The sequence below is a fragment of the Panulirus ornatus genome, chromosome 37, assembly GCF_036320965.1.
Source record: "Panulirus ornatus isolate Po-2019 chromosome 37, ASM3632096v1, whole genome shotgun sequence".
Lineage (NCBI taxonomy): Eukaryota > Metazoa > Arthropoda > Malacostraca > Decapoda > Palinuridae > Panulirus > Panulirus ornatus.
The window spans coordinates 12,198,080-12,486,437 of NC_092260.1; the positions used below are offsets into that span (position 1 = coordinate 12,198,080).

The window sequence follows — 288,358 nt, forward strand, 5'->3', positions numbered from 1 at the left end:
ATATATATATATATATATATATATATATATATATATATATATTTATTTTATTATTCTTATTATACTTTGTCGCTGTCTCCCGCGTTTGCGAGGTAGCGAAAGGGAAACAGACGAAAGAAAGGGCCCAACCCCCCCCAAAACACATTATATACATACGCCCCACACACCGCAAGAAACATACCCAAAAGCTTTCCATTTTTTAAACCCCAGACGTTTTCCGGGGGGGGGGGGGGGGGGGGGGGGGGGGGGGGGGGGGGGGGGGGGGGGGGGGGGGGGGGGGGGGGGGGGGGGGGGGGGGGGGGGGGGGGGGGGGGGGGGGGGGGGGGGGGGGGGGGGGGGGGGGGGGGGGGGGGGGGGGGGGGGGGGGGGGGGGGGGGGGGGGGGGGGGGGGGGGGGGGGGGGGGGGGGGGGGGGGGGGGGGGGGGGGGGGGGGGGGGGGGGGGGGGGGGGGGGGGGGGGGGGGGGGGGGGGGGGGGGGGGGGGGGGGGGGGGGGGGGGGGGGGGGGGGGGGGGGGGGGGGGGGGGGGGGGGGGGGGGGGGGGGGGGGGGGGGGGGGGGGGGGGGGGGGGGGGGGGGGGGGGGGGGGGGGGGGGGGGGGGGGGGGGGGGGGGGGGGGGGGGGGGGGGGGGGGGGGGGGGGGGGGGAAAAAAAAAAAAAAAAAAAAAAAAAAAAAAAAAAAAAAAAAAAAAAAAAAAAAAAAAAAAAAAAAAAAAAAAAAAAAAAAAAAAAAAAAAAAAAAAAAAAAAAAAAAAAAAAAAAAAAAAAAAAAAAAAAAAAAAAAAAAAAAAAAAAAAAAAAAAAAAAAAAAAAAAAAAAAAAAAAAAAAAAAAAAAAAAAAAAAAAAAAAAAAAAAAAAAAAAAAAAAAAAAAAAAAAAAAAAAAAAAAAAAAAAAAAAAAAAAAAAAAAAAAAAAAAAAAAAAAAAAAAAAAAAAAAAAAAAAAAAAAAAAAAAAAAAAAAAAAAAAAAAAAAAAAAAAAAAAAAAAAAAAAAAAAAAAAAAAAAAAAAAAAAAAAAAAAAAAAAAAAAAAAAAAAAAAAAAAAAAAAAAAAAAAAAAAAAAAAAAAAAAAAAAAAAAAAAAAAAAAAAAAAAAAAAAAAAAAAAAAAAAAAAAAAAAAAAAAAAAAAAAAAAAAAAAAAAAAAAAAAAAAAAAAAAAAAAAAAAAAAAAAAAAAAAATGATTTTTTAGAACAAAGTTTGTCTTTTTCCCGATGACAATCCGGTTGTTTTTTGATATCAGCGATATTCATAAAAAAAATGATCCATTTCACAGGATGCTTGATTAGAATTAACGGTAACTATGTCCCCATCACGTTATCATTCGTATGGGAAAAAGAAAATGTTTCGGGAGATTATTATTATTTGTTTTTCTGCTATATATCGTCTAAATTTCTTTTTTGTTCAAATTTTCGTAGCCGCGCTGTGCAACATGTAGGGGGAGAAGAGTTGCATTTCTCGGCAAGGGATTTTTAATCATTCTGAGCAGAAAAGTCCTACTGAAAACAAGCAAAAAAATTTTCTATGAACAATGATAACGAAAAATGGGTTGCAAGGAACGCAGTCTGGCAATCAGCAGAAAAATCCAGTAATCTGGTTATCAGATCCTGTTATCATACGTGGTTGGTGAAATGTTATCAGTGTTTTATGTTGAACAACAGTAGTATTGAGGGTCGCGTTGGGAAAGGTAGTGTTGAGCAGTGTAGCAGCAGCCTTATTGCTAAATTATTGTTTACTAGACCTCTCAGCTTTGAAGCGTACTTGAGTGTGTAGCAGAGAACGTCTGAGACACTTTGTAACCACACAGGTAAGAAACAGCTAAACCTGACTTGAGGACAACATCGTTTTGATTTAATATCTTTCAAATGAAACCACAAACTTCAGCTCCCATGGTTCTGTTTGCTGCCATCATATATAAATAATTGAAACAAAGATAAGAATAACTTACTTTTGCGAAAATGCCAGACAAATTCACAGCAATTTTGACATCGATGGCTCTCGGAATACTAGTACAGCGAGAAGGCGCCTCATGACGTCTCGTACCCACAACCCTCTTCTTCCAGCACTCCCTAGCTGTTATATATATTTATTATTTTTATTATACTTTGTCGCTGTCTCCCGCGTTTGCGAGGTAGCGCAAGGAAACAGACGAAAGAAATGGCCCAACCCACCCCCATACACATGTATATACATACGTCCACACACGCAAGTATACATACCTGCACAGCTTTCCATGGTTTACCCCAGACGCTTCACATGCCTTGATTCAATCCACTGACAGCACGTCAACCCCGGTATACCACATCGATCCAATTCACTCTATTCCTTGCCCTCCTTTCACCCTCCTGCATGTTCAGGCCCCGATCACACAAAATCTTTTTCACTCCATCTTTCCACCTCCAATTTGGTCTCCCTCTTCTCCTCGTTCCCTCCACCTCCGACACATATATCCTCTTGGTCAATCTTTCCTCACTCATCCTCTCCATGTGCCCAAACCACTTCAAAACACCCTCTTCTGCTCTCTCAACCACGCTCTTTTTATTTCCACACATCTCTCTCTTACCCTTACGTTACTCACTCGATCAAACCACCTCACACCACACATTGTCCTCAAACATCTCATTTCCAGCACATCCATCCTCCTGCGCACAACTCTATCCATAGCCCACGCCTCGCAACCATACAACATTGTTGGAACCACTATTCCTTCAAACATACCCATTTTTGCTTTCCGAGATAATGTTCTCGACTTCCACACATTCTTCAAGGCCCCCAGAATTTTCGCCCCCTCCCCCACCCTATGATCCACTTCCGCTTCCATGGTTCCATCCACTGCCAGATCCACTCCCAGATATCTAAAACACTTCACTTCCTCCAGTTTTTCTCCATTCAAACTCACCTCCCAGTTGACTTGACCCTCAACCCTACTGTACCTAATAACCTTGCTCTTATTCACATTTACTCTTAACTTTCTTCTTCCACACACTTTACCAAACTCAGTCACCAGCTTCTGCAGTTTCTCACATGAATCAGCCACCAGCGCTGTATCATCAGCGAACAACAACTGACTCACTTCCCAAGCTCTCTCATCCACAACAGACTTCATACTTGCCCCTCTTTCCAAAACTCTTGCATTTACCTCCCTAACAACCCCATCCATAAACAAATTAAACAACCATGGAGACATCACACACCCCTGCCGCAAACCTACATTCACTGAGAACCAATCACTTTCCTCTCTTCCTACACGTACACATGCCTTACATCCTCGATAAAAACTTTTCACTGCTTCTAACAACTTTCCTCCCACACCATATATTCTTAATACCTTCCACAGAGCATCTCTATCAACTCTATCATATGCCTTCTCCAGATCCATAAATGCTACATACAAATCCATTTGCTTTTCTAAGTATTTCTCACATACATTCTTCAAAGCAAACACCTGATCCACACATCCTCTACCACTTCTGAAACCACACTGCTCTTCCCCAATCTGATGCTCTGTACATGCCTTCACCCTCTCAATCAATACCCTCCCATATAATTTACCAGGAATACTCAACAAACTTATATATATATATTATACTCTGTCGCTGTCTCCCGCGTTAGCGAGATAGCGCAAGGAAACAGACGAAAGAATGGCCCAACTCACCCACATACATATGTATACACGTCCACACACGCACATATACATACCTATACATTTCAGCGTATACATATATATACATACACAGACATATACATGTATACACATGTACATAATTCATACTTGCTGCCCTTATTCATTCTCGTCGCCACCCCGCCACACATGAAAAGACAACCCCCTTCCCCGCATGCGCGCTAGGTAGCGTTAGGAAGACAACAAAGGCCACACACGTTCACACTCAGTCTCTAGCTATCATGTGTAATGCACCGAAACCACAGCACCCTTTCCACATCTAGGCCCCACAAAACTTTCCATGGTTTACCCCAGACGCTTCACATGCCCTGGTTCAATCCACTGACAGCATGTCGACCCCGGTATACCACATCGTTCCAATTCACTCTATTCCTTGCACGCCTTTCACCCTCCAGCATGTTCAGGCCCCGATCGCTCAAAATCTTTTTCACTCCATCTTTTCACCTCCAATTTGGTCTCCCACTTCTCGTTCCCTCCACCTCTGACACATATATCCTCTTTGTCAACCTTTCCTCACTCATTCTCTCCATGTGACCAAACCATTTCAAAACACCATCTTCTCTCTCAGCCACACTCTTTTTATTACCACACATCTCTCCTACCCTTTCATTACTTAATGGATCAAACATATCTACAGTTCGAATATCAGATATAACAGTTTCCATCATACTCAAGCAAACAGTTTCTTGAGATTTAGTTGGATTCTTTAGAACAGCTTGAACACACACACACACACACACACACACACACACACACACGTGTCATACAATCCAAGGACCCTCTATTCTGGGCTCCTAAAGCTCCAAGGTTCCCCTACAGTCAGTAGTACGGTCAAGATCGACTCCTATGAAAAAAGAAATTCTTTGAAGAAACTGTACTCGTTTTAACTCTCTCTCTCTGTTACCGGGCTTCGCCTGCAAGAGGTTACACCGCGTGGAAAGTCACCTTTGGCGTCTCGGCTATTATCACTGGGATTGCAGTCGCGTCAGAGAACTCGTGTGTGTGTGTGTGTATATATATAAATAGATAAATAATATATATATATATATATATATATATATATATATATATATATATATATATATATATATATATATAGTGTTTCTGGGATCCGCCTTCAAGTTACACCACGAGAGAAAAAATCACTTTTGGTACGGTTCTATCAGTGAGCGTACGGTTTCGTTAAAGAAATTCTTACTCCAAAGAAGCTTACATTTCCCTGCTACTGGGTAACACCAGGACTTGCATAGGAATAAGTGCAAGGGTAATTATAAACAATATAGAAACTCAGCAAATGATGTCCCATCAATACAAAGCCTCCAATGAACAAACCATCGAATCTTGAGACTGAATCATCAGTACCCAAGTGAGTCGTTGAGAATGAGCAAACCATCGAATCTCGAGACTGAATCATCAAAACCCAAGCGAGTCGTTGAAAATGAACAAACCATCGAATCTTGAGACTGAATCATCAGAACCCAAGCGAGTCGTTGAGCAATGACTAATCACTAGACTGACATGCGTACACACAAACGAGCTATCTCCGGGTGTCATCTCTCTGGACATCTAATGGTATCGCATATTTCCAGAATACACAGTTTGAACCCCTGAAATTATTAGTTTTAAACTTACAAACAAACCCTATGCCACATTCATGGAGCCCTACTGGCCATCTTGTCAACGAGAATCGAGATCAAAGATACTTTAGGAATGATCGACCAAGCAATCTACACGCCTTCACTTTGCTCGAGACGACGACTGGTGTATCAAATGTAGGAAATATATTAAACCAAAATCAAAATACTGCTTACCATTCTGTAGGCAAGATTTATCAAATACCAGGACACCGTCACACCACAGCGACTCAGCGATTCAAAACTGACAAAGAGGCTCTGAAGCAACAGTGAATGAAACATGAGGTAATGAAGCTGTGGCTATTGTGGTACTTCATCTTCTTTATACGTGAGGCAGACCTCATCAACTAAATGAGATAGGAGTACCTCATACCTCAATTGCTATTTCAACAGAACCGTCATCTCTCCCTCGGCATCAGAAACAAATAACAGAGACTGCATTTGCAAAAGTTGTACAGGAACCGTTGATTCAGAGTTAGGAAGACCGAAGCAGACGCTGCAAACAGAGAATTATTTGTTTCAGACTACTGGACGTGAAACAAGTTCATGCGAAGCAGCACGTGCTTTTGCTTTCATGAACTTGTTCAGTTGCATGTAAGGTAATTCATTGTCCACGGGAAATACTGAAAATAATAATACTAAAACTACTACTACTAATGATAATAAAATAATAACAATGATAATAATAATAATAATAATAATAATAATAATAATAATAATAATAATAATAATAATAATTGCAGTAACGATAATTTGGACGAGCTGAAAGGTAATAAACAAGATTTGTCGACGCCACGGTTGGCAAAGAAGTAATATGTTGTTCTTTCACTTATATCCGCTCTGTAAGAATAAAGTGCTAGTGTTTAGGAGTGGTATAGTGATAATCTCAAGTTTTAGTTCGAGTCTCGTTTTTTATGAGATCTCGACTCACCCGTAGCTTCAGAAAAGTGTAGATATTTTTTTCCAGGAATCTTACCCACACTTGATAGACTCTTCCAATCCAGATTTTGATCATCTACTAATAATATATTTTGTTCTTTAAGTACATATTTTCTTGTTTGGAAGAAGAATCTTCATATTACTGAGGATCCTCACGAGATTTTTTCAACACAGTAACTGTGATTTTCCTCATAGATTTAACCGCTGTTTCTCCATCCTATATAAAAAAAAAAGTTGATAACTTACTTCTCGGTTTGCCTTCCGTCACTTCTAAGCAGAGTCGAATGTCTGATTACGAAGTGTTCATGCCGATAACACACCATAAGGTATGTGACCGTTTAAATTTCACAAGTGTAAGAGGATAGGAGTAGTTTTTTCTGCCAAACATACAGAACCTGCTAGAAAGTAATATTGGCCGGCGCTTAAACGCCACTCAAAAAATAGCAGATGTAAAGTGTCAAACGAAACTTAGTACACGTGTACTCTAGGAAGACAGATACAGTACGTATGAATATGTGTAAATGTTTATGCATGTATGTATACATGCATGCATATACTTTGTATGTAAACATCATTCGCTTTACGTTGTCGAGGCATGATGTGAAATACTTTATAAATAAAACAATTATGTGGACACACGTGCAGGCATTAAGTCCAAAGAACTAAGGAATGCAATGACAAATCTGAAAGAAAGAGAGAGAATGAGATGGCTTACCTACGAGTACTTACGAGTTGTCAAGCACTGTGTGTGAGATGAAGAGATTGTATGTTTCTAGGATGAATACCAGCAGCCCTCATGTGGGTGAGGCAGAAAGACAGTAACCTGCGCCATTAGGGTGAAACCATAGTTACTGGGTATCTGAAAGGTTAGTGGCGGATACGCAGTGAGCCAGCTCTTGGATAGTTATTAACTTTCACTCCTTTGGCCCAGGTTGCTGTCTTTTCTCTCTGCTTTACCAGTATGTGGGCATTCAGTCCAGGAACATGAATACAGTCTCTCCATCTCACAGCACACGTGACAACACGTAACTCGCACAACTCGTTCTTCGCAACAGAGTGCTACCGTTGGCTGAATCTCGCCCACAGCACTCGCAATTTCTCCCTCTAACTCTTACTAGTCAATACATATAGAAGTTATTTGGGCGTACCTTCATTCACATCCAGAATTTCAAGTTCTGATCATAATGGTTTCAAAATAACTTCCGATATGTTAATGTGAATGGTATTCACAGACTTTGATATATGCATGCATGTTTATATTCATACATAAACACTCCCATTCATACATACGGTATCTCTGTCTTCCCAGGAGTATACATTTGCTACACTCTGTTTTACGTATAGGATTTTTCACGTGCAGTTATTTTTTGTAAGTGGTAGTCACACACTGGGCCTCATACTTGGGAATACCTACCTACCTACCAACGAGTACCTTCGACGAGATTTAGCCAGCAATGGCGATGCTAACGCGAAGCGTTCGTTGCGTACGTCTTGCTTCATGTGTAAGACTATTCCTTTCAGCTGCTACCTGCATTACATGATATCATATATTAACTCTTCTTCTGAGTGTTTCTCTAGCTGTTCCATACATTTTTTTGTTTTGTTTTGTTTTCTCCTATCTTTCTGTTGAATAATCGTTCTAGCTTCCTAGTTGAGTTGTCATGTTTTTTTGTCTGATTTATTTTCGTGAAATACAGGATTATTTCGTTATGATGACGTTACTATAACTGGATATGGAAGGCTTCAGTAGCAGTAAACAATCCACTGAGACAGTGAACTGAGAAACTCGTCTTGGATACGTTTTTCAAGTTGCATCTGATAATTTCTGATAAGATTATTCCTTACGTGTACCGTTAGAGATAAACGCTTCCTACATAATAATAAATCATGATGACTAGTTGATGTCGCTCTACATGTAAAAGCGGGCGTGGACACAAATTACTTTTATTGTCAGTAATGTATGTTTTATCATATGTTATACATAATCTTTATCGACAGCGTATTTGAACTCAAATGTCATGATCATTTTAGAAGTAGAACTGCCGTTCTACTTATGGGTTTCCGTTTCTTAGCTGTGCATGCCTTTAGATGACTAAGAGTTGTGTGAAATGGAAGAACTAAAAGTGGCTAGCTTCGATGAAAGGGCTTAAATTGATCAATGACCGGGTGAAAATGTTACCCTTGCTTTGTTGCCAGATGGAATAGATTACCACCTAAACTGCATCTTACATTGACATTTCTGTTCCTGCTGTAGTGTGCATAAACTATTCCAAATAATTCTACAAAATATGATGAGCGTGTAGTTATGAAAAACCACGCCTGAACACAATCCTTTGACTGTCCATAAGAATCCCGACACATTCTACAACTTGTAGGTTGTGAACTTGCTATATTTACCGTTTATTCACTGGATATCTATGCGATGTTTTGGGATTACAAACTCATGATAAATTGTCTGTATACAGTGGAATTTAGCTACTAAATACCGGCATTACTAAAATTGAAATCAAGAAAGTTGATTCACGTTAATATTCAATGCCAAATTGATTGCGTTCGGTTTGAGTGGCAAACTCTATTAGAACTCTGTGACCTAGGAAGGTGGTGTCGTCTGATGAGTAGGTGTGAACATCGCCTGGACACATACTTATACGATAGAATGTGAAAAAACTCCGGCATGACCATATGACTAAACAGTAAACTGACATTGATAAGATAGTGATGGCTAGCCCTCCGGACGCCTGAGGACAAAAAAATTCTCGGACCTTACATTATGTCGTTAACGTCAGGGACGAACATATTAGCAAAAGTCTGGTTAACACTGATGAATATCATGAGTCTAGGTAAAGCATTTAAGTGGTTTCAAAGACCTCTCCAACATATCTAGATGACTGGTCAAGCAATGGTCCAGAAAGTTCGAATAGTCAATATAATCTGCTCCAACCAGATCTCTTCAGAGATGTCGGGGACTATAGTGTCTTCCACTGTGAGAGCACTTTTGAACTTGTTATTCGGGTCCTCACATATCTTTACGCCATCCTCAATGTCTCTTTCCTGTAAAGCCCTCAGGCTTATTAGTTCTGAATTTTCTTCTGCCTTGTTCACAAAACCCATATTCAACGTTTCTTTGTTTTACCTTTCTTCTCCCGCTCTTATGCTTGCTCTTATATGTACATGGCAAAAGCTGGTTGGCAGGAGTCCTGCTAATATCTTCGTTGCAGCACATTCCGAAGCTCCTTTGCTTGGTAATATCTTCTAATGAACCACTGGTGAACATGTGTGTGGTGTTCGAATGCGTGTATGCTTGTCAGCTTTGTGCGCGTGTATACAACGTCTGCGCGCACGTGCATTTGATTTTTATGTACCGAGTGGTGTGTGTGTGTGTGTGTGTGTGTGTGTGTGTGTGTAGTCGGGCCACTTCTCCAGCTCAACATTCACTGTCTCCTCCAATGTGGCACAAGTTTAGTTTCTTTCTCTTCAGAAACAGAACGGGTGACTCAATGCTTATATTCCTCAGATGGCGGAGCAGCAGGAGGGAGTGCGAGCCGAGGCCAGGATTGTGGGCGTGGTGGGCATCAACACATGCATAAATAACTTCGACAACTTCATTTGGAAAGAAATTCCATGGGCGGCCTACAGGTATGGTGGTAGTGGAGGGTGACCTATGGGTATGGTGAAATGAGTTATGATGGCAGTGGTGACAATGAGAGGCTCTAACCTTACAGTACACAACACAGTCAATATACACACACACACGTGTGGTCTCTGTAATAATCGTATGGTGGTGGTGGCGGCTGGCGATCCACAGGTGTGGTGTTGGTGGATGGCGTCCTATAGGTATGGAGGGTGATGGATACACTACAGGTGCGGCGGTGGTTACTGGTGACCTACAGGTAGTGGTGGTGACTGGTGACCTACAGGTGGTGGTGGTGGGCAATCTACAGGTATGGTGGGTGATGACAGGTGTGTGAAACCTACGGGATAAACCACATATTCAACCGGAGCAGCAGCTCTGGATAGAAGTGACCTTTTTGTGTTATTGTAGCGGTGGTGACGGACGGCTTCAGGATAAAGCAGTGGGGGCCGCTGAAGGATCAAGTCCATCACAGTGTTGATGGAGGATGCTCTTTGCTTTTAGTCATCTTTGTTGCAGGTCTGGAAATACACGGACACGGTAAACCTCCTGAGCTATTTCAGTTTATGAATTAATCAATGGATTTCAACAAAAAAATAGTCCCCTAACCAGAATCCGTATCATACATCATGTATTCAATAAAGAAATGTATACTTTATCTCAAAGCAAAGATTACTATTCCTCTTCTTTAGCTGTAGATCAGACTCGGTGGTGTAATCAGTTTCCTATCTAACATATATCTGCTCTTTAGGCTTGACTATCTGTGGTAGTCATTTCATACAGTGCGTTACACTATATATCAAAATTACGAATTCTGAAAGTCTGTTGAAACTTAGTACGGTTTTCCTAGCCGCAACTAAACAATGCTCTTTAAAGAAAACTGGAGCATGGCTCTTTAAAAGTAATGCTTCGTAGGGGTTGAATAATGAAAATATACTTATTCTAATTTATATCTAAAAAGCTCTGCTTTCTTGTGACTCTTACGAACCCCAGACGATGGGAAGCCAGCAGAATCTTAGAATGGTACGTGGCCTTATAGTAAGGGAACCCATATTACCAGAGGGTAAGCTGCATGACGTGAGGCTGGGAATGTCGCACCGCTATCTGTAAAAACATCTATTATCTGCAGCTGATCCCTGATAATGGTGAGCCTCGCTTTCCAACAAGTATTGGCTCCGTCGTGACGTACATGTACATCATTTGAAGTTTTGGTAGGTTGTATATATTCAGACATTTTGAAACAACACGAGTTCCCAAGTTCAAAAGCTTTACTTATGATTGAAAAGGAGGAATAACTTTAAGAGAGAAAGGAACTACAGGCTTAGGAGCTATAGAGCTTGGAGAATTTCAAAAGATTCTCAAAGAAACGGTATTCTCAGACCCTTTAATCTATATTACTTTATTTCAGTTGCTGTAAAAGTTAAACACACACACACACACACACACACACACTCAGGGACCTCCATGATATACTGGTTAGCGTTACTGACCATGAATCAGCACGGGCCAGCCCGGGGTAGGACGAACCTGGGTTCGAATCCTGGGCGCGGCAGTCGACCATGCGACACTTGGAGCATTCATTCCTTTCACTCGTACAAGGATAATCCTACGTGTCACAGGGGTAACTCCTTATCTCATTTGCCGTCCTTCTCAAAACAGAAAACACAATGCTTAGATATGCCTGTACAGTCAGGTGCCATGGTAGCCATGGCTAGTCAGACAATAGAGTTATTGTTCTCGTGAGCTGTCTGCACATGTCCCTGCCCCCAAGGCTTGGACGTGAGGAAGCTTCCCACACTTTAAGTGCGGAGACCAACCATTCGAGAATTGGCGGTTATGATATCTCTCATCCCTCTGAACGGCTAAGCTCTGGACTTCTCTTTGAACTTTCTTGTTTCCTTCTTCGTATTGTCTCTGCCTTTAAGCGTCAGGTCTGGAGACACTTGCAGAGCCCTGATTAATTTTCCTCTTTGTTTCTCTCACTCCAAATGGCCTTTGGCTAAGGCACGTTTTGCTGGTGCCAAGTCGTGCTCTATATATAATAGTGGTATCAACAGTATTCCCTTGGCCATGGACTTTGTCACTAACATTGCAGCTACAGCCCATAAGTGTTACATGTAGTGGCAGCTTATTCTCATTTACTATTTTAATATCTTGGACGTTTAAAGCATTTTTCAAGACTGGTGAATCTGTTTTACTGACAATCAATATAAGAATGAGTCTTCTACGCTTCAATAGGTTGTTCATCGTTGGTAATCTCTTCGTTGTTGCACAGGGAGATCCAGCAAGCGTGTGGGGAGGTTGTGTCTGAGGGTGACAACCTGCCTGGCAAGATGGACTGTAGCCAGTACCTGGAAGCCACCGACGTCTCGCACTACGGCAAGCCCTGCGTCATCACCCTACAGGGAAACACACTCACGTAAGTTACAACAGAGGACACTAGAAGTATATAGCAACAACCCTTACGGTAACGTTAAGTGGAGAATATCCAGTGTACACTGCTATGGATCATATTACGGATGCGCAGTAAGGTTATACTGGTATGTGCAACTGTCGTTTAAAAAAAGGCCTCCAAAATAGATAATCTTAGGAGCTCTAGCATTTTATATGTTCCTATTTTTATGACAGAAAACTCTGACAAGAACCCGTGGATTACAGTGGATTATAAGAGCAATATGATTACCACTAGCTGGGTCAGAAACCTCCTCACCGTAACGCTGTATTTATACGACAGCTTGAACGAGGGAGAGCTGGAGGTATTGAGGGTGTCGGTGACGCGTGTGCTTCTGGCGGTGACTGTGCCACGGGATCCCTGCCGCGTGGTGCTGGTCGTCAGCACCGAGCGTCATGCCTTCAAGCTGCCTCACGACGCAACCACCGCCGCTTTTGTCCTCACCGTCTCCTCACTGGTGAAACTTGGACAAATCTTGGATTTTTTGTATACACAAAATCCTAGCCTTAAGTAAGAGCCCATGAAGGTATTTTCTACTAAGCACCATAAGTAACGTTCTCGGTGTACCTTTAGCTTTTCTGCCTTGCTTGACTTGGATTCCATTTATCTATGGCTGTGAGACAGCAGAAGCATTCTCATCAACATCTCTCTGAGCATCTGTCCCAAAATATTTTCAATGAGTCACATTTTCTCGTTGCTTCCTCTTTCAGCTCAAATAACACCGGAATTAAGCCTTTCCTTTGAACACAAATATCTTGCTTTTAGTTCCGTACTCTTAATGCATGTCCGCAAAGTAATGACTCATTATCTGAATTAGCTGATAACGCAACAATCATTACCAGTACATGACACTTTTAAGTTTCATTTATTCAGCCGTTTTGTGTCCGCCCACTATTACCCATCACACGTACGGTCTTACCCACAGTGATATCAAACAACCATCGAAGAACATCACTACACCATGTGACTCAACATTCTCTACTATAGTAATGTTTGATGCGAGACTTTATCGAGGATTTTCTGAAAATCTGAATGAATGACATCAATGGCTTTCATCTTATGCATGTTGATTGTATCATAAAAGAAATCAAACGTGTTTGACAAGATCAATTACGTCGGACACCATGTTGCTCGCCGTTAATTGATTGGCGACTCATTACATCATTTGCAATCTAGTCTCAAATGATGGTTTCCTTTTTTCCAACTACACGCGTCAAATAACTGGGCGATGATTTCCGGGAAGGGACTTCTCATGAGAATGCACACTCTTCTTACTATCACCCTTTTTTCTTATCTATCATTTCTTACTCGGTCTACCCTCCTCACACCACATATCGTTCTTAAAGTACTTAATTTCCAGCACATCCACCCTCCTTAACATTTTCGTTTAAGGCTGTCGCCTTTCATTCGTACAGCACCAACAGGACTGCTATGCCATCAAACATAACCATCTTGCCCCTACAGATAGTGACCCCTTACATCTGCCCTCTCACCCACCCTATGGCTCACTTCAGTATTGCTAATTCAAAGTACTACGATTTAGAATGTAGGTTTACGGTCATGCACAGGGTGTGATGAGTAGTAGTGGTCGAACACAGAAAACGGATGTTCATGCCGGGGTATACGGTTATAATTCCTTCTTGTGTCATTACAGAGAAGCAAGTTCGTCAGCCAAGTCAGCATCGCCTCCTGTCAAACCCCTGCGTGCTGCTCAAAGGAAACTGTCCCAAGAAGTGAGTGCTCGATCACCCGAGGAAGAGCCTCCCGTGCTGACCCGGAAGCAGTCGTTGGCTATGCGGTTTACTGTGACGGACAGCGAGGGCTCAACGACCCCGAAAATGGTTGATGACCAAAGTGATGGGGCTAACCCCATTATCGTGTCTCCTAATTCATCTGGACACTACCCGCTTCGGGGACAGTTGAGTGCAAATCGAGCTCAGGACTGTAATTCTGGTTATTATGATGAATTACCCTCAGGACCCCCAAGGAAAGTGGAGGAACTAGAGTCCACCGAGGATACGGAGGGCAAGGAGGCACACGCAAATTGCGACAAGTAACATTCAACACGACGAATGGGTTCAAGAACTTTATAGCCGATCTGATTCTTTGTAATTCATTATTTCAAGTGTGGACTGGAATAGCGTAAATTAAGGGCTATGAAAACATTCATCAGCTAGAAACAGCCAGAGATAGAATAAAGTACGATCAACTTGAGTGAAATTCCTCATATCATTTTTCTGGCTATGACTGAAAGAAAGATCATAATTTTTACTGGTCATAAATGACCCTGGGCAGTGTCATAACAAGGATTCTGGCAATTTGGTGGGTCAGTCAGCAAGGTGTGGTGTGAGGTTGACACGAGAGGGAAACCCTCTGACTTGCATGGTACATACGGATTTCATACAACTGACAAAAAAGTATGACACAAACGCTGCTATTTCAGCTTTTCCAACTTGCCCACACTTACTGGACTTCGTAATTTCTGTTAGCCTTTCCTGACTTCTTCCGGCTATTCTTGTATGGTTTAGAATTGCTCATAAGAAAGTGGGAATAACTTACAATGAAATATGATTATGGCGCCTTTAGACAGCTGACTCTGAGTTACATTAACGGAACTGAAAGCCAAGAGAACAGACCATGAAGCCCCACTTATATTTAATTACCCGTGGTGTACCGGTTAGATTTCCTGACCGTGACGCATCCACGGGCCTCCCACGGTCGAGCGCATACGTTCGAATCCTAGTTGCGGCAGTCGGTCCACAGTCAAACCAGCTGTTCATCCACCCCTTGGGGTTGGTCGATAAAATGGGTATCTGGCTCAGGCTAGGGTATATATATATATATATATATATATATATATATATATATATATATATATATATATATATATATATATGGGATGGCCTTGATTAGGTTCTCGGCTGCCAGTGCCGTCTCAGCCAGCATAGAAGAAACGGAAAAAATTTCTTTATCAGCAGCACTTAAATTCATATCACATCGTTTCTGTGAAAAGGAAACTAACTATAAAGGCATAACCTTTTTAGTTCCCTCAACTTGTCACATGAACAGGTTTGGTTTATCTAGTGTCAGGAAATCAAGTTTTTACGCCTTCACAAAATTCTCACCTTGTTACTCTATACAACCAATTGGCTCCTTTTGCTAAAAATTTCCACATTGACCACAAAGTGGAAATTTTTAGGAAAAGGTGATTCCAGTTCTTCAAATCATACCATCTTTTTCTTCATGTATACCCAGCCTATTGACTTTCTTCCATCTATCTTCGCTATACTGATATGTTTACTCATTTGATGTAAGGTAAGGTATTTTATGTATCATCTTACTGTAGCTCTGTATTACTGGGGTGTTATCATTTCCACACGAAAATATATGATTTGATTAACAATGTGTTTCCTTGTCTATTATCAAATCTTTCGATATTAAATGACAATAAAATGCTCAATCCTCTAGGAAAGTGACAGAGAAATCGCCCTGAACAACAAACGAGTATCGGCAAATGTGTATTATGAATTACTTAAGAATATAATCTTTCTTGATGACGGTGCTATGAAAGTTAACATTCAAATTAGTGATTTCAAAATGCGATACTATACTTTGGAATACAAATATTCATTATCACTCTTAACTAATGATAATGAAAAAGGGGAAACTGTATGGAAGAAGGAATAACATTTAATTCTAATAGGTTTTTGGGTAGAGATCATCAATCAGTACGTTTCTGAAACAGGAGTGACGCTTACATAAGTGAGGCTGCTATGTAGTCAACCATATCTTTGGACGAAGTGTTCTCTTATTTACTTATTAACCTACTCTCTATCTTATCAACTTGCGACCAAATAGCATTGTTGGGATTGCTGTGCCATAAAGCACTAACGTAGTCTTTTTCATTCCAGTTCTGTGCCAAATGGTCTTACAGTCTTTCGTATAGCTTTGGCTCCTGTGCTAGGAGTCAGAGAATTTACCCTATTTTCATTTTTTTATGAAGTTTATCTTTAATTCCATAAGAAATGGAACCGACAGTATCAACAGCTACAAAACTTTTCAACACAAGATTAAAACTGGTTTTTGATTAGAGGCAATATGCCACTGCCCATTCTGTTTCTTGTCACTGTCAAATATAGTATACCTGGAATTACACATTCGTCAAGGATCTCTCTCTGTCTTCTATATGAATGACAGTATTCAGAGATACCAATCATTCCAATGCTGTTGGCTCTAATACTAAACATTTGTTTTACATATCGTGTGCATTTACATAAAACATTGTAATAAATGACTGAGAATCTCTGCGAGAAGTACTTACGGAGGGTGATGCAGCTCCAGAAGGGATGCGTTTATTGACCAAAACATTGCTGTAGACTCAGGGAAAAGCCTGCAATATAAAAGTGGTTGTGTATGGCTAATACTGCCAGCAGGGGATTCAGCAACAAAGAAATTTAAAAAAAAGTAATATTTATTTTCTATATACAACATAAAATTTTGAACAATTGTAACTAACAACACATCTAATCCGTCAACAAAACATACCATTGCCTGCAGCAATAATGTCATATTCTATACTGCTAAGGTGTTCAAGATAATAATATGACTATACATGCCCTAACAGCATGTATGCATAGCCCGTTTCCATCCGCTGCCGATGACTGCCGGTGCTTCGCGGCGTTGTTTGCAGTCTTCAGCTTCGGAAGCTTTTTCCCCATTAACAAGGTTCAAACTCGTCACGTGAGCTAATTCTGTCTTCGGATATTTTCTGCCTCATTCAATTATGGCATCAAATTCCAGCAAAATATCATTCAACAAACCCTTTTCATACAAGTGTCAAACATAGCGAGTTGGATTAATACAGCATAAATCTAGATATATGCTTGTAAACGGCGGCATAGAAGTGAAGGGCATACTGATATGACGAGATAATTCATTGTTTACGTACCAAACATCTGGCATACAAAGCTTCAAAACGATGCATTATCTTTATTTCTTAAAACAAAAGAAAAAAAAACTTGCTTATCGGAAGACTAGCCAATAGTTTATCACAGCAGCTCGGTACCATATGCATGAATGATTAACACTGAAACGACCAGAGGTGCAAAGCTGATTGATATATTTTGTACGTACAGCAATTTATAACAAGCTTGTAGAACATGAGTGCGATACCAAGCCCGACAAATTGAACACATGGTTTGTTGTCTGCAAATTGTCACTGAATCAATAAAACAAATAACTATCAAATTCTTGGGAATTTTGATGAACCAAAGACTTATCTAGGAAAGATCCCAAAGATCTCGTTTAGCCAAAATAATGTAAAAGCTCTGCTATTATACATAAAAGTATATATATATATATATATATATATATATATATATATATATATATATATATATATATATATATATATATATATTCGGACAGCACTCTCTAGATTTTCTACACTACTCACCAATTTTCCCAAATCTGTATCAATTCAAATTTTTGGTTGCTACAAAAAACAAACACTAAGAACGGTACACAAAGCAAATGAACTAGAGCACAGCAAGAAGTTGTTTATGTTTATGTGCCTGAAAAGTTAAAGATCTGAATTGATTTTAATCAACTTTACGGAGCTAAAAAGGAATCAGTACCTTATGAACTGCAAAAATTGTTTATGGAACACTCTTAATGTGTATAAACTGGAGTGGTTTGCATTTATAACTGAGTGAAGTACAACTACGGAATACACTGCACATGTTCAAATATTCAAAACATTATCTGGAAATAGGTTTCTAAACCACAATAATATTCGTAATACGAAAAAGTATGGAGTAATAATACGATATGAAGAGCATTTACATATGCTATTATAACAACCATTCATGAGATCTGTTTTTCTGTATAAGAGTGATAAGCAGAATGAATTATCTATCTTCCTACATATATTATTATCTGTTACAGTACGTACTGTGCATTACATTGCTTAAAACCATTCTCAAACTAAATTTGTCTGCTGCTGCTTCGTTATATTCAACATCCATCTTGTTATTAGGTAAACTAAAGATCTTGAACAACGAATGGAAACTATAACTCTACAATGATCATGAGCCATCTAAAGTAAGAGCCCAGTGGTAAAGTTTAAGCGAATGTTTCAACAGTACACTAACCTTCAGGTAAGATGATTACACTAACAGTAAGACATGTCTAGGTGATGTAGTACTCATTTGCATCAATCTTAAGCTATATCAGAAAGAAGCTTCCTTTATCAGCTGAAAACGACATATTCTCACAACGACTGAATAAGCAACAAGATGAGTGGGCATCACTTTTCACAAACAGTTTCTCAACTATATATATATATATATATATATATATATATATATATATATATATATATATATATATATATATATATATATATAAATGGATGAATTTCTTAAAACATTGCACTTCAGGCTATTATCAGGCTAATAGCCTGAGGTTATACCGCAAGCCAAAAGTCACCTTTGGTAAAGGGTCAAGTATGCAGGGGTTGGGGAGGTGCAGGAGTTGGGGTGGTGAAACAGTCAGTGCTTGCTGATGACACAGCGCTGGTCGCAGACTCGAGCGAGAAATTGGAAAAAAGTTGGTTTTTGAGTTTGGGAGAGCGTGTGAAAGCTGAGAAAAATGTCATTAAAACATGGTTAATTGGGGTGTAAGTTTGGGAGAGAAAACTTGAAGTGAACTGTTTTAGGTACTCGAGAGTGGGCATGCCACCAAATGGAACCGTAGAGGCTGAAGTGAGTCAGTGCGTGGGTGAGGTGGGCAAAGATCCTGGAAGCATTAAGGAATGTGCGAGAAGACAAAAATGGGTATATTTGATGGTATAGTAGTCCGGACGGTGTTGTGTGCATGAAAGGCGTGATATTTAGATGAAAAAGTACAGAAGAAGGTGAATGTACTGGATATGTCTTTATTGTCAAATTGCATACATTATACAAAATTAAATTCTTTATGGCTGTAAGCTCAATTCATGGTTAAAAAGTATAAGAATTATAAAAGAAAAATTATATATCATAAAAGTAACACGTAAAATTTCACAAAATGAATCATCTGTTGCACTCAGAAGCTATATCACAGAGTTACAGCATGTGTGAGAGGATTAGATCGAGTTAAAAATCATAGGGTAGGAGAGAAGTAAGTTTATACGGAGTATGGATGAGGAAACAAGAGTGTACTGAAATGGTTTGGACATTTGGAGAGGATGAATGAAGAGCTGAACATGAATGTATACATTTCGTTGGTGGAGGTGATAAGGAGGAGGAGGTAGGAGGAGACCGAATTGAAGATGAAAGGATGGAGTGAAAAAGATCTGAGTACCCGGGACTTGAACAGGCAGAAAGCGTGCTCGAGACGGAATGAATTAGAGCAATGCGGTATACAGGGTATATGAGGGGAAAAGACGAAACTGCGGAAAGATCTGGAGGGCCTGGTTGTGAATTGGGGTCTGTGGTTCAAGTGCATTATACTTAGCAGCTGGAAAATGGATGTGGGCGAATGAATTCATTCTTCGCCTGTTCCTAGCACTAACTTGCTAACATGGGAAGGCTAGATTTATTTCTATTACTATATTATCATATCATTATAATCACTATCGTATTCTCATGTAACTCCAGGACCAATTTACGGGGCTCTTGCAGCTTTGAGCCTTCGATATAATCAGAAACAGGGAAATGTTGGACTCCTTTGGAGCGAGTTCTTCGATGAAACTATACTCTCTTTAACTGACTATGATGCAGCCTACCGATGATATAACCACAAGCAGGAGAAGTCCAGTAACATCCTATAAGTTATATACATCATTATACAATCCCAGGACCACCATCTATGAATTCCTGAGGCTACAAAGTTGCGCCTCATTCAGTGGCAGGGACAGGACGGACTCCTTCGAAGCGATAAGTTCCTTCGCGAGACCGCGCTATCTTTCGTCAACTAACGATGATACAGATGACTTTTCAATCGTAGTGTAACTTCAAAGAAGTGGGATCCGGTGATAAAGCGCCCTCCAACAGCAAGGATTCAAATACACTAGCATTTGTGTGGGAGCGAACGAGCGTACCAATTTCCCACACAACTTGTTAAAGGGTTCGAATTCTAGCTGTTGGAAAGCATTATGTGTTCTATAAAAGTGGGCGCCCAGGGCATTATGCACAACTTAATCATCCAACTGGGTGAGGGCTGCAGCTCCGCGGCTGACCCAGTGGTGGGCTGGTAAAGTGGAAGGCAGCACCAGGTCGAGAATGTAATTGGAGGAGTGTCCAGTGGTGGTGAGTGTACCGCTCCGCTCGCTGGTTCGGTATACAGGACAACGGTAAGTACCTGTCTCCTCCTCATCCTCGTTATCCTTCGCACTCACATCTGCATACATGGAATTGTACAGAGGTCAATTAATATGCGTAATATTTTGTTAATAAAAAGATATCTATCATCCATCTATCTGTCCATCTATTTCTCAAACTCTCTTTATATATATATATATATATATATATATATATATATATATATATATATATATATATATATATATATATATATATATTTTCTTTCTTTCAAACTGTTCGCCATTTCCCGCATTAGCGAGGTAGCGTTAAGAACAGAGGACTGGGCATATATATATATATATATATATATATATATATATATATATATATATATATATATATATATATATATATATATATATATATATATGCCTATGAGTCCACGGGGAAAATGAAACACGATAAGTTCCCAAGTGCACTTTCGTGGAATAATCACATCATAAGGGGAGATACAAGAAAGAAATATAACAGCTGATATACAACGAAGAGGCGTAGCTAGGACGCCATTTGGTAAACACGTGATCGTCCAAGACAGACAACGAGCGTATCAACAAGGGGAATTGTTTACAAATTTTATCAACAATACAGCTATCCAATTTGTATAGACCTTCACTAATATTAAGGCTATAACTCTTTGTGTATCTAATAATATTAGATTTAATGATATTTCTCGTGGTAATGGAGTTAAGAATTAGCAATTGAGATGGCATTGCCCCAGCCAATACAATGATCGTAGTTTTCAACGTGATTAAACAAGGCATTTGATTCTTGTCCTGTTCTTATATATCATATTCATATTGCTTAAGCCTAACAGAAAGATCCTTACCAGGCTGCCCAGCATAAATCTTATCACAATTTCTACATGGCACTATATAGATGCACCCAGGAGAATTTTCTGGTGAGTTCCTGATTAAGATATTCTTTATAGTATCATCACTGCTGAAGGCAACATTTATATTAAAGGATTCAAGCAACATGGGAAGTAAAGTAAGATTATTATTAAAAGGAAGAACTAAAAGATTCTTGGTGTCAATGGGAGGTTTGGGTTCAACTCTATGATTTCCTTGCTAACTTACACGAAAGTGCACTTGGGAACTTATCGTGTTTCATTTTCCCCGTGGACTCATAGGAATATACTTGATCACGTGCAAAATTGTGATCCTTTCCAATATATATATATATATATATATATATATATATATATATATATATATATATATATATATATATATATTTTTTTTTTTTTTTTTTTTTTTTTATACTTTGTCGCTGTCTCCCGCGTTTGCGAGGTAGCGCAAGGAAACAGACGAAAGAAATGGCCCAACCCCCCCCCCCCCCCCCCCATACACATGTACATACACACGTCCACACACGCAAATATACATACCTACACAGCTTTCCATGGTTTACCCCAGACGCTTCACATGCCTTGATTCAATCCACTGACAGCACGTCAACCCCTGTATACCACATCGCTCCAATTCACTCTATTCCTTGCCCTCCTTTCACCCTCCTGCATGTTCAGGCCCCGATCACACAAAATCTTTTTCACTCCATCTTTCCACCTCCAATTTGGTCTCCCTCTTCTCCTCGTTCCCTCCACCTCCGACACATATATCCTCTTGGTCAATCTTTCCTCACTCATTCTCTCTATGTGCCCAAACCATTTCAAAACACCCTCTTCTGCTCTCTCAACCACGCTCTTTTTATTTCCACACATCTCTCTTACCCTTACGTTACTTACTCGATCAAACCACCTCACACCACACATTTTCCTCAAACATCTCATTTCCAGCACATCCATCCTCCTGCGCACATCTCTATCCATAGCCCACGCCTCGCAACCATACAACATTGTTGGTACCACTATTCCTTCAAACATACCCATTTTTGCTTTCCGAGATAATGTTCTCGACTTCCACACATTTTTCAAGGCTCCCAAAATTTTCGCCCCCTCCCCCACCCTATGATCCACTTCCGCTTCCATGGTTCCATCCGCTGACAGATCCACTCCCAGATATCTAAAACACTTCACTTCCTCCAGTTTTTCTCCATTCAAACTCACCTCCCAATTGACTTGACCCTCACCCCTACTGTACCTAATAACCTTGCTCTTATTCACATTTACTCTTAACTTTCTTCTTCCACACACTTTACCAAACTCAGTCACCAGCTTCTGCAGTTTCTCACATGAATCAGCCACCAGCGCTGTATCATCAGCGAACAACAACTGACTCACTTCCCAAGCTCTCTCATCCCCAACAGACTTTCATACTTGCCCCTCTTTCCAGGACTCTTGCATTTACCTCCCTAACAACCCCATCCATAACAAATAAACAACATGGGAACACCCCTGCCGCAACCTACTTCACTAGACCAATATTTCTCTCTTCTATACACATGCCTTACATCATAAAACTTTCATCTCTAACAATTGCTCCACCATATATTCTTAATCTTCACGAGCTCTTGCTCTCCAGATCCATAAATGACATAAAATCATTTGCTTTCTAAGATTTTCACATACATCTCAAGATCCCACATATATATATATAATAGACTATAATATCAAAAAGGGTAGCGAGTGGTAGGATGAAGAAATAAAGTTGCTAATGAAAGAGAAGAGAGGCATTTGGGCCGTGCTTACAGGGTAGGAGTGCAAATGACTGAGAGATGTAAAAGAGAAAGCGGCAGGTCAAGCGGATGGTGCAAGAGTTGAAAAAGAGGGCATATAAGAGCTGGGGAGGAGAAAGCATCATCAAACTTTAGGAGGTAAATAATGTGCGAAAGACAAGAGAACAACTGGGGACATTGGTGAAGGGAACAAAAGTGGAAGTGATAACAAGTAGTGATGGAGTGAGCATTTTGAAGGATTGCTAGATGTGTTTGATGATAGAGTGGCAGGTCGGAGTGGTATACTAAATGAGAGAGACAAGGAGAGTGGTTTGTTGAAGAGAAGAGGTGGTGAAAACCTTGCGGAAGATGAAATCCAGCAAGGCGGCGGGAGTGGATGGTATTGCAGTGAAATTTATCAAGAAAGGGGATGACTGTGTTGTTGATTGATTGGTTGGTAAGGATATTCATTGTATGTATGGATCATGGTAAAGTGCCTGAGGATTGGAAAAATGCATGTATAGTGCCACTTTATAAAGGCAAAGGGGATAAAGGTGAGTGTTCAAACTACAGAGGCATAAGTTTGTTAAGTATACCTGGAAAATTATATGGGAGGGTATTGATTGAAAGGGTAAAGGCATGTACAGAGCATCAAATTGGGGAGGAGCAGTGTGGTTTTAGAAGTGGTAGAGGATTTGCGGATCAGGCGTTTGCTTTGAAGAATGTGTGAAAAATACTTACAAAAAGAATGGATATGTATGTGGCATTTATGGATCTGGAGAAGGCATGTGATAGGGTTGACAGAGATACTTAATGGAAGGACTTTAGAATATATGGTGTGGGGGACAAGCCGCTAGAAGCAGAGAGGTTTTTATCAAGGGTGTAAGGTGTGTGTACGAGTAGGAAGAGAGGAGTGATTGGCTCCCAGTGAAGGTCGGTCCGCGGCAAGGGTGTGTGATATCACCATGGTTAGCTAATTTGTTTAAGGATGGGGTGGTGAGGGAGGTAAATGCAAGTCTGGGAGAGAGAGGCGAGTATGCAGTCTGTTGGGAATGAGAAAGATTGGAAAGTGAGTCAGTTGTTCGCCGATGATACAGCACTGGTGGCTGATTCGAGAGAGAATCTGCAGTAGTTGGTGACGTTTGTTTGGAAGAGTGTCAGAAAGGAAAAAGTTGAGACTCAATGTGAATAAAAGCAGGTTATTAGGTTCAACAGGGTCGAGGGACAAGTTAGTTGGGATGTAAGTTTGAATGGGGGAAAATTGGAGGAAGTGGTGTTCCAGATATCTGAGAGTGAACTTGGCAGCGAATGGAACCATGGAAGAGGAAGCGAGTCATAAGGTGGGGGAGGGGGCGACGGTTCTTAGAGCAATGGAGACTGCGCGTAAAACGTTATCTCGGAGAACAAAAATGGGTATACTTGAAGGAATAGTATTTCCAACAATATGTGGTTGCGAGGCATGGGCTATATAGCGTTGTGCGGAGGAGGGTGGATGTGGTGGAAATGAAACGTTTGAGGACAATATGTGGTGTGGTATCCGGCAGGGTAAGGTGAGGGCAGAGGAACCTATCCCGGTGGTGTTGGGTAACCGGGAGAGTAAGGTGAGAGCATAGGAACCTATCCTAGTGGTGCTGGGCGTCAGGCAGGATAAGGTGAGGGCAGAGAAACCTCTCTCGGTAGTGCAGGGTGTCCGGCACGGTAAGGTAAGGACAGATGAGTCAATCCTGGTGATGCTAGATGTCCGGTAGGAAAAGATTAGGGCAGAGAAACCCATTCTGGTGGTGCTGAATATACGGGAGGGTGACATAAAGGAAAAGGAACCTATCCTAGTAGTGCTGGGTGTCCGGCAGGGTAAGCTGAGGACAGATGAGCCTATCCAAGTGGTGCTGGGTGTACTGTAGGGTAAGATAAGGCCAGAAGCACCTATTCTATGAGTGTTGGGTGTCCGGCAGGGCAGAGGATCCTATCCTAGTAGTGCTGGGTGTCTGGCAGGGTAAGGTAAAGGTAGAAGAACCTATCGTGGACGTGCCTGGAGTCCGGCAAGATAAGTTGAAGGCACAGTCCCCTAACCTAGTGAGTTAGATGTCCGGCAGGGAAAGGTGACGGCAGAAGAAACTATCCTGGTGGTGCTGTGTGCCCGGCAGGGTAAAGTGGGTGATGAGAAACCAATCCTAGTAGTGGTGGGTATCCGGCAGCGTAAGGTGAGGACAGAGGAACCTATATTGGTGGTGTTGGGTGTTTGGCAGGGTAAAGTGAGGGCAGAGGAACCTACCCTAGTAATGCTGGGTGTCCGGTAAGGGTAAGGTGAGAGTAGTTGAACCAATTTTGGTGGTGCTGGGTGTCCGGTAGGGTGAGATGAGGACAAATTAGCCTATCCTGGTGGTACTAGGTGTCCGGAAGGGTAAGCTGAGGATAGAGGAACCTACCCTGGTGGTGTTGGGTATCCGGCAGGATGACATAAGGGCAGAGTAACTATCCTAGCGGTGCTGGGTGTCCGACAGGTTAAGTTGAAGGAAGACCAACCTATCCTAGTGATGCTAGATGTCCGGCAGGGTAAGATAAGGACAGATGAACCTTTACTGATGGTGATGGGTGTTCGGCAGGGTAAGGTAAGGGTAGAGGAATCTACTCTAGTGGTGCTAGGTATCCGGCAGGGTAAGATAACAGCAGAGGCCCTATGCTTGTGGTGGTGGGTATCCAACAGGGTAAGATAAAGGCAAAGGAACAATGTCTGGTGGTACTCGGTATCTGGCAGGGTAAGCTGAGGGTAGAGGAACCTATCCTGGTGGTGCTGGGTGTCTGGCAGGGTAAGCTGAGGGCAGAGAAACCTATCCTGGTTGTAATGGGTATCCGGCAGGGTAAAATGGGGACAGAAGAACCTATCCTGGTGGTACTAGGTGTCCGGCAAGGTAAGATGAGGACAGAGGATCCTTTCCTGTTGGTGCTGGGTATCCGGCAGTGTAAGGTCAGGACAGAGGAACCTATCTTTGTGGTGCTGGGTGTCCAGTAGGGTAAGCTAATAGAAGATAAACCTATTATAGTAATGCTGGGTATCCGAAAAGGTAATGTAGGGGTAGAGAAATCTTTCCTAGTGGTACTGGGTGTCCGTCAGGGTAAAGTGAGGACAGAAGAACTTGTCCCGGTGGTGCCGGGTGTCCGTCAGGGTAAGGTGAGGACAGAGGAACCTGTCCTGGTGGTGCTAGGTGTCCGGCACGGTAAGGTAAAGGCAGTGGAATCTTCCTGGTGGCACTGGGTGTTCGGTTGGGTAAGGACAGGGTAGAGGAACCTATCCTGGAGGTGCTAGGTTTCCGGCAGGGTAAGGTGAGGGCAGAGGAACCTATTTTGGTATTGCTGTGTGCTTGGCAAGGTAAGGGAAGGACATGGGAACCTACCCTCTTGGTGCTGGATTTCTGGCAGGGAAAGGTGATAGCAGAGAAACTTATCCATGTGGCGGTAGGTGTCCGGCAAGGTAAAGTGAGGGCACAGGAACCTGTCTAAGTGGTGCTGGCTGTACGATACGTTGAGGTGAGAGCAAAGGATCCTATCCTGATTTTGCTGGGTGTCATGCTGTGTAAGGTGAGGGCAGAAGGACTTACTCTGGTGGTGTTGGGTGTCCGGCAGGGTGGCAGGTTGGAAGAGGACGATAGGCAGCTGGTCGTGCAGCTGCTTAGCTGACATCTCCGCCAGGCACCGCTGTTCACGGTCCCAGCGCGCCCCCTCCAGGAAGAACCCCTGCAAAATATCTCACAGTTAATGCTTTAGAAACTACCTTGTAAGGGAAGGGGAACTACAGTACAACTGGTTTTGATGCCTCGTTCAATCTATGATTTGTACATTCCCAAGCGAAATCGCTTAACCTGAAATTTATTCTTATCCAAGTGACCTACCTTGACTTACACAACCTCACGGCCTATAATAATGTACAATGACCCCGGATGATTTCCTTAATTTATCGTTCATAAGAATCCAAAAGACCTCACCTGACCAGTTAGTTATGCTGGTCATAGTGATGTCGCCTTAACTGTGATTGCTACTGACGTGTTATTTCAACTGATCTCGTATATATGCTAATCTAGGTTACCCTGCTTGATGTATTATGTACACTGACCCAGGTATAGGTGCCTCCCTCAGCTTGGCGGGGGATGACCTGATAAATGACGTCATCAGCATCGAGATTTTTGCTCTGTAAGTCGTCGTCGCTGGTGTCCACCTCCTCCTGCCGCTCGCGTGGGACCTTAACCTTCTGTAGACGGGAATATTTCATCATTAATTCCAAGCATCATAGCGAGTGTATTATCAAATCAAGCGTCTTCTGCCACCCTTGAGTCGTCACCTACTTGTTCCAGGTTCTACTTTCATTACTCAAGACCCCCTTCCATAGCTCCAGATCCCTCTCCATCACTACTGGAAATCCTTCCATCTACTCAGCATCCTTTTCATCATTTGGGATCACATTTCATAACTAAGGTTCCTCTCGATTTCTCCATCACATCAGGCTCATATTTACAACCTCACGTCGCATTTCAATTCCCTAGCTTTCCATTTATAATCCTAGGGCAGGTTTTCCTTTATTTCAGGTCCATTTTCACCATCCCTGGTCACCCTTAATTGCTTTACTATTCTGTCCTAACCCACATAGGATCCTACTACTGTCCATCAGCAGATCTCATGTTAGATCATCAGGTCTTCTCTCATCTGTCTCTCCCGTGTACTCCGCCTCAAGTTTAGGTCCCATGCTAGCAAAATAGGTTATTCTTCAACACCTTAGGTCCTGTTCCACTATTTCTCATCTGTTCTCTATCATCTCATGCTCCCTATCAATCCAGATGTCTTCTCCCTTTTGCTCTTGGTCCTCTCCATCACAAAAGATCCCTCCCATCATCCTAAATTTCACTCAATCACCACAGGTCTCCACCCCTTACCATAGGAATCCTTGTATAACCCTTACTCCAGATTCCCCTCCACTACTGAGTTCTCCTTACACACCCTAATCACTTCGGTGTCATCCAATTCCTCACCAGTCACTTTCACTGCTTAAGATCTCCTGTCACTACCATTCTGTGCAATGAGTAGAGTCTCTCTTCTAACATCCCGGCTCCCCTCAATCATGTTAGGTTCCCCTCTATCATTCCATGCTTCCCTTCGTCATCCCCAGCTCCTCTCCATCGTCTTCAGCTCTCTCCTTATCGTCTCAAGTTTGTTTATCCATTCCAGGAGAATCCCTGTGCTTGTATTTACCACTCCAAGATCCCCTCCGTAACCCTAGGATTCTCTTTCCACCACTCCAAGTTCCCCGTTCATTAGTGATCTCTGGCCAATACACAATGGCCCTTGTATCACCTCAGAAACCTCTCTACTCTTCTACATCTATATTTATTACCACAGGCCTATTTCCATCACCCTTGTTCCCCACTCTTCAGGGTTCTTTTCGATTACACCATATTCCTTTCCAACACTCACGTCCTGTAATATTATTCAGAGATCACCTAATTCACAAGCTAAACACCTAAAACCTCAGGTCCCACAATCATACGAAGTTTTTTTTATTACCATAGACTCCCTCTTCATCTCCGTGGGCCCCCCTTAATCAACTAGGTTTTCTTCTCTCGTTCTCTATCGCTCCAGGTCCTAATCCCACTTCAATCAACCCATGTTCTACATTCAAAATTGATTTCCCCTCATCATCCATCCATGCTTTCCTTCATCAGTGCGACTCCATCTCCGTCGTCTCTGTACCCACCCTTGCTATTTATGGTCCATCAGTCCAGTCCATTCCAGTGTATCCTCTTTTATCCCAAGTTCCTCTCCATCACCCAACATCCGTTATCCTAGGTCCCATCCATCACTGACACTCGCTGGATAAGCTACTGTACTATTCGTTTCCACTAAATTCTTCCATTACTCAAGGCTTCCCTCTTTTCACGCAGGTCCACCTTCATCACAGCACGTCCGCTTCATCAATACTCGTCCTCATCCATTATATGGCTCTTGCCTCTTCATCAAACCTAGTTTCTTGTTTATCCACCTACCTGTCTTTCAGTCATTCGCAGACCTCCTCCATCATCGTTTGTCTTTAGATATGAATAATAACTTGGCCATCAGCAATAACCTAACAAATCTCATTCTTTCATCAACATCATGTTGTTCCTAAAACTGGGTGCTCCTCATTTAACAAAGCTTCCTATGCATCGTTCAAGGTTCATTTCTATAATCTTATTGTTACTTCACAACCCAAGATTTCTGTCTATTCCTTATTAGGTAACGTTTTATCAACTAGAACTCTCCACATTACTGTAGGAGGTCTTCTCCTTCGTTATACAGCTCCCTACTTTTCTCCCTTTATGTGGCTATTGTGATTCCTCCACAGTTAAGGTTCTTCCTCTGGATCTGATCTCTTTTCCCCTCTTGCATTATCTTGTCCCCTCCTACCTTCCTTCTCCTTCCTAGGTAATTCACTTTCTCTTGGCTCTCGCTACCTAGTGCCTCTTCCTTTCTTTACCTGATCGCTTTCCTCTTCCAACTGGGAGTCTTCATCGTCAGCCAGGGAGTCTTCGTCCTCCAGATCAGTGTCGTGAGGGTGGTACTGACCGCGCATGTTGGGCGTTGGCAATCGCTCAATCACCTCCGGGAGCTCCACGAAGTTGGGTCGAATACATTCCTGGATTATGTCCTCCACCTCCTTGTCCATTACCTGTTTGTAAACGCAAATTTGGTTGACAGAGAAGGAAGGTTTAGGAAACATTCGAAAATAACACCAGATACGAAAAATTTAAGTGAATAATCTTTCTTGCTCGATACGGATTATGCTTTTGTGGTTTGGATGTATCAATTTACAATAACTGACCTATCCTGCCACACTTCTACCACAGTCTAAGCAGAAGTTTCTTGTTAACACAATTTTATTAAAATAGATGAATAGATCTAAACGGCTGCCCCCCTGTTTGGACTGGTTCTTATGCATTTTTCTGCACGTTCATCTCACTGCAGTATAAACGCCGTCCATCAAGCAGATGTAACAGTATTAGAATCCGAATTCTGTGATAGATTTGCTATCGCTCTAACGTTCTGGAAGTCTATTAGGTTCATGAGAGGTTCGGGTGTTCAACTGTAAGGTCGTATGTCGATCTTTTACAGATATAAGCAATAAGGAAGGGAAAACGTAAATAGGTAAATATTACAAGCCTTACCTTGAACTGGAAGTAAATTCTGTCAATGGGTATGGCGTGTTTCCTGGCGTAGTTTTGGCGAATCCCCGTGAGGAAGGTGTACGGGAAGAATAGACCAGAGAACCAGAACAAGTCAGGGATCTTCTCGTCCACCCACCGCTGGAAGAACTTCAGCCTGGGGGAACAGGAGCAGGAACTGAAACAAACACACTTTCTCCATTCCAGCACCTCGTTGAAAAACCTGTTTCAGGATGAACACGAACATTTCGTGCGGGAAATCCAGAATAGTCACAAAGATGTACTGGTAAAACTGCTGGGCTTTCAATGAGGCATTCAATACGTATCTTCTGTATTATCCTGTATAGTCTTGGTTCACATGCTGTGATGCTTCTGGCCATGGGGATAATTTCCAAAGCATTATACGCTCCAAATCTATACCTTAAAAGTCTGACGTATAAATCTAGAATTCATGAAGGTATTAAATGAAAAGTATTTTTACAGATGATTTTGAAAATAACTTATATCTCCTTTTATCAGCCCATGCAACTGAGAGACCAAAGAATATTAAACTCACGAATCAAGTCAACCAGACTCACTGCGTAAGAGTGTACCTGTGAAGGAGGTCGCTGATGTAAGGAGCGAGGGCTTTCCTAGAGGGGTAAGAGCGACTTTCCCAGTCTGGGGGCACTCGTCCTAGGACTAAGGCCTGGTAAGTCGTCTCCACCTCGTCAGACATGAGGCTCTCCCCACTCACCGCCTTCTTCACTCCTTTTAACGAGGTTTTGATAGTAGCTATTAGTCGGTTGTAGCGCAGCAGCTCCTGAAGGATGCAGGGATGTTGCAGCTCGATGGAAAATTATGTTGTTCGTGAGAAGTTTAATGTATTTATCATGTGTACATCTCATCTTTGGTCACTCTCCTTGTGTGTGTGTGTATATACATATATATATATATATATATATATATATATATATATATATATATATATATATATATATATATATACAAATGTATATTACATATTCGCCATTTCCCGCGTCAGCGAGGTAGCGCTGAGAACAGAGGACTAAACCTGAGAAGAAATATCCTCACTTGGCCCAGTTCTCTGTTCCCTCTTTTGGAAAATCTAGAACGGGAGGGGTGGATTTCCAGCCCCCACTCCCTTCCCTTTTAGTCGCCTTCCACGACTTGCAAGGAACACGTGCAAAGTATCCTTTCTCCCCTATCCCTCGGATAAATAAATAGATAAATAAAATGATAAATGATATATATATATATATATATATATATATATATATATATATATATATATATATATATATATATATATATATATATATATATATATATATATATATATATATTCTTTTTTTTTTTTTTGCTTTGTCGCTGTGTCCCGCGTTTGCGAGGTAGCGCAAGGAAACAGACGAAGGAAATGGCCCAACCCACCCCCATACACATGTATATACATACGTCCACACACGCAAATATACATACCTACACAGCTTTCCATGGTTTACCCCAGACGCTTCACATGCCCTGATTCAATCCACCGACAGCACGTCAACCCCGGTATACCACATCGATCCAATTCACTCTATTCCTTGCCCTCCTTTCACCCTCCTGCAAGTTCAGGCCCCGATCACACAAAATCTTTTTCACTCCATCTTTCCACCTCCAATTTGGTCTCCCACTTCTCCTCGTTCCCTCCACCTCCGACACATATATCCTCTTGGTCACATACACATGTATATACATACACGTCCACACACGCACATATACATACCTATACATCTCAACGAATACATATATATACATACAGAGACATATACATATATACACATGTACATAATTCATAGTCTGCCCTTATTCATTCCCGTCGCCACCCCGCCACACATGAAATGACAACCCCCTCCCCCCGCATGTGCACAAGGTAGCGCTAGGAAAAGACAACAAAGGCCACATTCGTTCACACTCAGTCTCTAGCTGTCATGTATAATGCACCGAAACCACAGCTCCCTTTCCACATTCAGGCCCCACAAAACTTTCCATGGTTTACCCCAGTCATCTTCAGTGTAGTTATATCAACAGACGATAAAAGTATGATTTACTTGAAATACTTTGGAAAAGTGCTGGGTAGGAGAACTGACCTGCCTGAGGACGGTATTGAGGGACTGGGTGTAGCTGATAGGGTGGCGCTGCTCCACCTCCGCCAGGTCGAACTGTGGAGGCAGGCGGGCCAAGATCTCGCAGGCCAGGTCCCGCACCACCACAGCCACATCGCCCGTCACGCTGCTGCCCAGCTGTGGCTCCAGCTGTAGGATTCCTCGGAACAGCTGCAACATTATATTACATAGTCTTCAGAATTAGTTGGTAGATGTAGTCAGTACCTTATGCTTTGGTGAGTATATTCAATTTATACAAATATTGTGCCAGTCCCTCTCAGCGCTTTCTACGATATCCTTGTATTAACTTTCTAAAATGGGAAACAGAAGAAGGAGTCACGCGGGGAGTGATCATCCTCCTCGAAGGCTCAGAGTGGGGTGCCTAAATGTGTGTGGATGTAACCAAGATGTGAAAAAAGGAGAGATAGGTAGTATGTTTGAGGAAAGGAACCTGGATGTTTTGGCTCTGAGTGAAACGAAGCTCAAGGGTAAAGGGGAAGAGTGGTTTGGAAATGTCTGGGGAGTGAAGTCAGGGGTTAGTGAGAGGACAAGAGCAAGGGAAGGAGTAGCAATACTCCTGAAACAGGAGTTGTGGGAGTATGTGATAGAATGTAAGAAAGTAAATTCTCGATTAATATGGGTAAAATTGAAAGTTGATGGAGAGAGGTGGGTGATTATTGGTGCATATGCACCTGGGCATGAGAAGAAAGATCATGAGAGGCAAGTGTTTTGGGAGCAGCTGAATGAGTGTGTTAGCGGTTTTGATGCACGAGACCGGGTTATAGTGATGGGTGATTTGAATGCAAAGGTGAGTAATGTGGCAGTTGAGGGAATAATGGGTATGCATGGGGTGTTCAGTGTTGTAAATGGAAATGGTGAAGAGCTTGTAGATTTATGTGCTGAAAAAGGACTGATGATTGGGAATACCTGGTTTAAAAAGCGAGATATACATAAGTATACTTATGTAAGTAGGAGAGATGGCCAGAAAGCGTTATTGGATTACGTGTTAATTGACAGGCGTGCGAAAGAGAGACTTTTGGATGTTAATGTGCTGAGAGGTGCAACTGGAGGGATGTCTGATCATTATCTTGTGGAGGCTAAGGTGAAGATTAGTATGGGTTTTCAGAAAAGAGGAGTGAATGTTGGGGTGAAGAAGGTGGTGAGAGTAAGTGAGCTTGGGAAGGAGACCTGTGTGGGGAAGTACCAGGAGAGACTGTGTACAGAATGGAAAAAGGTGAGAACAATGGAAGTAAGGGGAGTGGGGGAGGAATGGGATGTATTTAGGGAATCAGTGATGGATTGCGCAAAAGATGCTTGTGGCATGAGAAGAGTGGGAGGTGGGCTGTTTAGAAAGGGTAGTGAGTGGTGGGATGAAGAAGTAAGAGTATTAGTGAAAGAGAAGAGAGAGGCATTTGGACGATTTTTGCAGGGAAAAAATGCAATTGAGTGGGAGAAGTATAAAAGAAAGAGACAGGAGGTCAAGAGAAAGGTGCAAGAGGTGAAAAAAAGGGCAAATGAGAGTTGGGGTGAGAGACTATCAGTAAATTTTAGGGAGAATAAAAAGATGTTCTGGAAGGAGGTAAATAGGGTGCGTAAGACAAGGGAGCAAATGGGAACTTCAGTGAAGGGCGTAAATGGGGAGGTGATAACAAGTAGCGGTGATGTGAGAAGGAGATGGAATGAGTATTTTGAAGGTTTGTTGAATGTGTCTGATGACAGAGTGGCAGATATAGGGTGTTTTGGTCGAGGTGGTGTGCAAAGTGAGAGGGTTAGGGAAAATGATTTGGTAAACAGAGAAGAGGTAGTAAAAGCTTTGCGGAAGATGAAAGCCGGCAAGGCAGCAGGTTTGGATGGTATTGCAGTGGAATTTATTAAAAAAGGGGGTGACTGTATTGTTGACTGGTTGGTAAGGTTATTTAATGTATGTATGACTCATGGTGAGGTGCCTGAGGATTGGCGGAATGCGTGCATAGTGCCATTGTACAAAGGCAAAGGGGATAAGAGTGAGTGCTCAAATTACAGAGGTATAAGTTTGTTGAGTATTCCTGGTAAATTATATGGGAGGGTATTGATTGAGAGGGTGAAGGCATGTACAGAGCATCAGATTGGGGAAGAGCAGTGCGGTTTCAGAAGTGGTAGAGGATGTGTGGATCAGGTGTTTGCTTTGAAGAATGTATGTGAGAAATACTTAGAAAAGCAAATGGATTTGTATGTAGCATTTATGGATCTGGAGAAGGCATATGATAGAGTTGATAGAGATGCTCTGTGGAAGGTATTAAGAATATATGGTGTGGGAGGCAAGTTGTTAGAAGCAGTGAAAAGTTTTTATCGAGGATGTAAGGCATGTGTACGTGTAGGAAGAGAGGAAAGTGATTGGTTCTCAGTGAATGTAGGTTTGCGGCAGGGGTGTGTGATGTCTCCATGGTTGTTTAATTTGTTTATGGATGGGGTTGTTAGGGAGGTAAATGCAAGAGTCCTGGAAAGAGGGGCAAGTATGAAGTCTGTTGGGGATGAGAGAGCTTGGGAAGTGAGTCAGTTGTTGTTCGCTGATGATACAGCACTGGTGGCTGATTCATGTGAGAAACTGCAGAAGCTGGTGACTGAGTTTGGTAAAGTGTGTGGAAGAAGAAAGTTAAGAGTAAATGGGAATAAGAGCAAGGTTATTAGGTACAGTAGGGGTGAGGGTCAAGTCAATTGGGAGGTGAGTTTGAATGGAGAAAAACTGGAGGAAGTGAAGTGTTTTAGATATCTGGGAGTGGATCTGGCAGCGGATGGAACCATGGAAGCGGAAGTGGATCATAGGGTGGGGGAGGGGGCGAAAATTTTGGGAGCCTTGAAAAATGTGTGGAAGTCGAGAACATTATCTCGGAAAGCAAAAATGGGTATGTTTGAAGGAATAGTGGTTCCAACAATGTTGTATGGTTGCGAGGCGTGGGCTATGGATAGAGATGTGCGCAGGAGGATGGATGTGCTGGAAATGAGATGTTTGAGGACAATGTGTGGTGTGAGGTGGTTTGATCGAGTAAGTAACGTAAGGGTAAGAGAGATGTGTGGAAATAAAAAGAGCGTGGTTGAGAGAGCAGAAGAGGGTGTTTTGAAATGGTTTGGGCACATGGAGAGAATGAGTGAGGAAAGATTGACCAAGAGGATATATGTGTCGGAGGTGGAGGGAACGAGGAGAAGAGGGAGACCAAATTGGAGGTGGAAAGATGGAGTGAAAAAGATTTTGTGTGATCGGGGCCTGAACATGCAGGAGGGTGAAAGGAGGGCAAGGAATAGAGTGAATTGGAGCCATGTGGTATACAGGGGTTGACGTGCTGTCAGTGGATTGAATCAAGGCATGTGAAGCGTCTGGGGTAAACCATGGAAAGCTGTGTAGGTATGTATATTTGCGTGTGTGGACGTGTGTATGTACATGTGTATGGGGGGGGGGGGGGGGTTGGGCCATTTCTTTCGTCTGTTTCCTGGCGCTACCACGAAACCGCGGGAGACAGCGACAAAGTATAAAAAAAAAAAAAAAAAAAAAAAAAAAAAATATATATATATATATATATATATATATATATATATATATATATACATTAGTTCAGGTCAATCGGTGTGAGACTACAATGAATCGGGAGTTAATTTTCCACAGCATCCACATCACCAGGATTCCTCACCTGTTCGGTTTCCCGATGGTCCTTGGCGAGGTCAGCATTCTCGTGCAGACCAAACACCTGGGGTGGAGAAGACAGTGGAAGGCTGCCAATGTGGTCCAGAAAATCCTGCCACGTAGTTGCTGCGGGCACCTGGTAGTCCTGTACTCCATACACCTTGTACCTGACCACATGAAGTGGTATCAATAATGCTCGAAATTTTCTGCATAATAAATTTGACTCCGTTCAAATATTCCAAATTATTTTTCATGAAAATTGAATTGACAGAAAAACCATACTTAAAGCTAAATCTCACGTCTCATCCTCGATGATCTCCTGGTTGTAGAATTTAGTGAGTAGACAGAGCAAGAGGCGCCGGTCTTTCGAGTCGGTTACTCGGCCCCCGTAATTGCACTCGCCCGTCAGGTACACCAAAGCCTCCAGAGGCACGGAGCTGCCCTCACACTCACTGAGCAGCATCTGACACAGGTAAGGAGGTAAGTCACATGCATGATACTTTGATGGTATGTAAATGATTCCAAAACTGAGTATATCAAGAAACCTTGTGATGAAGAGAATATCTTGGCGTAGACGCCTCCAGGCTTGCTAAACTCCAGCTTAAAAGTTATGGTTGAGCACAATCTCATTCCCTTTATTTGTTTTAACATCAACGAACTGATAGGGTCAAATTCAGTCACGCCAGACTTTTTCTAGGAGAGAATGCTAACTCTGTGATCAATTACACGCTTGTCTGATATTAAGGAAGTGAACTCTGTTGTACTGTATCTAGCGCATGTCTCAGTAAACATAGCCAACCTCTCAAAACTACGTTGCTTCTCAGGATGCAAGCGTTATAATTTTCCTCAAACGAAGAGTACCTAAGCCACCGGAGATTTCAAGATTTTCAAGACGTCGCGTTGGTTCCTCTAATTACTCGATTTTGATACATATAATCTCCGATTTTCAACGGTCGTCTCATACAAAACTTCACTTATCAGTACCTAGCAATCATCATGTGTATTCATTATAATCATATAAAGAACAGATGACGTAGGATGTGTGTGGTACTGGGAACAGATTCGTGTGAAGTAGTACACTGTATGGGGCTTGTTACACTTAGTTATAGCAAATGACTTCACGTAATAAAGCTTACTGCAAAACTTGTAGTGAAAGTACTTTACGGAAGATAATCTTACGTACCTCTTTTGTATTTCAAGTACTTCGTGAAAGGAAGAAGTGGTAACCTTTCGGAAAGTATGCTCCCTCCTCCCCAAACACCTGTCTCCTGCGTTTGGTTCATGCAGATAGAATAACCTTACTATTGCTTGCGTTCTTCAAATGTTACCTATGCAAAGACGTTCAGAGTGTATTTACCTGGAGTTGCTTGACGCTGATCCTAATGTCCGACTCATTGAATTCATATGGAACATTCCAGCCAAGGGGTCCAAAGTTTCTGCGTTCCTGGATAAGTGCATGGAAGAAGCAGAGGCCGTAAAGGAGTCGCTGAAATGGTCGCTGGTTGTGGCATGAGTTGAAGAAGTCCGGGTCGTTGATGGGATTGCTGTGGTACGACTTGAGCAAGTTGGCACGGAGGCCCCTCGGAGGTTCGTTCGTCATCTTGATGCCTAAGAAACGAATTAACTTTTAGACGAGTATGGTGACTTAAGAATATTTCATATCTATAATTATAATGTGCAAAATAAATTCTGCACGAACTATGCTGGAAAAAGCTTTAAAGGTAAATTGAGAATTACAGTACACTTATTTCAAGGGTCTTGGAGAAGGTGAGAACAAAGTTTGTTGTTCTTGTACTCACCATCTTGCAGCAGCGACACAGGGAAGGCAGGAGAAGGATAGCTAGTGAGCCACAGGCGGAAGCTGGGGTGGGTGTCGTCGGAGTGAAGGATCTGGCTGCAGAGTATCTCCAGGTGTGTCATCCAGGACTGCGCCAGGTGGCAGTTCTGGAGCACGACCCACCACCCGAACTCCGCTCCCTGCTGCATCATGCTCTCAGCCACCGCCCCCTGTGGACGCAGCCAAGGGTTTCACTTCCAGCACTACCCTTGTGTTGAGCTTTCAGTAAGTACAGTTATGGGCTCTCTCGGAGTTAGGTCAGACTCCTACAGCATTGTGCATACAGTCGTAAACTAGATTAGCATAGAAGACAGCTAGGCTATTTCAGTAACTGTGGTTAAGTAAATAGTTAATCATATGTTCCCCTTTGCCAGACTAAGTATATCAGTGAGAACATATGACCTATTCAGAATATGACTTGCTGAGAACATGGATACGATATGCGAAGGAAACATCACGCAAACAATTCCTGGACAGATCATTGGATAATGGAGGTTAGCAGGGAATTCTGCGACGTTAGTCGGACCACAAGATAATAACCTACACAAATCTCTGAGAGAACTCACATCAATTCCAGGCTGAATTTTACTGAATAGATATACATTGGCACGAGTTTCTGCTGAAGGAAATATTTAACTAAGGAATATTTAATGGGAAAACAATCCGTAATTTTTCTAATTACTAACCTTTCACATTAACCACACACACACACACATACATCCCTGGGGATAGTGGGGAAAGAACACTTCCCACGTATTTCCTGCGTGTCGTAGAAGGCGACTAAAGGGGGAGGGAGCGGGGGGCTGGAAATCCTCCCCTCTCGTTTTTTTTTTAATTTTCCAAAAGAAGGAACAGAGAAGGGGGCCAGGTGAGGATATTCCCTCAAAGGCCCAGTCCTCTGTTCTTAACGCTACCTCGCTAACGCGGGAAATGGCGAATAGTTTGAAAGAAAAAAAGAATATATATATATATATATATATATATATATATATATATATATATATATATATATATATATATATATATATATATATATATAATATATATATATATATAATATATATATATATATATATATATATATATATATATATATATATATATATATATATATATATATATATATATATGGAGCGGGGGCTGGAAATCCTCCTCTCTCGTTTTTAGTTTTCCAAAAGAATGAACAGGGAAGGAGGCCAAGTAAGGATATTCCCTCAAGGGCTCAGTCCTCTGTTCTTGACGCTACCTCGCTAACGCGGGATACAGCGAATAGCATGAAGGGGAAAAAATTATATATATATATATATATATATATATATATATATATATATATATATATATATATATTCTATCATTTATTATACTTAACCGTAGTCTCCCGCGTTAAGAACCTTCGCCCCCTCCCCCACCCTGTGACTCACGTCCGCTTCCATGGTTCCATCCACTGCTAAATCCCTTCCATATATCTAAAACACTTCACTTCCTCCAGTTTTTCTTCATTCAAACTTCCCTCCCAACTGACTTGTCCCTCCACCCTACTGAACCTAATAACCTTGCTCTAATATAAACCAGCGTCAAACTACATCAAAATGTGGATAGAGAGGAGGTTAACGCCTGGCTATGACTGAGAGTATCATTAGTACCAGCTTTATCCTAGATGGATGGAGATAGTGGGGCTAAGAATTACATACATGTACTACAATAGACCTCAGAAGTGTCAGAAGGCTTCAGAATTGCCTCTTAACTTTAAATCAGAAACAAGGCAAAAGACATTACATCCTCGATGACATTCTAAGAAAATTACTCGTAATTAACTTTACACGTTTGTATGGGTGTCATCAGGACTAACTTAACCATCGGTAAGCAACGAGACCAAGTATGACACTACGATATCCTATGACCAGTGCTTACCTGGCCCTGACCCAAGGAGACTACCTGAACATCCTCTTCACCGACCTCTACCTCTTTAGCGAATCTGGAAATAAGTAGTTTGTGAGTATAAATGAACATATATGTGTATTATATGTATTTAAGTATAAGTAGGTACGCCGGTGATACATATAATATGTACATACATTCACACACAAAGAATTAAGTGTGAAAATAACCTGGAGGTTTCTATATGATCAAATATATTCAGATCCTGTGATCGTATGGCCATAGACTGAGAACAGTAATGAAGTCTGATACTTAGGCCAGAAGATAACATTCCTAGGAGGGTGGTGGGGCAACACAGAGCATAACTGGGCAACTGGCCGTAGGTACCTGCGGAGGTCAGCGACGGGGTCGGTGCCGGGGGAGAGGATGAAAATCAGCGGCGTACTGCAGGTGGAATCAGCGTAAGACGACGAGACATCGAACTGTGGTGGCGAGAGGTACTCCTCCCCAAGCTGCCGCGCTATCAAGTCCTGCTCATACGACAAAGAGAAAATTCGAGTAAGGAAGATTCCTGACGGACATGGGGGAGTTAACTAGCCAGGGACGTAAATGGCAGTCACCACCAGTCCAGAACCTACAGTGGCAAAGCCGTCAGCAACCCTTCTCTGTAATACTAGACCTACTAACGTTAATGCAATGACAACGCTCGTCTGACATTAATGTGTTTTAACTGCAGCATAACCTAGATCGTGTACACTGACATAGATGACGGCTGTTTTCACCCACACCTTATAGCTAGACAGGTAAAGGCACTTGACTAAACAGAAGTGAGACGAGATGTTTAGTTGATCAATCTTTCTTATGCTTATGTGTTATCAACGATTAATTGTCTTAATTCAAAGGAAAATAATAACTTTTGATACAAGACTATGACACCAAAAATACATTTATCTAATAAGTGGCTACCATTGTCTCCATGGATATGGACCTGTTTGCAAGTTTTCCTACTGATAATATGTCCCTGACTTTCTCCCATGATTAACAACATTCATATGATTATCACATTCATATGACAATAAATGACTCAAGTGCCATCCATGTGAAACTGACCTGGATGGCGAGAGTGATCTTGTCTGGCCTGATGCACTTGAGGACGGCGAGGTGGTCGAGCCCATGCAGTTGGTGGTAGGGCTCGGGGTAGGTAGCCAGGTGCGGCGCCGCCGAGTTGTATACCTCCTCCCACGCCTCCAGGTTGTTGGCCAGGTGTTCCTGGATACCTGACAAACTGCATAAACATATAGTCAGATACAGGAAATTCAGTACCATGTCACTTTTTGGAAGCGACTGCCTCTGGTTAGTTACTGGAGGAAATAAGTGTAGCCAAGCTGATGAAATTGTATGTGTTGCTGGTTTATTAAAAGGAGGGTGAAAGAAGTTCCATTAAAGGAGCTGAATACAGCAATGTATAACATGTTTTGGCCACTTCTATTAAGAACCTTCAATAAAATCACTCAACTTTGCATTCACTTTCATATCCTTTCAAGACTGAGGACATTAGGAGAGATCAGGAACGTGAGTATTAGTGTGGTAAGAGTAGAGAAGCAAACATGACAATGAGAAATGCCTATAAACTTTAGATTTAATTAAGGAGGTGAGGATAAAGTCACTCGCGGACTTGTAGCTAAGCATTTATGAAGTGTTTTATAAAAACGTCTGTATGGTGCTCCTCTTAATCACTCTTAACTGGTAATTCATTCCATATGTTAGCAATCCTGTCAAAATGAAAATCAACCTTACTGAGAAGGCTCCCAAAAAGGAGCAATGAGATGAGAAAGTTGCATCTTTGATAAGGAGAATGACGTCCCTCACCTGTCACAGTTGGCTGCCTGCACCAGCTGGGCCCACGCTTTGTCAGAGAGCCAGGGTGCTGGGGGCGGACCGTGGGGGTTGTTCAGCATACCATTCCCCCCGGTCAGCAAGAACCTCCAGACGTCCTCGTTCACCCCATCCTGCCGTAGCCACAAGTCAAATGTTTTTCTTTATCATAAGAAGTGCATTCAAATTATCCAGAGTAATACAGACACTTACTTCAGGCATATTCCATATAAAGTTATCAATGCTAATTTGCATACACGTCAATATAAGAGAGTGTAGAAACTGCACCTGTGCTTGCTGGAGCCTGACACACAGCATGAAGGTGAAGAGCATTTTGTCTCTCTCGAAAAGCGAGCGACTGACGGAAAGGAAGATGGCTCGTGTCAGGTGAGTGTTGAGTAGCTGGATCCTCGAGGCCACGTCATCGCTGGTCGCTGAACTTCTGATCGACTTTAAGGAAAAGAAGCATCTCAGCAACACACATTGTAAGTACATCCCGTAAAATATTCAAGCACAGCCCATCAGCAATTCTGTATATACAAATATTCGTCTCTCAACACTAATAAGAAGAAAATTAGCCGTCACCTACTAGTGCCATGAAATACAAATAAAGGAGTAGGTGTTCTAATACCTAAAACTCAGCAAATATGCCAAAGAAATTTGTCACATCCCATTACTAAACATCCTCACATAACCAGTAGACTCCAGCGCTTTTAGTCCTTCCTATATTGTACATACAAACATTTCCACTGAGCCTCTTTGCTGGCCATAGACTTAAGGCAGTACCGGATAGAACCCACACCCTCAGAAACTACTAAGTTACTCTATATCAAGAAACAGAAGGTATCAGCTTTACGGCACACAATATTCCACAATACCCACAAAGACAACCAAATGCCTAAACTATACTATACTAAACTATAATATCTATATCATCAATATGCAGATCCAATCAGTTCCATTAAACGAGAGATTCGAAGATGATCATGATTAAAGTCTACTACACCAAGTTACAAAACCCGCAAATAACAGAGGCGGCTAAGTTCTTAACACCTTACAGCCATGGAAAATAATGCACCCATCCACATATCTCATCAGCGCCCCTTCTCCCACCTCCACGGTAAAGACAAGTACAACCCACATTCAGATGGAGTCTTAGCTATACTGTAGTATAGCAAAATTCCTATCACTTCACAGCTCTGACATGTAAAACAAGGACATGGATCCCCTAACAACACAAACGCGTTTCAGTCCCAAGTGCAACTTGTGGAGAAATTAGGAAGGGGGAGCAATTTTGCCCCCCCCCCCCCCCCCCTAAATTCATAAGTTGCTCTCCTATAAGCGCAGAAATTTCTAACCATTCCTCACGAGGTCACAAGTGGGCTGGGAAGCGCCTATGTCACGTCATATCATTTAAGTGAAGCGACATAAGCGAGTGGCGCCTCATCCGCTGGGATGCCCATTTCTTTAGCGGCTTTAGCGCGCATTCAGGACCTCATTTGTAAAAGTTTATGCTAATTGTGAATTCACGGCTGAGTGCAGTAACTGAAATCATACAAAATCTTATAATCCCAAATTTCTCAAAAAGCATAACACAAGCTTGTGATACATCAACGTTAAAGAGAACATAAGAAGAAGTAGAAGAGGGAGGCCAAAGTACCCATGACCACAACTGCTGACAGAGAAATTAAGAAATTTGCTGTCTATACCTGCAGGTAAAGGTTGATAAACCAGCCGAGAGAGTACTGGTACATAGGCTCGATGGCCGCCATGTCGGACACACAGAAGAAGAGGACGGAGGCATGGATGGCGACGGGCTTGTATGCGTCCCGAGCAGCGTCGATCTCCACCTCTGTCTGCTGTACCACCTCCTCCTTCGCCGAGATCTCTTGCGACAGCACCTGAAACATCACAATATAATGCTAAGAGAACCGCATAAGGTAAAGGAAACATGACTGGTGAGATGAAGCTCAAAAGCTCTCACAATGCTAATCTACACACACACACACATATGTGTGTGTGTGTGTGTGTGTGTGTGTGTGTGTGTGTGTGTGTGTGCGTAGTTTACAAGTGGATGCTCACCCTGCTCGATGACATGATATCAATGGCCTTCTCATCCTCCAGCAGGTTCTGGCCGGCCGTGGACAAGACAACCAGGATCTTCTCTTGGGTCTTCTGAAGAGCGCGGCGGTTATGCGCCGACTCCACCAGCAGACGGTTCTTGCGTTCCTCCAGCTGGGGTCGTTCATGGGCGACTACTAGCCCAAGCAGCTGGTTCTCCAGCCCCATCCGGGTAATGAGGAAGTTCAGTACCACCACCTGTCGAACATACGAGACAATGAGGCTTATAACTTGTAAGTTGAAAAGTGATTTTATTGATGTAAGATTCAAATTGCCGAAGCGTTTACTAGGCGTGTTGCCTTTCATGTTCAACAAAGTACAGATGTTCAATAGTCTACGGCCACTTTATGCCTCGACACATAAACACAATATGTCCAAAGCTGGCTACATAAATAACGCAAAATTGCTCTGACCAAAAGTAAATGAAAACACCATTATTGTGTCTAATTGTTTTAACGTCATTAACTTTTGAAATGCAAATCTCACCAAAGCATAATCGTAAGTGGCAGTTGATCAGATGGAACGCGCCAGACTATAAACGTACATTCTAAGAAATATTCAGCAGTGTAAAGATAAGATTCTTTCCATGTAACCCTTTGCTTCTGGGTTGACTTTGCGATGGTTAACATCTGTACACCACAGCCTCTTGGTTGTCCGCTGTACATTCTGAAAATCATCTTCACAAATTCATCACCAAAAACTATTTCCTTCTGTCTCTCTGTACCAGACATGAACTTCTCGTCTTTCTCATTCCTACTTGGATTACCTGTCACGCTTGAGTGGTACTTGGAGGCGCCGTAATACCTCTATTTTCTAGTGTCTTTCTCTGAATAAAGCTTTCATCTAGCTTGAGTTGGTGTTATTAGAATGATTATTTCTTCGTAAACGTTTTTATCGTTTCTGACAAGGAAAAGGTTAGTCAAGGAGCATATGGCACAGAACATACTTCCGCTCCCTGGCTTTTCACCTACAGGCAACCTTTAGCGACCTGTAGTTACTGAACGAGAGCGTCTCAGGGTCAGTGATTTATTTCCCTGACCAAGTGATATTACGATGAGAGAAGCAGGTGTGGCAAGGTCCTCTGCCTACGACAACAACACCGTTGCACAAGTGAACCTCAGTATGTCCGTAAATATGTTCCCTAACTGTTCTGTAAGTTGACTTAACACTAGCTCATGCTGGACCTGGGTATGATGTAAAACCCAGTGATCGACCCCTCACATTCTGCCAACTCTGATCACAAAGTCTGTCCCTTAAAGTGAGTGCATACTGACCTGTGTACCTGCAAACATTCACCGTGAGCGAAACTGTTCCCCTAAACAGTATTGATGCAAATGCAAAAATGCAGTCTGAACCTGCGGTCTTCCTCTGAGTAGCTTGAAAAAAAAAGGCTAAAAGTACCATGATCTGGTTACCTTCTGGATATTTCTTTTCCATTCTAGTATAGCCAGCACACTTGAAGCCCACATATTCAAACTTGTCCAAGTCAAATGGATCTGCCGTAATTATAACACACGCACAGACACACAGACACAGACACACACACACACACAACTTTGATTAAAGAAGAAACGGACGAGCAATAATGTTAAAACTATGCATCCAACTTACATCGACACAAGACATAAAAAGATGAAGCAGTGGCGTTACCTTGACGGTGACCTGCGGCAGGTAGTGGGGGTTCCTGAGCCTGGTAGTGATGTAGAGGCGGAAGTTCTCGTGGTATTCCGTCACCAGCTCTCCCAACCGTACGTGTTCCACGCCCTGCTGCTTGAACGTCTGCTTCAGGAGCACTGGATCTGGCCATGACACCAAAGCACATGTTTTAGCTTTACTAGAACCCTTCACCACCTATACCAACCTCACAACCTTTCCTAGATTCGTCTTTCTACAGAACTAATTTCTGGTGCTGTGTATCAAGCAATGGTAGTGGCAATAAAAACAGCATTAGGTGCAGCGGTAACGGAAGTAACGGCATTTTCAACCGTGTTGGTTGCACTAGAAACCAGAAGTAGTAACCAAAGGTTTATATATACATTCGTCGTTACAGTTATGTGTCGTCAGAGGTATAAGTGTCGTAGATATGTGCACTGATACATGTGCTTGTTCTTACAGGCGTGTGATGAATAATCTATCGTGATAGATCCAAGTTGATACAACTATCTTATCGATATGTTCCTTAAATTCAATTTTTTCTTTACTGATAACAAGAACAATGACGTTTTCTTCGCTCTTATGTTCTTCCCCTGTTGGGGGGCCTTGTAGGGAAACAGCAATGTCCAGTATATTTTTTCTTTCCGTGAGATAATTGCTTAAATTCATCTTCATTACATTCCATCAAGTTCTCTTGTGCTCATATGTAGATTACGCTCGTCATTCTGGTTTTTCTTTATCTTTTGATCATATGGTCTTACTGTAACACTCTCGATCGTCTGCAAAACTTCCCTCACCTTGGTCAAGGGGACATTGAGGAGCGTGTGGGATAGAAATGATATTGTCTGTCTGGGCAAAACTGGGTATATTTGAAAGCACCGTAGTCCTGACAGTGTTGTATAGATGTCAGTCTTGGTTTTAAATGTAAAAGAATGGAAGAGGGTGGACGTGATGAAAATGAAACGTCCAGAACAATACCTGGTGTATGGAGGGTTGATCATAACTAGATTGACAGTCTAAGAACAAGGTGAGGAAGTTGTCGCAGTTTGATTGAGAGAGCTGGCTGTCTTGAAATGATAAGGAGGCCTGACTTAAGAGGATCTACGTGTCAAGAGTGGAGGGAGGAGGGGGAAGAGCGAGACCGAGAAGGAGAAAGAAAGATAGAGTAAAGGCGACTTATGGATATCGGTCCTGAACTCTGGGGAAGGATGATAAACGTGCAAGGGATAAAACGAACTTGTTCAACATGGTACATGTGAGGCAAAGTGATGTCAAAAAACAGTGTATACGAAGCAGTCGAATCACATCACGGACTTGTCTATAGGATTTGGTTGTGGATGGTAGGTTCTGGTGTCGGCACATCATATATGGTGGGCACAGACTGGGTGCACAAATGCAGCCAAGGCAGGGAAGGCAATTAAGTATAGATTTTCAGTTATGGTCGTGGTATTCAATCAAGCAATTAGGAAAACGGATTTTTCCCCATCTGTAGATCCGAAAGTCTTCATCCCTTGTGCTGTGGCCTAATTGATGTTTCAGCATGATATGGTTTATTGAGTTTCCGGCTTCAAGTTCAACATGATTAGAGTTACGTGTTTCTTACCAAGAATTGGATCTAGTTCCTCGCCTACGCCTTCGATGAGCAGTGGGAGGCCCTTCTGTAACGCCTCTTCCAGCACCCTCAGGAAGGAAGGGTCAGTCTGTTTCACCGTCAGTAGCCCATTTTCTTTCTCCATGTTCACTATCCACTTGTTGGCCTGGCCTGGCAGTGACAAGAAGGTACTATATGACACGGGAAGAGCTGAAGCAAAAGCAGATTTGATATCAAATATTCTTTAAAGCAATTCTGGCAAAAATTCAAGATTACAAAAAGCAGAATATTAGTCAGCTAAGAGAAGGCCGTCAGTTTGGCAAAGGTCTGTGCCAGGTAGAACCTGGTTAATCTTAAATCAACATTTAAAAAGATGAGTAATACAAGTGAGAAAACAGTAAGAGCATTGTGATAATTCCTGAGAGGGTGAACTGCAATTTTGTTGGATGTCGTTACGTAATGTACAGAAATCAGACAAAGATCCTCTAAAGTAAATTACCTGCAACTGTATACAATGACTGTTCATGAAGGATGTAGCTGTGATGGGATGGACAAACTGATGACTATCTGCCTTTATAGACTTGAAGCTCGTGTATCAGCAAATCTTTGATGTTCATCTGCATGCTTTCGGAGCTTGAACGGTTATACGGAGACTTTTGATAGCACTTAGCTACGTTTTGTCTAATGTGGTCACTGACTATAAGCGATTTGTGGCCGGACCGATTGTGTGGCCATGATGTGTGAGAGAATTTGAAGGGTATATGGCTTACTTGGAAAATGGCCAGGATTGGTTTGTGACAAATGGAAATATGTTCAGCCTGTATGCGTGACTAGAGTGATTTGTGAGAGTTAAGTGTGGTCAACTTAGGTTTCTGGGGGTAGATTGTTATATGGCGAGGTTGGGTGTTTGACTGATCTTGGATGTAGTCAGTGTTAAACTTTGGCCAGGTCCAATTGGGGGAGAGGGCCAGGCGTGTGACAGGGTCATTAGTGTGTGGACGGACTTACCCTGAGGGTCGATCATAAGGGGCCAACGGCGGGAGTGGAACACAATGATGGCGTTGTCGACGGAGAAAGAGTCGACTGGTAGCCCCGCCAGCTGCCACGTGCGGCTCTGTACAGGGTCGCCCAGAGTGTCGTACAGCACGAATTTGTCACTAGACGAGATACTTAGTTCCTGGCACTTCCTGTGCCAATTCTGAAGGCACTCCTGCGAGAGCAACCACATGACAGAATCATCATTCACAATATGTGATTATCATAACTCCGACAGATCACAAACCCTTCACATTGCTCAACAACAGATGCATAAAGAATACGGTCAAGTCGGAAAATACCTCTCTGTAGTCGACGGTGAAGGCGCCAAGGTAGGCAATGACAGCGGCAGCGATCAGTACGTCCCCCACAACGTTCTCGAGACTCTCGCTCAGCTGCTGCGCCTCGTTGCTCCATCTGTGGATAGGCGCAGGGGTTAGCCAGCTTTGGCTAGCAATTCAGGGGTACGAGGGCTACAGTATGCGCAGGACTAGCTACCAAATGAAGAGGCAAAATGTATGCATCAAGGTTAATTTACGTAAATATAAGGAAGCGATCTTGAATGGCAAGGTATGATGGAAGTATAGAGGGTAAGGGGCTGAGGCTCAGGGCACTTCATCAGAAAGCGTGATCATCTTGGTGGGAGTTAGTTTCACAAGTACCCCTTACCTGTCCCGCTCACCACCCAGGCCACCGATGAGCCTCTCGGAACGGTCCCTCTTCTGCTCACATCTGACGATGGAATCCTCCAAGTCCTTCTTCTCCTTCTGCTTCTTGGTAAACTCGTCATTAAGAGCCTGAAGCTTGTCAGTCACCTGGGAAATGTTATTAGGGTTATTATCATTAGTTATTAGGGTTACTATTATTAGTTATTAGAGATCTTATATTTGTAAAAAGGGTTTAAAATTTACTGAAACTGACAAAAAGCCGACATAACTTTCCAGAGATTAGCGGATTCGCTTCTACAATTAACAGAAATATATACAAGATACTTATCCAAGTTAAGAAAAATCATCTTTGAGGAAATACATTTGAAAAATATGAAAATCAAATACTGAATGTCATACTGAAGTCGAAATTGCTAATTGAACTAAAGACCGTAAAAACAGACTTTCCTTTTTTCATTCATTTTTTTTTTTGTAAACCTGACAGGAGTATATATACTTCTCACTCTGCTGCTTGTAGGTTAGTATTTTTGACGGTTCCAGTACACAGCAGTGGTGTGCTTACTTGGTTTAGGGTAAGTTGTGAATATCGACAAAATATGAAATCATTCGTTCTTCGCAGAGAGAGAAGGAATTTGACATGAGTCCTGTTGATATTCTCGAGTCGGTGTCGCCGCAGACCAAAAAATACACAACTTCCGAAAAAAATCTTACATTCTAAACTCTTCCTTACCAGGTACGAGATACTTTACTTATCATATCCAAATTTCAGTAATGCACATATTTTGAAGTTGAAAATCACTTGAAAAGTTTTCGGAAAAACTAGTTCCATATTACTGAGTTGAACGTTGATAGTAATACATCACTTTATCTCATAACATAATCATAAGACGAATAAGTCTAAAAAACGTGTGCATTACCTAGTGAGAAGGATGCATGATAAACGGCACAAAAGATACAGAGGAATATGAAACAAAAAGCACGTTATTAGTAACAAGGCAACATAATAACTCAATTCATGAGCAGTCTCATTCTGTAAAGATGTCAAGCAAAATACTACACACACCAGAGTAGAAAAAATCTCAAAAAATATACATTTATAATAACATGTCTCAATTCATACATTGCATATCTTTATTCATACATTATCTCTAATTTCATATGTAGCTCATCTTTGTTCGTACATTGTCTAGCAGTAGTACATATCTCACCTCTCTCAGTTCCTTTCTCTTTTCCTCTAACTTCTCGTTCTGGAGCGCCAGCTCGTGGTTGGCGGCCTCTAGCGCCTGTTTCTTTGGGGCGACGATCTTGATGACCTGATCATACACCACCATGGCCCGCACCCACCGGCACAGACCCTCGCAAGCCATCGACACCATTCGGATCTTCTTAGGGTCGAAGTCCGGGTGAGAGTAGAACCTAAGGTATACATGAAAAAAAAAGTTATGCGAGTTAAAAAAAAAAACGGTTTTGATTTATGAAACAGATCTGTCATACACAGTGTATAATGTAATGAGCAGTGGCTTTTATTGTAATGAATCTTTATTAATTATATGTCTACTAGGAAAAACTTTTACCATCCCATGAAGTAACATTTCCTTGTTCACCCATTCTCAGATAAAAACTATATCTACTCGAACTTCAACAGGACAAATGACTAAAGACAAACAGCCAATACAAGCCAATACTACCAGACAAAATATGAGTTCTACAAGCAAATTATAAGGTATTTTCAGTCACTGTCTTGTACAGCAGCGAACATGGACACAGTGAAAGCATTTTGAATAAATCCGCAAAGAACAATACTCAGCATCCAGAATACATAGCCACACACAGGCATACAAATATTAACGAACACACACACACACACACACACACACACACACACACATACACAGATACACACACATGTATATAGGTATTCTCGTGTATTTAGTCGTAGATATTTCTCTAGTGCTTCCTGACCATCTTATCAAACATGTCAGAAATTATTGTCAGGGAGTAGAGTCAGCGGAACCCACTTGTTACGGACGTGTGTGATGATCTTGGTGGGGATATTCTCCTTGTCGTAGTGCAGCAGGTTCTGCAGGAACTTCATGTCTCCAAGCAGCTTCTGCGAAGGTGCCCAGTAGTCCTCAATCATCTTGCCTGAGCCGCTGGGGTCCGGCTTTCTCTCTGGCTTCAGGTCCAGCATCACACATACAGCCTCCATCACCTGACAGGATGAAGGTAAATGAACGTAGTGAGGTACCGCTCAAAACAGTAGGTAAAATCAGATGAGTCTTCTTGTCCTTTAAAGGATGAACGACGAGAAAAGGGAATAACAAGACTCTAGAGTCGGTACAGTGTGGGACAGGAGACTGACTAGAAATTGTATGGCCATCTGATGTACTAAATGATGAACCTTACTGTAAATGGGGCACACCCGAGCACAGTGTCCTCAAAGACATGGGATTAAGAACAAATATCAACAATTATTCCAGGGACTGCTTAGCGAATGCACCTTGCACAGATACACGAAAAGGAAAGACTGCATTTAAGTTAGAGACTGCGAAATCAAGAGTGATCACTGAGTAGAAGAAATATTGAGATGCAAACAAAGTGGAAGTACTCACGTGAGGATGCACAGATGCCAAAGTATAAGTACACTGAAGGTATACGAAGAATAAAGTCAGCGTTGACGCTACCCAGAGCCAGAATGGATACTGACCTGATCCAGAATTGGGTAAAACCAGCGGATCACAGATCAGGTAAAAAAGGGGATTGAATAGAACCAGAGTGGAAGAGAATTAGAGGTAAAGTGAAGGTGGAGAAAAAACGGACTGGAGGTAACACAGAATCAGAGAGGAGGTTAAGTTGAACCAGGGTAGAGGCAAAGCTGAAGTGGAGGTGCAGGTAAAATAAAGACAGAGAAGAGGTAGAGATATACAGGGGTTCAAGTAGAATATACCAGATTAGTAAAGTGGCAGTCGGGAAGAGCGAAGAAGATATAGACAGAGTGGGAGTTAAATAAAACTAGTAAGGTGAAAAAAATCTACGGTAAAAAAATTGACTTGTAGGGGTTTAGTACAGCCAGAAAAAGTGGAAAAGAACCAAAACCAAATTGGAGATGGACTAGCGCCAGAAAAGAGTAAAGTACAGCCAAATAGGAGGTATAGGCGGAGATGAGGTAAAACAGGGCCAAAGAAGAGGTAAAGTAGAGCCCACTGGGGAGCAACCAGCTCAAAATGGCAACTTATTAAAGAGTAAATGAAAATCGACCATGTATCACCAGTGACGTGATGCATAAATGAAAATCGACCATGTATCCCCAGTGACGTGATGCATAAAGTTATTCACCAGCTTGACTCCTGAGGGAGGGTTCTTCATGGCCTTAACAACACGGATGTCCTCCTGCTTGAGGGTGTTTAGGGCTTCCGTGGCTGCATTGAGAGCCGGCACTGCCTTGGCCAGCTCCTTCTCACAGTCATCCTTAATGGCCTGAGCGTCGGCAAACTTCCTGTTGGCCACTGCCTCGTCAGCCGCCACCAACTGAGATAAAAAATTCACTATGAAATCACATGTATAGCAACAGAGATCAGCGTTTTGTGCAAATGACTGAAACACTTCGAAAGTATGAAAGTATAACAGCCAAGTTTGACATTACTAATGATAATTGGGAAGTGTGCCTGTGTAATAGATAACTACAAACCTCTTTTTTCCTCTCGACTTGGATAGTGTCCTGTTCGATCTTGATCATGAGCGCCTCCGTGTTGGCTGAAGTCTCTACTAGGCGGGGCTGCAGCATCTTCAGCTCCTCCTGTAGCTCTGTGATCAAGAACTTGGCCTCTTTCAGTTTCTCGAGACCCGTTACGTACCTTGATAAAGATGGATAATACTAAAGATTCCAGTATCATTTCGTCAAAGAATCATTTTCAAAGCACGTACTTTCAAGTAAAGAACACATAAAATACATACTGTGAACGAAAATAAAAGTCAAATTACTATATTTCACAAATACGTAAATAAACACACTAATGGAATACTGCAATCAAATAAAATTATTATAACTATGTGAGAGGCATATTGTGACTATGAAAATGTAATGTGTATCTTCCTAAAGATTATATACTAATAGGTAATAAGCTAAGACTTGCTGGTGTTGTGTGAGGCTGGAGGCTCACCTGTCGCGCAGTGTGAGAATTTCTGAACGTTTCTTGAGGAGGAGCTGCTTGAAGGTTAATACGATCTCGAGGTAGGAGGTCGGCGTCACGTAGTACCTCCTCCTCAGCTGCTCGTAGAACCTGTGCAATGCTCAGGGTTACAAGAAGCAACCAACATTTATATTAGGCTTCATATCTGTCTAATAGATTATTATGTGGATACCTGGGGTCATATACTTATCTGTCTAACAGATTATTCTGTGGGTACCTGGGGTTCATATACTTATCTAATAGATTATTCTGAGGATACCTGGGGATCATATACTTATCTGTCTAATAGATTATTATGTGGATACCTGGGGATCATATACTTATCTGTCTAATAGATTATTATGTGGATACCTGGGGATCATATACTTATCTGTCTAATAGATTATTATGTGGATACCTGGGGATCATATACTTATCTGTCTAATAGATTATTCTGTGGATACTTGAGGATCATATACTTATCTGTCCTTAATCTTAAATTTTTATCATCACTAATACGTAATGAAAAGCTTCAGTTTGTTAATAAATTTCAAGGACAAAGAATCTGAGAATTCACAGAGAAAGACATGGATGACCCCAGCAGTCAGTACCTGTGGGAAAGGTTGTCGATGCTGTGGTGGAAATACACGGAGGCGGCGACGCAGCGAGGCAGCAAGGAGGCATCGAGGTCGGTCTCCTGCAGCAGCGTTGTGGCCACCATCTCCAAAGCGTCGTCCGGCCAAGGTGTGAACCTGTATGTTGCAATGTTATTGCACACGATACCCTCACGTGCCATCTGATGCTGACACGTCCACTACATTACTCTAGACTACACTACTACCACTACTACACTTAAGACTACATCACCACAATACCCTTGACTATACCACTTAAATACTCTCGACAACACAACAGCATCCTCGAATACTCCACCACAATAACACCCATGAATACACCACCACAACACTTTAGCATACACCACCACAATACCCAAGAGTACGCCACCACAACACTCTAGACGACACCACCACGACAATTCAAAATACACCACCACTACACCCAAGACTGCATCACCAACACACACCAGACCACACCACCACAACACCCTTGACTACACCACCACAACACCCTTGACTACAACACAACATCACCCTAAAATACACCACCACAATACCCCAAAATATACAACACCCTAAACTATACCAACCCCACACCCTCGCTAACGGTACCACAACACCCTAGCATTCACATCACAGTACTCTGCGATACACCACCACAACAACTTAGAATATACCACACGAAACTTTTACTCAGAACTACATTACCGCAACACCCTAGACTACACCACACCACCCTGGAATACACCAACACAAAATCCGAAACTACATCACGGCGCACTAGACTACACCATTACAACACCTTAGACTCCTCCACCACAGCACCTCAGACTACACGATCACAACACCCAAGACAACCACCGCTACACTTCAGACCACGACACCACCTTAGACTTCATCTTAACACCCTAGACTGCCCCACTACACACCCTAGACTGTCTCACCACAACAAACTAGACCACACCAGTACAACATCCTAGACTACGTCACAGTCATGAAAGCACTACCTATCAAAACATATACAGTACATCTAACCATGCCACCGTCGTACATCACATCATGCTACTGTTATCATACACACTATACGTGGAAGGATTGCCGTCTACCGTACCATGAAAATATCGTCAACGCTCTACAATTACAGCAATTCAGAAATGTTTCAAGGCAGTGCTCACATTGGACAAAGACAGTCATTATAGTATGATATTCCATTCTTGCTTATTACATAACCATAAGATTATGATTATCGAATTTCGAACATTGCTTTAACAGACATCTATCGTACACTGCACTACCACATTATCATTCATTGCCCTACGATGATACTACCGTCCGTTATCATAAATATGTCGACGTCACTGATAGGTAGGTAAGGTATGCCACCAAATAAATGAGGCAATATCTGCCATCATTCATGTGAGAGAACACATGTCAACACGTAGTGCAAGGATCATGTGTGTGAGGGTACACACGTCATTACACGAGAAAAGGAGTATATGTCACTACATAACAACTGCCAACACCCGAGTGAGTCAACATTTACCATCATCTCTGTATAAAGGATAACATACTGATGTATAAGTGAGAAGACATACTAGCATCTCAGTGAAGAGGTCATAAGTGGAAAACACAAGGGTGCGTGAGGCGGGACTCACCAGTCTATAGTACAGCAGTTGATGAGTGAGGGGAACATCCTGAGTCGGGTCCTGAAGGTGTCACCGACGGGGGACATGGCCACCACCAAGTGCAGGTTGGACCGGACACGTTCGTTGAAGTACGCGAAGAGTGACATTGGAGAGGAATCCATCTTCTTGCCCTTTGGAGATGTTAACTTTGCTTTATGTTACTATACGGATAACACGAACGATCAAGCATTGGATAAAAGCCTAGAATAAACAGTTGTATGCCTTGCTAAATGAACATTATGAGGAGGCAAGTTTGTCATAAGTAACTGTACACAGCCTAAATTCATTTCATGTTTACTTTGTGTTAAATGGAAAAAGAAAAATTTCTGAAGGTGTAATGACTATTGTCTTACAGGAATTTAAGAAATTGTAAGGCCTGAGAAAGAGACGAAAGAAACTACAACAGAAAATGTAGTTTAGAAGATCAGCGACTGCACTAGAAGCACAACACTGAAAGCAACAAAGAATATAGTGTTATAATACTTTTGAGAAAGTAATTTGTGAGAAGACTAAAAAAGCAGGACATGTAAACTGATGTCAGTGAAAGTACAAACAAGGTTTTGAGATCATAATAACAAAGTAACCAAGAACGCTACTTTTGTGGTCCACGGAATAAACAAGGCGATGATGTCCTCAGGGATGTGAACAGAAACGTTGAGACTATACGATATAAAAGGATATTAGCGTTGTTTTATGTCAAATGCATTATGCAGAATGTCTAAAAATACATGAAGTCCCTTGATGCATTTAAAATGAAAAATCACTTTGTCATACAAGTGTGAGAGGTGAATCTGTACATAAGCTTGCACAGACGAACAGGAGAGATGTGCGTACCCGTAGTAGATATGTCATTACGGAGTCGAGAGAGAAGCAGGTATCTTGTGACGATATGAAAGGCTACAGTGGTTTCAAACAACGCGCGTAAGGATGGGAGAGCAGAAGGATGAGGTAGAAAAGAAGTATAGCTCGTGAATACATTCCTACACAGAATCAATATTCATTTGAGTAACAACAGTTGTGGCTGTGTATAAGGGAAAAATCTAAATGGTAAGAGGCGGTTCTACGCAAGACACCCTGCCCAGGTACAGGACAGAGTCAGGGAAACTCTTCTACTTTGCTTTGAATTTATGTGAGAGAGAGAGAGAGAGAGAGAGAGAGAGAGAGAGAGAGAGAGAGAGAGAGAGAGAGAGAGAGAGAGAGAGAGAGAGAGAAATATGACAATGGTATTTCCCATGTCAACAAAATATGTAGGAGATACAGAGCAATGGAACTACAAGATACCCCTTATTCTTACTTCAACACTGTGTTTCACTTATATGAAGCCATACTTCTAAGTGCACCAATAAAAACTGCATGTTTAATGTTGGAACCAATCGTATAATAAACAGAGGAACTGCAGCTAATTACCTAGCTACGTAGGGGCTTATGTCGCAAGAAGGGAAAGTCTACAACATTAAAGAATATGTTTCTTATCCTTAAAGCTAATACACACTTTTGTTTCCAATGTCAACCTGGAGTAACATACTATTACGCAAAACCCTTTTTCTATGTATAGGACAAAAGCTCACATACCTGCGGGACAAATCAAGATGACAGTACTGGATAAAACTATGTAGCATAATGTCCAGGTGACACTACACCAAAGTTGGACAACGTGAACATGTTTCCTTGGCCTCATCTGGAAAAGACTAGGCTGGCCGGTGGCGGCGGCGACTCTCCGTCTGCCCTACCGCCACCCACCTAACTACGCATAAGCCACTACTGTTTAGCGTCTCAAAGAAGAAGAAACCTTCTACAGCTACAAGAGAGAAAAGTCTCGGTATACGAACAGTAAAATCTTCGCCGTGACCTTCGTAAAATAGGTTTGCCGGGAATATTGTCGTACCTTGCAATGAATGGACGTCTGGTAACACAATATATATATATATATATATATATATATATATATATATATATATATATATATATATATATATATATATATATACACACAAGATAATAGTGTACCTCTGTTACTGAAACTCAGTAAAAGACTGTGGGGTCCTTGCTTTGTGTCCTAATGGTCCAGATCGAGCCCATGAAAACAAATGTAACTGATAATATGAATTCGCTCTGTCAGAGAGAAATCTGGCGATCAACAGACAGACAAGTGAAGTCGCTCGTGTGCGAAAAGCTCACAACACTGGGAAGATGATGTAAGCGTGTGACGTTAGCTAAAGACAGACAGCAACAAGGAGATGACAAATGGATGTACTCATGTTGGTGTAACATCACCATGATAGAATATATATATATATATATATATATATATATATATATATATATATATATATATATATATATATATATATATATATATATATAATTGGTGTAGTGTGGCGGGACTGTAAGAGATGAGGAAGTGGCTAGGTCTGCCACGACCCACGTCGCCCAGCAGCAACACCGCCGGTGTCTGAGACTTGTACACTCGACGTGGTGCAGTGGTGAGTACAGTGCTTATCCATTAATACTATACCGTAGGACTAACTTTGGTCCTAAATCTACTACATCTTGCGCTTTGTGGCTCTAAATCAGAAAAGCAAGACATCTGGGCAGTTGCTCATGAGTTACCAGGTAATATTGATAAGTGTTAGGTTTGATAGGGAGGTGTGGCAGAGGAGCACCATACCCAACCCTGCCCCACGTCCACCAGGCCTGTCACAGTGAGGCCCACACATACTGGCTACTGCACCACTCTCCGTACTGAGGGGTTGAACACAAACATGAAGTTGCTTCAGTGAGTCAGATATTTTGGTTAACAGCAACCTCACTTTTGGTGTAAATTCCTTCATGTGATTACAAAAGCATGCTTTATGTTCTTACCACGTCAAGACCCTGGAAAAAATCAGGTGGTTTAACGTGAAGAAATGTACAGTCGGCCCGTATCTTCCACGCCGGCCCGAGGAGGGAGTGGCTGGCACCCTCATCTTCACCTCCGCCCTCCTGGGGCTGTGGCCCACAGCGTCAGGTGGGAGGCAATATGACTCAAGCGCCAGCCTGGACCCAGCCCTTCACAGGCCGTCTCAGAAGACAAGTCTTTGCTAAAACTATGCTACTCTATATACAATTAACTTTCTATATCAAAAGACCATAAAATCTTGAAAATATAGTTTAATCATTATCATAATGAAGCATGATGATGCAAAAAAATAACACCATCTACAAAAATTTATAATACAAAATGTTTCATGTTTTATATGGAAAGAAAAAATTCTGGTTGCTTTATACTGTCCTATCCCTATATGGACTAGCAAAAGGTTTACATGCATAAATTTTACCAGTGATTTACAGTGGCAAAATATCATTTAAGTTTTAATTTTAGAAACCCAAGCAGTATGCTGAGGCTGGAGAGTTTAGAGACCAAAGTCTTACATCAAGAGGTACTTGCTGCAGGAAGTGATATGGTGAGATTCGCATTTATACTTTTGATTTCCATTGCAAGAAAAGGTTTAATTATGGTACAAAATAAGATGTATAAGCTATATGTCGACCCAAACATGTGGTGCGGGAGGGAGTTTACTGGATCAAACGTTATCAAGTGATGTCTAAACAACTTGTAATTAGCTTCTCATGCGACAGTTAGGAGGATACCGTGCAACTTCAGTGATCTGAAGACTAAAGACGACAAAATTATATAATGATCTGATGTTATGGTATCTGTGAAATGCTATCTGTGAACTTTTGAGGAGACACTACAAAGTTCTAAGGGACATTAAAGACTGGATATATCAAGGATCAGACTGTGGGCAGCTTGTACAAAAATATTAGATTTTTCCTGACTATCTACCAAAAGAGCTTGCGTGAAGCAAAGGGTTGAGTGCCTACCACAAAGGATATTCCATCCCATGTCAGAAATCATTAACGATTGGTATCACTAAATATTACCTTCTGGCGAACAAAAGGATTAACCTAGGTTAAGTAACCCCAAAGATCTTTAACACGAAGGATTAATTATTACCAAAGATTGAATGTAACCAATGATCAAACATTAACCATGATTAAGAACCACCAAACACTAGGCATTCAAGGACGATCATGTGCCTTCTAAGGCCTTGAGCACGATGGAACGACCCCTGGTCGAGCCTTTCACTTGACTCAAGGGTCGTAACGCCATGGTCAAAGGTCGTACCGTCGTGTCCAAGGGTCAATCACAGCTCTTGCGATGCTAATCATAAGAGATTATCGATCATCAGGTACTCTCGCAGTTTGTTTGGTATCTGAGAATTATCTGAGTAACTGTAAACATGAACTAAGTACAACCGAAGATACGTGACATCAGTCGTTAAGTAATGGTTGATGTCTAAGGTATAATGCAAATACTGACTGATTTACTAGACCTTCATGTGCCATGCTTACGTCGAGTTTGGTTATCAATGAATCGTGAAATCTTATTCTATGACTGGAAGAAGATACAACGTTCACTGTGACATTCATGCTGCTGAACATAATCCAGTTAAAACAGGTCCTAACTTACCTCTTCTTTGGCAACTGCCTGAATTTTTTCCAGTATCTCTGCCTTTTCCTCATTAGTGTACAAGTTAGGCAAATCCCCAGTGTTGAGCAAAGTGTTGACATCTTCTAAGAAACTCTCATCTTTAATCTGGGTATCAGTCAGAAGAAACACAATCGACTTCCCGTCACCTCCTGCCTTCATCAGAACCTTTTTAATGTCCTCTCGCCATTCTGTTACTCCGTATGTCTTCGTTACCTCTACCTGTGGAACAGAAATTAAACACGGTATTCCACGTAAATGATAGTTTCTAGCTGTCGGATGTGTTGCCAGGCAAGTGTTAACCTTCTCACAGAGATCATGGACATCCTACAGGTACTGACTATATGCGACAGAACCAGAAAGCCTTGTCATACAAACATCACAGTGGCTTCTCCTATCACACTATTGTTTCCATACATGCCTGAATATTCAGACATCTGGATCTGGATATTGTCAGTTATCTGTTGAAAAACACAGTAGTTAAAATCTTAGCATAGATTTATTTCGTTTTCTTAACATATGTGGGAGTTACACAGGTGCATTTCCCCAGCCCCTTACTCCGTCTTACCCCAAAATCATACGCCCTGCTCTAGCTTCACACTCTCTAGCCCAGCCCCGCACCCTGTCCCTGCCTCATACTCTGATAGTGCTCCACATCATGATCATCCATGTCAAGGGCTAGGGCAATACACCTACCGTCAGGATACATCCAGACGTCTACAGAGCTGGCAGACCTTTCACTGGTCTACTGGCTCTTAACACAGTGCCATACTATTGGTTCTTGACACAGTACCATACTACTCGCTCTTAACACAGTGCCATGCTACTGGCTCTTGACACAGCACCACAATGTTATGTTTTGATCACCGGATTTTCATATCTATAAAGGCAGCTTCACATTTTACGGTGGATCTATCAAAATATCACCCCGATCAAATAACTGAAGGTATACATATCGATGGAAATTAGTATGGTTAGGACTATGTGCATGAAAAGAGACTCCTCTATAAAGTTACTCAGTTTAAACAACTAAAATATTTCCAGTCATAAACTAGGATATTTTGCTCAGCGATCTATGGATGCAAGTAGAAATAAGAGACGTGTAGTCTTACCTGGAGGAGCTCGTAGTTGGCCATGAAGGAGGCGAGCCTGGTGGCACTCTGGCGGCCGGAGCCTGCGAAGCCGATGAGGAGAGCGTGGCCCGAGTCCTGCTTGAGGACGCGGCTGATGCGCGACACGTGCTGGATAATGTACTGGAACATGACCAGCGACATGGGCGATTTGCTGATCACGTTGTATTCATGCAGGTACGACTCTACCACCCGCCGCAGGTCAACCATGTCTAGTACCTGTCAAGAAGGAAGGTAAATGAGGAGATCTCCCAGATACCTGATTAGCAATCTATACAGGACCCGATCAACCCCTTGTGCAGAGTGAGTGGTTGCTCGGAGGAGAAATACAATCACAAGAGAGTCCCCATTTTCTGAAAGCAGGCTTAACTACGTCAGCGATGGAATTTCCAAGAGGGATCAGAGATTAGATTAATGCCACATATGTTAATAAATGCGAGGGATTAAACAGAAAAATATTAATTGTATATATCGTCTAAAGATATGTTAGAAAAGTAAACGAGGAATGTATTTGCAGTAAGGCCAGAAACAGAGTGCGCCACGCAGTAACCTTAATATTCAGAGGATGTAAAAGAGTAAATATTAAAGACATCACCATAGGAGTGGATAAGTTATCAATCGAAAAAGATGTTTGGTAAGGTAAATGGAGAAGGTTAGGAGACAAGCAAATATCCTGAGGAACAACAATGGTGATAGGATGAGGAGTAGGTCGATCCCGTAACAATTACAGCAAGAGACAAGGTTACTGAACAGAGGTAACACCAAAGGATGGAGGTTAAGAAATCAGATACATATAAATATGAAGGGAAACAACAATATTCCTTACAGATCCTAAGAAAGGAAGATCAGATATAAGACGAATAGAGAAGACTGTTAGTTGTAGATTTCCATACTAGTTGTTAGAATGACCGAACTCCTGTGAGAAACATCTTTAGCTGTGCCGGAATAATTCTGAATGAGACGCGTTAAGAATGAATGATGTTTAGAATCTCCAGCTTTCAGTGTTTATTTCAGCAACCCGGTTGTAGCCAAAACCAAAACCTGATCTGGAAAAGAAACAACATTAGTGTGTGTCCAGATCCACTCACCTCGTCGTATACAAAGGCCTCAGCGTCTGGAATCATGTAGTCACCGAAGATGAGGTTGTTGAGGTGGTGTGGGCCGAGAGCTTCTCCCTGGGGCACCAGGTGCGTCAGGACGGTGCTCAGCTGCAGACGGAAAATCCTCTGGCTCACCTCCCGCACCATGTTGAAGAACTCACACCTGCAAACACAAAATTATTTGAGAAAATACAGGTAATGGTGTCACACTGTAAATCAAGCTTTGCTGATGATGCTACATATTAATCTAGGAATGTGTAGAAAAATGCATTTAGGACTGGGATGCAATGATACACAAATATAAAGAAAAACAAGGGATCCTTTTGGGATAGGACATAATAGATCCATGAATAAAAAGGTCTCTTCCGCACAATACGAAGACGAATTAACTTTTATGCTTTCCAGACCCGCTTCACGAAGTATAGAGTCACAACCTTATCATACAGCACCTGCCATACCTGTCGCCGAGGCTTAGATTGTGGTGGATACAGAGCTTCACTCCCCTGAAGTGTTTCAACCTTTCTTGTCATGGAGCCCTAGCCTCAGTGGTAATGAAACCCCAACCTCACCTTTCAAGAGGCCCTAAATCAAATCCAAATCTTGTATGCTACGTAAAACCATATCTAACTGACGTAGAGGTTCTTCCCCCTTGTCATGTAGCCCCACACTTCTGTTGAGTAGTCCAAGCCCTAAGTATCATAAATTCCAGCTTCACCTGTACTGGATGGAGCCCTAGCCCTAATTTTCTTGAAGAGCTAGTCGCAAATATCACGGAACCTCCAGATTGCCTATCTTCAATTCTATGTTACTATAGTAACTAGCCATACCTGTCAGGGTATCTCAGCATCACTTGGGACAGATCTCTGGTCAACCAGTCGTAAACCTTAGCTATCACCTGTCGTGCAACTCCGTTATAAACTCTCGGAACGCATACCACCTTACGTATCCTGGAAATCCAATCTCACCTGTCACTGTCATCGCTGAGTCTGTCGTGGAAGACTCGGTAGATTTCGTGAAGCCAAAGCCTGACAAGCTTGTCGACGGAGCTAAGGGCGGCGTTGGGTACCAGGAGGATCCCGGTGATGACTCGGGAGAAGTCTCGTAGGTTGAACACGTAGTGGCTCTTAGAGGGCGTGGGCAGGAAGGTGGACGTGGCCTTCTGGTAGACCTCCCTGGTTGCTTCTACCACCGCCTGCAGGTGCAACACATGCTGAGAACTAATGTGTTGGAATACACATACAAGAATATATCTATTTGCCTATCTATCGTATATATATTTTTTTTCAAACTATTCGATAGTATATATATATATATATATATATATATATATATATATATATATATATATATATATATATATATATATATATATATAATGGACTCTCTCCATCATTACTTCTTAGCCAGTCTTCTATATGAGTGTCAAATACTCCCTGACAGTCTATCTATAAATAATCCAAACAATCTTCTCTTATATCTACAAGAGAGCTCACTCTCCAATATGTTTATTACATATAACCTTCTTCCCCTTAACGCATGTTGTCTCTCACGTAGGTGCTTCTTCCTCCACATGAAGTTATCCACTTGCTTTCTGATTACTTTTTCCAGTACATGACAAATCACACACAGTGTGTAGTTCAGCGTATCCGTTTCTTGCCCTCTTTCACCTTACAACTACTAGCGAACCTCCATCGCCTTTTGACATCTTTTATTGAACCGCTCCTCCCACTTTCTATGGAAGTGACAAATGTGTAGCGCCCCAACTGTTCTGAAAATGCTTATTACTGGATGCGGATAACATGTATTTCATAAATTCATTTTGACATTAGTTTATTTACATCATTATTCCATAACCTTGCATTTGTTATATGCACAGTTCGGGAGTAATGTCCTGTGATCCAATTATGCCAGTCGTGACTTTCTTTCAAGAATATGTGAAAAATCAATCTGACACATGAGCGCTTCAATGATCACTTCCCTCATACATTTAGCGTTTCACTAACAATTCTTTTAGCTTGAAAGAATTTTGTACTATCATAACCATGTACTCCAGGGCTTGAATCATATTAAGGTTACAAGTATGCGAGTGTGCAGTGTGTAGCGAGGACTACTTGTAGCACCAGGTCGTAGAGCCAACACAACACTTACCCTGTTGAGACGCTGGATGGTGCTGTCTTCCTGGCTAGCGAAATGCCACGTTACAATCGATCCAAAAATCTTATCCAGAGTTGTGTCGTCGAAGGCGTCAATGCAGATAACGTTGAGATGCCGCGTAAACCGGCCACAGATGGAGTTGCGGCCGGCGCTGGGGGGAGCCATAGCGCCCAGGAAGAGCTGCGGAGAAGCAGACAACAGTTAGAATAAACGAGTGTGATATCATTATCCTTGATAAAGAATTTATGGGTCAGGGAAGCATGAAATAAAATCTCTAGGCGCACTGATTTCTCTGATATTATCTAATGTATGTTTTAACGTAATCATATACTCCGTAGAAGTTTACATGGCAACGTAGCCCTTGAAATCTTCTCTTCAGCAATTCTTAAATGACGCACCTACGTCCAAATGCTCGTTTACCATTAAACAATTAGACTTGGTCAAGGGCATCCATAAATATGTTCCCTCATCTGTGAAAGTCCTGGTAAGAGAGTTATCCCTACAAAATCCGCTTCCAATTACCGAGTCAACCAGTTCAATTTTGGAGGTGTCCTTCTTGTCGTAGAAATGTTTGTGGTCGAGCCACTGTCTGAGGAATTCTATGGGAGGCTGAGCGCCGTATGTCTCCTTCTGCGGCATGTTGACGTCGTCGATGAACACCACGTACTTTCTCCCCATTGCTGGACCGAAGACTCCTTTGCGCCGCCTGGTACAACATGGTGGATAATGCATCAGGTGAGTTTTCCCTGTATCTTATAAATCTGGCTGACAATCTACTGCTGATAAGAAAAATCACACACACACACACACACACTCCTGGTTTAGGCTGGGGTGTGCGTGTGGATACACAAAAAGGAGTAAAGACATGAGGCATATATATAAGGTCAATTAAGAGACGGGGTAACACGAATGTGCAACTCTTTCCCCGTAAAATGTGAATAGTAATCAAACGCAGACACATACACATACGTAACTGCTTCTCCCACCTTTGGAAAGTAGCAGACGAACCATGGTCTCATATGGACACATCCAGTCTCCATCTTTCATATAAAATGTACCTGAACTCAGAGCCTAACATCCATGGCCAAGTCCCATGGACTACTCCTTATCACTTTATATGCTCTGGTTCGCCAAGCTAAACATTTTATACACATATATGATATAATTTCGCTGATGTACATTAAAGTGATCATTCCATATTCTATTCGGCTTCTCTGGGTACAACGTGGCTGAAACATGGAGCGAATGAATAAAGAACTCATAATGACGCATAAATTGTTGGAAATCAATTTGGAAAAAATTTCAGGGACTGAATCACGTACAATAGTATAAGCACCATTTCGGTACGACAGCTGTTTCTTCTTATGCTTGACACCATTGTTTATCGTTCCTCACCTGTCGACTTTAGACATGATGATGTCCTGAGTCTGACCAGCAGAAGTTCTGGCCGAGAAGTTGATGGTGTTTATGATGAACTTGTCTTTGGGGAGGTTCACAAGGGTGGCGTTGGTGAGGGCGCTCTTGCCGGTGCCGGTAGGTCCCAGCAGCAGGAGCGGCACATCGTGGTCCAGGCACGTCCTCAGGAAGAACTCCTGACGGGCTGTTTCCGCCGTCGGGATCAGCAGCTTGGATACCTGTCACGATTATGATAAAGTCTGTTGCGTCACTTTATTCCGCCTACAGTCAAACAACAAAATAAAAGTTTTACTTAAAGTATACAACAAATTCAGATTAAAACACTCCATGTGACATATTAAGTTTGTGGTTCACTAACTTTACATTAGCATGTGAGTTAATGAATGAGTTCATGATATTACCTTAGCATCTGGAGGTATAACAAGTCTGTCCTTGTCGATTGTGTCGTACCAAGGGACCCAACGCTGGGTCTCCCGGTCGTAGAGATAGTCGTACACCAGGCCGCTCTCCGGGGGCAGCATCCTGTAGGTTATATCTTACACTAATATCCAACTCACTTTACATTCACCTGCCAGCGGTATTGTTCCCTACAGTGTTTACGGAAAATTGTGTACTTTGTAAATTATGGAGAGTATATATGATTTTTTTTACATGTGGAATATATCTACATAAACAGGGTTACACACACATTTACACAAGCATATGGACCCACATAAACACACATGCCTTGTGCCAGGGAAATGCAAGGCTTGCGAGGTGGGTTGCTCTGCAGCACGACGCCACAGGTAACTTACAACTGCAGTAAGGCGAGACTCACCCTTTGGTCAGCCTGAAACACTCTGGTCGAGGGGCAGCGTCCACATTCCCCAGCAGCAGCTTACGGAAGAACTGGTCGAACAGCCGGCGACTTGTGGCTGCAGGCAGTGGAGTAAAGGAGCAGCAGAATACAAGTCCCAACGTTAGATAACTACATATGTAAAAGGTAAATAATTCATGCATATGGCCTCTAGGTTCAAACAGAACATACATATCCTGTATTATCCTCAATACAATTTACTATATTCTTAAAAATATAAATGCAGTTTTTTTTTCGATGCACAACAAACATTGTCTTTTGACAGATTTTCTATGATATATACCTGTTCAGCATATGCCTCTAAAAATCTGGTAACCCTTTACTTCACATGACCCGTCAAGATCAAGCAAAAGGCCCTAAAACTAAACAAGACTTATGGATGACGGACAAGACCAGCGCTCACCCGTGATGGTGGAGCCGATGGTCCACGGTACAACGAAGGTGATGAGGTACTGCAGGAGCGACGTCAGCTTGTCGTCCGAGATCTTGGGGCCTAAGGGCTTCCCAGCCTCCCTCACCTCGTCCAGGAGGGAGTCCAACATTCGGGCGAAGGACTGGTGGAGGTGGAGGCCTCGTTACTACACGACAGTATGTAAGTAGCTGCACATACTTCTGCAGACACTGTGCATTAGTAATTGTAATTGAGGAATATGCTATCAAGATCACTTTCTTTTTCATAAAATTCTGCCTGACTGTGGCGTTTTACTACACCCATTCCTAAAAACACAAAATTCTTTTTATGAAAATCAATAAAAAAAAATAGCTAAATAGATAAAAAAAAAAAATAAAGCAGCTTGGGATGTTCGTTCTATTCCATTGGTGTTTCACAATTACAGCCCATTTATATCCAAGTCCAGATGACCTTAGAAAACTCTAAATCACCTCTGAGTAATTTATGACCGGCCTTATGATATAAGGCTGCAGCAACGTTATCTGCAACTACAAAAAATGAGACCAATAAGCTTCGTCTTCCTCACCTGAAAGAGATGGAGCTCTGAGGTCTGGAGCATAAATTTGCACTTCTTCATGACGAAGTCAAACAGTGGGGGAAGCAACCATTCTACCACCTCGTCCACCATTTGCTTCACTTCCTCCTTGATGGCTACCGGCAAGGTGGCCATGTACGAATTCTGTACAATAACCAAAGGCTGTACACGTCCATTAAAATTTGTCCAAAACGTAAGACATGTCAAGTATGGGGTCTTATTACTTTGTAATATGTTGAAAATTAAGGACGTATAATGTTTTACTAGATATCGTAATCATATGTAAAAACTTATGCTTCTTGTGAAATTATAGCTTTTCCTATTGAGACTGCTATCCAATCATCATATCACGAGCTAACCTAATCTTTCTGAAATAATGTTAACTGAAACCAGCGGAACAAGTATTCACTCATTCTCTTTACAACTATTTATCAGTCACTAATTCTCTTGACTTCTACTGATACATTTTGTATCACTTCCTAGGTCCGGATTTATCCTGACCACGTCTGCTGAAAGTGGACCATCGTATCCATTACTAGTAAAGAAATGTGCAATTGCCACTCCTATGCCAGATTCGCCACCTTCCCATGTCCTTACTCGAAGCCACTTGGTTCACCACAAACACTGGCACTCCTTTAACAGTATTCTGATCATACCCATTTTCTTTTCTTGAATTGTGTTTTCCTCTATCTTTCCCGCCTCTAGATCTCCTTACTGTCACTACCTGGTTCCTCCAGCGATGCCTGTCTCACCTTCAGTGGCCTCCAACCCAGCTGTTCGCTCTCCATGTAGATCATGCCGCACCGGGAGACGGTGGCTGGCGATGCCTGCTCCAAGTCTGACGTCTCAAAGAGAATACTCATCTTGCTGGGCATCTGGCGTGAGGAATAGAGGGCATTCATAAACACACCAGAATGTACATCTTCACATGATTTCAATTTACGAGTCTTTATTTCACATTAATCTACTCTCTATGGCACACACACATTTCGGTGCTCGTCAGACAGACGCATATACCCGCATTTAACACAAGTATCCACTCAGTAAATATACACATGTGCTTCTACTACACATACCAGCTTTGAAAACATATGAATTGCAATGTTTTCCTCCTTGGCATCCACATTCATGATTCCCTCTTACGTCACCCTTTCCATCTATATGTATGATCTATCCATACTCCTCGCCACCCACCCACCTCTATGATCCCCTGTGCGTCCCACTAGACACTCACCTGTATAATCTCACCGGACATGAGACAAAGCTTCTTGTTGTCGTCCAGCACAGTGTTGAGGTTCTCCACCCAGACGGCATCAACAGGGCCGTCCAGCACCAGCCAACGCCGTTCCTCGGACGTAGAAACAGCCATCTCTCGGAAAGTCTTGGCCAGCACACCTGTAAGGACAACCACACAAAAATTGCGAGATCTGTGGCGGATTAACGCAATGGCATCTGGGGCATGTGCCTTGGGTATCCTACATTTACGGGCCTCCCACAAGTCGACCACATTTTGAGTAACGTTTATCAAATGTGAAGAGGAGTGAGTGTACCAATTCAATTTTTTGTATAATACCGATCCAGCAGTAATATGTTGTTTTTATACGTTTGATCTGGTTTTAAATTTGAAAACAAATGTCATTTCTTGCACAAAGATGACTTTGAAATCCTACCCCAATCTTATTCCATCATTATTTCATCCTTACTTACATAAGTCTGAGGCTCACCTCCTTACACTTTCAGTCATACAATTCCTCCTTTACCATCAGTGCCACCCTCATCTTTACTTTTGCCCTCGCATTCATCCCTGTCTTTACTACTAACACAAACCATTCTTCCCCCTTCCTTTTGAGCTTACTTTCACTCAAAGTTATAATATCCAGGTTTCTCCAATCAAACTGCTGCTACTTATCTCTCCCTTCTTCTCATCCTGGTCACATCTACGCACATTCAGACGAACAAACGGGAATCACCATCATCATACAACAAAGTCATCACTGTTAATTTTCAACAACCTTGCGGTATTACCTCTAAAAAATGCTTCTGAAAATGATAACTCATCGGAGATCATAAAATCTCAATACCCTGCATTAGGAAAATCTAAATATCTTTGAATGTGAACGAAACTACCATGACATAGATAACCGAGTCTAGATATCATGGAGAAATGTCAAGTAAATAGATTTACAGGAGATATCAAACATCTCCACTGAGAACCACACATAGCTTTACCGTCCGACCACTCGTGGGAGAAGGGGTCATAGGCGCCGTAGAGTTGGCCTAAGGTGAGGGCTTTAGGGTTGATGATCTTGTACTGGACGCCGCGCTCCTCGCCCATCTTCCTCTCCCGCGTCACCTTATCTATGGCCGTGGCCAGACCCTGTACGTGCGAGAGGCAGCTGGTGAGGCAAGGTTTCACGACAGAGTGTGACGCCTGCAGCAGCGATCATGAGCTCTTAATCATGGTGTCCTGATTTACATACATCTGATTACTGAGTAGATATTGAGAATGACAGTACTGATTCAGCAGAGAGGGAGACGGGAAAATAACACAGAACACTTGAATTAATGTATCAAGTCTTAGTCAATAGGAAAATGGCTGCGTCCTATATTCCATTGGTGATAAATAACAGATGTTTTTTTCATTTATGATTAATACCCATGATCATATGACAGCTCACACTTCTCGTGGCTCGAGGAACTAGACTGTGATAAAAGATATTTCACAAAATATATTTAAGAGCATAGAAGTGAATGTAATTGTCAAACTGGTGATCTTAGTAATGGAAGACCATAGATATTTATAAAGCCAATGGCAATAGACAACTCCACGTCCACCGAACAGCGTTTAGAACAAAAAGTATGACATCAGTGTAGAACTGTGCAAATTTAAGAAAAAAGACAAATATGACATAAGACAGAAATTGTACTTTTAAGGCAATGGTTTATATTACCTATGTACAAGAACACATTTTACATTAGGAATACAAAGCCACGATTAATAACTGTAACACATTTTTCATGCTCTCCCCCTACATATCATGCACATGGTCATCATGCTACACAAATGTAAGTTTTAGCTACTACTCTCATGCACAGGCCAGAGGCCAAAGCCACAAACAGTTTTATGCAGCACATGCAAATGAGGAGGCAGGCTCCAGGCTACATGCAGATATCAAAACATCATACATACATTAACTTACGTGTACAATCTGTCAGCTTCAAAATACCATTGAAAGCTGTAGACGTGCTCATCATTACTAATACCAATAATGTTACTAAGGAACAAATTATAGTGCTGAGAGCAGGTAGTGTGTGTGTGGAAGGGAGTAACAGGAGTGGGACAAGGGAAGGTGGGCGGCACGCCCAGGAGGAGGGGGAGGAAGAACCTAATTCATATGAGGCATCTTACAAGATTAATGTCAAGAAATCGATATCAATACATAGATATCTTGAACCTTAAAACATGTCCTTGGATGACTGATATATGCTGTATAATTACAGTGATATGGATAAGACAGAGCTCAGCATATGAGGGGAAACGACATTTATGGAAAAGATTGAAATGTCCTTCATGAAGACAAGTGTTTAAGATCCCTCCTGGGGTTATGCGCCACGTGTGACCCCTCTCATTCACCATGACTTCAGGTTATCCGTCATCCACTAGTACAGCGGCGGTGAAGGGCTGATCTCCAGCTAAGTTAAGGTACAATGATCGTCCACCTACTCAGCAGCAGAGAGATATGCGTCATCCACTTGTTCAGCGGGTGGACAAGAACCATCCACCGGGTACGAGGTTATACATCATCCACCGACTGAGGTGTGGAGATATGAACTATCCACCAGCCAAGGGTGGAGCACAGATCATCCATCAGCTGAGCGTTCAGGCACAGATCACCTACCAACTGAACCAATGCACAGATGAAACAGCCCGAGGCCACGGCAGATGATCCTCATGAGTACTGAACAGTATAGACTTGTGATATCATGCACTTAATGCTGCTCCTTGGTAATCATGATCGTTCGGGTAATTTTCTATGTAATTCGTAGGTTGTATGATAAAGTCTAAGAAAGGAAATATAACTACGTACTTAAAACGTAGTCTATACTATCATAAAGTGATTATGAAATCTTAAGACCATCAAAATGCCCAAAACACCAGTTTATACTGTCTTCCTTCAAGCCGCTTCACCGCGATTAATATCTCCTTGCATTCAAATATGACATTCAAAGGAAAAGAATTTTCATTAATTAAGATTATAATGTGTTTTCTAATCTAACAATTCGACAGACTCAGGGCTTGGTGCTTCAAGCTGCTTTATACGATTTTCTCTTCCTCTGAGCGAAATATGTGAGTGCGCCGGAGGAGCTAGTCAGGGTGAGCAGCCAGCATGAGGAGGGTCGGTGAGCAGGTGTATGTGGAAGGTGAGGAGGAGGTAGGTCGGCAGGTGAGGCGGCCGAAGGTTGTGGGGATGCTGTTGTTGGCCACAGCTGACGACACAGGCGTTCAGGAGGGAGGAGAGCACGGGAACCTGGCTGAGTGAACAGTCGCCTTTACCAAAATCACTTTTCACTTAGGAAAAAACAATGTCAGATGATTTTGTAGACTGCTTACAGTCTTGCGAGATAATGAAACCTTTTTCCCATGGAGCCAATTATGTGAAGGAACGTTGCTGAATGGTCTAGGCAAAACCATCAGTTACTGGAGCCAGTCTCTCCTCCCTCAGACAGCATCCCATAACAAGAAGGAAGCGGAAGAGACCCCTTTGGCGACGGCTTTGAACATCCCCAGCCTCCTCTGACGCCCCTTCTGCTGCAGCGACTGCGCCAGCGTCTGTCGGGGGGAATGGTCACCGGGAATGTTGGAATGGTTAGCAGAAATCTAGGAGTGTTTAGCAAGAACCTTACAATGGTTATCGGGAATAGGGTTAGTGGAAATCTTAAAATCGTTGAGAAGAAATCTTGAAATTTAAACTAGATTATTCTAAGGTACTCAGTAACTATATTGGGGTTTTAGGTTAAGTCTTACTCATACGCTTCTCCATCATTACCTTCTTGTGCCTAATGGCTGAAGACACCTGGATTTCATGGTTAATCCATGTGCCTGCATGCATGGCGCGATGGAAGACTACTACTCAGTGATCAAGCAATGTCAGGTAGCCATCATACTATATGGTTGACCTAAGTCTGTAAGCTTGTTTACTCCTCTCTCAATGACTAGTCTAATCTACCTGTGCGACCATCTATGACTATGTGACTATACGTATATCTATCGATGCACTTTTAAAACTCTGTACAACCACAATCTCTATTTCCAGAGCTCTATAATGAGACTAACGTAATCTTTTCCTCTCTTTCTCCAAAGATGTTCTCGTCTATCTTTACGGTCTAGGTCAAGTTTGAACATCAAGTCTGATATCTACTATAGTTCCACTAACTTGTCAATAATTAGGTATCATAAATATTAATAACACAATAATTTGAGTAAGAGTTACCATTTACGTTTTAGCTTTTTTTCTTCATCGTCTTTGATCACTTTTTGCCTTTCTTTCCATTGCTCTTTTATCGTGCATGTCTAATTCTTCTTTAGATGTAGAAGGATCGATCCTGGGAATAAGTGCAAAATCTAGTACAGGTTAGGGTGACCCACGATTCATCCAAAAGCAAGAGAAATAGCCGGACCTGCCCCGTGTACCATTTGAAATATACGCATCATCCTCACAGCTTCACAGCCACCACTGCACACTGTCTTCACGATTGGCAGAACTTGAGTTGTTACTTCGTGATGTACTTCTCTGTTAAATTCCTCTTCTACTGCGGAGCAACGTCAAGTGATAATGGAAGTGGAGTAATGAATTCAAATATCGTGCGGGCTGGGTTATATGAAAATCTACCAACGCAGTCCCTTAAAGTAACAGAGTCTTTATTCCCTCAGAAATTTCGAAAGTCTATAATGCACTCCACTGAAGTACAAGCTAGGCATCTGAGATACCTAGCTGTCCATCTAACCCTGAGCTGGATAGTGACTGGCCAGATATCTGGGGTCTAACGTATCCTAACTGATGCCAGATTAAGGACAGGGTAGCGTACGACAAGTTCCGTCCTCTGCTCTTGTTTTGAGTGTCCTGGAAGACAGATAGATCCGAGAGGGCAACCATCTTGAAACCGGCGGCTTGAATGAACACATCAAAACTGGAATTCATACTTTAATACCCGCAGACGCTTACATGTATGGAGAATGTGGACTTCGTTTTGTACGTGAACAAACCATCTGCATGTATTATACAACAACTTTTAAAATGCAAGTTTGAAGTCGGTCAGATGAACGTGGAGGCAGGATACACGAGGAAACCAAACGAAGGGATGAGATGGGATGAGGTGTATCTGTGTCACCAGGAGCTGTGAAAACTACTACAGGATCCATAACTGATAAAGGAAACGTTTCAAACACAAATGTTCTGTACTTACTCGTTTTTCATATATCTTCCCTCTGGTAATAATCCCTGAAGTTTTAAGCTGAGTTTTATAATGGATCTTAAGGTACTGGTTCCACGTATTTAGACTAGTGACGCTGGTCAGAACGAAGAAAGTACCAGCAGGCGTGAAGCCGCGTTCAAGACGAAGGTAATGAACTCGAGGTTTGTAATAAGTGTAAGGATACAAAGGAAAAAAGATTTATAAGTGGGTTCTTCGCGGGAGGTAAGGGATGGTGACTATGGTCGTTGGCAGGTATGCTTGCAGTAGTTTTTGGTTGCCAGAAAACAGGAGTACATAACAAATGTCTCCCTGGTCTGTGGTCAGGAGCAGGGGATTACAGTGGGAAAAGTGGCCTGATTAATAACGGACATGGCTATTTTTTCTTGCTTTTTTCATGAATAATGGTCAAAGTTAACCCATGGCGGACTATATGGGCGTGATTCCTCTAAATATTAAATATCTAGATCATCTTTCCGGTATGTTTCACCCAAAGATCTCAGTTTCTATTTATAGCTGCTTTATCTAAGGCATCAATATATTCCTTCACCTACACCCTCTACCCTGATTCCAACCCCGTAAACCTTGTTGAGTAACTTCCACTCTTAGTGGCCATATCTACTGTGTCACATTTGTATACATATATATATATATATATATATATATATATATATATATATATATATATATATGCAGTGTTATGCTCTAAGGACAAACAAATATTACTGGGACATACACTGTGCGTGATGTACTAATAAGACTACTCCGTTACAGGATTACTATATAGACGACACAATACACATGATCCTCATACAGTCTTATAGAAGTTATCTATCACGTACACAACACACTATATATACATATATGAATATAGAGAAATGAATGAAAGTATAGGAAAAAGTATATATATATATATATATATATATATATATATATATATATATATATATATATATATATATATATATATATATGTAGAGAGAGAGAGAGAGAGAGAGAGAGAGAGAGAGAGAGAGAGAGAGAGAGAGAGAGAGAGAGAGAGAGAGAGATATTCGCCATTTCCCGCATTAGCGAGGTAGCGTCAAGAACAGAGGACTGAGCTTAGAGTAAAGACCCTCACTTGGACTCCTTCCTGTTCCCTCTTTTGGAAAAGTAAACACTGGAGGGGAGGATTGCTTGGGTCACACCCACAAATGAGAAGTAATCTTTGGTAAGACTGTACCACCGTCAGTCGACGGAATAAAGTACAGTTTTGTCAATGAACTTCTCGTTTCAAAGGAGTTTATCCTGTCCCTGCTACAAAATATAGTGCAGCCTTGAAGTTGCAGGAACCGCTGGAGAAGGGGGTCCTAGAGGGTTATAACCTCAGGATCCCTTTCATAAGGGAATCCTCGGATTGATAGAGAGAGAGAGAGAGAGAGAGAGAGAGAGAGAGAGAGAGAGAGAGAGAGAGAGAGAGAGAGAGAGAGAGAGAGAGAGAGAAATAATCCCTGGGGATAGGGGGGAAAGAATACTTCCCACGTATTCCCTGAGTGTCGTAGGAGACTAAAATGGGAGAGAACGGGGGTCTGGATATTCTCCCCTCCCGTTTTTTTTTTTACTTTTCCAAAAGAAGGAACAGAAAAGGGGGCCTAGTGAGGAAATTCTCTCAAAGGCTCAGACCTATGTTCTTAACGCTACCTCGCTAACGCGGGAAACGGCGAATATGTATAAAGAAAAGAAGAATACATATATATATATATATATATATATATATATATATATATATATATATATATATATATATATATATATATATATATATATATATTACTAGGATAGCAAGTCTAACCCATAGGAGAAGGTATGTCATCCTCTTTGTCAACCTGCAAAACTGGGGTTAGGGACATCAGCTCTGCAAAATGAACTTTAGCAAATGTTGCATGTTTTTATTCAGTTCATCAATCCCCTTCACATGGCACTGGAGGAAGAGAATATATATATATATATATATATATATATATATATATATATATATATATATATATATATATATATATATATATATGCAAAGTAGCACTTTTAACATCACCCTGACTACTCACTACTGAAACTGCATGACAATGGTGCATGTTAAAATGCTGTTCTTTGCATGAGAAACACTCTCAGGGGAACAATCATTCTATTCAATATGTTTACTACATAAATCTCTACATGAACATTCCCGCGTCCCCATATTTTTCCTTCATGTATAAACCCTTCCCTGGGAACACCTTAATCTGTTACAAATGCCTCTGCTCCTTGGCAGAAAGCCTCCTGCTCTCTAAGGAACATTACCATCCACTGATTGATACCAATAGACTCCTTTCCCAACTGAAAGAAAAAGAAGTAGAAAAAAATACTCGAGGAATATGCTATCTTCTAACCAACTGAATATTATGTTATTACTAGAAAACAAAGGATATTCTACCCACTGAAGAACAGACCTGTACCGTTAACACAATCTGTCAGCCTCTAATGGTTATATCCTGGTAATTCATCCTACTCACAGAGGAATAGTACATTTAATGCATGAAAAACGCCCTTCCTCCCTGATTGCAACCTCATATGTACTAGGAAAAACTGCTGAGGAATAGTACTGTTACGGAAGACAAATTGGGCATCAAAATATTTGCATTTAACATTCAATGGGCAAAGGGCACTTGCTAAAGAGTACTTTCGTCCCCTCAAGAACAATTCTGCATTCACGCGACAGTTCTTATTCCTATAAGAAACCACGTCCCTATCACATAAAAAAAAGCTTTCTCCCTTGGAGATCTAGCTATCCCTGCCTCCTGATGAACTCCCACTCTGTGGAGTACAGCAGCAGAAGCCTATGTAAGAGAAAAGATCCTTTAAGACTAAAGAAACCCTTTCCCATAAGAACAATACATGTCTAAAAGAAAACATTTCTACCTTCTGAGACCTATGCCTGCCTATTGAAAATACCCATGTCACGGGAAACTATCTTATGATCCCTGTCTGAAGACTGCCCTGGCTACAGAAGAACTATCATTGAATTATTAATAACCTTGGCTATCAAATATGGCCTAAGGCACCAGAAAAATTCTTTTCGAGAGGTTTGCCTGGTACCAGGGCAGTAAGTGTGAACGTGGGAGAACATACCTGGTAGGCCTGGGTCTTGCCGCTAAGAGGCTCGCCCACCACCATGACACCATGACGCACCAGGATCATGTTGTACAGCTGCAGCATCTTCTCCCGGAACCAAGGCACATCCTGCAACACTTGGCTTCTATATATATATATATCACCTCAGCTTAACTCCCTCAGCCATTCTTGCGCTTTTCATCTCTCACAATGTGTTTGGGTCTCTCCCAAGCGTTCTTACCTCTTCCCAGGTAAGGAAAACCCATATCACATCAAGAAAATCAAATATAGATAGTGAAAAGGTAAGTCTACTTGTTTCCTCCACTAATGTTTCGTTTTCTTCTAGCAGAGTACCTGCTTTTCACATTATGCACCTGCCTCTGCCTCCACCAAATCACCTGTCTCTTCCACCCATACCTCCTACTCCAGCAATGGCCCGGCCTTATTGAGCAGGAAATCCACCACCTCAAACAAACGTGTCTACCTCCACCATTCTACCTGCCTACAACAATAGGCGAACCTGACCCCAGCTGACAGCACTCATTTCTCATTTGCTAGTGTACTTAACACGACCAAAGCACTTGCCTCATCTACCATGTATCTGCCGCCCTCCTTCCTTCATGATAAGGATATTTACCTTGTTCATATTGGTCTCTTCTAACTTCTCCATTAGTATATCTACCCCTTTTCTTCTATGTATCTGCCACCTTTAGCAACTGTACCTGCCTGTTCCATTACTGAACCTGCTCCTTTCACCAATGTATCATACTCTTCGAGGAACGTGCCACGTTTCTTGATCAGTGTTCCTCTTTCCTATAACAGATAACTTGCCTCCTTTACCGCTGTCCCTCCTGTACCTAATAACCCATATCCCCTGACGATGTATCTACCTCCTCAACCGCTGTGCCTCCTGTACCAGAGTACCCATCTCTCTACCAGTGTAACTACCTCCTGTAGCCGGTGTGCATACCTCCTGTAGCGGTATCCCTACCTCCTATACAAGCGTACGTTCCTCTTCTGCTATCGTTCCTTCCTCACCTATATTTCTGTCAGTGAAATTTTCACCTCCATCAATCTACAGCCCTGACATTTCCCTTCATGCCCTTATCTTTTCCCATAAGCATGATAACCATTAGTCACTAGTGTCTTCATACATACTAACTTAAGTGTATATCATCTACGAATAGTATAATTCAGTTTACTGAGACGAGTTATAAGTAAGAAATGATGTTTTCATTCAGTTATACAGAGGCTGTAAAATATCGATAAGGCTTTGGTTAAAACACCGAGACTATGTGACAAAACATCAACTCAGAATAACACAAACCTGAAGATTATTATCCGTCATAGTTTTTTGAAGCGCTGCCTGCAGGGCGGTGTCTGGCGTGATGCTGCTGTTCTTCTCAGATGGGAACAGGTCCTGCACGATGCCCTCGAACAGCGGCACGTCCTGCAACCAACCGACACACATGAGCATTAAACTTCCTACTTGGTTGTGTCTGCAGGCAAGGGACGGTGTGACCTCGTCCTCGACCACCTTTAATCATAACACTTTCGAAGACTTGAGGTAGACGTAATATCTGGACAATCATAACTTAGACCTAATTCTTGATTTATTCTATCTAGGAATGGATAGAAACATCTTGGTGATGACTTAACTCCGTCTACGTGATGGTCTTTTGTTATGGTGGACTAGATATTGTTTTGTTTCCTTCCATTTTCTTATATCTTAAAAAACAAATACAGTATAGAGTGATGTTATCACCATTATCTAAGGAAAGACACTGGCTAACAAAAATCAAAAGCCTTATACTTACCACTATACTGATGGTAACGCAGTACGTGGGTGAAACATGGACATCAAACACCACTGAAAAAAGTACTGGTTGCAACAGAAATGAAGCCAGTAAGAATCGTTCTGACCAATAGAAACCGAATAGAACACAAATGAAAAAACAGAAAGAACAGACATTTAATTTCGCTGATGACAAGAGCTGAGCAAGCAAAGCAAATCTGAAATAGTTGTAGAACTATTAGAACTTGCAGAACATAGATAAAGAAAGAATACCTAACCTAACCTAACCGCACCAAAGGGCCTTTCATCTCGCTCTCAGCCCACAGGACGGCCATATCTGACCACATTAACCAGCACCCACTTAAACGTCCTAAATGATGGAACTTCTGTGGCATGAAGCGCGAGAGAGCCGCATGAAAACCAATAGAAAAATGCTCATGAGTTGACAGCTTGACGGAGCCATCTGATGGAGCTACAACCTGACCAATTTACGTTGACTTCTTTCTAACTGACCCACTAGAGCAACACATCCAAGGAACTGCCTAAGGAACTAACCTGCGCCAGAAACTTGGGAAGGTTGACGTCTTTAATGGCTCTGAGGACGACTTGTGGCTCGGAAACGTCGGGCATGAGGAGTCTGAGGTTACTGGCGGCCAGCAGTACTGCCCTGACGGCTCGCATCCCGTAGTCGTAATGGTGCTGCGACGACAGCTGTTCCGAGCACAGACGGTACGTGTCGATGATCTTCCGCGCCAGGCTGGTCACAGAAAGGAGCGGTTATGGATGGTAAATCTACGTGACCTACCATAAAGTTTATTGCGGGCAAAGATATAACAATAATACACTTGAGCAGTATCTTTACAGTTAGGTCACACAGAAGTTACGAAATTTCTGTTTCATGCAATCCATGGATTTGATTTTTAGAAGCTCCCGGCTAGGAACGCTCATCCCCTAAGTTAGGTCAAGTTCAATAGAGTAGGACGTACACCATCGCTCACCAAAAACATTTTGTGTGGCGGAAACTGTAAAATCATCCATTCGAGTTCTGCTATAATTCTTTTGGCTCAGCAGTGTCTTGCGTTTCAGCATTTACCACTGAAGTTTCCCCATCTGACCAACTAGATCAGTACAGAAGCTATCTAAATCATGTGACCAGTATTCATTGTACCAACCCGTCATCTGGCCTATGGAATCGTCATATTTACTCTCATCCAGCGTAAATCTTGTTCTACTTTAACTAATATAATTTCTCCAGTGGAATGTCCTAAAACATAATGCAAGCCGATCACTCACTAACTCGGTGAGTACTTCACAGTTTCCTTCCATACCCTTTGTATTCAACGAACAAGCATAGTCAGTCCTCCTTTCCCTTCAGTGAGTCGAGGAATTATCCACAAAGAACTAATGCCAAAGTACACCATTCCAATTACTAATACCTTTGGAGCCAAGCTTGTCATGCATAGCATTTAGATCCCACCATCAGTGTTGGACTAGTAAACAATCAGATAAATGTTCTAAGTGAATTCTGACTCGCATACACATTTACTATGTTTACAAAGCCCTCAGCAGCTCTTATCCTGACTCCTGTATACTCTATTCCCTCAACATTCGTTGGAGGTCCTCATAATTCCACTGGTATACTTCCTTTAACAAGAGCTGATAATCCCCTGATCCCTGTATCTGCCTTTACAATAAAACTCTAATGGTTCTTAAAGGGCAACGGTTTACAATCCCTATTCCGTTTCCTGCAATGCTTTCATTTCAGTCATTATATAATACGTAATGCAAATAAATCATCCTGTTGCGAAGGATATTAACATTTTTGGATATAATTCTAAGGTTTCCTACATTCTTCCCCATTGGAGTACTTTACCATGAAGGCCTTCATATGATCAATATTCCTTACCTAGTCATCCCGAACAACAGCTTTTTCGTTATGGAAGTCATTTAAACTACAACTGAGGAAGTGACTTTATAGGTTTCTTCTATAAGATATGCTTTGGAGACAGTCGTTAGTACTGGTAATGTCGCTGGCTTACCTCGCCCACTTGGTATGAGACCAAGCGTTAGGTCTCGGTACTGCTGCTGGCTCACTACGACTACGCAGTTTAGGGAACCACCATTCATGTCCCAACATAGATTTCAACTCAGGGCTCCGACACAGTCAAGGCTGGTGGTTCCCCTACGCCAAGTTATCACATGAAAACGAGCGTTTTTCATCGGCGTCTCCGCATCAACAACTTTGTATATCTTTTTCACCATCTTTTCTTTCACTTTAGAACACATTCTTAAGTGTTTTATCACACTTGACTGGCTCTGCATTATGAGCCTGGCCGTAATCATAACACTTTGGAAGGATTCCCACCTCCATTATTTCCTCAGCACACTCCTTACTGTGATGTTTCTTGCCACAGTACTTACACGTAGTATCATACTGACAGCGCCAGACCTTATGCCCATAACAACAGTAACTGAAAAAGAGGCGCAAAGTCCACAAACTACTGTACCTTTCTCCAGTCATTTCTGGGGTATTCTGTCTGGGATCACTCCTTCATAAGTGCCATAGCGCTTGTCTTCTCTTGTCCGTTCGCTATATGACGTTTTGTCCACATCACGTCATCACTTCACTATATACCATCACTATATGTTTCTCTACTTTTGGGGGTACGTTAATCTAATTCCACATCCTGAAAGCCAACGGTTTTAGGAGCTCCAACGGTTTTAGAGGCTCCACAGCTTTCTGACCCTCCAAAAGCGGTTGAAACTCCCGTTGCTTCATTGCCAGTCGTGAAGCCCACACCCACATCTGGGCCTGTGTCAACAAATTTCCATTTTGAAAGTACAGTCGCTCCCTCCTAGAGATCACCTCCTGCACACTGACTGTTGTGCGCCAGCACCTCAACCAATCTTCCTATTTCTTTCTTGAAAGCTTTCCCTCGATCACCTGCACTTGATCGCACAAGTTTCCTACAGTTGAGAATACGAATAACTACACTGTTTACGTCGGACTTCATGTGTTCAGTCCCGTCAGGAGGTCGAATCAGATTCATTCGATTCCAGGTTCGAATCACATTTTGAGCACAACCATATAAGCACGTCCACACCCAACCGTCGCTGACGCGAGACTGCTTTCCTCGACATGTCATGATGTCAAGTCCAGCAAAAACTCTGGGTTACGTTTGATATTCTGAGGTCCTAGTACTTGTTGGTCGTAGTTGTACCAAACCTTATGTTTCTACTGATCTAAAACGAGGATTCTAGAACTTTAGCTAAATGTGCCCCAGGAATATTTACTGATTCATGATAGACCTATAAGTAAAGTGGAATAAATCGAGTGAAAACAAGTCGCAGGTCGTGGTGGTACAAATCTAATGTAATCATACTGCTATTGGATTATATGTATTAATCACACACTCACTGAAAAGATGTGGTATACATTCTCCAAATATGAACAATCTGAATAGAGCGTGACTTAAGTAGTGCGTGTGTAGGATCTGGAAATACTAATTAGTCAAGATTCATAAGTGATCACATATTGCAATATGTGTTTGTGTGCCAATTTCGTCATATGCTTATATTTCCTGTGTGTGTGTGTGTGTGTGTGTGTGTGAGAGAGAGAGAGAGAGAGAGAGAGAGAGAGAGAGAGAGAGAGAGAGAGAGAGAGAGAGAGAGAGAGAGAGAGACGGGGGGTTGGTTCAACACCAACTGAAAACGATGCAGAAGAGTGAACGAGGGAAATGATAACTCTTAAGCCAGATTACGTACGAATTTCATGTAAAGTGTCAGGCTATAGTAAGGAGTTATTTGTGAGGAACAGAAAAAAGTTGGGGAGGAACCTGTCAGCCTGAACGAAGCCCATGGAGAAGAGGACGATCTTGGCAATCATCACGTAGTCCGGCACCATCATAGCCACCGTACGGAACAGCACCTTTAGATTGTCCGGCAGCTCCCGACGCCCCGCATACCTGAGGGATGGAGAGTCACATTATATGAGCCGCAATATCCTACCTCACAGACACAATGCTGCTTCACGCACGCACACGCCAACGCCCGGGGACGTTAAATATACAAACTCTAACGCAGAAGAGAGGGAGAGAGCACCTACCTACCTACGAATACCCACGACGAAAGAGGAATGCGAACATAATCAGTGTAGTTGGACAGAATGCTTGCCCTTCGAAAATGCCTGACTCTCCACCATATGCTTACACCACCATTATATCCACATCAGTGTAAATGTTTCTACAGCCTTATACACAAGTTCTATATCTCTTGGTTAACCGCCAGAGCCAAGCGCACCAACCACTACAGAGCAAACTCGTGGAAAAACCGAGGTGACCTTTCAGTAGAACTTCTAATAATGAAAATCTTTCTCTAAATCTCTCTCCCTCTCTCTCTCTCTCTGGTCCTCCCTCATCTCAACCTCGTCTACAAAATTTTTGTAATCATTATTTCAACCATGTAGATACAGAATGTTAAGATACTAACGCAAGAATAACTGTCCACCAATGGTCTTAACGATCACACGATCTTCCATGCATCTAGTCTAGTGGTCTATTACCCGACTTTCAAGCACTTACAGAAGCCACTACACACGTATGTTGCTGTATGCTACAAGCAACTCTATATTGACCCAACGTACAACATACAAGAGTTTTTATTTAGTTCTTTTATGTTAAATGAGACGGCACAGGCAACTGAGGCCCTAATCAAGGTCATCTCCTTAACGCTATATATACGTATACACCCTAGCCTGAGCCAGGTACCCATTTCATCGACCCACCCATAGGGGTGGGTGAACAGCTGGGTTGACTGTGGACCGACTGCCGCAACCAGGATTCGAACCTATCAGCTCGACCCTTGGCAGTACACCACGGAGGTCCATATGTTGATATGATTTGCATAACGTACCAAATTATAGAGAGGCATCATTCATTAAGCATTATTCTGTGGTGTCACAACTAGTAATATTCACGTTAAGCTTTATGGTTCAACGACTTGGTTGGTCTCCATTTTACAGATGTCTACTAAGTTTACAATAGTGCTCTCAGAGTCAACTTTAAGCTTAAGTGACTCAGATTTGAGGGAACTTATCACTCTTCTCAAGTCTTCCTGCACATTATGAAAAAAAAGCACATTTTCAGTGTAGAAGTCACTTATGAATTCCATCCCAAAGAGCAAGGGAAACACGGAACTACGGCCACTGCGTTTAGCAATAAACTCAAGTAGGACGCCAACTGATGTATCCATAATAGCGGTTGGGCAAACATTATTAGCACTTTTATCTCCTGAGGGAACATGCAATTTTACGCTAGAGGATGGAACGTTTGGACATCTAATGATCATCTACTGAGCCATTAATCCTTTCAGGTGTAGCGATGCATTGCACATACGCTTCGCGAGTTGCTAGATTAGCTAATATAACACTGACGAAATCAAACCAAGTACATCATTTTTACGTTTCACGAACTGGGCAGTATACAAAGTCGTACTTCTACGTATACCCAGATGAAGATGCGAATGTGAAGCGACTGTTTAACTCACGCCCTCACCTCGCCATCCGGTTTTGTTTCATGAACAGTCGACGGAAGTGTGAACCACACGCTCACACACGCGTCCGATGGCACTGGTGGCCTGGCCATTTCATATACTAATCAAATTATATATACTTCCCCTGAAATTTCATTCAACAAATTTCGGTATTCTTCAATTCAACTGATTTTAAGGTTTCATATATTCATGGCATTCGCTCTCTATGCATCCTAAGTGATCTAAATATGAAATACGATTCTAAAGTGTAAAGTGTTTTGAGTTGTTAACGCTTTAGATGAAGATGATTTACTTATGACTTTCAAGCCTCTTAACAGCGATTACTTAGCCTTTCTCGAGTAAGGGGAGACTGGGATCTCAGAAATTTCTTCTGCACCTCAGGATATTTTACCTTTGAACCTTGTGTGGTTGGCAAGAGCCCTGCTTCTCTTTTCTAGTCAGTTTGATATCAATGTAACTGACGGGGAAAACCTATACCGTTAATCACTATCACTCAAGTACCGAGCATCTTAACGGTCGATCTGCCATTTATGAAAGTCTTAGAAGGTCATGGCTTTAGTAGCAATGGGCTTTATTTTACAATAACTTTATTCCGGATACAAGACATATATTGAGAAATCATATTCTGTAACTCTCACCTACCGGCCATCTATCTAGTACTCGGTGACTGGATGGGTGGAGCGATAAACTATCGAACCTATACTTCATTTATCCTTGACTCGTTAACCAGAAACAACTGAGAATTTGATCCATGTGACGTCATATGCCCTCGGTCTGGTTCATAAGAGGATGTAAAACGCTGGCTAGGTTTAGTGGTCGCGTATGCCTCAGCGATGTTGTTGATAATCGTGTATAGAAACCATATTCGTGCCATTATACTTTATAGTATAAACTGAACATCATTCTTTACTGAATGACAAAGAATATTTATGCTTTAGATTATTTAGTCAGCCATCCACACACAAACTGTCTGCATGAGAGCACATACTCGGTTACTGTACGTGCAGATGTGCAGTTTAAGAGGCCATCACAAACTCAGACACCATTCACCTTTCAAGAGTTTTATACAACATGTTGCTGCTGACAGAAGAAACATGAAACATCTAGCAACAGATCGCTGGAATCCTCGGACTTCAGACTCAAGCATCATTGCCTCTCGTCACAAAAGGAAATGATCATTAACAGTTTGATGAGTCTTTACCAGCGAGTCTGACTCAACTCTGAAGGTTCAAAAGCCGTTCAAGGTTACCCATTTTCAAATGCAGCTTAAATCATATGATGAGTTTTATGCATTTATGACTATGGAAGGATTCTTTCTCATCTGTCAGCAGGAACAGAAGTTGTTAGAAACGATCATTTTTTTTTTTTTTTTATGAGGGAACATGCACGGACGTTGTTGTGGCTGAGCATGCGTCCTACACCGTGTACAGATGGTCATGCTGCTGCGGGTGGGGGAGGAGACTCGACTAACCAAAGAAATAGGGAATTCCACTGAAGCTAAAAATTACCGACCTTTTTTAATACGTATTTTCAAACAATATCAAACAAAATGAAAAGGCTATTTTCTACGAATCTACTCTGGTACATTAGAACTGGTCTTGGAACCCGAGGTGCCAGATCCAGCTGCCGTGAGCCACCAGGCTTGACTCTTCCTCATGTAACCACATTCTTTCATCAACCTTTTTCATCTTTATGAGATTATTTAGCTTTACTTGTTTGCTTTTGTTATTGGTTTGGTGAATCTTCACTGGAAGATGAAATTGGCACTGGACTCCATATGAATCTGCTGCGATTATTAGCTTTCTAAATGTGTGTAATCTCCTACTTGCAGTACGACTAACATGCAAATCTCTCTTAGAACTTTGACGCAACAATTTTTTGGTGCTCAGTCATATTTTCTTTTTCTTGTTAAACTATAAAAACTTGTCTTCTCGACTGGCTAGTCGAGCTCCCCGTTGTCACAGAACAGCCAAGTGAACATCCAAGTTGTTTATCTCAGCGTCGCCATGAATCACATGCTTTATCAAGGTGGACATTAAGAGGGAGCAGAAGAACCACCTTACCAGGAGAGCCTTTCACCCTCGCTGCTCCCTGCACCTGCTGGCTGAGTCGACAGCTCCTTTTTCTCTTTCATCACGCCGTACCTACAAATTTTACTGATTAAATAAAGGAAACACATGTACTTAATATTTTCTTGGAAACTCGTGATCTGAAATGAAAAAAGAATTGTCAAGCGAGCTGCAGAGAGCCTCTGCATCCATCCTTCCGTGGCTTCGACGAAGCGCGATTCGGAAGTACTGCCACCGTCTTCATAGTACTGAAAAATTTAAGCTTTACTCGTATGGGAAGTTTGTTTATCATGGCAAGAATATGTTGTTTTGGTGAGAGGTGCCAGGGTCTGAGGGAGACTAACCCAGGGTTCATGGTGATAAAGATGTTACAGCTGGGGTTGAGGACTAAGTCGACCCCCTCGAAGATGAATCTTGGAGCTTTGCGGGCCACAGCTGCCTGAATGGTCTGGATCTGCTGCCCGACCACTGACAAGACCTCCAACTGGATGCGATTAAACTCGTCGAAGCATGCCCAAGCCCCACTTTGTGCCAGGCCCTTTGAAGATAAGGTGCTACTTATTCTTCTAAACAGGAATGGATTCACAGATAACACATGGCAAATTGCTAAACGCATGTAGGAATAAGGCTCACACAAACACAAGAGGTAGAAGCTTCAACTTGGTATAGAAAAATGCTTAAATGAACGCAGGAATAAGGTCGTCCGAAAGAAGTAGAAATATAAGAATTCTTCTTTTTTTTTTTTTAATATTTGTATATTTTGAACTGCGTTTAGTTATTGGCGATATCTAGAGAAAGAGAACTGAAACTGATGCTCTGAAGAGACACACAACATGTACAATTACAAAGTGAAAATCTGCAATATATAGACAAGACAGTTAATCTAAATAAATTTTCAAGGTCCTCTGGGTAACACTAGGACTCTTCCGTACATTTTAGTCCTTAGGTAATGATAAGATATGAATAACATAGGTACATACCTTAAAGAACTTGCCCATGGCCTTATAGTCAAGGCCATCAGAGCAGTTGAAGATGATGCATTGCTTGGCCACAGCTTTGGCCAAGTCTTTGCATGTCTCAGTCTTTCCGGTGCCGGCTGGACCCTCTGGGGCCCCGCCCAAGTGCAGCTTCAGGGCTCCCATCAGGGTCCTCATGAGTAAAGGATGAGTATCAATACAGTACGAGAGGTAGAAACAAGTACGTTCACAGGAGATTCTATAATGGTACTCTAAATAAGATATACGTACTTAGTCCATACTGAAATAATTCAATATCAAATTTACTAAAGACATGTTACCTGCGAACAGAAACGTGTGAACATGAAAAGGCAGAGGAACAGCGCAGCGAGCTAAGTAAAGGACAACGTAAGCCAGCTATGAACTTTCAGTTTGGGTCACATGAAATAATCATTCACTATAGTAAGACTAGGCCATATCAGTGACAACGTAGGCCACAAGGATATCATTGTAGGCTACTTAAAGGACAAGATGCCTTGGATGAGAAGAATAAGATATGCCACTTGAAGAACATGGGGAAGATGACCCACAAGGGAGAGCAAATCTATTTGGACCCAAAGATAATAGTGGTTGGTTTGAAACAGAGCAGGATGGGTTAATGTTGAGATAAGTAGGGCACATGAAGCACAGATCTGAGCAGGCCGTGGTAAAAAAAAATGCAGAAGATCGAACATGTAACAGAAAAAGGTACCAGGTGAGTGATGTAGAGCAAAGATCAGCAAATAACAGAGGGAGACAGGCCATGTGCAGAAGCCAGAAAAGAAGAACAGATCAAGAAAACAACACGAGAGTCCCTTAAGATAATGAGGATCATTTGAAGAAAAGTAAAACCTAGACCACGTACAGTACAGGTCAAATCGCAATACAGTGAGAAGAGAACAAAGAGGAACGCTATCAGATTAGTGTAAAGTCTTCAACCCGGCGGGGTTTGTGGAGACGGTAAAGAAGCACAGTTAAGACCTTAGTGAGTCAGGACACTTGATAACTACCTAAAGCACCGGTCAGTGAGGGGTGTGACGACCAGCCTAGAAGTGTTGCCCAGGTACTCGTAGCCATACTGGAGCCGCGTCAAGATCATGTCCACTTGCACCAGCTCGTTCACCCAGTAGTACCGCATCTGCGACACCCACGTGAAGTCGCTCACGGACGAGGCGCCTTTACGGATTAACTCCTGCACCACGTCACGTCCTGGGAGCAGGGTGAACTATAACTGAGTCAGGACTCATGCTGAGGGTGAGTCATTTCTCAACCATACGTGACAGCGCATACGCATCATAATGAGAGAACGCTGTTACAATGTACATCCATTATCATCAAAATAATCATGTTACTCTCTACCTCGGGTATAATATAAACAGAGAGAGAGAGAGAGAGAGAGAGAGAGAGAGAGAGAGAGAGAGAGAGAGAGAGAGAGAGAGGACTAACCGTGAACGTAAGTGACAATGAGGGCGCCTAGAGTGAGTCGCGTGCCATGGTCCAGCTTACCCCGCACCATCTCCACCACTTCCTGGATACGGGAGTTGCACACTTCGACGTACTCCTGCGTGATCGCAAAAGAGCGGCATCTTTACAAATCATATATATATATATATATATATATATATATATATATATATATATATATATATATATTCTATACTTTGTCGCTGTCTCCCGCGTTAGCGAGGTAGCGCAAGGAAACAGACGAAAGAATGGCCCAACCCACCCACATACACATGCATATACATACCTATACATTTCAACATATACATACAAATACATATACAGACATATACATATATACACATGTACATATTCATACTTGCTGACTTCATCCATTCTCGTCGCCACCCCGCCACACATGAAATGGCACCCCCCTCCCTCCGCGCGCGCGCGAGGTAGCGCCAGGAAAGACAAAGGCCACATTCATTCACACTCGGTATCTAGCTGTCATGTGTAATGCACCGAAACCACAGCTCCCTTTACACACCCAGGCTCCACAAAACTTTCCATGGTTTACCAAAGACGCATTACATGTTTACCAAATGACGTCCTAGCAACGTCTCTTCGTTGTATATCAAGTGACTTATATTTCTTTCTTGTATCTCCCCTGATGATGTGATTATTACACGAAAGTGCACTTAGAAAGTTATCGTGTTTCATTTTCCCCGTGGACTCATAGGAGTATACTTGATCACGCGCAAAATTGTGATCCTCTCCAATATATATATATATATATATATATATATATATATATATATATATATTCCCTGGGGATAGGGGAGAAAGAATACTTCCCACGTACTCCCTGCGTGTCGTAGAAGGCGACTAAAAGGGGAGGGAGCGGGGGGCTGGAAATCCTCCCCTCTCGTTTTTTTTTTAATTTTCCAAAACAAGGAACAGAGAATAGGGTCAGGTAAAGGCCCAGTCCTCTGTTCTTAACGCTACCTCGCTGATGCGGGAAATGGCGTATAGTTTGAAAAAAAAAAAAATATATATATATATATATTCCTATGAGTCCACGGGGAGAATAAAACGGGATAAGTTCCCAAGTGCACTTTCAAGTAATAATCACATCATCAGGGGAGACACAAGAAAGAAATATGTCAGTTGATATACATCGAAGAGACGAAGCTAGGACGCCATTTGGTAAACATGTGATTGTCCAAAACATATATACTCATATCCATTCACTAATCGTTATGTGCAATGCATCAAAATCACAGCCTCCTGTCCACAACCAAGCTCAAAAGGCCCTTCTGTAGTTTCCCTAGTTCAGTCCATTAACAGCACGTCGCCCCCTGTATATCACATTGCTCCAGTGAAGAGTTAGAAGAGAAACAAAAGGAACAATAATAATATTGTATATAACACTACTAATACTTCTAGTAATAATGATACAAATGGCAAATCTATAAGGTAATGGACGCTAATCAGTGATGGTGTGTGGAGAAAATATTAGCAAAGCGAAAACGGGAGTACAATGGGTTCTCATATTTTATGGTTTCACATAGCTGATTTGTTTTCAAACGCTTTCCTTCACATATCAGAGCGAGGCGAATCGTGAGCAAAGCGAGGTAAGTTAGTCCCGCAGGCCTAGCCAAGAGGGATAGCCAATAATAATGGTGAAACCATGAAACATGGGAATTCCTCCACTAGAGCAGACTTTGGAAAGTTTACCTCGAGTTCGCCCTTAGGTAGGACAGAGGTGACCTCGCTCGTCCACACGATCTGCGCCACTGTGAGGACGACCTGCGAGGGCCACTGAGTTATCCACTGACGATGTGGAGTTAGAGGATGGTTCTCTACGGCGCGTACCGCTACATCCTGCACACTTTGAACCATCATCTCCTCCACCTCCACCAACCATCGCTCCACCAGACCCTGACGAAACGAGAAAAAAGTTCCCATGGTTTGACTCTTGTTTCCAAGCTGCCACCATTGTTCTACATAAACCAAAGTCATGATCACTGCATATCTGACTGCTACTAGTGCACAATATTCTGCATCTTGACAAGAGACAAATATTTCCTCAGTACAAATCACGATACTGTGGTATTCCAACAACGTCTAGTTCGAATTTCCCCAGTGGCATTCCTTCTCTTTAGTTCCAGTTCAAGGACATGATGGGCTCGGTGAGGGTACTTACCAACAGATCATATATTATGTTACCATCGACTGTGAAATCAGCATCAGGTCACAAATATCTTGTTCATAAAAACTGTTTTTAAGGAATACGTTAATATTTTTTTGGCTGATGGCAATCTTAAATACCTAGAATACCTGATAAATCTACTATGTAAAGAAAAATATACATTCCTAAGCAAAGCAAAGCAAGTATCAGTAGTCATATTTGATTATCTAAGCATCAGAAGAAGGACGTGAGTGCTGACCCTGGCCTTAGAAGGGATGACCCTGTTGCTGAACTGCACCAGCTCGCCCTCCGCCGAAATCATGCCTTCGATCTCTTGTTGGGCCGAGAAGTGCAGGCGACTGATGCCTTCGAAACACTTTTTAAGGTGAGGCTGTACACGCTGAGGGTCCTTCGTCTCGGAGAGGATCTCTAGCAGCTCGTCATTGGAGAGGAAGAAAAACCTGTTGCGCAAGAGTCAAGTGGACATCTCAAAGTTTAAAGAGTACTATAACCTTTTTCATATCACTGCATACCTCTGTTAATATCAACAAATTATCTATAACATTTGTGAGTATTTCCTTCATACTCAATCTGCCTAAAGTTTACAAAACATAGAAGAGATAAACGCCTATAAACACATTCCTGTCAGCAGAACATACTCTGACAAGGACTCCAGTACTTACTTTATAAGATAGTTATGCATATATTCTTTTGGTACAGCTTTAGAGGGCGTAACTGGACTGTAGTGTCATTATCTACAACAGCATATAGAGAGAGGAACCCGAAGTTTTCAGAACAGAGACCAAGATAGACCGAGACAGAGAAAGAAAGTGGAGTAATTGTGAAGGAATTTTGACAAAAAGAAAATCTAGAGTTACGAAGAACGAATCGTCTGAGTTAAGTGTTGTTAATGTCCTGTGTGAGATGTAGAGGTTGTTTGTTTGTGGACTAAAGGCCAGCAGACCAAGTGTAGGTGATAAAGAAAGAAAAAAAAAAGCAACGTAGGCCAAAGGAGTGAAAACTGGCAGCTAGTCAAGCCGTCACTTACCTTCCTGCTACCGAGAGAGAGAGAGAGAGAGAGAGAGAGAGAGAGAGAGAGAGAGAGAGAGAGAGAGAGAGAGAGAGAGAGAGAGAGAGAGAGAGAGAGAGAGAGAGAGGACAAGAGGAAGTCTTTCCTGACCTTGGGAAAAAGAGTCTCTTCTTCTCGAGGTAGTCGTTGAGGCCCTTCTGTATCTCCTCCAGCAGACGGTTGCACTCGTGTAGCCTGATGGGAGAAACAACTTGCACTCGTGTGATATCATCATAACAGTCATAATCAGTACATGCACAGAGAGACAGACACACTCATGAAACGTTATCAAATACAATAAGGAGTTTTCTCCAGGGGAGTAAGGTATGTGGGCTAGGATGGTATGAGGTTTGCGATGAAGGTAGGTCACTGTTCCGGACGGGGTGTTTAGGGAGATGAATGCAAAAGTCTTTGAGAAAGGGGCAAGTCTACGATATCATGGGGATGGGGGGCTGAGAGGAGAATAATCTTGCTGCCTGCAGAGGCTACGGTGCGTGGGGAGGACCAAGAGGAAGTGTAATGCCCTAGGTAGTTGGGAGTGGACTTGGTAGCAGTTGGAACCATGGGGGCTGAAGTGAAGACACAGGGTAAAGGAGATGGCTTAAGATCCTGATTGCATTCAGGAGTGTGTTGAAGAGTAGTTCATCATCTGTTAGGGGAAAGAGGAATAAGTCCTCATGTATGATCGTCCCATGAGTGTTGCTCAGATGTCAGCATTAGGCCCTCAGTGTAATTACAACAGTAGGACGCGCTAGAGATAAAATGCCTGAGGACAACTTGTGGTGTATGACGGCTTATAATGTAAGACATGACAAGAATGTCTCCTTGAAAATCTAAATATCTGTCCATATGGTTGAAGGCTGTTTACAATCATCTTCGACGAACACTTAATAATCTGCCTTTATCATTAGAGATTGATACATGGACCACAAATTCATCATTCTGAAAACAACAACTGATCATCTTTTATGTCTGTTTATGGATGAATGTAGTAGGTCATCTCATCATCTTTCTATAAAACCAACTACATTAACAATGTATCGTTTACGTCGCTTTACCTACCAATACACTTTCCTATCTATCTACGTACCTTGGCAGCATATTGGGTTGCTCGGTAGGCGACAAGAGCGTGCGGGTCCTTGACGGCTGTGTTCATCAGCTCCCTCCAAGTGGCGTCCACACGGGTGAACTTGCGCCCCTCCACAGGCATCTGTTTCATGATGTCCTCCGACGAGAAGATCGGCTCCAGGTACAACCACGTCACTTGACACTGTCACGGTAGGGGAAGGAGTGATTTACAGGGACAGAACTCTGTGGTACAAGACATGAAAACTGCGATCTTGAGAGGAATAAGGCTCTGATTTTAAGGCACAACCAGATAGGCTTATAGGTTTAGTACTGCATAGGGATGAAGATGTTTTGAATATAACTCTCATCTTATAACCTTTTTACATTTAAGCACCACTGTCACAAACAACGAGGAGCTATAAGTGTCTTTTTCTTATCTGTATTCTGTTCACCCGAGATGCCATGCCATGTTGGTGATGAAACAAATAGACGTATTATATATATATGATTATTATTATTATCATTATCATCATATCATACTTAGTCGTTGCTTCCCGTGTTAGCGAGGTAGCGCAAGGAAACAGACGAAAGAGTGGCCCAAACCACTAACATACACATGTATATACATAAACGCCCACACACGCACATATACCTATACATTTCACCGTATACATACATATACATACACAGACATACACATGTATACACAGGTACACATCCATACTTGCTGCCTTCATCCATTCCAGCCGCCACCTCGCCACACATGAAAATGGCACCCCCCTCCCCCCGTGCGCGCGCGAGGTAGCGCTAGGAAAAGACAACAAAAGGCCACATTCGTTCACAGTCTCTAGCTGTCATGTGTAATACACCGAAACCACAGCTTATATATATATATATATATATATATATATATATATATTATATATATATATATATATATATATATATATATATATATATACATACGAATACGAATAAAGTGCATATGAGCGCGCACCTTCATAGAACATACAAACCTCCAACAGCCAGGATCGAACCCGGGACCCCTGTGCAAGAGGCAGGCATGCTAACCGGCTGTTGGAGGTTTGTATGTTCTATGATATATATATATATATATATATATATATATATATATGCACATAAGAGCTTGGCATAAAAAGTGACCATCAAGAAATGATACTTGACATGAGGCAGCAAAGAACCCCTCCCCTGCCAACCTTGATCCAGGCGTCCAGAATGTCTTGCATTGAGAGCAACTTTTCCTCCCAGGTGCGGATCTCGGCCTCGAAGGGCTTCACGTAGGGCGAGCCTCGCATCGTCTGCACCTTCTGTGTGTGTTCATCCAGCAACACCTGGATGTCGTCCACAGCAGCCAGGATAGACACTCCAGTTTCTCTGGTATATTGAGAAATTAGATAAAACTTTACTGCCACACACCATCACTGATGACACTGCTCAGTGTCCATCACATGGATAGGAAAGGAAAGGAATGCTGTGAAGGTGTTGGTTTATATTTCTACAGGATTTTAATAATGTCAAATATATGAAATTCCCATTCATAATATGTGTAAAACAGTCTGACATTATGGACATAATGAATATATGTTATTACAAGTACAATGAACTGCAGTACAAACAACACAAAAATGTATGTAAAAAGCATATATTAGGTTTATGAGAGGCTTTCATTAACATCTCCCAAAGTGAGACCTTGGGAAAACTGGACTTTTAAGAGTTATACAGTTACTCATAACATGACAAAACCCCGAGTGTACAAGAGGATTGCTGACCTCCATGGTTTGAACTCGAACACCACGCTGGCCCACTCTCCCTTCATCTTCTCTAGAGCTTTCTCCAGGCTGAACTCCTTGGAAGCGGCGTGGCTGATCTCCTCTAGCTTGCGCTGGACGGAGGGCAAGCCAGCCTCAATCATGTCAGCCAGGGAGGTGTCCGGCGACAGGTTCAGCTCAGCCCCCAGGTACTCGCCCAGCTGCAGGAACAACACACATCACGCTGGTATTATACTGAAACCGTCGTGTGTATTCCTGTAGTGTTGGATGTACTGGTTTGTCTGTATCATTACGTCCAGACAGCACACATATATATGCGGATTCATCCACTGGTCTGTTGTGCACCTATCTCGTGTGCAGGTCCAAGCGAGTGGTCTCGTACACCCATCTACACAGCAGTTCCCGGTTAGTGGTCTATGGTACAGATGTGTCTGTGGCACACCTGTGGTACACCCGTCTTACATATAGTGTCCAGTTAATACTCTTTGGTACACACCTGTCCAGTTAGCAGTCTGTGGTACACCTGTCTTAAACGTGGCTCGTGGTAAGCCGTCCGTACACTACGTCCTAGCGCTAGGACTACGTACAGTAACTCCTGGCTCCAAAACTACTTTCAGTAGCTCTTGGTCCTAGGACTACTTTCTTTACGTCCAGGTCCTAAGACTGTGTACAATTCGTCCTGGCCCTAGGACTACGTACAGTAGGTCCTGGCGCTAGGACTACACACTGTACATCCTAGCTCTATGACTACATATAATACGTCTTGGTCCTACCTAGGATTACCTACAGTACGTCGTAGCGCTAAGACTAGGTATGATGCATCCTTTCCCTAGGACACCATATAACATAATAGGTCTTGGCCCTACTAATACTACTATGTACAGTAGGTTCTGGCCCTAGGAGTTCACCTGGTTCCAATGCCTCTCCCGGAGGCCGGGGTTACAGATGCACTGGAGGACGGGCACGTGCAGCCGGAACTTCTCGATGCGCTCCTTCACGTACTCGGCAACACGTCGCGATCCCACCTGCATACCACACATGCACGTGATCAGTGAACCAGATGGATGATTCTTATGATTACGTTATCTATAATAAAGCTTATGAACTAACAAAAATTAAATAGTATAATCCTACAATGAAACTAATGAACCAACGAAAAATTGAAGAACATAAACATTACATGCTGATGTATCAGTACTTCTTTCCCCCATGTTATACAGCCTCTTTCCTCTCTCTCTCTTACATGCCCCATTTCTTTCCTTCTTTCTTTTTATCTTCATCGCTCTCTGTATCTATAGATCTATCTATTTTCACCTTTTTCATCCGTGCTCCTCTATCTTTTCATTTATATAAACTTAATGTTCTCTCAGGGTGATCTGCAACATTCTTTTGCTAGACATATAGATACTTGCTTTACTTCGTTTTTCCTATTCATTTCCTTCCTCTTCCTTCCCTATCTCTCCCTCACACGGTCTCTCCTACTCTCCCTCTAATCCTCTTCCCAGCTCTCATCCACAATCCTCCCCTAAACCCTCTCTCCCGACATCATCCACCCACCTGGTCCATGAATGTCTTGGTTAACTTGTACATGGTCTTCCACATAGCTTCCACCTCATCACTTATAGCCTCGGCGTCCAGCCCAGCGAAGGGACCTGTGGGGATAGTTAAGGGAACTGATGACGTCAGGTTGACGTGGGAAGGGAGGCAGCATTTGACGAGAAGGCCAGGATGACAAGAAGGGCACAGTGTGGGAAGGGGCGAGATCAGATGGGAAGAGGTGTTGCAAGAAAAGGAGGTAGTAGAGTGATTAGGGGGCAAGAAGACTGGAAGAGAAGGAACGTGGGAGAAGTATAAGATAAAAGGAGAAGAACAGGGGAAAGAGAGGAGTATGGTGAGGAGAGATAAAACAGAGAAGAGAACAAAGAGAGAAGGGACCAAGGTTAAGGAGGGGCAAAGCAAAAACAAAAGGATAAGGTAAGGGGCAACGCAAGATGAAGAGAACAAAGTGAGGAGGTTAGTCTCAAAAGATATGGAAGAATGCGAAGGAGGGTGGGAAAGATGAGGGAGCATGGTTAGGTGAAGGTGAGGGTGAAGAGAGGGCAAGGTGGAGGAAATTAAGTCTAGGAGGCAAGCAAAGTAGAGAAACAGACAATAGAAGTACATAAGGAGGATCAGAAGAGAGATTAGACGGTAGGGGAAGAAAAAAAAAGTGTACGTAGCTCAGGAGAGGAAGAGAGCAAGAAACAAAAGCATGAATAAGGAGGCCAACACGAGAGGAGAGACAAAGTGAAGAGGGTATAGGTGAAAAGGTGATGTAAGGAGAGGCGGGTGAAGGAAGGGCAAGAAAAAGAGGTAAATGAGGAAGAGGCAGGGTTGGAGGGGACAAGACACAGGAAGCGTAGCAGAACGCAACAAGTTGATGATAAACATGATGATTAAGCAAGAAGAGTTAGGTCAGGTTAAGCATGGCAATTGAAAGGGGACAAAGACAAATGAAGAGAAGGCATGTAAGAAGAGAGAAATATGTTGAAAAGGGGAGGAGGCAAGATGAAGGGGAAACAATTGTGCACAGAAGTAAGTGATAGCAGATGAGGGGAGGATCAGGTAAACCCAGGGACATGTTCAGGAAGAAAAAGTGAGGAAGACAGCAAGGAAACGGGTATCGTGAAGAGAGGCAAAAGGAAGAAGGAGAAAGGTGAGGAGGAGGAAAGAAAAGGAGAGCGCAAGTGAGGAAAGAGGTCTGGCGAATATAGAACAACTTTAGACAACCGTAAATAAAGAAGAGAACAAAAAGGAGGTGAGGGGAGAGGGCTAAGGTGAGTAGAGAGCCAAGTGAAGAGGCAAAGCCAGGAAGGTGCAAAGGAAGAGGAGGCTGAAAGGTGAGTAGGCAAAGGAGGGGCATGACCGCAAGAAAGTGCATCAGGAAGCAATATGATGGATGGACAAGATAGTGATTACATAAGATGAGACAAGACGAGGTGGAGGCACTATACGGCTGGGAAAGAAATACCAGGTATTTCTAATGTGAGGAAGAGCCTGGTTGAGGAGAGGCACGATGAAAAAGAAGACAAATGAGATGGCAGATGGTAATAGGGGGAAAGATACAGAAGAATAAGTGACGATGGGGCAACATTACGAATATAGCGGGAGAAGGAGGAAGAAGACGAGGAAGGACAAGGCAAAATCAAAAGAGGGCTGTTGACGCCACGCAACAGATAACGGTAACACTGTGACACTGGCAGTCTTACCGTTGTACCACCTCTCGTACTTCTGATGGAAGTCGTATGTGGTGTGCCACAACTTGTCGTACGGCTCCTTGAGGGCGATCATGGACTGCAGCAGAGGGAACTTGGTCATTTCCCAGCTCAAGAGACTCTGCTCCTCGTTGATTGCCTGTACAGAAGAAAGTTTGATCACTCATTGCAATATGAATGCATGGCAAATGGCCTTATAAAAGTATTCATAAAGTTGTGTCACATAAAAAAAGCCATTCAGCTCAGTTACACTGGCCAATTCCTTCCTTTCTTTCCTTGTCTGAGATTTCTTCTATTCATTTTATCTTTAGAAAGATGCAGTCGTATATTCCTATTTATTCAGATTTTGTCCGTTCAACTCTTTTGTAAGTCTCTAGAGATTTCCACGAAACTGGCTTCCTTAGTTGGTTAATCTACTTTACCCTCGTGTGCATCAGCGATCTTCGACTGTTTTCACCTTGAAATATTCTAAGTGAGCTTCTTCGTTCCTCCGGCACTCCATAAGTTGTTACTTAATATTTTGCCGCTCAAGACATGCTTGTGCTACTTCCCTCGTGCGTTCGTTCATTGACCACATTCTAAAGTTACCTCTCTCCAGTGTCAAAACTTGAATGAATCACATTGTTTCGCCTAATTACCCGTTTCTGCTTTTCTATTCTATGTATATATGCAAGCATGAATATCTTTCATATATATATATATATATATATATATATATATATATATATATATATATATATATATATATATATATATATATATATATATATATATATATATATATATATGTTTAATTTGTTTATGGATGGGGTTGTAAGGGAGGTAAATGCAAGAGTCCTGGAAAGAGGGGCAAGTATGAAGTCTGTTGGGGATGAGAGAGCTTGGGAAGTGAGTCAGTTGTTGTTCGCTGATGATACAGCGCTGGTGGCTGATTCATGTGAGAAACTGCAGAAGCTGGTGACTGAGTTTGGTAAAGTGTGTGGAAGAAGAAAGTTGAGAGTAAATGTGAATAAGAGCAAGGTTATTAGGTACAGTAGGGGTGAGGGTCAAGTCAATTGGGAGGTGAGTTTGAATGGAGAAAAACTGGAGGAAGTGAAGTGTTTTAGATATCTGGGAGTGGATCTGTCAGCGGATGGAACCATGGAAGGGCGAAAATTTTGGGAGCCTTGAAAAATGTGTGGAAGTCGAGAACATTATCTCGGAAAGCAAAAATGGGTATGTTTGAGGGAATAGTGGTTCCAACAATGTTGTATGGTTGCGAGGCGTGGGCTATGGATAGAGATGTGCGCAGGAGGATGGATGTGCTGGAAATGAGATGTTTGAGGACAATGTGTGGTGTGAGGTGGTTTGATCGAGTAAGTAACGTAAGGGTAAGAGAGATGTGTGGAAATAAAAAGAGCGTGGTTGAGAGAGCAGAAGAGGGTGTTTTGAAATGGTTTGGGCACATGGAGAGAATGAGTGAGGAGAGATTGACCAAGAGGATATATGTGTCGGAGGTGGAGGGAACGAGGAGAAGAGGGAGACCAAATTGGAGGTGGAAAGATGGAGTGAAAAAGATTTTGTGTGATCGGGGCCTGAACATGCAGGAGGGTGAAAGGAGGGCAAGGAATAGAGTGAATTGGAGTCATGTGGTATACAGGGGTTGACGTGCTGTCAGTGGATTGAATCAAGGCATGTGAAGCGTCTGGGGTAAACCATGGAAAGCTGTGTAGGTATGTATATTTGCGTGTGTGGACGTGTGTATGTACATGTGTATGGGGGGGGGGGGTTGGGCCATTTCTTTCGTCTGTTTCCTTGCGCTACCTCGCAAACGCGGGAGACAGCGACAAAGTATAAAAAAAAAAAAAAAAAAAAAAAAAAAAAAATATATATATATATATATGCGGAAGGCATGCATAGTGACACTGTATAAAGGCAAAGGGGATAAAGGCGAGCGTTCAAATTACAGAGGTGTAAGTTTGTTGAGTATTCCTGGGAAATTATATGGGAGGGTAAAGGCATGTACAGAGCACCAGATTGGAGAAGAGCAGTGTGGTTTCAGTAGTAGAGGATGTGCGGATCAGGTGTTTGCTCTGAAAAATGTATATGAGAAATACGTAGAAAAACAGATGGATTTGTATGTAGCATTTATGGATCTGGAGAAGGCATATGATAGAGTTGATGGAGATGCTCTGTGGAAGGTATTAGGAAGGTATTAAGAGCAAATGGTGTGGGAGGCAAGTTGCTAGAAGCAGTGAAAAGTTTTTATCAAGGATGTAAGGCATGTGTACGTGTAGGAAGAGAGGAAAGTGATTGCTTCCCAGTGAATGTCGGTTTGCGGCAGGGGTGCGTGATGTCTCCTTGGCTGTTTAATTTGTTTATGGATGGGGTTGTTAGGAAGGTGAATGCAAGAGTTTTGGAGAGAGGGGCAAGTATGCAGTCTGTTGTGGATGAGAGGGGTTGGGAAGCAAGTCAGTTGTTGTTCGCTGATGATACAGCACTGGTGGCTGATTTGGGTCAGAAACTGCAGAATTTGGTGACTGTTTGGTAAAGTGTGTAAAAAAAGAAAGAGCAAAGTTATTAGGTTCAGTAGGGTTGAGGGACAAGTTAATTGGGAGGTAAGTATGAATGGAGAAAAACTGGAGGAAGTGAAGTGTTTTAGATATCTGGGAGTGGATTTAGCAGCTGATGTAACCATGAAAGCGGAAGTGAGTCACAGGGTGGGGAGGGGGCGAAGGTACTAGGAGCGTTGAAGAATTTGTGGAAGGCGAGAACGTTATCTGGAAGAGCAAAAATGGGTATGTTTGAAAGAATAGTGGTTCCAACAATGTTATATGGTTGCGAGCTTTGGGCTATAGATAGGGTTGTGCGGAGGAGGGTGGATGTCTTGGAAATGAGATGTTAGAGGACAATATGTGGTGTGAGGTGGTTTGATCGAGTAAGTAATGAAAGGGTAAGAGAGATGTGTGGTAATAAAACGAGTGTGGTTGAGAGAGCAGAAGAGGGTGTTTTGAGATGGTTTGGTCATATGAAGAGAATGAGTGAGGAAAGATTGACAAAGAGGATATATGTGTCAAAGGTGGAGGGAACGAGGAGAAGAGGGAGACTAAACTGGAGGTGGAAGGATGGAGTGAAAAAGATTTTGAGCCATCGGGGCCTGAACATACAGGAGAGTGAAAGGCGTGCAATGAATAGAGTGAATTGGAACGATGTGGTATACCGGGGTCGACGTGCTGTCAATGGATTGAATCAGGGCATGTGAAGCGTCTGGGGTAAACCATGGTAAGTTTTGTGGAGAGTGGATGTGGAAAGGAAGCTGTGGTCTCGGTGCATTACACATGACAGCTAGAGACTGATTGTGAACGAATGTGGCCTTTGTTGTCTTTTCCTAGCGCTACCTCGCGCGCGCGCGCGCGCGGGTGTGGGGGGAGGAGGATGAGGAGGAAGAGGAGAGAGAGAGAGAGAGAGAGAGAGAGAGAGAGAGAGAGAGAGAGAGAGAGAGAGAGAGAGAGAGGTGCCATTTCATGTGTGGCGGTGTGGCGACTAGATGGATGAAGGCAGCAAGTGTGGATGTGTACACGTGCATATATGTATATGTCTTTGTATGTATATGTACGTATATAGGTACGTATATGTGCGTGTGTGGGCGTTTATCTGTATACATGTGTCAGTGGGTGGGTTGGGCCATTCTTTCGTCTGTTTCCTTGCGCTACCTCGCTAACGCGGGAGACAGCGAATAAGTATAATGAATAAGTATATATATATTCCTATGAGTCCACGGGGAAAATGAAACACGCTAAGTTCCCAAGTGCACTTTCGTGTAATAATCATATCATCAGGGGAGACACAAGAGAGAAATATAAGTCAGTTGATATACAACAAAGAGACATAGCAAGGACGCCATCTGGCAAACATGTTATATTTCTCTCTTGTATGTCCCCTGATGATGTGACTATTACACGAAAGTGCACTTGGGAACTTATTGTGTTTCATTTTCCCCGTGGACTCATAGGAATATACTTGATCACGCGCAAAATTGTGATCCTTTCCAATATATATATATATATATATATATATATATATATATATATATATATATATATATATATATATATATATATATATATATATATATATATTATTATTATTATTATATTATTATTATACTTTGTCGCTGTCTCCCGCGTTTGCGAGGTAGCGCAAGGAAACAGACGAAAGAAATGGCCCAACCCACCCCCATACACATGTATATACATACGTCCACACACGCAAATATACATACCTACACAGCTTTCCATGGTTTACCCCAGACGCTTCACATGCCTTGATTCAATCCACTGACAGCACGTCAACCCCGGTAAACCACATCGCTCCAATTCACTCTATTCCTTGCCCTCCTTTCACCCTCCTGCATGTTCAGGCCCCGATCACACAAAATCTTTTTCACTCCATCTTTCCACCTCCAATTTGGTCTCCCTCTTCTCCTCGTTCCCTCCACCTCCGACACATATATCCTCTTGGTCAATCTTTCCTCACTCATTCTCTCCATGTGCCCAAACCACTTCAAAACACCCTCTTCTGCTCTCTCAACCACGCTCTTTTTATTTCCACACATCTCTCTTACCCTTAGGTTACTCACTCGATCAAACCACCTCACACCACACATTGTCCTCAAACATCTCATTTCCAGCACATCCATCCTCCTGCGCACAACTCTATCCATAGCCCACGCCTCGCAACCATACAACATTGTTGGAACCACTATTCCTTCAAACATACCCATTTTTGCTATCCGAGATAATGTTCTCGACTTCCACACATTCTTCAAGGCCCCCAGAATTTTCGCCCCCTCCCCCACCCTATGATCCACTTCCGCTTCCATGGTTCCATCCGCTGCCAGATCCACTCCCAGATATCTAAAACACTTCACTTCCTCCAGTTTTTCTCCATTCAAACTCACCTCCCAATTGACTTGACCCTCAACCCTACTGTACCTAATAACCTTGCTCTTATTCACATTTACTCTTAACTTTCTTCTTCCACACACTTTACATATATATATATATATATATATGTTATCCCTGGGGATAGGGGAGAAAGAATACCTCCCACGTATTCCCTGCGTGTCGTAGAAGGCGACTAAAAGGGGAGGGAGCGGGGGGCTGGAAATCCTCCCCTCTCAATATTTTTTTTTAATTTTCCAAAAGAAGGAACAGAGAAGGGGGCCAGGTGAGGATATTCCCTCAAAGGCCCAGTTCTCTGTTCTTAACGCTACCTCGCTAACGCGGGAAATGGCGAATAGTTTGAAAGAAAAAGAAATATATATGTGTGTGTGTGTGTGTGTGTGTGTGTGTGTGTGTGTGTGTGTGTGTGTGTGTGTGAAGACAGGTATGAAGGTGAAATCGCATTTCAGAGGGAGTTCATACAATTTTATTTAACGTAATTTTTCTATACATGTAGCATAACATGTTTCGCGGAGACAATCCACCTCATCACGTACCAGTGCCTAACAAAGTTATTCAAATCCCAACATCACACAAAATTTCCGCCGTCCAACACCAATCCTCACAGACCGAGCACTGTCTGCTTTGTCTGGCCGTAACCATTGTAATAGAGTGATTAGGGGGGGAACGTGGCAGGGGTTGACCATGGTAGCTGGGTGTGTTTTGTTTTCGTGTTTTGTCAATTCTCTCTTAATGATTAGGTTAATGCTATGATGAGCTGTGAAAATGCCTAGGGACAAATTCAAGTTCTTAGCATTAGCGATATGCAGAAGTTTTTACTTTATAAAAACTCATTTCTGTATAAGGTAACAAATACAAAAGTGTGTAATAAACAGGTGATCACTTTCGCTACTGTTCGCCATGCAAGTTTTAACTAATCTGTTTAAAAAAAAAGGCAATCAACAAGATATTCATCAGGGCACTTGGAGTCTGGGCAGGTGTGATCTAACCATATGAGCCACACGAAGCACAGGTGTTCTGCGTCATACCGCTCGATGGAACCCGAGAGTCTGGTGCTTTGTAACTCGTATGGTCATTTTACACAGTCATACAGTGAGTTCAGCGAACAACCTAATACACTGTCCTAGAATTACTCCTGTCCTTGTATACCATGTACACTTTGGTGGTCACAGTCTTCCAGCGGCTCAAAAAGCCACAAGAAATGGTGTTTTGCAAGGTATGAAAAAATATATATTGAGCTACGTTCAATAATGAGCTTAAAACAGAAAAAGTCTTGTTCAAGAAACTTTTCAAGCCCATCCTCCACTGAAAGATTGACCACTGCTTTCCTCTGCAGTTCATGGGAATACTTTTCGATCAACCACTCATTTTTCTCAAACAATTTCTCCAACACATTCACCCTCTCCCGTACATTCTTATCTATAGTCGATGCTTCGTATCCGTATAACACCGTCGAGACTACTATACAATTAAAAATATCCATCTTCGTCCTCAATATTCCTCAATGCTCCTGGGAACTTCGCCCCCTTATCCAGCCTATGAATGGTTCCATTCGATGACATTTCCACTCCAAGGTACCTGAAATATTTCTCTTCCTTCAAGTGTTCTCCACTCACACTCACACTCCAACTAACCTGTCTCTCTCCATTGCTAGCCCAAATAACCTTATCCTTATTCTTATTTACTCTCAACTTTCTCCTTTCAGTTATTCTCCCAAACTCAGAAACCCTTTTCAGCAGTTTCTCACTTGAACTTTCCACCAGAACCGTGTCATCTGCAAACAGTAACTGACTCACTTTCCACGCTTCCCCACCCCTGCCTGACTGCAGACCCACCCTTTCCCTAAAATACTCGTATTCACCTCCCTTACCACCCCATTCATACACTGACTGAACAGCCATAGTGGCATAACACACCCATGCCTCAGACTCACCTTCGTCTGGAACCATCATCCCCACCCACTTCCCCTACTTGGACACACGCCATACTCTCTTGATAAAATCTCTCATTGCTTCTAACAGGTTTCCTCCCATACCATATAATCGAAACACCTTTCACATAGCATCTGTGTCATCCCAATTATATGCATCCACCAAATCCAAAAAAGCTACATACAAATCCTTCTAGTTCTCTAAGTATTTCTCTCACACAATTATCATAGTAAACACCTGATCCACACATCCTCTGCCACTCTTGAAACCACATCGTTTCTCCCTAGTATGATGCTTTGGGAATACCACCACCCTCTCAATCTCCACTCACTCACAGCACCACCTTTTCAACACCACTTTTGAGACAACTCCTGCAAACATACAATTCACTTGAACCACAACCCACCAGAGACTCAACATAAAATCTTTAGACAGAGCCACTTGTGTCGCAACCCACCAGACACCTAACACACATGAGACGCCACCCACCTATGACACAACCTAGCTCCGATTAAGCACACCTGAGAGCATGCATGTCAAGAAGATAAACACAAGCAAATTGGAAAACAAATCGAAGGAAAGTATGATATCAACAACCCATCTAGAACACAGCCTCCACAAACGTGACTCACGAGTCAAAATCCACCTGAAAAACAGCCCATTTGAGACGCAGTAACTGACCTTAGGCGTCCTGTAGATAAAACCAACCTGAGCCGTGAACCACTTAACATACTCTCCATCCAAGACATGATACACCTGAGATACACCACGCCTGAGACACACTTACACTAGACAATTCACAGACTCACAAAGCACGTGTCGCTTGATACACAATCCACCTCATACACATCTGAAGTGATATACAACGCACTTGACACACAAGCCATCAATGACACGAAAATAGCTATAGAAATAAACTCATTCCTCTTCACATATGATTCCATCTAAAACACGAGCGACCTGACATAAACTCATTCAGACTGTCACACAAACTACCTGCGACCAAATCACTTCAGCTGAAACATGCACAAGACGCAAAGACTCATTCTACCTGATTATCAACCACCACAGAGAACACACTTCAGGTACGACCCACCTGCAGCTCTGCTTTGGCGTCCTGGAACTGAGAACTCAGGCGGTCCAGCATCTCGACGTTCCTCTTCATGGTGTCCACGCGAATCTCCTTCATGATAAAATTGTCCCGGCCTCGTAGGTCCTCCAGCTCCTTGTGGTACACCTGCAGCCTAGGAACAGTGTCGAGAGTTACGACGAACAAGAGAGGGAGAAGAGGTAAAGAAAGAGAATTCAATTGTGCGTGTGTCCCTTTGTTTGTGTGATATGTATGATACAGCCTATTCTCAGTAAAATAGACTGAAAGACTCGGAGTGAACAAAAGAGATGGTATAATAAAGACTCGTTAGTTAGAGTCACAGTTATGCATCAGTACAAATGCCCAACAACTTCAGAAGAAAGGCACTCACGTCTTCTCGAAGTTGGCGACGCGAGCCTTGAGCGCTGTCTCTTTCAGGTCGCGCTTGTGTGAGAGACGCGCCTCCGCTAGCCTGAAGTCCTCCTGGATTTTGTGAGGCCAGGAGTACATGCGGTTGATAAGGGCCACTTGGTCCTCTGGAACACGCCCGAACTGTGCCATAAAGGTAGAAAGAAGGCTGGTTAATGTCGAGACCGCTGCCATGGATTGTTTATGTTGAGGTCAAAGGTGAGTGTGGCACGGGACTATTGCTGTACAGGTGATAAAGTGTTATATAAAGAACATCATTTTTCGATGTTACGAGTAGCTAAACATTAAAACAGTAATAATCAGGATAAATAGTCACAAAAGAATTCATAAAGTTAACTTTCCGAACAGAAGCTTCACTGATGTTTTTCATCATGACCAGATAAAGTATATTTACTAATACTGAGAAAATGGTTCTGTAGATGACCATGTCAGTCAACAAGTCTTGATTCATATGCAAGATAGTGCAGCATGTGACGTTACAGGCTGCAAAGACTATGAAAACCTTGTATCCTCTTCTGCAGCACAGGATGTAAGATAATTACAGAACAATAATGATAGTGTGGAAGACATTATTCACTTCACCGCTCTGGACATAAAAACATGTGGTATGAGCAAGCCCAGAGGCTGTAGGCACCTGATCTACCTGAGGCAGATGAAGAACAGAATGCAAGTCAGCGAAAAGATGTTGATGATTCGATATCATTCAGTTATACATGTTCCGGTAAATTTATCAATGTTCAAAGGGAAGGCTCTAGATGAATGTTATGAAATACTTTGGAGAGTGTGAAGAGTGTCCAGTTGGGCTGTAGGATCCGAGATGGTGAATGTTCATCATAGTAAAGATTGTATCTACTACTACAGAAGTGTAATTTTGTTCATAAATCAAGCAGATAATCGCAGGTTTATACTATCATCATAAAACATCAGGACCCTTTCTCCAGGAGCTCCTGCAACTTCAAGATTGTGCTAGGAATGAAGTGGGAAGTTCTTCGACGGTAGTGAACTGACACAACAACCCCACCGAAGGTGACTTTTCACTGGCGACGCAACCATTTTTCTCCAGTCAGCGAGACCTAAGGCTGAGGATCTCGAGTCCACAAAATCAACTGACTAGAAAAGTTTATATCGGACACGTGATCCATCCTATATAAGTGAGGACTGAGGTAAAGACGACTGACACTACTGACTAGAAGTTGAATACACAGCAAACGGAATCAAATTGTTGTAAGACTCTGTCTATACTGATATGCACAACAGTTTTTAGTACGGTATCTACAGACTCACGCGACCTCTTCATGAAAAAGGAAATCATGTTAGCTCTCACATACTACACTGACCCCCGAGGAATGAGTCAGTGACTCTGGTTCTGTTCCATGAGAGTATCAAAAGCTGTACATCGTAATATCCTCCAATAGCAGTTAAACAATATTCTATTAAATTTCATGATTTGTTCAAAAAGCTGTAGCAAAATCCAACGTTATAAACTGATTATCAGATGAGGATATGCACATGTGCGGTACACATGTATTTCATTACATAATGCGGCTAGTGCCAATTATTATCAAATTTCACAGGAACGTATACCACATATGTAGTTTACTGCCTCTTTTTGGAGTAGTTTAGATTCATCCATCAGAGGAAGCGGAAGCTATTATTATTACTATCACTATTATTATTATCAATATCATTATCATTATTATTACTATTATTATTATTATTATTATTATTATTATTATTATTATCATTATCATTATTATTATCATTATTATTGTTATTATCATTATCATCATTATTATTATTATTATTATTATTATCATTATCATTATTAATGTTATCAATATTATTTATTATATTCATTTAGCGCAAGGTAGCGCAAGGAAATAGACGAAAGAATGGCCCAACCCACACATAAACGGCCACACACGCACATATACATACCTATACATTTCAACGTATACATACACAGTCATATACATATATACACATACTTGCTGCCTTCATCCATTCCCGTCGCCATAAACAAGATACGTTCCCAAGTGCACTTTCGTACAATAATCACATCATTAGGGGAGATACAAGAAAGAAATATAAGTCAGCTGATATACAACGAAGAGACGTAGCTAGGATGCCATTTAGTAAACACGTGATTGTCCAAGATAGACAACGAGCATATCATAAACTTGTGTGGACAAGAAGGGGAATTGTTAACAAATTTTATCAACAATAAAGCTACCCAATTTGTATAGACCTTCACTAATATTAAGGTTATAATTCTTTGTGTATTTGATAATAGAAGATTCAATGATATTTCTCGCGGTACTGGAGTTCGAGCTAATAACTGAGATGGAATTACTCCAGTCAATACAAGGATCGTAGTTTTTAACGTGATTTTGTTTAAACAAGGCTTTTGATTCTTGTCCTGTTTTTATACTACATTTATGTTGCTTAAGTCTAACAGAAAGATCCGTACCAGTCTGCCCAACATAAAACTTGTCACAATTTCTACAAGGCAATTTATAGATGCATCCAGGAGAATTCTCTGGTGAGTTCCTGATTAAGATATTCTTTATTGTATTATTGTTGCTGAAGGCAACATCTACATTAAAGGATTTAAGCAATATGGGAAGTAAAGTAATATTATTATCAAAAGGAAGAACTAAAAGATTCTTGGTGTCAATGGGAGGTTTGGTTTCAGTTCTATAAAATGGTTTCTTTGCTAACTTAAGGGATTTATCAATGAAAGATCTAGGGTACTTTAACTCAGATCAAACAATACATCTCAAACTCATCATCAATAAGCTCTGGACTGCAAATACGTAATGCCCTCAGGAACATAGATTAAAATGATGAAATTTAACTCTGTCATGTTGAGATGAGTAATAATGGATATATGAGTATACATTGGTATGTTTTCTGTATATGCTAAACTTAAACTTGTTTCCTTGCCTGTCTTGACAATCATGTGTTTACCAAATGGCGTCCTAGCTACGTCTCTTCGATGTATATCAGCTGACTTGCATTTCTCTCTTGTATCTCCCCTGATGATGTGATTATTACACGAAAGTGCACTTGGGAACTTATCGTGTTTAATTTTCTCCGTGGACTCATAGGAATATACTTGATCACGCGCAAAATTGTGATTCTTTCCAACACACACACACACACACACACACACACACACACACACACACACACACACATATATATATATATATATATATATATATATATATATATATATATATATATATATATATATATATATTTTTTTTTTTTTCATACTATTCGCTATTTCCCGCGTTAGCGAGGGAGCATTAAGAACAGAGGACTGAGCCTTCGAGGCAATATCCTCACTTGGCCCCCTCCTCTGTTCGTTCTTTTGGAAAATTAAAAACGAGAGGGGAGGATTTCCAGCCCGCCGCTCCCTTCCCTTTTACTCGCCTCCTACGACACGCAGGGAATACGTGGGAAGTATTCTTTCTCCCATATCCCCAGGGATAACATATATATATATATATATATATATATATATATATATATATATATATATATATATATATATATATATGTGTGTGTGTGTGTGTGTGTGTGTGTGGGCGTTTATGTATATACATGTGTATGTGGGTGGGTTGGGTCATTCTTTCGTCTGCTTCCTTGCGCTACCTCACTAAAGCAGGATACAGCGACTAAGTACAATAACAAAAAATAAATAAAATAAATCCTTTTCTTCTATACCTAATCACCGTTTTCCGCGTTAGCGAGGTAGAGCCAGGAACAAACTAAGAAAGGCCACAAACGATCACATCCGTTCTATAGTTGTCATTAAGTAATGCACCGAAACCACAGCTCCCTACGCACAACCAAGCCCCACAAACCTTCCTATGGTTTACTCCAGACATTTCACATGCCCTGGTTCAGTCCACTGACAGCATGTCGATCCCTGTATACCACATCGTTCAATTCACCCAATCCCGCGCACGCCTTTCACCCTCCTGTATGTTCAGGCCCCAATCGTTCAAAATCTTTTTCATTCCATCCATCTCCACTATGGTCTCCCCATTCTCATTGTTCCCTCCAGTTCTGACACATACATCCTCTTTGTCAACCTTTTTTCCTCGCGCATTCTTTCCATATGCCCAAACCATTTCACCACATCCTCTTCAGTTTTTTCAACACACTCTTTTTATCACCACACCTCTCTGACTCTTTCATTACTTACTCGACAAACCGCATCACAAATTGTTCTTAAACGTTTTATTTCCAACACATCCACCCTTCGCCTTATCTTTAGCCTATGCCTCGCTCCCATATAATATTGTTGGAACTACTACACCTTCAAACATACCCATTTTTGCCCTAGATAACGTTCTCTCTTCCCACATTCTTCTGCACTCCCTGAACCTTGACCTCCTAACTCACCCTATGACTCACTTCTGCTTCTATGGTTCCATTCGCTGCCAGGTTCACACCCAGGTATCTAAAACACTTCACTTTCTCCAAGTTTCTTGCATTCAAACTCACACCCAGACCAACCTGTCCCTCAACCCTGCTAAACCTAATAACCTTGCTTTTATTCACATTTACTCTCAACCTCCTCCTTTCATACACTCTTCCAAACTCAGTCACCAACTTCTGCAGTGTCTCACGCGAATCAGTCACCAGCGCTGCATCATCAACAACAAATGATACACTTCTCAGACTCTCTCAGACCCTACAATCTGCTTACTCTCCCCTTTCGCCGTTTTTCGCGTTAGCGAGGTAGCGTCAGGGAAATCCTAAGAAATGGCCTTATTCGCTCTGATGCATCCTCTAGTTCTCAAGTGCAACGCACTGAAATCATAATTCCCGTGTATATTCGTATACATAAACTCGTATCCTCTTTGTCACCATCTCCTCATCTCTCCAACCACTGCAATACCATCTCTTCAGCTCTCTCAACCATTCTATTCTTATTGTCATATTTTCTCTTATCCGAGCATTTTTTATTCGATCAATCTTCTCGCACCACATACTGTCCTCGTACATTTCATATCCAACACATTCACCCTCTTGCGTACACTGCCATCGATGGTCTATGCTTCGCATCCTTACATCACCATCAGGACAGATATACCTTCAAAAATGCAAATCTTCGCCTCCTTGATGGCGATTTCTTTTTCCATACATTCCTCATAAGTATTACATTGCTTTTTCCTCGCGAGATCTGGCTGCTTATGTGCCTCCACCATTAGCTAGATCAAGCGATACACGGCAAACTGCTACCTCACATGATTACTAAGTGGCCGTTGGCAACTCAAGGGTGAGCCGTTTTGATAACTTTCTCTTCCTACACCTCCCAGGACCTTCGCCCCTTACCCATCCTATGACTCATTTCAGCTCCCAATGTTCCAATCGCCGCCATGTCCACACCTAAGCATCTAGAACACTTTACTTCCAGTAACTTTATATAAATTCAAACCCCCATCTAACAAGCCTATAAGTGGCAAAGGAAGAAATGGACGCTTTTCGCGCGAAAGGTTATCAACAATATTCTTTGCAGCAATAGTTCACCGGGTACTTCCCTGCGTTTAAAGAGAAGTAACAAGCATCAGCGTGAGATTCATTTTCACTTGTATCTGATTCGGTTCCAGGTCCAGAGCAAGACGAATTTTTGAAACTAAAAAATTACTCAGACACAGAGTAATGAAGTAGTGTTTCGTGAAAGAATTCTTGGTCCCAAGTCAGCGACACGCATCCTAGAGTTGGAAAATTCCTTTTCAGCTCCACATACTTGTGTGAATCTGAATATCCTACACTTTTGCAAGTCAAGGAAAACGTTGGGAATTGTTTGGAAGCTAAAGACGACATGCGCTGTGCGCTCTTCATGACAAGCCCTCGAACTGATGGGCTTACAAGAAAGAAGCAGGCACGAGTATCTCACTATACTTATATCATATTATTTCTGTTAACTTTATGTGATTGCTAGACATCTATGGCTTCACTTGGTGTTACATACGTTCATCTAAATGTAGTGTTTACTTATCATTTCACTTGATTTCCTTTTTTCATTTTTTAGTTTTCAATTACTTTTCCAGTGCGGTTTCATTAAAGTTATGAATTTTTGTTAAAGCAATAGGTTAACTGACTTTAATAAAGACAGTCTGTGTTTAGCCAAATGTAATCATGATCCCAACACAGAAAAGTGCGAGGTGGGCCATGGGTTCTTTGACTCAGCTGTTTTGGGCCATCACCTCAAAAATGTTGGATACCACTGATCTATGAAGATGTCTTGATCACATTCTTTCCTACCGATTCAGGTAATCAACACTCACTCGTCACGGCTGATTCATTCATTACTTTAAAGGAACTCTAGAGATCATTCTCTCATATAATGATTTAGAATTCAGTTTAGTGCTCAGTTAAACTTTTATAAGTATCAGAAGTGCTGAAGAGTGACACATGACCGATGGACTGACGTCTTTCCACATTTCATCCTTCAGGGGGAAGATAAACGTATGCCATACGTGTTACTCTTTTCCTCAACACACCCATCGAAAATCTCAATGACGCTGTTAGAACCCAACCCTCTCAGTGTCAGTGTAACTATGGTGAAACTCGATGACTTTTACATTATACGAACGGTCAGGTATTGCCTCATCAACAAACAAAGAGGCACGCCCAAAACCTGCCCAAAGAAGGACAACTGGTTATGTTACCGAGACATGACAATGAATCTCATGTCCTAAGCTTAGCATACGGTCTTCTCGCCCTTACTGAGTGAAGGAAAAGCCATTGAACAAAATACGCATCCGGAGTTCATTAGGTGTAACTGAAAGAAGTTCCTCCTTGATTATCTCAAGGTTTTCAAGACGTCTAATCTGACTTAAACCATTTCCTGAGGCTGACACTCTTCCTCCTGTTCTTAGCCTCCTTCGGCTGCATACACTCTACCTTCGCATGGCAATAGTTACTCACATATGGACGTGTGCATATTGCGCTTTCGTTCCGTTATTTTCTTTTCAAATGATGATATAGCCATATACCTTCCAAATCGATAATTAAGTAATCTCATTATATAATACATATTTGTTGGTTGATTTCTAGTTAAGTAATCTTACTATATCATATATATTTGTTGGTTGACTTCTAGTCGGACCTTATACCTCGCTCTCCCTATTCTGTTGTACTGAATTATTACATTACATATTTTCCTCAGTGGTTAACATAACTAAAGTTGTTAAACGTCTTAAAGATACATATTTCTGTGAGGTTATCGCATTGAAAATCTAACCAGCTTTTCATGGCTTCCGTAAACTTTCTAATCTTCATATACAAATGCTGTTCACAGATCTTCATTTACCGCTTTGAAATCTGTCAGTCCCATTCATTTCCAATGCTTGTCAGCTTAATTAAGTTTCTTTCCCATGAATGAAAGCTAATGCACGTCCGTTCTGTAAGCTGGCAAACATCTCTCAATAAATTATACGCAGTCAGGTCGAAATTTCATATTCTAGTTTAGTGCTTTGCATTAATCAAAACCTCAACAACTCTTCATGAATGTGAGTCACTTTCTCGTTCCCATATACAGTAACTACCGTCCCACGGCCTCTCAAGATTATCAATCTTCAAATGATACTGAACGAGACGTCTCACCCGTCGTAGCCCACATAGCCACGGGGTCCATTTTCCACCCGTGATTGTACTCGCGCCCTTATGTATTGTTATCATTTGAATTTTCACTTTAATCGCCTATAACTCCCATCAACGTCATTCTCTTATCGCTCATCAGGTATACCACCAAATGCGTGCGTAGATCTGAAAGAAACTTAGTTTCACTGTTGGCATCAATTCTTCCTATGCGGCGTGTCACTTTATATACTTACCCACGTTCTCGGTCAGTTATACCATGTAAACATATCGGCTTCCACCCGAGAACATTGATTAGTTTACTAATTGCTTTGCTACTTATGCATCTCTTTCAAGTGTCAACAGTTACGCACCTTCCAGCTAACTGTACATTTTTGCCTTTTGCACAAGATTTATACAATTTTTCTCCTTATGGAATAATCTATTTCATGGATGTTCGTTGTATTTCTGCCTGAAAAACTGTTGGTTGTTGTTGCTTGTTGGATTTTACGGCCAACGACCTATGAGGAAGGTCATTAGGCCTGCAACCCTATTTAATATGTGATCGAAATCATCATCCCTAAATACCTACTCTAACACAGAAACGAAAAATATAAAAACTAGAAAAAATAGAAGTATAATTCTGATATTATGATAGATAAAAGTTAATTCAAATAAATAATGGAAAGAAAAGATTTTGTGGGTACTGAGCCAACGTGGCGGCAAACACCACCCAGTCGGCACAGCAGCCACATTTGCAGCTTACTCAAGAGTGCGAAGAGATAGGATTGACTAGAGATAGTCCTCCACCATGTCAAGTACATAGACCGTTTTTAAAACTCCTGCAGCGATGACGTAACTGTAAGTCCTTGTCATTTTCTAAAGATTAGTATTCATGTTCCTATGGTCATATCAGGTTCTGCCACTGCTGAACACATAAGACGCTATGCCTTTCTATCTCTGAATGACTCATCAAACTACGTTTTTAAATCCAGGTAAAGATAATGCTAACATATAGTGTTTTATTGACAAGCTTTTGTTTACAGTGCATTATTACATAGCAATTAATGTGGCAAACACACAATAAGGACATAAGAATTTTGCTTAAGACTCCAATGAGGTGGTAAAGAATCAATTTCGAAACAGTCGTACACCAGAATCTATCTATGATTTCACATTCATGAACCCTAAACATACGACTTCATTCGGTAACAAAACAGTACGTGGTTATGAAAATTTTGGTCAGTAGTGTTGGGGGAAGACAAGTGCCCAGAAGAACCAAAGTTGCTGGCATGGCCGGTGCCGCCCGCTTCTGTGATCACTCACCAGGCTCGTTATGCGCCCCAACCTTCGTGGGTTACTTGAATTTTTCTTTTCTGTAAGATTTCTAACCCCATTTGTCAGACTCTTTTTCTTTTAAAGAGAGCTTTTTATGGTTCACTACCAAGAACACTGTTTCATTTTGATTTCGAAACAACCTTAATTTTATACGAATAATCACGCCATCATCGCAGTGAAGAGTTGACATACCACTTCTTATGACAGTTTGATATATTTATCTTGGAATACACTGATATCAAATAGACAGCCGGTGACAAGAAAGGTAATCTTGAACCTTGATTCTGGGTGTGGGTAGTGCTTCAAACTTGAACTAATATCTTTTCCTCTCCTCCTCAGGTTGTTTGAGAACAGAAATTGATAGAAGTTTTTCTCTCAATCCATGAAAGATACTTGGTGACTTTGGTATAGACTCCTGGAGAGCCTTCATCACCACATCCTCTGCCCCAGGACACCAGCCCCACTAGGTAGTAATGGCTGTCCTTTGCCCAACTCAGAGGACCACCGGAGTCCCCCGTGCAGGAGTCATGACCTGGCTTCAAGGTGCATATCATGTTCTCTGTCACAGCCTTCCCAAGATACTTTTGGCACTCGCTGGTTGTAAGTATGGGCAACTCCACTTCCTTCAGCACGTCACTCTGCTCTCCGCGGTAAGAAGTGGTGCCCCAGCCAGTTACCATCCCTTTCTCTCCGCTCAAACTGGTTAAAGTGAAATGACATGGTAAACAAATAGGCTTAATGTCAGCACCGAACACGACGGGTTTGCTCAGGCGTAGAAGAGCAATGTCTTTGTCCAAAGAAACTCTGGAATATCCTTCGTGTATAATCTTTTCAGCTATAGCTATTATCCTTCTGGAGCTTGTGGAACCATCCATTACCCTCTTGTGATCTCCCAAGCTGACAAACATACTATTTACTTGAAAACGGTCAACACAGTGGGCCGCCGTCACTGCCCATTGCTTGTCGATCAGGACGGCACCGCAGAATATGTTACCAATACTTGTGTAACGGATTCCTGCCTGCCACGGCCACTCGTTCTTAGCTGCCTCCTGTCCTCCCACGATCCTAGACGTGCTCTTCACGCCACACGCGACGTTACTACTCGGTTGTGCTGCCTGAGGCGGCGCAGTGCCGATGGCAAACTTGACAATCACCTTTAGTGTGCAGGTAAAACCCGCGTAATAACTGGCGTAATTCTTATATCCAGAAAAGAAGACAGCAGCAAACTTGTTATTTTTCATGACTGTATCTATGATACCAGAGCCACAATAATGCCGGCTGTCTTTTACTGTAAAAGTCCCACTGGGGAAGACCCAGAAATCATCCACTCGGCATTTGACGCTCGGCAATACACTGAATCTTTCACAAGTCAACCTTAGTTTTGTGTTGGCAGGTGCGGTGGCTGTCCACACACAGTATATACCGTTTGGGTATGGGTAAGGAAAGTTGGGAGACTGAATGGTGTAGGACTTCCCCACTTGCAGATTTAAGCTGCCACCACATTTGAATTTTGGAGCTCCCTTCTGGTTACCGCCAACACTCACAAGTATTGCTGCCAACCACAAAATTGACGTTCTCACTGCCATCTCCAGTCGTCTGCTCGTTATTATAGGTTCCTTGTCTTTTATAGCAGTAGCGTACACTGCGAGGACAAGTTACGCGCTGCCACTTCCCTCCTGACCAGCACCACAATGTTACGCTATACCTTGCCGCCACCCTACCTAGCTTGACTATACCACCACGTACTTAACACACCTTTCAGGTACACCCTCGACTTGCAATCAATAAAGTGACATTTTTATCGTGTTCACTTGCTTGGCTGAAATTGTCATAGTAATGACATGAATATATTGAAAAGAGAAATTCAACTGCCACTTTTTTCGCGCATTAACTCCGGTGAGCAGAGTTGCCATTACTCTAAATACAGTTACCACTTATGATTATATTCTTCGATCATGGGTCCTACAAGGCAGACCACCTATTTAGAATGACGTTTATTTATTGGAATATTGAATGAAACTTAAAGATTCAATGTATTCTGAGATGGATCGTAAATTTTAGTTTCCAGTCAATCTAATGAACATAAATCTTAGATCCATTACAAAATTATCGACAAAGCGTCGAATTTTATTCTATAAAACTACAGTACTGGTATGATCATCACAATGGAAGCCCAGTCATACACGATTAGCACAAGTCTGAACCGATCCTTGGCAATGCGGTTAAACAGTCTCGACAAAAGAAGTCTCTAACGCCAAATATCTTCCAGATCTATTAGCTCAGCATCAGGAAGACAGTAAACAAGTAATGTCGAAAAGCATACAGACGAAGGAGAGCAGTTCTCCCGGAAACAAGATTGCATTCAAAAGCCAGCAGATTTACCACATCTCTCCAGTATTTGGTCAATGACATTCACTTGTTTACACATGCAGGTCATCAGTAAGTATTTACCTACGAATATCACTGGGTACTTGAACGACGAATACTACTATCCATGACATCCTAATCTAAATATGTGATCCGTTAAATACAAGCATGATATTTATCTGTCGTATAGGCTTTCCTGTTTACATGTATATCTTCTGATATTCAGGATGATTCAGACTGATAATACGATTCAAATCTACGAGTAAAGTGAGACGTAAGGTTATACTCTGAATGTAGTCCTATTCCCAGAATGTCTACCTTCTTTAATTTTTTACTTTTTGCATCTCATTCCTTTTGTTTATGTTAACTGAGACGGCAAGGGTTACTGAGGCCCTAATCAAGGCTATCTCATTAGCGCTATACATATAGCCTGAGCCAGGCACCCATTTCATCGACCAGCCTATATGGGTGAATGAACAGTTGGACTGACTGTGGACCGACGGCCACAACCAGTATTCGAACCTGTGCGCTCGACCCTGGGCGGCCCGTGAATGTGTTACAGTCAAGAACGTTAACCGATACACCACAAATTTTTACCCTTTCTTATTAACCTCATCAGTAAAGGTAACACAATACTTTATGTGCATATTAAACTAGTCTAATACTTAAAGCCTTTTAGTATTTCGCCTATGGGACGTAAACGAGTCATCCCCATATGATGGTATCAAATGGGTGACTGGGTACAATCTGTGGAGGGAATGATGGTGGGCAGTACTTCTACCTGTGCGGAATGATAGTGAGAAAGGGACTAGCTGTGGGAATGATAGAGAATGTATTAATACCTGTAGGGGAAGACAGTGAGGGTGGTACTACCTGTAAGGAATGACAGTGAGTGGTGGTCCACTCGGACGAGGATGGCAATGAGAGCAGTCCAGTATGTGGGGGATAAATGAGGAGTGTGTACAACCTATCTACCAAAACTTACACAGAGCTAAAGTAAGGGAAGGCTGCCTAACGACTAGTACCACTGTTCACCATGTGCATTACGAACGTCTCTGGTCACAAACACAATCATCTTCTACCCTATTTCCGGCTGCCCTTAAACAGATAATCACTGCAGCCTCAACACCTGCAGTGTTTTATTGACTGAAAGGAACACCTAAGCATCACCCATGAGTCGAAATGCCCTAAGCATGTGTTTGTTCTTTTGGTAACGTCAAATACTCCTGGTATACACAACTTCATTGTAATGGCAATTTCTTCGTGCATTGAAAGTTCAGTGTATTGTCTTAATGGTCCATTTCTACGACAAACATTTCGAACAAGTGAAGCTAAACATATCAGATTGTGTCTGGTATTATAGCGACACTGGATTGTCAGTGTTATGTATGCAGTAGAACCATGTCTTCGATGATGGTATATCTTATGCCTGTAGGGTAACATCCTCCTTACGTGAATTTTCTTTTTGCACGATGTTCATCGAGACATCCCTAAATCTAACGTACCGCCAGTAAATGAGACATTCATCATCACCAAAAACACCTTAACGACTCCACATCATTATCACAGGATAGAGTAACAGCGAACTAATCTATACACTATGTATATGAATGACCAAATATTCACCAGCATGAAGTGATTTCACTGTCACTCACCAATTTCATATTCTCTGAAAAAAAAAATCATATTCTAACGCTGAACAGGATCTAAATCAAGCAAACGGAAATGTATACTCTCTCTCTCTCTCTCTCTCTCTCTCTCTCTCTCTCTCTCTCTCTCTCTCTCTCTCTCTCTCTCTCTCTCTCTCTCTCGTCGAAACGCTAGTGCTATCAAACGAGGTTGTTCTCACCCCAGCTATGCGTTATACAACCCATCACTCCTGTATAACTCTTGAGCTCGTTCAATATCGAATTCACCCCGGCTCTTAGGGCAACGTACTCATCAGGTTAGCCACCAGATGTCTGTCATATCACACTTAGCCTAAATATGACTATCTTTAATCACACACAAAAATTGTTAAACAATGTATCCAACGCATTATATGTAACCTGATGTATTAGATTTCACATACTCATATGATTCGCCGGTGGTATGAAAAAAATGTGTTCCTCGCTAGTGTTTTCATTACATAATTCGCCATTACTGCATAACAATCCAACTTATTTGAGAAATCATGACAATATCTATGACGTTATATCAAAATAAACTGTTACCTCACCAGTGTGTAGCATGTACTATATTCACCAGTGATTTTCATTCTTTTTGTGGAAGGCTATTGTTACCGGACGACGGTCCTCATCGAGGCCAGACACAAAAGAAAAAAAGATCGAAGAAATATAAAAGATACGGAGAAAAGAAGAAAAGGAACCTCTGAGCTTTTGAGGTGGTGGAAATCCTGCCTTCTAAAAACAGGCAGGTCGTAACTTTTAGGAAAAAAAAAACATGAAAAGATGAACACTTACAAAGTTAGTGGTGTGAGGAGAGGGAGAAATTTTGTAAAAAGACTAAGAACAATGGAATCTTCACCTTATCCACCCGTGCTGTATACACAGCTGTGGTCCCAGGTGGTGAGTCAAACCTGGAATCCACCTAGCTGGGAAGAAAAGCATTATGATATTTGAGAAGATTATTCCTTGGTTTTCGTGTTGAACCGCTGGAAAGGTTAAGAGAAGATGAGAGAACAGAATAGCAAAGGGGGAAAGGAAAGAGAGAGGATAGTTAAAATGAAATAAGGAATCTTGCTAGGCAGGACCTACCTGTAGCAGGAACATGAGGCAAAGGAGAGAGGATAGTTAAAATGAAATAAGGAATCTTGCTAGCCAGGACCTACCTGTAGCAGGAACATGAGGCAAAGGAGAGAGGATAGTTAAAATGAAATAAGGAATCTTGCTAGCCAGGACCTACCTGTAGCAGGAACATGAGGCGATCGGTGGCATTCTGTATCTCCTGCAACAGCTGCGTCATCGTCTGAGAGGAGCAGATGTGCAGGTAATTGCTCAGCTCTACGATCTCGGCCGTTACGTCCGTCACTTGGCTCAGTTTAGTTGACATCTCGTCAAATGAGCGGCACACACTGCAACCAGAATGAAGACATCATTTGCAGGTTCTTAATCATTCTGCATCGTTCCCTGTGTCCATCAAAGTTGGTAAATCCTAAAATGCTACCATCACCAATTCTCTCTCTCGTAATTTCACTTAACGAGATTTTGGGTAATTCAGATATGAAAAAATCAGGACATCTATAATAAATACTGTGAGCGATATCCGTAATATATCATTACGCTAGATTTCATAAAAGATATCACGAACGTTGTAATAAACTGTAATACCTGCATATCAACTGTCTATCTATCGATTCATGTCAATTCCAAGTGATGGATCAGATCATAATCATAGGTTTTGAAATCACTCATACACAGCCTCAGGCCATACTCAATGTGTTAGAGAGAAACACAGACTTCCATACCAATGAAAGTTCATAATATTTCACACTACACACTAAACTGCATTGTCAAGTTAGACTAACGCTTCCGAACTCCACTCCACCGGTATACACCAAAACGTTTCCATTGCATCCGATCCCTGTGTCATCTTCATCCGATATATCTCAAGCCTAATCAACTGCATCACTGCATCTATTGTCGTTTCTGCAGAGGACCACTTTGCTTGAGTCTTCTGCTGCTAGATGACCATACCATCCTGCAGGAATTTCACTTAGGCGCATTTTTGATATTTCCTCAACATTTACATTCTCATTGTTCACTCTATCTATCCTCTTAATTCCAGCTAAACAACTAAAGGTAATCATCTCTGCTACTCTTATTTTCGACCTATCTTAACCTGTGTAGACTTGCGTTTCATATCAGTACATCAGGGTAGTTATACAAGTGCGTCGCAAAGTCCAGGGTAAAGAAATGATTGTTGGAAAAGCAAAAGAAAGGTAACATGGTGGAAAGCAGAGGCGGATGGAGACGGATCACGCCAGCTCAGGGTAGCTAGCCATTTATCAGGCTACACAAGCATCAGGGTCTTTAAGAATCCCTAGCATTTTCTCGTTGTGAATAAGTGCAGCAGGTGGCATGGGTAAGTTTAAGTGACTGACAACACCAGCTTGTATCGTGTGAGACTGCTTACACACTGAACAACCTTACGTCCAATAATTCCCCATAACTATAAATGGAGTAATCTCCTATAAACAAAAGTGGAGAGGGAATGATTAATCGTGTGCAGAACTGTGGGGAATCTGTGCATTGTCCAGTCTACAGGTGACTTGTTGTTCCCCCATGGTCGTGTCTGAGGAGTCTCTCTTGAGGAGACAGTGAAGACTCCAGTGATCGGCCGAGAGCTTCGTACGTAATCTGGGACGGTCTACATTGTGTTGGAAGTCCCTATGGCGCCGCAACTCAAGTCACCTGGTTATATCATCCCTTAGAGACAGTGGGGTGTATGTGAATGAAGACTCAGTCGGCCTGAACTACCGACTAGCTCAAGTGCTGTTAACCTGTGAAATCTATAAACTAAGAGCTGACCGTTTGGTTTGTATATATATGCTGGGAATAAGGTTTGAGGTAAGGTCAATTCTCATCTATGTGTTTACTATTTGTTTGTATTTCTTAAATGGGATGAGTAACTTACCAAATTTATTAGGTATAGTACCGACCCTATCATTAGTACTTTACCGTCTCTTGAGAAGTATTTGTTTTACAACTTCATGTACCACCGTGTTTGTTTCTTCATTCTTACCTTTGTATATTTGTTCTCGACCCTAAACATTCTTTGGACACCTGAATATCACAGTGCATTTCTTTCCAACAGTTACTCCTTCCATTATGTATTGAATGTATGAGCCATCCTGCACTGTTTCCTAAAATTCCATGCTATATTAAATGGCCAATGCTTCCCCTCCGTACTACCATGGACCCCTCTGGCTAGAACAGATGAGATTACTTTCTAAAGTAAGCTTCGTTCCACGACTCTACCGACAGCAGTTGCACTTATACGATCCTTGAACTCCAGCTCTTTGCCGTTTATTACTAGTCCCTCAACATTAGTGTGATTACGATTTGTGATTACTATTTGTGTAACGGGAGAGTTTTACACTCGTGTTACCTCGACTTTTTACCTATGGATCATGTCTTTACTCCTATGTGGATATACACACATACTCCAGCTTAAGCCAGGTTACCCATTTATCGACCTGCCGCGAGGGAAGGATGAACTGGGTCGTGTGTGAGCCGACTGCCGGTGCATGCGTTATGCTCAGTAACGCTGACCGATACACCAAGGAGGTTTCTGCGTGTGTGTGTGTGTGTAGATAGATGGAGTGACAGATAGACAGATAGATATAGATATCTTCCTTCACGATGCTATACTCAATAATGAATGTTATGTCGTGAAAGAAATATATAACATATAGAATCATAAGTGACTACTCTACTCTAGTGGAATATCAAACCATTAATCAAAAACTCACTCCTTGTCATGTTCCTTATTGCGCACCACGAAGTAATCGAGAATGGAAGTCGTCAGCTGGCGCACCTGCAGAAGAGGTAAGGAATAAGTTCTACTTTCACGGGCTGTTCATGAAGATTCTTACACTATGCTATAAAGATTTAGTTCTTTTTATGTTGAAGGCCCCAGTCACAGACAAAAGTCCACATCGAGGCCGGGTCTTAATTGAAATACAGAGAATTATGAAAAAAAAAAAAGGAAAGTATCTAGTAATTCTTAACAAAGTGAAATACGTGTCTTACAGTAAGTGCAATTGCTCTCTTCATACATTACTTGTAATACACAAGTTCAATCTACTGTTAGATTTCACTTGCCAACATTCCCTGAGCATTTTTCCCTTCCGTACCTACTAAAAAACTAGGACATCAAATCGAGCAACACCTAAAAGCACTTCGTCATTACGCTCGTCTACATTAGAATGATCACAAAAAGTATTTTGTCATATATACGCAGTTACATAAATATATACATGTTTGTGTGATAATAGATACGGTCTATTAAGTTTCATAAAATTTCTCAGCAGCTGCCGAAATCTACACATTTTCTAGAAAGAACAGCAAGAGAGGATGAGAGCGTTACGGTGTGGTGTGAGCGTCACCTGCTGCTGGAGCCGCTGGTTGATGTCGTGACAGTTGAGCAAGATGAGGCCTAGCGGAACGTAATCACGCAGCTGGACGACCTCCCCGTCCAGACGCCGTAGGTTGGCCAGCTGCTTCTTGCCTTCCTGTACAGCGTATAAGTAAAAGATGTAGCAGCGGTAAGGATGGGCACACATCGTGCTACTTAACGAAAAGATTTAGTTCATGAAAGGCGTTGTGCTGATAGCGAGTATATATGGTTTAGAAAGGATTAGTCTACTCTATCAAGGATGGTATTCTTTAGTAAATGATTAATGATATCTAATTAATGGAGATTAAATTCTTTTAGTGGTTCAGTTATTTAATAAGCTAAAGAATGTTATTTATAGGCTGGGATTAGAAAGGGTCCCTTTAGTCTCATCGCTATGTCTGAATCATGGGGGATACGTGAGTTTTTCCAGATCATATCAACAAAATATCACCAACTACAAAGAAGTCAACGTATTTGGGATAGGGCGGTTTAGCTCTTGAACACTGAGATTAATACAAATTAACGTATAAAGTGTATGCTTTCAACTAAGTGTCCCCTAATCAACAGAACATGAGCGAGACAGCCGGGGTAATCGGACGCTTGTCAACTGTGGCTGTACTGGTGCAAATTTCATCTGTACCATCAGTCCCAGGGATAAGGGGTCTTATTTACTTTTTGAGTCCAGAATTTCTGAAGGTTGTTTCTAAGGTGAAAAAAAGGTAAATTAGAATGTGTATGTCTCAGTATAACCTCTTGAGGTGGTATGCCACTAATGCAAGATTGCTGCAAAATGTGGAAAATGTCCTACATCATATTCATGGCTCAAAAATATTGCTAAATTTATGATAATTCTTTTCTAGAATGTTGTTATCTTTTGTAGTTTTTTTTTCTTTTTTAGGTGTCCCAGAATTCATTAGAAAGGTCCATATTTATAACACCACAAGTCTAAATTTTGGAAATTTCTTTACCCATACTGGAAGAAAGGCGTCTCTAATTTCTTTCTGTGCATTTTCCTTTAGAACATTTGTAACTACATTTTTCTCATGTACGTTATACAGTGCAAATGATAAAATTTACCATAAGGGATGTAACTTTGGTTATGATAACACAAATGGTGTAAATATGAAAAGGTGAAGGATATTCAATTGCATTCTTCACTGCATCTTTAACATGCGATGCTAAGTTTTCCAGCGTAATATATCTGTGGTTGTACATCAAACTTAATGGCAAGCATTCCATTTGATTTTTGCAGCCATCTTTCTGAAATTCTTCTTGCCATTTCAATTGTAGAAATATCTATCTAAATACTCTAGACATCTCGACATCATGAAAGCAGAATTCGAAACCTCTTATGGTGAAACGTGAAACGAAACCAAAAAATGAAAGAACAGATAAATTAATGAATTCTACAAATTTTGTCGACCATTTTGACATTTGGGACACCTAAATAGAGAAAGAATCATGTTAAAAAAATCTACTATAGGAGATGCTCTACAAGAAACAGCAAGATTCTAAACATAAACACAAGTAACTTTACTCATATTTCTAAGCCTTAGATAAAATTTAAAGACATTTTTTTTACATTTAGCGTCCATCTTGGCGGTCATTTTGAATTTTTGGAGCAGAGCCCCAAAAGATCTTTATACGAAATAGATAATATAAGTCATCATACATTTTCTTATATTACAGAGATTTCAAACCTTTAGGACTCAATAGAGTAAACACAGGCCCATCAGCCCATCACAACAGCAAGGTCCTCCCCTTCCACCGATATGGCCCAATGATAAGGTAATTACTCTCAGTTTAATCATTTGAAAAGGAAGACGTGAAATTATTATAAAAAAGTTAATTTTTACAATACATGCTTTGTAGAACTAGAAATAGAACACATGCATCTGTAATGCTTTACAGATTTTGAAAAATATTGAGTTAATGATGGATGATCAAATGCGGCTTGTCTCGCTGGCCGCTTTGACTGTACAGGTGAAAACTTATTCAAAGGCAAGGGTTAGTTATCTTCCTCAAAACAGTGACCAAACCCTAAAGTGCAAATGCCAAGTCCTGTGACTCTGCACACAGGAGAGCAGGACTACCCTCAAATGAAGAATTATTGTAGAAATTACACACACAGACCCATCGTATATATGTCAACAAGCAATTCGTTGTTATATACATATGTACAGTGGTACAAGCAATATACATGGCCTACACAAAATATGTGGCGGATATTATGGACAGAACTTTTATAATGAAGCGCCCATATCACAACCACAGAAACCATCCAGGGAAATCTCCTGGGAAAGCAACACACAAACTGGAAGTCTTTTCACGGATCGTAATGTTAGTTTACTCTTGAAAAGAACTTGGAACTTTTCTATGACCTTTGTTCAGTTACTGTACATGTGCTACACAATCATTACTAGGAAGAATATTCATTGTAAGTTCCATGGAATTTAAAGAACACGCTGCCTCTTTTTGCATAGTCTACTGCTTAGGTAATAATAAAGCATACAGTTTGATGAAGTAAGGTCACAGTGTCTCATTCCGCCACAGATTAAAGTCCTGTATCTCAATCAGTCAAAACGATGCTTCATGTAAAGAACCGTGCTAAACACCAAGAATTTTGAGGTGGTGGTTTAAGTATATAACCGAGGGACAAGATTCTCTCCTTCATGTTGCTTTTAGAGAACTCTGGAGCTGGTCTACAGCACGGCTTCCACCCTGCCTCGAGATCCTTGCTGCAGCACATGATGTTGAGGCTACATTGCTACTCGTGTGAACAAAAAGCATTTAACTCTTGTCGCCACTGAGCATCGGGCAGATACACATACACACACACGCACACAAAGAGAGAAACGCACATAGCCTACAGTGGACCACACGAGGGAAAACAGTAAATTGTAGTGAAATAAAATGTCAAACTAAACAGGAAGGCTGTGTCACCTCCAACATGGCGGTTCTGTGTGCATTGACTTCCTTCCGCATGTCTGACTCCAGATTCACCTGAGGAAAAGATCTGTCTGTTATAGCTCATTCATGCATGACCTGTGCCACTCTAGCTTGGGTCAGTGAGTTACCTCGATATACTTACTCTAAGGAAGACCTTCACGCTGCAAAGCCACCTCAATGACCCCCAGATTACACACATAAGCTGGACACAGCTTTTGCACCAATCAATTGACTTCGGAAATTCTGTTTAGCCTACAATTCTAAATAGCGGAGAAATGCGGAAAAAGGATCAAAAAGTACGAAAGATTAATTGGCTATAAAACAAATAGACCTTAAAAACCTGAGAGAAATGTTAAATTTAAAAAATAATTCATGCACCGGTAACAAATCGTCAAACACTTAAATGTAACATTCCATAATGACGTACATCCAATTTCCTCGTAACTAGTGGTTTTAGGGCTTCTTGAATTGAAAACATTTAAATAACTATACATGAATATGTATCTATCTTTAAGTTTTCTGCATCTATGCATCTACATCCATATAATCGTGTAGCTTTACTCATGTCTTAAAAACTCTGCACACACACACAACACACACACACACACACACACACACACACACACACACACACACATACCGAATTAAAAAAATCATACCTCTTAGCACACCCTAGGGTTCCCTTGGTATGCACATAGTTTCAAGTTTCTGGCTGTCATCATCATGGAGATATGGCGCGACATGATTTGTGTAAATGGATTAGATGCAGTAACCTCTGATAACCTAAAGGCTAGAGAGCAGTGCACAGAAGCAACTTAAAAGGAACAAATTTTGGACGTAATAAGCAGGGCGTTTAATTTTACGTTTGATGAATTTATTCTCACTCTTTACGATGCATTGGGGCATCCCTACCTTGAAAACCGTTTTCAGTGTTGGTCGCCCCACTTGAAAAATAAAAGATGTATGTACGTATATCGGCAAGCTATCACGATAATTCTCATACAGAGAACCAATTATAAAATCCATCTAAACGACCATAACTTGTCTAGAAAGATGGATTATGTGTGATACAACACAGCAATTCCTGACTATCAAAGGTTTCAACCGTCTTGATCCTAGCAAGTTTAATCAATTTGCATGCGCAGTATTGGACACAAACCGGTACGTAAGCGTTTTATTTCGAACAAGGTGAATTACGTCTTCGTTTACAGGACTCTTGAATGACCTACCAACAACAGCATTGAACATTACAATAATGACTTCACAAATACGTCGCTGGGAGACTATCATCTCATTTGCTTTTCCTTTTCTTTTACAGTCATCTACACTAAGCTCTGTATAGCTGATCTTTGCTACAGCTAAACACAGCCTCGATAGAAGCCAATATTCTATAAAAATTCTTTTATTTTTTTCCTTGATACCGTCAACCAGTCTTTTTACTCATCTGGCATAATAGTCACTTATTCATCACCGAAGCCAACTAAACTACTTACGTAATCAATAAGGAAAACAGGTGAATTTTTTCTTTTTAGGCCAATCATTTTACTATGCACCAGTAAAAAACCCAGGGTGCCTACACCTTTCGCTATCCCTGGCCTCAAAGTCTTTACACGATATTGTCCTCGTCGCATGACCAAACATTACTGTAAACTGAACATCTTTACACACTACATTTTCACTAAAAGATCTACATTAATCTACTGACATCAAATTTCTATGTCGAAATAGTCACAGCAATAAGTACAAAGAGCTCTGCTTACAGGAGCATAATACGGCCTCAGCCAGTTGACATAAACAACGGCTCACCCAAGGTTAACGGTTAACATAATAATGTGCATGTCACTCATCTCACAAGAACACAACAAAGTGTTTACAGCAACTCTGAAAAAGATTTCTTTTTCTTTCTTGGCGTTATATGTTATCAGCAAGGGCTCTGATGATGTAGAATTATCAACACTAACTATCAAATACGAAGCACATGACGAATCACACATTTACTTTTATGCATGTTTGAAAACTAGTCCGTTTTTTCCCTCTTTTCTTATAAGGATGATATAAATACTACAACTCACTTTCACTTTCCAGTACCAGCCATATGAAATATTACAGACTTTTAATCAACTTTGAAAATTGAGTTTTTTGTCATTTTTCTCTGAAATCGTATGGGCCAGAACCTCCCAAATCAAACATGGCTTGTATTTGATATAAATTTCATTGCCCTAATATCTCAAAACAATCACTCTAAAGAAGCTAAACTTGGCTCACGGAAACCAATTGTTTACATACGACGGACGACATAGCTTTATCATAAAACGACCGCAGAATTTTATATCTATGCAAAGATGACTACCTAATACTGATGGCTTTTTTGACTTGATGTAACCACCAACTGTCCATAAACCATATCAGTCTTTGTAGATACCTCCGCAGTTATCTTTGAAGTCCAGTCGATCCTACCTAGCAGTTCTACGTCCTCGCACAGATATAGGATCATGATCGACTCTGCTTAACATACAGTAAGGGGAAAATATCGCTCCTGCTGTGTTCAGTCCTTTCTTGCTACATTTCACTTCACTACCCCCAATTCATTGCCCACCTAGTCTTGTACTATTCATTTCAGATTACTTAATCCAGAATTTTGCCTTTCCCACAAAATTACGTTCCCTGTCATGATAGTCTTCTCACATTAAGTAACCCCAGACTCACCCTTCTTGAAATGTCTTCTTTTTTATTTTTAATCAGACCTACTCTGTCAATTATATCAATCTTCCCTCACTTTCTCCCTCATCCTCTCCCCTCTCCCACTTGACTCACCTTCAAGATACCACAGTTCTTGATAAAGTCTTGCACGATATTCAGTGTGGTGTCGTCGAGGAGGTGAGTGTACTGATTGTAGATCGTCACGTAAGTGGAAGGTCCTGGGCCATTGGCGTTGAAGAGAGACGTGACCTCAGCCTTCACTGCCACAACCGCCTCCTCCTCAGCACTCACAGCGTGAAGGTACAGCCTTCGCCGCGACATTTCTGTAAAGCATTTCCTTAATAGTGCATGGACCATAGATATAGTGAGAGAATGTAGTCATAAAATTATCTTTAACATGCGAAGATGGTGTTTCAAATGGCTTAAATGACCTTGGGAGTTATAGGCCTAAAGCCCAATTAGCAAAGCTCTTAAGTGATTGAGAATCTAGAGAAAAGGCGAAATTAAAAAAAAGAAAAAAAAATGGGTTTACTAAGCAGTACATATTCAGAAGAAATCAGTAACCTCTAGCTGAATCATACACATCTGTGACGTATATATTTCTAGGTAGGACACTCCTCCACATTGTGTCTATATAAGCATTATCTCTGGAAATTATGTTGAATGGGGAAGTGAACGTAATTGAACTTTATAATGTTTGTGATACGTTATCGCCAATGTGAGAGCGAACATACCAGGGAAGAGGAGCCTTTCCACGCGAGGAATGTGTTGGTTATGGTCAATGATGGCGGCCAGGCAGCTCAGGAGCCGGTCGTGGGTCTCTTGAAGGGGCGGCTGGAACAACACCCTTTTCTCCTGCACCGTCACTGACACCTCCACCGCCGCACGCTCGATGAAGCTCTCCTCGATGTATTCACCACTGTAATCATTCCCAGCCTGGGAGAAACAGATGAAGTGAATGAGACTAAGAAATGAACAATGCTTCAGTTAGTACATATCAGTAATACACTCTATAATGTTGCTAGAACATCTTTATACAGCATAACATTCATAAGATTCAAGAGTCAACTCAACCATGAGCTTGATATGTCATAAAACTTGTCATAAAATCTTGTCATAAAACATCTGCTTGGACGCTGAGCAACAGCTGCCTCGAATTACATTCCACAATGAAAAGTAAAATTGGAGCATTCTTCGGGTGAAACAGAGCAGCATGAACTGCTAAAGCAAAATGCTTTTCGATGAAAAAGAGAGATACAAACATAGTTATGCAATCATTCACACAAAACATGATGGCATGCTATCCCCTTACATCACTGGGCGAAAAGTGTGTTGTGCACCAGTGCAACCATTTCTGTCACACAGTTATGTTGATGCATTCCAGTGAAATCAACGGATTTCTTTCACAAGAGATGGAAAACCAATATACCTCTACAAAACTCGCAAAGAAGATTAATACGACCCACTTTCATGGCTTTTGTCATTCAAGTAATTTGCATCATCCGTTAAAGTTTCGTGAAATCCCTCGTGTTTGGGTCTCACACAACACTATATACTTGCAGGAGGCAATATCCAACTTAACGAACCTTGTGTTTGACGAGACAGTCACGAAAGTCGCTGATCGAGTCAAGGACGAGTCGTCGCAGCTGGAGGGACATCCGGGACCTGACGGCGCTGAAAAACCGTCGGACTTGTCGCAAGCTATCGGCGACGTCGGTGGGGACCAGCGAGCGCCAGGACTCGATCAGTTCCCCGAACACACGAGCCACAGCCGGAAGCCACCTATCAGGATGCACAGCCAGGGGTACTGCTCTTAGTTATAGCTTGGAAAAATACATCTATGAGATTATCTGACATTTGTGTATTATTCAGTGAAAAGAACTCAGCAATATGATGTCAAACACCATGAATATCTTTTTGCCCTCTTTCCTATGGTCATGAAGCAAACTTCCAGATCTTACAGCTAGCGGGAGAGTGTCAGACAGGATATTCTTGATATTCCTAATTAGCTTCTTGACAACTGTGATCTGATATTTCGGGGGGGCGATCAGAGGACTGACAAATGGTTTTCGATCATACTCATTTTTTATTCTTTTTAAGTTTTAGATTTACATTATATTGAATGAGTTTAGATTAGGTACATTCATCTGATTACACACATCATAAGCGGAACGGCCTGACTGACGCTCTGGCCCAGCCATGATCACGTCCACCTACTTTTGAAGCAGAATCGTCCTGGTTTGTGCACACTGAGCTCTGACAGCTGTCTCCAGTGCCTTTGGTGTGGGTACCTGTTGATCATCTTTCTCAACCAACGTCGCAATGTTGACGAACCGCAAGCTGGCGAACCTGATGCAGAGACAGAGAAGAGGACCTCTGTCTTAAGATCTCATCTGTCTCCTCTATACTATACAATTGCACTCCTGTCTTACCGTCCGTTTGTAGCCTGTAGACGGGGCAAGGAAGCTGCCACATGCAAGATGACTAATATCGTCCGGTTGCCAATAAAAGATCCACTTCTTTGGCAGGACAGAAATTCCTGTTTGCTGGGGTGACATATCTTCGGGAAAATACTATGCTATGTCATTGAACAGGAACGTTGTGCTAGCAGCATGGCAATTATGAACAAGAAAAGAGCAGGGGTTGAATGGTTAAACGATGAACAATGACACTGAGCACTAAAGGGCGTGGTTGTAAGGGGAATAGAGAGAGGTGGTTGTGAGGCAGGGTGGGGTGGCCAGGGAAGGAGGGAGTAGTGTGGTGAAGAAGGTGAAATCAGTCGATACTTAGTTGAGAAGCAAGCCCAGAAAGAAGGTACAGACTTAAGACAGCGGTGATACAGACTAACAACAAATCCGAAACCTCGACAATATTACAAACATACTTGGTTCCCTCGAAGCCAAAAAGCAGTTGGAAAGTTTCCAGTCATCCGTCAATGTACACAGTGAACAATGTTTAGCTTAGCTTATCGATTCTTCTCCTTTAACCACTCAGTTAAGAAGAATGAAAAAAATGTGGTGGGCAAGGAGTGAGGGCAGGAGTAGCGGTGGTGGTGGTAGGTATGACGACAAGGGAAGTGGGGTATGGCGGTGGTAATGCAGGGTGTGGTAGCCGCAGACGTGAGCAAATGACGGACCGAATCTGCTAGTCGTCCCTAAACAGTGTTCCACTTCGGGATTTCTTTTAACAACACACTTTGTTGAGCGGATCTCTGGAAGGTACATTATGACTTGTCCACAGTTAGTAACTGATCGTTGGCTCTTAAGCGGGTAAGTGTTACGTTTATGGTGTTTACTTCACAGAATCATATTGACATGATGCCTATAAATACATGTATCTGTTTAGACTAAGTGATGTCCGAACGTATGGGCTATATTATAGGGCAGAGGGAGATAATATTAAGCATAAAAGGTAAATGTCTCGATTGCCGTGGTATGCAAAAAGGCTAAACTGTCTTAAGGGGCTAAGAATGCAAACCGGGGTCGTCATTTATTTCTCTGTAAAGATACGACACCATTACTAGCCTTTTCTTCATACATTACAAGTAAATCTAGCAGATTAGTAACAGCATAGATGAATGTGTCTGTTTTACAATTTGATCTAAACACCAATGATGATGCTGAAAATTCATTTCCAAACAGTATAATGAAACCACTTCCAATTTATGATTATAGATTTAGATATTAATTTGTTTTCTAAAAAAAAGTGTAGATCTTTTGTATTTTGTGATAAAAACATGCTTTTACAGACCAGACGCAAAAGATACTTATTGTTAGTAGATTTCTCCCCGGAAATTAATAGAGCCTTATGAAAAAGGAGAATTTGGGAAAAAAAAAATGACAATCATATGTGTTGTCGGACAAAGAGCCAAAACAGTGATGCCTGGCCAGCTGGTTGTTGAGTTACTTTCTTAAGACCAGTTTGAGTAAACAGCCAGTTATCGTATTAGGCTTATCAAATTATAAAATAATCCTAAGACAATGATAAAGCCTCTACTGTACTAAGACAAAAAGGAGGTCAGCACCAATACTGATATCAAAAGAGTAGATTATGTAGCATTGAGCTTAAAATAGTCAAGACTGCCTGGGAGAAATGGAAGGGAGCACTGTAAAATGCTGAATAAGATACTAGACGCTCATCAGATAAAGACAGAATATTTACGAGCCTCAGGAGGGATAGATTCCTACCTCTCCTCCCAGATGGTGTCGAGGGTGTTGAGGACGTGGTTGAGGGCGAAGAGGTTGTGGTAGCAGTGGTGAGTGCCAGTGACGAAGCACTGATGCCAAGGAACAGGCGCCCGGATCACCAGCGGCTCGTGGCTTACCGGCGCTACACTGATACCCAGTCTATGGAAGGCAGAAAGATACCAGATGATTACCTGATAACATTTCCTATAACTAAGTATGTCTGAACAACTCAGTATAGACTACAGCTCTTTACAGTTTCCATTGGACACCATAACAAAGGTTAAAGAGAAGGGATACTCAACACAGAACTTTTAAATGCTCTATTCATGAAGTGAATTCATTGTAAAAAAGTAAACAGCCCTGTCAGAAAAAAAAAAAGGTTAAAAGGGTGTAAGGAGGATCTTGTCGGTACGTGGTTGGCCCGTACAATCCTTCACCTCTTCTCTGGATCCTGCTTTACCTGGCTCTGACGGCGGGACACTGAAGGGCGTACCCCAGGACAGCGCGCTTTACCCCTCTGAGATAACACTCCCGCAGCTCCTCCACCAGCTCGCTCACCAGCAGCCGGAACCTGCCGTCCCACACAACACAATAATGACAGCCACACAACGATACTAGTGACCCTAAAGTTAACCTAGGTAAATGCAGGAGAGTTAACATGTGTTTTGGCCAGGTCTGCATGCTAATGTTTGCTGATCTCTGAACTACTATAGAGGTTCCGCGAATACGTTACGGAATACAGAACTGACTGAAATTCTTTGGAAGAAAGTGTCCCAAACGAATGATAAGAAGAGAAAGCAAGGACGTTCGAGAGAGGCTGAGAAAAGAAGAGAATTTTCTCATCAGAAGTGGAAATAGAAAATAAGGAAGTATGTTCAAAGGTGGGGAAGAGAAAATAAGGAAGAATGGTAAACAAAAGGGAGAGAGAGAGAGAGAGAGAGAGAGAGAGAGAGAGAGAGAGAGAGAGAGAGAGAGAGAGAGAGAGAGATGTAGTATGGTCTCTAAAAGTGGACAAGAGAGAAAGCGATAAATTAGTGTTCTTGGAGCAGACTGCAGGAAGAAACCAAGTGAGAATACATTTATTACAGGTGGGGAAGAAATGGTAAGAAAGGTGTACCTAGCGAAGGCAGTCGATGGACGGAGGACAATACTGTACCTGTTAAAGAGGAAACAGAAAATGCTGTTATGTAGTGAATCATATCTGAAACTCGTCATTAAGGCAGGTGAAACATTAGAAACACTGCAGAAGCATATATAATGGTCTGGATGGACACTGGACATTATCAACTATCACATACAGATTAAACTATGACTAAGGAGTCAGCAACAGCTTTTATATCTGAGATTGAAGGAGTTATCCTAAAGGAAATGTCAGAGCAACCGGTTCTCCACCCGTGTGAGAGATATGGTACTGTTATTTGTATATCAATATTATACTCTTTACTATCATATTACATTGTTAATGTGCCCCAATATTACAGCTCTTTGCATAATGTGGGCTTTGCTGGACCCACAAAAGTGAGATTAGAATTGGGAATTCAGTAATGTATCCCCACTCAGGGTCTGTGAGGCCTGCAGAATATAGATGGGGCGGAGATCCCCCGTCCTAAGATAGTTGATACAAAAGTGCTTGGAGCTCCAGATCCTGAAGGTGATGAAACGATTTGGAAGGAGCTCCACGTTCTGAGATCGTAGGAACGATATGGAGGGAGCTCCACATTCTGGGACCATAGGAACGATATGGAGGGACTTCCATGTTCCAGGGCAGTAGGGACAAAGAGGAGGGCATTCGACACCCTGGGGCAGTAGAGACGAAATGGAGGGAACTCCGCTTCTTGAGAATATGAGAAAAGTGGAATTTCCCACATCATGGGACTAAGTAGTCGAAGAAAGTATATGTTTAAGAACATCATTCGAAAGGGCATCCTACTGATGTTACCACGAAAACCAACATAAGGAGCACAGCACTTTACCTGATGTTACACTACATCTTAAAGAGCACATTACCTTATATTCCTGAGCACCATTTTGTCTACATCGAGAGTAACCACCTTGAGCAGGTTTGGAGGAGGAGTGGTCACCTGGTGGTTCTGGATCCCTTGGGTCAAGTACTGGCTAAACCTGTGGCGAGGGAAGGGTAAAAGATATTAACTGGACACACCTTACAAAAGTTCTACCTGTCCCCAGTTCTACCTGCCACTGGATATACTTATTGCTAGTTCTGCCTTTTACTTATGGTTAGATCTGCTGTTTACTTATTGCTAGTTCTGCCTCTTATTGCTAGTCCTGCTGTTTACTTATTGCTAGTTCTGACTCTTACTTATTGTTAGCCATGCCTCTTACTTGTTGCTACTTTTGTCTTTTAACTTACTGATAGGCCTGCCTATTACTTACTGATAGTTCTACATCCTATTCATTATTTGTTCAGCCTTTTACTTTTTACTTGTTCTGCCTCTTATTGCTAGTTCTGCCTTTTACTTATTACTAGTATCGCCTTTACTTATTGCTAGCTGCCTCTAACTTATCATCAGTTCTGCCTTTTACTTATTACAAGTTCCGCCATTTACTTATTGCTAGTTTCACATGCTTATTGCGGGTTTTGCCTCTTATCGCTAGTTCTGCCTCTTATTGCCTTAACCTGTTTCTAATTCTTAGCTAGTTACACCAGTTACCGGTTCTACCTGTTGCTAGAACCACCTCCTTCTGGGCCGCAGATCAACGTACAATTTTCTTTTTTCATACGCGTTTGCCATTTCTCGTGTTAGCAAGATATCGCCAGAAACAGACGAAGAAATGGTTTCATTCACTTACATACGCTCTCTACTTGTCATGTACAAACTTCGCAACAAGAGAGAGAGAGAGAGAGAGAGAGAGAGAGAGAGAGAGAGAGAGAGAGAGAGAGAGAGACTAACGTGGCTGGTCCAACCTGGCAAGGTCTTGGTTGGAAGCCTTGGGTCGGCGGGCTCGCTCCTCTCGCTGTCGCTGTAGCTGTTCCTCCAAGCCGCATAGCTGCGTGGCCTCGCGGTACCTCACGGGTGACTTGACCTTCCTTGACACCTGCCCAACCAAACAAGGGAATCACAATTGCCAGTTCACTGTGTCTAAAGCAATTCACCTCTTATCCCCACACGGAGCACGACAGTACGATCCTTGAGTGCAATGGCCTCAATCATACCCCTATGGTCAAACCATCGTACTCAAGGGAAATTTAATCACACATGCTGCGTAATCTCTGTAACTCATGCTTTCAGCATGTCTCAACAATTAGGGATGTGTGTGACGTTAGCATTTTCTTAAGCCGTCTTATTTTTATCCAACAGTGACCAAATATTACCAATGAAAATGGTAAGTTACCGAAAACTTTCCCCAAAAACAACGGAAAGAAGCGGGAGCTAAGAGTAGTAAACTAAGAGGGAAACGATAACTGATATTTTCGTTCAACTCACCCTCTTTCTTCCCTTTGTTTGCTTGAGCTTTGCTGCCTCCAACTTGGCGCGTTGCTCTCGTTTCTTCAGCAGATCATGCAGGTGAAACTCCTCAATAACCTTCAGGCCGGCGGCGGAGATCCTGTACCTGGAGGAGGTGGTGGAGGTGGAAGCCGACTGCTGGGAGAGGAGGAAGCGGGCCCGAGCATCCCTAGCCCTGGCCGTGGCGTTTTGGGAAGCAAGCCACACCCGGTGCCGCCGCCCCAACACCCTGGTTACCAACACCACACGGCTCTTGGAGCTGCTCGGCGGCTGACCAATACAGATTGTCTTGTTAACGGTTAAAAGTCATACCTAAACTTTCTAATAAACATGACAATCTGCAACAAGAATAGAACGTTTATTATCATACCTAGGAATATTCTAACTCCGCATTAGTCACTATTTTATGTTCACTCTGCTTACAATAATCAAAATGAGTTATATTCTAAATATTATGTTTTTGCAGACATTATGATTCCATTCAATATGTCATCGAACGGAGGACGTCATACTGCGAAGTAAATGGTCCTTACAACCAGACGTAATGGCCTCGTTACTGAAAGCGCACCACAGTATCAGTTGTCATTCTGGAAACAAACTTTCTCCATACTGACTACACTGGCCAAAAATGGCGGTAAAGCCAAGTAAACAACCACTGAAAATCGGCTTGTTTCATTATCAGATCTAGAAAGTATTAATAATATCTAACGTATATATAATTTCTTCAGAATGAAATTTCCCTTTAAGAGAGAATGAAATATCTACCTATCTGTTTTCATTACTTTATTCTGTTTAATGGAAAGGAGGTACATGCAGCCTCCACATTACTCACACGTCCTCAACAGATGTCGTGTCAAAGTGAAACATAGACCTCCATACTGATAACAGCACATGTTCTTTTCACTTTACATAGTAATTCAACAAATGCGATTATTGTCTCCACTCACACCACCTCCATACACAAAATACTTTACCTGCAACAGATTAACCATGTCTCATATTACATATATTCATTTCTCCTTGACCAACCTGTTTTACGTTCCACAGGGTCATAGAATCAATCCTAAAAGACCTTCACCTGTGCTGCTTTCTAATGACTACATCACATCACACAACTGCCAATAAAACGAATTTTACACCAACAAAAATATAAAGACTATATTTGGAGACCTTCATAGCCTTTCGCTTTTAAGGAATTCCAGTACTTTACTTGGTTTGTTACGCTCTATACAGAAATCCCAGCCAGTGTTTACTTACCTTGGAATTCTGCTTGAGAATATAAGGAAGAACGGAGTAGTTTTGACGGCCATGGGGAAACCTCGGAGGAATCCTCACCAGGTAGCTGCATGGGGTCAGGTTGCTGCCGATTCTCTCGCTAGGGGTCAGTACGAAGCTCACATGCTGCTCGAGAATCAAGTCCACTTAGTAGTTCATGTCGTATGTAGTTCATCCTTTGACATGAAGTTACATAATTCAAACAACAAAATCAATATCACTTGAATAATAGTGGCTAACAGTTAATTGGTATATCAAAATGGTATTCCATGGAAAGTAGTGTCGTCTGCAGTGCAATAAAGTTACAGGGAGCAGAATAATTTTCTTCGCGTTATGAGCCAGGATATATTGTTATAATGGGAAGAAATCTGGTGAATTTTGGTTATGAGTCTTATGCCAGTCGTTTCCTTAGTTGCTGGGGAACAATGTATGAAGCTCTTTAAAGTTACTGGCCATGTTATGTTTCTAATTTGTGGATCTCATGCCATTCAGTCCTTTAGATGCTTAGATATACTGATCTTCATAAATAGCATTTACTTTTGACAGCACACATCTGATTTGGGAAGATTCTCTAATCGTTGGTCCATTCATTGTCAAAAGATGTAGGTGTACTCTGAGAAATAATATCATTGCCCTAAGATTTGCTTTACTTACCATACGCACTATATCATCCTTGCGTTTCACACATCTTAAGATGTTCCTTCCCCATCTGGTTACATCTCTGCATCATCCATATTTTTCTCCGTGCGTATGACTTTACATTCTACTTCAACAGGTGAAACCTGCTTCGGTACGGTAATAGTTTGCAGTCATTCTGCAAGGATTAATATCGACTAACCATGCGATAGTTTACCACTATTGCAGCTATTACTTCTATAACTTCCTGTCTGATTGTTCATCGTCTCTAATTCAAGGATACGCTCATCAGGGTAATATATCTACGCAAAAACGCAATCTGCAACCAACCAGCCAACTATGGACTGTTTTAGCTAACTTATCTAAATCACTGTTCTCCCATTTCTATCTTACTCCTATATCCCGTCACTGTGACTTCTCTTTCACTTGCTTTCTCTGGTTTTATTCACCATCTTCCTAAGTTCAAAACGTATACATGTTTTGATAAACTGACAAATTGGATTATCCTTTGTTTTCCTTAAAGGCTTCTTATATATCGTTCAGTAATCAAGAGGAAAAAGTACTGGCAAAAATCAATAACAATAATTTCATGACAATATTGCTTTAAACTCGAGTAAAGTGTATCATGTATTATCATCAGTGTTGCTTACATCTGCTAGTGTTATTCATATCCGTTTCCTATCATAATACTGATGTTGCCAATCTGCTACTGACACAGCCAGAAGAAATTTCATTTCTTACGATTTACAAATATACTGACAAGCTTGTTTTAACCAAAATTGAATTCAGCCCTTTCTATGCCATCGCTTCTTTGTTTTTTTTCTAAAATAATGTTTAATAATTCAACTTGTGTAATCAATTACATTAACATAAAGCACAATTAGAAAGACTTAAACGCAAACATAGATGTTAGTCGTCGTAACCACAAACAGTATCTTACCCAAGTTATAGCAGCCACGGGGAATTATTTGCGCTTTTGTTAAGAACACAATAATTTGCCTTAGTTTTTGGCATAAAAGCCCACCTTCTAATCAAAGGAAATTAGTAATCCTTGAAAAGTTAACCATTAAAAACACTTCATCTACTTTCTTGACAATTAATAAGAAAAACACTTAAACTATGATGACTTAAAATCCTCATAAATACCTTAGCTAAGACAGCTTTTGTTTTGAAATTATCTAGAAGAAGCCGGGGAAACTCAAGGTCCTCCTCCTCTGGTATCATGGTCTCCTTCCCAGATCGTGTCTTCCAAACTCTGGGTTTCTTCTGCTTAACACTTTTCATTACAGAGGATTTTGGTCGCTTCAGAGACACTTCGTGATCGTTGGGGTGTGTTATCGGCAACAGATGTGTCTGCCGCCTCTCTTGTGATGAGATTGTAGGTGTTCGAGAGGCATCGCTTGTATGGAAGGGACTACTCGTGGAGGATCTCGTGTGGTAGTCCGTCTCGCTGCTACCGTAGGTTCCTTGGGTTGGTCGATGCTTGTCTTCCATGACCTCTAGCTCCTCTGTGATAGTTCGAGATAGATCGAGTGCTGGTGCAAGTGCGGTAACCTGCGAAGTAGTTGAAGGTTTGGGTAAAGCTGAAGGAAGACGGTCCATACCAGAGGTACCAGTGTCCAGAGGCCTTCTGGGGCGAGCTGACTGGCTACGCTGCAATCTGAGGGGAGGGATGCCTCGCTTCTCCCCAACAGAGGTTCCAAAGAAACTCTGCCCAGTAGCCATCTTCGGTACTGGAAAGAGAGAACATGACAAGACTTAAATATTCAATATCTGTCCGAAGATTGATATCACTTTAGTATTACTAATAATAAGATTATCTAAGTATGTTTCTTTCTGTGTGTGTGTGTGTGTGTGTGTGTGTGTGTGTGTGTGTGTGAGTGTGTGTATTAAAGATATAGAGCTATCTACTTAGTAAATATAAATGCAGGATAATCAACTAAGATTAATAATATGAATAAAAGGAATAGTCAGGGTGAAGTTTTTCACAGAGACCCTGTTAATTCGACAATAATGTGTTAAATCCATATTCTTGACCAAAGACACATATAACCCTATCAAAATCATAAAGACAATTGTCTAACACTACATTCAGCAAACAGACCAACAATGAACATATATTGTTTGTTTGTTTTGGCTTTACACTTATCAACTACCAGTGTTATAAAGGTAGTCGTCAAATTATTTCCACAAATCGAGAAATCTCTAAAACCCTCTTCAGATGTTAATGACAAGTCTAAGACCACATGTTCTCACTTAATGAACACAGATCTTTAGAGGACCTAAGTTCTACTTAATGATTACTTCACTTGCCTCCTGCTTATTATTGCAATTGGGAGAAGCATAGGCTTCAAGATAATAGCTATTCATATAATTTATCATGATATCTGTCGATAAAAATGTAAGATTTGATTAGAAGCTGTAGATTACCATCGTTATTATCGTAATTGATAACAAATAACGCAGGAAGCTAAATTTACCTTCAAGTATGTAATCACAGCTTGTACATCACTCATTATACACTTTAATGCTCGAAGTGATTCATGATTCAAGTCCTTCCTTTGTCATATATGCTGTGTAACGGCGATTCACAGTAATTTTGTTTCACTCACTGTACACAACTTCAACGAGTAAAAGCGTCTTTGTTGCTATAGTAACTGTTGGTTTCTGCTTACGAAGTTATGACACTAGAGGTCAGCGCGGTATATTGAGAAAAACAGACCTTATAATAATTGTTGAAATGTTATTCTACATCAACTGTATTTCTATTATTTTTTTTCTGTTGTTTCATAAAAAGGGCAATATTTCATACGATGAAGAAGAAATTACTGTCCTTTCTTATCTTTGCCCGATTGATATATAAAAGGACAAGAATAGTTGTAACATGTTATATTACATGTTATATATCATACAAGATATCATCCATAGATTGGACTGTTTCATGATGCATACATTTCTAATAATTTTGGGGAGAGAACACCGTCCTGATAGCTACGCAGAAGCTTTAGTTTCAAATTAGATTGATTGCAATATTTTCTAGTCGTACCATGGTCTTTTTCGCATATTACTTATTTCATTGTTGCAATGAGACGATCAATATACAAACGTTGCTTATACAATGCATCTGAAGAAAGTGGAAAGTATTTGTTAATACTGTATGCTTCTAAACAAGCCGACGTTATCTGTTGTTGTTAGTCAGACAACACATTTTAGTGAGCGTCCAACAAAGGTGGCTCATACATTTACCAGAATACAGAGTTGTTCTCAAACAACCGCATTTACAACTTGTAAACATGGACGGAATCATAGTAAAGGGAATACTTTCTTTGGCAAGACATTTATCAGGTTTGTTGACAAGTGATATGTGTTTTCGATGTATCATAAGATCATATAAAAGTAATCTAGAATGTATTTTGTCCAAAGAATAGTCCTGCTCGATGAATACTTTGACCTCGTCGCCTCAGACAGTTACACCTCAGAGCTGAGCTAACTTTAACTGTATGACCTAAACTGTAATGGATTTAACCAGACTAGTTCAGCACCGCTTCCCTATTAGCTTTGGATATTGAATGATTTTGTTTTGTAGTGTCTTAAGAATACAATTGTAGTTGCAGAACGTCCTTTTAAGCATTATATTTTTTAAAGGCTGTTGGACAAGGATATAGAAGTGAGGGTTATGTGTATCTGGGAAAGCGTGATACATTTCTTTAAAGGTTGTAAATGCATTTTTTGAGAAATCGGCAGACTATGAAAACTATGCCTAACCTCCCTAGGTGTCAGTATATGTATCGATGTTCAGTATTCTAGTTGAAATATACCTGTCACACTCATGAAAATGCATTGATAGAATGGTTCTAGATGTCAGCACGTTGAAAACTCAGTGAGCAGCATAGTAGATAAATATAAGCATATTTCTACTACACTGAAAAGTATCGTGGCTATAGCTGCTTATGATAACCCACGCAGCAGACCACCACATCTTTGGGTAGGCAGGAATGTCATAAGTAGGTGGTGTTTCAAGGGTGAACAGTGGGGCAACCTTTGTGCAGAGTATCTGCGTGGCTGTTTTGTGGGAGTATGGAGGCATCAGGGGTAATGTGCTATATTATTGCTTCACAGTTTGTACTTAATTTTTTGGTACTTATATTCAATAAACATGTTGTTTTAGAAGTATAACATGCTTATATTTACCATTGAAGTCTTCATTAGATGAGTTAGGTATATCTTTCAAGAGTAAACCCCCAACCTTTGCTTTGTCAGCCATGAGGTCTACCAGGAATATATCTTCTATGATGGACAAGGGACCTTTTTAACATAATTTCGAAATCTTAAATCATAGCTAACTACCATACTTCATGTAGAAATTAAAAACTGCTTCACACTTCAGCAGCCTTTATTAACTGGCTCCCCATGTCCCAACAAACAACAATGATGAAATATATACGCACTCGACAGGCACTAAAATGCTGCCCTCCCAACTCAGTCCTGAATACCATTCTATTAGTCATACACCCATCTGAAAACACTCTTCCTAGACACATACATGTTGCACTTTTTTTCCTGCTTTCTGGATATCATCCATCCCAGCTACATTACAGATGGTGATTGAACCTGTCCAAATGATGAACAGTGAATACACTGAACAAGTATTATTCATACATACACATAGCATTCCCTACACTTTGTCACCTATAGTCCGAATGAATGAGTTTGGCTAGCATTCCCAACACTTTGTCACCTGTGGTCCTTCTAGTGAATGTGGTTGGCTTCCTGAGTGCTGCAGGAAGGAGCTCCTGGGGTAGGAAAGTAGGAAAGATAAGTTAGGTGGGTTGACATTGAAAAAGCTCTTTGACAAATTACCACATATGTTTGCTAATTGAAGTTAAAGTACATTGTGTATGAAGTCAGGTTTATGCATGTGTTGCAGACTGGTACATAGCCAGGAAACTGAGAGTGGTATTGAATAGGGAGGCATCTGTCTAGTTTTCTAGGATGCGTACTTTTGATTATCTGTGATGTGGAATGGTTCTTACCAAATTGAATTTATAAAAATTTTGTTGGTGTCTTGGACATAATATTAGCATTAATGAAATAGCAGATGCTAAGGCTAGGGCAGCTGTCTAGAATTTTTTTTATGAGAGTTTTACCTCACAATGATCTTATGAACAGAATAGATTTGTATGTTAGGTGTAAGTGGCAAGCTGGATGGGACTTGGAAAACCAGAAGAATAACAAAATATAAAGGTTAGATAAAGATGTTGAAGTTTGGCATTCTTCCTTCAGCAAGCATTGCCATTTTTAGACAGTTCTTTCTTGACTGAGTATTGGTCATACTATGATGACCTATGGTCACTTACTGGAGAGAAGACCTGCCCCAGTATGCTGCTGCAATGTTACTTTGGAACATTTGCTAATGGAGTTACCAAAAATATAGAAGTCTTAATTAAACATGATTTATGTAACAAGTCTTGGAAAAATTTTAGATTAATTCTAATGTAAATAGACTGGTGAATTATTTTGAGGAAGCCAAAATATAAGGTTTTATTGAATAGGTATATATATATATATATATATATATATATATATATATATATATATATATATATATATATATATATATATCGAGGATGTAAGGCATGTGTACGTGTAGGAAGAGAGGAAAGTGATTGGTTCTCAGTGAATGTAGGTTTGCGGCAGGGGTGTGTGATGTCTCCATGGTTGTTTAATTTGTTTATGGATGGGGTTGTAAAGGAGGTAAATGCAAGAGTCCTGGAAAGAGGGGCAAGTATGAAGTCTGTTGGGGATGAGAGAGCTTGGGAAGTGAGTCAGTTGTTGTTCGCTGATGATACAGCGCTGGTGGCTGATTCATGTGAGAAACTGCAGAAGCTGGTGACTGAGTTTGGTAAAGTGTGTGGAAGAAGAAAGTTGAGAGTAAATGTGAATAAGAGCAAGGTTATTAGGTACAGTAGGGGTGAGGGTCAAGTCAATTGGGAGGTGAGTTTGAATGGAGAAAAACTGGAGGAAGTGAAGTGTTTTAGATATCTGGGAGTGGATCTGTCAGCGGATGGAACCATGGAAGCGGAAGTGGATCATAGGGTGGGGGAGGGGGCGAAAATTTTGGGAGCCTTGAAAAATGTGTGGAAGTCGAGAGCATTATCTCGGAAAGCAAAAATGGGTATGTTTGAAGGAATAGTGGTTCCAACAATGCTGTATGGTTGCGAGGCGTGGGCTATGGATAGAGATGTGCGCAGGAGGATGGATGTGCTGGAAATGAGATGTTTGAGGACAATGTGTGGTGTGAGGTGGTTTGATCGAGTAAGTAACGTAAGGGTAAGAGAGATGTGTGGAAATAAAAAGAGCGTGGTTGAGAGAGCAGAAGAGGGTGTTTTGAAATGGTTTGGGCACATGGAGAGAATGAGTGAGGAGAGATTGACCAAGAGGATATATGTGTCGGAGGTGGAGGGAACGAGGAGAAGAGGGAGACCAAATTGGAGGTGGAAAGATGGAGTGAAAAAGATTTTGTGTGATTGGGGCCTGAACATGCAGGAGGGTGAAAGGAGGGCAAGAAATAGAGTGAATTGGAGTCATGTGGTATACAGGGGTTGACGTGCTGTCAGTGGATTGAAGCAAGGCATGTGAAGCGTCTGGGGTAAACCATGGAAAGCTGTGTAGGTATGTATATTTGCGTGTGTGGACGTGTGTATGTACATGTGTATGGGGGGGGGGGTTGGGCCATTTCTTTCGTCTGTTTCCTTGCGCTACCTCGCAAACGCGGGAGACAGCGACAAAGTATAAAAAAAAAAAAAAAAAAAAAAATATATATATATATATATGAGGTTTTATTGAATATCATTTAATGAAAGACAAAATATATTCCTTGTAAATAGTTTTAAGTTTATAGTTACCTTTTTTATGCTAAAAAGCACTGAAGAATGATTAGGTTCCACAAAATTAAATAAATCAATTAGTAGAATTTAACGTTGTGCTGATATTGTGATATTTAGTTGGTCAGAAGACTAACTAAAGATTCAGAGTGGTTTATGCATATTGATGGAGTGGTCAGATATGTACATGGCAGTTGGACTTTAATGTAAACAGATGCAGAGTAATGCAGTTTGGCAGTAACAGTAATCATGAGAATGAAGTGCTTGGCAAACTATATTAGAAGTAAGAGAAGAAAAGAACCTTGAGTGATTATCAGTAATGACTTTTTTAAGATACAAAAAAAAGTGCCTAGTGAATTATGATGAAGCCAACACAAAAATAAAATCTCATAGCTACATTAACTGTAAAATTTATGTTACAATTGTCACTTTACAATACTCTGTTCAGAGCTTATTTAAAGTATGTTGATCAGTTCTGGTCACCAAACTTGATTGAAGATGAAGAAAAACTAGAGTGTAATGAGAAGAACAAAATTACTCTTGTTTCTCAGATATAATCTTTGTGAAGGACTCAGAGACCTAAGATTATTCTTTCCGAAAATGTAAACTCCAAGAATCTCTAATAGAAGTTTTCAGAATATTTAGTAGTTATAACAATACAACATATGGAAATTTTCTGACATTAGATAGACATTCAGTGACCATATATATTAGTATGATTTAAAATGAGATCTGATAGCAGTGTGGTCAAAATAATTTTTTGGCTGTAGAGTTGTAGATAATTGTAGTGAATTACGATCGGATATTGTCTGTGTGAAGACTATCAACATTTTTTCATTAAAACTAAACAAAAAACTCGCTGATATATGTTATCATTAAGTAGTCCTATTTCAAAATGAAAAAGCAGGTCAAACTCCCTGTTTGATGATTTTGCTTTCTATTTTCAGATTTGAGCTTCCTTTCTGGAAAGACCCTCTGCAGTTTATGCAAGAGACATTCCCTTTTACACTTCCTTCAAGAATTTTCATGTTTGCCTACTCTCTTCTCACTACAGGATTTTCCTTCTCATTTTTTTTCTACTAGCTGTTTTGCTGGAGAGAGTGATGAATAAGGACATGGTTTTTGCTCTGCTATGCTGTCTCCATCACAAATAAGATTATGACCTTAGTACACTTTTACTGTCTTCCTGTCATCATGGGCCATCAGGTGTCATGTGTTAACTGACCTTGGACACTTTTACTGTCTTCCTGTCATCATGGGCCATCAGGTGTCATGTTGACTGCCCTTATGTACTCCCATGTACTTGGGTGTTTTCCACTTGTAGGGAGCTTGAGGAGATCAAAAGTGAAATTACATTATACAAATGTAAGTTACATCATCACCGTATACCCATGTGGATTGGACTGTGTAGCTTAGAAAATGCTCCCACTTGTTTGTAAATAATTGCTTGCCATAGAGATAGTCTGCTTCTGTTAAATACACTTCTTGAGTGTACATTGCTTTTTATGTATGCTATAATTCTAATTAATTTTTCATCAAGAATGTAAATGCAGAAGTATGTACATAGTACTGGAAAACCATATAGCAGGAGAAATCTGTTCTTTGTTCATCATTTTATGTGAGATATATATTGAGGTATGTATGCATTTATCCATTATGTTTTCATTCTCAGGTCTGAGTTTGGGTGCTAGAGGACATGCCAGAGCTGTTTCATCAAAAGTACTTCCCTTTAGACAAATTCGGAAACGTGACAGTAAAGAACATCAATTACCTGATGACTTTAGGTATGGCTCTGTTAGGTTCAACATCCTTGGCACGTGACATTCAAAATATTGTTAAACGTACACAAATACTTTGTAATGCCTTTTCCCTTAGACATTTGTAAGCCATCACGTTTCAGTGGTAGCATGCATAGCATGCTTCAGTAACATGCAGTTATGCTTAACAGAAACAGATAATCATGCTAAAGAATTAACATAATCACAAAAAATCAGTAGTAATGCCTAATGCAACAACCACAAGTAGCCCATTATATATTCTTTGAACTCCTAGCTGGCTTTTGGAAAAGCCCGTACAATTGACTTTTGCAAGCCCAGGCTGCTGTTGATGTTAGCATGTTAGTTTGCACCAAAGATCTTTGGTTTGCAGTTAGATGCAGTTCCTTGAACTGCACATTTTAGAGTTTTGAAAATATTACATTGTTTGAAATTTTTATGTATTTCATTGTTGTGTTTATAAGATTTGCTATTTGTCAAGTTAACACATCCTTAATGCATGTTGATATATAAACTGCAAGTTTAAGTTTCACTCCTCATACAATCCACTTGTAAGTAGCTCTTAACTTCAGTAATAGTTAACACATCCTGAATGCATGTTGATATATAAACTGCAAGTTTAAGTTTCATTCCTCATACAATCCACGTGTAACCAGCTCTTAACTTCAGTAATAGTTCTTTACATATGCTGAGGACCCTATAATGCCCTCAGAGGCTGTTTAAGGGTGCTTTTTGGTGTTTGTGGATTATGAATCATTCTGTTAGACTAGGCTAGAATGCACTGTTGACCAGTTTGAAAACTTGAAATCCTATTACAGTATCTTTATCCATAATCAGTCCAGGTTCTGCTGCTCCTGACAGTGGGAAGAGAAGCCTTGGGCTCTCCTGTGTTAGCTGCAGTAAACTTCTTCACATTTTAAGCAACCAGTTATTAATTGACTTCTTGAGCAAAATACTTTCTTGTCCTTCCCTCTTGTGGTTCTTCAGTAAAGCAGTTGAAGTCACATGGCTGACATCAACAGGTCATTCAAACACACACAGAAAAAAGATGCAGTCACACATCATTCATATAAAAAACAAAATTACAGTGTGTTGTGCAGGGCATTGTGATGAAACCACTCAATTCTCAATCCCCTCTCCATACCATTATGCCATCACACCCCACCACAGCTGTATATGCTGTCAGTCTCTTATTGTCATTGAATTGATGAGGGTGGAATTTACTCTGATCAAGACGAAACTTATTTATGGATTAATATGTCAACTTCAAATTATTTTTTTTTTTATTTGGAAATATAGAACTGGGTGGCATTTACAATTGGGTTGGGAGGGTGGTTGCTCAATGCTTGTTGGGTTAATTCATTGGGGTATGATTTGCCACTGTTGTATTTGTTAGGTGGAGTGGAGATATGCGAGTATATGATTCCATGTATATGTTGGAGATGGTTTTGCATTTTTTCACTTTGGATGGCATATACTTGCCACTTTGGCTTTCAGAGTGAAAGTTTCATCCATGACTTGGCAGTGCAGTGAATAATCTTGGATTGATAGTGGAGTACGCAGCAGATTTTAGTTTAGTGATCATTTTCATGCAAGTATATTGAATATGTTTTTGGACCTAATGAGTCTTACTAGAAAGTAGTAAGCTCAACATGGATCAGTTAGTATATGTTGGCATCTCCTGGTTCACTTATTTCACTATTTTCTTTTCTATGTGAAAGTTAATACCATAGTCTGAAGTAATGATAATACAAGGAAAGAAGCATGGTTTATTGGTAATTCATTTCAATGTATTACTGAAAAACAAAAGATTTAGATCATTTATAATCTACATACCTGCTTTGCTAGAAGCTTACATGAACAGCACAGCACATACTGATGAGTTTTTACATGTGAGTTGTCTTCTTTTATGATGTTTCAAGCAATTCAGTGCATACATGTGTTTCTTCCCTGGCACAGTGTGTGCAGATGTGTCTGTGACTCCTGTATGCATTGTCTCCTAATATGATGCCTCAAGCAGCACAGTGCATAGTGCTATCTTCTGATGTGTAATGTGTCAAGTAGCACAGCACATGCTATTACATATTTGACTAAACAGTGTCTCTTTCTGTTACATGCCAAGCAGCACAGAACTGTTACCTCATGCTTGTATTTCTTTCCCTGTAAAATGGCCTATGCATGATGCATCAGGCAGTGTAGCACATACTGACTTGTCATTATTAGTGTGATGTCTTTCCCTGTGATATGTCAAGCAGCACAGTGCATGCTGACATGTTTTAGCTGGCAAAGTGTGGTTGTCAGATGAGTCCAAGAGTGAATTCTTAGAAGCATTTGCTCAGTATGTACTCATCTATATTTCAGAGAAAAGACTTACTGCAGTCAAAGGAAGACCATTCTGATGGTATGGATACATTTACTATGATAGCAAATTACGGATGATGATATTTCAGATCTGATACTCAATTTTGCAACTGATGCAGCTGATCATGAAATATGAATAATGAATTGCAAAATCTAGCATGGTAATGTACCCAATATAATAAGTAAACATATGGTGTTCAAGCTCTAACACTAAAAGTTGGTCTCGCTAAATTCCTGCTAAATTCACACCATGTGCTTGTTATGTTTTCAATCATTATGGAGCACAAATAGCTTTATAAACTTACAGAAGGGTTTAGACATTTTTTCTAATTAGTATTGAACAGTCTGTTTAGTGGTAGGCCAGAGTGATGGAACATTCTTTTGAAGAATACTGATTGTTCTCTTCATGAACTTTCAGAAACACATTGGACAATATAGTAGACAATATGCAGCCCATCTTTTTATCAGAATTTCTTCACTTCAGTGTTACATCTCAACTAAGGATTGAGATTGAATGTATAAGTGACTGTATGCAATATATTTTTCTTATTTTTTTGCATCTCAATAACTTGGATCTGACTAAAGGTACTTGTAATTACTGGTTAGTGCAGTCAAGTATTTCAGGCCCACAAAGCAACCATATATAGTGAAGTATGCAGCAGTGAAAGTTTGTTGACTGATTTAAGAAGTGGAGCTCACTTCTAGTGAAGCCAAAAATAATTGCAAATAACTTAAACATTCTGCTTGAGCTGCCTTTAAAATGGAAAACATTTCTAAGAATTTTCATGATGAAAATAATGATGACTTAGGAGTAGTGTAGGAGCAGGAAAGACAGTGAACCTATAGAAGAGGTAGTACAATGTAGAGAACAGCCATTGATAGTAATAAGACTTTTTGTTTTTTGTGACAGTGTCTGGATACATCAGAGAGTGGTCTTAAAAAAAAAGTAGTTTTCAGTTATAGGTTAGATGTGTCTGAAGATTTACTGGAAATACTGAATCATATAAAGGCCATTCAGAAAGCTCTCTGGTGGTGATATAATAAAATAGTTTGATGTAAACAAACTGATCAAATTCAAGCTTCATCCAGTTTCTGCAAATGTATCTTTATTCATTTGCATTTTCTGCACAGTTCTGATGACACTCGTAGAAGGGGAGTGGTCTTTTAGCAAACTGGAACATTGCCCATGACTGACTTACTGATATGGGAACCCTTCCTATAGAGAGCTGATTATCCCATGCTTATTTGAGTTAAACCATTGACCACAAGGCAAGGAAAGTACATTTCCAGTAATGAAAATCATTCAATGAATGAAAAGTGTTTGTCCTAATGATGATAGACTAACTTATGTAATGAACATAGAAGAAACCTTTGAATCTGATTTGTATTCTGCTAGTTTTTTATTATTTGTTTCATAGTTTATATATTTATGTTGATTTGTGTCAGCCCCTGTCTTTTTTTTCAATTTGAATAACTAGAAAAAAAATAAAGTTAATTAGTATTTAGCCTGTTTTGTAATTTGCTCTTAAAGAGCTTAAATCATTAAGTGCAGTTAATATGTATTTTCATTTATTTACTATAAGAAACAACAAATACATTGTATGTGTATTTTTTTCTATCAGTTACATTGATTTATTTAATATATCAGATTGTTAAGTGAGCTGTCTTTACTGATATAAGAAAGTTAAAGGTCCCTAAAAGTAAAGTAATGCATTAATGATGCTCATTTAGGTTGATTAAACCATCCCATTAGTCTCTTTATGATAACTTTTAAAGGTGGCTGTGCTTATATTGGGAAACTGCACAAAAAATGATCATGTGGAAATTGCAAACATCCATTTCTAAATGATACAGTACAAATAAAGAATGGTCTGCATTTCACTTTATCCATTTATTTGAAAATATGTCAGCATAAATTTTTCTTCTAGAATAGTGTACCCAGAATTCTTACCTGATCCAAACTTAGAGTGGAGAAATAAGCTCCGTGAAAGACTGGAACGTCAAGACATGCTAGCACGTAGAGCTGTCATGGAGATCCCCGAGTTCTATGTTGGTATGTTTACACTAAGCCTTGTTACCTTTTTAAATTACCTGTAATTCTGTTCTTGTCTTCCTATGTTATAATGAAGTTAATGTTTTGATTGGAGAGATGAACATTTTAGAGAACATGGACAAGTCCAGCTGATAGTACTGCATCTTTCTGTATTGCCCAGGCATCATATAAGTACCTTATAAGTAACTCCTTAGAACTGAACGAGGGCATGTGAAATGTCTGGGGTAAACCATGGAAAGGACCCTGGGGGTCATAATGTGGATAGGGAGTTGTGGTTTCGGTGCATTACACTTGACAGCTAGAGACTGAGTGTGAATGAATGTGTCCTTTTTTGTCTGTTTTCCTGAGCTGCCTCGCTCAAACAGGGGGTAGCGATGCTGTTCCTGTGGGGTGGGGTAGCACCAGGAATGGATGAAGGCAAGCAAGTATGAAAATGTACATATGTATATGTATATGTCTGTGTTTATATATGTATATGTTGAATTGTATAGATTTGAATGGAGAAAAACTGGAGGAAGTGAAATGTTTTAGATATCTGGGAGTGGATTTAACAGCAGATGGAACCATAGAAGCAGAAATGAGTCACAGGGTGGGGGAGGGGGCGAAGGTTCTGGGACTGTTGAAGAATGTGTGGAAGGTGAGAACATTATTGCGGAGAGCAAAAATGCGTATGTTTGAAGAAATAGTGGTTCCAACAATGTTATATGGTTGCAAGGTAATGGTTCTCTTATCAAAAGTTTGTCATCTTTGTCCCCTTCGTTGCCATATATTTATAACCTTATCAGAATACATAAACCAAATTATCCAGACAGGGAAACAAGTTTAAGTTTAACATATACAGAATACCTACCAATGTATGCTCATATATCCATTATTACTCATCTCAACATGGCAGAGTTAAATTATCATCATTTCAATCTATGTTCCTTAGGGCATTACGTAATTGCAGTCCAGAGTTGATTGATGATGAGTTTAAGAAGGTATATTGTATTGGATCTAAGTTAAATTACCCTAGATCTTTCTTTGATAAAAGTCTTAAGTTAGCAAAGAAATCATTTTATAGAGTTGAACCCAAACCTCCCATTGACACAAAGAATCTTTTGGTTCTCCCCTTCAATAATAATTGTACTTTACTTCCCATGTTGCTTAAATCCTTTAATGTAAATGTTTCCCTCAGCAACAATAGTACTATAAAGATTATCTTAATCAGGAACTCACCAGAAAATTCTCCTGGATGCATCTATAAGTGCCATGTAGAAATTGTGATAACTTTTATGTTGGGCAGACTGGTGAGGCTCTTTCTGTTAGACTTAAGCAACATAATTATAGTATAAGAACAGGACAAGAATGAAATGCCTTGTTTAATCACGTTAAAGACTATGATCATTGTATTGACTGGAGTAATGCCATTTCAGTTATTTCCTCTTAACTCCAGTACCATGATAAATATCATTCAATCTCCTATTATTGAATACACAAAGAATTATGGCCTTAAAATTAGTGAAGGCCTATACAAATTGGATAGCTATATTATTGAAATTTTTAAACAATTCCCCTTCTTGTCCACATAATAAATTTATGATATGCTCATTGTCTCTCTTCAACAATCACTTGTTTACCTAATGGCGTTCTAGCCAGGTCTCTTCATTGTATATCAACTGACTTATATTTCTTTCCTGTATCTCCCCTGATGATGTGATTATTACACGAAAGTGCGCTTGGGAACTTATCGTGTTTCATTTTCCCTGTGAACTCATAGGAGTATACTTGATCACACACAAAATGTGATCCTTTCCAAAATGTATGTATATGTGTATGTTTGTGTATATATATGTGTATGTCTGTGTATATATATATATATATATATTTTTTTTTTTTTTTTTTTATACTTTGTCGCTGTCTCCCGCGTTTGCGAGGTAGCGCAAGGAAACAGACGAAAGAAATGGCCCAACCCCCCCCATACACATGTACATACACACGTCCACACACGCAATATACATACCTACACAGCTTTCCATGGTTTGGGCACATGGAGAGAATGAGTGAGGAAAGATTGACCAAGAGGATATATGTGTCGGAGGTGGAGGGAACGAGGAGAAGAGGGAGACCAAATTGGAGGTGGAAAGATGGAGTGAAAAAGATTTTGTGTGATCGGGGCCTGAACATGCAGGAGGGTGAAAGGAGGGCAAGGAATAGAGTGAATTGGAGCGATGTGGTATACCGGGGTTGACGTGCTGTCAGTGGATTGAATCAAGGCATGTGAAGCGTCTGGGGTAAACCATGGAAAGCTGTGTAGGTATGTATATTTGCGTGTGTGGACGTATGTATATACATGTGTATGGGGGGGGGGTTGGGCCATTTCTTTCGTCTGTTTCCTTGCGCTACCTCGCGAACGCGGGAGACAGCGACAAAGTATAAAAAAAAAGATATATATATATATATATATATATATATATATATATATATATATATATATATATATATATATGTGAGAAATACTTAGAAAAGCAAATGGATTTGTATGTAGCATTTATGGATCTGGAGAAGGCATATGATAGAGTTGATAGAGATGCTCTGTGGAAGGTATTAAGAATATATGGTGTGGGAGGAAAGTTGTTAGAAGCAGTGAAAAGTTTTTATCGAGGATGTAAGGCATGTGTACGTGTAGGAAGAGAGGAAAGTGATTGGTTCTCAGTGAATGTAGGTTTGCGGCAGGGGTGTGTGATGTCTCCATGGTTGTTTAATTTGTTTATGGATGGGGTTGTTAGGGAGGTAAATGCAAGAGTTTTGGAAAGAGGGGCAAGTATGAAGTCTGTTGGGGATGAGAGAGCTTGGGAAGTGAGTCTGTTGTTGTTCGCTGATGATACAGCGCTGGTGGCTGATTCATGTGAGAAACTGCAGAAGCTGGTGACTGAGTTTGGTAAAGTGTGTGGAAGAAGAAAGTTAAGAGTAAATGTGAATAAGAGCAAGGTTATTAGGTACGGTAGGGTTGAGGGTCAAGTCAATTGGGAGGTGAGTTTGAATGGAGAAAAACTGGAGGAAGTGAAGTGTTTTAGATATCTGGGAGTGGATCTGGCAGCGGATGGAACCATGGAAGCGGAAGTGGATCATAGGGTGGGGGAGGGGGCGAAAATTCTGGGGGCCTTGAAGAATGTGTGGAAGTCGAGAACATTATCTCGGAAAGCAAAAATGGGTATGTTTGAAGGAATAGTGGTTCCAACAATGTTGTATGGTTGCGAGGCGTGGGCTATGGATAGAGTTGTGCGCAGGAGGATGGATGTGCTGGAAATGAGATGTTTGAGGACAATGTGTGGTGTGAGGTGGTTTGATCGAGTGAGTAACGTAAGGGTAATAGAGATGTGTGGAAATAAAAAGAGCGTGGTTGAGAGAGCAGAAGAGGGTGTTTTGAAGTGGTTTGGGCACATGGAGAGGATGAGTGAGGAAAGATTGACCAAGAGGATATATGTGTCGGAGGTGGAGGGAGCAAGGAGAAGAGGGAGACCAAATTGGAGGTGGAAAGATGGAGTGAAAAAGATTTTGTGTGATCGGGGCCTGAACATGCAGGAGGGTGAAAGGAGGGCAAGGAATATAGTGAATTGGAGCGATGTGGTATACCGGGGTTGACGTGCTGTCAGTGGATTGAACCAAGGCATGTGAAGCGTCTGGGGTAAACCATGGAAAGCTGTGTAGGTATGTATATTTGCGTGTGTGGACGTATGTATATACATGTGTATGGGGGGGGTTGGGCCATTTCTTTCGTCTGTTTCCTTGTGCTACCTCGCAAACGCGGGAGACAGCGACAAAGTAAAAAAAAAAAAATATATATATATATATATATATATATATATATATATATATGTATGTATATGTTTGAAGGAACAGTGGTTCCAACAATTTTATACGGTTGCAAGGCATGGGCTATAGGTAGGGTTTTTCGGAGGAGGGTGGATGTATTGGAAATGAAATGTGTGAGGACAGTATGTGGTGTAAGGTGGTATGATCAAGTAATTAATGAAAGGGAAAGAGAGATGTGTGGTAATAAAGAGAGTGTCTTCTCCCTTCCTCTCATACCCTCACCTTAAGCACCAATCACCACAGTTTCTCTTAAGTAGAATGTCTTTTGAATTTGAGTGAAGAAGTTTAGTCTAGCCTTATTGCTTCCCATAAAGAGATTCTTATAACATCTCTAGTGTCCTTTTATTATGCTCAATGGAAAATTTTTCTTCCTGGGAGCATATCTCCCTTTATATAAATTTTCAACTGGAAAACAGTTTTAAGGAACAGAATCCTTTCATGAATTGGGGAATAGATGTACAAGTAAGTTGGTTGTTGATTATTGGAGGTTTAGGTGGAAGGGGTTTAGTGCCCATGCAAGGAATTGAGCGCTGAGAGTATTGATGTAAAATTGCATTGAAAGTATTTTCTTTTGTGGAGGGTTGAATGTTTGTGGTTACTAAGCACCTTGTGACTTCCGATAATCTTTTTATGTGGTCTTTATCCTTGTTAGACTTGCTTTTGAATTTGACTGGATTGATGACCAGACATGTGAGGCATAGTTTAGGATGGAGGGGATAAATTATTTGTAGAGGATACAAAGGGATTTTCTTCATTCTCTTGATCTATTGCCAGGAAGTGTTCTGAGCATATGTAATCTGTTTATGGCCTTTGCATTGGTGGCTGTAGTGTGGGGAGTAAATGTTTTTTGTAATGTGTTTGATATCCAGTATGGTCGGAGTTCTGTTGAATGGCAGTTGTTGGATTCATATCTGTCCTAGTTATATATGTATGTTTTGTATGTGAAGTTTGTATTGGTATGCTAGTAACTCAAAATCATAAGTTCTTTGAGTTGGCAGATACTGGAGGGAGCATGAATTTTGGAAAAGAAATTTTTATTTAGTCACTTGTTAATATTGTTTTTTGTGTCTTCCAGGATCCATCATGTCTGTAACTGTTGCTGATCCTAATGCCTCAGGTAAAACAAATCGCTTTGTGGGGATTTGCATTCAGCGTGGTGGGACTGGTCTTCGAGCCTGGTTTATTCTTCGAAATGTCATTGATACCCAGGGTAAGTACATTTGGATCAGGATCATTTAGATATATAGATAGATGTAAGGAATGGTAGTATTCTATACATATGTGCAGAAGTATGGGCTGTTTGGTTACCTTTTTTTTTTTAATGCTCATGATTGGGATTAAGATCATGGAAGGGTTTTGAAGTCATTAAGCTACCTGTAAGCCCCTCTAATAGATGATATATCCTTTCCTGCTTCCACACTCTTTGGACTTGGATCATGAACATATAATTGTACACCTTAGGCATAAGAAGAATTCTTATGTTGAGTCAGTTAGAGTGTTATTATTTATGATTAGATATGCTCTTACTTTAAAGACTGAATTGAAAATATGTGATTTTTGTCAATTTACTGATGTGTAGGCATTGCATGCACTGCATTAGACAGTTTGAATGAAAGCTTGATTATTATTTTCATTTAAGCATGAGCTCTGCTCAGAATCTTTGTTGTGCTGAAAAAGGACTGGTGATTGGGACTACCTGGTTTAAATAGAGAGATATACATAAGTATACATATATGAGCAGGAGAGATGGTCAATGGGCATTATTGGATTATGTGTTAATGATAGGTGTGTAAAAGAGAGACTTTTGGATGCTAATGTGCTGAGAAGGGCAGCTGGAGGGATGTCTGATTACTATCTTGTGGAGGTGAAGGTGAAGATTTGTAGAGGTTTTCAGAAAAGAAGAGAGAATGTTGGGATGAAGAGAGTGGTGAGAGTAAGTGAGCTTGGAAAGGAGACTTGTGTGAGGAAGTAACAGGAGAGATTGAGTGCACAATGGCAAAAAGTGAAAGCAAATGACATGAAGGGAGTGGGGGGAGGAATGGGATGTATTTAGGGAAGCATTGATGGCTTGCGCCAAACATGCATGTGGCATGAGAAAGGTAGGAGGTCGGCGGATAAGAAAGGGTAGTGACTGGTGGGATGAAGAAGTGAGAGGGTCAGGGAGAATGGTTTGGTAAACAGAGAAGAGTTAGTGAAAACTTTGTGGAAGATGAAAGCCAGCAATGCGGCAGGTTGGGATGGTATTGCAGTGGAATTTATAAAAAAAAGGGGATGACTGTGTTGTTAACTGGTTGGTATGGATATACTATGTATGTATGGATCATAGTGAAGTGCCTGAGGATTTGCAGAACACATGCATAGTGCCATTGTACAAAGGCAAAGGGGATACAGGTGAGTGCTCAAACTATAGAAGCATAAGTTTGTTGAGTATTCCTGGGAAATTATATGAGAGGATGTTGATTGAGAGGATGAAGCTTTGCATGTACAGAGCATCAGACTGGGGAAGAGCAGTATGTTTTCAGAAGTGGTAGAGGATATGTGGATCTGGTGTTTGCATCGAAGAATATTTATTTATTTATTTATTTATTTATTATACTTTGTCGCTGTCTCTTGCGTTAGCGAGGTAGCGCAAGGAAACAGATGAAAGAATGGCCCAACCCACCCACATACTCATGTATGTACATACACGCCCACATACGCACATATACATACCTATACATTTCAACATATACATACATATATATATATACACAGACATATACATATATACACATGTACATATTCATACTTGCTGCCCTCATTCATTTCCGTCACCAATCTTCCTCACATGAAATGCCACCCCCCCTCCCCCCATGTGCGCGTGAGGTAGCGCTAAGAATAAACAACAAAGACCACATTCGTTCACACTCAGTCTCTAGCTGTCATGTGTAATGCACTGAAACCACAGTTCCCTTTCCATATCCAGGCCCCACAAAACTTTCCATGGTTTACCCCAGATGCTTCACATGCCCTGGTTCAATCCATTGACAGCACGTTGACCCCATTATACCACATCGTTCCAATTCACTCTATTCCTTGCACACCTTTCACCCTCCTGCATGTTCAGACCCCGATCGCTCAAAATCTTTTTCACTCCATCCTTCCTCCTCCAATTTGGTCTTCCACTTCTCCTCGTTCCCTCCACCTCTGACACATATATCCTCTTTGTCAATCTTTCCTCACTCATTCTCTCCATGCGACCAAACCATTTCAATACACCCTCTTCTGCTTTCTGAACCACACTCTTTTTATTTCCACACATCTCTCTTACCTTTTCATTACTTACTCTATCACATTTTTTGCTTTCCAAGGTAAAGTTCTCGACTTCCACACATTTTTCAATGCTCCCAGAACTTTCACCCCCTCCCCCTACCTATGATTCACTTCCGCTTCCATAGTTCCATCCGCTGCCAAATCCACTCCCAGATATCTAAAACACTTCACTTCCTCCAGTTTTTCTCCATTCAAACTTACCTCCCAATTGACTTGTCCCTCAACCCAACTGTACCTAATAACCTTGCTTTTATTCACATTTACTCTCAGCTTTCTTCTGTCACACACTTTACCAAACTCAGTCACCAGCTTCTGCAGTGTCTCACACGAATCAGCCACCAGCGCTGTATCATCAGCGAACAACTGACTCACTTCCCAAGCTCTCTCATCCACAACAGACTGCATACTTGCCCCTCTTTCCAAAACTCTCGCATTCAACTCCCTGACAACCCCATCCATAAACAAATTAAACAACCATGGAGACATCACACACCCCTGCCGCAGACCAACATTCACTGAGAACCAGTCACTTTCCTCTCTTCCTACACGTACCTATGCCTTATATCCTCAATAAAAACTTTTCTTTGCTTCTAACAACTTGCCTCCCACACCATATATTGTTAATACCTTCCAAAGAGCATCTCTATAAACTCTATCATATGCCTTCTCCAGATCCATAAATGCTACACACAAATCCATTTGCTTTTCTAAGTATTTCTCACATACATTCTTCAAAGCAAACACCTGATCCATACATCCTCTACCACTTCTGAAACCACACTGCTCTTCCCCAGTCTAATGCTCTGTACATGCTTTCACCCTCTCAATCAATACCCTCCCATATAATTTCCCAGGAATACTCAATAAACTTATACCTCTGTAATTTCAGCACTCACTTTTATCCCCTTTGCCTTTGTACAATGGTACTATGCAAGCATTCCTCCAATCCTCAGGCACCTCACCATGAATCATACATACATTAAATAACCTTACCAACCAGTCAACAATACAGTCGCCCCCTTTTTTAATAAATTCCACTGCAATACCATCCAAACCCGCTGCCTTGCCAGCTTTCATCTTCCGCAAAGCTTTTACTACCTCTTCTTTGTTTACCAAATCATTCTCCCTAGCCCTCTCACTTTGCACACCACCTCGACCAAAACACCCTATATCTGCCACTCTATCATCAAACACATTCAACAAGCCTTCAAAATACTCACTCCATCTCCTTCTCACGTCACTACTACTTGTTATCACCTCCCCATTAGCCCCCTTCACTGAAGTCCCATTTGCTCCCTTGTCTTATGCACTTTATTTACCTCCTTCCAAAAAACATCTTTTTATCCTCGCTAAAATTTAATGATACTTTCTCACCCCAACTCTCATTTGCCCTCTTTTTCACCTCTTGCACCTTTCTTTTGACCTCCTGCCTCTTTCTTTTATACATGTCCCAGTCAATTGCATTATTTCCCTGCAAAAATCGTCTAAATGCCTCTCTCTTCTCTTTCACTAATAATCTTACTTCTTCATCCCACCACTCACTACTGTTTCTAATTTACCCACCTCCCACACTTCTCATATCACAAGCATCTTTTGCGTAAGCCATCACTGCTTCCCTAAATACATCCCAGTCCTCCCCTACTCCCCTTACGTCCTTTGTTTTCACTTTTTTCCATTCTGTACTCAGTCTCTCCTGGTACTTCCTCACACAAGTCTCCTTCCCAAGCTCACTTACTCTCACCACTCTTTTCACCCCAACATTCCCTCTTCTTTTCTAAAAACCTCCACAAATCTTCACCTTTATCTCCACAAGATAATGATCAGACATCCCTCCTGTTGCACCTCTCAGCACATTAACATCCAAAAGTCTCTCTTTCGCACGCCTATCAATTAACATGTAATCCAATAACGCTTTCTGGCCATCTCTCCTACTTACATACATATACTTATGTACATCTCTCTTTTTAAACCAGGTATTCCCAATCATCAGTCCTTTTTCAGCACATAAATCTACAAGCTCTTCACCATTTCCATTTACAACACTGAACACCCCATGTACACCAATTATTCCCTCAACTGTATCATTACTCACCTTTGCATTCAAATCACCCATCACTATAACCCGTTCTTGTGCATCAAAACTACTAACACACTCACTCAGCTACTCCCAAAACACTTGCCTCTCATGATCTTTATTCTCATGCCCAGGTGCATATGCACCAATAATCACCCATCTCTCCATACACTTTCAGTTTTACCCATATCAATCTAGAGTTTATTTTCTTATACTCTATTACATACTCCCACCATTCCTGTTTCAGGAGTATTGCTACTCCTTCCCTTGCTCTTGTCCTCTCACTAACCCCTGACTTTACTCCCAAGACATTTCCAAACCACTCTTCCCCTTTACCCTTGAGTTTTGTGTCACTCAGAGCCAGAACATCCAGGTTTATTTCCTCAAACATACTACCTATCTCTCCTTTTTTCTCATCTCGGTTACATCCACACACATTTAGACACCCCAATCTGAGCCTTTGAGGAGGATGAGCACTCCCCGCGTGACTCCTTCTGTTTCCCCTTTAAGACAGTTAGAATACAAGGAGGGGAGAGTTTCCATATATATATGGCAGCTGTGGTTTCGGTGCATTATACATGACTCCTAGAGACTGAGTGTGAACGGATGTGGCCTTTGTTGTCTTTCCCTAGTGCTACCTCGCGCACATGTGGGGGGAGGGGGTTGTTATTTCATGTGTGGTGGGGTGGTGATGGGAATGAATAAGGGCAGACAGTATGAATTATGTACATGTCTATATATGTATACGTATGTGTGAGTATATATATGTATACATTGAGATGTATAGGTATGTATATTTGCGTGTGTGGATGTGTATGTATATACATGTGTATGTGGGTGGGTTGGGCCATTCTTTCGTCTGTTTCCTTGCGCTACCTCGCAAACGCGGGAGACATATATATATATATATATATATATATATATATATATATATATATATATATATAATATATATATATATATATATATATATATATATATATATATATATATATATATATATATATGTCTCCCGCGTTTGCGAGGTAGCGCAAGGAAACAGACGAAAGAATGGCCCAACCCACCCACAATGTATACATATATATACTCACACAGACGTATACATATATAGACATGTACATAATTCATATATATATATATATATATATATATATATATATTTTTTTTTTTTTTTTGTCGCTGTCTCCCGCGTTTGCAAGGTAGCGCAAGGAAACAGACGAAAGAAATGGCCCAACCCACCCCCATACACATGCCTTGATTCAATCCACTGACAGCACGTCAACCACGGTATACCACATCGATCCAATTCACTCTATTCTTTGCCCTCCTTTCACCCTCCTGCATGTTCAGGCCCCGATCACACAAAATCTTTTTCACTCCATCTTTCCACCTCCAATTTGGTCTCCCTCTTCTCCTTGTTCCCTCCACCTCCGACACATATATCCTCTTGGTCAATCTTTCCTCACTCATTCTCTCCATGTGACCAAACCATTTCAAAACACCCTCTTCTGCTCTCTCAACCACGCTCTTTTTATTTCCACACATCTCTCTTACCCTTACGTTACTTACTTGATCAAACCACCTCACACCACACATTGTCCTCAAACATCTCATTTCCAGCACATCCATCCTCCTGCGCACAACTCTATCCATAGTCCACGCCTCGCAACCATACAACATTGTTGGAACCACTATTCCTTCAAACATACCCATTTTTGCTTTCCGAGATAATGTTCTTGACTTCCACACATTCTTCAAGGCTCCCAGAATTTTCGCCCCCTCCCCCACCCTATGATCCACTTCCGCTTCCATGGTTCCATCCGCTGCCAGATCCACTCCCAGATATCTAAAACACTTCACTTCCTCCAGTTTTTCTCCATTCAAACTCACCTCCCAATTGACTTGACCCTCAACCCTACTGTACCTAATAACCTTGCTCTTATTCACATTTACTCTTAACTTTCTTCTTTCACACACTTTACCAAACTCAGTCACCAGCTTCTGCAGTTTCTCACATGAATCAGCCACCAGCGCTGTATCATCAGCGAACAACAACTGACTCACTTCCCAAGCTCTCTCATCCCCAACAGACTTCATACTTGCCCCTCTTTCCAAAACTCTTGCATTCACCTCCCTAACAACCCCATCCATAAACAAATTAAACAACCATGGAGACATCACACACCCCTGCCGCAAACCTACATTCACTGAGAACCAATCACTTTCCTCTCTTCCTACACGTACACATGCCTTACATCCTCGATAAAAACTTTTCACTGCTTCTAACAACTTTCCTCCCACACCATATATTCTTAATACCTTCCACAGAGCATCTCTATCAACTCTATCATATGCCTTCTCCAGATCCATAAATGCTACATACAAATCCATTTGCTTTTCTAAGTATTTCTCACATACATTCTTCAAAGCAAACACCTGATCCACACATCCTTTACCACTTCTGAAACCACACTGCTCTTCCCCAATCTGATGCTTTGTACATGCCTTCACCCTCTCAATCAATACCCTCCCATATAATTTGCCAGGAATACTCAACAAACTTATACCTCTGTAATTTGAGCACTCACTCTTATCCCCTTTGCCTTTATACAATGGCACTATGCACGCATTCCGCCAATCCTCAGGCACCTCACCATGAGTCATACATACATTAAATAACCTTACCAACCAGTCAACAATACAGTCACCCCCTTTTTTAATAAATTCCACTGCAATAACATCCAAACCTGCTGCCTTGCCGGCTTTCATCTTCCGCAAAGCTTTTACTACCTCTTCTCTGTTTACCAACTCATTTTCCCTAACCTTTGCACTTTGCACACCACCTCGACCAAAACACCCTATATCTGCCACTCTATCATCAAACACATTCAACAAACCTTCAAAATACTCACTCCATCTCCTTCTCACATCACCACTACTTGTTATCACCTCCACATTTGCGCCCTTCACTGAAGTTCCCATTTGCTCCCTTGTCTTACGCACTTTATTTACCTCCTTCCAGAGCATCTTTTTATTCTCCCTAAAATTTAATGATACTCTCTCACCCCAACTCTCATTTGCCCTCTTTTTCACCTCTTGCACCTTTCTCTTGACCTCCTGTCTCTTTCTTTTATACATCTCCCACTCATTTGCATTTTTTCCCTGCAAAAATCGTCCAAATGCCTCTCTCTTCTCTTTCACTAATAATCTTACTTCTTCATCCCACCACTCACTACCCTTTCTAATCAACCCACCTCCCACTCTTCTCATGCCACAAGCATCTTTTGCGCAATCCATCACTGATTCCCTAAATACATCCCATACCTCCCCCACTCCCCTTACTTCCATTGTTCTCACCTTTTTCCATTCTGTACTCAGTCTCTCCTGGTACTTCCTCACACAAGTCTCCTTCCCAAGCTCACTTACTCTCACCACCCTCTTCACCCCAACATTCACTCTTCTTTTCTGAAAACCCATACAAATCTTCACCTTAGCCTCCACAAGATAATGATCAGATATCCCTCCAGTTGCACCTCTCAGCACATTAACATCCAAAAGTCTCTTTCGTGCGCCTGTCAATTAACACGTAATCCAATAACACTCTCTGGCCATCTCTCCTACTTACATATGTATACTTATGTATATCTCGCTTTTTAAACCAGGTATTCCCAATCACCAGTCCTTTTTCAGCACATAAATCTACAAGCTCTTCACCATTTCCATTTACAACACTGAACACCCCATGTATACCAATTATTCCCTCAACTGCCACATTACTGACCTTTGCATTCAAATCACCCATCACTATATATATATATATATATTTTTTTTTTTTTTTTTTTTTTTTTCAAACTATTCGCCATTTCCCGCGTTAGCGAGGTAGCGTTAAGAACAGAAGACTGGGCCATTGAGGGAGTATCCTCACCTGGCCCCCTTCTCTGTTCCTTCTTTTGGAAAATTAAAAAAGATTGAGAGGGGAGGATTTCCAGCCCCCCGCTCCCTCCCCTTTTAGTCGCCTTCTACGACACGCAGGGAATACGTAGGAAGTATTCTTTCTCCCCTATCCCCAGGGATAATATATATATATATATATTTTTTTTTTTTTTTTTCAAACTATTCGCCATTTCCCGCGTTAGCGAGGTAGCGTTAAGAACAGAGGACTGGGCCATTGAGGGAATATCCTCACCTGGCCCCCTTCTCTGTTCCTTCTTTTGGAAAATTAAAAAAAATTGAGAGGGGAGGGTTTCCAGCCCCCCGCTCCCTCCCCTTTTAGTCGCCTTCTACGACACGCAGGGAATACGTGGGAAGTATTCTTTCTCCCCTATCCCCTATATATATATATATATATATATTTTTTTTTTTTTTGCTTTGTTGCTGTCTCCCGCGTTTGCGAGGTAGCGCAAGGAAACAGACGAAAGAAATGGCCCAACCCACCCCCATACACATGTATATACATACGTCCACACACGCAAATATACATACCTACACAGCTTTCCATGGTTTACCCCGGACACTTCACATGCCTTGATTCAATCCACTGACAGCACGTCAACACCGGTATACCACATCGCTCCAATTCACTCTATTCCTTGCCCTCCTTTCACCCTCCTGCATGTTCAGGCCCCGATCACACAAAATCTTTTTCACTCCATCTTTCCACCTCCAATTTGGTCTCCCTCTTCTCCTCGTTCCCTCCACCTCCGACACATATATCCTCTTGGTCAATCTTTCCTCACTCATTCTCTCCATGTGACCAAACCATTTCAAAACACCCTCTTCTGCTCTCTCAACCATGCTCTTTTTATTTCCACACATCTCTCTTACCCTTACGTTACTTACTCGATCAAACCACCTCACACCACACATTGTCCTCAAACATCTCATTTCCAGCACATCCATCCTTCTGCGCACAACTCTATCCATAGTCCACGCCTCGCAACCATACAACATTGTTGGAACCACTATTCCTTCAAACATAGCCATTTTTGCTTTCTGAGATAATGTTCTTGACTTCCACACATTCTTCAAGGCTCCCAGGATTTTCGCCCCCTCCCCCCACCCTATGATTCACTTCCGCTTCCATGGTTCCATCCGCTGCCAGATCCACTCCCAGATATCTAAAACACTTTACTTCCTCCAGTTTTTCTCCATTCAAACTTACCTCCCAATTGACTTGACCCTCAACCCTACTGTACCTAATAACCTTGCTCTTATTCACATTTACTCTTAACTTTCTTCTTTCACACACTTTACCAAACTCAGTCACCAGCTTCTGCAGTTTCTCACATGAATCAGCCACCAGGGCTGTATCATCAGCGAACAACAACTGACTCACTTCCCAAGCTCTCTCATCCACAACAGACTGCATACTTGCCCCTCTTTCCAAAACTCTTGTATTCCCTAACAACCCCATCCATAAACAAATTAAACAACCATGGAGACATCACACACCCCTGCCGCAAACCTACATTCACTGAGAACCAATCACTTTCCTCTCTTCCTACACGTACACATGCCTTACATCCTTGATAAAAACTTTTCACTGCTTCTAACAACTTTCCTCCCACATCATATATTCTTAATACCTTCCAAAGAGCATCTCTATCAACTCTATCATATGCCTTCTCCAGATCCATAAATGCTACATACAAATCCATTTGCTTTTCTAAGTATTTCTCACATACATTCTTCAGAGCAAACACCTGATCCACACATCCTCTACCACTTCTGAAACCACACTGCTCTTCCCCAATCTGATGCTCTGTACATGCCTTCACCCTCTCAATGAATACCCTCCCATATAATTTACCAGGAATACTCAGCAAACTTATACCTCTGTAATTTGAGCACTCACTCTTATCCCCTTTGCCTTTGTACAATGGCACTATGCAAGCATTCTGCCAATCCTCAGGCACCTCACCATGAATCATACATGCATTAAATAACCTTACCAACCAGTGAACAATACAGTCATATTAATTTTCCACAAATTTTTCACTACCTCTTCTCTCTTAACCAAACCATTCTCCCTGTTCCTCTCACTTAGCACACCATCCCAACCAAAACACCCTATAACTGGCACTCTATCATCCAACACATTCAACAAACCTTCAAAATACTCACTCCATCTCCTCACTTCATTACTCCCTGTTATTACTTGCCCCCTTCACTGATGTACCCATTTGTTCTCTTGTCTTTTGCACGTTATCTACTCCCTCCCAAAACATCTTTTTATTTTCCCTAAAGTTTAATGATACTCTCTCACCCCAACTCTCATTTGTCCTTTTTCAACCCTTGCACCTTTCTCTTGATCTCCTGCTGCTTTCTTTTATACATTTTCCAGTCATTTGTGCTCCTCCCTTGCAAGTATCATCCAAAGGCCTCTCTTTTCTCTCTCACTAACAACTTGACTTCATTCCACCTCTCACTACCCTTTCTACTCTGCCCACCTCCCACCTTTCTCTTGCCACGTGCTTCTTTTGCACAAGCCATCACTGATTCCCTAAGTACATCCCATTCCTCACTCATTCCCCTCACACCATTTGCTCTCTCCTTTTGTCATTCTACACTCAGTCTCTCCTGGTACTTCCTCACACAAGTCTCCTTTTTGAGCTCACTTTCTGACCTCTCTCTTCTCCAACATTTTCTCTTCTTTTTTGAAAACCTCTACAAATCTTCACCTTTGCCTCCACAAGATAGTGATCAGACATCCCTCCAGCTGCCCCCTCAGCACATTAACCTCTAAAAGTCTCTCTTTTACACGCCTATCAATTAACATGTAATCCAATAATGCCCTTTAACCATCTCTCCTACTCACATATGTATACTTATGTATATCTTTCTTTTAAACCAGGTATTCCCAATCACCAGTCTCTTTTCAGCACACAAATCCACAAGCTCTTCATCATTTCCATTCACAACACTGAATACCTCATGTACACCAATTATACTCTCAACTTGATCGCCATTTCCCGCGTCAGTGAGGTAGTGCCTGGAAACAGACAAAGAAAGACCTCTCCACTCATATACACACATATATACATACATGCTCATACATATATTAATTTTTTTCTTTCTTTTAAACTATTCGCCATTTCCTGTGTTAGCGAGGTAGCGTTAAGAACAGAGGACTGGGCCTTTTTTGGAATATCCTCACCTGGCCCCCTCTGTTCCTTCTTTTGGAAAATTAAAAAAAAAACGAGAGCGGAGGATTTCCAGCCCCCCGCTCCCTCCCCTTTTAGTCGCCTTCTACGACACGCAGGGAATATGTGGGAAGTATTCTTAATCCCCTATCCCCAGGGATAACGTATATTAATGTATACGCATATACATACTTATACATACACATACACAGCCATATACATATATACCCTTGTGCATATTTATACTCACTTGCCGTCATTCATTCCCTGCCCCACAGAAAACACCATCGCCACCCCCTGCATCAGCGAGGTAGTGCCAGGAAAACAGACAAAATAGGCCACATTCATTCACACTGAGTCTTTAGCTGTCATGTGTAATGCACCGAAACCACAACTCCCTGTCCACATACAGGACCCACAGACCTTTCCATTGTTTACCCCAGGAGTTTCACATGCCCTTGTTCAGTCCATTGACAGCATGTCGACCCTGATATACCACATTCTTCCAATTCAATCTATTCCTTGCCTTTCTCTCACCCCCCTGCCTGTTCAGGCCCCAATTGCTCAAAATCTTTTCAATTTATCCTTCCACCTCCAGTTTGGTCTCCCACTTCTTGTTCCCTCCACCTCTGACACATATATCCTTTATGTTAACTTTTCCTCACTTACTCTCTCTATATGTCCAAACCATTTCAACACACCCTTTTCTGCTATTTTAACTAGACTCTTTTTATTACCACACATCTCTCTTACCCTTTCAGCACTTGGTCAAGCCACCTCACACCACCTGTTGTCTTCAAACATTTAATTTCCAACATATCCACCCATTTCATTTCCAGGACATCCACCCATCTCTGTACAACCCTGTCTATAGCCCATCTCTTGCAACCATATAATATTGTTGGAACTTCTATTCCTTTAAATATACCCATTTTTGCTCTCTGAGATGACGTTCTCTCTTTCTATACATTTTTCATTGCTCCTAGAGCCTTTGCCCCCTCCCCCACCTTATGACTCACTACCACTTCCATGGTTCCATACATACATATACTTACCTTACAAATGCAGGAAATAACAATCATATGTGTAAAGATATACATAAATATAATAGGGGAGAAAGAAATACCTCCCATGTATGCCCTGCATGTCATAGGAGGAGGCTAAAGTGGGTAGGGGCTGGAAGCCCTCCTCTCCTTGTATTTTTGATTTCTAGAAGTTGGAACAGAAGAAGAAGCCAAGTAAAGAATGCTCATTTTCCTCAGATGTTCAAGCTAGGATGTCTGATGTGTGTAGATGTAACCAAAATGAGATGGGAGAGACAGGCAGCATGTTTGAGGAGAGAAACTTGAATTTTTTTGCTTTGAGTGAAATAAAGCTAAAGAGGAAAAGGGAAAGGGAAGAATGGTTTAGGAATATCTTACAAAGACAGTCAGAGCTTAGTGTGAGTGCAAGAAGTAAGGAGAGGGTAGCACTGCTGCTGAAGGCAGAGTTATGGGATTGTGTGAAAGAGTGAAAATGGATATGGATTATGAGAAGTGGGTGATTATTAGTGTTTATGCACCTGGAAATGAGAGGGATAAAGAGGATAAACAAGTGTTTTGGAGGAGTTGAATAAGAGTGTCACTAGTTTTGATGCTAGGTATTGAGTATTAGTGAGTGGTAATCTGAATGTGAGAGTGGCTAATGTGGCAGATGAAGGTGTAATTGTGGGCATTGAGTACTTGGTGGTTTGAATATGAACAGCTTGTGGAGTTGTCTGCTGAGGAATGGTTGATTGTTTGGGAATATGAGTGAGAAGAGGGTTGTGAAAGGGAGTGAGCTGGGAAAATGGGCTTGTGTGAAAAAATACAAAGAGAGATAAATTGTAGAATGGCAAGAGATGAGAGTAAATGAAGTTAGGGGAGTAAGTAAGGAATGGGTGGTGTTGGGGGAAGCACTGCTTACATGTGAGAGAGAAGTGTGTAGTATGTGGCATTTGGGAGGTAGAAAGAGTATCGAGTGGTGGAATGAGTAAGTCAAGTTGCTAGTGAAAGATAAAAGAGAGGTTTGAGGGTGTTATTTGCAGAGAGGCAATGTAAGTGATGACGGAATGTACAAGAGAAAGTTTTGGGAGGTCAAGAGGAAGATGCAGGGGCAGAAAAAGAGCTCACTTTAGAAGTAGGTTGAGCCAGTCTCATCAAACTTCAGGGTAAATAAGAAAATGTTTTGGAAAGAAATAATTAATTTGAAGCAACAAGAGAACAAATAGTAACATAAGTGAAGCAGGCAAATGCAAAAATGGTGATAGGCAGAAATGAGATTGAGAGAAGGTGGAGTGAGCATTTTGAAGGACGGTTAAATGTGTTAGATGATGATGGCAGATGTGGATAAAGTGTATGGGAGAAACGTGATATACAAGGAATGTGTTGTCAGTGGGCTAAGCCAGGACAAAGAAGCAGTCAGAGAAAACCATGAAAAGGTCTGTGTGTCCTTTTGGGGATAGGTGCATTATACATGACAGCTAGAGATTGCATACGAGCAAATATGGCCATTTCTTCATCTGTTCTTGGAACTACCTCTGCAGTGGGAAATGGAGAACATGCATGAAAAAAGGATGTAGGTATGGATTGGGATGGTGTGCATGTCCCCTTGCATGCAAAGACACACACACGAGTTATAATTTGCTGATAACCATGAGGAAAATTGAAACACGATCACATGCAATATGGCATAAAGTGTAGTAATATTTGAAAAGTGTTTGAAGTCTTCATTGTGGTAGTTGCATCATGGGTGTGAAGGGGTCCTGGGTTGTAATGCATAGGTTTTTTTATTTTAGGAAAGTAGGGTTGGGTGATTTCTAGAGGACAGACAGAAAGTGTGACTCATGTTTGTCTAGGGAGTCCGGTTTCTGATGGATACACCTCTGGTGGGGTGGTGCTTGAGTTGAGGGGATGATCATTTCAGTGGGTCATTTCAGTGCAAATGTGTTTTCTCAGTGTTACATTTGCTGGAGATGGGGAATTTGTTTGTAGACTTCCTGAAGTGTGAGGCAGTGGTAGGCTTTTTGTTTCTACTTGGGGAAGTAGTTAGTTGTAGATTGCTTTGGATGAGAGTGGTTAGGAAAGTTGCAAATAATTGAGTGCTGAGCATGTTGATTTGGGATTGCGTAAGTGATGTGTATTTGTAGTTGCATGGCAGCCAGTGATTTTTCTGAGTGCTCTGTTTTGTATGTTGTAGAACATTTGAGGGGGTGGAAGACCAGGGAAGTGAGGCATAGTTTAGAGTGGAGCAAATGAAATGTTTATAGGTGATAAGAGATTCTCTTTCTTATCTAAATCTGGCTTCAGTTTGTGTTTTGGGGTATGTAGTTTGTATGTTGCCTTTGTGTTGATGTTATTGGTGTGGAGTGAATGTCGTGTGTTGTATATGATGCTTATAATGGTTGCCGTGCGTGATTGTCCATTCAAGGGGACAGAAGGAGCATTAGATGACTTCTGTGGAGGTGCAGGTATTCAGTTGTGTGTGAGCCAGTGTTACATTTGTGTAATGTAGTGCTGCATGTATGTTGTTGCTGCTGTGGTGTCAGGAAGCTATGATGTGCTTGTGAGGTTGTCTGCATATGTGAGAAACCTGATGTTGTGGTTTGCTTGAAATAATTGGAGGTTGTATAGGAAGAGACTGAAGAGGTTTAGAGAAAAACTGTTTCCTGGGGAACTCTGTTGTTGAGTTTAAGAGTTTTAGAGGTGCAGCCATTATAGGTGACTCTGGCATGGCAGATGGCTATGAAATTGGTCGCCCACTTTTGTCATTGCTGTGGAGATTGGTGTCAAGTTTCTTTTGCAAGAGGATGTGTCAGGGGACAGTGTCAAATGCTTTATTGATGTCTGTTGCCACTTATTACTGATAATTTTACTTTATGCATATTATAAAACATTATTCCATTTTTCATTATGTCTTCTTTATAAACCCAATTTTATTCATACACCCATGCAGAACTGAACTACAATTAACTTTTAGATTTACTTTCACATGAATTTTCTCTGTGCTTTGCACATTACCTCTTTTATCCTCCCTTAAATTGATTTTTTTTGTATTTTGTAGGCATAGAAATATTGTATGAGATGTATTCACCACTTATACGAAATATTGAAGTGTTGCGCCTAGAGAAACGACTAGATGATGAGCTCCTTTATCTTCGTGATGCTCTGCCTGAGTACTCCACTTTCCCATTGGATATGCAACCTGAACTGGTTCCAGAAGGAGCTCCAGTACCAGTAAATCCTGTCAAGGTAGTTACTGTAGGTTCATGAAGTATAGGTTGTACCTCTCTAATCCGGCGCTCTGAGGTCTAGCAACTCCCATGGTCATGGACATTTTGAATCTGCTGCCTTTAGTTATTAGTTTATGGATCTGCCTCCTGGGCAGTGCCGTTAGCAGCACTGAGCTACCAGAATCTGTTTACATTGCAGCTGAGCTGATTGACAGTCCTATTAATTTCTTATATTCAGCTGTATTTTAACCCTTCAGGATGTCATCCGAGAGACCAAAAGGTGCAGAAGATGGTGCTAGTGCTTATAAGCCTAAGCATAAATCATTATTTATGCTTGAAAAGATGGAATTACTTAAAAATTAGATAAAGGAACTTCTGTAAAGATTTTGTATGAGTACAGCTGTGTATGACTTGGGGGGTCAATTTCTGTTTTTCAGCATTTCTGTGGTCAGGAAATGGCCAAGTCCCAGGGTTCCTGGATTAAAGAGGTACGACCTGTACATGATTCCTTGTCTTATATGTTAATGCTGATCTTTAATTCACATGGCCCAAAATTGTACATTTGTTGCTACAATTGTTATTGTTGGTACTGTCATCAATTGCATGATGTGGATCTTAAAAACTATTGATTTAATTGATATGAGATTGGTCTCATTATTTTAATGTATGGATTACTCCCGGTGGCTGTAGGATGGAATTAGATCACCAATTTATATAATTTTTTTCAATTGAACTTCTATAATTTTATCAAAATTCTTATTTTTGATTACATAACTTCAGAACACTACAATAAAAATGGCATCCTTACACTTTTCCTTAATTTTGAATTCGTAAAACTAATAAGTGTCTCTCTTTCTACCATGAGTTCCTTTCTATTTTCTATCAGTGATTCTTTTTCCTCTTTCTTTTTTTCCCACTTTTGAACAAAATCTGTTTTTCTTGGTAATCATTTTGTGAATAGGAGGAAGCCTCTAGAAGCAGTGAGAAGTTTTTATCAAGGGTATATGGCATTTGTATGAGTAGGTAGAGGGGAGGATGAGTGGTTTTGGGTGAAGGTGGGTCTGCGGCAGCGGTGCGTTATGTAACCATGACCATTTAATTTGTTTATGAATGGTGTTGAGGAAGTTAAATGCTAGGGTCTTTAGAGTAAGGGGTGAGTATGTAATCTTTAGGGGTTTATGGGGTCTAGGAAGTGAGGCAATTGTCATTTGTTGATAACACAGCAGCTGTGGCAGATTTGAGTGAGAAACTAGAAGTTGGTGGCTGTGTTTTGAAAATGTATGAAAGAGGAAGTTGAGAATAAATGTGAATAAGAGCAAAGTTGATATGTTTAGCAAGGCAGGGGAACACATATTAGTTTGGGTATGAGTTAGAATGGAGAAAATTAAGAGGAAGTGGAGTGTTTGTAGATACCTGAAATTAAACTTGGCAGCAAATGGAACCATGGAAGTGGGAGTGAGTCATAGAAAGTTGGTGGGGTGTGTGAAGGTTCTGGGAGCATTGAGGAGTGTGTGGTAAGAGAGTTTGTCCTGTTAGGGGGGAGGGGGGGCAAAAATGGGTATGTTTGAAGCTGTAGCAGTCCCAGCAATGTATGGATGTGAGGGACATGCCGTAGATGAGAGTGTGTGGAGGAGGGTGAATGAGTTGGAAATTAAATGCTTGAGGACAGTTTGTAATGTACGGTGGTTTGATATGTATTATTGTGTATATCTCTCTTTTTAAAGCAGGTATTCCTAATCATCAGTCTTTCAGCTCACAACTGCACAAGCTCTTCACCATTTCCATTCATAACACTGAATGCCCCATTCTAACTAATTATTCCCTGAACTGCCATGTTACTTACCTTCTAATCTAAATAACCAATCACTAATACCCAGTTTCATGCACCAAAACTGCTGACATAGTCATTCAGCTGCTCCCAAAACATTTGTTTCTCATGATCTTTCTTCTCATGGCCAGGTGCAAAAGCTTCAATAATCACCCATCTCCTGCCATCCACTTTCAGTTTTACCCACATCAATGTAGAATTTACTTCTTTGCACTCTATGATGCACTCCCACAGTCGCTGCTTCAGGAGTAGTGCTACTCCTTCCTTAGCTCTAGTCTTCTCACCAACCTTTGACTTGACTTTTTGACTTCACTTTTAAGATATTCCCAAATCATTCTTCACCTTTACCCCTAAGCTTTGTTTCCCTCAGAACCAGAACTTTCAGGGATATTTCCTCAAACATACTACTTATCTCTCGTTTTCTCACGTTGGTTACATCTACACACATTCAAACACCTCAATCTGAGCCTTCGAGGAGGATGAGCTACTTGTACATTAATGTTTCTGAGAATGCGCTTAATGTACAAGTAGTATTCAAATGTGACAACACCATCAAGATAGCCCTCATCAAAAAGAACCCATCATATAATACAGGTGTTGTTTATAATGTCCCATGTAAAGACTGTAACCAATTTTATATTAGACATTTGAGGAAATATTTGGAGACTAGGATTTTACAACATAAGTATTGTGTTAGAATAGCTCAACAGAGCAACAGCTTATTTCAACATAAAGCTGCCTTTGATCACCATATTGACTGGGAATGAGCTAAGACCTTAGCTAAATCAAATTGTTTCAGTGAGAAATGTAATGGAATCATGTGTGATCTCTGGCACATTTGATCATAATGTAAATAGGTCCTTTGGCCATTTTAAATGTGACAGACTGTTCACTGAAATGATTATTAAGAAGTACCCACGAGAATAACCCTGTCCACACACCATGTAAGAAGAGGAAGGTCAGATGTCAGGTCACAATTAGTGGCCACCTCCAGGTAGAAATAAAAAGCTCTTCCCTGCCACACACTTAGGTAACTTCTCATAGAGCTCCTAACCCACAGCAAATAAAGCACTGACAGAATGCATACAGGCTGAAATAACTGCACAGGCATTAATCAACTGAACTCTCAACTTAGTCTTAATCTCCAACCCTCCAGACATACACCCATCAGATACCACAGTCCTCAGACATAACATGAGTCATACTCTCCCACTTACTCTCTGGACATCACCCATTACTGCAACACTACAAACTGTTTTTATGCCCCTGATGCAGCTGCCATAAAGAATTCATAGACCACTTACTACTCAGTTGCTCTGCACTTTCTGTTCATTGATGCACCCATATCAGAACACTGTATAACTTGTGGTGCAGGAACCTCATAAGGACAAAAGGGACTCTTGGAGCAGGAAGGTAATGTATTTACCTGTGTATACTGTTATTTGGTGTTCACAGACTCTGCTTGCTTGAGGTTACACTGCAAGTGAAAGGTCACTGCTAGCAGGGATGTATCACTGGGAGTACAGTCTTGTCAGAGAACTTTTCTCCAAAGGAAGTTGCCTCTTCCTTGTCCTACTACTGGAGTAGCACAGGTCCTGGGAAATACCAAGACTGTTTCTTAGAAATAGGGCCTGGGTTAATTGTAAAAAATGAAAAATAAGAAATGAAAAAAATACTTTTATTTCCATGATGATGTGCAGAAAAATAAGAAAAATTTATGTGAATTTGGTAAGCCTTTGTAGTTTAAGAGAAACACTTTATATACTGGATTTGCCACTCCTAAGTTGTGGAGGCATGGGCAAGGGGCTCTGAGCAACTGTGAGTGCCACAAACATGGCAAGTCTTACAAACACACCCACAGCAGCCCATTGTGGTTACTGACAATTTACTGAAGCCTCTGAATCAGTTCCAGTGACTCATCCTTTGTTTGGGATCCCATCTGAAGTCAGCCAACAGTATGTTTGCAAAGTGCATGGAATTCATTTTGTGGCAGTAAATTGTGTGCATAGAGTGACACCAACTGCACCCTACTGCATAAGTGGAGATTGATGCCAGTAGCACTGAAAGGGTTAAGTCCATGTAGTTTTCACCTGAGATTTCTGTTTCTGTGAAAGATACATAATCTTTAGGAATATATGAATTTCCTTTTGTTTACCCTAGTTGCCAATTTGCTAACTGAATACCAGGTGTGTTTAGGTGAAATGCTGAATGATTCATGTTCAGCAGTTGAGTGTGTCCTTGGAAGAGAAGGGTTAACGGCTAATTAACCAAGCCCATGTATGGTTGGATTCGAGTTAGTTTGACTTGTGAGTGGCAAGTGTTTCATGTAAGGCATTTAAGGAGTAACTGGAGTAATTTTGCAGTCTTTATTACTCATCACTTAAACAGATGGTAGACACATGTCTCTATTGAGTTCAGACATTGCTGAAGTACAAACAGGATTTCTTATACATAAATAAAGATTTGGTTTTTTTGTATTTGTGAAAATGGTCATCGTTTCAGGTACAGTTAAAGCCCCGGCCATGGCATGAACGGTGGGAAAGGAAAAACTTGCAAGGATTGATGGATCTGGGTCTACCTGAAAAATTCTACAAGTTGGCCAAGTTGCATGAGAAACCATGGGAAAAGTATGATCTCATGAAGGAGTATAGGTAAGTTCATGATAAGTTATTACAGCAATAAGCTGTATAAGCAAAAAAAATCTAATTAGATTAATTGAATGCAGTATCTTAACCCATCATCCAACTATTTGTCTTACAACCACAGATACAACTCATTAACGACCTAATTAGAATATGCTTAAGATTTCATATTTTAAGCATTAGTTGCCAGAGTGGGATGGCCTTTCAACAACTGAAGGGAAAAGTTGTATGAATTGTTTTCTATTAAAAAAGCCACCAGAAAGTGGAAGGATTTATGATTTGAACTGGTTTCAGAAACAGTATTTGAAATAAGTGTAGTATTTGAGGCACTGGCTGTGGAAGCTAATCCCTGATTTTGGTATATTATTGTTTCTAATATGATTAGTGGTTGGATGCTTGCAAGTTAGGCCAATGGTCATTTGTATCTGATGATACCCCTGTTAAAGAGGAAAAAGCAAAAGTGTAGAAAAACAAAAATTTCTGTTCTTTAATGACCCTACTCCTTTTATAAGGTTGGTTTGTGTGCAGCTCTGAAAGAGGAGAGCATGGGGGAAGTGGAATCCATTCAGTGCATGAGAGTGGACTTAACAGCGTATGAAACTGTAGGAGCTGAAGTGAACCGTGTATGGTGGATGAGGAGGCATATGTCCTGTGAGGGCATAAATGGATATGTTTGATGGTATAGTAGTCCTAGTGATGCTCCATGTGTACAAGTCTTGGGCCTTAAATGTGACAGAAAGGAAGAGGTGGAGTTTTTAGATATCAAGTATCAGAGGACAGTACTTGTATATGGTGTGAGAAGGGTTGATTGTGTAAGGAATGACAGGGTAAGACATTCCCAAACTTGTGGCATGAGAAGTGTGGGAGGTGGGCAGATTAGAAAGGGTAGTGAGTGGGGGGATGAAGTAAGATTATTAGTGAAAGAGAAAAGAGAGGCATTTGGACGATTTTTGCAGGGAAATAATGCAAATGAGTGGGAGATGTATAAAAGAAAGAGGCAGGAGGTCAAGAGAAAGGTGCAAGAGGTGAAAAAGAGGGCAAATGAGAGTTGGGGTGAGAGAGTATCATTAAATTTTAGGGAGAATAAAAAGATGTTTTGGAAGGAGGTAAATAAAGTGCATAAGACAAGGGAACAAATGGGAACTTCAGTGAAGGGGGCTAATGGGGGGGTGATAACAAGTAGTGGTGATGTGAGAAGGAGATGGAGTGAGTATTTTGAAGGTTTGTTGAATGTGTTTGATGATAGAGTGGCAGATATAGGGTATTTTGGTCGAGGTGGTGTGCAAAGTGAGAGGGTTAGGGAGGATGATTTGGTAAACAGACAAGAGGTAGTAAAAACTTTGTGGAAGATGAAAGCCGGCAAGGCAGCAGGTCTGGATGGCATTGCAGTGGAATTTATTAAAAAAGGGGGTGACTGTATTGTTGACTGGTTGGTAAGGCTATTTAATGTATGTATGATTCATGGTGAGGTGCCTGAGGATTGGTGGAATGCTTGCATAGTGCCATTGTACAAAGGCAAAGGGGACAAAGGTGAGTGCTCAAATTACAGAGGTATAAGTTTGTTGAGTATTCCTGGGAAATTATATGGGAGGGTATTGATTGAGAGGGTGAAGGCATGTACAGAGCATCAGATTGGGGAAGAGCAGTGTGGTTTCAGAAGTGGTAGAGGATGTGCAGATCAGGTGTTTGCTTCTTAGAAAAGCAAATGGATTTGTATGTAGCATTTATGGATGTGGAGAAGGCATATGATAGAGTTGATAGAGATGCTCTGTGGAAGGTATTAAGAATATATGGTGTGGGAAGCAAGTTGTTAGAAGCAGTGAAAGTTTTTATCGAGGATGTAAGGCATGTGTACGTGTAGGAAGAGAGGAAAGTGATTAGGTCTCAGTGAATGTAGGTTTGCAGCAGGGGTGTGTGATGTCTCCATGTTTGTTTAATTTGTTTATGGATGGGGTTGTTAGGGAGGTGAATGCAAGGGTTTTGGAAAGGGGCAAGTATGCAGTCTGTTGTGGATGAGAACTTGGGAAGTGAGTCAGTTGTTGTTCGCTGATGATACAGCGCTGGTGGCTGATTCAAGTGAGAAACTGCAGAAGATGGTGACTGAGTTTGGTAAAATGTGTGAAAGAAGAAAGGTGAAAGTAAATGTAAATAAGAGCAAGGTTATTAGGTACACTAGGGTTGAGGGTCAGGTCAATTGGAAGGTAAGTTTGAATGGAGAAAAACTGGAGGAAGTGAAGTGTTTTAGATATCTGGGAGTGGATTTAGCAGCGGATGGAACCATAAGGTGGGGGAGGGGGCAAAAATTCTGGGAGCCTTGAAGAATGTGTGGAAGTTGAGAACATTATCTCGGAAAGCAAAAATGGGTATGTTTGACGGAATAGTGGTTCCAACAATGTTGTATGGTTGCGAGGCGTGGGCTATGGATAGAGTTGTGCGGAGGAGGGTGGATGTGCTTGAAATGAGATGTTTGAGGACAATATTTGGTGTGAGGTGGTTGATCAAGTAAGTAATAATAGGGTAAGAGAGATGTGTGGTAATAAAAAGAATGTGGTTGAGAGAGCAGAAGAGGTTGTTTTGAAATGGTTTGGTCACATGGAGAGAATGAGTGAGGCAAGATTGACCAAGAGGATATATGTGTCAGAGGTGGAGGGAACGAGGAGAAGTGGGAGACCAAATTGGAGGTGGAAAGATGGAGTGAAAAAGATTTTGAGTGATCGGGGCCTGAACATGCAGGAGGGTGAAAGGCGTGCAAGGAATAGAGTGAATTGGAACGATGTGGTATACTGGGGTAAACATGCTGTCAATGGATTGAACCAGGGCATATGAAGCGTCTGGGGTAAACCATGGAAAGTTCTGTGGGGCCTGGATGTGGAAAGGGAGCTGTGTTTTCGGTGCATTATTACATGACAGCTAGAGACTGAGTGTGGACGTATGGGGCCTTTGTTGTCTTCCTAGTGCTACCTCGCGCACATGAGGGGGAAGGGGGTTGTTATTTCATGTGTGGCAGGGTGGTGATGGGAATGAATAAAGGCAGACTATGAATTATGTACATGTGTATATATGTATATGTCTGTGTGTGTACATATATGTATACGTTGAGATGTATAGGTATGTATATTTGTGTGTGTGGAAATGTATGTATATACATGTGTATGTGGGTGGGTTGGGCCATTCTTTCGTCTGTTTCCTTGCGCAACCTCGCTAACGCGGGAGACAGCGACAAAGCAAATAAAAAAATATATATATCAGAAAAGAAGGTAGCAAGGGTAGGGGTAGACCATAGAGATTGAAGGATGGAATGAAAGGGCCTTTGAGTAATTGGGGCCTGAACATGTGTGTGTATGTGGGGGGGGGGGGGGATGAGATAAAGAGAACTGAGACAGTTTGTTCTTGTGGTATTCAGTATGTCATGCTGAACCAGGGAATATGAAATGGCCAGGAGAAAGCACACAATGGTCTCTGCTCTGTTGTGGTTGAAGGCTGTGATTTCAGTGCCTCATGCATAACAGGCCAATCTTTGTCTATTCTTGGCACTGTCTTGTTAATGTGGAAATGACAACTATCTTTTTCATATACTTTTTTAATGTTCTTTGCATAAATAATACATAACCCCATGACCCCTTTCATGGGGCTTAGGCAACTCTGGACCCATTTAGAGTGAGTACCTCAGTGAGACTGTATACCCTTCATCAACTGATGATGATACAGCCTAGCTGAAGTGACTGTACACTTATGGTGTAACTACAAGTAGGCATTGGCCATTAACATACTATATAAGGAATGCTTGTACAACATAAATTCATTTTTCTCCTTTGTTTCATCAAAACTTGTTTTTTTGTATTTAAGTATCATTATTGTTAAATCTATGTACTTTTCCCAGAGCAACAATACCTGAGGAGGAGCAGGCTGAAATCTTTCAAGAGATATCATCACAATACCCACAGTTAGAAGCCTCAAGAAGACGTGGAAAGAGACGGCTCACTGAAAGGACTCGCTTATAAGATATTTTACCAAGTTTGACGAATAGCATTATAAAGAAACTCCGCCTGAGTTCTCTAGTGAATTTGATAAAACTTATGTAGAAGATTTATGTATATTGTGAAGGATATCAAAAATTTTGGCTTGTTCAGGAAGTATTATTTTTTCATAATTATCCTAGGACCAATTACTATGAGAGTGGTGTTACCCAGGGCCTTTTTAATGGCTCCTGCAGCCTAAGGCTGTGCTACTTCCAGTAGCAGGGAAATGTCGACTTTTTTTGAGTGATTGATAAGTTCTTTGACAAGACTGTACTTCCAGTGATACAGCCCATTAACAACAGTGTTGTTGTTATGAAGGTTATTTCAAATTAAAACACTGGTAATGAAAATTACCAAGTTGTATTGGTTATTCATTTAAAAGTTGAAAGAACACAAAATTCCCAGATTACTGTCTCCTTAAATCATGAGAAAAGTACATATAGTTGATATTTTGTTTTATTATACTTATTATAAGGACCTCTTTTGTGGGATTCCTTACCCTTTAGCTTTATATCACTCAGAGCTGGAACAAACTACCCATATCATCTTCCTATCTTGGTAACATCCACACACATTCAAACACCCAAGCCTGAGCCTCTGAGGAGGATGAGCACTCCTCACTTGGCTCTTGTTCTATCTTTTAGTAACCGAAATATAAGAAGGGAAGGGTTTCCAGCCCTCACTTCCAACTCCCTTAGTTGCACACTAGGAACATTTAGCATAATTATTTCTCACCTATCCCCAGGGATATACATTTTTATTTTCATATTTGTTTGTTGTTTCCCATTTTAGCAAAGTAGTATCAGGAACAGATTAATAAATAGCCTCATTTACTCACATCCATTCTCTAACTGTCATGTGTAATACTTTGAAGCCACAGCTCCCTATCTATAACCAGGCCCCACAAACCTTTCTGTGTTTCCATTTGATCTGATTCAGTCCACTGACCACATCAGCCCTGTATACCACATCTCTCCAGTTCACTTTATCCCTTGCACACCTTGTACTGTTCCCTCCATTGGGTGGCCGTGGCAAAAGAGTCTCCTTAACTGAACTCCACTGGCAGAGAGCAACTCTAGTGCAGTGTTTCCAGAGGCTCCTACCTAATGTTCCTAATGACTACTACATATTGTTTCATGATTTCCTGTTTAAATCAACTGGAGAACTTCAGTTCCTTATACAAAGTTTGAGGGGCTTGAGAAAAGGAAAGTAACAAATCACAGCCACTGTGAGGACAGTAAAGGTTATAATCTTTCTTTTGGGTGTATTTGCACAATTACCTGATGGTTATGTATGTATTTGTGAAATCTGCACTATCCTATACCTTTTTGCATAATCACTTCCTGACCACTTGTAACTTTTCACCTCATCCCTCCATCTCCAATTTTCTTCTTATGTCCAAACCATTGCAGCACACCCCCTTCATCTCTTTTAGTCATATTCTGTATTACAACACCTTTCTCTTACCTAAGCATTTCTTAATCAATCCTCACACCAAATGTTGTCCTTGAGTGTTTTCCAACACATTCACCCTTTCCTGCATGTTCTTATCTATAGCACATGGATTGCACCCATACATCATCATTGGGACTACTATACCTTCAAACATGCTTACTTCACCCTCCCAGACAGACAGTGACCTCTCTTTCCATGCATTCCTCTGTGGTCCCAGGACCTTCACCCCCTCCCCCTAACTAACTCACTTCAGCTCCCATTTTCTGCCATGTCCATTCCAGGTATCTAAAACACTTCACTTCCTCCAATTTTTCTCAAATCAAATTCACACCCCACCTAACCTGTCTGTCTCCACCGCTAAAAGTAATAACCTTACTGTTATTCTTATTTACTTTCAACTTGCTTCTTTCACACACTCTCAAACTCACACCAGTTTCTAACTCTTAGTTTGCCACTGCACCATGTCGTCAGGAAACAAAAGTGACTCTCCTCCCAGAGCCCTGCACCCTCAACAGACTGCTTACCTGCCCCTCTCAAAGACCCCATTCACTTCCTTTACCACCCCATCCATTTAACATATTAAACAGCTGTTATCTGTTAGGTCTGGTTGTGAATAGGGGCTGTTTCGGTGTGACAGCTAGAGAAAGGATGTAAGCAGGTGAGGCCTTTTCTTCATCAGCTCTTACCACTAACTTGTTCATGTGGGAAATTGTGAAAACGTATAACAAAAATTTTGTTCTTTATTAGCGACTAAAGGTTGAATATTTCATATTCAATTTTCAAATGGACAAAGCAGAAACTAAAAAGATTCAGTATTCTAATATAATGAGTATTAGCCTTCCAGTGAATGGTCCCTTAAATTATAAGCTACGTTATAACCAAATTCCAGTACATGAGCTGCTGTTGTGTAGGGGATGGATGGGTGTGCAGCCTTATCCTGACTAGGGTAAAGTAATAAAAAATACTGTCGAACATAATAGTTAAATATCTTAAAAGTTGACAAAAATAAACTTTAACAGAAAATTAATTTTTTCTGTGTTAATACATTTCATAAAATGTATGGGGTGTACAGCAACACTATATAACTTGAATCATAAATCTGAAGTTTTATTATATACTCTAACAATAAGATGGTTTACTCCTCCTTTTCAAAACTTCATGCCTAATATAAAATGATTTAGAGGAATAAAACTGTGAATAAATTTTACACATATGCATTGTGATATAACTGGCTTTCTTTTTCTATGCTGTTCACAGCTGTTTTCAACATGGTTACCTCTCTATTTACATGTCACAGAGTTTTGAGGAAACTCAATACAGATGTGTGAAGATGAATGACAACTTGAGAAAATAATTATCAGTGTCTGAATTACTTCTAGGTTAGTTCCATTTATCTTTTGAACAAAGTCAGTTAAGTTCATGGAGAACTGTGTTATCTACTGAATAACTCACTATACAGTTGTGAAACATATACCAAATGCTGATATCAGGATATCCACTATCATACACAGCAAATTATGATATCTAATGATAGGGAATAGTCTAAAGCATAGTCATACTCATTTACACTAAGACTATATTTTTCATTCAGAAATATATAACCAACAAGCTTCACTGGTTCATGTCAAAATCATACCCACCAATTCATAAAGATCAGTTTTACTGAACTCCATCTGCTTGAGGTTACACTACAAGTGAGTCACCTCTGATGAGGCTGTTAACTTTGTCAGGGGACAAACCAGAGCAGAGGAGAGGATCCTCTCAGAATGACAGGGTTGTTTCCATTGATCTGTTGTTAAAGTGGAATGTTATGTGTAACTGAAACTCATGTTGTAAAGAGGTGTTACATTCCAGACGAAAAATTTTTGGCATCTAATTCTCAGACATGTACTATTCCTGAAACAGCTTATAATCAACATACCACACTCTATCATGATGTAATTTGGACTTTTTGCTTCAGCAGCTTTTGCTATTTGACTAGTAAATCAGGTGTTGTGATTCTTAATGAGAATGCTGATGGTAAGGACTGAGGTATATGGTGGTGGAGTGAACAGTTTATTTTGCCTTCCAAAGTAAATTTATTAATTTTAATGTGATTTTTTTGTTTTTTAATATATTTGGCCATTATATTACCTGTTTTAATGTTAAGTAGATCTTGCTTTCATGGCTCATTAATATGAATACTTGTTTCCTTATAAGGTGAATGTCAGTAGCTGGAATACAGTAAGAATCTAATGTTATTCTGCTTTGATATGAAAGGCATTATAGCTGAAAAACCTTACATTATTTATTGAAAAGAATATTGAAAAAATATGAATTTTCTTCAAGTCTGTTGCTATTGTGAACACTTATTGTTCTATGAATTTCTAATTCTCAGATATCCCGATGGCAAGACATTGTTCTGTGAACTGTCATACTGTGGGGATCACATGTACAGCCTCATTAAAGAACTTCTTGCTTCAGAGAATTCCATCTGCCCATGTTAAGGAGTGTTGTGCAGCCTTGGTGCTGCATGAGTCTATGGAAAAGTGGAGATGGTGTGACACCAGGATCCATTTTGAAGGGAGTACTAGTGTGTTAAATATTTTTTTTTTCAAAGTTTCACCGTTTCCTGCATTAGTGCAATAGCACCAAGAACCGAAGAAGATAGGCTGCAGTTGTCCATATCCCTTCTCTAGCTGTTGTGTGTAATGCACTGAAACCACTGCTTCCTACCCACAGCCAGGCCTTTTCATGGTTTACCAAAGCTACCTCACATGTCCTGGTTGTCTTGATTGCATGCACACCTCTGCATACCATATCATTCCAATTCACTTTGCTCTGTTCATGTCCTTCACACTCCTGCATGTTCAGGTCATAGTCACTCAAAACCTTTTTCACTCCATCCTTCTATCACCAATTTAGTCTATCCCTTTTTATTCCCTCCACTTCTGACACATATATCCTCTTTGTTAACCTATCCTCACTCATTTTCCCCATTTGTGCATACCATTTCAGCACTCTCAATAACACACTTTTTATTATCAAACCTCTCTCTCTCTTGCCCTTTTATTACTTACTCAATCAAATCACCTCGCATCACATATCTTATACATAAACATTTAATTTCCAATACAATAATAATAATAATAACAATAATAATAATAGTTTGAATGAAGAAAATCTGTAGAAAGTAGTGTTTTAAATAACTGGGACTGGACTTAGCAGTAAATGGAACCATGGAAGCATTACTGAGGGGTGAAGGCTTTGGGAGTACTGAGGAATGTGTGGAAAGTCGAATCATATAATGGGCATGTTTGAAGGTATAGCAGTCCCAACATATTAGTATAGATGCAATACATGTGTGGAGAAGGGTGGACATGTTGAAAATCAAATTTGTGAGGACAGTGTATGGTGTGAGGTATGACTGAGAAAGTAATAAAAGGGTAAGAGAGAGGTGTGGTAATAGAAATGTGTGTTTAATATCTGATGCGATTGTGCCAAAATTATATTTTTGAAAAGAATGATTCAGGAAAGGATAACAGTGAGGATATATATGTCAGAAGTAGAGGGGTAAAGACTAAAGGGGAGACCAAACTGCAGGTGGAAGGATGGAGTGAATAAAATATTGAGTGCACAAGAATTGAACATGCAGGAAGATGAAAGGCATGCTTGGGATATAGAGAAATGGAGTGATGTGGTACATGGGGCAATATGCTGTCAATGGACTAAATTATGGCATGTGAAGCAGACAAGGGAAGCCACTGAAAGGTCTGTAGGGCATAGTTGTGGATAAAAGGATGTGCTTTCGATACATAACACATGACAGCTAGAGAATTGATAAGAATAAGAAAGGCCTTTTCTTTGCCTGTTCCTGGTGCTACCTTGGTAATATGGAAAATGGTGAACAAGTATGAAATTTTTTTCATAACTGATCACCATTTCCTGCATTAGTGAGATAATGCAAGGAAATAGAAAGACATCCACACATACATATATATATTTATTCATTATACTTAGTCGCTGTCTCCCGCATCAGCGAGGTAGCACAAGCAAACAGACGAAAGAATGGCCCAACCCACCCAAATACACATGTATATACATAAACACCCACACACGCACATATACATACCTATACATTTCAACGTATACATACATATACATACACACATGTACATATATACACATGTACATATTGATACTTGCTGCCTTTATCCATTCCCATCGCCACCCCGCCACACATGAAAGACAGCAACCCCCCAACACCCGCGCAAGGTAGCACTAGGAAAAGACAACAAAGGCCACTTCCCACACATTCCCCTCGTGTCTAAGAGGCGACTAAAGGGGATGGGAGCAGGCTACAAACCCTCCCTTCGTTGTATTTTAACTTTCTAAAAGGGGAAATGGAAGAAGGAGTCACATGGGAAGTGCTTATCCTCCTCGAAGGTTCAGATTAGGGTATCTAAATGTGTGTGGATGTAACAAAGATGAGAAAAATGGAGAGACAGGTAGTATGTTTGAGGAAAGGAACCTGGATGTTTTGGCTCTGAGTGAAATGAAGCTCAAGGGTAAAGGGGAAGAGTGATTTGGGAATGTCTTGGGAGTAAAGTCAGGGGTTGGAGAGAGGACAAAAGCAAATGAAGGGGTAGCACTACTCTTGAAGCAGGAGTTGTGGGAGTATGAGATAGTGTAAGAAAGTAAATTCTAAACTGATATGGGTAAAACTGAAAGTGGATGGAGAGAGATGGGTGATTATTGGTGCCTATGCACCTGGTCATGAGAAGAAAGATCATGAGAGGCAAGTGTTTTGGGAGCAGCTGAGTGAGTTGTTAGCAGCTTTGATGCATGAGACCAGGTTATAGTGATGGGCGATTTGAATGCAAAGGCGAGTAATGTGGCAGTTGAGGGTATAATTGGTGTACATGGGGTGTTCAGTGTTGTAAATGGAAATGAAGAGCTTGTGGATTTGTGTGCTGAAAAAGGACTGGTGATTGGGAATACCTGGTTGAAAAAGAGATATATACATAAGTATACATATGTAAGTAGGAGAAACAGCCAGAGAGCATTACTGGATTACGTGTTAATTGATAAGCGCGTGAAAGAGACTTTTGGATGTTAATGTGCTGAGAGGGGCAACTGGAGAGATGTCTGATCATTATCTTGTGGAGGTGAAGGTGAAGATTTGTTGAAGTTTTCAGAAAAGAAGAATGTTGGGGTGAAGAGAGTGGTGAGAGTAAGTGAGCTTGGAAAGGAGACTTGTGTGAGGAAGTACCAGGGGAGATTGAGTGCAGAATGGAAAAAAATGAGAGCAAATGACTTCAGGGGAGTGAGGGAGGCATAGGATGCATTTAGGGAAGCAGTGATGGCTTGCACAAAAGATCCTTATGGCATGAGAAAGGTGGGAAATGGGCAGATTAGAAAGGGTAATGAGTGACGGGATGAAGAAGTAGGATTGTTAGTGAAAGAGAAGAGGCATTTGGATGATTTTTGCACAGAAGTAGTGCAAATGATTGGGAGATGTATAAAAGAAAGAGGCAGGAGGTCAAGAGGTGAAAAAGAGGGCAAATGAGAGTTGGGGTGAGAGAGTATCATTAAATTTTAGGGAGAAAAAAAAAAATGATGTTTTGAAAGGAGGTAAAACGCATAAGACAAGAGAACAAATGGGAACATCAGTGAAGGGGGCTAATGGGGAGGTAATAACAAGTAGTGGTGAAGTGAGGAGATGGAGTGAGTATTTTGAAGGTTTGTTGAATGTGTTTGATGATAGAGTGGCAGATATAGGGTGTTTTGGTCAAGGTGACGTGCAAAATGAGAGAGTGGTTTAGTAAACAGAGAAGAGGTAGTGAAAGCTTTGTGGAAGATGAAAGCTGGCAAGGCGGAGGGTTTGGATGGTACTGCATTGGAATTTATTAAAAAAGGGAGACTGTGTTGTTGACTGGCTGGTAAGGATATTCAATGTATGGTTCATGGTGAAGTGCCAGAGGATTGGCGGAATGCATGCATAGTGCCATTGCACAAAGGCAAAGGGGATAAAGGTGAGTGTTCAAATTACAGAGGTATAAGTTTGTTGAGTATTCCTGGGAAATTATATGGGAGGGTATTGATTGAGAGGGTAAAAGCATGTACAGAGCATCAGATTGGGGAAGAGCAGTGTGGTTTCAGAAGAGGTAGAGGATGTGTGGATCAGGTGTTTGCTTTGAAGAATGTATGAGAAATACTTAGAAAAACAGATGGATTTGTTTGTAGCATTTATGGATCTGGAGAAGGCATATGGTCGAGTTGATAGAGACGCTTTGTGAAAGGTATTAAGAGTGTATGGTGTGGGAGGTAAGCTGCTAGAAGCAGTGAAAAGTTTTTATCAAGGCTGTAAGGCATGTGTACGAGTAGGAAGAGAGGAAAACGATTGGTTCCCAGTGAATGTCGGTTTGTGGCAGAGGTGCGTGATGTCTCCATGGTTGTTTAATTTGTTTATGGATGGGGTTGTTAGGGAGGTGAATGCAAGAGTTTTGGAGAGGGACAAGTATGCATTCTGTTGTGGGTGGGAGGACTTGGGAAGTGAGTCAGTTGTTCGCTGATGATACAGCGCTGGTGGCTGATTCAAGTGAGAAACTGCAGAAGCTGGTGACTGAGTTTGGTAAAGTGTGTGAAAGAAGAAAGCTGTGAGTAAATGTGAATAAGAGCAAGATTATTAGGTTCAGTTGGGTTGAGGGACAAGTAAATAGGGAAGTAAGTCTGAATGGAGAAAAACTGAGGAAGTGAAGTGTTTTAGATATCTGGGAGTGGATTTAGCAGTGGATGGAACCATGGAAGTGGAAGTGAGTCACACGGTGGGGAAGTGGGCGAAGGTACTGGGAGCATTGAAGAATGTGTGGAAGGAGAGAACATTATCTCGGAGAGCAAAAATGGGTAGTGAAGGAACAGTAGTTCGAACAGTGTTATATGGTTGCAAGGCATGGGCTATAGACAGAGTTGTGCAGAGGTGGGTGGATGTGTTAGAAATGAAATGTTTGAGGACATTATGTGGCGTGAGGTGGTTTGATCGAATAAGTAATGAAAGGTTAAGACAGATGTGTGGTAATAAAAAGAGTGTGGTTGAGAGAGGAAAAAAGGGTGTATTGAAATGGTCTGGTCACATGGAGAGAAAAAGTGAGGAAAGATTGACAGAGGTCATGTGTCAGGGGTGGAGGGAAGAAGGTTGAAGTGGGAGACCAAACTGGAGGTGGAAGGATGGTGTGAAAAAGATTTTGAGCGATCAGGGCTTGAACATATAGGAGGGTGAAAGGTGTGCAAGGAATAGAGTGAATTGGAACGATGTGGTATACCGGGGTTGACGTGCCGTCAATGCACTGAGCCAGGGCATGTGAAGCGTCTGGGGTAAACCATGGAAAGTTTTGTGGGGCCTGGATGTGGAAAGGGAGCTGTGGTTTCAGTGCATTACACTTGACAGCTAGAGATTGAGTGTGAACGAATGTGGCCTTTGTTGTCTTTTCCTAGTGCTACCTCGTGCATTTGCGGGGGAAGGGGGGCGTCGTTTCATGTGGTGGGATGGCGGCAGCAAGAATGAGTGTGTATATGTCTATGTATGTATATATATGTATACATTGAAATGTATAGGTATGTATATGAGCGTGTATGTATATACGTGTATGTAGGTGGGTTGGGCCATTCTTTCGTCTGTTTCCTTGAGCTACCTCGCTAACGCGGGAGACACTGACAAAGTATAATAAAAAACATCCTCCCCTCCCATTTCTAATTTTCCAAAAGAAGGAAAAGGGAAGGGGCCAAGTGAGGATATGTCCTCTAAGGCTCAGTCCTGTTCTTAACGCTACCTTGCTAATGCAGAAAATGGCAAATATATATATATGAAATTTTTTTTATATAAGTGGATGGGCCATTCTTCGTTTGTTTCATGAGGCTACCTCGCTGATGTGGGAAATGGCGATCCAAGTATAATAAAATAAATATATAATATGAGTTGGGAAAATTCAGCGATTCCTCAGACACATAGACATCCAATATTGTCACAATCAAAAAAGCTCTGAAGTGCCTCTGTATCAAACTTTACCTAAGGTTTGGATGGTATTGCAGTGGAATTTATTAAAAAAGGGGGGTGACTGTATTGTTGACTGGTTGGTAAGGTTATTTAATGTATGTATGACTCATGGTGAGGTGCCTGAGGATTGGCGGAATGCGTGCATAGTGCCATTGTACAAAGGCAAAGGGGATCAGAGTGAGTGCTCAAATTACAGAGGTATAAGTTTGTTGAGTATTCCTGGTAAATTATATGGGAGGATATTGATTGAGAGGGTGAAGGCATGTACAGAGCACCAGATTGGGGAAGAGCAGTGTGGTTTCAGAAGTGGTAGAGGATGTGTGGATCAGGTGTTTGCTTTGAAGAATGTATGTGAGAAATACTTAGAAAAGCAAATGGATTTGTATGTAGCATTTATGGATCTGGAGAAGGCATATGATAGAGTTGATAGAGATGCTCTGTGGAAGGTATTAAGAATATATGGTGTGGGAGGCAAGTTGTTAGAAGCAGTGAAAAGTTTTTATCGAGGATGTAAGGCATGTGTACGTGTAGGAAGAGAGGAAAGTGATTGGTTCTCACTGAATGTAGGTTTGCGGCAGGGGTGTGTGATGTCTCCATGGTTGTTTAATTTGTTTATGGATGGGGTTGTGAGGGAGGTGAATGCAAGAGTTTTGGAAAGAGGGGCAAGTATGAAGTCTGTTGGGGATGAGAGAGCTTGGGAAGTGAGTCAGTTGTTGTTCGCTGATGACACAGCGCTGGTGGCTGATTCATGTGAGAAAAAGCAGAAGCTGGTGACTGAGTTTGGTAAAGTGTGTGGAAGAAGAAAGTTAAGAGTAAATGTGAATAAGAGCAAGGTTATTAGGTACAGTAGGGTTGAGGGTCAAGTCAATTGGGAGGTGAGTTTGAATGGAGAAAAACTGGAGGAAGTGAAGTGTTTTAGATATCTGGGAGTGGATCTGGCAGCGGATGGAACCATGGAAGTGGAAGTGGATCATAGGGTGGGGGAGGGGGCGAATATTCTGGGAGCCTTGAAGAATGTGTGGAAGTCGAGAACATTATCTCGGAAAGCAAAAATGGGTATGTTTGAAGGAATAGTGGTTCCAACAATGTTGTATGGTTGCGAGGTGTGGGCTATGGATAGAGTTGTGCGCTGGAGGATGGATGTGCTGGAAATGAGATGTTTGAGGACAATGTGTGGTGTGAGGTGGTTTGATCGAGTAAGTAACGTAAGGGTAAGAGAGATGTGTGGAAATAAAAAGAGCGTGGTTGAGAGAGCAGAAGAGGGTGTTTTGAAATGGTTTGGGCACATGGAGAGAATGAGTGAGGAAAGATTGACCAAGAGGATATATGTGTCGGAGGTGGAGGGAACGAGGAGAAGAGGGAGACCAAATTGGAGGTGGAAAGATGGAGTGAAAAAGATTTTGTGTGATCGGGGCCTGAACATGCAGGAGGGTGAAAGGAGGGCAAGGAATAGAGTGAATTGGAGCGATGTGGTATACTGGGGTTGACGTGCTGTCAGTGGATTGAATCAAGGCATGTGAAGCGTCTGGGGTAAACCATGGAAAGCTGTGTAGGTATGTATATTTGCGTGTGTGGACGTATGTATATACATGTGTATGGGGGTGGGTTGGGCCATTTCTTTCGTCTGTTTCCTTGCGCTACCTCGCAAACGCGGGAGACAGCGGAAAAAAAAAAAAAAAAAAAATCTATCAATACATTTTCTGAAATAAATGGGCAACAAAGCTGTAAACTTTTCCCTCACAATATTGTTCTCCATAAAATACATTGGAATTGTTAACCAACTTGGATACCATTTCTAATGTTTTAAGTATCTAGAATGTTTGCCTTTTAGTATTATGACTAATGCTGACATACTTTTTAAAGGTATTGCACAATAATAACTTCATCACAGCTGCTTCCACTAAATGTAAATCTTGAATGTTACAAGTTATTTCAACTTACTTTTTTATAAACTGCCTCTAGGAAAACAAATAGCAGCTGACTTTATGAAAAATGGAATATCATCATCAGATTTCAGATATGTGACTGAATCTCTTACTTCTTACTGCAGCAATTCAATATGAATTTAATTCATACTCAATATTTGCAGTTTACTATGAAATGTTTAGGGGTGTGCTAACCTAAATATGTTTAAGGCAAAATACTAAGAATGGTATTGATTAAGGGTGTTCTTGATGTCAAATAATGAGAACTGTAAGCTACAGCAAAACTAAACAGTTTAGTGAGTACTGTGACATTCAGTTTAAATTGTTAGAAGAGTTGACCTTTGAAATTATGCAGGGTATTCATACAAAGATCGTGTCCTTAAAATGCTGAGCAGGAAATGATCAATTATGTAAAATGGTTGTGGTAACAGTTAACATGATTTACCATCAACAGTACTGCATCATAACATCTGAGAGCAGATCATTGTAATACATGGGCCTATGTCAGGCAAATAAAACAAAGCACTAACAATGAGCCAATAAATATAACAAATTAAACATTCATAGGTACTAGAGTCAAGCCCAAAAATTTAGTTTCACGATTTTATTGGAATTAGTATAATTAAAAATGAAAATTAAGCTACTTTGTTCCAAGTGATTAATGACACAACTTCTAGAGAAGGAAAGGAAGGATAGCTTTCCTGCTAGGGTAGTTCTTGAAATCTTTTTTATAGCTGCGGTGCTTGCCTAAAGCCCAAACAGCCATCTGGTAGAATCCACAAAGAGCAAACATTCCAGCTGGAAGGAAAAAACTATTTATTATACATATTTATCTTAATCAAAACAGCATAAGCTATACAATATATGTATAGGGGTATTGGATTAAAAAGCTTGCGAGGCAATACAATTCCGGTGTCCTTTGATTATATCCTTTGGTAAATATCATGATTCCATTGATCTGGGCATGACCTAAGCCATTTACTCACTGACCTGCTGAGGCAGAAAATGACAGAGTAAGATGCTGTATAAAATTCACGGGTATAGGGGAACACTAAAATCAACATGAATGGGTTGAACACAAGGGGGATGAAAGTGTTAAGTGTCAATAAGCAATTGTGGTAACATCTGTTACAGATTCTGGATGCCACAACATTTTGTATATGCTCCCCTTAAATAAACTTTCAATTTATGAAACATTATACCTTTCTACAGGGGAAGCCAATGCTTCCCTTGGGATAATAGAGTACTTACGTATAATCCAATACTGTACCAGGGGCCCCACATTTCACAACAGTATCATTTGAGAGTTTAGGTATAAACTCCAAGAATAACTCCAAAGCAAGAGCCATTTGAGACCCACAGGACCATTCTTAGTTTTACTGCTGCAAGGGGTGTATTTATGCACACATCTTTTAATCTATATTCACAAAAGAAAATGAATTTATGCCAAAGGCTTCAAAAATATTATTCAAATAGCTCATGCACTTCCTTGACTCCTCCTACAACACTGAAAGGCTACAATTGTCCAGAAGATGCTGCCATCTTGATGCAACATGTTAAATCCCAGATGTAAACCACCAGTTGACTCACAACCACGCTGGAGTCTTTGATCAGAATACCTTATATTTTTGCTTCCTTCCATAAACATGATAAGCTTCTTAAATTAATTCCTCAATTAAACCACCTTACACCACATACAGTGGTTACTAACAGGTTACTAAGGCCTCAAGTCAGCTCCAGTGACCCATCCTTTGTTTGAGCTCCAATCTCTGGACAGCTAACAGTAAGCTACTAATGTACACTGAATTCAATTAGTGGCAGGGCCTTATGTGCATACACCTCCATGGTGGAATGGTTACCATTCCTGATCATGATGTATTAATTGTATCATAGACAAGACCTCCAGGTGGGGGATCAAAGGTAAAAATAAATGGAAGATGTGTTCAGCCCAATTATACACATTAAAGTTGTAAAAATATTCTGATACAGCACTTATGAATTTGTATACAGGAAAGTACATATGTAAATAACTGTAGAGAATGAAAAAATTTAAAAAAATAAGCATAATAAATTACTTAAAAATAAATTAATACATACATAACTTACCTGGCAGGCACTGTGTCATCACAGTAAAGGCCATCCATGAGCCAAACTCATAGGTGTAATTAGGACATGAAACAGCATTGAACAGCAGAGTCATTGGATTACTGTCAGGAAAAGGAATTTTGCGTTCTTTGGATCCTGGTGGTCGCAGGTTACGTAGTGTTATGTGAATGCTGAAGTTCCCAAATTCACACAACTTTTGGAGAGAAAAGAATAGTCAAGGCACAAATTCAACAAAGAAAATAATGGCACAATAACGGAAATGTAATTATTAAAGTCTTGAAACTGTCGAACTATCTAGCAGAAACACATGCATCACTTCCGTTAAAAAATACTTATGTTTCTTCTGATTTTTACATCTTAAACTTCAGCAATATTCATACTAAGAGAAACCTGACAAAATAACATGCAATTACTTTCCATAACTTCTCTAATACTCACAAGAAATGCTGCCAGAGCCATATAAACTTGTATATCACAAGGAGGTGTAAAGAGAGGATGGTTGACGTGGTAGGCAACATAGGCAGTGAAACCCCAATAGTACGTACAGTTCTTGAACAAGTTGAATAAAGGCATGGTGCCATGAGAAAATCGATGGACAAATTGAGTTTCAAACAGCCGTTTTGCATAATGGAATGTCCAGCAACCTGCAGCAATACTGAAACATGGTGTAACTTTAGCAAAAAGCAATAAAAATATTAAAACTATTATACAGCCATGCTTGTATGGACACTGATGTGCATGTATGTGTGGCATTTCTAGACGATCTACCAATATCAAACGTGTCTAATCATTATTCAATTACATGACATGCAACAACACCTACTGAGCACAGAGAGAAATTGGAGCTGAACTTCCTTTGTCACCATAGAAAAGCCAAGGTCGCTGGTAGATCCACAAATAAATAGCCAGAGGGCCAGCATACTCAGTAAAGAACACAGTTTTCCAGCCAATCTGAGGACCCAGATCTTTCACATACAGTTTGTCTTCTGATTTGATGCCAAGTTTCTCTAAAGTGTCCTCATCCTTCAAACCTGTATAAATGTAAGGACAAAAAATAATTTCACATGAGACTTCCCTTGTGCTTCAACATGACTGAGCCTCAAGGACATTAGCTCCTATAACTAATCAATTACAATACCTTGGACAATCACTAATTTCTGGCCAAACTACAAAAAAACAGTGACCAACAGCTATCTTAAATTTAAGGCTGCTGAAACTTGCAAATGAAAATGAAAACTTTGTTCTGCAATTTACATAAAAGCCACAAGGTCAGAGGCATATCTACACCTTTCCCTCACTTTGTACAAATTTGATCATGCATAAATTACTTTTTAAACCCAAAATTTATCTGCAATTGGGTGGCACACATATACAGGTTTCAACCAAGTTCCAGGCTTTGTCCTCTCCAAACCAAAAACAGGTCAGTTTGGTCGAATTCTCTTGGTGCCTTTCATTTATCATTTATTCTATTCCTTATCAATCTAACAATGCTATACATTTTTGTCTATATTCACTTCACCAATATGTGTCTTTTGCAGATATGAACTGTTGTTCTGAATGAACACCGTGGGGCTCTCTCTCATGAGGTCATTGTTTAAAAATGACAGTTTTGAAGAGTGAAAACTTTCTCTCTACAGCTCATAAAACAAAATTACCCCTGGGGAAAATGTTTTAATTCATGTACATTGTGCCAGTTTTGCCTGAAATTGTCACACAGTGATATGACTAAATAGTGAGACTGGGGTTGGCCAATAAAAAGTTTTTATTATCCTAAGTAAACAGCTTAACTATACATGATGTTTTGAAAACACACTGCTCAGAGTGAGAAACCAGGACTGGAAGTAGCTGTTACAGACCATCTTCAAATAATCAGCTTGACCATATAATAATCACATCATTAAATATTTAATACATGAATATGGAAACCTAGTGAAATGCTTATCTCAGATAAAAAATCAAGCTAAGAATTCAGAAATCAAGGAAATGTGCAAAAAGATTATAATACCAGAGTCAGCTTCATGCTGCAAACATCTGCAGTAATTTGCCAAATTTGATGTAACAGCATACCTATTTTCTGTAATGTTACAGAGGTATTCATTCAATAATCAACTTACCAATTAATGATCAACAACTAATGCTAACCAAGGAACACTAACTGGATTCATGGGCTTTATTTATTATATGTAATTCTAAATGGCAGTGTAAAATTACACCTGAGGGTACAAAATTCTGTTCCCTTAGCCACATAATAGTAGGCTGGAGATATCAGGCATAATGTACTGCAACCAGTCAAAAATGATTATCAAGCGATAAACTAAATGGGAGTTCAGGCTAAGATACTTCATGAACAGTGAGTAATGGCAACCATGACAAAGTTTTGGATTGTTACACTCCAGCATTGCTGTTATGATGAACCATGCCGAATGTGACTAACACTTGTAATCCTGGTCATTAGAATAGACAGCTGGGAAGTAAAATGGTAGATAAGGAAAGGAGCAGAGCTTGGCTTACCTTTTCATAAGCCACATGGGTGGCATTTACACATTCCCTTGAAAAAGTGGAAAACAAGGCCTAATAAACCTGACTTTTGATAGATCTCAGGATTGACTTCTTTACACAGAGGCAATAATTATCAAATATTTTCAACTTACATTTCAAGGTACATCATGCTAGACTAAGCAAGCAGTAAATTATGAAAAAATTTAAGAATCATTATCAGCAAAACTGTATCTACAGAAGTAAATAATGCTTGTTCCTGAGAACATGATTACTGATGCTATATCATGGCCTACTGCAGTTGGCATAAAAAGATGAAGTGATTACCTAGAGTGAAGGTATTCCTTACTAAACAGAATTCTAATGAGTTTAAACAAGTAGTCTACCATACTTTTAATAATGTAACAAGAGATATAACAAACCTTTGCCTTTTTGCTCCAGTCTAACTTCTTGTCTTTCAGGATGAAGCACACCCTTGTGTAGCTGAACACATTTTTTTACATCCAAAATGGTGCTCGTTGTTTTCAGCTGTATTACATATCAGAGAATAATATAAATGAATGGTAATGGTAACAATCAGAAAAGTTACGCTTAGGCATAATTCTATACATATGAACGCATATCTGCATATATGTGCATAGGCATAAGGATGTAAATGTGTATGTAAAAGCATGTAAGCATTCACATATATGTTTACATACAAATATGAGTTCAATTACGCATAACATCTATAGGTACATATGGATGTATGTGGGGGCTTTAAACATGATGGGTCCCATCTCTTAATCCCATTTTCTGTTATAAAGGTTTCCAAATTTCCTACTGCTATCATTATATACTATTCCTTACTTGGTACATTTCATTTTCACATCTTTCCTGACTTCTCCCAAACTCCTGCTATGTTCTCTAGTCCCTAAGTTCCTTAATATTTTGAAGTGGTCATCTGTCTTAACATCAATGTCAACTCCAGGAAATTATCATGTCCCTTGTAATCTCTTTCTTTAGTGTGGATAGTGCAAAGGCTTCTCTCCTCCACTTCTTGCATCACAACCCTCTTAACTATGGCATTAATCACATTGCATACCACTTGTCCTACTATATCAGGTCTTTGTTTCATCACATGAGACCAATTTGGTGATAGAGAGTCTATGCTGAGGAGAAATATACAGCACCTTCAGCATTTCCCTCTTTTTCATTTAATATCCAATGATCTCTGTTCCTCAGCCCAAGTCAATGCCCTCTGTCACTCTTCTCCAACCCAAAAATTATTTCTTGATCTCTGTCCTTCATTCCCATTGCTAGTCTCTGTTCTCTATGCTTCTTTTATGGATGCTTTCCTAACATTGATCTATTTCAGTAAGGCAAAATGAACACTTCCCTATGAGCATTATCATTACTGTTCTACTTGTGTTCTCTTGCTGCTGGCTGTTCTCTTAATGCCTTCCACCACTTCAAATCTGTAATAAAATTGTCCATATATTCCTCAGTTTCTTTACCCATAACCTGATTTTAAGGTTTTGTTTTTATATCACCACCAGCAACTTTTTTACCTCAAGGTCCTAGACCTTCCATTCTTCAATTCTTTTTTTTTTTTTTTTTTTTTTTTTTTTTTTTTATACTTTGTCGCTGTCTCCCGCGTTTGCGAGGTAGCGCGAGGAAACAGACGAAAGAAATGGCCCAACCCCCATACACACGTACATACACACGTCCACACACGCAAATATACATACCTACACAGCTTTCCATGGTTTACCCCAGACGCTTCACATGCCTTGATTCAATCCACTGACAGCACGTCAACCCCTGTATACCACATCGCTCCAATTCACTCTATTCCTTGCCCTCCTTTCACCCTCCTGCATGTTCAGGCCCCGATCACACAAAATCTTTTTCACTCCATCTTTCCACCTCCAATTTGGTCTCCCTCTTCTCCTCGTTCCCTCCACCTCCGACACATATATCCTCTTGGTCAATCTTTCCTCACTCATTCTCTCCATGTGCCCAAACCATTTCAAAACACCCTCTTCTGCTCTCTCAACCACGCTCTTTTTATTTCCACACATCTCTCTTACCCTTACGTTACTTACTCGATCAAACCACCTCACACCACACATTGTCCTCAAACATCTCATTTCCAGCACATCCATCCTCCTGCGCACAACTCTATCCATAGCCCACGCCTCGCAACCATACAACATTGTTGGAACCACTATTCCTTCAAACATACCCATTTTTGCTTTCCGAGATAATGTTCTCGACTTCCACACATTTTTCAAGGCTCCCAAAATTTTCGCCCCCTCCCCCACCCTATGATCCACTTCCGCTTCCATGGTTCCATCCGCTGACAGATCCACTCCCAGATATCTAAAACACTTCACTTCCTCCAGTTTTTCTCCATTCAAACTCACCTCCCAATTGACTTGACCCTCAACCCTACTGTACCTAATAACCTTGCTCTTATTCACATTTACTCTTAACTTTCTTCTTCCACACACTTTACCAAACTCAGTCACCAGCTTCTGCAGTTTCTCACATGAATCAGCCACCAGCGCTGTATCATCAGCGAACAACAACTGACTCACTTCCCAAGCTCTCTCATCCCCAACAGACTTCATACTTGCCCCTCTTTCCAGGACTCTTGCATTTACCTCCCTAACAACCCCATCCATAAACAAATTAAACAACCATGGAGACATCACACACCCCTGCCGCAAACCTACATTCACTGAGAACCAATCACTTTCCTCTCTTCCTACACGTACACATGCCTTACATCCTCGATAAAAACTTTTCACTGCTTCTAACAACTTGCCTCCCACACCATATATTCTTAATACCTTCCACAGAGCATCTCTATCAACTCTATCATATGCCTTCTCCAGATCCATAAATGCTACATACAAATCCATTTGCTTTTCTAAGTATTTCTCACATACATTCTTCAAAGCAAACACCTGATCCACACATCCTCTACCACTTCTGAAACCGCACTGCTCTTCCCCAATCTGATGCTCTGTACATGCCTTCACCCTCTCAATCAATACCCTCCCATATAGTTTACCAGGAATACTCAACAAACTTATACCTCTGTAATTTGAGCACTCACTCTTATCCCCTTTGCCTTTGTACAATGGCACTATGCACGCATTCCGCCAATCCTCAGGCACCTCACCATGAGTCATACATACATTAAATAACCTTACCAACCAGTCAACAATACAGTCACCCCCTTTTTTAATAAATTCCACTGCAATACCATCCAAACCTGCTGCCTTGCCGGCTTTCATCTTCCGCAAAGCTTTTACTACCTCTTCTCTGTTTACCAAATCATTTTCCCTAACCCTCTCACTTTGCACACCACCTCGACCAAAACACCCTATATCTGCCACTCTGTCATCAGACACATTCAACAAACCTTCAAAATACTCATTCCATCTCCTTCTCACATCACCACTACTTGTTATCACCTCCCCATTTACGCCCTTCACTGAAGTTCCCATTTGCTCCCTTGTCTTACGCACCCTATTTACCTCCTTCCAGAACATCTTTTTATTCTCCCTAAAATTTACTGATAGTCTCTCACCCCAACTCTCATTTGCCCTTTTTTTCACCTCTTGCACCTTTCTCTTGACCTCCTGTCTCTTTCTTTTATACTTCTCCCACTCAATTGCATTTTTTCCCTGCAAAAATCGTCCAAATGCCTCTCTCTTCTCTTTCACTAATACTCTTACTTCTTCATCCCACCACTCACTACCCTTTCTAAACAGCCCACCTCCCACTCTTCTCATGCCACAAGCATCTTTTGCGCAATCCATCACTGATTCCCTAAATACATCCCATTCCTCCCCCACTCCCCTTACTTCCATTGTTCTCACCTTTTTCCATTCTGTACACAGTCTCTCCTGGTACTTCCCCACACAGGTCTCCTTCCCAAGCTCACTTACTCTCACCACCTTCTTCACCCCAACATTCACTCCTCTTTTCTGAAAACCCATACTAATCTTCACCTTAGCCTCCACAAGATAATGATCAGACATCCCTCCAGTTGCACCTCTCAGCACATTAACATCCAAAAGTCTCTCTTTCGCACGCCTGTCAATTAACACGTAATCCAATAACGCTCTCTGGCCATCTCTCCTGCTTACATAAGTATACTTATGTATATCTCGCTTTTTAAACCAGGTATTCCCAATCATCAGTCCTTTTTCAGCACATAAATCTACAAGCTCTTCACCATTTCCATTTACAACACTGAACACCCCATGCATACCAATTATTCCCTCAACTGCCACATTACTCACCTTTGCATTCAAATCACCCATCACTATAACCCGGTCTCGTGCATCAAAACCGCTAACACACTCATTCAGCTGCTCCCAAAACACTTGCCTCTCATGATCTTCAATTCTAATCTATATAATTTCTTCTCCTTTCAAAACATTCTAAATTTTTATCCAATTTCTTTCTGGATGACCTGGTGACAACTCTATGATGACGATAATTTTCCATATGTAATCCAATGAAATTTCTTTAAAACAAAAGCCTAATGATGTTAATCCTTTGTATTAGTCCTTATCATATATGCTAATATAAGTGAACAATGTGGAAAGACTTTTCACTTATGTTGGTGTGTACATGAATACATGGATAGCTGTACGTGATTTATGGTAACAAAAAGTACTTAACCTACAATCTCTGAGTTACTAAGAATATTCATGATAAAGGAAACAAAGATAAAGTCTTCTTATCTCAACATCCCAAACCTTTATCAATACGATAACCCTGACACATTATCATGCTATTCAAGATAATCTTGAGAAAACACAGGACTTCTCACCATCTCCTGTTTTCAACTTGGCCACAAAAATCTTTGCTAAACTAACATATGCATTATATCCATGACAAAACAAATATTGTGGCCTATGATTAGAAAAAAAAAGCCAACCTTTCATGACCAAACAAAAGTTTTGACCTATGATGATGAAAAAGAACTACTCTGCTAACACATATACTTGGTATATCTGGGACCCTAGGACCACAGTCCTACATATACTTGAGATACATGCTGATGTTTCCTGCCCCATTTTAATTCAATACTGCTGACAGTTAAGAAGTGAAAACACACTTACATATTATCCTACTACAAAGGAAATTACAAAAGATTACAGTTACTGACAAAATTTTTCCTTTATCTTTTATGTCTTAAGATGTTGAATCACTAGTATTTCACATGGTAAATTTCCCTTCTTAATTCTTTTTTTAGTCTTCAAAAAATCCTCCTGGCTGAAGGGAATGGAAAAACAGACCAAGCTTAGGTATAAAAGTATTAAAAAGATATACTAGATTTACTTACCACCCCATACAATGAAGTGGCAAATTTGCCACTCTTGGCATTATAGATGTCCAACTTTTCAATCTGTGTCAGGAAGAGAAATTATTTTGTAATACATAATATTCACTAAATATTTCCAATAAAGAGACATTCTTAAGAAAACTTATGATTTCTAAGGATTTTCTGACACTACTATACATACAATGCATGTCAATGAACACGAGCATACATGACTGCAATGCCTGACAAAGGACAATTTTTTCATGCTTTTGTTTAATATTGCCTGCCTCTAGAAGCATCCACATGGAAGTAGTTTACATTGATGGCCAATACTGGAGATATACCATGTATCTCGGTCATCAACAGACTGTTATGTAGAATACATGCATCAATTTGGTGTGATGCCAGGTTTACACAAAAGTGTGTTGTGTGAAGCCATTTCCAGATTAAAAGAAATCTTTACGTTATTAGTATTCATAAAAAAGAAAATGATAATATTCTGACTGACATATCTAAAGCCAGCCAGGTTAAATACTATGTACATGCATTAACAACACATACATATAAAACTAAATATTCAATCAATTCCCACATAGATATAAAAAGCTTAACACTACCTCACATTTCACTAACCTCTACTTACAGATCTCCCCACCCACAGCAAATACACCAATGACCAATCAGTACACACTGAAATAACCAGACAAGCACAAAACAACTGACCTCCCAACCAACTATACATAAACTCATCAGAAACCACATTCCCACACACACAAGTCACTCTTTTACTTATGCTCTGAACATCCCCCATCATTACTAAAGGCAGTTCCAACATCTCCCATGGGCAGTTCATACCCACAATGCAACTACCAAAAAGACCCTATGAACTTACTACTCAAATGCCAGCACTTTAAGCAAACAGATCCACATGAAACATCACAACAATTTAAGACCTATGGTCTCAGCCAGTGGACATGGGCAGCTTCTTGAGTGCTACAGAAGCTTAATAAGGAGAGAAGCAACTACCGAGGCAAGAAGTATAAAATAAAAGCAAGACAGTTATGTGGATGCGGAATAAAAAAATATATATTTTATTTCCATTTATTATACTATGTTGCTGTCTCCCGCGATAGCGAGGTAGCGCAAGGAAACAGACGAAAGAATGGCCCAACCCACCCACATACACATGAATATACATACACGTCCACACACTCAAATATACATACTTATACATTTCAACGGATACATACATATACATACACAGACATACATATATACACATGTACATATTACTCTGTGTCATCACTCAATTTGTCTATATGATGTGGGCCAAAATGGAAATAAGCATTTCATATGTACTCTATGTGCTGCCATATATAAATTTCTTGACGGTCCATAATTTTGCCAATATAAACTCACAGCAGGAAAGATTACTCAATATTCAAATGTAATATCGATGCCGAGCTAATTTGATAAACTGCTACGACGAGAACCTATGATACCTCAACTAAAATACCAAGTATTGAAGATTTAATCTCAATGTTCAATAATCTAGTCGAAATACAGTAATCACATCCATTACTGACAATCCCTTAATCAAAATAATAAAAAATCGAGGATTGATTCTAATCCGTCCGATGTTCATTTTTTGACATTCCCCTCATTAAATACCCAGCAGAGTCTCTTTCTATCAATCATAACTATTACTAGTAACAAGTAGACTTTCTTGATTAAAGGAAGCATAAGATGACACAACTGACCTCCATGGCGTCCGGCAACTTACAGACGAATCGCAAACGAACACAACACATTCGCTACAAACTAACAAAAAAAAAAATCTTTAAATGATGACGTAAACATATGAGAAAATATTAGTGTGGACATATGTTTCAATGTTTGCCCAATACGCTTGTATTCTATTTATTCTAACAGCACAAAAAAAAAAAATGTAATCGCGCGTTAAATGTTATATCGCTCCTTAGCCTCCATGATATCTGCAGAAATATAAACGCCCAAATGATTAAATCCATTTTTTGAGAACTACACATTTTCAAAGTTGTCTTTTATTCTCTCAATAGTAAAAAAGATTGATCTTTACCGAATTAGAAAGAAATTGGTGGTTTCTGGTTGTTCTCAATAATTCTACCAGATTCTGCTTCAGTGCATGACTATTAAATTCCTCATCTTTTTTTATCATTTCATAGAATTGAACAGTAGAAAAATAATGTCTTTAATTTTTCTTTATCTGGCATTCTAATATGCTAAAATTGTTATTTCCGATATTTCAATATTACCTTGGCATATAAGTCACATGTGTAAACATGGGCAGCATGTTTCGTGAGATTTGAGTACTCTATGTTCTACAGTGTTAAGTACTGTGAAGTTTGGTTGAAACTGCATGTAAGACAGAAAATAAGTTTACGAGAATGGAGAAGATATGCGAAGGAGTCACAGATTTACTAAAGAGACCGGAGGACTACTTAAGGTATGAGCATGGAGTATTACATATAGATTCTTAGCTCGAGCTCACCGTCTCTTAATAAAAGTTGTAACTTCAGAGACTATGAAGTGGTAATAATTTAATTGAGGTCTACAATGGTATCTCCTCTGAGTGATACTGATTTTATTTGATTAAACTGTAATGTTTAGTGAATAGATAACACTTGCAAAACATGATTTGCAGCATTGTATTTTACTAAGCTAATTTAAGGAAGGAGATAGTAATATAATGAGGGATACTGTGGGATTAAGATGGATAATTATCGGTTTGGCTGTATATTGAAACTAGCATTGATTCATAAATACCTGTTTTATGTACGTATATATATATATATATATATATATATATATATATATATATATATATATATATATATATATGATATATATATATATATATATATATATATATATATATATATATATATATATATATATCCCTGGGGATAGGGGAGAAAGAATACTTTCCACGTATTCCCTGCGTGTCGTAGAAGGCGACTAAAAGGGAAGGGAGCGGGGTGCTGGAAATCTTCCCCTTTATTCTTTTTTTTTTTCAAATTACCAAAGGAAGGAACAGAGAAGGGGGCCGGGTGAGGATGTTTCCTCAGAGGCCCAGTCCTTTGTTCTTAACGCTACCTCGCTGAGGCGGGAAATGGCGAATAGTATGAAAGAAAGATATATGTATATATATATATATATATATATATATATATATATATATATATATATATATATATATATATTTTTTTTTTTTTTTTATACTTTGTCGCTGTCTCCCGCGCTTTGCGAGGTAGCGCAAGGAAACAGACGAAAGAAATGGCCCAACCCCCCCCATACACATGTATATACATACGTCCACACACGCAAATATACATACCTACACAGCTTTCCATGGTTTACCCCAGACGCTTCACATGCCTTGATTCAATCCACTGACAGCACGTCAACCCCGGTATACCACATCGCTCCAATTCACTCTATTCCTTGCCCTCCTTTCACCCTCCTGCATGTTCAGGCCCCGATCACACAAAATCTTTTTCACTCCATCTTTCCACCTCCAATTTGGTCTCCCTCTTCTCCTTGCTCCCTCCACCTCCGACACATATATCCTCTTGGTCAATCTTTCCTCACTCATCGTCTCCATGTGCCCAAACCACTTCAAAACACCCTCTTCTGCTCTCTCAACCACGCTCTTTTTATTTCCACACATCTCTCTTACCCTTACGTTACTTACTCGATCAAACCACCTCACACCACACATTGTCCTCAAACATCTCATTTCCAGCACATCCATCCTCCTGCGCACAACTCTATCCATAGCCCACGCCTCGCAACCATACAACATTGTTGGAACCACTATTCCTTCAAACATACCCATTTTTGCTTTCCGAGATAATGTTCTCGACTTCCACACATTCTTCAAGGCTCCCAGAATTTTCGCCCCCTCCCCCACCCTATGATCCACTTCCGCTTCCATGGTTCCATCCGCTGCCAGATCCACTCCCAGATATCTAAAACGCTTTACTTCCTCCAGTTTTTCTCCATTCAAACTTACCTCCCAACTGACTTGACCCTCAACCCTACTGTACCTAATAACCTTGCTCTTATTCACATTTACTCTTAACTTTCTTCTTTCACACACTTTACCAAACTCAGTCACCAGCTTCTGCAGTTTCTCACATGAATCAGCCACCAGCGCTGTATCATCAGCGAACAACAACTGACTCACTTCCCAAGCTCTCTCATCCCCAACAGACTTCATACTTGCCCCTCTTTCCAAAACTCTTGCATTCACCTCCCTAACAACCCCATCCATAAACAAATTAAACAACCATGGAGACATCACACACCCCTGCCGCAAACCTACATTCACTGAGAACCAATCACTTTCCTCTCTTCCTACACGTACACATGCCTTACATCCTCGATAAAAACTTTTCACTGCTTCTAACAACTTGCCTCCCACACCATATACTCTTAATACCTTCCACAGAGCATCTCTATCAACTCTATCATATGCCTTCTCCAGATCCATAAATGCTACATACAAATCCATCTGCTTTTCTAAGTATTTCTCACATACATTCTTCAAAGCAAACACCTGATCCACACATCCTCTACCACTTCTGAAACCACACTGCTCTTCCCCAATCTGATGCTCTGTACATGCCTTCACCCTCTCAATCAATACCCTCCCATATAATTTACCAGGAATACTCAACAAACTTATACCTCTGTAATTTGAGCACTCACTCTTATCCCCTTTGCCTTTGTACAATGGCACTATGCACGCATTCCGCCAATCCTCAGGCACCTCACCATGAGTCATACATACATTAAATAACCTTACCAACCAGTCAATAATACAGTCACCCCCTTTTTTAGTAAATTCCACTGCAATACCATCCAAACCTGCTACCTTGCCGGCTTTCATCTTCCGCAAAGCTTTTACTACCTCTTCTCTGTTTACCAAATCATTTTCCCTAACCCTCTCACTTTGCACACCACCTCGACCAAAACACCCTATATCTGCCACTCTATCATCAAGCACATTCAACAAACCTTCAAAATACTCACTCCATCTCCTTCTCACATCACCACTACTTGTTATCACCTCCCCATTTGCGCCCTTCACTAAAGTTCCCATTTGCTCCCTTGTCTTACGCACTTTATTTACCTCCTTCCAGAGCATCTTTTTATTCTCCCTAAAATTTAATGATATCCTCTCACCCCAACTCTCATTTGCCCTCTTTTTCACCTCTTGCACCTTTCTCTTGACCTCCTGTCTCTTTCTTTTATACATCTCCCACTCAATTGCATTTTTTCCTTGCAAAAATCGTCCAAATGCCTCTCTCTTCTCTTTCACTAATAATCTTACTTCTTCATCCCACCACTCACTACCCTTTCTAATTAACCCACCTCCCACTCTTCTCATGCCACAAGCATCTTTTGCACAATCCATCACTGATTCCCTAAATACATCCCATTCCTCCCCACTCCCCTTACTTCCATTGTTCTCACCTTTTTCCATTCTGTACTCAGTCTCTCCTGGTACTTCCTCACACAAGTCTCCTTCCCAAGCTCACTTACTCTCACCACCCTCTTCACCCCAACATTCACCTTCGTTTCTGAAAACCCATACAAATCTTCACCTTAGCCTCCACAAAATAATGATCAGACATCCCTCCGGTTGCACCTCTCAGCACATTAACATCCAAAAGTCTGTATTGTTGACTGGTTGGTAAGGTTATTTAATGTATGTATGACTCATGGTGAGGTGCCTGAGGATTGGCGGAATGCGTGCATAGTGCCATTGTACAAAGGCAAAGGGGATAAGAGTGAGTGCTCAAATTACAGAGGTATAAGTTTGTTGAGTATTCCTGGCAAATTGTATGGGAGGGTATTGATTGAGAGGGTGAAGGCATGTACAGAGCATCAGATTGGGGAAGAGCAGTGTGGTTTCAGAAGTGGTAGAGGATGTGTGGATCAGTTGTTTGCTTTGAAGAATGTATGTGAGAAATACTTAGAAAAGCAAATGGATTTGTATGTAGCATTTATGGATCTGGAGAGGGCATATGATAGAGTTGATAGAGATGCTCTGTGGAAGGTATTAAGAATATATGGTGTGGGAGGCAAGTTGTTAGAAGCAGTGAAAAGTTTTTATCGAGGATGTAAGGCATGTGTACGTGTAGGAAGAGAGGAAAGTGATTGGTTCTCAGTGAATGTAGGTTTGCGGCAGGGGTGTGTGATGTCTCCATGGTTGTTTAATTTGTTTATGGATGGGGTTGTTAGGGAGGTGAATGCAAGACTTTTGGAAAGAGGGGCAAGGATGAAGTCTGTTGGGGATGAGAGAGCTTGGGAAGTGAGTCAGTTGTTGTTCGCTGATGATACAGCGCTGGTGGCTGATTCATGTGAGAAACTGCAGAAGCTGGTGACTGAGTTTGGTAAAGTGTGTGAAAGAAGAAAGTTAAGAGTAAATGTGAATAAGAGCAAGGTTATTAGGTACAGTAGGGTTGAGGGTCAAGTCAATTGGGAGGTGAGTTTGAATGGAGAAAAACTGGAGGAAGTGAAGTGTTTTAGATATCTGGGAGTGGATCTGGCAGTGGATGGGAAACATGGAAGCGGAAGTGGATCATAGGGTGGGGGAGGGAGCGAAAATTCTGGGAGCCGTGAAGAATGTGTGGAAGTCGAGAACATTATCTCTGAAAGCAAAAATGGGTATGTTTGAAGGAATAGTGGTTCCAACAATGTTGTATGGTTGCGAGGTGTGGACTATGGATAGAGTTGTGCGCAGGAGGATGGATGTGCTGGAAATGAGATGTTTGAGGACAATGTGTGGTGTGAGGTGGTTTGATCGAGTAAGTAACGTAAGGGTAAGAGAGATGTGTGGAAATAAAAAGAGCGTGGTTGAGAGAGCAGAAGAGGGTGTTTTGAAATGGTTTGGTCACATGGAGAGAATGAGTGAGGAAAGATTGACCAAGAGGATATATGTGTTGGAGGTGGAGGGAACGAGGAGAAGAGGGAGACCAAATTGGAGGTGGAAAGATGGAGTGAAAAAGATTTTGTGTAATCGGGGCCTGAACATGCAGGAGGGTGAAAGGAGGGCAAGGAATAGAGTGAAATGGAGCGATGTGGTATACCGGGGTTGACGTGCTGTCAGTGGATTGAATCAAGGCATGTGAAGCGTCTGGGGTAAACCATGGAAAGCTGTGTAGGTATGTATATTTGCGTGTGTGGACGTATGTATATACATGTGTATGGGGGTGGGTTGGGCCATTTCTTTCGTCTGTTTCCTTGCGCTACCTTGCAAATGCAGGAGACAGCGACAAAAAAAGAAAAATATATGTATATATTATATATTATTTTTTTATATTTTTTTATTATACTTTGTCGCTGTCTCCCGCGTTTGCGAGGTAGCGCAAGGAAACAGACGAAAGAAATGGCCCAACCCCCCCCATACACATGTATATACATATGTCCACACACGCAAATATACATACCTACACAGCTTTCCATGGTTTACCCCAGACGCTTCACATGCCTTGCTTCAATCCACTGACAGCACGTCAACCCCGGTATACCACATCGCTCCAATTCACTCTATTCCTTGCCCTCCTTTCACCCTCCTGCATGTTCAGGCCCCGATCACACAAAATCTTTTTCACTCCATCTTTCCACCTCCAATTTGGTCTCCCTCTTCTCCTTGTTCCCTCCACCTCCGACACATATATCCTCTTGGTCAATCTTTCCTGACTCATCCTCTCCATGTGCCCAAACCACTTCAAAACACCCTCTTCTGCTCTCTCAACCACGCTCTTTTTATTTCCACACATCTCTCTTACCCTTACGTTACTCACTCGATCAAACCATATATATATATATATCTATATATATATATATATATATATATATATATATATATATATATATATATATACATATATATATATATATATATATATATATATATATATATATATATATATATATATATATTATTTTTGTTTATTATACTTAGTCGCTTTCTCCCACGTTAGCGAGGTAGCGCAAGGAAACAGACGAAAGAATGGCCCTACTCACACACATGTATATACATAAACGCCCACACACACACACATACATACCTATACATTTCATATACATACACAGACATATAAATATATACTCATGTACACATCCATACTTGCTGCCTTCATCCATTCCTGTCACCACCCCGCCACACATGAAAATGGCACCCCCCTCCCCTTGCGCGCACACAAGAGGTAGCACTAGGAAAGGACAACAAAGACCACATTCCTTCACACTCAGTCCCTAGCTGTCATGTGTAATGCACCAAAACCACAGCTCCCTTTACACATCCAGGCCCCACAAAACTTTCCATGGTTTACCCCATATGCTTCACTTGCCCTGGTTCAATCCATTGACAGCCCATCGACCCTGGTATACCACATCATTCCAATTCACTCTACTCCTTTCACGCCTTTCACCCTCCTGCATGTTCAGGCCGCGATTACTCAAAATGTTTTTCACTCCATCCTTCCACCTCCAATTTGGTCTCCCACTTCCAGTCTGGTCTCCCACTTCTCCTCGTTCCCTCTACCTCTGACACATATATCCTCCTGGTCAATCTTTCCTCACTCATTCTCTTCATGTGGCCAAACCATTTTGCCCCCTCCCTCACCCTGTGATTCACCTCCGCTTCCATGGTTCCATCCGCTGCCAAATACACTCCCAGATATATAGAACGCTTCACTTCCTCCAGTTTTTCTCCATTCAAACTTACCTTCCAATTGACTTGTCCCTCAACCCTACTGTACCTAATAACCTTGCTCTTATTCACATTTACTCTCAGCTTTCTTCTTTCATACACTTTACCAAACTCAGTCACCAGCTTCTGCAGTTTCTCACCCGAATCAGCCACCAGCACTGTATCATCAGCAAAAAACAACTGACTCGCTTCCCAAGCTCTCTCATCCACAGCAGACTGCATACTTGCCCCTCTTTCCAAAACTCTTGCATTCACCTCCCAAACAACCCCATCCATAGACAAATTAAACAACCATGGAGACATCATGCACCCCTACCGCAAACTGACATTCACTGGGAACCAATCACTTTCCTCTCTTCCTACTTGTACACATACCTTACTTCCTCGATAAAACTTTTCACTGCTTCTAGCAACTCTCTTCCCACACCATATATTCTTAATGCCTTCCACAGAGTATCTCTATCAACTCTATCATATGCCTTCTCCAGATCCATAAATGCTACATACAAATCCATATGCTTTTCTATGTATTTCTCACTCATTCTTCAAAGCAAACACCTGATCCACACATCCTCTACCACTTCTGAAACCACACTGCTCTTCCATAATCTGATGCTCTGTACATGCTTTCACCCTCTCAATCAATACCCTCCCATATAATTTCCCTTATATGTATCATTATGATTACATGAATATCAGCAGACCATGTTTTAGAGTGTTGTAGTTTATTATTACATAAAGCAACAGTAGCAGAATATCTTGAAAAATAGGTTAAAGTGAATGTAAGTAATGGACTTCTGGAAAATCAACAGATCCTATGAAAATCTCTCATGACTTTTTTTAGCAGACAAGAGTTATCTTGGTCTTTAGTGCTTTAGTTGACATATGCTAGTCCCCTTTGTGTAAATGCAAAACCAACATGTCAGCAAACAAATGACACAGGAGGTAATATGATGGTGTATTTCTAATATTTTGATAACTGTTTGACGTTATGTGTGGTGTTTATCGGTTTCATTAATATTTTGCAAGTGTATACCCACTGTCTCCTTAACTAACAATAAAGTACAATACTCCAGAACATGGTCCATAGATATGTCTGCATTATTACTGTTTCGGACATCCAGCGAATTTTGGGATTTTAAGTCTTCGAATCAGTAGTTTAGACACTTTTAAGACCCTTTTCTTTTATACCATATCTCCTGCGAATGATTACTTTCCTAGGAAATTACAATGCTTTTTTCAAAAGATCATTGTATTTTCTAAATCCATTTTGTATGTGACAAGCATTCAGCAGATCACAACTCTGAGTCTTCTGAGTTTAAGTAACGTAAGTACATTGTGCATAGGTTATGACATATTAAGCCCTGGTTAGGTTAGTGTTGTTAGGATAGGTTTGTTAGGTTAGGTTTGGTTTGGTTGAAATTGTGTTTCCAATGGTTTTTGATGACTTTTGAATGTTTCTGACCTTCATTTTATAGGAAATCAAAAATTTTTGTGATTTGCCCCACTCAAAACCCCAGTTCCCACCGTGAATCCCCCATTATCATTGGATAAAGTGGGTGGTATTTTATAAGGTACTGATCTGTGGTAGAAATGAAGGTCAGAATCTTGCAAAACACATCAAAAACATGGAAAAACATAATTTCAACTCCCAAACAGATGGATATCTGAAATGGTAATTTTATTACTTATATCAAAGTGTTTGATACTGTTTTGAAAATTTGATATTTCAGATAATGCTCCACCATTATCTCTGTAATTAAATGAAACCAGTTATGGCACCAGAAACAGAAATAACCACTTCTGTTTATGATGCAGAATAAACTGATACATTACAGTGCCATGAAATTAGGCAGTACTCTTATGACGAATCAACTGAACTTATGAAAGCCTCTTGTTACCTCCTTAGTTTTATTTATATTTTCATTTGTATCATTGAATATTGAATATTCTAGTTGAAATGTATGTCACGTACATTATTAAGCACTTGCGAAATGGTGCTGGATGTCAGCATAATGAGTAACCTTGTGATCCCCAGCATCAGATGAATTTGATGTTGGTGTATAATCTGCTGGTATCCATAAACACTGATGTACAACTCATCTACAGGTAGACTTGAGGATTGGTTTAGTTTTGGCAAAATACATGTGTAATACCATAGAAGACCCAGTCGACTAATAGAATTTGTCTTTATTTGCAATTTATTGCTTTTTCAGTATGTATTTCAATGATCTTGTTTCACAATCTCGATTCTAGAGATGACACTATACTTTGTATTTTATAAAGATTCCCCAGGGAGTTGTATCATCATGCAGTATTTGCTTGGTGTCTTATATATGCAGTTCTGTATCAGTAAATCTAGTTAATTACTTCTTAGACCTGTAAGACATCCATTGAATTATAGTGATATGTTATTGTTGCAGTACCTGTTGATTGTAGCTGAACTATGTACAGTGGCAGTGTGACATGCGTTTGGCATGACTGTCCAATAAAACTCTCAAAATATAAATAGATAAGCAAAATGGTCTCATTAATGATATCGTTTCAAGTAGTAGATTGTTTATGTTGTACCATCACAGGTAAATTTCCCCAAACCTAAAGCATTCCACATGTATTTCCTTGTATATCTTGTATTTAAGGTGTATTTCTATTTAGGAAGACCCTGTTTTTGGTATACAAAACTCTAAGATATGTCAAAAGTTGATGAAACATATCTGAATAACACGGTGTCATCTGGATTACCAAATTGGCCTCCCAAAACAACAAAATGCATTTTGATTACCAAAATATTACAGTAAAGTGAAAAACTACTTTCTTTATGAAACGAGAGTGGCATAAAAGGAATGTAATGTGAGACCTGATTGTACCTAAGGAGAAAAGCGGAAAATAAGTTGACCATATTTATGCTAATATTCTTGTTTCAACCAACAAATATCAAATGGGAGCATGTCTGGATCATTTTAATGATTTCGATGAAAATGGCTCTTAAACCACTATTCCAGACATTTTTAGGGCCCAGTAAGAATATCATTATTGCTCAACACACCAATAGGAAAAGAAGCTTTTGTGCCACCTCCATACTACATCTTTTAGCTTTGAGTTTTATTCCATTTGTCCTGTTAACCATATTTTTTTGTATTTCGAAAAGATGCTCATGATTTACTTTATCAAACTTGTTCAGAATTTTGAAGGCTTGGATTGAGTGTCTGCAAAGTCTTTGTTTTTATAGGGAGAAGGGATCCAATCATTTTGGCCTCTCTTTGTATGCTAGATTTCTAAGGGATGGGATTTATTTTTTCAAACATCTTTGTACTTGCTGTAATTTTTCTTTGTATTTTTTTGTAGTATGGGGACCCAAACTGGACTGCATATTCAAGGTATGGTCTTACAAGAGAATTATAAAACGTGAGAACTGTTTCTGGCGTCTTACAATTTATGTTCCTGGCTATGAAACCTGACATTTGCCTTTTTTTGCTTGCTGCTTGACACCGTTTAGTGTACTTCAGATTGTTGCTCATGAAAACTCTAAGGTCATTTTCTTCATTTACTTTAGTTAGAGGTTTTCAGAATAGTTTGTAGTCATAATGTATATTCTTGTTTCCAAAGTGCATAACTTTACACTTGTCAACATTAAACTTCATTTGCCATTGGTCTGACCACTCTGATAGTAAGTTAAGATCTCTTTGAATCATCTTGCAGTCCTGCCTGTTTACAGCTTTACCTCCTACTTTAGTATCGTCAGCAGATTTGGAGATCTTAGGTATGAGACCGAGGCTGGGTCAATAATGTCTATTATGAAAAGAATTTGGCTTAGGACTGACCCCTGTGGCACATCACTCATTATGTCTAGCCAAGCAGAGGCTTTGCTGTTTAATACTACATGCTGCTTTCTTCCGGTAAGCCAGTCTCTGATCCATGTACAGAGTTCTTCACCGATTCCGTGTGCTTTGAGTTTATGTAAAAGTCTCTTGAGAGATACTTTATCAAAGGCCTTAAGGAAATCTAAATATACTATATTAGATGGTACTTTTTCATCCCAAAGCTGATAAATAACTTTGAAAATTTCCAGCAGATTTGTCGGTCAGGATCTTTTATTGTGGAAACTGTGTTGGTTGTCCGATATAATTTTGTGATTTAGAAATGTGACAGCTTTATCTCGTGATATATCTTCCATTGTTTTATCTAACACTGATGTAAGGCTAATTGGGAGGTATTTCAATGCACATTTTTTTGGTCTCCTTTTTGATAGATAGGAGTAACATTTGCTAACTTCCAGTCAGTTGGCACCTAACCATCCAATAGAGATTTAATGAATATTTTTGGTATGGGTTGTATCAGCTAGCTCCAGACCTTTTTTGAAAATCTTGGAGCTAAGTTATGTGGGCCTGTTGGATTTGTTAGGGCTTAATTGGTCCTGGGTGTTTAAGTACTTCAGTGCTCTTTATTTTTCTAACCTTCAACTCTTTTTCATCAGATCCTTGAAACATTTTCATTTGTTGCAGTTTTCGAGATGTTTCTTCAGTTGTGAATATGGAGTTAATGGGATAATTTAGTATGGCAGCCGTCTCCTTGTCATCAGTAGTTAGTGTGTGATGTTCATTTTGTAATGGTCCAAGTCCTTCTTTTACTTTCTTCATTTGACTTATGTATTTGAAGAATTCCTTGAGATTATTCTTAACTTTCAAAGAAATTATTTTTTTCCTCACATTCATTCTGTCTTAAGACCTTCTTACATTGGGCAGGAGCATTAGGTAGAAGTAGTCAGTAGGAGCTTCAACAAACACTGCCCTAGACTTGCCCTAGGCCAGTGGCCTGTTAAGGGTGGGGCACTAGAGACTAAGAAATGGCACTGAGGGAGTTTCAGAAGGGAACATGTATCAGATATATAGATAGAGGTAGGAAAGGGTGGAAAAAAGAGGATTTTGGAGTGAAGGATGACTGTCCTACAGAAGTAATTGAGATAAATGAAGTACACAAGGCTTGTAATTTTGAAACAGATATGCAAAATGAAATATTGTGTAGGACCATTGAGGAGGCAGTAGATGCAGTCAGAGAGAGGACAATTAACCACTTAACATCCAAGTAGGCTATCCATTTGAACCTTCAAAATCCATATTTTCAGGTTGTTTCAGAAATGTCTTTAACCTTACAGAATCAAAGGTAATCATATAACATTGGAAAAAACTTCATGAGTATTTTTCTTCCATTATTTTCACTAATAATGTGTAGACATTTTGTAGAATTTGAGAACAATGCACTGAAAAGGCTTGAGTGTCGAATGAATTGTCATTGAGCATGTTTTATCTCTTAATTTACTTACATTAAGAGGCTGTTACTGATTATTATTATGTTGTATAGATAATTCTCCTCTTGCTATAATCAGTGTCATTCACTGATATTTTTTTCATAACACAACTATAAAAGTTTGTAAAATTACTGGCCATGCCAGTCAGTGTTAGATGGGCTGTAAAGTTACTGGACATGCCAGTCGAGGTCAGGTGGGCACAGGCAACAGTGCTTCCACTTTTGCTGGAAAACCCATTGCCACGACTTTGTCTGCATTAGAACTCTTTACTCTCTCTTGTTTTTCCCAATAACAATGACCTGGCACCTTTTTCAAAGACAGGTTTTTCACTCCCTTCAAAATTTGTAGATACATTTCCTGGTCACTTCTCTTTTCCTTTCTTTAACCTCTTTATATTTCAGTTAAGGCATGGCCTTTTTGTGGACTTTTGTCCATGACTGGAGCCTCCATAGTAAAATAAAATCTTGTATAACACTGGGTTTTCCACCTTGGAGGATGTGTTATGAAGAATGAAAAACCATATAGAGTGATGTCCGTGTTCCAGGAATTATGGGTGATGAGCACAATGACCAGTGAGACTTATGTTGTCAGTTAGTGAATGTTAAAGATTGAAAGGGCTGATCAAGACTGAATTAGTGGCTGCAGCAAATGAATAAGTTGTTAGTGAGAGGTGAGAAGCATATACCTCACCAGAAGGGAAAGGGGTTATGGTTTTTCACCTTTAGGGGTTGTAGAGATTCACTGGAATCTTGTAGAATGCCACTTTAGAGAATAACTGTCATTTTTCTTCATAATTCACTTTATGTATATCAAAATCAATAATTGAGATTGCTGTGTGTGCCATCAGATATGAACAGATGATGTATGTATCAAGAAATGAAATTGCTAGAGTAAGGTTAAGAGGGACATGCACTCATTCACAGTAACCACCTAAAACAGATTATATAAAATGTATGTTCAGTTATGGTATATTAATTGTTATTAACTTATCAGTTTTGAAACAGCTGGATGTATTTTGATTTTCTGAAAGCATTTTTATCAATACTTTACATGTATCTGAATCCTTGCATGCTTTGATAGTTTGACTTAAAACACAATATTACTGTTTCAGGCCTAATGGTAAACTTCAAGAAGCGTGGTTAGAACAGACAAAAGCTGTGTACGATTTTATAAAGGAAGAAGAAGGTAGACACAACCTTCCTGCACCAGATGATGCACTTCCTCAGCTTTACACAGATGGACTTGATGCTGAACAGGTGAGTGTCAGTGAAGTTCTTTTTTATTGGAGAGAGAATTTCTGCTTTTTCAGACACTGTTTATGGTTATTGTCAATGTAGTCATTGTGCTCAGAACCTGAACAGCCTTCATTGAATCTGTCAAAAGCAGAATTACAAGAAATATCTGAAAGCCTTTATATTCTGCTCCTTGAAATAGATATGGGGGAAATATATCCTGATATTTTTTTATTGTACCTGTTCTTTGTTTCCCTTTTTAAGAGGTAGTGCCAGGAATTAATGAAGCATTGCCTCTTTAGCTCACATCCACTCTCAAGCTGTCATGTATAATGCCCCAAAACCAGAGTCCCTTATCCACATTCTAGTCTCAGGCCTTTCCAAGGTGTCCCCTTACTGCCTCATATACCCTGGTTCAGCCAACTGACGGCATATCACCCTTGTACACCACATTGCTCTGGTTATCTCTATTCCTTGCATACTTCACACCTTCCTGTTCAAGCCTCTGTGATTCAAAGTAGGTTTTATTACATCCTTCCATCTCATCCTCACTCTCATTGTCGTCCTTTTATTCCTTGATTTTGGCATGTGTATCCTTTTACTCTGTCCCTCCTCACTCATTTTATCCATATTTGCAAATCATTTCAGTACACCCTGTTCAGCTATCTTAGACATACTCTGCTTACTACTGTACCTCTCATACCTTGTCATTCCTTACCCAATAAACCTTTCTAACACCACATATCATCCTCAGGCACTTCACTTCTAGTACATCTACCCTTTTCTGTACTTTTGTATTTAGAGCTAATGACGTGACCAGACAGCTCAATCTGGAATGCTGTACCATTAGATATACCCATCTTTATTTGCACAGACAGTGACCTTTCTTTTCACACACTCCTCAGTGTAACCATGATCTTTACTCATTCCCCCGCTTATGTTTCTCTTCAGCTCCCATAGTTCATTCTGTTACCGTGTCCTTTCTCATTTATCTGAAACACTCCACTTCCTCCTGGTTCTATCCATTCAAACTCACACTCAGACCAACCTGTCTTTCTCCCCAGGTAAACCTTATAACCTTGCTTTTATTTACATTATCTCTCAAATTCTTCCCTTTACCCATTCTTCCAAACCTAGATACCAGATTATGCAGTTTCTCATTTGCATCTGCAACCAGAACTGTGATATCTGCAGATAGCAATTGATTCATTTCCCAGGCTACCCTACCCTATCAGACTGCAGATCTGTCATTCACTTGGAGACCCTCCCAAGTACCTCCCTCGCCATCCATAAACAGGTTAAACAACCATAGTGACATCACACACCCTTTTGCAGACCCACTTTCTCCTGGGACTTCTCACCTTCATCCCTCTTTACAGGCCATTCACTCTTTAGACCCTTCCATATTGACGTAGCACACCCTTAATGTAGACCCAGGTTCACCTTTAAACACTCACCTTCCTCATTTTTACTAACTCATGCATCATTACTTTTGATAGAAACTCACTACTTCTCGTAGCTTTCCTCCCCCACCAAACAATGTTTGTTACATAATCCACAGAGCATCTCTGTCAAACCATGAATGCCAAATACAGATCTCTTTCTCATTCTAATGCTCTGTGCCTGTCGTCACCCTCTCATACAGTTTATAAAGTAAACTCAGCAGACTTATACCTCTCTTACTTGAGCATTCATTTTTCTATCCATAGCCTTTACATAATGGCACTGTACTGGCATGTATTCAATCGTAAGGCACTTCACCTTGAGCCACACATTCACAGAAAATCCTATCTAACCTATCAACAACAGTCACTTTCTTTCTTGATGATTTCAGGTGCAGTCCTATCCACTCCTGCCACTTTACCACATTTAATTGTATGTAGAGCTTTCATAACTTCTTTTCTTTGCACCATGATACCTCAGTACACCAGATATCCCTCATCTGCTATCCTGTGATCTAACACATCCAGCAGACCTTCAGAATACTCACTCCATCTCTCCCCCATTGCTCTTTCCACTTCCCTTTCATTCCTCTCACTGATGCCCTTCCCATTTGTTCTCTTGTTCCCCCTTACCCAGTTCACCTTCTCAAGAACAGTATCTTACTTTCCCTGAAGTTTACTGGTACTGTCTTGCCCCATCTCTCATTTACCTTCTATTTCAGCCCCTCTACCTCCCTTTTTACCTCCTGTTTTCAATTTACTTCTCCAAATCATTCACACTCCTCCACAGATATTGCTCATACACCTATCTTTTGTCTTTCATTAAGAACTTCCTTATATCACCACTCATTGTCCTTTCTCAAATGCCTGTATCCCATCATCCTCAAGTCATGCTCTCTACCTAGTTATGTAAACAGTGCTTCCCTAAATCTGTCATTCTTCACCCAACACATCTTGGTATCTTCACACATGAGCCTATTCCTAAGATCACTCACTTTCACCAACTTCTTCCCACCTGTGTTATTTCATGTTTTTCTAAAGCTACTACAGACTTTCACACGTGCTTTTCAGGAAGTGATTAGCCATCTCATCAGCTGCCCCTTTCAGCACATTTACATCCAAGTGTCTCCTCTGTGTGCCTTTCAGTCAGTAGTAGTCCAGTAATGCTTGTTGACCATGATGCTTTATTCTCATGTGAAATAATTTGATTCTAGTGTAATGAATATAAAGTCTTGTTAAGTCTACTCCTGTGAATACTAATTGACGATATGCACAAGAAGACTACTGGAAGGCTTTCTCCCTATTTACACAAAAAATTATATGATTCTGGGGTGATAGATATGGATATGCACAAGAAGAATACTGGAAGGCTCTCTCCCAATGTACTCAGAAAAATTATATGATTCTAGTGTGATAGATATGGGAAACTTCACAATAATATCAGTGAAAAGTAAGAGTGTTATATGGGAAACTTCACAATAATATCAGTGAAAAGTAAGAGTATTTTTAAAGTCCAGTTAGACAGAATAATGTCAACATTTGTGGCCTGGGGTTGCTTGCCTCAGTATCTGCAGACTTCAGAAATGCTGTGGATTATACCATGAAATAAATATGCTTTTAATGAATATGTATGAAATGTATTTGGTCTGTTTGGTTTCCATGCTGGTATTTGGATTTTCTAAGAACAGCCTTGCCAGTCCATAGAACAACAATACAACTTGGTCCCAAGTTGAGCTATTGTGGTAATGATGAAACTACCTTCTGCCACAACCTGTATCCTGTTTTCTTAATTTATGATTCTAAATGTAGGCTGTTCATCTCTTCCATGCTGTTTGTTTTTATTTGCTCATACATGACATAACTAGGCATTCCATCCATATAGAAGAATCTGCAGGATGTAAACAACCTTCTTTCATGAAGGTCTGATGACAAGCCATTGTCAACTTTTCTCTTTCTCCCAAGTTCTGAGAGCACCTTTAATTAATCTTCCTCAAAATACTCATCTCTGAATTTCTGCTTTTCCAGTGCCATCTTTATTGTATATTATTCATATTATTCAGTGTTTGCTTTCTCCTATTTTTTCTCTAGATATGCCTAATGAGGATGGAAAAAAATAAAAGAAGTATGAGACTTACACATAGAGAAAAAAAGATGGGAAAAGCAGTATAGAGTCTGAGATTATGTGGCAGTTTACTAAGTTGCTGCTAAAGAAATGAACTTACTAGGAGAAGGGATAACTATTTCAGTTTTCTATGTATGGTAATGTTTCCTGTGGGCAGCTGATGCCAGTTGGTCTGTGCTCAAGATATTGGTATACTTAATTACAGTACTCTGAATATTGTGTATTATAACTGGTTTCAATGCTGTCTGGTTTTTCTTTCAGATCTGGCAGTTGGTTGAACTACAAAATAAACCTCTCTTGGCTGCTCCAAATAATATCAAGAAACTAGACAACAGAAATCTATGTTTTATGGTGGCCAGACTCTGTAGTTTATTCAAGTATGACAAACTGACTCTGGAACAAAGTGCAAAAAGTGAGGAGTTTGACGCAGAAGGGGATGAAGGTATTGGAGGAAGCAGTGATGAGGACGAACATAGTAACATGGAGGCAGAAGATGTTAAGGATTTGGATATGGGTGGTTCAGGTGATGAAGAGGAACCCGGAATAGATGAAGCTACTTATGAGAAAGATCTCTTTGAAGAACCAAAAGATTCTGAGGAAACAGGATTGAACTGTGAATTTGATGATGACAGTGATAATGAAGAGGACAATTTTGATGAACTGATTGCCCCAGAAGGAAAAGAGTCAGATGAAGATGAGGATAATGATAATGAAAATGTTGAAAATCATAATGCAAAGAAAGTAGAAACTTCTCATAAATTTGGAAAAACTGTGGTTGACACAAAATTCTTTAAACTTCGAGAAAGTGAATGGGTGGCTGACAATGATGCTATTGGCAAGAACTATGATTTAGATTCTGAAGATATAGATTTAATGGCAGATGTATCTGATGGAAGTGAGGAAGAGGTGGATAGCTTTTATCATATATGTTGGTTCCTTCTTTCAAAGCAGGATTGTACATGCATATTCTTTCCCCAAACATTATACATTTTTTTTCATACATATTCGCCATTTCCTGTGTTAGAAAGGTAGCATTAAGATCAAAGAACTGGGCCTAAGAGGGAAAATTCTCTCATGGCCCCCTTCTCTGATCCTTCTTTTGGAAAAGTAAAAATCTGGTGATGCTTCTTAGCCTTTAGTGCCTCTCTCTTAACAGACCTTTGGCAGAGGGCAACTCTAGCACAGTGTTTATTCAGCTGACAATGATGCAGCCTCACCAAATATGACTGTTCATTTGTGGTACCTCAAGCAGGTGGAGTCCAGTTATGTCTGAAGCTTGTTTATGCCTTGCAAATAAGGCAGCCATTTCTACTCCTCGGGTTTAAAATTTGAGGCCCAATACAGTGAATGCTCCACTCTTTATACTGGGGAAATAATTGTCTTGCACTGGCTTGAGATTTTCAGCCTGGTCAAGGAACTCCTTTTGGGTGTCGGAAGAAAAGATTACGTCATTTGCATTATTTCCCTGCAAAAATCGTCCAAATGCCTCTCTCTTCTCTCACTAATAATCTAACTTCTTCATCCCACCACTCACTACCCTTTCTAATCTGCCCACCGCTCACACTTCTCATGCCACAAGCATCTTTTGCACAAGCCATCACTGCTTCCCTAAATACATCCCATTCCTCCCCCACTCCCCTTACGCCCTTTGTTCTCACCTTTTTCCATTCTGTACTCAGTCTCTCCTGGTACTTCCTCACACAAGTCTCCTTCCCAAGCTCACTTACTCTCACCACTCTCTTCACCCCAACATTCTCTCTTCTTTTCTGAAAACCTCTTCAAATCTTCACTTTCAATTAGGTATATATTTATTAAGATCATCTAACTACGTTTCCATTTACATTGGGTGGATTAAGTGCATTCATCTATGCTTATGATCTAGGTAGGCATAAAAGTCAGTTACTTAAGTGTTTGGGGAATAATTTCAAATGTACATCCTGATTTGATTACTGTATACACCATGTAATTATGCAAGATATTGAATATTACTGTCCATCTTTCCAGTTTATCTTTCATTTAGTGTGTATTTTGCTTTCCCATACAGGCAGCTGCTATGTATGATGCTTTTTTTGATGTGCCCAGAGATGAAGTTGTGGAAAACAAAGCAAAGAAGCAGTCAGAATCAAAGAAGCAGTCAGACCTTTTGGATGAAGATGAAATGGAAGATAAAGAGGGTGAGGAGGAGGGCTCAAATGAGTATGAAAGTAAAAGCAATGTAAAAGATGAAAAGTTGGACACTTCAGAATATGAAGAAAAGGGGAATTTTAATCAGCTCTTGGGTGTCCAGAAAAAGGAGGTGGGTGAGGAATACTGATTCTGTTATATACTCTGTTTACTCTGAGATGTTGATTATGTGTAATTCTGTTTTAGATGGTAGTCTTCCATATCGTAGAAAGTATTTAGTTGACTGTCATTCCTGACTTGCTTCTTCTGTTATGTTTCCTGTTTTTTAAAGACATAAGGAAATAGCTATGTTTATTTGATTTTGGTTTGGTTATACTGCACATGGAAGGTTTAGAAAATGATAGACGATAAGCTTTACAACACCTGATTAAAGTTAGCATATTGTGTGTTTAATAGTGAGTGTTGTGTACACTTTAACATTATGATATTTCATTTTCCAAACTGTTCTATACTTAGCCTTTATGATGTTTAACATTTCCAAACTTTCCAATTCATATTCTTTGCTCACTAATTGTGATGAGAGGTATATACAACAACACTGACATGATTATGCAGCTGATATTTTACCATTTATACAAGCTGGTTATCTTTGAGATCATAGGGGTTACAGCTACTAAACCTGAGAGGGCAGATGTACCTTCGCTGCACATGTAAATGCCATTAGATTATGTTTATAGTCACTGACAAAAATCTGTTCCTTTTCCCTTTTTGATACCTAGCCATTGTAAGCAGAAGGATTAGAGCAGTTGTACGTGTTAAATAGCCTCTATGCAGTTGTTTGTAAACCTCCAAACCAAGTTTCTTCTGTGATGTGCACTGAGCAGTGGCTCAAAACTTCGTACTCTTTTTCTGAATCAGATTGTGGAATGAAAATTTTACAGAGTAGACAGAAAGTAAAAGAAGAGTTTGGAAGCTGTTTGCCTGAAAATAGGGATGAATGGAGGGCAGGGAATGCAGAATAGAAAGCCATGAATAGAAGAGTTAAAAGGATGATATACATCTGTAGAAAGAAGACAAATGAGGATCTTTAAGAAGAGAAGTAGGTTTATGGGGGAGGAAGACATTACAAAAGATGTAAGAAGATCAGTGATACTCTTTAGGAATTGAAAAGCTACAGGTATAGATAGAGTGCAGGTGAAATTGCTTTGGAATAGGTTTATGGTAGATATGGAAGATTGGTCAGGTTCCTGACGACTGGGCAAAGGTAGTGATTGTTGCACTGTATGAAAGAAAACAAGGCAAAAGTGAGTGTCAAGATTTATAGAGGAATAAGCTGTCTTAGCATAGTTGATAATTATTGACCACTATAAAAAGATCTGTGAACCCATTGTTGGTGAACAAGGTGAGTGAAGGAAAGGAAGAGAATTTGTAGATAAGTTTTTGCACTTAGATAAGTAGTGGCGAGAGTAACAGAGAAAAAGGTGTTTATATCATTTAGGAATTTAGAAACCATATGATAATGTGAAGAGGAAAGCTCTTTTGGAAGTTTTGATTTTATATGGTGTGCATAAAAGACCTGAATATTCTTAAAAGCCTTTATGTTAGAAATCATGAAGGCTATCTGTTTTTTATAAAAGTGTATGAAATGAGAGTTTAGAAACATTAAGTGTAACAGGGTGGTTATTCCCCTCAGCATGGAATTTTTGAATTCTGCACAGAGGTAGGTAGAGGAAGTTTACAGAAAGATGGATGAAAGCATGTTAGAAATAAGTAGGAAACATTTTCCTCTTCTGTAGATTTATGTTTTCTATTGTTGTGTATTTGCAGGCAGTGAGTAAATGGCTGATTCAAGTCTCCTTTCCTTGTAGGAATGTAATTAGGATTTCATTTCAGCTTGAAGACATTTAGGGAATTGACCTGTGCCATGAATCACACAGCTGTTAATAAAAAGTGCTTTACCTGAGGAGGGAATTCTGAAGGTATCAAGGGCTTGCTTATTGCAGTCTTTCCTGTTACTCCAGTCCTGATCAGTTTCAGTCCATTGGAAATATTTAATGGAAAAATGACTTAATGTGGTTACAGTTTATTGATTCTTCAGTATCAGTATATGCTCCATTATCTTGTAGGTGTCCTGTCAGACTGCTTTGAGTCTTTGATGCTACCTGTGTTGAGTTTTTCCCATCTTTCATGGGTGGAAATTTTTGAAGTTTATGTATACCATGTATTTTGATGGACATGCATGCCTGTGCCTATTAGGGTAAATTCCTTAAGGGAATATGGACTCTAATAAGCCAAAAGTGTCCTCTTATAGTGAGTAACAAAGTAAAATTATAAGGGGTTTATAAACTTCTTGCATATATTGTAGTGCTTCTATAAGAATGTTATATGTCTGTCTTTCCTAAATGTGAAATTCTCTTTTCACAGGCTAAGTCAACATTTGAGAAGGAACAAGAGAAGGCACTGAAAGTGATGGCAACTCTTGAGGACGCAAATATTTCTGAAAAACCATGGTACTTGCGTGGAGAAGTAGTGTCTGTTGATCGTCCAGAAAATTCTGCTTTACAAGAACATATGGAATATGATATAGCTGTCAGACAAAGTGAGTTTATCTTTAGAGGTCAGGTTCATGATACAGTATATATCAATATGCCTTTTATCTGGTGTAGATTCAGTTGCAGAATACTGCAGCTTTCCTTCATTTTTGAGATAAGAACTAGAACAAGTGTGGAGCACTAAGAACTTTGCAGAACTATACTTAATGGGCAGAGAATTGTTGCAGGGTTTAGATACCTTTAAGATTTTTCTTTCCTATTCCAGTATCCCTTTCTGTAGGGCTCACATTGTTGAAGAGGGTGACCACATCTGCATCCATAGGTCAAAAAATGTGGTTATGTGTGTGTTTTTATTGGGATGAGCTCAAGACAAATGGAGGAGTAAGTGTGCTGCATCAGTATAGAAGCTGCATCTAAGGCATGAGGGGGCTTGTGATATGTTAAATCTGTATTTGTAGTGTTGAGGAGATGGGTGTTGTCCTGAATGCATATGAGAGGATTATTTGCACATGCTTTGGGAGCTTCATTTCAGATGGATGTGTGTCTGATGGAGTGATGTTTAAGCCATTGTTGGGAGGGGGTTGCTCAGTGTTGTTCAGGTCATTGTGATGTGTCTTTGTATTTTGTTCTGACTCTGCATGGTGTTCAGGGAAAGATTTTATGATAATCAGTCATTGTGTGACAGGTCTCCACAATGAATGTTTGGGAAACAGCACTGACTGTTACATCTTTTGACTCTTTTAAAGCTATCAGTGACTAGGCCCCTGAAATCTTTGTGAAAATAAATGAATAGACATAAAAGAAGATAGGTACAGTATATAGATAGGAGAGTAAGACAGACATGTAATGTAATTTCGGTAATCAGTCATCATGACAATGAAGGCACAGTACTAATGAGAATACATTAAGTTAAACAGTTATCACTGAATTTTGCACACCATAATCATATATGTAACACTGTCACTCCCTTTGCAATTCCAGGGCATAGATCAGGAACATACAACCTTTGCAAAATCTTTCAGTTGGCTGCAGGTTAAGAGGAAGGTGCAGGTGTTGAAAAGGAAGGCAAATGAGAGCAAGTGTGAGCAAATGTCAGTAAACTTTAGGGAGAATAAAATGTTTTGGTAGGAAGTTAATAGAGAGGAAAAAAGAACAAATGGGAACATCAATGAAAGGGGTTAATTGGGGTGTGGTAACAGGGAGTGATGAGTTGAGATGTAGTGAATATTTTGAAGCATTGTTGAATGTGTTGAATGATAGGGTGGCAGATGTAGGGTATTTAGGTTGGGGAGGTATGGGAAGGAGAGTCATGGATAGTGGTTTGGTGAAGAGAGAAGAGGTGGTGAAAATCTTATGGAAAATGAAATGTGGCAAGGTGGCTGGAGTTGATGGTATTGCAGTATCGCCACTTCCCTGCGTCAGCAAGGTAGTGCCAGGAAACAAGAAAAAAGGCCACATCCGCTCACACTCATTCTGTAACTGTCATGCATAATGCACTGAAACCACAGCTCCCTATCCATATCCAAGCCCCACAGACTTTTCCATGGTTTACCCCCAGATGCTTCACATGCTGTGGTTCAGTCCATTTACAGTACATCAACCCCAGTATACCACATCATTCCAATTCACTCTATTCCATGCACGCCTTTCACCCTCCTGCATGTTCAGGTCCAGATTGTTCAAAATCTTTATCACTCCATCTTTCCACCTCCAGTTTGGTTTCCTGTTTCTCCTTCTTCCTTCCACCTCAGACACATATATCCTCTTTGTCAACCTCTCCCCACTCATTTTTTCCAAATGTCCAAACCACTTCAACACACCCTCTTCTGCTTTCTCAACCACGCTCTTTTTATTACCACACGTCTCTTTTATCTAACTCTCATTACTTACTCGATCAACCCACCTCACACCATATATTGTCATCAGACTTTCCTTTTTCAACACATGCATCCTCCTCTGTACAACACTATCTATGCCCCATGCCTTGCGACCATGTGATATTGTTGGAACTACTAAGCCTTCAAACATACCCATATTTGCTCTCCAAGATAATATTTCCTCTTTCCACACATTTTTCATTGCTCCCAGAGCCTTTGTCCCCTCCCACACCCTAAGGCTCACTTCCGTTTTCATGGGTCTATTGTTTGCCAAGTCCACTCCCAGATATTAAGAACACTTCACTTCCTCCAATTTTTCCCCATTCCAACTTACATCCCAGCAAACTTGTCTCTGTAACTTGGAAATGAAATGTTTGAGGAAAATATGTGGGTTTCACAAACTTGGAAATGAAATGTTCAAGGTCAGTATGTTGTTTGATCAAGTAAGTAATGAAAGGGTAAGAGAGATGTGTGGAAATATAAAGAGTGTGATTAAGAGAGCAGAAGAGGGTGTGTTGAATTGGTTTGGACATATGGAGAGAATGAATGAGGTAAGATTGACAGAGAGGATATATTTGTTAGAGGTGGTGGGAACAAGAAGTGGGAGACCAAATTGGAGGTGGAAGGATTGAGTGAAAAAGATTTTGAGTGATTTGGGCCTGAACATACAGGAGGGTGAGAGGTGTGCAAGAAATAGTGTGAATTGGAATGATGCAGTATACTGGGGTCGATTTGCTGTCAGTGAACTGAACCAGGACATGTGAAACATCTGGGGTAAACCATGGAAAGGTCTTTGGGGCCTAGATGTGGATAGGGAGCTGTGGTTTCAGTGCATTACACATGACAGCTAGAGACTGAATGTGATCAAATGTGGTCTTTTTTGTCTGTTTTTCTGGCGCTGCCTCACTGAAACGGGGTGGTGATGCTGTTTCCTGTGGGGCAGGGTAGCGTCGGGAATGGATGAAGGCAAGCAAGCACGAATACATACATGTATATATATGTATGTATGGGGATAGGGGAGAAAGAATACTTCCCACGTATTCCCTGCGTGTCGTAGAAGGCGACTAAAAGGGAGGGAGCGGTGGGCTGGAAATCCTCCCCTCTTGTTTTTTTTTTCAACTTTCCAAGAGAAGGAACAGAGAAGGGGGCCAGGTGAGGATATTCCCTCAGAGGCCCAATCCTCTGTTCTTAACGCTACCTTGCTAATGCGGGAAATGGCGAATAGTTTGAAAAAAAAAAATATATATATATATATATATATATATATATATATATATAGGGTTGAGGGTCAAGTCAATTGGGAGGTAAGTTTGAATGGAGAAAAACTGGAGGAAGTAAAGTGTTTTAGATATCTGGAAGTGGATCCGGCAGCGGATGGAACCATGAAAGCGGAAGTGGATCATAGGGTCGGGGAGGGGGCGAAAATCCTGGGAGCCTTGAAGAATGTGTGGAAGTCGAGAACATTATCTCGGAAAGCAAAAATGGGTATGTTTGAAGGAATAGTGGTTCCAACAATGTTGTATGGTTGCGAGGCGTGGGCTGTGGATAGAGTTGTGCGCAGGAGGATGGAGGTGCTGGAAATGAGATGTTTGAGGACAATGTGTGGTGTGAGGTGGTTTGATCGAGTAAGTAACGTAAGGGTAAGAGAGATGTGTGGAAATAAAAAGAGCGTGGTTGAGAGAGCAGAAGAGGGTGTTTTGAAATGGTTTGGTCACACGGAGAGAATGAGTGAGGAAAGATTGACCAAGAGGATATATGTGTCGGAGGTGGAGGGAACGAGGAGAAGTGGGAGACCAAATTGGAGGTGGAAAGATGGAGTGAAAAAGATTTTGTGTGATCGGGGCCTGAACATGCAGGAGGGTGAAAGGAGGGCAAGGAATAGAGTGAATTGGATCGATGTGGTATACCGGGGTTGACATGCTGTCAGTGGATTGAATCAGCGTCTGGGGTAAACCATGGAAAGCTGTGTAGGTATGTATATTTGCGTGTGTGGACGTATGTATATACATGTGTATGGGGGTGGGTTGGGCCATTTCTTTCGTCTGTTTCCTTGCGCTACCTCGCAAACGCAGGAGACAGCGACAAAGCAAAAAAAAAAAAAAATATATATATAGGAGAGATGGCCAGAGAGCGCTATTGGATTACGTGTTAATTGATAGACGCACAAAAGAGAGACTTTTGGATGTTAATGTGCTGAGAGGTGCAACTGGAGGGATGTCTGATCATTATCTTGTGGAAGCGAAGGTGAAGATTTGTGGGGGTTTTCAGAAAAGAAGAGAGAATGTTGGGGTGAAGAGAGTGGTAAGAGTAAGTGAGCTTGGGAAGGAGACTTGTGTGAGGAAGCACCTGGAGAGACTGAGTACAGAATGGAAAAAGGTGAGAACAAAGGAGGTAAGGGGAGTGGGGGAGGAATGGGATGTATTTAGGGAAGCAATGATGGCTTGCGCAAAAGATGCTTGTGGCATGAGAAGCGTGGGAGGTGGGTTGATTAGAAAAGGTAGTGAGTGGTGGAATGAAGAAGTAAGATTATTAGTGAAAGAGAAGAGAGAGGCATTTGAACGATTTTTGCAGGGAAAAAATGCAAATGAGTGGGAGAGGTATAAAAGAAAGAGGCAGGAGGTCAAGAGAAAGGTGCAAGAGGTGAAAAAGAGGGCAAATGAGAGTTGGGGTGAGAGAGTATCATTAAATTTCAGGGAGAATAAAAAGATGTTTTGAAAGGAGGTAAATAAAGTGCGTAAGACAAGGGAGCAAATGGGAACTTCAGTGAAGGGCGCTAATGGGGAGGTGATAACAAGTAGTGGTGATGTGAGAAGGAGATGGTGTGAGTATTTTGAAGGTTTGTTGAATGTGTTTGATGATAGAGTGGCAGATGTGGGGTGTCTTGGTCGAGGTGGTGTGCAAAGTGAGAGGGTTAGGGAAAATGATTTGGTAAATAGAGAAGAGGTAGTAAAAGCTTTACGGAAGATGAAAGCCGGCAAAGCAGCAGGTTTGGATGGTATTGCAGTGGAATTTATTAAAAAAGGGGATGACTGTATTGTTGACTGGTTGGTAAGGTTATTTAATGTATGTATGATTCATGGTGAGGTGCCTGAGGATTGGCGGAATGCTTGCATAGTGCCATTGTACAAAGGCAAAGGGGATAAGAGTGAGTGCTCAAATTACAGAGGTATAAGTTTGTTGAGTATTCCTGGTAAATTATATGGGAGGGTATTGATTGAGAGGGTGAAGGCATGTACAGAGCATCAGATTGGGGAAGAGCAGTGTGGTTTCAGAAGTGGTAGAGGATGTGTGGATCAGGTGTTTGCTTTGAAGAATGTATGCGAGAAATACTTAGAGAAACAAATGGATTTGTATGTAGCATTTCTGGATCTGGAGAAGGCATATGATAGAGTTGATAGAGATGCTCTGTGGAAGGTTTTAAGAATATATGGTGTGGGAGGCAAGTTGTTAGAAGCAGTGAAAAGCTTTTATCAAGGATGTAAGGCATGTGTACGTGTAGGAAGAGAGGAAAGTGATTGGTTCTCAGTGAATGTAGGTTTGCGGCAGGGGTGTGTGATGTCTCCATGGTTGTTTAATTTGTTTATGGATGGGGTTGTTAGGGAGGTGAATGCAAGAGTTTTGGAAAGAGGGGCAAGTATGCAGTCTGTTGTGGATGAGAGAGCTTGGGAAGTGAGTCAGTTGTTGTTTGCTGATGATACAGCGCTGGTGGCTGATTCATGTGAGAAACTGCAGAAGCTGGTGACTGAGTTTGGTAAAGTGTGTGAAGGAAGAAAGTTAAGAGTAAATGTGAATAAGAGCAAGGTTATTAGGTACAGTAGGGTTGAGGGTCAAGTGAATTGGGAGGTAAGTTTGAATGGAGAAAAACTGGAGGAAGTGAAGTGTTTTAGATATCTGGGAGTGGATCTGGCAGCGGATGGAACCATGGAAGCGGAAGTGAATCATAGGGTGGGGGAGGGGGCGAAAATTCTGGGAGCCTTGAAGAATGTTTGGAAGTCGAGAACATTATCTCTGAAAGCAAAAATGGGTATGTTTGAAGGAATAGTGGCTCCAACAATGTTGTATGGTTGCGAGGCATGGGCTATGGATAGAGTTGTGTGCAGGAGGGTGGATATGCTGGAAATGAGATGTTTGAGGACAATATGTGGTGTGAGGTGGTTTGATCGAGTAAGTAATCTAAGGGTAAGAGAGATGTGTGGAAATAAAAAGAGTGTGGTTGAGAGAGCAGAAGAGGGTGTTTTAAAATGGTTTGGTCACATGGAGAGAATGAGTGGGGAAAGATTGACCAAGAGGATATATGTGTCAGAGGTGGAGGGAACGTGGAGAAGTGGGAGACCAAATTGGAGGTGGAAAGATGGAGTGAAAAAGATTTTGTGTGATCGGGGCCTGAACATGCAGGAGGGTGAAAGGCGTGCAAGGAATAGAGCGAATTAGAACGATGTGGTATACCGGGGTCGACGTGCTGTCAATGGATTGAACCAGGGCATGTGAAGCGTCTGGGGTAAACCATGCGAAGTGTGTGGGGCCTGGATGTGGAAAGGGAGCTGTGGTTTCGGTGCATTATTACATGACAGCTAGAGACTGAGTGTTAACGAATGGGGCCTTTGGTGTTTTTCCTAGCGCTACCTCGCACACATGAGGGGGAAGGGGGTTGTTATTCCATGTGTGGCGAGGTGGCAATGGGAACAAATAAAGGCAGACAGTATGAATTATGTACATGTGTATATATGTATATGTCTGTGTGTGTATTTATATGTGTACATTGAGATGTATAGGTATGTATATTGTGCGTGTGTGGACATGTATGTATAGACATGTGTATGTGGGCGGGTTGGGCCATTCTTTCGTCTGTTTCCTTGCGCTACCTCGCTAACGCGGGTGACAGCGACAAAGCAAAATAAAAAAAAAAATTTATATTATTTATTTTATTTTGCTTTGTCGCTGTCTCCCGCGTTTGTGAGGTAGCGCAAGGAAACAGACGAAAGTAATGGCCCAACCCACCCCATACACAATGTATATACATACACGTCCACACACGCAAATATACATACCTATACATCTCAATGTACACATATATATACACACACAAACATATACATTTATACACATGTACATGATTCATACTGTCTGCCTTTATTCACTCCCATCGTCACCTCGCCACACATGGAATAACCAACCCCCTCCCCCCTCATGTGTGTGAGGTAGCGCTAGGAAAGACTACAAAGGCCCCATTCGTTCACAGTCAGTCTCTAGCTGTCATTCAATAATGCCCGAAATCACAGCTCCCTTTCCACATCCAGGCCCCACAAAACTTTCAATGGTTTATCCCTGACACTTCACATGCCCTGGTTCAATTCATTGACAGCATGTCAACCCCGGTATACCACATCGTTCCAATTCACTCTATTCCTTGCACGCCTTTCACCCTGCTGCATGTTCAGGCCCCGATCACTCAAAATCTTTTTCACTCCATCTTTGCACCTCCAGTTTGGTCTCCCACTTCTCCTCGTTCCCTCCACCTCTGACACGTATATCCTCTTGGTCAATCTTTCCTCACTCATTCTCTCCATGTGACCAAACCATTTCAAAACATCCTCTTCTGCTCTCTCAACCGCACTCTTTTTATTACCACACATCTCTCTTACCCTATTATTACTTACTCGATCAAACCACTTCACACCACATATTGTCCTCAAACATCTCATTTCCAGCACATCCACCCTCCTCTGCACAACTCTATCTATAGTCCACGCCTCACAACCATATAACATTGTTGAAACCACTATTCCTTTAAACATACCCATTTTTGCTTTCAGAGATAATGTTCTCGACTTCCACACATTCTTCAAGGCTCCCAGAACTTTTGCCTTCTTCCCCACCCTATGATTCACTTCCGCTTCCATGGTTCCATCCACTGCCAAATGCACTCCCAGATATCTAAAACACTTCACTTCCTCCAGTTTTTCTCCATTCAAACTTACCTTCCAATTGACTTATCCCTCAACCCTACTGTACCTAATAACCTTGCTCTTATTCACATTTATTCTCAGCTTTCTTCTTTCACACAGTTTACCAAACTCAGTCACCAGCTTCTCCAGTTTCTCACATGAATCAGCTACCAGCGCTGTATCATCAGCGAACAATAACTGACCCACTTCCCAAGCTCTCTCTCATCCACAACAGACTGCATACTTGCCCCTTTCCAAAACTCTTGCATTCACCTCCCTAACAACCCCATCTATAACAAATTAAACAACCATGGAGACATCACACACCCCTGCCACAAACCTACATTCACTGAGAAACAATCACTTTTCTCTCTTCCTTCCTCGATATAAACTTTTCACTCCTTCTAACAACTTGCCTCCCACACCATATATTCTTAATACCTTCCACAGAGCATCTCTATCAACTCTATCATATGCCTTCTCCAGATCCATAAATGCTACATACAAATCCATTTGCTTTTCTAAGTATTTCTCACATACATTCTTCAAAGCAAACACCTGATCCACACATCCTCTACCACTTCTGAAACCACACTGCTCTTCCCCAATCTGATGCTTTGTACATGCCTTCACCCTCTCAATCAATACCCTCCCATATAATTTACCAGGAATACTCAACAAACATACCTCTGTAATTAGAGCACTCACTCTTATCCCCTTTGCCTTTGTACAATGGCACTATGCAAGCATTCCACCAATCCTCAGGCACCTCACCATGAGACATACATACATTAAATAACCTTACCAACCAGTCAACAATACAGTCACCCTCTTTTCTAATAAATTCCGCTGCAATACCATCCAAACCCGCCACCTTGCTGGCTTTCATCTTCTGCAAAGCTTTTACCACCTCTTTTTTGTTTACCAAATCATTCTCCCTAACCCTCTCACTTTGCACACCACCTCAACCAAAACACCCTATATCTGCCACTCTATCATCAAACACATTCAATAAACCTTCAAGATACTCACTCCATCTCCTTCTCACATCACCACTACTTGTTATCACCTCCCCATTATCCCCCTTCACTGGAGTTCCCATTTGTTCCCTTGTCTTACGCACTTGATTTACCACCTTCCAAAACTCTTTTTATTCTCCTAAAAATTTAATGATACTCTGTCACCCCAACTCTCATTTGCCCTCTTTTTCACCTCTTGCACCTTTCTCTTGACCTCCTGCCTCTTTCTTTTATATATATCCCAGTCATTTGCATTATTTCCCTGCAAAAATCGTCCCAATGCCTCTCTCTTCTCTTTCAGTAATAATCTTACTACTTCATCCCACCACTCATTACCCTTTCTAATCTGCCCACCTCCCACGCTTCTAATGCCACAAGCATCTTTTGCGTAAGCCATCACTGCTTCCCTAAATACATCCCATTCCTCCCCCACTCCCCTTACCTCCTTTGTTCTCACCTTTTTCCATTCTGTACTCAGTCTCTCCTGGTGCTTCCTCACACAAGTCTCCTGAGGATAGGAGAGAAAGAATACTTCCCACACATTCCTCACATGTCGTAGAAGGCAACTAAAGGGGACAGGAGCAGGGGGCTGGAAACCCTCCCCTCCTTGTATTTTAACTTTCTAAAAGGGGAACAGAAGAGGGAGTCACGTGGGCAGTGCTCATCCTCCTCGAAGGCTCAGATTGGGGTGTCTAAATGTGTGTGGATGTAACCAAGATGTGAAAAAAGGAGAGATAGGTAGTATGTTTGAGGAAAGGAACCTGGATGTTTTGGCTCTGGGTGAAACAAAGCTCGAGGGTAAAGGGGAACAGTGGTTTGGGAATGTCTTGGGGGTAAAGTCAGGGGTTAGTAAGAGGACAAGAGCAAGGGAAGGAGTAACACTACTCCTGGAACAGGAGTGGTGGGAGTATTTGATAGAGTGTAAGAAAGTAAACTCTAGATGGATATGGGTAAAACTGAAAGTGGATGGAGAGAGATGGGTGATTATTGGTGCATATGCACCTGGTCAATGAGAAGAAAGATCATGAGAGGCAAGTGTTTTGGGAGCAGCTGAGTGAATGTGTTAGTAGTTTTGATGCATGAGACTGGGTTATAGTGATTGGTGATTTGAATGCAAGGGTGAGTAATGTCGCAGTTGATGGAATAAGTGGTGTATATGGGGTGTTCAGTGTTGTAAATGGAAATGGTGAAGAGCTTGTAGATTTCTGTGCTGAAAAAAGGACTGGTGATTGGGAATACCTGGTTTAAAAAGAGGGATATACATAAGTATACGTATGTAAGTAGGAGAGATGGCCAGAGAGCGTTATTGGATTACGTGTTAATTGATAGGCGCGCGAAAGAGAGACTTTTGGAGGTTAGTGTGCTGAGAGGTGCAACTGGAGGGATGTCTGATCATTATCTTGTGGAGGCTAAGGTGAAGATTTGTAGAGATTTTCAAAAAAGATGAGAGAATGTTGGGAGTGATAAGAGTGGTGAGAGTAATTGAACTAGGGAAGGAGACTTGTGTGAGGAAGTACCAGGAGAGACTGAGTACAGAATGGAAAAAGGTGAGAACAAAGGTCGAAAGGAGAGTGGGGGAGGAATGGGATGTATTTAGGTAAGCAGTGATGGCTTGCGCAAAAGATGCTTGTGGCATGAGAAGCGTGGGAGGTGGGCAGATTAGAAAGGGTAGTGAGTGGTGGGATGAAGAAGTAAGATTATTAGTGAAAGAGAAGAGAGAGGCATTTGGCCAATTTTTGTAAGGAAATAATGCAGATGAGTGGTAGATGTATTAAAGAAAGAGGCAGGAGGTCAAGAGAAAGGTGCAAGAGGTGAAAAAGAGGGCAAATGAGAGTTGGGGTGAGAGAGTATCATTAAATTTTAGGGAGAATAAAAAAAAGGTTTGAAGGAGGTAAATAAAGTGCGTAAGACAAGGGAACAAATGGGAACATCAGTGAAGGGGCAAGTGGGGAGGTGATAACAAGTAGTGGTGATGTGAGAAGGAGATGGAGTGAGTATTTTGGAGGTTTGTTGCATGTGTTTGATGATAGTGTGGCAGATATAGGGTGTTTTGGTCGAGGTGGTGTGCAAAGTGAGAGGGTTAGGGAAAATGCTTTGGTAAACAGAGAAGAGATAGTAAATGCTTTGCAAAAGATGAAGGTCGGCAAGGCAGCGGGTTTGGATGGTATTGCAGTGGAATTTATTAAAAAAGTGGGTGACTGTATTGTTAACTGGTTGGTAAGGTTATTTAATGTAAGTATGACTCATGGTGAGGTGCCTGAGGATTGGCAGAATGCTTGCATAGTGCCATTGTGCAAAGGCAAAGGGCATAAAAATGAGTGCTCTAATTACAGAGGTATAAGTTTGTTGAGTATTCCTGGGAAATTATATGGGAGGGTATTGATTGAGAGGGTGAAGGCATGTATAGAGCATCAGATTGGGGAAGAGCAGTGTGGTTTCAGAAGTGGTAGAGGATGTGTGGATCAGGTGTTTGCTTTGAAGAATGTATGTGAGAAATACTTAGGAAAGCAAATGGATTTGTATGTAGCATTTATGGATGTGGAGAAGGCATATGATAGAGTTGATAGAGATGCCCTGTGGAAGGTATGAAGAATATATGGTGTGGGAGGCAAGTTGTTAGAAGCAGTGAAAAGTTTATATCGAGGATGTAAGGTATGTGTACGTGTAGGAAGAGGGAAAAGTGATTGGTTCTCAGTGAATGTAGGTTTGCGGCAGGGATGTGTGATGTCTCCATGGTTGTTTAATTTGTTTATGGATGGGGTTGTTAGGGAGGTGAATGCAAGGGTTTTGGAAAGAGGGGCAAGTATGCAGTCTGTTGTGGATGAGAGAGAGCTTGGGAAGTGAGTCAGTTATTATTGGCAGAATGCTTGCATAGTGCCATTGTACAAAGGCAAAGGGCATAAAAATGAGTGCTCTAATTACAGAGGTATAAGTTTGTTGAGTATTCCCGGGAAATTATATGGGAGGGCATTGATTGAGAGGGTGAAGGCATGTACAGAGCATCAGATTGGGGAAGAGCAGTGTGGTTTCAGAAGTGGTAGAGGATGTGTGGATCAGGTGTTTGCTTTGAAGAATGTATGTGAGAAATACTTAGAAAAGCAAATGGATTTGTATGTAGCATTTCTGGATCTGGAGAAGGCATATGATAGAGTTGATAGAGATGCCCTGTGGAAGGTATTAAGAATATATGGTGTGGGAGGCAAGTTGTTAGAAGCAGTGAAAAGTTTATATCAAGGATGTAAGGCATGTGTACGTGTAGGAAGAGAGAAAAGTGATTGGTTCTCAGTGAATGTAGGTTTGCGACAGGGGTGTGTGATGTCTCCATGGTTGTTTAATTTGTTTATGGATGGGGTTGTTAGGGAGGTGAATGCAAGAGTTTTGGAAAGAGGGGCAAGTATGAAGTCTGTTGTGGATGAGAGAGAGCTTGGGAAGTGAGTCAGTTATTGTTCGCTGATGATACGGCGCTGGTAGCTGATTCGTGTGAGAAACTGCAGAAGCTGGTGACTGAGTTTGGTAAAGTGTGTGAAAGAAGAAAGTTAAGAGTAAATGTGAATAAGAGCAAGGTTATTAGGTACAGTAGGGTTGAGGGTCAAGTCAATTGGGAGGTAAGTTTGAATGGAGAAAAACTGGAGGAAGTGACTAGTTTTAAATATCTGGGAGTGGATTTGGCAGTGGATGGAACAAAGGAAGGAGAAGTGAATCATAGGGTGGGGGAGGCGGCGAAAATTCTGGGAGCCTTGAAGAATGTGTGGAAGTCGAGAACATTATCTCGAAAAGCAAAAATGGGTATGTTTGAAGGAATAGTTTTTCCAACAATGTTGTATGATTGCGAGGTGTGGGCTATGGATAGAGTTGTGCGCAGGATGGTGGATGTGCTGGAAATGAGATGTTTGAGGACAATATGTGGTGTGAGGTGGTTTGATCAAGTAAGTAATAATAGGGTAAGAGAAATGCTTGGTAATAAAAAGAGTGTGGTTGAGAGAGCAGAAGAGGGTGTTTTGAAAAGCGCTACCTTGCACACATGAGGGGGGAGGGGATTGTTATTCCATGTGTGGCGAGGTGGCGATGGGAATGAATAAAGGCAGACAGTATGAATTATGTACATGTGTATATATGTACATGTCTGTGTATGTATATATATGTATACATTGAGATGTATAGGTATGTATATTTGCATGTGTGGATGTGTATGTATATACATGTGTATGTGGGTGGGTTGGGCCATTCTTTCGTCTGTTTCCTTGCGCTACCTCACTAACACGGGAGACAGCGACAAAGCAAAATGAAATAGATATAACATTATTTTTTATATATTTTTTTTTATTATACTTTGTCGCTGTCTCCCGCGTTTGCGAGGTAGCGCAAGGAAACAGACGAAAGAAATGGCCCAACCCCCCCCCCATACACATGTATATACATACGTCCACACACGCAAATATACATACCTACACAGCTTTCCATGGTTTACCCCAGACGCTTCACATGCCTTGATTCAATCCACTGACAGCACGTCAACCCCGGTATACCACATCGCTCCAATTCACTCTATTCCTTGCCCTCCTTTCACCCTCCTGCATGTTCAGGCCCCGATCACACAAAATCCTTTTCACTCCATCTTTCCACCTCCAATTTGGTCTCCCTCTTCTCCTCGTTCCCTCCACCTCCGACATATATATCCTCTTGGTCAATCTTTCCTCACTCATTCTCTCCATGTGCCCAAACCACTTCAAAACACCCTCTTCTGCTCTCTCAACCACGCTCTTTTTATTTCCATACATCTCTCTTACCCTTACGTTACTCACTCGATCAAACCACCTCACACCACACATTGTCCTCAAACATCTCATTTCCAGCACATCCATCCTCCTGCGCACAACTCCATCCATAGCCCACGCCTCGCAACCATACAACATTGTTGGAACCACTATTCCTTCAAACATACCCATTTTTGCTTTCCGAGATAATGTTCTCGACTTCCACACATTCTTCAAGGCCCCCAGAATTTTCGCTCCCTCCCCCACCCTATGATCCACTTCTGCTTCCATGGTTCCATCCGCTGCCAGATCCACTCCCAGATATCTAAAACACTTCACTTCCTCCAGTTTTTCTCCATTCAAACTCACCTCCCAATTGACTTGACCCTCAACCCTACTGTACCTAATAACCTTGCTCTTATTCACATTTACTCTTAACTTTCTTCTTCCACACACTTTACCAAACTCAGTCACCAGCTTCTGCAGTTTCTCACATGAATCAGCCACCAGCGCTGTATCATCAGCGAACAACAACTGACTCACTTCCCAAGCTCTCTCATCCCCAACAGACTTCATACTTGCCCCTCTTTCCAAAACTCTTGCATTTACCTCCCTGACAACCCCATCCATAAACAAATTAAACAACCATGGAGACATCACACACCCCTGCCGCAAACCTACATTCACTGAGAACCAATCACTTTCCTCTCTTCCTACACGTACACATGCCTTACATCCTCAATAAAAACTTTTCACTGCTTCTAACAACTTTCCTCCTACACCATATATTCTTAATACCTTCCACAGAGCATCTCTATCAACTCTATCATATGCCTTCTCCAGATCCATAAATGCTACATACAAATCCATTTGCTTTTCTAAGTATTTCTCACATACATTCTTCAAAGCAAACACCTGATCCACACATCCTCTACCACTTCTGAAACCACACTGCTCTTCCCCAATCTGATGCTCTGTACATGCCTTCACCCTCTCAATCAATACCCTCCCATATAATTTACCAGGAATACTCAACAAACTTATACCTCTGTAATTTGAGCACTCACTCTTATCCCCTTTGCCTTTGTACAATGGCACTATGCAAGCATTCCGCCAATCCTCAGGCACCTCGCCATGAGTCATACATACATTAAATAACCTTACCAACCAGTCAATAATACAGTCACCCCCTTTTTTAATAAATTCCACTGCATTACCATCCAAACCTGCTGCCTTGCCGGCTTTCATCTTCCGCAAAGCTTTCACTACCTCTTCTATGTTTACCAAATCATTTTCCCTAACCCTCTCACTTTGCACAGCACCTCGACCAAAACACCCTATATCTGCCACTCTGTCATCAAACACATTCAACAAACCTTCAAAATACTCACTCCATCTCCTCACATCACCACTACTTGTTATCACCTCCCCATTTGCGCCCTTCACTGAAGTTCCCATTTGCTCCCTTGTCTTACGCACTTTATTTACCTCCTTCCAGAACATCTTTTTATTCTCCCTAAAATTTGATGATACTCTCTCACCCCAACTCTCATTTGCCCTTTTTTTCACCTCTTGCACCTTTCTCTTGACCTCCTGTCTCTTTCTTTTATACATCTCCCACTCAATTGCATTTTTTCCCTCCCTGCAAAAATCGTCCAAATGCCTCTCTCTTCTCTTTCACTAATACTCTTACTTCTTCATCCCACCACTCACTACCCTTTCTAATCAACCCACCTCCCACTCTTCTCATGCCACAAGCATCTTTTGCGCAATCCATCACTGATTCCCTCGTTAGAGAGGTAGAGCAAGGAAACAGACAAAAGAATTGCCCGACCCACCCACATACACATGTATATACACATGTATATACATACACATCCACACACGCAATATATACATACCTATACATTCAAAGCATATATATATATATATACACACAGACTTATACATATATACACATGCACATAATTCATACTGTCTGCCTTTATTCATTCCCATCTCCACCCCTCACACATGGAAATAACCACCACCTCACCCCAAATGTGCAAGAGGTAGCGCTAGGAAAAGGCAACAAAGGCCACTTTCGTTCACGTTCAGTCTCTAACTGTCATGTAATAATGCACCGAAACCACAGCTCCCTTTCCACATCCAGGCCCCACAGAACTTTCCATGGTTTACCCCAGATGCTTTATTCACCTCCTTCCAAAACATCTTTTTATTCTCCTTAAAGTTCGATGATACTCTCTCACCCCAACTCTCATTTGCCTTCTTTCTCACCTCTTGCACCTTTCTCTTAACTTCTTGCCACTTTCTTTTGTACATATCCTAGTCATTTGCACTACTTCTCTGCAAAGGTCGTCCAAACGCCTCTCTCTTCTCTTTCACTAACAATTTTACTTCTTCATCCCACCACTCCCTACCCTTTCTAATCTGCCTGCCTCCCACTTTTCTCATACCACATGCATCTTTATCGCAAACCATCACTGCTTCCCTAAATACATCCCACTCCTCCCCCACTCCCCTCATGTCATTTGCTCTCACCTTTTGCCATTCTGCACTCAATCTCTCCTGGTACTTCCTTACACAAGCCTCCTTTCCAAGCTCACTTACCCTCACACTTCTTCCCAGCATTCTCTCTTTTTTCTGAAAAACCTTCACCTTCATCTTCACCTTCGCCTCCATAAGATAGTGATCACACATCCCTCCTGTTGCCCCTCTTAGCATATTAACATCCAAAAGTCTCTCTTTCATACACCTATCACTTAACACGTAATTCCGTAACGCCCATGGCCATCTCTTACTCACATATGTATACTTATGTATATTTCTCTTTTTAAACCAGATATTCCCAATCACCATTCCTTTTTCAGCACACAAAACCACAAGCTCTTCACCATATCCATTTACAACACTGAACACCCCATATACACCAATTATACCCACAGCTGCCACATTACTCACCTTTGCATTCAAAGCACCCATCACTATAACCTGGTATTGTGCATCAAAGCTGCTAACACACTCACTTAGCTGCTCCCAAAACACTTGCCTCTCATGATCTTTCTTCTCATGCCTAGGTGCATAGGCACCAATAATCACCCATCTCTCTCCATCCACTTTCAGTTTTGCCCGTATCTATCTAGAGTTTACTTTCTTACACTCTATCACATATTCCCACAACTCCTGCTTCAGGAGGAGTGCTACTCCTTCCTTTGCTCTTGCTCTCACTAACCCCTGACTTTACTCCCAAAACATTCCCAGACCACTCTTCCCCTTTACCCTTGAGCTTCGTTTCACTCAGAGCCAAAACATCCAGGTTCCTATCCTCAAATATACTACGTATCTCTCCTTTTTTCTCATCCTTGTTACATCCACACACATTTAGACATCCCAGTCTGAACCTTCGAGGAGGATGAGCACTCCCCGCATGACTCCTTCTTCTGTTTTACCTTTTAGAATGTTAAATACAAGGAGGTGAGGGTTTCTATCCCCCCCCCGCTCTTGCCCCTTTAGTCGCCTTGTACAACACACAGGAATATGTGGGAAGTATTCTTTCTCCTCTATCCAAATAATGAGTTTAATCACTCATTGGGGTACTTAATGGTAGAAGAAGGTAACAAGGGGTACAATAGGCAAAAATGTTTGGACAGCACTGCTTTAGATCATATGCTTTCTCCAGCACCACCAATGCTATATGATAATCCTTCTATTTTTTTTATTATTATACTTTGTCGCTGTCTCCAGCATTAGCAAAATAGTGCAAGGAAACAGACGAAAGAATGGCCCAACCCACCCACATACACATGTATATACATACACGTCCACACACACACATATACATACCTATACATTTCAATGTAGACATTGCATAGATACACATGTACATAATTCATACTTGATGCCTTCATTCATTCCTGTCGCCACCCCGCCACACATGAAATGACACCCCCCTCCCCCCGCATGCATGCGAGGTAGCGCGAGAAAAAGACAACAAAGGCCACATTCTTTCGTACTCAGTCTCTAGTTGTCATGTATAATGCACTGAAACCACAGCTCCTTTTTCCACATCCAGGCCCCACAAAACTTTCCATGGTTTACCCCAGACGCTTCAATCCATTTACAGCATGTCGACCCGGTATACCTCATCTTTCCAATTTACTCTGTTTCTTGCATGCCTTTCACCCTCCTGCATATTGAGGCCCTGATCGCTCAAAAACTTTTTCACTCCATCCTTCCATTTCCAATTTGGTCTCCTTGTATTTTACCTAGTATTTCTCGCATACATTCTTCAAAGCAAACTTCAGATCTACGCATCCTCTACCACTCCTGAAGCTATAGTTTTCCTCCCCAGTCTGATGCTCTGTGCATGTCACCATCCTTTCAGTCGCCACTTGCCCATACAGCATACTGGGCACACTCAACAAACTAATACCACTGTAATTCAAACACTCACCTTTGTCCCCCTTGCAGTGTTATGCAGTGGCACTACACATGCATTATGATAATCTTCAGGTACTTCACCATGGTCCATGCATATGTTGAAAATCCTAACTTATGAATCAACAGTACAGTCAGTCTCTTTCTCAAGAAAGTCAACTGCAGTACCGGCCACACCATCTCTTCTTCACCTCATCTCAGCTTGTTACCTCTTTCCCAGTACCCCCATCACAGCTGCTACCATTTGTCCTCTTTTTTATCTGGCATTGTTGGTTACCTTTCAAAGCACTTTCTTATTCTTCCTGAAGTTTGCTGATTCTTTGAAATAAGTATACAATAGGGTTAATAGAGAAGCTTTGCAGAAGGTATTACAAATACTTGGTGTGTGAGGAAAGCTATTAGAAGCAGTGTGGACTTTACATGAAAAGAGTAAGGCGTGTGTGAGAGTAGGTAGAGAGGAGGGTTAATGATTCTAAGTGAAGTTGGGTTTCCAGAAGTGTGTGATGTCACCATATGGTCTCTTTAAACTGTTTCAGATGAGATGATGAGAGAAAGAGATGGTGAGGGAAACAAATGCAGGGGTCTTAGAGGGAGAGAGAGGTATACAGGTAGGGATACTTGGGAGCTGAGTCAGCTGTTGTTTGCTGATGACTTGTTGCTGGTGGCAGATTCAAGTGAAATTAATTGTGTAAGGCATATTTTTCTCTTGCAGAACCAGTGATTACTGAAGATACAACATCTTTAGTAGAAAAGATCATCATGAACCGCATCCGTATCAAAGCTTGGGATGATGTTGAGCGGAAAGTGAAACCAACATTGGATCCTCATGAATACAAGAAGAAGTTGTTGCTTGATCAAGAAAAGAGCAAGAAAAGTTTAGCAGAAATTTATGAGGAGGTGAGAAATTATCTATAAAGTAGTAGCTACAGTGTTGCAGTGGCATTAGACATGTGAAGACATTGGGTAAGGAAGAAGTGAAAAGCAAGTACAAATTTTTTTCATACTTGTTCATCAGTTCCTGCATTTGTGAGGAAGCCTCAGGAACAAATGAAGAAAGGCTTCATTAGCTCTCGACCATTCTTTAGCTGTCATGTTTAATGCATTGAAACCACATTACCTTAACCACATCCAGGCCCTGTGGTTTCCTCCCACTGCTTTGTATTCTCTGGTTCAGTCTATAGACAGCACATTGCCTCCTGTATGCCACATCATTCTAGGTCACTTTATCCTGCACATACTTTTCACCCTTCTGTATTTTCAGGCCCCAAGCACTCAGAATCTTTTGCTTCATCAATCCTTTCCCGATTTGGTCTCCTCCTTCTCCTTGTCCCTTCCACTTCTGACACATATATCCTCATCGTCAGCCTCTCCTCATTCATTCTCACCATATTTTCAGACCATTTCAGCACACTGTCTTCAGCTCCCTCAGCCACACTCTAGTTATTACTGCACCTCTCTCTTACCTTTTTATTATTTCCTTGATTTAACTACCTCACACAATATGCTGTCCCCAAAAATTTCATTTTCAGCATATCCACTTTCCTTTGTACATTCTCTGCTGCATCCCTTGCTTCACGTCCATGCAACATCATTGGGACTACTATACCTTCAATCAGACCCATTTTTTCCAACCAGGTAACAACCTTTCTTCCCACACATTCCTCATTGCTCCCAGAACCTGTTCCCTATCACCAACTCTGTGACTAACTTCTGCTTACAAGGTTCCACTTGCTGCCATATCAACTCTCAGGTAACTAAAGCACTCAGCTACCTCCAAATTTTCTACATTCAACTTTGGATCCTAATTTACATGTTCCTTCGCACCTCTAAACTAAGTAACCTTACTTTTATTCACATTTACTCTCAACTTCCTCCTTTTCCACACTCATAAACTTAGACACTAGACACTAGATTGTCACTCAAATCTGCCACCAATACTGAGTCATCAGCAAATAACAACTAACTCATTTCCAGGCCCCCTTCACTCCAAGACCCTTGCATTACCTATCTTCCCACCCCAACCATATATAAATTAAACAAGTTAAGGTGAAATTACACACCCCTGCTGCACACCCAACTTCACTTGCAGACACTTACCTTCTCCACCTTCTCACATACATACTTTACAATCTTGATAAAAAGTCTCCCGTCTTCCAATAGCTTTACTTTTACACCATATGTTTGTAAGAACATCAACTACGTATCTTTAGCATGCATGTCATATGCTTTCTCCAGATTCATAATTGTCACATGCAGATCACTCTGTTTCTCTTAAGTGTTTCTCATGTGCATTCTTTAAAGCAAGCACCTGATCCATACATCCTCTACCGCTGCTGTATCCAAATTGTTCCTCCCAAAGCTGATGCTCTGTCTTGCCTTAATCCTCTCAGTTATTACTCTTCCATACAGCTTACCAGTTACATTCAACAAACTTATACCTCTGTAGGTTGGACACTCACCTCATGTATGTTTGAAAAAATTAAAGAAATGTTTCTCTTTAAATCAGATGTCTTTTGATTATATATTTTTGATATTAATGAAAACTGAATGATGTAAAGGGCTCACAGTGCAGAATCATTTACTATAAAATGCACCTATGATTTCAAACTTTGCATGCTACTTAGCAACCGTTAACATGCCGTACCTTCACAATAAAAAGAGATACTTCTTCTCGAAGGCTCAGATTGGGGTGTATAAATGTGTGTGGATGTAACCAAGATGAGAAAAAAGGAGAGATAGGTAGTATGTTGAGGAAAGGAACCTGGATGTTTTGGCTCCGAGTGAAACGAAGCTCAAGGGTAAAGGGGAAGAGTGGTATGGGAATGTCTTGGGAGTAAAGTCAGGGGTTAGTGACAGGACAAGAACAAGGGAATGAGTAGCACTACTCCTGAAACAAGAGTGGTGGGAGTATGTGATAGAGTGTGAGAAAGTAAACTCTAGATTGGTATGGGTAAAACTGAAAGTTGATGGAGAGAGATGGGTGATTATTGGTGCATATGCACCTGGGCATGAGAAGAAAGATCATGAGAGGCAAGTGTTTTGGGGGCAGCTGAGTGAGTGTGTTAGTAGTTTTGATGCACGAGACCAGGTTATAATGATGGGTGATTTGAATGCAAAGGTGAGTAATGTGGCAGTTGATGGAATAATTGGTGTACATGGGGTGTTCAGTGTTGTAAATAGAAATGGTGAAGAGCTTGTAGATTTAGGTGCTGAAAAAGGACTGGTGATTGGGAATACCTGGTTTAAAAAGAGAGATATACATAATTATACGTATGTAAGTAGGAGAGTTGGCCAGAGAGTGTTATTGGATTTCGTGTTAATCGATAGGCGCACGAAAGAGAGACTTTTGGATGTTAATGTGCTGAAAGGTGCAACTGGAGGGATGTCTGATCATTATCTTGTGGAGGCGAAGGTGAATATTTGTTGAGGTTTTCAGAAAAGAAGAATGTTGGGGTGAAGAGAGTGGTGAGAGTAAGTGAGCTTGGGAAGGAAACTTGTGTGAGGAAGTACCAGGAGAGACTGAGTACAGAATGGAAAAAGGTGAGAACAAATGAGGTAAGGGGAGTGGGGGAGGAATGGGATGTATTTAGGTAAGCAGTGATGGCTTGTGCAAAAGATGCTTGTGGCATGAGAATTGTGGGAGGTGGGCAGATTAGAAAGGGTAGGGAGTGGTGGGATGAAGAAGTAAGATTATTAGTGAAAGAGAAGAGAGAGGCATTGGGACGATTTTTGTAGGGAAATAATGCAAATGAGTGGGAGATGTATAAAAGAAAGTGGCAGGAGGTCAAACGAAAGGTGCAACAGGTGAAAAAGAGGGCAAATGAGAGTTGGGGTGAGAGAGTATCATTAAATTTTAGGAAGAATAAAAAGATGTTTTGGAAGGAGGTAAATAAAGTGCTTGAGACAAGGGAACAAATGGGAACGTCAGTGAAGGGGGCTAATGGGGAGGTGATAACAAGTAGTGGTGATATGAGAAGGAGATGGAGTGAGTATTTTGAAGGTTTATTGAATGTGTTTGATGATAGAGTGGCAGATATAGGGTGTTTTGGTTGAGGTGGTGTGCAAAGTGAGAGGGTTAGGGAGAATGATTTGGTAAACAGAGAAGAGGTAGTGAAAGCTTTGCAAAAGATGAAAGCCGGCAAGGCAGCGGGTTTGGATGGTATTGCAGTGGAATTTATTTAAAAAGTGGGTGACTGTATTGTTGACTGGTTGGTAAGGTTATTTAATGTATGTATGATTCATGGTAAGGTGCCTGAGGATTGGTGGAATGCGTGCATAGTGCCATTGCACAAAGGCAAAGGGGATAAGAGTGAGTGCTCAAATTACAGAGGTATAAGTTTGTTAAGTATTCCTGGGAAAATATATGGGAGGGTATTGATTGAGAGGGTGAAGGCATGTACAGAGCATCAGACTGGGGAGGAGCAGTGTGGTTTCAGAAGTGGTAGAGGATGTGTGGATCAGGTGTTTGCTTTGAAGAATGTATGTGAGAAATACTTAGAAAAGCAAATGGATTTGTATGTAGCATTTATGGATCTGGAGAAGGCATATGATAGAGTTGATAGAGATGCCCTGTGGAAGGTATTAAGAATATATGGTAAGGGAGGCAAGTTGTTAGAAGCAGTGAAAAGTTTTTATCGAGGATGTAAGGCATGTGTATGTGTAGGAAGAGAGGAAAGTGATTGTTTCTCAGTGAATGTAGGTTTGCGGCAGGGGTATGTGATGTCTCCATGGTTGTTTAATTTGTTTATGGATGGGGTTGTTAGGGAGGTGAATGCAAGAGTTTTGGAAAGAGGGGCAAGTATGCAGTCTGTTGTGGATGAGAGATCTTAGGAAGTGAGTCAGTTGTTGTTCGCTGATGATACAGCGCTGGTGGCTGATTTATGTGAGAAACTGCAGAAGCTGGTGACTGAGTTTGGTAAAGTGTGTGAAAGAAGAAAGCTGAGAGTAAATGTGAATAAGAGCAAGGTTATTAGGTACAGTAGGGTTGAGGGTCAAGTCATTTGGGAGGTAAGTTTGAATGGAGAAAAACTGGAGGAAGTAAAGTGTTTAGATATCTGGGAGTGGGTCTGGCAGCAGATGGACCCATGGAAGCGGAAGTGAATCATAGGGTGGAGGAGGGGGCGAAAATTCTGGGAGCGTTGAAGAATGTGTGGAAGTCGAGAACATTACCTCGGAAAGCAAAAATGGGTATTTTTGAAGGAATCGTGGTTCCAACAATGTTGTATGGTTGCGAGGCGTGGGCTATGGATAGAGTTGTGTGCAGGAGGGTGGATGTGCTGGAAATGAGATGTTTGAGGACAATGTGTGGTGTGAGGTGGTTTGATCGAGTAAGTAATGTAAGGGTAAGAGAGATGTGTGGAAATAAAAAGAGTGTGGTTGAGAGAGCAGAAGAGGGTGTTTTGAAGTGGTTTGGGCACATGGAGAGAATGAGTGAGGAAAGATTGACCAAGAGGATATATATGTCAGAGGTGGAGGGAACGAGGAGAAGTGGGAGACCAAATTGGAGGCGGAAAGGTGGAGTGAAAAATATTTTAAGTGGTCAGGGCCTGAACATGCAGGAGGGTGAAAGGCGTGCAAGGAATAGAGTGAATTGGAACGATGTGGTATTCCGGGTGTCGATGTGGTGTCACTGGATTGAACCAGGGCATGTGAAGCATCTGGGGTAAACCATGGAAAGTTGTGTGGGGCCTCGATGTGGAAAGGGAGCTGTGGTTTTGGTGCGTTATTACATGACAGCTAGAGACTGAGTGTGAACGAATGTGGCCTTTGTTGTCTTTTCCTAGCGCTACCTCGCACACACGAGGGGGAAGGGGGTTGTTATTTCATGTGTGGCGAGATGGCGATGGGAATGAATTAGAGGCAGACAGTATGAATTATGTACATGTGTATATACGTTGAGATGTATAGGTATGTATATTTGCATGTGTGGACGTGTATGTATATACATGTGTATGGGTGGGTTGGGCCATTCTTTCGTTTGTTTCCTTGCGCTACCTCGCTAACGCAGGAGACAGCGACAAAGCAAAATAAAAAATAAATAAATAGATAAATTTACTTATATATAACCAAACGCGGGAGACAGCGACAAAGAAAAAAAAAAAAATAATAATATATATATGTGTACATTGAGATGTATAGGTATGTATATTTGCGTGTGTGGACGTGTATGTATATAAATTGTGTATGGGGGTGGGTTGGGCCATTTCTTTCGTCTGTTTACTTGCGCTACCTCGCAAACGCAGGAGACAGCGACAAAGCAAAATAAAAATAAAGAAATAAAATGTATATAATTTTTTGTTTTTTTTTCCTGCTGTCTCCCACGTTTGCGAGGTAGCGCAAGGAAACAGACGAAAGAAATGGCCCAACCCACCCCTATACACATGTATATACATACGTCACACACGCAAATATACATACCTACACAGCTTTCCATGGTTTACCCCAGATGCTTCACATGCCCTGATTCAATCCACTAACAGCATGTCAACCCCGGTATACCACATCGATCCAATTCACTCTATTCCTTGCCCTCCTTTCACCCTCCTGCATGTTCAGGCCCCGATCACACAAAATCTTTTTCACTCCATCTTTCCACCTCCAATTTGGTCTCCCTCTTCTCCTCGTTCCCTCCACCTCCGACACATATATCCTCTTGGTCAATCTTTCCTCACTCATTCTCTCCATGTGCCCAAACCATTTCAAAACACCCTCTTCTGCTCTCTCAACCACGCTCTTTTTATTTCCACACATCTCTCTTACCCTTACGTTACTTACTCGATCAAACCACCTCACACCACACATTGTCCTCAAACATCTCATTTCCAGCACATCCATCCTCCTGCGCACAACTCTATCCATAGCCCATGCCTCGCAACCATACAACATTGTTGGAACCACTATTCCTTCAAACATAGCCATTTTTGCTTTCTGAGATAATGTTCTCGACTTCCACACATTCTTCAAGGCTCCCAGAATTTTCGCCCCTTCCCCCAACCTATGATCCACTTTCGCTTCCATGGTTCCATCCACTGCCAGATCCACTCCCAGATATCTAAAACACTTTACTTCCTCCAGTTTTTCTCCATTCAAACTTACCTCCCAATTGACTTGACCCTCAACCCTACTGTACCTAATAACCTTGCTCTTATTCACCTTTACTCTTAACTTTCTTCTTTCACACACTTTACCAAACTCAGTCACCAGCTTCTGCAGTTTCTCACATGAATCAGCCACCAGCGCTGTATCATCAGCGAAACAACAACTGACTCACTTCCCAAGCTCTCTCATCCCCAACAGACTTCATACTTGCCCCTCTTTCCAAAACTCTTGCATTCACCTCCCTAACAACCCCATCCATAAACAAATTAAACAACCATGGAGACGTCACACACCCCTGCCGCAAACCTACATTCACTGAGAACCAATGACTTTCCTCTCTTCCTACACGTACACATACCTTACATCCTCGATAAAAACTTTTCACTGCTTCTAACAACTTGCCTCCCACACCATATATTCTTAATACCTTCCACAGAGCATCTCTATCAACTCTATCATATGCCCTCTCGAGATCCATAAATGCTACATACAAATCCATTTGCTTTTCTAAGTATTTCTCACATACATTCTTCAAAGCAAACACCTGATCCACACATCCTCTACTACTTCTGAAACCACACTGCTCTTCCCTAATCTGATGCTCTGTACCTGCCTTCACCCTCTCAATCAATACCCTCCCATATAATTTACCAGGAATACTCAACAGACTTATACCTCTGTAATTTGAGCACTCACTCTTATCCCCTTTGCCTTTGTACAATGGCACTATGCACGCATTCCGCCAATCCTCAGGCACCTCACCATGAGTCATACATACATTAAATAACCTTACCAACCAGTCAATAATACAGTCACCCCCTTTTTTAATAAATTCCACTGCATTACCATCCAAACCTGCTGCCTTGCCGGCTTTCATCTTCCGCAAAGCTTTTACTACCTCTTCTCTGTTCACCAAATCATTTTCCCTCACCCTCTCACTTTGCACACCACCTCGACCAAAACACCCTATATCTGCCACTCTATCATCAAACACATTCAACAAACCTTCAAAATACTCACTCCATCTCCTTCTCACATCACCACTACTTGTTATAACCTCCCCATTTGCGCCCTTCACTGAAGTTCCCATTTGCTCCCTTGTCTTACGCACTTTATTTACCTCCTTCCAGAACATCTTTTTATTCTCCCTAAAATTTAATGATACTCTCTCACCCCAACTCTCATTTGCCCTCTTTTTCACCTCTTGCACCTTTCTCTTGACCTCCTAACTCTTTCTTTTATACATCTCCCACTCAATTTCATTTTTTCCCTACAAAAATCGTCCAAATGCCTCTCTCTTTATATATATATATATATATATATATATATATATATATATATATATATATATATATATATATATATATATATATATTATATTTTATTTATTATTTTATTATACTTTGTCGCTGTCTCCCGCGTTTTTTTTTTTTTCATACTATTCGCTATTTCCCGCATTATTGAGGTAGCGCTAAGAACAGAGGACTGGGCCTTTGAGGGAATATCCTCACCTGGCCCCCTTCTCTGTTATATATATATATATATATATATATATATATATATATATATATATATATATATATATATATATATATATACTTTCTTTCTTTCGTGTTTCCTTGCGCTGCCTCGCAAGCGCGGGAGACAGCGACAAAGCAAAAAAAAAAATATATGTGTATATATATATATATATATATATATATATATATATATATATATATATATATATATATATATATTATCCCTGGGGATAGGGGAGAAAGAATACTTCCCACGTATTCCCTGCGTGTCGTAGAAGGCGACTAAAAGGGAAGGGAGCGGGGGGCTGGAAATCCTCCCCTCTCGTTTTTTTTTTTTTTTCCAAAAGAAGGAACAGAGAAGGGGGCCAGGTGAGGATATTCCCTCAAAGGCCCAGTCCTCTGTTCTTAGCGCTACCTCGCTAATGCGGGAAATGGCGAATAGTATGAAAAAAAAAAAAAAAAAATATATGTATATATATAGAGGGGAGAAAGAATACTTCCCACGTATTCCCTGCATGTCGTAGAAGGCGACTTAAAGGGAAGGGAGCGGAGGGCTGGAAATCCTCCCCTCTCGTTTTTTTTTTTTTTTTTTTTTTTTAATTTTCCAAAAGAAGGAACAGAGAAGAGGTCCAGGTGAGGATATTCCCTCAAAGGCCCAGTCCTCTGTTCTTAACGCTACCTCGCTATTGCGGGAAATAGCGAATAGTATGAAAAGTTGAAAAAAAATATATATATATATATATATATATATATATATATATATATATTTTTTTTTTTTTTTTTTTTTTTTTTTTTTTTCTCGCTGTCTCCCGTGTTTGCGAGGTAGCGCAAGGAAACAGACGAAAGAAATGGCCCAACCCCCCCCCATACACATGTATATACATACGTCCACACACGCAAATATACATACCTACACAGCTTTCCATGGTTTACCCCAGACGCTTCACATGCCTTGATTCAATCCACTGACAGCACGTCAACCCCGGTATACCACATCGCTCCAATTCACTGTATTCCTTGCCCTCCTTTCACCCTCCTGCATGTTCAGGCCCCAATCACACAAAATCTTTTTCACTCCATCTTTCCACCTCCAATTTGGTCTCCCTCTTCTCCTTGCTCCCTCCACCTCCGACACATATATTCTCTTGGTCAATCTTTCCTCACTCATCCTCTCCATGTGCCCAAACCACTTCAAAACACCCTCTTCTGCTCTCTCAACCACGCTCTTTTTATTTCCACACATCTCTCTTACCCTTGCGTTACTCACTCGATCAAACCACCTCACATCACACATTGTCCTCAAACATCTCATTTCCAGCACATCCATCCTCCTGCGCACAACTCTATCCATAGCCCACGCCTCGCAACCATACAACATTGTTGGAACCACCATTCCTTCAAACATACCCATTTTTGCTTTCCGAGATAATGTTCTCGACTTCCACACATTCTTCAAGGCCCCCAGAATTTTCGCCCCCTCCCCCACCCTATGATCCACTTCCGCTTCCATGGTTCCATCCGCTGCCAGATCCACTCCCAGATATCTAAAACACTTCACTTCCTCCAGTTTTTCTCCATTCAAACTCACCTCCCAATTGACTTGACCCTCAACCCTACTGTACCTAATAACCTTGCTCTTATTCACATTTACTCTTAACTTTCTTCTTCCACACACTTTACCAAACTCAGTCACCAGCTTCTGCAGTTTCTCACATGAATCAGCCACCAGCGCTGTATCATCAGCGAACAACAACTGACTCACTTCCCAAGCTCTCTCATCCCCAACAGACTTCATACTTGCCCCTCTTTCCAAGACTCTTGCATTTACCTCCCTAACAACCCCATCCATAAACAAATTAAACAACCATGGAGACATCACACACCCCTGCCGCAAACCTACATTCACTGAGAACCAATCACTTTCCTCTCTTCCTACACGTACACATGCCTTACATCCTCGATAAAAACTTTTCACTGCTTCTAACAACTTTCCTCCCACACCATATATTCTCAATACCTTCCACAGAGCATCTCTATCAGCTCTATCATATGCCTTCTCCAGATCCATAAATGCTACATACAAATCCATTTGCTTTTCTAAGTATTTCTCACATACATTCTTCAAAGCAAACACCTGATCCACACATCCTCTACCACTTCTGAAACCACACTGCTCTTCCCCAATCTGATGCTCTGTACATGCCTTCACCCTCTCAATCAGTACCCTCCCATATAATTTACCAGGAATACTCAACAAACTTATACCTCTGTAATTTGAGCATTCACTCTTATCCCCTTTGCCTTTGTACAATGGCACTATGCACGCATTCCGCCAATCCTCAGGCACCTCACCATGAGTCATACATACATTAAATAACCTTACCAACCAGTCAACAATACAGTCACCCCCTTTTTTAATAAATTCCACTGCAATACCATCCAAGCCTGCTGCCTTGCCGGCTTTCATCTTCCGCAAAGCTTTCACTACCTCTTCTCTGTTTACCAAATCATTTTCCCTAACCCTCTCACTTTGCACACCACCTCGACCAAAACACCCTATATCTGCCACTCTATCATCAAACACATTCAACAAACCTTCAAAATACTCATATATATATATATATATATATATATATATATATAAATGCACAGACATATGCAGACATACTCATATACATATTCATACTTGCTGCCTTCATCCATTCTCATCGCTACCCTGCCACTCATGAAATAGTGAGGTAGCACAAGGAAACAGAGAAAAGAATGGCTTAACCCACCCACATACAAATGTACATACATAAATGCCCACACATGCACATATACGTACAGAGACATGCACATATATACACATATACATATTCATGCATGCTGCCTTCATCCATTATCTTCGACACCCCACCACATGTGAGATAACACACACTCACACCACACGCATGCGAAGTAGTGCTAGAAAAAGACAACAAAGGCCACATTTGTTCACACTCAGTCTCCAGCTGTCATGTGTAAGGCACCAAAACCACAGCTCCCTTTCCACATGCGGGCCCCACAAAACTTTCCATGATTTACCCAGATGCTTCACATGACTTGGTTCAATCCACTGCCAGTATGTCCACCCTGGTATACCACATTGTTCCAATTCACTCTATTCCTTGCATGCTTTTCACCCTCCTGCATTTTCAGACCCCTGTTCACTCAAAATCTTTTTCACTCCATCCTTATACCTCCAGTTTGGGTCTCCTGCTTCTCCTTCTTCCCTTCACCTCTAACAGACATATCCTCCTTGTCAATCTTTCCTCACTCATTCTTTCCATGTGTCCAAACCATTTCAAGACACCCTCTTCCGCTCTCTCAACCACACTCTTTTCATTACCACACATCTTTCTAACCCTTTCATTACTTACTTGATCAAACCGCCTCACACCACATAGTGCCCTCAAACCTCTCATTTCCAACACATATCCACCCTCCTCCACACAACCCTGTTTATAGCCTATGCCTCGCAACCATATAACATTGTTGGAACCACTTTTACTTTAAACATGCCCAATTTTCCTCTCCAAGATAACATTCTTGCCTTCTACACATTTTTCTACGCTCCTAGTATGTTTGCCTCCCCTCTCCCACCCTGTGACTCACCTCTGCATTTGTGGTTCCATCTGCTGCTAGGTCCACTCCCAGATATATAAAACACTTCACTTCCTCCAGTTTTTCTCCATTCAAACTTACCTCCCAATTAACTTGCCCCTTAGCCTTAGGGGCTTTGGTTTAGGGCATTGTACTTGATAACATGTGAGTGGGTTTGAGTGGATTAGGCTATTCTTTGTCTGTTCTTGTCACTTCTTTGCTAACACAGAAATTGCAAACAAGTAAAATAAATAGGTGTACTGTATATTAATAAATCTACGAATATATAGGTGTTATATGTACATTTGCGTCCTCTTACAGGAGTACCTGAAGCATCAGAAGGAGTTGAAAGAGGGTGAGGAGGAATTAGAAGAACATAAAGAAATAGGAAAGAGAATGGATAGTTTGTTCATGAAGCTAGATGCTCTTGCCAACTACCATTACACGCCAAGACAGGTACTTTTTATTTTGTTATTCCCTTGACGTATGTGCACTTGCTTGAGCATGTAAGATGCATACTAAACAGAGTTGGCCAATCAGGGTGAGTATGCTTAGCCTAGCTGCCCAAATACGGTTTTCTGCTTGAAAATTGAGGCTGAGGTTTCTAAATGTGTGAGGATATAACAAGGAAGAGAAGGGAGAGAAATGAGAGAAATGAGCTATGTTTGTTTAGAGGTACATAAACAGGAGCTATGTTTGTTTAGAGGAACCTATATAGGAACTATGTTTGTTTACAGGAATCTAAATGTTTTGGTTCTGAACGACATTGAATGAAAGAACAAAGGGATGCAGTTTAAGAATGTTCAGCCAGGATAAGGTTTGGAATTAGTTTGAAGGCAAGAGTGAAGGATGGGTTGAAGTTCTAATGGGACTATGCTAAAGAGTGTAATAAAGAGATTTTGTGGGTGATAGGGGTTAGAATAAAAGTAGAGGTGGGTGATTGTTAGTGTGTGTGCACCTGGTAGTCAGGAATGAAGTATGTGGTGCTTTTTTTTTTTGTAAGGAGGAAAGAGAAGGCAATGTAGTGGTAGGGGATATGAAAAGGAAGATTTGATGGTGTAGCAGCTGGGATACTCATTGTAGATAGAAATGGGGGAACAGCTTATCTAGTTGAGTGCTGAAAAAGGATTGGTGGTTAGGAAGTCTTAGTTTAAATATAGAAAAACATGCATTCATAAGTTTAATGGATGAGTTTGGGTTGGGTTCACTGGATATTATTGGATTATGTGCTAATTGACAGGCATGCAAAGGAGAAGTTGTTGGATATAAATATGTTGAGAGTGGCAGCAGTTGGAATGTATCATCATTTCTTGTTGGAGATGGGCTTGAAAGTTTGGAATGGTTTTAGGAAAAGATCAAATGATGTATAAAAGATGTGGTGAAAGCTATTGAGCTTGGAAAAGAGGCTTGTGTGCTCTGATCCCATGAGAAATTAAGTGGAGGGTAATATAGAATAAGAGCAAATGAAACAAGGGGTTTAGGGAGGAGTGGGAAGTATTTAGGGAAGTAATAGTTACATAAGCAATTGAAGCATATGGCTTGTGGAAGGGGGATGTGGGTGTTTGAAAAGGTATTTTGATTGATGAGATGAGAAAGTTAGATTGGTAGTGAAAGAAAGAAAGAAAGAAAGAGTGGTTTATGAATTATTTCTGCAGGAAAGGAGTGCAAGTGATTGGGAAGTTTACAAGAGAACGGAGCTGAATAAGAGGGTGAATGAGAGTTATACTGAGAAAGTATGAATAGACTTAAAGGTGAATAAGAAAATTGTTTGGAAGGTGGTTTCTAGTACTGTTTACGAGTGTAGGACTTTAGAGCCATAAGTCTCTGATACTGGATATACCCAAAGGAATTATTATCTTACAAAATTAATGTTGTATGATGATCTCACAGTCGCTGTTTTTGTTATGGTGGTACATAGTTCATAGCATTTTTACTTGTTAGATATTTCTGTAATAGATTTTCCACTTGCAGTTGATCTTATCTTAGTAGCATAGTTTAGTATATGTTGGTGAATGTTTTGAAATACTTAGTACTTTGATTATTATTATACTTAGAAAAAGCCATCTATTCACACACACACACACACACTTATATATATATATATATATATATATATATATATATATATATATATATATATATATATATTAATCCCTGGGGATAGGGGAGAAAGAATACTTCCCACGTATTCCCTGCGTGTCGTAGAAGGCGACTAAAAGGGAAGGGAGCGGGGGGCTGGAAATCCTCTCCTCTCGTTTTTTTTTAATTTTCCAAAAGAAGGAACAGAGGGGGCCAGGTGAGGATATTCCAAAAATGGCCCAGTCCTCTGTTCCTAACGCTACCTCGCTAACGCGGGAAATGGCGAATAGTTTGAAAGAAGAAAGAAAGATATATATATATATCTTTCTTTTTCTTTTAAACTATATATATATATATATATATATATATATATATATATATATATATATATATATATATATATATATATATATATCCCTGGGGATAGGGGAGAAAGAATACTTCCCACGTATTCCCTGCGTGTCGTAGAAGGCGACTAAAAGGGGAGGGAGCGGGGGGCTGGAAATCCTCCCCTCTTTTTTTTTTTTTTTTTTTTTCTCTTTTTTTCCAAAAAAGAAGGAACAGAGAAGGGGGCCAGGTGAGGATATTCCCTCTAAGGCCCAGTCCTCTGTTCTTAACGCTACCTCGCTAACGCGGGAAATGGCGAATAGTTTGAAAAAAAAAAAAAAATATATATATATATATATATATATATATATATATATATATATATATATATATATATATATATATATATATATAGAGGCTCAGACTGGGGTGTCTAAATGTGTGTGGATGTAACCAAGATGTGAAAAAGGGAGAGATAGGTAGTATGTTTGAGGAAAGGAACCTGGATGTTTTGGCTCTGAGCGAAACGAAGCTCAAGGGTAAAGGGGAAGAGTGGTTTGGGAATGTCTTGGGAGTAAAGTCAGGGGTTAGTGAGAGGACAAGAGCAAGGGAAGGAGTAGCAGTACTCCTGAAACAGGAGTTGTGGGTGTATGTGATAGAATGTAAGAAAGTAAATTCTCGATTAATATGGGTAAAACTGAAAGTTGATGGAGAGAGATGGGTGATTATTGGTGCATATGCACCTGGGCATGAGAAGAAAGATCATGAGAGGCAAGTGTTTTGGGAGCAGCTGAATGAGTGTGTTAGTGGTTTTGATGCACGAGACCGGGTTATAGTGATGGGTGATTTGAATGCAAAGGTGAGTAATGTGGCAGTTGAGGGAATAATTGGTATACATGGGGTGTTCAGTGTTGTAAATGGAAATGGTGAAGAGCTTGTAGATTTATGTGCTGAAAAAGGACTGGTGATTGGGAATACCTGGTATAAAAAGCGAGATATACATAAGTATATGTATGTAAGTAGGAGAGATGGCCAGAGAGCGTTATTGGATTACGTGTTAATTGACAGGCGCACGAAAGAGAGACTTTTGGATGTTAATGTGCTGAGAGGTGCAACTGGAGGGATGTCTGATCATTATCTTGTGGAGGCTAAGGTGAAGATTTGTATGGGTTTTCAGAAAAGAAGAGTGAATGTTGGGGTGAAGAAGGTGGTGAGAGTAAGTGAGCTTGGGAAGGAGACTTGTGTGAGGAAGTACCAGGAGAGACTGAGTGCAGAATGGAAAAAGGTGAGAACAATGGAAGTAAGGGGAGTGGGGGAGGAATGGGATGTATTTAGGGAATCAGTGATGGATTGCGCAAAAGATGCTTGTGGCATGAGAAGAGTGGGAGGTGGATTGATTAGAAAGAGTAGTGAGTGGTGGGATGAAGAAGTAAGAGTATTAGTGAAAGAGAAGAGAGAGGCATTTGGACAATTTTTGCAGGGAAAAAATGCAATTGAGTGGGAGATGTATAAAAGAAAGAGACAGGAGGTCAAGAGAAAGGTGCAAGAGGTGAAAAAAGAGGGCAAATGAGAGTTGGGGTGAGAGAGTATCATTAAATTTTAGGGAGAATAAAAAGATGTTCTGGAAGGAGGTAAATAAAGTGCGTAAGACAAGGGAGCAAATGGGAACTTCAGTGAAGGGCGCAAATGGGGAGGTGATAACAAGTAGTGGTGATGTGAGAAGGAGATGGAGTGAGTATTTTGAAGGTTTGTTGAATGTGTTTGATGATAGAGTGGCAGATATAGGGTGTTTTGGTCGAGGTGGTGTGCAAAGTGAGAGGGTTAGGGAAAATGATTTGGTAAACAGAGAAGAGGTAGTAAAAGCTTTGCAGAAGATGAAAGCCAGCAAGGCAGCAGGTTTGGATGGTATTGCAGTGGAATTTATTAAAAAAGGGGGTGACTGTATTATTGACTGGTTGGTAAGGCTATTTAATGTATGTATGACTCATGGTGAGGTGCCTGAGGATTGGCAGAATGCGTGCATAGTGCCATTGTACAAAGGCAAAGGGGATAAGAGTGAGTGCTCAAATTGGAGGTGGAAAGATGGAGTGAAAAAGATTTTGTGTGATCGGGGCCTGAACATGCAGGAGGGTGAAAGGAGGGCAAGGAATAGAGTGAATTGGAGTGATGTGGTATACCGGGGTTGACATGCTGTCAGTGGATTGAATCAAGGCATGTGAGGCGTCTGGGGTAAACCATGGAAAGCTGTGTAGGTATGTATATTTGCGTGTGTGGACGTATGTATATACATGTGTATGGGGGTGGGTTGGGCCATTTCTTTCGTCTGTTTCCTTGCGCTACCTCGCAAACGCGGGAGACCGACAAAGCAAAAAAAAAAAAAAAAAAAAAAGTTTGTTGAGTATTCCTGGTAAATTATATGGGAGGGTATTGATTGAGAGGGTGAAGGCATGTACAGAGCATTAGATTGGGGAAGAGCAGTGTGGTTTCAGAAGTGGTAGAGGATGTGTGGATCAGGTGTTTGCTTTGAAGAATGTATTTGAGAAATACTTAGAAAAGCAAATGGATTTGTATGTAGCATTTATGGATCTGGAGAAGGCATATGATAGAGTTGATAGAGATGCTCTGTGGAAGGTATTAAGAATATATGGTGTGGGAGGCAAGTTGTTAGAAGCAGTGAAAAGTTTTTATCGAGGATGTAAGGCATGTGTACGTGTAGGAAGAGAGGAAAGTGATTGGTTCTCAGTGAATGTAGGTTTGCGGCAGGGGTGTGTGATGTCTCCATGGTTGTTTAATTTGTTTATGGACGGGGTTGTTAGGGAGGTGAATGCAAGAGTTTTGGAAAGAGGGGCAAGTATGAAGTCTGTTGTGGATGAGAGAGCTTGGGAAGTGAGTCAGTTGTTGTTCGCTGATGATACAGCGCTGGTGGCTGATTCATGTGAGAAACTGCAGAAGCTGGTGACTGAGTTTGGTAAAGTGTGTGAAAGAAGAAAGTTAAGAGTAAATGTGAATAAGAGTAAGGTTATTAGGTACAGTAGGGTTGAGGGTCAAGTCAATTGGGAGGTAAGTTTGAATGGAGAAAAACTGCTTCACATGCCCTGATTCAATCCATTGACAGCACGCCGACCCTCGTATACCACATCGTTCCAATTCACTCTATTCCTTGCACGCCTTTCACCCTCCTGCATGTTCAGGCCCCGATTACTCAAAATCTTTTTCACTCCATCTTTCCACCTCCAATTTGGTCTCCCACTTCTCCTCGTTCCCTCCACCTCTGACACATATGTACTCTTGGTCAATCTTTCCTCACTCATTCTCTCCATGTGACCAAACCATTTCAAAACACCCTCTTCTGCTCTCTCAACCACACTCTTCTTATTACCACACATCTCTCTTACCCTATTATTACTTACTCAATCAAACTACCTCACACCACATATTGTCCTCAAACATCTCATTTCCAACACATCCACCCTCCTGCGCACAACTCTATCCATAGTCCACGTCTCACAACCATATAACATTGTTGGAACCACTATTCCTTCAAACATACCCATTTTTGCTTTCCAAAATAATGTTCTCGACTTCCACACACTCTTCAAGGCTCCCAGAACTTTTGCCCCCTCCCCCTCCCTATGATTCAACTCTGCTCCCATGGTTCCATCCACTGACAAATGCACTCCGAGATATCTAAAACACTTCACTTCCTCAAGTTTTTCTCCATTCAAACTTACCTCCCAGTTGACTTGTCCCTCAATCCAACTGTACCTAATAACCTTGCTCTTATTCACATTTACTCTCAGCTTTCTTCTTTCACACACTTTACCAAACTCAGTCACCAGCTTCCGCAGTTTCTCACATGAATCAGCCACCAGCGCTGTATCATCAGCAAACAACAACTGACTCACTTCCCAAGCTCTTTCATCCACAACAGACTGCATACTTGCCCCTCTTTCCAAAACTCTTGCATTCACCTCCCTCACAGCCCCATCTATAAACAAATTAAACAACCATGGAGACATCACACACCCCTGCCGCAGACCTACATTCACTGAGAACCAATCACTTTCGTCTCCTTCTATACGTACATATGCTTTACATCCTCGATAAAAACTTTCACTGCTTCTAACAACTTGCCTCCCACACCATATACTCTTAATACCTTCCACAGAGCATCTCTATCAACTCTATCATATGCCTTCTCCATATCCATAAATGCTACATACAAATCCATTTGCTTTTCAAAGTATTTCTCACATACATTCTTCAAAGCAAACATCTGATCCACACATTCTCTACCACTTCTGAAACCACACTGCTCTTCCCCAATCTAATGCTCTGTACATGCCTTCACCCTCTTAATGAATACCCTCCCATATAATTTCCCAGGAATACTCAACCAATTTATACCTCTGTAATATGGGCACTCACTTTTATCCCCTTTGCCTTTGTACAATGGCACTATGCAAGCATTCCCCAAATCCTCAGGCACCTCACCATGAATCATACATACATTAAATAACCTTACCAACCAGTCAACAATACAGTCACCCCCTTTTTTAATAAATTTCACTGCAATACCATCCAAACCCTGCTGCCTTGCCGGCTTTCATGTTCCGCAAAGCTTTTACTACCTTTTCTCTGTTTACCAAATCATTTTCCCTAACTCTCTCACTTTGCACACCACCTCGACCAAAACACCCTATATCTGCCACTCTGTCATCAAACACATTCAACAAACCTTCAAAATACTCACTTCATCTCTTTCTCACATCACCACTACTTGTTATCACCTTCCCATTAGCCCCCTTCACTGACGTTCCCATTTGTTCCCTTGTCTTACGCATTTTATTTACCTCCTTTCAAAACATCTTTTTATTCTCCCTAAAATTTAGTGATACTCTCTCACCCCAACTCTCATTTGCCCTCTTTTTCACCTCTTGCACCTTTCTCTTGACCTCCTGCCTCTTTTTTTTTATACATCTCCCACTCATTTGCATTATTTCCTTGCAAAAATCGTCCAAATGCCTCTCTCTTCTCTTTCAGTAATAATTTTACTTCTTCATCCCACCACTCACTACCCTTTCTAATCTGGCCACCTCCCACGCTTCTCATGTCACAAGTATCTTTTGTGCAAGCCATCACTACTTCCCTAGATACATCCCATTCCTCCCCCACTCCCCTTATGTCCTTTGTTCTCACCTTTTTCCATTCTGTACTCAGTCTCTCCTGGTACTTCCTCACACAAGTCTCATTCCCAAGCTCACTTATTCTCACCACTCTTTTCACCCCAACATTCTCTCTTCTTTTCTGAAAACCTCTACAAATCTTCACCTTTGCCTCCACAAGATAATGATCAGACATCCCTTCAGTTGCACCTCTGAGCACAATAACATCGAAAAGTCTCTCTTTCGCGCGCCTATCAATTAATACGTAATCCAATAATGCTCTCTGGCCATCTCTCCTACTTACATACGTAAACTTATGTATATCTCTTTTTAAACCAGGTATTTCCAATCACTTATTATACTTTGTCGCTGTCTCCCGCGTTAGCGAGGTAGCGCAAGGAGGTAGCGCAAGGAAACAGATGAAAGAATGGCCCAACCCACCCACATACACATGTATATACATACACGACCATACGCACATATACATACCTATACATCTCAACGTATACATATGTATACTCACACAGACATATACATATATACACATGTCCATAATTCATACTGTTTGCCCCTATTCATTCCCATCGCCACCCAGCCACACATGAAATGAAAACCCCCTTCCCCCCCGCATGTGTGCGAGGTAGCAATAGGAAAGACAACAAAGGCCACATTTCTTCACACTCAGTCTCTAACTGTCATGTATAATGCACTGAAACCACAGCTCCCTTTCCACATTCAGGCCCCACAGAACTTTCCATGGTTTACCCCAGACGCTTCACATGCCCTGGTTCAATCCATTGACAGCACATTGACCCCGTTATACCACATCATTCCAATTCACTGTATTCCTTGCATGCCTTTCACCCTCCTGCATGTTCAGGCCCCTATCGCTCAAAATCTTTTTCACTGCATCTTTCCACCCCCAGTTTGGTCTCCCACTTCTTGTTCCCTCCACCTCTGACACATATATCCTCTTTGTCAATCTTTCCTCACTCATTCTCTCCATGTGACCAAACCATTTCAAAACACCCTCTTCTGCTCTCTCAACCACACTCTTTTTATTACCACACATCTCTCTCACCCTTTCATTACTTACTCAATCAAACCACCTCACATCACATATTGTCCTCAAACATCTCTTTTCCAACACATCCACCCTCCTCCGCACAACTCTATCTACAGCCCACACCTCGCAACCATATAACACTTTCGTGTGATGATGGCAATATCAAGGGAGATACATGAAAGAAATATAACACTCAGTTGATATTGAAGGAAGAGATGTAGCTAGGAAGCCAGTTGGTAAACAATCACCACCCAAATGGAGGTTAGGTATATTCAAATCTTACAACATGCTTATCATAAGCTTTATGATGTGGACTAGAAAGGGAATTGTTTAGAAATTTTATGAATAATAAAGCTATCCAATTTGTATAGACCTTAACTAATATTAATGTTACAGTTCTTTGTGTGTTTATAGATAGAAGATTCAGTGCTATTTCTCATGGTAAATGGGTTAAAGTTAATAACTGAGATGGCATTGCTCCATTCAGTACAGTGATCATAATATTCAACATGATTAAACAAGGTATTTGATTCTTGTCCTGTTCTCATACTATATATGTTAAGTCTAACGGAAAGATCCTTACCAGTCTGCCCAACATAATACATATCACAGTTTCTACATGGTAATAAACACAGCCTGCAGAACTTTCTGGTGAGATCCTGGTTGCAACATTTACATTAAAGTATTTAAGCAGCCTGAGAAGTTATGAGGTGTTTTTGACAGAGATGGGTAGAAACTGGGTCTTAGAGGCATTAAACTTAATCAGATTTTTGCCTTCCCCACTGAAATATCCTGTTCAATTTAGAGTTTATTGGGGAAGTTGTGTTGAGACAAGATACATATGTGAGAGAAGAAAGAGCAGAATTGAAGGATGTGGAGGAATGCAGTGTTGAGTCATCAGGTTATGAGTGCACTTGGTTATTTATGGAAGAGAGGAAATCATTTATAAAATAGAGAAAAAATTGTAGGGGACAGGACAGAGCATTAATGGACACCATTGTTGGTGGAGAAAGGAGGGAAAGGTTGCTCCATCAATTCTTATGGATATAGCTTGGCCAGAGAGAAGCTGGATATGAGAGAACATGTTAGAGTAGAGATGAGACCCCAATGCCTCACCCTGTTGAAAGCTTTGGATATGTCACGGGTAGATATATAGGACTCAAAATATTTCAGGGATGATGACCATACATTAGTAAGATAGGAAATAATATCACTAGTGGATCTCATCTTACAGAAGCCACACTGGTGATCAGAGAGAAGACTGTGAGATTCAAGAAGTCTAAAGATATAGGAGTTGAGGAGAGATTCATAGACTTTGGAAATGGTTGATATCTAAGCAAGAGGATGATAGTTAGCTTAGAGTAGTCACTCTTCTTGGGAATGAGATGTACCAATGCTCGCTGCCAAGAAGAAGCAAGAATTCTGGTTTTTAAACAAAAACGAAATAGACAAGCAAGCGCAGGTGCAGGTTCAGAGGCATACTCTTTCAGTATATGGGATGGATGCTTGTGTCGAGAGAGAGAAGTGCTTTTCAGACAGTCTGAAAAGAGATTATGAGGAGGGGCATAGGATTAGTAAGAGGAGCATCACAGGTGAAGGAATGGGAGAGATAGCTATAGTTCTGTCATTGGTAAAATGAAGAAAAAGTAGAGGGACAGAAGTTGTTAGCGTTACTCTTAGTTAAAGACCAGAGAGACCTTTCAGTGGATGAAGAGGAGAGGTTATTGCAGTTCCTCTGAATAAAGGAATACTTTACCTTACGGATAACTGTGTCTGGGATTTATAAAAGCCATAGACAATATACAGAACAATTGTAGTCATTTGGTTAGTTATTTTGTTCTTTTATCCTTAATTATCAGCTTGCTACCATGTTCCTAACATTTTACTGTATTAGTTACTCCTTTATCTTTACTATGAATTGCTGTTAAATTGGTGATTGTTTTACAAAGATATGCAAGTTCATTTTCTGTTGCGGTAATTCTTTTCAGAATATTGCTTTTTCTTTCTCTTGTCCTTTGCAATTTTATTGCTTACTGAGATTTCATCTTCATTGTTTTGTACCATTTTGTTTTACTATTTCATCACTTAATTCTCTTTTGTATATCCACTACTCTGGGTTTGAGATGAAGAGATGAAAAAAATGGAGTAAGGAGGCGCTGAGGCATCAGGGCCTCAACCCTCAGGAGGGTGAGATGATTGCATTGGATGAGATGAATTGGGGCAGTATAGTACATATAAGGCAATGTGCTGTCCGTGGACTGAACCAGGGCATGAAACATTCATGGTAGACCGTAGAGTAGTTTGTGGGACTTGGCTGTTTATGGTAGTCTCTGGTTTCAGCACCTTGTACATAGTATGGATAAGTACAAATGTGCTATTATCTGTCTGTTCCTGATGCTAACTTGCTAAAATGAAAAAGATATATTGTTATGATAGGAAAACTGATACTGTATGTGCCTTATATGGATTCATTTAGTAACAGGTATCACATATACTTGGCTATTTTTCATTTTTCAAGACATTTCTGTGTATAAGTGGAATGTACTTTACAGACCAATGCTGATATAAAGATAAAGAGTAATCTGCCAGCCATCCGTATGGAGGAAGCCACACCTATAACAGCGACTGATGCTTCACTGCTTGCACCTCAAGAGATCTTGGGTTAGTTAGCATTTTATTAGATCTTAAGTCAATTTGAATGCAGAAATCTTTGTACTTACTTTTAATGTCTGTTGCATTACATTCAGTAGCATATTTTAAAGTGAAGTAACTCAGATTTTGTACAGAAAGGTGAAACTCATTGGAATTATCTTTCTACAGGCATTGTTTCTCTTGCTAATGCCATCCTCTTGTTGCTAGTATATTTTTCCATTCACCTTTCTTGAATGGTAAAAGCTATCTAGTTGTTAAGAACTGAACAGTCACTGAACCTAAATCCATTTTCTCTTAGGTGAGAATATTTTTTTTCATACCTTTGTTATGCAGTGATTTATCAAGTTGCCACCACATTCTTTATCTTGAAATTTATAGAACATTTTTTCTTAATTTTATATTTAAACATTGTTTCAGCAGGTATTTAAAAATGAATGTTGTGATGTGAATGCAAAAAAAGGAAGAGATGGAAACAAAATGGCAGGGGATGATATTGTGATATGAGGAAGGTTCATCATGTAAGGAATGACAGAATTAGATAGAGGTGTGGTTGTAAGTACATTCTGATTGAGAGGGTTGACTAAGGTATGTTGAAATGGTTCAAGAGAATAAAGAGGATAAACAAAGAGATTGACTAAAAGGATGTATGTGTCAGAAGTGAAGGTAGGGATGGAGAGGAGACCTACAAGGAGATGGAAGGATGGAATAAAGGAGGCTTTTGGTTACTAGGGCTTGAATGATGAGGTGTGAGGCTTACTGTGGATAGAAATGATGTGATATACATGGGCAGTTTTCTGTCATTAGCTGAACTAGAGCATATGAAATAGTCAAAATAAGCCATGGCACAGTAATGGGGGCATAGGTCTAGATGATAGGCACTGGTTTTGGTATTATTATTTATTTATTATTTTGCTTTGTCGCTGTCTCCCGCGTTTGCGAGGTAGCGCAAGGAAACAGACGAAAGAAATGGCCCAACCCACCCCCATACACAATGTATATACATACACGTCCACACACGCAAATATACATACCTATACATCTCATTGTACACATATATATACACACACAGACACATACATATATACCCATGCACACAATTCACACTGTCTGCCTTTATTCATTCCCACCGCCACCTCGCCCCACATGGAATACCATCCCCCCCCCCTCATGTGTGCGAGGTAGCACTAGGAAAAGACAACAAAAGCCCCATTCATTCACACTCAGTCTCTAGGTGTCATGCAATAATGCCCGAAACATCAGCTCCCTTTCCACATCCAGGCCCCGCACAACTTTCCATGGGTTACCCCAGACGCTTCACATGCCCTGATTCAATCCACTGACAGCACGTCAACCCCGGTATACCACATCGATCCAATTCACTCTATTCCTTGCCCTCCTTTCACCCTCCTGCATGTTCAGGCCCCGATCACACAAAATCTTTTTCACTCCATCTTTCCACCTCCAATTTGGTCTCCCACTTCTCCACGTTCCCTCCACCTCCGACACATATATCCTCTTGGTCAATCTTTCCTCACTCATTCTCTCCATGTGCCCAAACCATTTCAAAACACCCTCTTCTGCTCTCTCTCAACCACGCTCTTTTTATTTCCACACATCTCTCTTACCCTTACATTACTTACTCGATCAAACCACCTCACACCACACATTGTCCTCAAACATCTCATTTCCAGCACATCCACCCTCCTGCACACAACTCTATCCATAGCCCATGCCTCGCAACCATACAACGTTGTTGGAACCACTATTCCTTCAAACATAGCCATTTTTGCTTTCTGAGATAATGTTCTTGACTTCCACACATTCTTCAAGGCTCCCAGGATTTTCGCCCCCTCCCCCACCCTATGATTCACTTCCGCTTCCATGGTTCCATCCGCTGCCAGATCCACTCCCAGATATCTAAAACACTTTACTTCCTCCAGTTTTTCTCCATTCAAACTTACCTCCCAATTGACTTGACCCTCAACCCTACTGTACCTAATAACCTTGCTCTTATTCACATTTACTCTTAACTTTCTTCTTTCACACACTTTACCAAACTCAGTCACCAGCTTCTGCAGTTTCTCACATGAATCAGCCACCAGCGCTGTATCATCAGCGAACAACAACTGACTCACTTCCCAAGCTCTCTCATCCACAACAGACTTCATACTTGCCCCTCTTTCCAAAACTCTTGCATTCACCTCCCTAACAACCCCATCCATAAACAAATTAAACAACCATGGAGACATCACACACCCCTGCCGCAAACCTACATTCACTGAGAACCAATCACTTTCCTCTCTTCCTACACGTACACATGCCTTACATCCTCGATAAAAACTTTTCACTGCTTCTAACAACTTGCCTCCCACACCATATATTCTTAATACCTTCCACAGAGCATCTCTATCAACTCTATCATATGCCTTCTCCAGATCCATAAATGCTACATACAAATCCATTTGCTTTTCTAAGTATTTCTCATATACATTCTTCAAAGGAAACACCTGATCCACACATCCTCTACCACTTCTGAAACCACACTGCTCTTCCCCAATCTAATGCTCTGTACATGCCTTCACCCTTTCAATCAATACCCTCCCACATAATTTACCAGGAATACTCAACAAACTTATACCTCTGTAATTTGAGCACTCACTCTTATCCCCTTTGCCTTTGTACAATGGCACTATGCACGCATTCTGCCAATCCTCAGGCACCTCACCATGAGTCATACATACATTAAATAACCTTACCAACCAGTCAATAATACAGTCACCCCCTTTTTTAATAAATTCCACTGCAATACCATCCAAACCTGCTGCCTTGCCGGCTTTCATCTTCTGCAAAGCTTTTACTACCTCTTCTCTGTTTACCAAATCATTTTCCCTAACCCTCTCACTTTGCACACCACCTCGACCAAAACACCCTATATCTGCCACTCTATCATCAAACACATTCAACAAACCTTCAAAATACTCACTCCATCTCCTTCTCACATCACCACTACTTGTTATCACCTCCCCATTTGCGCCCTTCACTGAAGTTCCCATTTGCTCCCTTGTCTTACGCACTTTATTTACCTCCTTCCAGAACATCTTTTTATTCTCCCTAAAATTTGATGATACTCTCTCACCCCAACTCTCATTTGCCCTCTTTTTCACCTCTTGCACCTTTCTCTTGACCTCCTATCTCTTTCTTTTATACATCTCCCACTCAATTGCATTTTTTCCCTGCAAAAATCGTCCCAATGCCTCTCTCTTCTCTTTCACTAATAATCTTACTTCTTCATCCCACCACTCACTACCCTTTCTAATCAACCCACCTCCCACTCTTCTCATGCCACAAGCATCTTTTGCGCAATCCATCACTGATTCCCTAAATACATCCTATTCCTCCCCCACGCCCCTTACTTCCATTGTTCTCACCTTTTTCCATTCTGTACTCAGTCTCTCCTGGTACTTCCTCACACAATTCTCCTTCCCAAGCTCACTTACTCTCACCACCCTCTTCACCCCAACATTCACTCTTCTTTTCTGAAAACCCATACAAATCCTCACCTTAGCCTCCACAAGATAATGATCAGACATCTCTCCAGTTGCACCTCTCAGCACATTAACATCCAAAAGTCTCTCTTTCGTGCGCCTGTCAATTAACATGTAATCCAATAACGCTCTCTGGCCATCTCTCCTACTTACATACGTATACTTATGTATATCTCGCTTTTTAAACCAGGTATTCCCAATCACCAGTCCTTTTTCAGCACATAAATCTACAAGCTCTTCACCATTTCCATTTACAACACTGGACACCCCATGTATACCAATTATTCCCTCAATTGCCACATTACTCACCTTTGCATTCAAATCACCCATCACTATAACCCGGTCTCGTGCATCAAAACCACTAACACACTCATTCAGCTGCTCCCAAAACACTTGCCTCTCATGATCTTTCTTCTCATGCCCAGGTGCATATGCACCACTAATCACCCCTCTCTCTCCATCAACTTTCAGTTTTACCCATATTAATCGAGAATTTACTTTCTTACATTCTATCACATACTCCCACAACTCCTGTTTCAGGAGTACTGCTACTCCTTCCCTTGCTCTTGTCCTCTCACTAACCCCTGACTTTACTCCCAAGACATTCCCAAACCACTCTACCCCTTTACCCTTGAGCTTCGTTTCACTCAGAGCCAAAACATCCAGGTTCCTTTCCTCAAACATACTACCTATCTCTCCTTTTTTCACATCTTGGTTACATCCACACAGATTTAGACACCCCAGTCTGAGCCCTTTATATTACAGCTTAAAAGAGGTTATATGCAAATGAAGCAGTTGTTTTCATTTGTTCCAGAAACTACCTTACTAAAGTGGGAGAGGACAGTTGAATAACATATATTGATGCTCTACATTTAATTTTGCTAACATAGCACAACCAAACCAAGCCCCAGTTAAGAACACTTTAGGATAGCCTATTTCATCTAAAGTACCAGTGATAAGTTCATCACATGTAGCAGGAGAATTTCTGTGTTTATTTTTCAAACAAGAAAGGAACTTGTTTCATAATTTGTATTAAATCTTGCTTGTATCATGTTGTGCCTTGCAGTCAGAAGAGTTAGTCTCTTTATTAAAGGGATGTAATTAGGTTATTTTAATTACAGGGGCAGTGACAGGTTCACCAAAGATTGTAACAGTAGTAAAGTTTGTCATGGGCCATGGAAATCAGAGCACTTGAATGACTTTTTCATACTTAGTATAATTCATCAATTTGTAACTTACTGCATATTGCAAATCTAAGCTTGCTCTTTTTTCTCCACATATAATTGTCATTAAAGAACCTTTACGAGGGGAACTACGAGGGAAAACTGAATGCACAAGTACTGATAGAAAGCGTGAACGGCGGCAGAAGAAAGCCCACCAAAAGCAGAAGGCAAAGATGCAGGATAAGAAACTGCAAGAGAAGCTGAAAAAGGTTGGACCAAATGGAAGACTTGATGCTAAGTCCTCAGTAAAGTTTATAGAAAAGGCTGTTAAGACAGGACAAGTGAAACTGGTAAGTAAATATCATATAAACATTAAGTATATGAAATATGGTCTTTCTTTATTAAGCTTTGAAGAGATGAATGGTAAATTCAGGAAGGCAGATGTTGAAATGTAACCTATCAGGTACAGAAAAGGAAGGAAAGTTGAAGAATTTTTTACAGGCCTGAAAGCAGTAAGGAGTGGTAAAATTTTCATGTTTACTTTGAGTGCAATATTAGAGGAATTATGGAGATAGTAACTTGATTGTTTTTTAAACATTGTAGAATGTTACTTTTTTGAGGAAATGAAACATCCCTATCTTCTATAATTTGATAGAGATGCTCTGTTGGAGGTTTAGCAATTATATGGTGTGAGAGGAACACTGCAGTAAGTAAAGAAGAGTATTATCAAGACAGTAAGGCAATTATGTTGGTAGGAAGAGAGGAAGATGAGTGGCAGAGATGAGGTGAGGGAGGTGAGTTCAAAGATCTTGGAGAGAAGGGTAGATATTCAGCCTGTTGAGAGAAGGGCCTGGGGGGTGAGTCAGTTTTTGTTTGTTAGGGACATGTAAGCTGAAGTGGAAGACATGGGTGCATTGCGAGATGTGTAGAGAGAGAGAGGTCACTTTTGGTGAGGGCAAAGATGGTTGTGTTTGATGGTATAGAAGTTCGGATGATGTTACATGGCTGTGAGACATGGGCCCTAGATAAACAAGTGAATGTGTTGGAAATGAAATGTTTTAATACAATGCATGGTGTGAAGAGGGTGGATTGAATAAGAAATGATAGGATAAGAGAGGTGTGCTAGTAAGAGGAATATGTAAGAGCTGAAGATGGTGTGCTGAAATGATTTCAACATATATAGGATGAGTGAGGAGAGGATGACTAAGAGGATATGTATGTCATAAGTAGAGGGAACAAATAGAATGAGAAAATTGAAGAGATGGAATGATGAGAAACAGGCTTTTAAGTGTTTAGGGGATCTGAACATGCAGGAGTGTATGCGGTGTGTGTGGGATAGAGCGAATTGTGATATATAGGGGTTGATGTGCTCTCAGTGGGCTGATGAAGGGCGCATGAAGCAGTCTGGGAAACCAAGGAAAGGGCTGTAGCACCTTGTTGTTGGTATGGGGCTCTTATTCTTCTGCATTATACATGGGAGGTAGAGAGAGAATGTGAGTGAATGAAGCCACTCTTCATCTGTTCCTTGTGTTATCTCACTATCAAGGGAAATGAGGAACAAGTATGAAAAAAATGATTTGCACACATCACTGTTTACCGTTATCATTCACAGCACTGGATACCCCCATGCCTTCCAGTTATACCCTTACTGTCACATTACTAATACTAGAATACTAATACTAGAACTCTTGCATCAAAACTACTGACACTTGTTTCTCTCAAAAACCTGCCTCTCTATGTTAGGCTTCTTAATTGCTGGTGCTTGAGCATTAATAGTCACCCTTATCAATCTAGGACGTAAGTCCTTACACTCTTTCATGCATTTCCACAACTCCTACTATAGGAGTAGTGTTAAACCCCTGACTTTACTCCTAAGACATCCCCGAGCCATTCTTTTCCTTTCTCCCTTATCTTTGTTTTGCTCATAGCTAGAACATCCAGGTTCCTTTCCTCAAACATGCTAACTATCTCTCCCTTCTTCTCATCTTGGTTACATCCACACATATTCAGACACCCCATACTTATTCTTTGAGGAAGATGAGCACTCTGCTTGGCTTCTGTTCCAATTTGGGATATAAAGATCCTCTTTGCCAGTCTGTCTTCACCCATTTCTGTGTACCCAAATCATTTCATCACAGCCTGATTGGCACTCTCAGTAAGACTGATCTTACTACCATACCTCTTTACGATGCTTGTTTCTTACATAATGTGCCTATTTTGTGCTACAATTCATCCTCAGGTATTATTATACTTATAATATTTTATCGTACTTAGTTGCTGTCTCCCATATTAGCAAGGTAGTGCAAGAAAACAGACGAAAGAATGGCCCAACCCACCCATATACACATGTATACACATAAACACCCACACTCGCACATATACATACCTATACATTTCAACGTATACATACATATACATACACAGACATATACACATGTACATGTTCATACTTGCTGCCTTCATCCATTCCCGTTGCCACCCCACCACACATGAAATGGCACCCCCTCCCCTTGTTCATGCGCGAGGTAGCACTAGGAAAAGACAACAAAGGCCACATTCGTTCACACTCAGTCTCTAGCTGTCATGTGTAATGCACCGAACCACAGCATTCTTTCCACATCCAGGCCCCATAAAACTTTCCATTGTTTACCCCAGACGCTTCATATGCCATGGTTCAATCCATTAACAGCACGTCGACCCCGGTTTACCACATCGTTCCAATTCCCTCTACTCTTTGCATGCCTTTCACCTTCCTGTATGTTCAGGCCCTGATTGCTTAAAATCCTTTTCACTCCATCCTTCCACCTCCAATTTGGTATCTCACTTCTTGTTCCCTCCACCTCTGACACATATATCTTCTTTGTCAATCTTTCACTCATTCTCTCCATGTAACCAAAACATTTCAGTACACCTTCTGCTCTCTCAACCACACTCTCTTTATTACCACACACCTCTCTTTCCTTTTCGTTACTTTGTTCTCAAACATTTCATTTCCAACACATTCACCCTCCTCCACATAACCCTATTTATAGCCCATGCCTTGCAACCATATAACATTGTTGGAACCACTATTCCTTCAAACATACCCATTTTTGCTCCAAGATAACGTTCCTGCCTTCCACACATTTTTCAATGCTCCCAGATCCTTCGCCATCTCCCCCACCCTGTGACTCACTTCCGCTTCCATGGTTCCATCCGCTGCTAAATCCAATCTCAGACATTTAAAACACTTCACTTCCTCCAGTTTTTCTCCATTCAAACTTACCTCCCAATTTACTTGTCCCTCAACCCTACTGAACCTGATAACCTTGCTCTTATTCACATTTACTCTCAGCATTCTTCTTTCACACACTTTACCAAACTCAGTCACCAACTTCTGCAGTTTCTCACCCGAATCAGCCACCAGCGCTGTACAATCAGCGAACAACTGACTCACTTTCCAAGCCTTCTCATCCATAACTTGCCCCTCTCTCCAAAACTCTTGCTTTCACATCCCTAACAACCCCATCCATAAACAAGTAATGAAAGGGAAAGAGAGATGTGTTGTAATAAAAAGAGTGTGGTTGAGAGAGCAGAAGAGGGTGTTTTGAAATGGTTTGGTCACATGGAGAGAATGAGTTAGGAAAGATTGACAAAGAGGATATATGTGTCGGAGGTGGAGGGAACGAGAAGTAGGAGACCAAATTGGAGGTGGAAAGATGGAGTGAAAAAGATTTTGAGTGATTGGGGACTGAACATGCAGGGGGGTGAAAGGTGTGCAAGGAATAGAGTGAATTGGAATGATGTGGTATACCAGGGTTGACATGCTGTCAATGGATTGAACCAGGGCATGTGAAGCGTCTGGGGTAAACCATGGAAAGTTCTGTGGGGCCTGGATGTGGAAAGGGAGCTGTGGTTTCAGTGCATTATACATGACAGCTAGAGACTGAGTGTGAACGAATGTGGCCTTTGGTGTCTTTTCCTAGTGATACCTTGCACACATGTGGGGAGAGGGGGTTGTCATTTCAAGTGTGGCGGGGTGGTGTGGGAATGGATGAGGGCAGACTATACGAATTATGTACATGTGTATATATGTATGTCTGTGTGTGTATATATATGTATACATTGAGATGTATAGGTATGTATATGTGTGTGTGTGGACATGTATGTATATACATGTGTATGTGGGTGGGTTGGGCCATTCTTTCGTCTGTTAGCTTGCGCTACCTCGCTAATGTGGGAGACGGCGACAAAGTATAATAAATAAATAAAAATGATATATTTTAAATGTTTTCATGGTCATACACAAGGCAGTCCATGCAACCACAAATAATGCATGGGTGTTTGTCAGTTTGTACATTTTTCTTTTTCTTAAAAACCTGTTTTTTTATTAATGCATATATGTAGGGTGCTGGAGAGATATTTTAATCTTGTTTCAGAACAACAGGCTTAACAGAAGGTACAAACCTGCATATCTGTCCACCATACTTATCTCTTTAATATTGATTTTCTTCACAGTTGGAGGGGGAGCAGAACAAGGTGATCAGATCCTCTCATACATTCTTCAAGCAGCTGCAGGATAATTCAAACAACAAAATAAGAAAGAAGAAGGAAGGAGATAGTAAGAAAAATAAAAAGGGGGGAAACAAGTCTGCTTCAAAACTTATGCTGTAGTTTTTTCATTTTTATTTATTAGATATTTACGCCATTATGATAGTTAAGTATATCAGAATGAAATGCCTGAATATTGCTTTTATGAAATTGCTTTTATTGCCTTGATTTTATGAGTGTTATTAAACAAGCATGATAATTTCATGGAGAAATATTTTTTATTTGATTAGGAGTAATTAGAATTTTATACATTTTCTTAAGGAAAATAATTGAATTTTTGATGATGAAAGCTTCAAGAAGAGATTGCATGGTCCATATATCTACTACTGTCTTCATGATATATGTGCAACTTTCAACATTTAGAGTAGGCCTGCCAGTGCAGAGTCCTGTCTCAAGTATGTCATTCAGTGGTGATCCCCAAAATATATGGCAAAGACCCAGCGACAGCACTCTCAACTTACAAGAAAATGGCATGCAGGTTTGGTTGTCACAGTAGTGAAGTGGATACCACCAGATTAATGTAGAAAAAATATATACTGTACCTATAGCGATATGTATATGCATCTGAATGATGTTGATCCACAGTAGCACCATGGGATAGGCAAAATTTTCTTAACTCAGGAAAGTGAAAGCATCTACCTAGGTTTTTCCCCTATTTTCCAAGACCTCTTGAAGGTAAATAACAAATGAATATTACATAAAGGTATGTGAACAAATCTGAAAGGAACAGGGCACCTAACATAACCCACCACAACCAAAGGGAACAAGGTTGCACCTGACCCACTGGCACTTGAGGAACTTGAGCCCAGCCCTACTTCATGTGAATTTAATTTATGCTACGGTATGAGATTGCTGTTTTGATATTTGGCACATCATAAATAGAATTAATCTACATATCATCCAATCTATTTATTCTATCATTATGATTCATAATGTATTGTTTTGTAATTCGAAAAGATTTCACTAGATTCTGACCCAGGTCTATTATTGTACTTGTGTTGGTTAAGTCCCTTTCCTGTTTGACCAATATGTATATCTTGACAACATGAGTATGAAATACTACATACACTTCCAACGTTATTTAAGGATGATCTTTATAATAGGACTTATGATGTTTCATATTTGAAAACAATATTGATATTTAGGCCTTGAAATATTTAAGAAGGTTGCAAGCTCTTAGTAGAATGGCAACATTAGAATGTTCTTCGTACTTTTTTTTCAGTATTAGTATGGGAGGTTCTCTTTGCTCTAATCAGGCATTTATCCACAAATATTGATAGATATGAGTTTTTTGTTACAGACTGTATGTATTCAAAATCACCATCCAAGTATTCTGGTGATGTGAAGAATATAATGTATAAAGCTATCAACATGTATATAGCTATCAAGTAGTGGTGATGTGAGAAGGAGATGGATTGAGTATTTTGAAGGTTTGTTGAATGTGTTTGATGATAGAGTGGCAGATATAGGGTGTTTTGGTCGAGGTGGTGTGCAAAGTGAGAGGGTTAGGGAAAATGATTTGGTAAACAGAGAAGAGGTAGTAAAAGCTTTGCGGAAGATGAAAGCCGGCAAGGCAGCAGGTTTGGATGGTATTGCAGTGGAATTTATTAAAAAAGGGGGTGACTGTATTATTGACTGGTTGGTAAGGTTATTTAATGTATGTATGACTCATGGTGAGGTGCCTGAGGATTGGCAGAATGTGTGCATAGTGCCATTGTACAAAGGCAAAGGGGATAAGAGTGAGTGCTCAAATTACAGAGGTATAAGTTTGTTGAGTATTCCTGGTAAATTATATGGGAGGGTGTTGATTGAGAGGGTGAAGGCATGTACAGAGCATCAGATTGGGGAAGAGCAGTGTGGTTTCAGAAGTGGTAGAGGATGTGTGGATCAGGTGTTTGCTTTGAAGAATGTATGTGAGAAATACTTGGAAAAGCAAATGGATTTGTATGTAGCATTTATGGATCTGGAGAAGGCATATGATAGAGTTGATAGAGATGCTCTGTGGAAGGTATTAAGAATATATGGTGTGGGAGGCAAGTTGTTAGAAGCAGTGAAAAGTTTTTATCGAGGATGTAAGGCATGTGTACGTGTAGGAAGAGAGGAAAGTGATTGGTTCTCAGTGAATGTAGGTTTGCAGCAGGGGTGTGTGATGTCTCCATGGTTGTTTAATTTGTTTATGGATGGGGTTGTTAGGGAGGTAAATGCAAGAGTTTTGGAAAGAGGGGCAAGTATGAAGTCTGTTGGGGATGAGAGAGCTTGGGAAGTGAGTCAGTTGTTGTTCGCTGATGATACAGTGCTGGTGGCTGATTCATGTGAGAAACTGCAGAAGCTCGTGACTGAGTTTGGTAAAGTGTGTGAAAGAAGAAAGTTAAAAGTAAATGTGAATAAGAGCAAGGTTACTAGGTACAGTAGGGTTGAGGGTCAAGTCAATTGGGAGGTAAGTTTGAATGGAGCAAAACTGGAGGAAGTAAAGTGTTTTAGATATCTGGGAGTGGATCTGGCAGCGGATGGAACCATGGAAGTGGAAGTGGATCATAAGGTGGGGGAGGGGACGAAAATCCTGGGAGCCTTGAAGAATGTGTGGAAGTCGAGAACATTATCTCGGAAAGCAAAAATGGGTATGTTTGAAGGAATAGTGGTTCCAACAATGTTGTATGGTTGCGAGGCGTGGGCTATGGATAGAGTTGTGCGCAGGAGGATGGATGTGCTGGAAATGAGATGTTTGAGGACAATGTGTGGTGTGAGGTGGTTTGATCGAGTACGTAACGTAAGGGTAAGAGAGATGTGTGGAAATAAAAAGAGCGTGGTTGAGAGAGCAGAAGAGGGTGTTTTGAAATGGTTTGGGCACATGGAGAGAATGAGTGAGGAAAGATTGACCAAGAGGATATATGTGTCGGAGGTGGAGGGAATGAGGAGAAGTGGGAGACCAAATTGGAGGTGGAAAGATGGAGTGAAAAAGATTTTGTGTGATCGGGGCCTGAACATGCAGGAGGGTGAAAGGAGGGCAAGGAATAGAGTGAATTGGATCGATGTGGTATACCGGGGTTGACGTGCTGTCAGTGGATTGAATCAGGGCATGTGAAGCGTCTGGGGTAAACCATGGAAAGCTGTGTAGGTATGTATATTTGCGTGTGTGGACGTATGTATATACATGTGTATGGGGGTGGGTTGGGCCATTTCTTTCGTCTGTTTCCTTGCGCTACCTCGCAAACGCGGGAGACAGCGGCAAAAAAAGAAAGAAAAAAAAAAGCTATCAACACGAGTTGGATTATTGAAGATTCTGAATTTCAAATATTTGTATAAAGTGTTTTAAATTCCCAATGTTGCCTCCCATTTGCAATGTTGATATAATGTGGTTTAGGTATGTTGATGACATACTTTGTCTCTGGCCAGAGAATGGTAATCCATCTGAATTTCTAGATGAATTGAATGGTTGAGTTTCAAATATCACATTCAGAATTGAATGAGAAGTGGATGGCTTCCTGCTTTTTTCAGACACACGGATTAAATCAAACAATGGAGTGAAGGTGCCTGAGTCTTGGCAGAATGCCTGTATATTGCTATTGTATAAAGGTAAGGGACAAAGATGAGTGTTCAAATTTCAGATAGTGTATCAGGTAAGTTGTATTGATTGAGAGGGTGGTGACATGCACAGAGCATCATATTGGGGAGGAACAATAGGTTTCAGGATTGGTAGAGGATATATGGATCAGGTGTTTCCTATGAAGAATGCATTTGAGAAATACATGGAGAAACAGAAGGATTTGTATGCAGGGAAAAAATGCAATTGAGTGGGAGAAGTATAAAAGAAAGAGACAGGAGGTCAAGAGAAAGGTGCAAGAGGTGAAAGAAAGGGCAAATGAGAGTTGGGGTGAGAGACTATCAGTAAATTTTAGGGAGAATAAAAAGATGTTCTGGAAGGAGGTAAATAGGGTGCGTAAGACAAGGGAGCAAATGGGAACTTCAGTGAAGGGCGTAAATGGGGAGGTGATAACAAGTAGCGGTGATGTGAGAAGGAGATGGAATGAGTATTTTGAAGGTTTGTTGAATGTGTCTGATGACAGAGTGGCAGATATAGGGTGTTTTGGTCGAGGTGGTGTGCAAAGTGAGAGGGTTAGGGAAAATGATTTGGTAAACAGAGAAGAGGTAGTAAAAGCTTTGCGGAAGATGAAAGCCGGCAAGGCAGCAGGTTTGGATGGTATTGCAGTGGAATTTATTAAAAAAGGGGGTGACTGTATTGTTGACTGGTTGGTAAGGTTATTTAATGTATGTATGACTCATGGTGAGGTGCCTGAGGATTGGCGGAATGCGTGCATAGTGCCATTGTACAAAGGCAAAGGGGATAAGAGTGAGTGCTCAAATTACAGAGGTATAAGTTTGTTGAGTATTCCTGGTAAATTATATGGGAGGGTATTGATTGAGAGGGTGAAGGCATGTACAGAGCATCAGATTGGGGAAGAGCAGTGCGGTTTCAGAAGTGGTAGAGGATGTGTGGATCAGGTGTTTGCTTTGAAGAATGTATGTGAGAAATACTTAGAAAAGCAAATGGATTTGTATGTAGCATTTATGGATCTGGAGAAGGCATATGATAGAGTTGATAGAGATGCTCTGTGGAAGGTATTAAGAATATATGGTGTGGGAGGCAAGTTGTTAGAAGCAGTGAAAAGTTTTTATCGAGGATGTAAGGCATGTGTACGTGTAGGAAGAGAGGAAAGTGATTGGTTCTCAGTGAATGTAGGTTTGCGGCAGGGGTGTGTGATGTCTCCATGGTTGTTTAATTTGTTTATGGATGGGGTTGTTAGGGAGGTAAATGCAAGAGTTTTGGAAAGAGGGGCAAGTATGAAGTCTGTTGGGGATGAGAGAGCTTGGGAAGTGAGTCAGTTGTTGTTCGCTGATGATACAGCGCTGGTGGCTGATTCATGTGAGAAACTGCAGAAGCTGGTGACTGAGTTTGGTAAAGTGTGTGGAAGAAGAAAGTTAAGAGTAAATGTGAATAAGAGCAAGGTTATTAGGTACAGTAGGGGTGAGGGTCAAGTCAATTGGGAGGTGAGTTTGAATGGAGAAAAACTGGAGGAAGTGAAGTGTTTTAGATATCTGGGAGTGGATCTGTCAGCGGATGGAACCATGGAAGCGGAAGTGGATCATAGGGTGGGGTAGGGGGCGAAAATTTTGGGAGCCTTGAAAAATGTGTGGAAGTCGAGAACATTATCTCAGAAAGCAAAAATGGGTATGTTTGAAGGAATAGTGGTACCAACAATGTTGTATGGTTGCGAGGCGTGGGCTATGGATAGAGATGTGCGCAGGAGGATGGATGTGCTGGAAATGAGATGTTTGAGGAAAATGTGTGGTGTGAGGTGGTTTGATCGAGTAAGTAACGTAAGGGTAAGAGAGATGTGTGGAAATAAAAAGAGCGTGGTTGAGAGAGCAGAAGAGGGTGTTTTGAAATGGTTTGGGCACATGGAGAGAATGAGTGAGGAAAGATTGACCAAGAGGATATATGTGTCGGAGGTGGAGGGAACGAGGAGAAGAGGGAGACCAAATTGGAGGTGGAAAGATGGAGTGAAAAAGATTTTGTGTGATCGGGGCCTGAACATGCAGGAGGGTGAAAGGAGGGCAAGGAATAGAGTGAATTGGAGCGATGTGGTATACAGGGGTTGACGTGCTGTCAGTGGATTGAATCAAGGCATGTGAAGCGTCTGGGGTAAACCATGGAAAGCTGTGTAGGTATGTATATTTGCGTGTGTGGACGTGTGTATGTACATGTGTATGGGGGGGGGTTGGGCCATTTCTTTCGTCTGTTTCCTTGCGCTACCTCGCAAACGCGGGAGACAGCGACAAAGTATAAAAAAAAAAAAAAAAAAAAAAAAAAAAAAAAAACTATGGATCTGCATAAAGCATACAATACAACTGATAGAGATGCTCTGTGGAAAGTACCCTGGAGATATGGTGGGAGAAAAGCCATTGGAAGCAGCGTTTTCATCAGGAGAGTAAATTATCGGTACAAGTAGGTAGAGAGGAGTTCTAGTGGTTCAAGATGAAGGTGGGTTTGTGGCAGGGGTGTGTGATGTCACCATGGCTGTTTAGTTTGCTTATAGATGTGATTGAAAATGGTTAAGAGCTTGTGAAGCTGTGTGGTGAAAAGGGACTGGTAATTGGGAATACCTGGTTTAAAAAGAGGATGAATAGAAGTGATGGAAAGTGGGCATTATTTGAATATGTACTAAATGATAGGCATTCATTGGAGATACTCTTGGATTTGAATGTTCTGTGAGGGGCAGCTGGTTGGATGTCTGGTCATTACTTTTTGGAGGCAAGGGTGAGGGTTTGTAGAGGATAGGATATAGGTGGGAAGAGGGTGATAAAAGTGATTGAGTTTGGAAAGGAGAGATTAAGATTACAATGGCAAAAGATGAGAGAAAACGAAGCTAGGGGAATGAGTGAGGAATGGGAGGTATATAGGGAAGCACTGCTTACATATGCAAGAGAGGTGTGTAGCATGTGGAATGGGAATGGTGCACAGGTGAGAAAGGATATTAAGTGGTGGGATGAGGAAGTTGAGTTGTTAGTGAATGAGCAGATAGTGTACAAGAGTGAAAGTGATTTGGAGATGTACAAGAGAAAGTGACAGGAGGTCAAGTGGAAGGTGCAAGGGTTGACAAAGTGGGAAAATAAGAGGTGGGGTAAGTGAGTATCAGCATACTTCAGGGAGGATACAAGGATGTTTATCCTTGTGATTTGGAGATGTACAAGAGAGAGTGACAGGAGGTAAGTCGAAGGTGTAAGGGTTGACAAATTGGGAAAATAAGAGGTGGGGCAAGTGAGTATCAGCATACATCAGGGAGGATACAAGGATGTTTATCCTTGTATCCTCCCTGAAGTATGCTGTTACTCACTTGCCCCACCTCTTATCTTCCCACTTTGGCAACCCTTGCATCTTCCACTTGACCTCCTGTCACTTTCTCTTGTACATCTCCAAATCACTTTCACTCTCTCGTACGCTATCTTCTCTTTTACTAACAATTCGACTTTCTCATTCCACCACTTACTATCCTTTCTCACCTGTGCACTCTTCCCCTTCCACATGCTACACACTTCTCTTGCATATGCAAGCAGTGCTTCCCTATATACCTCCCATTCCTCACTTAATGATTTGAGGAAAGCAGTGAACAAATAGGAACAGCTGTGAAGGGGGCTAATGGGGAAGTTGTAACTGGGAGAAATGAGATGAAGAGGAGAGAGTTAGTATTTTGAAGGACTGTTGAATTTGATCGATGATAGGTTATTTTGGACATTAAGGTAAGCAAAGTGAGAATCATAGCAAGTGGTTTAGTGAAGAGAAGAGTTAGTGGAAACCTCGTATAAGATTAAGTGTGGCAAAGCAGCCATAATGGGTGGGATCGCAGTTAGATTTCTAAAGAAAGTGGGTGATTGTGTTATGACAGTTTAATTGGGAATTTCAGTGTGTATCTTTCATGGTGAGTTGCCTAAGGATTGCTGGAATGCCTATATAGTGCCTTTGTATAAAGGCAAGGGGGACAAAAGTGATTGTCCAAATTCATATATATAAATTGAATGTGCTGGGTAAGTTGTATGGGAGAGTGGTGATTGAGAGTATGGTAGTATGCACAGAGCTTCAGATTGGGAGGAACTGTGTGGTTTCAGGGGTGATAGAGGATATGTCAGTTTTACTTTGAAGGACATGTGCTAGAAATACATAGACACAGTGGGCCTTGTACGTGACATTTTTCAATCTGGAGAAAGTTTATGATAGGGATGATCTGTGGAAGGCATTTCGAATATATGGTGCAAGGAAAGCAGCTGGGAGCAATAAAGATTTATCAAGAGAGTAAGGCATGTGCCAGTATGAAAAGAGGTGAGCGATTGTAAGTGAAGGTGGGTCTGTGTTGGTGTGTGATATCACTGCAGCTGTAAAATTTGCTTATGGATGGGATGATAAGAGAGGAGAATGTAAAGGCCTTGGTGTGGTAGGGGAGCATTGGTAGTAGGTAAGTTGTTTGCTGATGACATAGCAATGTTAGGAAATTTGAAGAAACTGCAGGGAATGGTGTCTAATCAGTTGTTTTGTTTTAATCATGGGATTAAGTTAAAGAGAGGTTATCAGCTTCTGGGTGCAGGAAGTTAGTGACTGGCTCATTGCAAATGATGTATAACTCAACAGAAATACCCATTATTCAGGACCAATTTCAGGTCATCAGAATGTAAATTGTTTAATCAAGCACATTTCCCACTAGCTACTTTTGTTGACCTTTTCAGACAGAAACTTATGGAGGCTTTTATGTTCACCTTTCCTTGTTCTCCCGCATGAAAAAGACTCCTCCTACCTTCCCTATGTTTTCTGTGGCATCAAGAGTACTTGATAGGGTTTCATAAGACTTGGGAGACTTTCAACCAAGTATTTGCTGAGATGCAGTACACTAATAACATAAGCATCTATACACTTGGGAAGTAAGATAAATGAAGTATATTTCCTTTTGATTTCAAAACAAAATTACATTGCAGGAAGATGCACCTTGAATATTTCTGTTCATCATGACAAGAAATGAGGTTGTAATGAAAGATTAATGGAAGGCCAAATAATTTTTGTTTCTTCCTTTTCCATGTTGATACATTGAAAATACATCTCTTGACATAGACACAAGCTCAGCATTTACCTAGTCATTAGCTATACCATGGTCAAAATAAACTTTATGTACTATCATTTTCTTTATCACTTGGTCTCTAGTTGCTGAAGAAGGAGAATGGTAATGCATTAGCACTGGAGAATTAAATAATCATGAGTTGAATCTTTTCTTAAAGGTTCCTCTGCAAATATGTCAATAGTTGTTCTAAGAATACTCTTAATTTAATCAAAACCCTTGTACAACATTAGCTGGTATTTAGAAAATTGGTTCTCATCTCTAGACACGGGAATATGGCTGTACTGAATCCTGCTCAGAAGACCTGGATTGCTTATCACAGCCAGTCTTGGATTATGCATGGATTAACAGGTAGGCCAATTCTTTTAAAGCTAATACATGAAATTAAGGTATAGAGAAATGTTAAAAATTGATTTGGCTGAAGAAATTAAAGTCTTTGAAAATACTCCATGTCAAAGATAAAGAAATATACATAAGATGTCGAGACCACATTGAAGCTTGTATCAGTTATTATGCAGTACATGGCATGCTTACAACCTAACCAACCTTTTCATTATAAGAGTGGGCTGTGAATGACTAGGGCACTGAAGCTCAGAAATGCTAAAGGGTGATGTTGGGTCATACACAGTAGTAATACTTGGGGTTGTGCTTCTGGCTTTGTACATCTGAATAGTTGGCGTCCACAACAAATTGTAGGACACTCTTATTTGCAATTTCTGTCTGAGCCTCATCCCACTCTAGGGTAAAGGCATACCTCTTAGTTCTTCTCATTTTGTGTTTTGTATTATCAAATTGATTATTGACTCAAAATTAGTAACTAAGACCTTGTGGGTATGCATTTACCATTCTTGTAGCATTCTTAGTTTTGTGTTGGAAAAGTTGTGATGATTGTCAGGTATGACTGAATTTCATCATGAGTCTTCTAGATATAAATTATGCATTAATCAACTCCTGAATACTACAAGGAGCTGCTGAGGCCCAGTGTTAGATGCTCTTACCAACCACAGCCCACTCTTATGCATGAAGGAGTGTGCATCCCGTCTTACAACTCTGAGGAGCCTCCCTGATTGGCTTTGGACATAAAAATCTATATAAAAGACCTTATATAATATTTGAATATGCCCCTTTAACTTATGAGTGTAGAAATGAGAATAATGTAAAATAAGTGCACCATTTTGAAAATATTCATACAGCTAAGTGATAAGAGGTAGCACTAAATGGGCTGGAATGCAGCCAACAATTGAGGGTCCTCAAAGTGATGTATCAACTCTTCACAGACTCTCAGATATTGTTCCGATTAATGTACTGTGGTGCAATAACTACATTTACCATATAACATATCTCGTCTATCCTTATGAATTATAAATAATGTATTTTACCCTTAAATGCAAGTTTAGTTATAACTTTTTTCAAACATACTGCTCAACTGTGTTCTCCATATTCTTTACACTGATTTGGTGTATCACTAATGTGTGATGAAAGCTTGTAGTGTAGACCTCTTTGTTATGATACATTATCCAAACACCACGTCCTCCTTTCATACCTATAATTTATGTATTATCATTTCCTGTAAATTTTACATATGCCACCTTGAACCTGAAAACAAAGGTACAAATAAAAGAGCATGAGCAAATTCAAGTTCATCTTGGCATTTATAGTACTGATCAGTTATTTTCATCTTTATGTATTATTACAGAATCTGGAAGAATTTTTTTATAATGAGGTCATATTGTGCAAATGTTCTACATGAGGCACTATTCTATATACAACAGTAGTAAAATGAATATAGATGTTAAAAAAATTACAGAATGTGCCATCCAAACCTTACATTGTTACTGTAAGTATGCTCACTATTCAGCTGAACTGGATTGTATGGGAACAATACCTAAGAGCCTATGAAGAGTCACGAGTCATGTTGTTCATGCACATAAATACAATGCTTTGAATATATACTGTATAGGTCTTGCATGTTTTTATTTTTTCTACTATTTCATCACCAGACTGAAGAGGGCTAGATATGGGCCTCAGTGATACATGAGAGTACAGTAGACTACAGGACAGAAGGAGCAAATGTGAGGTAATCAACCATTTTGAGACATAGAGAATTAAATCTTAACAAATTTTTTTCAGTGAATGCTTAAGATAAGGAGTGTTGATAGATCATCTATGACTCATAAAGGCAAATGATGTCACAGGAAAGTGGATATTATATGATTTTAGGGACTACAGGTTGGCAGCAAGTTAACATAAACACCATTGGAGACATTTACAAGAAAATATCATGGTACAACAGAGACTAGCCTAATGTTTCAACACTAC

At 40.9% G+C, this 288,358-nt stretch overlaps 8 protein-coding genes across 11 annotated transcripts in view; 3 read left to right on the forward strand and 5 right to left on the reverse strand.

Moving 5' to 3' along the window:
* The first annotated feature begins 1,657 nt into the window (after window positions 1-1,657).
* LOC139760500 (uncharacterized) lies at window positions 1,658-15,736 on the forward strand. Its single transcript, XM_071683786.1, has 5 exons — window positions 1,658-1,802; window positions 9,765-9,886; window positions 12,157-12,300; window positions 12,616-12,843; window positions 13,988-15,736. The coding sequence occupies exons 2-5, from the start codon at window positions 9,765-9,767 to the stop codon at window positions 14,388-14,390; spliced, it is 897 nt and encodes a 298-aa protein (XP_071539887.1). The 5' UTR covers window positions 1,658-1,802; the 3' UTR covers window positions 14,391-15,736.
* A 499-nt stretch (window positions 15,737-16,235) lies between these two features.
* LOC139760503 (dynein axonemal heavy chain 3-like) lies at window positions 16,236-106,511 on the reverse strand. The gene is given in 63 exon segments (XM_071683788.1): window positions 16,236-20,715; window positions 26,888-27,023; window positions 27,400-27,534; window positions 29,791-29,982; window positions 30,479-30,632; window positions 31,069-31,277; window positions 32,608-32,793; window positions 36,285-36,444; window positions 36,577-36,740; window positions 37,635-37,885; window positions 38,077-38,284; window positions 40,026-40,089; window positions 40,380-40,522; window positions 41,103-41,277; window positions 41,862-42,001; window positions 42,156-42,317; window positions 43,577-43,768; window positions 43,950-44,186; window positions 45,639-45,787; window positions 47,245-47,403; window positions 48,241-48,442; window positions 48,570-48,684; window positions 48,937-49,082; window positions 50,144-50,351; window positions 50,954-51,147; window positions 52,272-52,463; window positions 52,624-52,789; window positions 53,096-53,215; window positions 53,716-53,856; window positions 55,377-55,537; window positions 59,920-60,159; window positions 61,050-61,286; window positions 62,156-62,330; window positions 63,133-63,359; window positions 64,316-64,501; window positions 64,844-65,027; window positions 65,717-65,955; window positions 66,139-66,259; window positions 66,555-66,651; window positions 66,997-67,147; window positions 67,571-67,723; window positions 68,332-68,454; window positions 68,814-68,974; window positions 69,809-69,956; window positions 77,195-77,305; window positions 78,504-78,626; window positions 79,527-79,728; window positions 82,808-82,936; window positions 86,935-87,128; window positions 87,571-87,739; window positions 88,596-88,794; window positions 89,032-89,146; window positions 90,766-90,969; window positions 91,479-91,680; window positions 92,400-92,483; window positions 93,379-93,404; window positions 93,406-93,558; window positions 94,574-94,751; window positions 95,147-95,346; window positions 96,055-96,171; window positions 96,704-96,798; window positions 98,395-98,539; window positions 106,371-106,511. Coding segments are annotated over 63 exon segments (10,245 nt in total). The 5' UTR covers window positions 106,464-106,511; the 3' UTR covers window positions 16,236-20,512.
* Window positions 106,512-115,427: 8,916 nt separating this feature from the next.
* On the reverse strand, window positions 115,428-117,461 carry LOC139760501 (trypsin-1-like). Its single transcript, XM_071683787.1, has one exon. The coding sequence runs from the start codon at window positions 117,320-117,322 to the stop codon at window positions 116,072-116,074; it is 1,251 nt and encodes a 416-aa protein (XP_071539888.1). The 5' UTR covers window positions 117,323-117,461; the 3' UTR covers window positions 115,428-116,071.
* A 3,268-nt stretch (window positions 117,462-120,729) lies between these two features.
* LOC139760691 (dynein axonemal heavy chain 3-like) lies at window positions 120,730-136,393 on the reverse strand. The gene is made up of 12 exons (XM_071684257.1): window positions 136,380-136,393; window positions 136,067-136,180; window positions 134,520-134,630; window positions 134,060-134,218; window positions 132,090-132,221; window positions 131,459-131,654; window positions 130,607-130,808; window positions 129,987-130,195; window positions 124,194-124,338; window positions 123,577-123,679; window positions 121,008-121,176; window positions 120,730-120,756 (listed from the first exon to the last, which is right to left on the reverse strand). Exons 1-12 carry the CDS (start codon window positions 136,391-136,393, stop codon window positions 120,730-120,732), a joined length of 1,581 nt encoding a protein of 526 aa, XP_071540358.1.
* Window positions 136,394-142,612: 6,219 nt separating this feature from the next.
* Window positions 142,613-181,746, forward strand: mRpL19 (mitochondrial ribosomal protein L19). Its single transcript, XM_071683794.1, has 7 exons — window positions 142,613-142,782; window positions 147,994-148,105; window positions 152,386-152,510; window positions 157,441-157,575; window positions 172,974-173,161; window positions 177,473-177,621; window positions 181,493-181,746. The coding sequence occupies exons 1-7, from the start codon at window positions 142,731-142,733 to the stop codon at window positions 181,611-181,613; spliced, it is 882 nt and encodes a 293-aa protein (XP_071539895.1). The 5' UTR covers window positions 142,613-142,730; the 3' UTR covers window positions 181,614-181,746.
* Window positions 181,747-193,632: 11,886 nt separating this feature from the next.
* On the reverse strand, window positions 193,633-204,822 carry Sc2 (trans-2,3-enoyl-CoA reductase Sc2). 4 transcript variants are annotated; one of them, XM_071683791.1, is made up of 7 exons: window positions 204,738-204,822; window positions 202,999-203,061; window positions 198,068-198,173; window positions 195,973-196,180; window positions 195,588-195,804; window positions 195,141-195,342; window positions 193,633-193,841 (listed from the first exon to the last, which is right to left on the reverse strand). In XM_071683791.1, exons 1-7 carry the CDS (start codon window positions 204,786-204,788, stop codon window positions 193,717-193,719), a joined length of 972 nt encoding a protein of 323 aa, XP_071539892.1. In that variant the 5' UTR covers window positions 204,789-204,822; the 3' UTR covers window positions 193,633-193,716. The 4 variants fall into 4 exon arrangements, with proteins under 4 accessions (XP_071539892.1, XP_071539894.1, XP_071539891.1 ...); XM_071683793.1 differs by having other exon boundaries at window positions 195,150-195,342; window positions 204,738-204,820; XM_071683790.1 differs by lacking the exon at window positions 204,738-204,822 and adding an exon at window positions 204,649-204,690 and having other exon boundaries at window positions 195,150-195,342.
* Window positions 204,823-205,278: 456 nt separating this feature from the next.
* Window positions 205,279-278,356, forward strand: LOC139760506 (U3 small nucleolar ribonucleoprotein protein MPP10-like). The gene is made up of 10 exons (XM_071683795.1): window positions 205,279-205,462; window positions 218,161-218,305; window positions 222,107-222,751; window positions 223,890-224,141; window positions 226,394-226,568; window positions 245,266-245,450; window positions 257,117-257,251; window positions 267,985-268,093; window positions 272,925-273,142; window positions 277,290-278,356. The coding sequence occupies exons 1-10, from the start codon at window positions 205,404-205,406 to the stop codon at window positions 277,443-277,445; spliced, it is 2,079 nt and encodes a 692-aa protein (XP_071539896.1). The 5' UTR covers window positions 205,279-205,403; the 3' UTR covers window positions 277,446-278,356.
* A 9,261-nt stretch (window positions 278,357-287,617) lies between these two features.
* The window catches only part of amon (prohormone processing protease amontillado), a 351,024-nt gene continuing 350,283 nt past the window's right edge, over window positions 287,618-288,358 (reverse strand). The window contains exon 14 of the mRNA XM_071683796.1: window positions 287,618-288,358. This exon is cut by the window's right edge and continues 1,303 nt beyond it. The gene's annotated coding sequence lies outside the window, so the exon portion shown is untranslated.

Coding starts and splice junctions, on each gene's coding strand:
- LOC139760501 (XM_071683787.1), bottom strand. CDS start 117,322: ATGGCAGTGAGAACGTCAATTTTGTGGTTGGCAGCAATACTTGTGAGT.
- Sc2 (XM_071683791.1), bottom strand. CDS start 204,788: ATGTGTTGTGTTCGTTTGCGATTCGTCTGTAAGTTGCCGGACGCCATG. Junction 203,062..204,737: donor AGTTGCCGGACGCCATGGAG/GTCAGTTGTGTC, acceptor TTCCTGACACAG/ATTGAAAAGTTGGACATCTA. Junction 195,805..195,972: donor CCAATTTCTCTCTGTGCTCA/GTAGGTGTTGTT, acceptor ACCATGTTTCAG/TATTGCTGCAGGTTGCTGGA.
- LOC139760691 (XM_071684257.1), bottom strand. Junction 131,655..132,089: donor AGGACGATTCTGCTTCAAAA/GTAGGTGGACGT, acceptor GCATCCTGATAG/GTGGCTTCCGGCTGTGGCTC. Junction 124,339..129,986: donor AGAACTGTGGTATCTTGAAG/GTGAGTCAAGTG, acceptor TACGCTGTACAG/GAAGGCAAGAAGCAGCTGGC.
- LOC139760500 (XM_071683786.1), top strand. CDS start 9,765: ATGGCGGAGCAGCAGGAGGGAGTGCGAGCCGAGGCCAGGATTGTGGGC. Junction 9,887..12,156: donor ATTCCATGGGCGGCCTACAG/GTATGGTGGTAG, acceptor GTTGTTGCACAG/GGAGATCCAGCAAGCGTGTG. Junction 12,844..13,987: donor ACACAAAATCCTAGCCTTAA/GTAAGAGCCCAT, acceptor GTGTCATTACAG/AGAAGCAAGTTCGTCAGCCA.
- LOC139760506 (XM_071683795.1), top strand. CDS start 205,404: ATGGAGAAGATATGCGAAGGAGTCACAGATTTACTAAAGAGACCGGAG. Junction 245,451..257,116: donor TAGCAGAAATTTATGAGGAG/GTGAGAAATTAT, acceptor GTCCTCTTACAG/GAGTACCTGAAGCATCAGAA. Junction 273,143..277,289: donor AGACAGGACAAGTGAAACTG/GTAAGTAAATAT, acceptor TTTTCTTCACAG/TTGGAGGGGGAGCAGAACAA.
- mRpL19 (XM_071683794.1), top strand. CDS start 142,731: ATGGACGGAATCATAGTAAAGGGAATACTTTCTTTGGCAAGACATTTA. Junction 152,511..157,440: donor GATCCCCGAGTTCTATGTTG/GTATGTTTACAC, acceptor TGTGTCTTCCAG/GATCCATCATGTCTGTAACT. Junction 157,576..172,973: donor AAATGTCATTGATACCCAGG/GTAAGTACATTT, acceptor TGTATTTTGTAG/GCATAGAAATATTGTATGAG.